At 41.1% G+C, this 288,358-nt stretch overlaps 17 protein-coding genes and 2 long non-coding RNA genes across 38 annotated transcripts in view; 10 read left to right on the forward strand and 9 right to left on the reverse strand.

Moving 5' to 3' along the window:
* Nucleotides 1-3,726: 3,726 nt before the first annotated feature.
* Nucleotides 3,727-19,431, reverse strand: LOC135489222 (sphingosine-1-phosphate lyase 1-like). Of its 3 annotated transcripts, none has more exons than XM_064774476.1 (14): nucleotides 19,385-19,431; nucleotides 16,920-17,064; nucleotides 16,414-16,589; nucleotides 15,806-15,845; nucleotides 15,214-15,296; nucleotides 14,724-14,852; nucleotides 14,241-14,474; nucleotides 13,516-13,578; nucleotides 13,081-13,227; nucleotides 12,774-12,894; nucleotides 12,392-12,509; nucleotides 5,322-5,468; nucleotides 5,015-5,135; nucleotides 3,727-4,472 (listed from the first exon to the last, which is right to left on the reverse strand). In XM_064774476.1, exons 1-14 carry the CDS (start codon nucleotides 19,418-19,420, stop codon nucleotides 4,350-4,352), a joined length of 1,683 nt encoding a protein of 560 aa, XP_064630546.1. In that variant the 5' UTR covers nucleotides 19,421-19,431; the 3' UTR covers nucleotides 3,727-4,349. The 3 variants fall into 3 exon arrangements, with proteins under 3 accessions (XP_064630546.1, XP_064630555.1, XP_064630563.1); XM_064774485.1 differs by lacking the exon at nucleotides 19,385-19,431 and adding an exon at nucleotides 18,980-19,139 and having other exon boundaries at nucleotides 16,414-16,543; XM_064774493.1 differs by lacking the exon at nucleotides 19,385-19,431 and adding an exon at nucleotides 18,980-19,120.
* Nucleotides 19,432-19,539: 108 nt separating this feature from the next.
* On the forward strand, nucleotides 19,540-22,982 carry LOC135491448 (endonuclease III-like protein 1). The gene is made up of 5 exons (XM_064777378.1): nucleotides 19,540-20,406; nucleotides 20,756-20,926; nucleotides 21,100-21,196; nucleotides 21,504-21,666; nucleotides 22,490-22,982. The coding sequence occupies exons 1-5, from the start codon at nucleotides 19,810-19,812 to the stop codon at nucleotides 22,632-22,634; spliced, it is 1,173 nt and encodes a 390-aa protein (XP_064633448.1). The 5' UTR covers nucleotides 19,540-19,809; the 3' UTR covers nucleotides 22,635-22,982.
* A 1,371-nt stretch (nucleotides 22,983-24,353) lies between these two features.
* On the reverse strand, nucleotides 24,354-27,727 carry LOC135491519 (aminoacyl tRNA synthase complex-interacting multifunctional protein 2-like). Its single transcript, XM_064777507.1, has 4 exons — nucleotides 27,593-27,727; nucleotides 26,751-26,963; nucleotides 26,196-26,424; nucleotides 24,354-25,861 (listed from the first exon to the last, which is right to left on the reverse strand). Exons 1-4 carry the CDS (start codon nucleotides 27,725-27,727, stop codon nucleotides 25,467-25,469), a joined length of 972 nt encoding a protein of 323 aa, XP_064633577.1. The 3' UTR covers nucleotides 24,354-25,466.
* Nucleotides 27,728-29,834: 2,107 nt separating this feature from the next.
* LOC135491602 (uncharacterized) lies at nucleotides 29,835-43,693 on the reverse strand. Of its 2 annotated transcripts, none has more exons than XR_010447852.1 (7): nucleotides 43,646-43,693; nucleotides 38,621-38,680; nucleotides 37,179-37,862; nucleotides 36,493-36,599; nucleotides 34,576-34,811; nucleotides 33,964-34,216; nucleotides 29,835-30,803 (listed from the first exon to the last, which is right to left on the reverse strand). It is a non-coding gene; the product is annotated as an uncharacterized LOC135491602 (long non-coding RNA). The 2 variants fall into 2 exon arrangements; XR_010447859.1 differs by lacking the exon at nucleotides 43,646-43,693 and adding an exon at nucleotides 39,302-39,368.
* A 1,077-nt stretch (nucleotides 43,694-44,770) lies between these two features.
* Nucleotides 44,771-78,835, reverse strand: LOC135489240 (protein FAM149B1-like). Of its 4 annotated transcripts, none has more exons than XM_064774510.1 (16): nucleotides 78,464-78,835; nucleotides 64,682-64,795; nucleotides 63,994-64,129; nucleotides 60,747-60,892; nucleotides 59,023-59,160; nucleotides 58,420-58,590; nucleotides 57,831-57,960; nucleotides 57,476-57,530; nucleotides 56,930-57,048; nucleotides 55,638-55,753; nucleotides 55,180-55,354; nucleotides 54,806-54,997; nucleotides 53,593-53,724; nucleotides 51,857-51,947; nucleotides 51,542-51,664; nucleotides 44,771-49,115 (listed from the first exon to the last, which is right to left on the reverse strand). In XM_064774510.1, exons 1-16 carry the CDS (start codon nucleotides 78,610-78,612, stop codon nucleotides 49,051-49,053), a joined length of 2,052 nt encoding a protein of 683 aa, XP_064630580.1. In that variant the 5' UTR covers nucleotides 78,613-78,835; the 3' UTR covers nucleotides 44,771-49,050. The 4 variants fall into 4 exon arrangements, with proteins under 4 accessions (XP_064630580.1, XP_064630589.1, XP_064630574.1 ...); XM_064774519.1 differs by lacking the exon at nucleotides 78,464-78,835 and adding an exon at nucleotides 73,142-73,335; XM_064774504.1 differs by lacking the exon at nucleotides 78,464-78,835 and adding an exon at nucleotides 66,980-68,154.
* A 17,670-nt stretch (nucleotides 78,836-96,505) lies between these two features.
* Nucleotides 96,506-152,571, reverse strand: LOC135489265 (PH and SEC7 domain-containing protein-like). Of its 8 annotated transcripts, none has more exons than XM_064774547.1 (16): nucleotides 152,419-152,571; nucleotides 151,630-151,696; nucleotides 147,028-147,081; nucleotides 120,006-121,809; nucleotides 119,583-119,776; nucleotides 118,323-118,381; nucleotides 117,253-117,386; nucleotides 114,453-114,537; nucleotides 114,123-114,204; nucleotides 112,812-113,037; nucleotides 111,708-111,852; nucleotides 111,219-111,362; nucleotides 110,378-110,577; nucleotides 104,657-104,692; nucleotides 100,358-100,454; nucleotides 96,506-98,886 (listed from the first exon to the last, which is right to left on the reverse strand). In XM_064774547.1, the coding sequence occupies exons 1-15, from the start codon at nucleotides 152,560-152,562 to the stop codon at nucleotides 100,361-100,363; spliced, it is 3,468 nt and encodes a 1,155-aa protein (XP_064630617.1). In that variant the 5' UTR covers nucleotides 152,563-152,571; the 3' UTR covers nucleotides 96,506-98,886; nucleotides 100,358-100,360. The 8 variants fall into 8 exon arrangements, with proteins under 8 accessions (XP_064630617.1, XP_064630634.1, XP_064630627.1 ...); XM_064774564.1 differs by lacking the exon at nucleotides 100,358-100,454 and adding an exon at nucleotides 100,964-101,018; XM_064774568.1 differs by lacking the exon at nucleotides 96,506-98,886 and adding an exon at nucleotides 100,964-101,018 and having other exon boundaries at nucleotides 100,392-100,454.
* Nucleotides 152,572-152,866: 295 nt separating this feature from the next.
* LOC135491684 (peroxiredoxin-like 2A) lies at nucleotides 152,867-155,615 on the forward strand. 2 transcript variants are annotated; one of them, XM_064777816.1, is made up of 6 exons: nucleotides 152,867-152,948; nucleotides 153,312-153,520; nucleotides 153,752-153,826; nucleotides 154,022-154,156; nucleotides 154,452-154,587; nucleotides 154,916-155,615. In XM_064777816.1, the coding sequence occupies exons 2-6, from the start codon at nucleotides 153,353-153,355 to the stop codon at nucleotides 155,038-155,040; spliced, it is 639 nt and encodes a 212-aa protein (XP_064633886.1). In that variant the 5' UTR covers nucleotides 152,867-152,948; nucleotides 153,312-153,352; the 3' UTR covers nucleotides 155,041-155,615. The 2 variants fall into 2 exon arrangements, with proteins under 2 accessions (XP_064633886.1, XP_064633794.1); XM_064777724.1 differs by having other exon boundaries at nucleotides 152,882-152,996.
* Nucleotides 155,616-156,298: 683 nt separating this feature from the next.
* On the reverse strand, nucleotides 156,299-161,823 carry LOC135491783 (uncharacterized protein C2orf81 homolog). 2 transcript variants are annotated; one of them, XM_064777904.1, is made up of 10 exons: nucleotides 161,563-161,823; nucleotides 161,104-161,266; nucleotides 160,775-160,844; nucleotides 160,313-160,442; nucleotides 159,652-159,787; nucleotides 159,149-159,370; nucleotides 158,855-158,958; nucleotides 158,516-158,658; nucleotides 158,080-158,150; nucleotides 156,299-157,641 (listed from the first exon to the last, which is right to left on the reverse strand). In XM_064777904.1, the coding sequence occupies exons 1-10, from the start codon at nucleotides 161,676-161,678 to the stop codon at nucleotides 157,396-157,398; spliced, it is 1,401 nt and encodes a 466-aa protein (XP_064633974.1). In that variant the 5' UTR covers nucleotides 161,679-161,823; the 3' UTR covers nucleotides 156,299-157,395. The 2 variants fall into 2 exon arrangements, with proteins under 2 accessions (XP_064633974.1, XP_064633965.1); XM_064777895.1 differs by having other exon boundaries at nucleotides 158,080-158,153.
* A 257-nt stretch (nucleotides 161,824-162,080) lies between these two features.
* On the forward strand, nucleotides 162,081-168,052 carry LOC135489305 (enkurin domain-containing protein 1-like). The gene is made up of 7 exons (XM_064774604.1): nucleotides 162,081-162,164; nucleotides 162,854-163,097; nucleotides 163,495-163,667; nucleotides 164,774-164,938; nucleotides 165,200-165,360; nucleotides 165,733-165,869; nucleotides 166,239-168,052. Exons 2-7 carry the CDS (start codon nucleotides 162,878-162,880, stop codon nucleotides 166,397-166,399), a joined length of 1,017 nt encoding a protein of 338 aa, XP_064630674.1. The 5' UTR covers nucleotides 162,081-162,164; nucleotides 162,854-162,877; the 3' UTR covers nucleotides 166,400-168,052.
* A 5,437-nt stretch (nucleotides 168,053-173,489) lies between these two features.
* LOC135489312 (calcium uniporter protein, mitochondrial-like) lies at nucleotides 173,490-190,264 on the reverse strand. Its single transcript, XM_064774617.1, has 7 exons — nucleotides 190,179-190,264; nucleotides 188,193-188,265; nucleotides 180,810-180,980; nucleotides 180,517-180,621; nucleotides 179,691-179,854; nucleotides 179,167-179,370; nucleotides 173,490-178,377 (listed from the first exon to the last, which is right to left on the reverse strand). The coding sequence occupies exons 1-7, from the start codon at nucleotides 190,257-190,259 to the stop codon at nucleotides 178,147-178,149; spliced, it is 1,029 nt and encodes a 342-aa protein (XP_064630687.1). The 5' UTR covers nucleotides 190,260-190,264; the 3' UTR covers nucleotides 173,490-178,146.
* A 38-nt stretch (nucleotides 190,265-190,302) lies between these two features.
* Nucleotides 190,303-192,908, forward strand: LOC135489334 (glutamate formimidoyltransferase-like). 2 transcript variants are annotated; one of them, XM_064774656.1, is made up of 6 exons: nucleotides 190,303-190,372; nucleotides 190,598-190,736; nucleotides 191,049-191,159; nucleotides 191,656-191,811; nucleotides 192,036-192,230; nucleotides 192,389-192,908. In XM_064774656.1, the coding sequence occupies exons 2-6, from the start codon at nucleotides 190,625-190,627 to the stop codon at nucleotides 192,814-192,816; spliced, it is 1,002 nt and encodes a 333-aa protein (XP_064630726.1). In that variant the 5' UTR covers nucleotides 190,303-190,372; nucleotides 190,598-190,624; the 3' UTR covers nucleotides 192,817-192,908. The 2 variants fall into 2 exon arrangements, with proteins under 2 accessions (XP_064630726.1, XP_064630718.1); XM_064774648.1 differs by having other exon boundaries at nucleotides 190,314-190,351.
* A 2-nt stretch (nucleotides 192,909-192,910) lies between these two features.
* On the reverse strand, nucleotides 192,911-199,216 carry LOC135489319 (tRNA-dihydrouridine(16/17) synthase [NAD(P)(+)]-like). Of its 2 annotated transcripts, none has more exons than XM_064774637.1 (12): nucleotides 199,063-199,216; nucleotides 197,935-198,180; nucleotides 197,484-197,643; nucleotides 196,985-197,097; nucleotides 196,651-196,733; nucleotides 196,220-196,323; nucleotides 195,590-195,734; nucleotides 195,257-195,353; nucleotides 194,847-194,938; nucleotides 194,391-194,595; nucleotides 193,873-193,948; nucleotides 192,911-193,439 (listed from the first exon to the last, which is right to left on the reverse strand). In XM_064774637.1, the coding sequence occupies exons 2-12, from the start codon at nucleotides 198,172-198,174 to the stop codon at nucleotides 193,261-193,263; spliced, it is 1,494 nt and encodes a 497-aa protein (XP_064630707.1). In that variant the 5' UTR covers nucleotides 198,175-198,180; nucleotides 199,063-199,216; the 3' UTR covers nucleotides 192,911-193,260. The 2 variants fall into 2 exon arrangements, with proteins under 2 accessions (XP_064630707.1, XP_064630699.1); XM_064774629.1 differs by lacking the exon at nucleotides 199,063-199,216 and adding an exon at nucleotides 198,927-199,039 and having other exon boundaries at nucleotides 192,912-193,439.
* A 91-nt stretch (nucleotides 199,217-199,307) lies between these two features.
* On the forward strand, nucleotides 199,308-202,122 carry LOC135491980 (guided entry of tail-anchored proteins factor CAMLG-like). Of its 2 annotated transcripts, none has more exons than XM_064778123.1 (4): nucleotides 199,308-199,403; nucleotides 199,996-200,480; nucleotides 200,939-201,004; nucleotides 201,472-202,122. In XM_064778123.1, the coding sequence occupies exons 1-4, from the start codon at nucleotides 199,313-199,315 to the stop codon at nucleotides 201,661-201,663; spliced, it is 834 nt and encodes a 277-aa protein (XP_064634193.1). In that variant the 5' UTR covers nucleotides 199,308-199,312; the 3' UTR covers nucleotides 201,664-202,122. The 2 variants fall into 2 exon arrangements, with proteins under 2 accessions (XP_064634193.1, XP_064634104.1); XM_064778034.1 differs by having other exon boundaries at nucleotides 199,308-199,424; nucleotides 201,472-202,121.
* Nucleotides 202,123-204,459: 2,337 nt separating this feature from the next.
* On the reverse strand, nucleotides 204,460-207,348 carry LOC135492071 (transcription factor A, mitochondrial-like). The gene is made up of 7 exons (XM_064778260.1): nucleotides 207,236-207,348; nucleotides 206,651-206,790; nucleotides 206,193-206,266; nucleotides 205,785-205,913; nucleotides 205,471-205,572; nucleotides 205,215-205,271; nucleotides 204,460-204,944 (listed from the first exon to the last, which is right to left on the reverse strand). Exons 1-7 carry the CDS (start codon nucleotides 207,340-207,342, stop codon nucleotides 204,783-204,785), a joined length of 771 nt encoding a protein of 256 aa, XP_064634330.1. The 5' UTR covers nucleotides 207,343-207,348; the 3' UTR covers nucleotides 204,460-204,782.
* Nucleotides 207,349-207,642: 294 nt separating this feature from the next.
* Nucleotides 207,643-212,023, forward strand: LOC135492137 (solute carrier family 25 member 16-like). Its single transcript, XM_064778386.1, has 8 exons — nucleotides 207,643-207,729; nucleotides 208,347-208,439; nucleotides 208,802-208,935; nucleotides 209,183-209,246; nucleotides 209,431-209,619; nucleotides 209,853-210,006; nucleotides 210,279-210,347; nucleotides 210,821-212,023. Exons 1-8 carry the CDS (start codon nucleotides 207,660-207,662, stop codon nucleotides 210,990-210,992), a joined length of 945 nt encoding a protein of 314 aa, XP_064634456.1. The 5' UTR covers nucleotides 207,643-207,659; the 3' UTR covers nucleotides 210,993-212,023.
* Nucleotides 212,024-241,396: 29,373 nt separating this feature from the next.
* On the forward strand, nucleotides 241,397-243,840 carry LOC135489358 (microsomal glutathione S-transferase 1-like). The gene is made up of 3 exons (XM_064774677.1): nucleotides 241,397-241,643; nucleotides 241,888-241,979; nucleotides 242,721-243,840. The coding sequence occupies exons 1-3, from the start codon at nucleotides 241,521-241,523 to the stop codon at nucleotides 242,959-242,961; spliced, it is 456 nt and encodes a 151-aa protein (XP_064630747.1). The 5' UTR covers nucleotides 241,397-241,520; the 3' UTR covers nucleotides 242,962-243,840.
* Nucleotides 243,841-244,569: 729 nt separating this feature from the next.
* Nucleotides 244,570-249,289, forward strand: LOC135489350 (C-type mannose receptor 2-like). The gene is made up of 11 exons (XM_064774665.1): nucleotides 244,570-244,691; nucleotides 244,966-245,004; nucleotides 245,219-245,390; nucleotides 245,691-245,908; nucleotides 246,268-246,433; nucleotides 246,949-247,196; nucleotides 247,378-247,443; nucleotides 247,801-247,969; nucleotides 248,095-248,348; nucleotides 248,609-248,774; nucleotides 249,015-249,289. The coding sequence occupies exons 1-11, from the start codon at nucleotides 244,655-244,657 to the stop codon at nucleotides 249,253-249,255; spliced, it is 1,776 nt and encodes a 591-aa protein (XP_064630735.1). The 5' UTR covers nucleotides 244,570-244,654; the 3' UTR covers nucleotides 249,256-249,289.
* A 30,683-nt stretch (nucleotides 249,290-279,972) lies between these two features.
* The window catches only part of LOC135489363 (uncharacterized), a 14,588-nt gene continuing 6,202 nt past the window's right edge, over nucleotides 279,973-288,358 (forward strand). For both annotated transcript variants that reach the window (XR_010447143.1, XR_010447144.1), the window contains exon 1: nucleotides 279,973-280,049. This is a non-coding gene — a long non-coding RNA (uncharacterized LOC135489363). The remainder of the gene's footprint in view (nucleotides 280,050-288,358) is intronic.
* LOC135489361 (uncharacterized) overlaps nucleotides 288,037-288,358 on the forward strand; it is a 2,145-nt gene continuing 1,823 nt past the window's right edge. Inside the window, exon 1 of the mRNA XM_064774693.1 lies at nucleotides 288,037-288,102. The gene's annotated coding sequence lies outside the window, so the exon portion shown is untranslated. The remainder of the gene's footprint in view (nucleotides 288,103-288,358) is intronic.

The raw sequence follows: 288,358 nt of genomic DNA on the forward strand, positions 1-288,358 counted from the left end.
CGCTGCGCTAGAAGGAACGCTAGAAGGCTAACACTGCTAAAGGCCTCATCAGTTTAATAGCAGAATGAGTTGGCTGTGATTTGATAATATGATATTGAGTTAAATAAGCCTGTGCGCTTGAATAAATTAAACGTGAAAAGGGCGAACGGGAAACTACATGTATCGTTGAGGGTGCGGTAACGCGCTGGTCATTCGATGTCAAGCAGGTCACCCCATATTGAGGCTTCAGGTCCGCAGGTTTACGTGACTTCTATTTGATATCATGGACGGCAGGTAGCATTCTGGTAGCAGGTTTGAATGCCCCCTTATGTAACGCGATTTCTGTTCAGTTTGTGATGGATACGCGACCAAATCAAATCTTGCTTTGTTTTGGCAACGGCACTGTTTACCTACTCCATAAAGCGCAACAAATGTTCAGTCATCATGCTATTGTTTTTATTTGTGCGCAAAATTTCGTACTTCCGAATTGGCATTGAGTACTAGATGACCCAGGATCGGAGATGATGGTGCAGAGCATGTGGGCAGATCTCTTCCCTGCAGCTGAGAAGATGGGAAATTCCCGCTAGCTTTTGCGCAACGGAATGACTCTCAGAGTATTTGAGGATGCGCGCAATTGTCTAGCCTACTTTTGGCTGGTGATTTAATTCGGTCATGATATTTTACTATGAATTATGACTTTTGAAGTATTTTGGTTCCATGAGTAAGCAAAGTAAAGAATTCACACGCCTGCGCAGGATTGCGATAATTATCCCCGCATTCAGATGCGCGGTCCAGCGACAAACCAGATTTGTTCATCAATGGCGTAATTTTATATAAAAATACTTGTCAAAGTCACCACTTGGCTATTATATGATGAGGATGACCCGAATCATCGAATATTGTATTATCGTGATCCAAATGTCATCGGTGTGAGTCTTCTCAGATTTGGGTTGTCCTGGCTTTTATAATGGCATAAAAGATGAGTCGCCTCGGGTGCCCATTCTTTTGGGCTAGGAATTTCACGTAAGGAATCTCATGAATTCTTCGCTTTTTGTTGGTTTTATGTGAACATTTTGATATCTGCCTAGTTGCGGGGGAATTGAATGGGCCCGGATCTGACAGAGGTGACTATCCTTGGTGTCTCGCGGAGCTGGTCGGCTGCAACGCCCAACGCGCTGACGCATTATATTAAACGTCTCTCAAATGGATGGAAATTCATTTTTTATGCATTCACATACCGATATAATGACCAGTAGGGGCGTATTCACTAATTTTCCATAAAATCGTATTTCCGTGCAGTGCAAGCGATGACTTATGTAGGTAACACAAAAAGCAACACGTCTTCCGTCTTCTGTAATAACGAGACAAAGGAAATATGACCCGCCACCGCTAAGTTTCTTCGAGTTGGAAACATAGATTAGGCCTATTATCAAGACAGAAATTCAGTAGAATTGAAATTGAGAAGAGGGCCAAAGATAGGTTTCTGTTTTCGTCTATTTTAGCGCACATCGAGATAATTTGCTATAATATTTTGTATGAAAATACGCTGGGGAAGGGCGTACAGGACTAGACTATCCCGGGGCAAAGGATGCGCTTTCTCTGCGGCACTGGAGGTCAAGGATCTCTATATAGAACCATACCTTAAACCGTCATCATACAAAAGGAAAGGACCCCTTGGCTCACCTTCTGCACATATGCTTTCGTCCTTTTTGTGGGAATAGTGGTCTTTTCTGATTCCACCCACGCCGCCACCTAACACACGTGTAAGGAACTTCCCAGACCCAATATGATATATAACATGGCTATAAGAAGACAAGTTAAAACTGTTTATTACTAGTGTCTTACATAATGTCAATGAAAGGGCGTGCCAACTTCCGAGACAAGACCACAATTGATTTTTTAAGCCTTTTAGCAGTTAAATTGTCAATGTTTGACCGCGACGCATCAAAGAACGCGTCAAGTAGTGAAACTGAAATTCGGATATGATATACGGGTTAGTCTTGCGAGTAACTGGTGCGATGGAAATTGGTGATTGACAACGGAAATTTTTTTATAATCGACAAATTAGACAGACTTTGATATTTCCACTGTTTTCAGCCAACTGGCAGAAAAAACTCAAAACACGCCCCCTATTACCCAATTAGCAAAATTCGAAATAAATTTTTTCATCAAATAATTTCTTTATATCTGTAGACTTGCCACAGCAAATATTTTTTCAATACCTCTCCAAATATGTACTTGAGAGTAAAAAACATGCACTCGTCTAATTGATAGGCCTCGACACTCCAACCTATGAATATTCATTAGTGGTCTTGTCTCTTCCAAACTATCTCTAATGCCAGGCACCAGAACCTACTGTAGGGCCGTCTAACCATCCGACCGCATAGCGCATCATAGCATAGCGGTGGCATTGGGACGAGCGACCGGCAGGCCCTGAATCTTCGTCCTCCCGTTCACGAGGCGGACGCCATCGGAATCGCTATATATGTTATATTGCAGCCACTCCATTTCCCTCATCCTTCTTTATGCCGTGGGGTGTACTAAATTGTATAATTCTCATAATACAGTGGTCACAATACGAATTAGATGCCTTCCGCTTATATTATTATGTAACGGTACAGCCTTTTTCGAGATATCAGTGTTTCTGTCTGGAGACAGGATGTGCCATCGTCATGTGGTCTACGTCTTTTGAGGAACAACCTTTTGCAGTGTGACGTCAATGTTTCTGTCAATAGACTCTTGCAGTCTTCAATATGGTACAGCCATACATACCAGCCAACTACAAGGTACAACCTCTTGCAGCGATCTTCGTGTTTCTGTCTCCAGACAGGATGTACCATTGTCCAGAGGTCTTCAGTATGGTAGGATTAGATATACCAGACAACTATTATGTACAACCTTTTTTCAGTGTGATATTGGTATTTCTGTCTCTAGATAGGATGTCCTTTGCTCCTCAACAGCTAGATATACAGCCAACTAGAAGGTACAACCTTCAGTTGTGTGATATTGGTGTTTCTGTCTCTAGACGGCAGGATGTAGAGTACCATTGTCATGTTGTCTCTGACATGGCAAAGCTAGATAAACTAGCCAACTATGAGGTACATTTTGCAGATGTTTCTGTCTAAAGACAGGATGTGTAATTGTCATGTTGTCTCCAATATGGTAGCTTGATATACCAGCCAACTATGAGGTACATTTTGCAGTGTGATATCGATGTTTCTGTCTAAAGACAGGATGTGCAATTGGCATGTTGTCTCCAATATGGTAGCTTGATATACCAGCAAACTGTGAGGTATATTTTGCAGTGTGATATCGATGTTTCTGTCTAAAGACAGGATGTGTAATTGTCATTTTGTCTCCGACATGGCAAAGCTAGATAAACCAGCCAACGATGAGGGACATTTTGCAGTGTGATATCGATGTTTCTGTCTAAAGACAGGATGTGCAATTGGCATGTTGTCTCCAATATGGTAGCTTGATATACCAGCCAACTATGAGGGACATTTTGCAGTGTGATATCGATGTTTCTGTCTTAAGGACAGGATGTACCATTGTCCTGCCGTCTTAAATATGGTACAGCTAGATATATCAGCCAAATATGTGGTACAATCTTTTGTAGTGTCTTGTAATAGTTCCCACCTGGGTTCAAACACGGCCCTTTGGGGTAGCCAGGAGTGTAACCACTGGGTTATGCGGCTCCATTTTCCAAACGGAAGTGGAAATCAACTGAAGACAAAGACATTATTCATTTTGGCATGATAGTGAATTAAGATAATACACCATTTTACTACGAGATAGACGTCACACAAAATCTTGATATAAAGGAGATTTTACACACAAATTATGATTTGGAATGATGCTGTGGCAACATGTTTAAACCAGTGGAGGTACCCGTTAAACATGTTAACACAGTACATAATAAAATGCTCATTTTATATACAATTGCAAAATATTAACCCAACTGTTCTAATAATAAACTGACCATTAAGAGGTGACAAATATTTCTACCTATAGAGTTTATTATGTTTCAGTTATTGTTAACCCCAATATCAGTTGAATATAGAGTTGAATGAAAAAATTTATTTGAACTAAATTGGACGGGTTGGTTTTGTTGATGTTTAGTATCTTTCATAATTACATCGAATACTAACAAAGGAAGTAAACAAAATAACGCTTTTACGTCATAAGATTAAGGACTCCATCCTTATCAACACATGAATAAAGGGTACAACGAAAACCCCTCATTTCAGCCTTTATAGAATAGGTATTTCGTTTTCTTTGACACATAATAATTATGATAAAATCTTGAACTAATTTGATACAAAATAAAATTATGAATGCCCTAGAGCATATCACAGTGTTTGTTCTGTCTACTTGTGTGTTCCATTGGGGAGGCTGGTTCCAGTACTGTAAGTGGCATCAAGGTATCCTCCAGCCAGCTCTGCTACCATGTTGCGGTCAGGGATTGACTGCGCCATACCGTAGAGGGCAGCCTGAAAGTAAAAGTCACGGTTTGATTACCAATGGTAACGTTAAATACAAGGGGCAGCCTGAAAGTAAAAGTCATGGTTTGATTACCAATGGTAACGTTAAATACAAGGGGCAGCCTGAAAGTAAAAGTCATGGTTTGATTACCAATGGTAACGTTAAATACAAGGGGCAGCCTGAAAGTAAAAGTCATGGTTTGATTACCAATGGTAACGTTAAATACAAGGGCAATGCCAATTGCCGTCAAATAATGGTGTTTACGACAGAGAGCTGCAGCATAGTTCGTCTGTTTCCTAAATGAGAACATAGTGTGTTGATAGTTATACAAGACACTTGTGACCATTGCAAGGTCCTTTACTTCAACTGCCCGGTCCTTGGATGTAAAACCAAGATGACTATGCCAGTGTCAAGACAGCAAGCCACACAATTATAGTGATACGCATTATTTTAGACTGTAAAATATTTGCGCCTCTTTATTTTCAAAATTTTCATTTTTACAAAACATAAAAATGCTTTTAGATGTACCTGGAACACATGATCAACTTACCATTCCACCAACTTTGGCGTTGGGATCCAGCATGATCACAGCCGTACACTCACGGACGTCACTCAAGAAGCGGTCAGCCGCGCCGGGTTCTGTGATGGGGAGCGTGACACAGATGTGGAGACTGCAAGACATAGGTACACGTATTTACCGGAAAAATGCGGACATGATGTGGTCAACAGGTTGGCGCTACGTCAAAGTCCCCTCTGAGGCCCCGGGGCACAAAAAGAGAAGTATCTTACAACTACTGGGCTGAAATGCTTTCTCAGCTCTTAGAACCTTGTTTTAAACTTCGATTAAGTTCACTTACCCGCTAGGGAATTGCAGCGGGTTTAGGTGCCAGCCTCTCTCACCCATCATATCATTTAGACGGAAGATGTTGAAATCAAGAGAGGCAAATGCAATCACAGTGACCTCAGGCTCCCCCATGATGTAGAGCCCTTTGATTTCCTTCAGTCTAGAAAGAGAAATTTGATGAGGACATTATAAGCAAACAAATAGAAGTCATTCTGCAGTCATTGACGAGCAAAATGAGAGCTAGAAAATGATGCAAATGCATTGAAACTATTGACAACTTGGTTGCAGGAACATTCGTCTTTTGCTCTATGGATGACTTCTGACCGAAGTCTCCAATGGACTTAAAAGTACATTTAAGAAACCTTCAGTTAAGGCCAATGAAAGAGAGGCAAGTGAACTTGAATACAAACAGACAACTGATGTCACAAACCAATTAGCACCAGATCAGCCAGAAGTGCATCGCCTAATATTTATGACACTTTGGTGACAAGAGAGACACCAATCTTAAAGAACATTTCCTTTCCTGGCTCCGGATGGACCACATTCTAACAAAATACCCACCACCATGGCAAAAACTTGCAGCAATTACCAGTTGAAATAAACATCAGTTTGATGTCCTATTTGTCAACAGAAGTGTGTCTGGTTAGGAAGGTTATCAATAAGAATGTCTCATCCAAGGGCAGAGGTGATGCTAGATATCAGCATTTTCAATTAGTTTGGCAGCATAAATCAAATTGGTAAACTATAGCAGGTCTTTCATTTTAGTACAGTAAAACCTCTCTATCAAGGACACCCTCAGGACTGACCAGTGCTGTCCTTAATAGAGAGGTATCCTGTTTGGAGAGGTCAAATTGAATGGAAACAACCAATTTGGGACCAAAAAAAGTGTCCTTAATAGAGAAATTGTCCTTAATAGACAGGGGTCCACTAAAGGAGGTTCCACTGTAGTTTTTTTCAATGGTTCAGGCTCCTTTCACCTCTGCTATTATTCAATGACTTGAGCCTTGCATAAAGCAGTGAAAGTCGCCAAAACAGTACCAGCCAAAATCTGTATTTTTAGAAACTTGGGACAATATTTTGAATCTAGGACTATTTGCAGGTCATCAGTGAGAGACTAATTAATGAGGAAAGCTGAAAACACCTTCCGGAAGAACTCCGGCTCCTTCTAACTTCCACACAAGTGTCACTGCAGTAAGTGGCTTCCTCTTGGGGCTGACATCCAGTAAATTGAGGATGAAAAACAGTGATGACCTTTAGGTATCTGGCATGAGCCCAACTAGAACTAACACCACATAGAGATAACGTTGGCCGCAACTTATCAAAGGTTTACTGGAGATAATTTCTAGAAGCAACACACGTCTATAGTACAGCTACTTATATTTGCTTAAGTTGAAATAACTTCCAAGAAAATCCCACATCTTTGAAATGTCGTGTCAACACATTCATTGAGGCTCTAGTCTAAGCCCAAGGCTACTTGACCCAAGGCCCCGAAAGTTTGTGTGTTAAGTCTGAGATGGTTGAGCGGCCCCAGGGAGTCTGAACTTAGACGCAGAGAGGAGGAAAAGTAACAGAAAATACTGCGGAATGATGAGAAAAAATCTTATGGTTTCCTGCCAAATATACAAACTGGTGCCGAGGTGTGACTTGCTGGTAATCAAAATGTCATTAGGAACATGATCTATATACACCTCATAGGAAGAAGCTGCAAGCGCACTAATAGCATCTCTTTGTCATATTCACAGAATCCTGAAAGATATTTTGAGAAATGCCCTCCCACACGAACCAAGAATGCCAGACTTTACTGACAGGTAAAACCCAGGACAGACTTGGATCCTCCCCGCATGAAATTTTAACATTTTTGAAAAAATATCTGAATACGTCCTCTCCTCCCGAGTCATGGTCCCGTCGTCCCTGCAGAAGGAAAGGAGCAAATTGATCAAGCCCATTTAACAAAAATTATATAAATAGTTATCAGGTCTACTGCAATGAAGTTAGGTACTGGTCAGCAGCAATAAAATTTTAAGAGTCAAATCTATCAAATGAAAAATAATAAGCAATCATTAAGAAACCTTCGGCAGTGTGAATATGTTTACATTACACTGTAATGTTTGTGCAAGACAATAGAAAATACTAGAAAGAGCTACTACCAATAAATCGCAACAGACAACCGAGAAGAGAAATGAGATTTATTTTTACCTCTGCTCAACAGTCAAGATCCACATTCAGGTTTACCAGACAAATTAGACCAAGACAACGTTTCTAAACAACATTCCTGGCGTAGGCGTCGATGAAAGGGATGCGCTAAGAGTCCATGGGTTTGATTTATAAGACATAGACTAGAGGGAGTTTAAGTTAGCTTGGAGCATCTTTTTCAAAGGGGAGTGCCTTGAGGTTATGCCCAGCCAGCACGATAAAGTTTGCAGTTCCTGAATGGAGAGAGGGTGGTTCTACGATGTTGTGAAAATGTTGCGAGTTTTTCAGCGTATTGAAAAAGGCAGAATTACAAATACAGTGGAACCTCCCTTTGCAGACACCTCTCTATTAAGGACACTAGTTTTGGTCCCAAATTGGTCGTGTCCATTTAATTTGACCTCTCTAATCAGGACATCACAAGTCAGTCCCGAAGGTGTCCTAAATAGAGAGATTCTACTGTACCATAAAGGGTTTTTCATTTTTCATATCTTGGAGTGAAGCTATTTCAATTCAAATTAGTGTTGGCCTATTTTTTTAATATTGCAGCAATTTCTCCTTGTGAGTTATGAAGGTGGCCTGACTGCTGAATCAGAGCTCGGAGGTAGGTGTTAATATCAACACATCTCTCCATCAACAAAGAGGAAGTAAGGTAGACCAAAATCTACCACAAATCCGGTTTTGTGGTTTCACTGGTTCCAAGCGAAAAGCTCTGACTAAGAAAATCAACCTTTTAGTCCACTTAAGACAAGTGTGGAACAAGCTACCACAGCAATTAACAGACTACTGTTTATTTGTGTTTGCAGCCGGACTAATTAGGCTCTCGGGGACTCAAGTCAATATCTTGGTATCCAGCCTAGCCTCTAGGGTTTTCATGGAAAATATCAAAAAGCAAAACTATTAGACATCAGTTCAGGCCATACTTTTTCGGGGGCAATCATATTAGTGGCGACATCACTGGTCCACAGGGAAATAGTTAGGGTAGTAATTGGCCTATTTACTCAGACAAAACCATAATTTCTCCTTGATCCATAATTCATTTTCCACATTTTCAATATTAGATTTGAGAAAGAAAGTCATTTCACATCCACATGGGAGGAGGGGGATGGACCTAACGATTATAGTATGTCTGCACCAGTCGTACGAGTGTGGATGGGGCATGGCCGTCATTACACAAAACTTCCCAGGGTATGTCTTGCAGTTTACATGCTATTGCTCTTTAGAAGATGGCAGTACATTTGTATTAGTAATGAAGACAAAATATAGTAAGCGTGAGTAACAGGAGATATTGCTTGGCTGGACCAGACGTAATTGAAACAGGTTGTTTCAGAGAAACCAACATGAGATGGAGTGTGAGGTTAGCTGGAATGTTGTCAGGCGAAGTGATCTTCATCTCTGATCTGCCTCCCGTTTCACACAGCAAGATTATACAGTGTTGTACAAGAGAGTGTACTCGCTCAGGCAAACTTAGGCTGAATCTGAAGGCATTTGAAGAACAGAAGTAGTAAAGTCAAGAAACATTTGATCATCAAAACAACATATCAAATTGACAAATACAACAAAGACACACTGTTCCAGGTAATGTTTCGAAATAGATGGGTGAGATGGTAAGAATCCTGGTTCAAGTCCAGTTCTCTCAACTCCTCTGTAACTCAAAGGCTGTTTAAATGTTCTGCTAAAAATTCAATCCCTAGCTGAACATTTGGACACCCACTGCCCTCTAACAACAAACTAAAGAACTTTGCACTTGTAACTCTGCCAAATAACTGGAACAATCGGTATAAAAACCATACAATTTTATAAGAAATTTGACATTTCCTTGATGATGAGAACACTGAATTCTAGGAAACAACACCACATGGGTTTAATCAGAGATCCTGGACACACCAAGCTGGAATATCCCAAACACTTCCTATCACTAGTATCCTTTTAAAAGCTTAAGCTTGCTCTGTTTACTCAAGAATTTTAGAACTAAACCTGAATTAAGGCCTCCTCTGTTAGTCAAACATATCAAAATTCCTTTTTTGTAACAAACATGAAATGAAAATGGTAACAGCAGGAGAAATCTTCAAAAATCAGAAGTCATAAAATGACAAATAAAACATGTTAACATGGTCAAAACGCTTGTGACCCGCCATGGCAAAATGAGTCGCATGTCGCTCCGAGCTTGACAGGTTGAGACGGACTGGTTGTTCATTTCACTATTGTCTCCTTTTGTGAAATCTGAGTATATCAATTTCTTCTATTATGTCCAGGTGTCATTTTAGGCTCATCTTCTGTGCAACATGCGACTGATTTTGCCGTGGTGGGTCACAAATGCTCCTTGAGAAAAGATATCAAAGGTGACGTCAACCCATGAATCCGTGCGTGGGCGGAGATCTCTAAGACAAAACGTATCAAAACGTATCAAAATTCCTTTTTTGTAACAAACATTAAATGATCAAACGATTAAACCTGCTAACATAGTCAAAACGCTCATCATCAAATGCTCCTTGAGAAAAGATATCAAAGGTGACGTCAACCTATGAATCCGTGCGTGGGTGGAAATCTCTAAGACAAAATTTAACACCTTTAAATCTAACAGTTAAGAGTTGATTATGATCAATAAACTTGATAGAGTTGGAAAATGATTGGGGCCCGGCAGATGGAAATATCTCCTCGCGATATTATCCAGCTAAATCTGTCATGAGTAGGCGCGAGATACTAATAGCCAAATGACTACTAATTTCAAGATGACACACTCATCTTCAAATGCTCACTAACCTCAAAATATCTTCTCATAATTACAACTGGAAACGGCAGGATTCAAATAATCTGTGTTGTCAGATGGAGACTTAGAAATTGCCGCATCCAATTCAACGATTGTGGCATTGATCAGAATATGGACAGGAATGAAAGGTCACAGTGCTCAAATACTGCCTTCCCTAAACTTAGAAATATTCGCTGCTATGTGTCATAATAATTCGCAGTTTTGAGAAAATGCAACTTTTGCAGACTTTTTATTCAGTGTTTCACAACCGCTCAACAGGAACTGCGACTTATGGTACCCGTTTTGGTATGAAGGGGCGCAGATTAAAATAGCTTGAATCCTTCTGGGCTTGATGCAGAACGCAAACACTCTACACTCAAGGCAAATAAGAAAGGAAGTTATCCATTTTGTGAGAGGAAACATATTAAGATAAACCTCTGACAGTATCCTGTGAAAATCACTTTTAGCACTCCCTGCATCCTACTGTAAACTGTCAACATTTCATGGCTGATTTATTTTCACGGATTTTTTGATAACCTTGATTCACGAACAGATCACAAATAAATATTCTGATTGGAATAACGGAAAGAAATTTGTAATCTGCAAAATTTGCCAAAAACGAATAATTTTTACAACTTTTCACAAGTTGCGAAAGTAAAACAGTGCCAAAATGTCGCAGTACAGTATCTAAAAAGCTATAAAAGCAGACAAAATCAGCAATGCTTCACGCAACGTTAAGTTTATTAGGAAGTTACCACCAATTAGGAGGAAATTGATCTTAGTTATTTTGCCACCGCCAAGAGCACTTTGCAGATAATTCATCTGCCACACGACAAATTAGTCACATGGGGTCGCTGATGACGGCTGTTTAGGAATCGTACTGAAAATAAACAAGTTAGCAGCAATAGGGAGCGTCCATTAAGTACGTACGCACGAAAATGCCAATTTTGAGCCCCCCCCCCTCCCCCTGAATGCACCTTGTATGCATTGTCTCATACCCCCCTCCCCCCCTGTACGAGCTTACGCCTATAGAACCTTGAATTCCCTAGATTCCGTCGTGTTTTGCAAGTTAATAACCATTAAACTCCTCGTATTGGCAAGTCGACTGCGCAATTTTTCTCCGACGGCGACACGCATTACCGGGAAATTAAACGGCGCGGGAAATTGCTAAAACATTGTAGTCGGGTAACATCCGAACCCAGAAGCGCATGAGTTCACACATCTTGTGAAAAACAAGTATGATTATCCAAATAAGAATAAGAAAGAGGAGAAGATTATTATGATAATATTTATTTTTTATTTGTTCAAAAAATGGTTCTTGGGTTGCGTACGTACGCAAGACCATTAACCCACCCTCCCCCCCTGTACGCATAGTGTACAGATTTCATAGACCCCCTCCCCCTCAGTGCGTACGTACTTAATGGATGCTCCCATATGCTATTTTTGCAGCATGGATAATTGGGATCAATTCCCATTCAAATGATTGAAATGTCCCAGGGACATTGTGCTCACCTGGGACATCATGCTAACATGGGACACTGTGCCACCTTCTGTGAAATTTTAGAGTTTGACCTCAGTCTGCAACCTTGAAAAGTAGGTAGAATCAAAAACCTGGGCATTACGTCATGGAGCCCAATAGTCTTTTGGAAACCCAAAAATCTTCAAGCCCTTCGTCTTGCAGTGTCCTCCATGCAGATAATATTTGGTTATGCCATCAGACAGAAGTATCCACAGTAAAGAATCAATGACTCTAGCCACCACACAAGATTGCCAAGTAACAGACCAAAAGTCGCAGCAAAGGACAAAGCTGTCTCAGAAAGTGAGACGCACTCAACAATTCTAACTATACAGGTATTCACATTTCTTTCCCCCAGCCCCCATTCCAAAATTCTAGCAGCAACCACACTTTTTCCCCAGTGCTGCCCCCTTTATCTGTTTGGAGAAATCGGGGCAGCCTGACATTGGATACTTATCTCATTCAGCTCTACTCTCAATTCTCAACGGAGGATCAGAAATAAATATTTGAGAAACCAAAATAAGTAAATCGGGGAATAAGGAATCGGAAATAAGTAGCCAACTTCAAAGTGGGAGACTGGTGCCTGGTTTATCTATGATGCAAAGATGAGATGAAAAGTAAAACTTACCCTTTTTCTATGTATCTGGCCGTCTCAATGAGTCTACGAGTGTATTCAAGGTAACCACTCTCCCCAATGTACATCATAGTCGCCCAACATGTAGCTACATTAGCACCAGCTCGACTCCCTGCAATGTCGATTACATCAGAGTAACTAACACAGGCAGACTTCACTCGGTAGATGGAATAATTTTTGCAACTGTGACACTGATTTGGAGGGGCAGGTGTGGTCTTGTGGTCAGCACCTTAGGTGCCCATGGGTGAAATATCTAATGGGCTCGGGGAAAGTAAAGGGGAGAAGGCAGGAAATTGTAGCTATCTCAGTGGCAACCCAGTTTTTGACGTCACATTGACCAAAGACAGATCCTTACAAAAGACTGATTTGACCTTACCTGCAAAGGTGGCTGTGGCATAGATACCACCTTGCCAATCTGGGGCCATGAAAAACTGAAACCTCCGGTAGTCTTTGTTTTTGTACATGACAACAGATGACCCCTTAGGAGCAAAACCATACTGAAATTAAGAGATGAGATTATTTGATAATTTTGACAGTTTGAATATTCGTGGTGATTCCATATTCGTTTCAATGAATTGAGAGGTGATTTGAGGCGACTCCATATTCGTTTCGATGAATTTGAGAGGTGATTTGAGGCGACTCCATATTCGTTTCAATGAAATTGGCTCAGTCACATAACTAACCTTATGAGTATCCGCTGATATACTGGTCACACCTGGGAGCCGGAAGTCAAAACGGGCAATGGGAAAGCCAACTTTTTCCATGAAGGGCACAACAAATCCACCAAGACAGCAGTCTACATGGACAGGAATGTTGTACTTCTTGCCGAGCTGAAAAATTTAACTCATTTTGAAATGTTTGGTGTAGTGTACTGGATGTGTGCTGAAAAGAAGATGAAAGAATTTTGGGCAGATGATACTGCATCAGACAGGAACAGTCACCATACCCAAATAATTCCCCCCCCCCCCACACACTTTTATTACAGGCAAGCTGCATGTAGGGTAGAGAGGTCAATTTAGGTTGACTCAATGGAACAGCTTAGGGAAAGGTTCTAAATACAAGTTTTTTCCCTACATGCTGTTAAGACACCTGGCAGTCAGAACAACAGGAGAACTTACCTTGGCAATGTCTTCAATGGGGTCAATAACTCCATGGGGGTAACCAGGTCCTGATCCAACAAGCTGAAGAAAGAAATGAAATTGTAAGTCTTCCCGGAGCAAGAACAAGATGGATGCTGGCGGCTATGACTAATCAGTGATGGTGCTAAAAATGAACCATCCCCTTATCACACGCAATGAGCCACAAAAATTTGTCAGCAACCAACCAACCAAGCAGTTGGTCAGTAAAAACTGAACTTTTAGTTTTTTCACAAGGCCAAACTGTAGGGGAATGCACCAAAAATCCATCCCATCTGAGGTATTTGGAAGGCAACATGATCATAAACTTACGTTGCAACAGCTGAAAAAATTGCACTCAACATGTAGATTAAGTGGCAGACGTGGTGAAAACCAATCGAAAAAATAATGCCCTGGCAGTGGCATAATAATGTGGGGCTAATTTTACGTGTATGCATGTCAACAGTGTTGCACTGATGTAATGACATCATTTTGCCAACCACTGCCACCTGTTTGCCGTCCAATGTGGTGGGAAAACAAATCCAATGGGTGGGTGATATGAATAAAGACTAGCAATTGCTTTTACTGAAAACTCCATGTACATTTACACTAGGCCTTTCTGTACAAAACTGAAGTAAAATCATTTACTAGTCTTTATTCATATCACCCAATGTATCCCATCCACCCATTCACCCATTCACTCCTCCAATAATCAATCGTGCACTGACCATGCAAGTATTTCCATTAATGGCCCTCTTCATTGCTTTAACATCTGCTTTAAATGTCTTGGGGTCAATAGGAATGTGGACGATCTTGATACGGAAATAAAACGCCGCTTTATCGAAAGCGGCATGACCTGTAAGCGGTACGATCATCTCTGGGAATCTGATACCGTTGTCATAGGCTCGGTTTCTGTAGGCTTTGCATGCTAACATGATACTTTCTGTTCCTCCGGAGGTGAGCTGCAAGTAAACGATATGAAAGATACGTGTAATTCACAACACATCATATTAAATATAAGAGCCTTCATTTGGACACCTTTGAGTGTCCAATGCTCAGAAATTGTTGGAAAAACTGCTCACTGTAGGAAGGTTGTCGACATGTTAGTCTGAAATTCACATAGTACTCTTACAGTTACTGGTTGTGACATGCTGCAACACCGATTCAAATTTCAATCGCACCGATAAAATGAAAACAAAATGGCTACTTACTGTTCCACAGGCTTCTGAGTCACCATTAAACATACCACAAGTCATTCGTATTATCTCTGCCTCCATTTTTCTAACATCGGGAAAGAGATCCGGATGGAGGGGGTTAGAGTATGCATACGCATTGTAGACCTGGAAAAAGAAGTTGTTTTCTTCAGTGGAAATGATCTGTTCCTGCAGTATACAACTTCTCACAAAATGAAAAATGAAAAATAGAACACATCTGATGGGCTGAGGTTAACAATGCTTTCACACCAACAGCAAACAAATCTTTTTGCGCAAAACTTTTTTCCGAAATGAAAATTCACTCTCATCAATGAGCAGCAGTTAACAAATTGACACGATTCACTGATAGTGAAGTTTTCTCTGACATCTTTACTTTCCTCAAGTCCTAATTTGATCATTCTTTGCTCAATAATGTCAATAGAGATGATACGTCCTATCAAATGCTCTGTCAACTCATTGACGTCGTCACTTCATTAGTTACTCTTACCTTTGTTACAAGATTGAGTAATGCTGGGTTATTGGCTTTATAAACAGCACCAGAGACTTTACCATCCTCGGCATGAATATCAACTGAAAAATAATACCAATAGTATAAAAGTTAAAAGTTAAAGTCGAGGTTTATAGTCTGATATCAACTGCGGTAGAGGTGTCATCCGACTTCACACTTTAACCCCAGTCTATCCTGAAATCTTTCAGTGGAACTCAGATGAGCTGCTCAATCATCGCTACAATCAGAGCATTTCTGACCGGTACCCATTTATATCTGGGTGGAGTAAGGCAAGTAAGACAAAGAGACCTGCCTGAAGTCTCATGCCGCCAGTGGGGTTCGAACCAGGGACCTCTTGACCGCTAGTCGAGAGTCCAAGCCACTCGTCCACAGCGGCTCCCCGTGACACTCTTTCCCTCATTTTGTGATTGTAGTTGACCTAGAAATCCATGGCAGCATGCCACTTATAGTTTGCAGTTTCTGCATCAAAATTTGCCCCACAAGACAACAATGATGAAGACTACAGGTGTGGTAAGGTCAAAAATTTTGTTCATTGGAATATAAAGTATGACATAAGTGACAATGATCTTACCAAGTGTTTTGTATTGCTGCACCATTTTCATCACTTGCTCCTGGAAATAAAAAGAACATCATGCAATCAACAAAATAATTCAGGGTGGTACTAGAATGGGAAGACCTTTTTAAAAATGTGACCCGCTCTACCAAAACTAGGCGCTTGTCGCATCTGAACTTGACAGGTTGATACGGACTTGTTGTTCATTTCCCTATTGTAGACCTTTTATGAAATGTGACCAAATCAGTTTGTAATAGATTTCACAAAAGGTCTACAATAGGGAAATGAACAACAAGTCCGTATCAACCTGTCAAGTTCAGATACGACAAGCGCCTAGTTTTGGTAGAGCGAGTTACAAATCCTTGACCCTGATGTTTATTGCATGAGTTATCAGATTTGCTACCATGACTGTCTTGTTTGTGAATGGACACAGATATTGTTAATGGTCTATTTTACCTGACAAAAACATACTAAAGATCTTTTTACCAAATAAAAATCTTTTTCGTACATTTCAAAAAAAAAGAAGTTTGTGAGCGGATTGAGGGAGAGGACAAGATGGAGGAGTTTGGCAATGGGAAGATTAACTTATCTTCACAGAACTAGAAAAACAGAAATGGTCAACCTACCTCTGGCATGCCGGTCTTTGGCAGCTCCTTGACATATGGAAGACCTTTTACACTCTTTTCAAATTGTTCTTCTACCCCGCTTGTAGCCTTGTGTATTTCTGCGGCAACCTTTTCCTTGATGATAGGAAGTCTACGAATAAAGCGGAAGAAACCTTTCTTAAATCTCTTGAATATGCCTGGAATGCACAAATAGTTAAATACTACATGATGAGACATAACCACCTAAAGTTCTACATTTGGGAGAGAACCTTGGCTATGCATGCATTCACAAACTGAGCGTGTTTATTCTGACCAATTTTAAAAAACAAAACACAAGAATTTAAGGTATTTTAAGCCAATCATTGTCGGCAACAAACAGATCTGACTTTTTTAAAGAATCTTAAAAGTCTCGCTCGGGAGCACTGTACTTTCTAAACAACCATAACATCCTTTTTGATTGAGGGAATCAGCCTGCTCCTCTGAATTCTTAACAAGTTCAAGTATATGGAAGAACCAAACTGACTTACTTTCCTCCTGAAATATGAGATCCCTGAGCCAGACCAGCACCAGTGTGATGCCCAGTGTGTAGCAGATGACCTGCCATGCCTCCAGTTGGGCGCATTTCCCGTTGATGTACATCCTGGCTTGGTCCAGGTGTACAACTATTGGCTCCTAGGAATAAAGATATAAATAAAAGAAATTTGAAATTTCTCGGTCGTTAGTGCCGGGTGTTGGCCTGAGCTTCGGGTTGCCCTCACCACTGCTCGTGATGTGAAATCTAGAACTGCCGTTCTAAAATATGACACTAACAGAGTTGGCCCAGAAGTGGCGACGGTACGCTTTAGACAATGGCAGACTGCTAAAATGTGGAATCAAGTCTTGAATGATTGCATCCTCGCTTTGCCAGTTGGTGGATTCTACATTTTTTTAGCAGCTGTGTCAGTGTGTATCCATGGTATCGTCGCCATGCATGCACACCCTCTCCTCCGTGCCAACTCTGTAACTAGTGTAAGTGTCGTATAGGGCCATTTCATGGTATTTGTTTCGTGTCGGACAGGATATTTGCAGGCCTTTTCCCCTCAATAAAATTAATTCAGGGTAATTATTTAAAACTTTGAACTTGTTTTTGGCAAGTACTATAGAACAACTTGACATGGTAAAAAAATCCAATCTCTGAAATTATTTTTTCCAATTCAAAATGAGGCCAGAAGCCTCGTGTCGGACAGGACAGAAAAAGGAAGTGGGTTTTTCGGTATGTTAGGGAAGTCAAAAGTTCTGCTCTAATACATGATTTATTTCAAATCAAGCTAGCCAGTTATGTACCCTAGTACCTCAGGTAGCTTTCATAAAAAGTTTGGTTTCAAAATCTCCAGGGATAGCCGAGTGGGGGTAATTTGTTCTAGGGTCACAGTTTAGGGTCACAGTTTAGACCCCCCCCCCCCCCCCAACTTGAAGACCAGGACAAGCATAAATGCAAATTGTACCGGTTCATTGTCTCTGTATTTGGATTTGAAGGCCACATCAGTTTCTTTGTCAACTATCTATTTCATTCAACAACTGGAATCGATTCATCAAATGAACATCGCCCGCGATTATCCATGACTGGTGCTTCTAACTTTCTGACGACATCGTTTTCATCAACCCAAGAATTGTCATTTGTTTTGAACGAAAACACAGTTTTTTCAGAGTCCTTTATATAGTTTCAAGGTAGCTAATATGGTTTCATTGACTCAAATATGTCAGACATCCAAAAACAGAAAGGAAGAAACCATTCAAACTCCAACGATATGTCTTCCAACCCAATTTTATTGGAAGCCATTTTCCCTTTTTAGATGCCATTTATTGGCAATTTAATCATCCTTGGAGGTTCCCGATTTAATCAAAAAGGTCAAAATAACCTTCAATAAGGTTATTCATTGTGAAACATGCAATAGCTATCAAAACAAGTAGTCATCAGTCAACCAAAGGAGGATTTGTGCCCTGTCCGCCATGCTTCTGTCCGACACGCAGAACGTGTCGGACAGGACAAAACTGGTTTTAAATTTCCAAAGAGGTTTGTCATTTTTCTTTAAAAATTTCTTCATGATATTACTGTTTACTGCCTTAGGTAGGAGGAAAATGAATCCTGTTTTCATAAGTCTCTTAGTTTTGAAAAAACCCAACTTTTTACACCTGAGTTGTGTCGGACAGGACACTTGACTACTACAAGTTGAAATTAAGAGGGCATTGAAATTGGAAACTGAAAAAAAACTTGGTGTGTTATCTACTTAGACATGAAACCTAACCTGTCAACAAGAAAAAAGTATCAGAAATCAAATACAACTGCAGAGAATTAAGAAAATCAAGTGTCCTGTCCGACACACTGATTTTCAATGTTTCGTGTAAAAAACTGAATTTGCATAATGAAGAAGTGGAAATTTTGACCAAGATTTTTTATTTCCAGTAGGTTCAGACATCTCTCTAACATGTCCAATTCATATTTTGCTAAGATTCCAACATTTATATTTTTTATACCACTTCCAAAATACCATGAAATGGCCCTATGGCCTATAGGCTCTCGATTCTCAAATACTGAAATAGGACTTACCCAGTTGTGGGGGAAGACGAACTTGGAATCCAGAAAGTCCCTTTGACTTCTGGTAAAATCTTGTATACATTGTTAGTTAGGGGATTGTTTTTGTAAACGAGCAGTACACTTTCAAGACTTCACTTGACTTTGAGTTCAGTTTCAGTTTCAGTTTGAGTCTTCCTTCCTTCGACTTGAAGAACACTACAATCAAGATGTACAGACCGGGGGAGCTGGCGGTACGTACCCATAAGTCTTAGTTGATTGTAGTACTTGATTGATAACAACTACCTGTAGGCCTACATACGATGCCCGCAAAAAACATAAGCGTTACCAACAACAACTTAATTACATATGTTCAGGGCTCCATGGTTGAGCAGTCAAAATTAGATCATTAGCAGGATTATTATGAGCAAAATACCTTACCAACATAACCAAAATCTTCCCAACGCACTCCGCCATTTTCACTCTTATGAAAGGTCACATGACTTTTACTTCGTTTCCAGGAAGTGAAGACCAGGGCCCGCGGCAAATTCAAGATTGCGGCCTGGTTCGGAGACATGTTTATAAATGTATTCCCGAAGACGACTAAGTAAAGATAGGCATATGCTTTGACACCGATAGTTTATTGCTGCAGACCGAAGCACAGAGCCTAGAGAGACTCAACCACTCTCTTGACTACATTACGAGTGGGCGGTCACAATGAAGATTGTCTTACTTTTATTCAACGACCACAACGACGATGGAAAGCACGTGTTATTGTTTACAAAACAAATTCATGACATTTAACCTGACATTTCACAATTTCATTGTTTTTCATCATTCTCAGTTTATTGCTTACCTTTCTATATATGCTCAGCATTCGAGCCAGTGCCGTGTCAGGGTATGCTAAGATCATAAACAGACGTTACACAGTGACAATCATGAGTCAATCTGTGTATTTCTTAGAAAAAACACAGAAAAATCCTTGGCAAAAAATGTCAAAGCCAAAGGTTGTGTCTGATTCTGATCATTCTGATAAAGTCCCAGCAGATGCAGTAAAAATGGATTCTCCTGCAAAAAGACTTGCTTCAGAAATCAAGAAAAGGGTGAAAAGGTTTGATGAGCCGATAACCGATCTGACTGATGTTGGTGTCGGGAGCAGGACAAGACAACAGAAACGAGCCCATGTTTCTGTCGCGTATGAACAACTTCCTACTGATGCTGATGACAAAAAGCAAATAAAAAGGGGAAGAATCATTGAAGCTGAAGCATCTGATCCCACTTCTACGGATCAGTCAAAAGAGATTGCGCCAAAAGCAATGGCAAAAAAGAAATCAATCTCTCCCAGGGTGCCTCCTGGCTGGAAGTTGCAGTACGAGAATATCCTTGAAATGAGGAAGTGTCGTGATGCACCAGTTGATTCCATGGGATGTGAAAGAATTGCTGATGTGAACGAGAGTCCAAAGGTATACGAAATAAGATTTCATCTGGAAAACCAATCTTTTCTAGATTTTGGAGAGGGTTTCCCCATTGTGACCTTGCACTGAGAAAAGTTTCCCAAGGCTTGTCCATAGGAAGCCATTGTCATAGAGGCGATATGGCAGGCAATGAATTTTGTTGGCAATAAATTTGTTTAAAAGATTTGAAGATGTCGTGTCTGCGAAGGTTACATAACTCGCAAAATTGACGATGATGATCAGTTGTCTTGAAGCCTGTAGTTGAATCTATAACGTGTCCAAATAGTCTAATAACTTTGACTTAGTGTTCCTGTATTCTAGCACTGACTTTATATCATTTGTTCTTCTTTCACTTCAGGTTTTCCGCTATCAAACTTTACTTGCCTTGATGATGTCAAGTCAAACAAAAGACGAGGTTACGTCAGCTGCCATGTCAAGACTTCAGGCCCATGGGTGTACCATCGACCACATACTGAAAACCTCTGACAAACAGCTTGGGGAATTGATTTCACCTGTTGGATTTTGGAAGGTAGAACTGAGAAAGTTTTCAAGTACATGGAATTAGGTCATGGAGTTTTAGTTTTCACAAATAATAATTGATAAAATAGTAGTGATTTTTCATTATCCCTGCTTAGGACCACTCCCATTTCTGTAATTAGTAAATGTAAATTTCACAAATGATTGTAAGGGGTTTCTTTTTAGAGAAAGGCTGAATACATCAAGAAAACATCATTGATATTGAAAGAGAAGTATGACTATGACATACCAGATAACATTGAAGAATTATGCCAACTTCCTGGTAAGTCAGTGTGTTCTGTGTTCTGTTTCTTTCTTCATATACCCACCAAGAGAAGTTATAAGTGTATGGTACCAGTAAAACCTACATTTCACTGGGGTTTTTAATAAAATTTGGTTGAGCTTAGAGTGAGATATCAAAATTTGAATCGAGTTCGAGTGCCATACAGATTCTGAGCATTATTACTTGCTAAGAGACCCAGTAGTTGAATTTTTATCTGGGAAATACAATAAGTTAAGGTAGCTTTAATCCGGAGCACTGTCTTGTCTTTCGCTGCAGTAATCATGAACTTTGATATCATTCAATGCAGGTGTTGGCCCCAAGATGTCATACCTTACAATGACATGTGCCTGGGACAAGTGTGTTGGCATAGGTGTAGATGTCCATGTTCACAGAATATCCAACAGACTTGGATGGGTAATGACATCCAAACCAGAGCAGACTAGGGAAGCTCTTGAGGGTTGGCTGCCCAGGTAAGACAGGGGCGATTTATGAGTTATGCAGTGTGGTGCAATACGTAATGTGGGAAATTATTTAGATTTGCCAGAACTTAAGCTCAACCCTATGAGGATATTGAATGTGTATAAGGAGCAGTTCATATGGGGTGTCTAGGTTGAGATGAACTCTTCTCCCTCAGGCACCTATTCCATAGAGCTATACCCTATACTATACTATACGCGAACAATAGTTTCATGGTCATGCACCCTTTGTGAAGCCATTGTTCGCGTATAGTGTCGTATACTGTATACCTCTATGGAATAGGGCACTTACAGAAGACAGTAGCTGCGCTTACACCACGAAATATTGGTGGACCAATTGCAATAACACCACCACATTGCCGCGACAAATTGGTTCGGCAATCCATTGCTGACACAAATTGCCGAGCGAATTTGTCCCACCAAGCTTGATGGTCCAAATTCGCCCGGCTTGTTAAAAGCTCGGCTTTGTCATGGTGTACGCGCAAATGGAACGGCAATTAGCTAGTTAGATGGTTCGGCTCCAGGCGGCGCTTTCGAAATGGCGCTTTCTGCGCATGCAATTTATTGTTTGCGCGCCATCTGTAGCCGGATTTTATAACTAGCTGCAGCGCTGGTGTAAGCGCTTGGTGGATTTTCGATGGTGCGGCATTGGTTCGCGAACCAAGATTGGTGGTCCATTTTCAGGTGGTGTACGTGCGGTTATAGTCTCTAGGCCAATAAACCATATTCTTGTTCATCCTGATGAACACCCATCAGGTACCCATTCAGCTGTTTATAAGTTTATAATCGACTACAATTTCACATCTTCGAATTTCAGAGATTACTGGAAGGAGGTAAACTACATCTTCGTAGGATTTGGTCAGCAGACGTGCAAGCCTCTGTATCCAATGTGTGCAACATGTCTGAACAAGGATATCTGTCCACATGGCAAGAAAGAGCTTAAACACAAGAAAAAGAAGTGACTCTGCAAGAACAAGTGGTGCTTAGGCTTGAAATATTGCATTTAAAGGACTCGGCTGTTGGGATATTGATTTGTATGGGCAGTACATAGACTGGTAACCTTGGAATGATCCGATTTTGTAGAACTTGTGATGTTCGCATTCTAAACTGTCATCTTGTGAAAGTAAAAATTTCAAATCTTTGATGTGACCTACGTCCTGGCCAGGTGTGAAATGAATCAGCATTTATAAGTTGAGTATATCTAGAGTTTGTTAGTGTCTGAAATGCAATAATATTGATACAACTGTAGGCAAGAGATTCAATGTAGCAACATTTTTGGTATACATACCTCACAGAAGTGGTAATCAATAAATTTTAACCAAGATTTCTGAATTATCCAAATTAGTTTTTACATCAACGAGGGTTGCACAGTTGCAATACTCCAGATAACAGCACTGGTCTCATCCATTTTGGGGAAGCTATGCTTGTTCCCCAATTTGAGATGGAACCTGCTTCCCCGAGGGCCTCCTGTTGTTCATTGGCTTGTATGGGGTACAGCCCATTGGTTGTTTGTACAAAACCCATGTACCATGTTGGATCAGTCTACAAGAGCACAGTGGGATGGAGCTCTTCCAAAGCAGAATGGTCCTGATGTTGTCCGAAGTACCCTACTTGGCCCCTGGTGACCTACTTCAGATAATATACTTGGGTTGACTCGATGGTGAGTCGGGCCTGTCTACACGAGCCTACACCAAGATTGAACCTCTATCCAAGGCAGAAAGATCCGGATGTCAAATGACATACAACCGGTGGACTGAACCTCATACAACCAGTTCCAGGTTGGCCCCGCCTACACTACCCAAGGCAGATGGGTCCGAATGATGGGGTTGTATCTGATCGGACCTGTCTTCAGGAGCACAGCACTCCTAAAGGCTGAAGGGTCCTGATGTTGTCTCAAGTACCCTATTTGGAATGAGCTTCTTGCATTGACTCGATGGACAGGTTGGGACTGTTTACACGAGCACAGATAAAGAAAGATCCTCTACCCAATGCCGAACAGTTAAAGATGGGGTTGTACGAGGTACAACGTATGGGCTTTGCCACATACAACCCAAGTGTCAGGTTGGACCTGTTTTCAAGAGTACAACGGGCAGAAGTGTCCCCACATTGTCTCTAGTATCCTACTTGAGAGGAGCTACTGGAGTTGTCTCCAAGGTGGTGCAGCGAGATAGAACCTTTAACCGAGGCAGCCAGCTAACTGGTCCTGCATCAATCTGTTTGTGGTAGTTTTGGCAATGCACTTTTGTTCCCGGTGACCACAAACAAGTTTTGCAAATTGATTGCGGCCAACCTAGCCCAACTGTCCCAAATGTTGACTTTGCAAGACATCCCTTCGATAGTGGGTACAACAATGCTTGTGGACAACCAGTCAGTAGTGGGATAACCTGATTTTGTATCTGGATGAACAGCAGGGTTTCTTAGAAAAAATATTCCAGATGATACTCTGTGAAACAGAGTGCCTATGTTTATAAGTATTAACCATTGACGACTAAAATCTAATAAAATCTGCCCAGAGTCTCTTGGCTAGTCAAGTAAGCAGCTCAGTTGAGAAGCTTTCCTTGCAAACGCAATCAGCATGAACAAAATGAGCATGGTGACCTGTCAGGTGTACATGTCACATTATGTAAAACTCCTCATTAATAAACTGAGGTTCTATCATTAAAAGTAAGAAAACACTGATATAATAGAAGATTTTCTTCTCTATTGATTTGTGAACACTCCACATGCACATCACACATGTACATAATGATATAAGTCGTAGTTTCACCTATCATAAAACCCCGTTTTTTCAAGACCCGTGTCTTCGCTGTGTGTCAAAAAACCCGGGGTGCACTTACACCTATCAGTGGTGTTAGATAATGGTTAATAGCCCCGGCGACAGGTGCGCTGTAGGTAGGGAGCTCTCCTGTGTTTCTTTCCCGTCGGAGGGGGATTTCGCATGCGCAATACCGAGGCAACTACATCGCGCCATCTGTCGCCGGATCTTAGAACTTGCAATTGCCGTGTCTATTCAGATTCCACCTATAAAAAAACCCGTGTTGAACACGGATCTAAATTAGCCCCATCGAGCTCGATGGGGCTAATAGACACGGGGATTTGACACACGGGTCTATTTAGACACGGCAATTCATAGGTGTAAGCGCAAAAGACATGGGGATTTGATAGGTGGAAGTACGACTATAAGTCCATTTAACTGAGGGATCTGTCTTTGAACCAGAATGAGAAACCGATAGTTGCATTTTACATAACTTACATATAGTGTTAACACTGACAGTATCCAATCACTCCTGTTACCTGACCTTGATGATATGGTTTGGTTTGTTATCTATTCGTTTCTTGGAACAATTTCATCTCGCAGAGAGATCGCAAATTCTCCCTAAAAGCTTGAAAGCAAAGTTGGCCAAGTTACTTGTTAAAATATCTTAGTCTTACAACTTTAAGCCGACTTTTAAATATATAGTTTATCTGTTATTCTTTTTTATTATATCGTGTGCACTCTGCTGGTCACCAAAAAACAGCATCTTAAGAAAATTAAACTTCAAGGAATCCTTTAGAAAATGTGCTGTTTTTCCTTCAACACTGTATCAATGCAATCCAACATTCTTTTGCAATATGATCATCTCCAAAAATACGAGGCACAGGCCCAAATCTGGATGCCAACACCTAAACTGATAAATGAACTTATCAATTTACAATGATCCTACTCAACCAATGAAAAACTCGCACATGAGCAATGTTACTTGAACCCAGCATATTTCAGGATAGCCTTATGTTAAGTATCTAATCAAGTCAGTCTACAATAAATTATGAGCCATCTGGAAAACTGGCTGGTTACTACACGATTTTAACCACTTTTTTACATTAGCCGGTGCACCCTCAACCTGTCCTTTCTGCTGGAGAGCAGACCACATCACAATGTCAGCAAAAGTCAAACTATTTCCAACCAACCAATCACGTTTCCCAAGCGCAGAATTCAAAGACTTCAGAGCCGATGCCTTTTCCTTCGCGTTGCCTCCAAGCACGAGATTCGTCGCTATATCTAACCAACTATCGATCTGAGTGGCTATGACTGGATCACAGGCGTCATACGCTGGTTTCATCATGCGGCCGATAAACCTGGCTATCGCCGCTTCGCCTTCAAGTCTTGTCTGCGCACCTGGAGATACCATCAAGGTCGGACCGTGTTTGACTGGAAACAACAATCACATGATAAGATTTCAACAGCAATATTGACAACAAGTCATCAATTTAGAGAAATTACTGTTCAGGGTGTCCCAAAACAACCGTCTTCCTATCAATCAAAGGTTAACATATCAGCCCTACTTATCTGCAAATGAAATGTTCAAAGTGGGAAGTTATTTTTCTCAATTTCCAAATACCTGGCCCAAGAAAACCCTTCATATTGGAGCATGGCGACATCACCAATCTTTGGCAACGTTTGTTCCAAAGGCGAAACCGTACTTGGTAATAAGTGCTGATAAATCATCATGAAATTCTTATACCCTTTTAAATTTAGTTCTTACCATCTTTCCATATTAGGGTTATAGCTATTTGAAAATCACTCCTTGATCCTCGCCCACCATTCCTGAAGGCAATTCGTAAGTTTTCTGGGATGTCCTTTACCGATGAGTGCATATGTGTGGCTGTCATAACTCTGTATTGACCTTTTAGTAGCTGATAGAGTATGAACAGAGAATAAGGTGGATTCTCTGGGCTAGCATTCACAACAACATCTTCTATCACTCCTGAGCTCTGAAATAAGCAGAAAGAAAAAGACTTACAGGACAAGGCCAATTATCTCTTCAATATGCTTCTCCTGTTTCAATAGTAAAATCACTCCTTGATCCTTGCACACCATTCCTGAAGGCAACCAATTTTCTCAAAGTGTTTGATGTTTTTTCAATTTTGTTTCAAATCTTATAACATTTTAATTTGAAGAACATATTATATGAAGATAGGGTTAACAAACTCTTGATCAGTACATAGTCTGATGGTGCTTTTTGATGCTTACTGATTTCAATTTGAGGTAAAATGTTATCAAAATGTTCCTCTCCATGAGGTTTTTAAAAGAAACTAACCAACTCATAAGGAGATTCTTGTATTCCACAAGCCGGCTGACATGCCATTGCCATAGGCGCTGATATGCCCGTTTTACTTTCTGCTTCCAGCTTGTTCACTTCTGTCTGTAGTGTTGCTAGCTTCTTTAATATAGCATCTTGTCTTGCCTCAAGTGCAGCAAGAGGGCTCTGGTCAAAACCATTACAGGGCGTGTCAGAGTGTGCCACATCCATCTACAACAAAAGAAGGCAAGTCAGTAAAGGTTTGTTAAAGATCAAGAACACTGGAAATACACTACATTTCAATCATTACTCCATTCACAATGAGCAATTACACTACTGCCATTATACTGGCTCCCTAGCGAATAGGTCTTTTCAAAGAAGAAGAATCCAAGCCCCAACAAATCAACAGACAACACACAAATGCGCACACTCAGAACAGGTCAGAAGGCCTAAGCAATTCCATTAAGACACTGTGAGTGACCCTTTTGTTCCAGGTGAAACACATGATCATTGATGGTGGCGGAGCTGAGGAGGAGCCTAGCTTAGCTACACCCGCGGTGGTTATGGTAAGAAAGAATGCCTCTCGAGCCATTGTCTGGCGTCTTTTACATATACCGTGAAGATCTATTGTAAAGATGGTTTGTATTGCCAAACCTAGGTGGTACCGGCGTATCTGGCAAAGGGCCTATTGTATGCAATTATGCCTCTGCAATGCATCACTATGCATGTTACATGGACATGTACATACACTCATGCACTGCATGCACTCATCATCATGCATGCATGCAGTGCATTTCACCGGTCGCAAAGTGGTTGGTTATTGGACCAATTTTCGAAGAGATGCTGTCGAATATATTCACCTTTGCTGCTTCAACCTTCTTCAAACTATACATGCAATTTGATGAAACACCCGTCAGATCTATAGGCTTGTATAAAGGGTTTAATTTGTACATACAATCTACTTTCGGCCCGTTCCGCACGTTCTGAGAAGCCATGACGGGCGATTTGTCACATCCTCGATGTGATTCTTACACGTACATGAGGGATGTCGGAGTTCGACAACAGATGACGCCACTGGCATTAGTTCATAACGCGGGAAATACGAATTGGCAACTACTGCAGCGCCATCTCCAGACAAAATGACAGAACAAGTTATAGCTGTAAAACCGGACAGAAGACGTTTCGACTGCCCTCTCAATGGAGTCCTTGCGTGGATTAAAGATGGGTCGGGGATGGAATCGGTTTATTCAGCATGCTCTGGAACAACCCAGAAGTATTAGAAGTATGGATGCTCCAGCATCTATTAGAATTAGATAGGGTTCATCACAAAGAAAAATAAGATTTATTACAAATATATACATGATGACTAAGATGTATGGATGATAGAGGATTTATAAGATGGTTGGCGTAAAGAAATAAACAGAAATTGTCAAGGTGAAGTCTTAAGGATGCTCCAGCATCTATTAAATAGGGTTCAAGACAAAGATTTAAATAAGATTTATTCAAAATATACATGTGGTATTGTTGGTGCAAATAAAAAGAAATTATCAAGGGAACTGACTTAACTTAAGGAGGCTCCTGCATCTATTACATAGGGTTCATCAAAATATACATGTATGAAAGATGGTGGTAAGAAATAAAGAAAAAGTATCTTTTAAAACGTAATACTATTTACTATGTTATCAAGTATGCTGTATGAGATGATCCCCCATTCGTACAGATGTCTGTTCATAGCATACCCGGGCGCAATGACCCCTAGATCCTGCCACTGATGATCAGCTGCACATTTTACGTAGTGCATGGGTGGTGTAAAGTGAAAGATAGTCCCTCAAATCATAGAGTTCTTCACAAATGTCTTGGATTGTTTATTGCTTCTCAGGAACTGTAGCATCTTGACGAGATAAACCATTCAATGTGAACTCAAATGATTGTCGCCATCTGAACTTGGCGATATGAATTCATAGTCATACTGGTGAAAAACCATTCAATGTGAAAGTGATTTGAGATCTGAGAAATATGGATTCATACTAATGATCGTAAACCATTCAATGTGATTTCAATGTAAACCATACAACGATTGTGGTCATCTGATAGATTTGGATTCATACAAGTGATAACCCATTCAATGTATCACATGCTGAACATCTCATCATTGGGGCACCAGTTTGTTGGTTTAAATGCACAACAAAGCCAGTAAAGAAGAAAAGCAAATTTTCTTTTGAAAATTATTTATTGTCGCATATTCCAAGAATTATCCTCACATGGCAACTTGGAAAGTCAGTGTAGGAGGAAAACCGTTTCAACGGGAGAAAACCTACGCAATTGGAGGGAGTCGTAAACTCCATCACACAGGTGACAGGCACAGCGCTTACGACCATAATGACTTTATACATTATACATTATAGTCACTGTGCAGCTCCAATGCCCATTAAAGGACGAGACATTGAGATAATTGTACTATCACACATGTTCTCCTCCTTTAAAATGTCCAAAAAAGACACTGCTGAATAGAGATCTTACACTAGATGACTCAACAATTCCAACCTCTGCATGCATTCATCATGTTCGTATACATTCTATACAAGTTTTAGCTATTGTACATGTATTTAAACCTATTGTGTATGACTTAAGTTGATCCATATTCAGCGAACAATAGGTTATGTCACTGCTCTCATTAATCCATGACTATTTGAATAACAAAAGAACCACATTTCTCATGGCCAAGAACTGGACAGAGGCTGCCAATTAGCATGACAAAAGGAGCAGAGGTGACATGTATTTGCATGACAAAAGAGGTAGCTTGACCTGGCAAGACTGGATGTTGGTCTGCCAGGTTTTTTGCAAGTTTGCAAGTTGAGTCTTAGATCTCTTTTATTTTACTTACAAGATTTACATGCATTACAAATATAATTACATAAATGACAACATAAAACGTCTTACAATTGACGTTACACTTTTCTCAAATCATTCAGTACCAAGTCCAATAAAAATGTTCTTGATGGGGCAAAATGATATCTTTCACAGCCTGCAGAACATGATAATTATGCTCTTGCAATAAAAGCCTTCTTGAATCAAACAAAGAAAAAGACTTAAGATTCTTTCCTGTGAGATCGCTATAGGTAGGATCAAGAACCAGTCTTATTCTGATAAGTTTGAATAAAACAATAGTTTTATTGACAAAGCTTATCAAATATCAGTTTAATTGGTGAAGAGATGTTTTGCATCCCGTGATTTTTTTGTTCACAGGTATTGATTAAAAAGTGACAAGGAAATAAGAATTCACTAGATTTGTGTTGTTGGTCAGTTGTCTAAAGTTTGAAGGTAAAGACACTGAGCAACCGAGCCAGCCAATGATACGAAGGATCTTTGGCGCCTGGGCCCAGGTGGTGTTTAAATGCCGGTGGATTCTGTGGTACTGAGGAGATCAAGAAACAGTAAAAAGGCCTACAGTTCCATCAAGACACACATGTTCATTCGCTTTGCCTGGGGTTAGAGCAAAGCGAATGTCATGTGAACCCCATGTCTCATGTGATGGACATAATCAAATGCAATATCTGATGAATTCGGTGATTTTTTAAGCAGAAAGATCTTTTTTGCTTGAAACAAATCTGAAGCAGCCGGTAGGGTCCCACTGTACCCAAGGCTACTGCGAATGTTTTGTTTGGGTATCAACTTACCCTGTTGGCTGTCCTGTTAGCCAGAACATCCCCTCCACATTTTTATTTTTTTCATTAATCTTGCTTGAAAATAATTTCTGGGCTTGTGACATGCCCTGGTTCCCCTGGTTACCTTATTACACCCTCCCCCCATTTTTAAACTCGTTTTTAAATGTGTACGGTTTTGAGCCATGGCAAGAGTTTGTCATTGGCCGAAAGAAGGCAAAAAATTGCCCTCAAGCAATCGGAAAATAAAATATCAGGATTTTTATCAAATCACCTTTCAATCAGATATTGCAATAAAAGGGTAAGGCCTACGGTGACAAAAATCCAAACTCCTTGACGGCGACGGGAGCATGGTAGAGATGCGCTGGCTCAGCAACATCCTCCTCCCTTCTGTGGGATGGCTCATCTCCTAAAAAGAAACATAATATTATATTATATTTGTGGGTGCCACCATCATCAGCAAAATATATGATGCACTGGAACGCATTAGTTTCAACAATAGTGAGGTTAAGATTAGTACAGAAATGATAAAGCACCAACTTTATTGACATCCATTTCGTTACCATACTGTGAAAAATTGCCTTTCTCGGGTCAATATTTTAAACATAACATGTAGGCTAACGCAAAACCTTTGACGAGATTTGATGATTGGGGAATTGTATGCAGTCTCAGCCCAATGCATGGGTTACTCAGAGAGTTGCCCTAAAATTAATTGCAGTTGGTAAGAGGGGGGGGGGGGGGGCATTCTAATATTCCATGTTACATCACCAATGAGCTGCTCTTCTTTCCCCAATATCATCAAATGAGCCAATCTCAGAAAATCTGGTTGCTTATACTGAGAACACATCAGTATCAGCCAACAGAATATAAGTTATTTTGATGCTGGGACTGGGTGGTCCAAACCATATTGATTGACCTGGTAATGATCGTCTTGCACTCGACTCATAACAGAAGTACATGAAGTAGCCAGTTGATTTCATACTCAGGGTGATTCATCATTTTAAAGCCAACTGCCCTCAAAACAATGAGTGGACCCAGGGCCGGGCGTGATACACTCCAGAAGCAGTGGACGGTGACAGATAATGCCCTTACAGTTTCGTTGCAGCAAAGCCCATTGGCTAATTGCCCAGCCGCACGAATTCCCACTATTTGTGGCAGTCCATTAGGAGATCCAATTAGGATGAATTGAAGCAATGGACTGCCACGGGAGTGTTGGGCCTGACGGAAGAACTTTTGAGCAATATTCTATATCTTAGGCGACTGTGATCATATGTCAATATAGTTGTTGTTTTTTGTTACCATTCAAACCTTCACCTCACAAATGAATATCTCCAACACTGCAGGAAATGGTCCATGTGCTCACCTGGGTTCCTACAGTGAAGGGTCATTATTTGACATGTGACGTCAAGAAGTAGAGGTAATCAAAGTTTGCCATCAGTGGCCAATTGATGATTTTCATGGATAGAGAGGGGTTTCCTCAAGTTTGAATGCCAGACATGTAAGCCTATGAACCATATCAGACCAAAATTGCTGGGGTAGGAGATCTTTCCTATTGTGCATAGTTTCAGGCCCCACTCAGTGGTTACGAAACTCGCCGTGCTGATGGACAAAAGTGTTCATCTCTGAACTTTGACCTTGGTGACCTTGATAAAGAGGTCAATCAAATCAAAGCCCGACTGAAAAAATATGTTTCATCATCAGATACACAGACACGAAAAATTTTATTAGCATTTGACCATCTTTTAAGGAGGAGCTGGTTTTGTGTTTTTTATGTCTCTTCCTCAGATACACACACAATAGAAATTTCTAGAGCATCTGACTATTTCTTAAGGAGTTAGAGCGGTTTTTGTGTTTTCACATTTTGCCCCTTGGTGGCCAAACTAAGAATTAGATCGAAACAAAATTTGATCTGGAAGGAGATCTTGCCCAGTGCGAAGTTTATGGACCAGTTGATCAACCTGGCAGTTATGAAATGTGGCCTGCTGGCGGACAACGACGACGACAGATGACGAACGCTCCATGATGGCTGTAGCTTGCAGGTGGGTACCAATTTTAACTACAGTTTTCATTGTAAATTCGGAAACATTTCTATGGCCAGCAAAGTGGTTCCCTTTCTGGACAGTGATTTGAAACCTTCATCGTCCCGCATTTTGAGTTTTTTCAGACCTACTTAGGAGGACATGTGGAGGCTGCTTACACCGTCAAATGGTGTGAAAACTATGCAATTGAAACTGAAAGGCCTGCACATGGCTGTGTTCGACATAATTACAATTGGAAAATGAAATGGCCAGGGGCCATTGTGCTCACCGTATAGATATTTGGTGGTGAGGAATTCATCCTGGTTAAGAAACATGCTACATGTATAGTATATAGGTCAAACCAAAGCCGGTATGACATGTGATTTATCCTTGCTTGTAGTACCTAACATTAAAAAAATAATCAGAGCAAGTCACTATTAAGCGAGATATTGTACTTTTTACCTTTTTTAGTTTTGGCCTCTTGGTGGCAAAGTCAAGAAACAGATTGGATCCAAATTCGGTGTCAGAGGTTACATGTGATAGGGAGTCGTGTACCAAATTTCAAGTTCATAGCTTTAGTGGTACACCCAAACTGCCAAGTTACACCATTGACCTCTGTGACCTCGAAAATTAGGTCAAATCAAAAACTTGTAGGATATGTGATGAATCCTTGCTAGGAGAACCTACCATAAAAATATCTATCATCGAAAAACATGTCACTAATAAGCGAGATATTTCACTTTTTACCTTTTTTTAGTTCTGGCCCCCTGGTGGCCAAGTAGAGAAACAGATCAGACTGAAATTCGGAGTCATGTGTATCAAATTTCAAGTTCATACTTTAGCCGTTCACTGTCAGAGGTCACCTGACCTGGGGGGTCCTGTGTACAAAGTTTCAAGTTCATAGCTCTAGCAGTTAAGAAGTGTCCCACTGTTTTTGAAACAGGATACAGACGACGACGGACACACTGCGGTGTTGTGTATAGACTCCCCTACCACCGGTGAGCCAAAATTAACGTTGGCGGTGAAATAGCATATGTTTGTTTTCTAAACTTGAAATACATTATTTGATACGATAACTTTAAAAATAGTTTTATCGTTATCGTGTTAGAGGAAGGATTCCTTATCCTCTCATTGCTGGCAGAGGCAGGTTCACCGGTCTGCAGACAATTAGAAATGCTGCGGTGAAGGTGCATTGTTTTTTCTACATTTCTTAAGATCATAAGGGATTATGTACAACACTGAAGAGTTTGAGAAAACTTCTAAGGAGGGATCAAATTGCATGTACTTCAAATTCTCAAATTTCTGGTAATTTTTACAAATTTTTCCAAAAATATCATCTGGACTCTCAGCAACTGCTTAGATCAACAACAGACACAAAACTGTCCCTCCTTGAGGTCATAAGCTGCAAACTTCTCAATATCTTCTCAATAGGTCTGATCAATCTAAGAAGTTTTCTCTTTTACCATGTTTTTAATTGTTCACAATCCCTAAATAAGGCTAAAGCCAAAGCAATGACATAGAAATTAGAAATTGATTTTTTTATATTATTACCGTTTGAGATGGCATCCTTCCATATGTAACAGATGAGCTGGCTCCATGGTGGCTGCTGGATATGGCGTCACATTACATAATGAGAAGGGCTCTATGTCCTTAGAGTCATCAGAGTCCCCTTAGAGCATCAATTCGATTGTCGTCAAAGTCTATTCGAATGACACACGATGTAAGTGTCCACCGCCGATATCCCTGAGCGAGACGATTCCATCTATTGAATCTACCAGACTCTCAGACCCACATCCAAGCATGGCTGGAAAACAAAATATCAAGGTCAATCCATTGTTTACCAAGATTAAAGACTTGAGCCATTTTGATAGAATTACAGTGCAGGGCAATGTACCTTCAACCCTAGCTCAGTTCCTGAACTCATTGTATCTGCATGGACTGCTTGTCTGTCCAAAGACATTTTTGACCACGCTTTTTCAAGATGTTTTAGTTCAGTAGTGCCTAACGGCAGGAGTGCAATGATAGTTTGCTCAGCCTTTTTTTCAGACGCAATTTTCAAAATGCCATTAAACACAGCTTAGAGCAAAGGAAATACCTTTTTACTGGTAAACAGTTTTAGGGCGTTTCATAATAATGAATTTTAAATACACCACTTTATCTTACTGTATATGCATTGAATTCTTCGTCATACAACATCTGCCAGGAAGATCCCCATGAAGGTCAATTAGGCTGTCTCCCCCAAATTGGATGGGTATGAAGGCATCTTATCATGGTGCGAAGTGTTGGCATCTGTTGTTTTCTGGGTCTTTGAGAGTCGTTCTTGCTTCAGTACGCATCGTAGATCGTTGTGGAATCATTGGGTCAACTCCACAGCCATCATCTCCAGTCATCTGCACAGCCTGGAAAACAGGGGAAAAATTATTTTATACAGGATAATCTCTACATAGATCGAAGCCAAAAGAAACTAGATATTTTTTATTCATTTGGGAGATGGTCATCACTTTCAGTGTCAAGTTTTGTCTTTGGCAAACTTTCTGGCTTCACTGTTTTTAATGAAAGTGCTTAGGGTTTTTTCTAAATTTTCTGTTTTTTGTGCTTTGTCAAGTGGAGTCGACCTCGGTTGACAAGCTATTCTTGGAGCAACATTTCGATTGGCCCCTCTTTGTGGAGTGTACTAGTGGAGTACTCGTTTAGGCATCCTTCTCTCAACCCCAGACAGTCTGGTTGCCAAGTCATGAATCAGATCAGACTGAAATTCAGTGTCCGAGATCATCTGACCAAGGGGTGTACACAGTTCCAAGTTGATAGCCCTGGCGGTTGAGAAATGTGCCACTCTTTGAAATAGGACACGACCACAGACACTGCACTGTTGTGTAGACTCGCCCTACTCTCTCAACCAAAGTTCGAAGTGGTGAGAGCCATTTTTATTCAGCGTATTTCCACCACATTACTTAGGGGAAAAGATGCCTCTAGGCAATTCCGACCAAAACTACCAAAATGTTGCCACCAGGGCGCTAAGATTAAAAAAATCAATGAGGTCAGAAGCATCCATCATGAGTCCATTTTGTTCCATGTCGACAGGTGAGCAAAATGGCCCTGGCCGTTTCATATTATAAAGTGGCACTGCTGGAAAGATGCTCACGGGCCTTTTTCTGGATCAAGTGGAGTGAAGATGTCATGGTTGATGGCATTTTCTTGTGGCAACGATCACCAAATAGGGGTGAGCATATAATTTGTTCAGGTGTTTATCTGATCTATCTTTATATGTTTTCCCAACATATTTAAACTGCTTTTGAGAGAATGATGCTCATATGAGAGCTTATGATGAAGTTAAATTTTGTCTGTGTTGAGTATTTTTGAAATGCATGCTGGATCATCTGTCCTGGTGAGTTCTGCCACAGAGCTAGCTCCAGAGTTTTGTGGTCAGAGTGGTGACCGTTGGCCAGTATTCCTCTCTCTTTCTTTTTAGGAAAGCAGGCCGGATAACTCTAATACTGAAAACTGAATACTGAATTTATTACTCTCAAACCGCTAACCGCTAAAGCTATGAACTTGAGACTTGGTACACGTTAACCACAATGTCAAATGACATAACCCAGCAAATTCAGGTCTGGTCTGATCTGATTTGATCCTTGCAGAGGTTCAAAACTTAAAACACACCCTTTTCAAGGTCACAGCTAGGTCAAATGTTGGTGCATGTACCCCTAGATCAGTTGATCTCAGTTAAGAAAACTTTGCTCGATTCACTGCTTCAATCCATGCCCTAGTGGTATTATTCGTCAGGCCAAATTGCCTTGGATTTTTATATCCATGCTTATGTCTGATATTACTAATTGTAATAACCATACATAAAATGTAACTTATGATTTGTCCAACTAATCAAGATCATCGAGGTCTGTTGCCCACTCGGCTGTTACTTGAGCACTCTCGGTCAGGTGGTCTCACTCAGGGATAAAAGTTCATGACTTGGCCACCAGGGTGCGGGTTCGGAGACATGAAAAATTATTTTTTCTCTCTCCTAAGTTATGAAGTTTGTTTCATGAGTAGATCTAATATCAACCAGGACTAAGTGATGCTCACCCTGTAGACTGCAACATCGTCTTTTGTGTCCCTTGTCCTTGTGTCCCATATCCTAAGTGTCCCTTGTCCTCGTGTCCCTTGCCCTTTATGCACAATGTTGGATCGGGCTGCCGAAAGAGAATCATATTTTTGTTGTTGGGTTTATCTAATTTCTGAGTGTTTCTACTGCATGTAGCTTTCACACTGAATCCGATTTAAAACTGTTTTCCAGAGAGCACCCTCCAAATACGAATTGGCTACACCAGTTTCAAAACGGCTGCACCACACTTGGCCTAATGCGCATGCAATTCGATTTGAAAAGTGCAACTCTTGCCACGTATTGTAGTAACGTGCCTTTCGCGGATGAATGTCCCTACCCTTTGTTGTAATTAGAAGATAATCAAGACAGGAACAAGCTAGTGTGCATGCCCCCTGCCAATAGACTGTTTTAATACGTATTAACGCCCACACTACACGTTTCAATGAGAATCAGTTAATGCGAATTCAATAAAGCACATTCAATTGTATTCTAAAAACCAAATTTGTTGAAGCGGTTTTCAAACTGTATCAACAGAATTGAGTGTGGCACCCCAATACGTATGAAAGTTGAAATTGTACGTCAGATTGATACTTTTTTTGGAGTCATTTTAATTTCTTTGTAATGTTTCTTTTATTCCAGACGTAACTGAGGACTAAGTGATGTTTACCCTGTATGGCTCCAACATTGGCAGCAACATATCCCCGGGGTCCAGTGTCTTCTTGGCTCTCAAGCTGGAGGCCGGCTCTCCTTCTTCATCACCGTCTTGTCGATTTCAGGGGGTGTATATTATTAGCTTTGTGAGGCACAAGAAGGTCAAGAACACTGTTGTTATTCAAAGAGCCCAATGTCTTCGTCATATGTACTAAACTGGTTTAGCACAAGTCCCACACGGACACGCCTGACATTTCGTCCGACGAAATTCCGCAGGTTAACAACAGGTCTATAACCCCAGTCATTCCATCCCCCTCGAGATCAGGTAGGGGATCGCTGGCCAGCTATTGCATACTATTGTTAACATTCGTACGACTTATCCCGCCAACACTCTAAAACAAGGGGACCAATTGAATGACTAGCGACACGCAACCGTTAATTGCCCCCATCAATCAACCACAATGACTCAAGGGGAACACGTACTTTGAACCTAAGTCCATGTCATCACCGTCGAAACTTAGATGAGGACCGTGGAACAAAGTGGCAAGCATGCCTGGGACCCAGCCACCGCGCTTTGGAAATGAGATGAGATAGACTCAAGTCGCCAGTCACGATAACCAAATACACCAAGCGTATAGCTTGAATCGAACCCGATCTATCATCGTCATTGGTCACCTGGCCTGGCCTGGACAACTGAAAGCTGAATAGGTTAAAATAGATGATAAGCAGGAAACATGAAACCAAAAGAATAAAAACTATACTAGCTAGATAACTATGATAACTACTCTAACAACTATACTAGCTAGATAACTATGATAACTACTCTAACAACTAGAATAATGACAATAGCTACAAAACTATCACAACATAGATCAGTCACACTTCCAGCACTCACTACAGCAACTAGAGTCCCTCCTCCCCCAAGACCTCCCACACCCTTTTTCAATCCCATCTCTCTCACACACACACACACACACAAACACAACATCTTACTATAGTTACAACTTTTGAATAACCACCCGATTTGCAGATAGAAGTGTCACTGTCAATTTATTTTACTTTCTTTTAATTACATGGCCAAAATATGATTTAGTAGTGGCTACATGATGTATGTAACGAATATATTACTGCATTTTATAAACATTTCATGGGCTAGAAATGCTTTATTTTGAATATGCAAAATATAAATAAGTTGAAAGTTTTAATATCTTCGATCTCTCAGAAGAGTGCACATAATAAAGTTGCAATGGGGATAACAGTTATGTGTTTCGTAATTTGCATTCTTTACGCCGAAATAAATCGTTTCATTCTTTTTCCATAAATCTCGCAGATTATTAGTCTGTAATTTTTTTCACTGCCTTGAGGCCCTGTGGGGGTCAAGTTACATGTTTCTTTTACCAACGATAACACAGATTTGACAGTGGCACCTCTATTGACAAGTCAGACAAGTATACCTACCCTTCTTCGTGGAAATCAAACGAGAATCTTCGAATGCAATTGCAGACAAGGTTGTGTCATCTGAAATGACAAATCAGCACAAATGCGTAATTACAGCAATGCTGTACTGTATAATCATTACTTATACGAAGTTCCTAAAAATGATGGTTGAATCATATCTCTCAATTTTTACATGATTTGCCTTCCTTTGGCAGAGGTTGACCTTATTCCTTTGTATTTATGGAAATAAATGTGAGCTAGTTCATGGCACATCCACATAAGAAACCAATCAGATTGCATCACAGCTTCCAACATGGCCTCCTGACTCATGACAAGATTGATGAGATTCTTCTGTTCTGGCCAAGAAATGGACACCATGAAAAAGTTCTGTGGTGACCAGATTCCATAAATAAGTCTGATATAAAAGGGTTCTGAAAGGGAAGGTCTCTCTCCATTCTGCTTATTGGAAAATCATTTAATTTCCATGTTTTCACTGAACACAATTCAGTGGTGATAAATTTGAATAGCGTTTTTCAGAGGGGACCATGTTGTAAGAGAGATAGGACACCCTGGCCCAAATCAGGATGTTATAGAGGTTGTGGAGTCATGTTGTGCATGAGCATACAATTTCTGTATATTTAGACATTTGACAACTTGGCACTCTGACCGATTAGGCATGTCATAACCTAATGGTATACATACCCTTGCAAATCATACAAGCTTCTTCAGTTGCAATTGCGGAGAGGGTTTGAAGCATCTGTCACAACCCTCAAGTTTGAGAAATAAAAAGATAACGATGCTGGATTAAGGTGAATCTTTCCTTTATTTCTTTTGTCCAAATAACACACTTGACAGTCACCAGCCACACCAAAAGATCGTTGATATAATATTTCCCATCTTTCCATTAGCAAAATACATATGTACATGTACCTCCAATACACATAAGAATTTGACGATCTTTTTTATCTTTTGCCAAAATATTTGTTTTATGGTGCCAGGTTTCAAGTTCGTAGCTTTTGCGGTTAAGAAATGTGCCATAACACACAATGGTAATTTATGCCATTTGACCTCCGTGACCTTGAAAAGTATGTCAGAACAAAAAGTGCAACATCTATTTGAGTTTTGACTGTCTTTGTCTCTCTCTCTCAAACCAACAACCTGTTCAGAAGTTGTTCTCAGAGATATCTGTGAGTGATCTCTGTATTGAAACCTGCATATTGGGTCATAAGGCAATGCACTTTCCCGCCCAAAAAAAAACAAAGGAAAGTTGTACTTTCTTCCAAAATCTCTTTTGCCTGTAGTAAAACGAGATAATGTCAAGATTCAGTCACGGTGATACCAACCTTTAAGAACATTGATGCAGAACACAAATAATTTTGCTACTTCAGAATGTTGAAATAAGTCAAAATTGAAGATATTTCTTTTTTGAAGAACCATGAAAATCCTGCCAGAACAAATGTTCTGCCTGCACTGCATGCTTGAACCAAGGATTGGAATATAAAATGTGACAGGTAGTGGCTTTATGTAACATGCCCAAACTTTCTTTCAAGGTTGACAGAGTCTGTTGTTGCCTAAGATATCCAAACAAATGTGTCAGATGTAATGGGTCAAGCCAGATTGGTAATGGCCATTGGGATTGGCCATAGGCCATGATGAATGAATAACCTTTTTATTTGATAATTATGGATTGGGTCTATAGAAATCGTACAGGGTGTTAATCAGTACAGTTGTTAGTTTTGAAAACTGGTAGAAAAAAGTGGTGAACATACTGGATACACACACATTGTTAAACCAGAGTAGCGCTTTGCAGAAAGAATTTATTTATTTAACGGAATAAATGAAACGGCCAGGGGCCGGGTTAGGAATTCATCCTGGTTCAAAAACATTCTACCTGTATAGCATATAGGTCAAACCAAAGTCGGTATGACATGTGATGTATCGTTGCTTGGAGTACCTACCATAAAAATATAATCGAAAACAGGTCACTGAATAAGCGAGATATTGCACTTTTAGGTTTTTGGCCTCCTGGTGGCCAAGTCGAGAATCAGATCAAATCGAAATTTGGTGTCCGAGGTAACATGACGTAGGGAGTCATGTGTACCAAATATCAAGTTCATAGCTTTTGCGGTTAAGAAACGTGCCGCAGTTACACTCAAACAGAAAATCAATTTATTTACGCCTTTTGACCTATGTGACCTTGAAAAGTTGATCAAATCAAAAACCCGTATGATATGTGATGTATCTTTGCTAGGAGAACCTACCACAAGAATTTTATCGAAAAACGGGTCACTCATAAGACAGATATCACACTTCTTAGGTTTCCACTTCTGGCCCCCTGGTGGTCAAGTCAAGAATCAGATCGGACTGAAATTCGGTGTCAGAGGTTACATGACATAGGGAGTCATGTGTACCAAATTTCAAGGTCATAGTTATAGCGATTAAGAAACATACACTGAAATGGCCAATTCACACCATTTGACCTCTGTGACCTTGAATATTAGGTCGTGAAAATCAAAAACCCGTAGGATAGGCCTATGTGATTTATCGTATACCCTAAGTGAAGTGATCCGGCAGACAAGACCATGAAAACCTCCCAAAAATGCATTCAAATTCAACCAAAATTACGGACAGTGCTCCAGGGACCGGCTTTTATAACACAACACAACACAAACCCCACTGCTCTTCATAAATTTGCAGACTTTATTTTGAAAGAAATGTGCAAAAGGTGCATGAAACATTTATCGCATGACCTGAGCGTGCAATATGTTCAAATAAAACGTTCAATAAAAATATTTTAATACACGAGATTATTAATGCTTGAGGTCATTTCTCGTGCAATCTGGACTCCGACTGTTGAAAGACCGTAGACTTCTACGTCATTTTCATTGTCGTCCTTTTTCTACATTATTGCGTTGGAATCCAGCCACGTCGCGAAGTCACGACGATGTCATGAGGTTGTGACGTCATCAACTCAAGCGTTACGTCTTTTAACGTCATTACGGATTAGGGTAAAAAATGACAAAATTTGCCTTTTTGCCTCAATTTTCTTGCGATAATTGCGATATTTGTGGTATATGATAAATAAAAAACTGCACTCGTGACTGATCCGGGTATCCAGATCGCACTCGATGATTCTCGAGTGCACTTTCGGGCCGTAGAAAACCATCTCTCGTGCAATCAGGGATTCCCAGATCAGCCACTCGTGCGGTTGTTTGTGCTTGTTATTGTTATCTAGTTAGAGACTAATGCTCACTGCACTGCCACTGGCCACTGGGTTATGGTACGAGGGCCAAGGGCAAGAGCATGCAAATTAGACAAACAGTAGCCTAGGCCTAATACTATAACTGGTTTACTGTCGTTTCGCTACATTGCCAGTTCGCTACCAGTCGTTTCGCTACATGTGGCGGTCGTTTCGCTACATGGTAGGTCGTTTCGCTACATGGGTGGAGTCGTTTCGCTACATGATGGGTACGGTCGTTTCGCTACATGGAGGACGTTTCGCTACATGGGTGGAGTCGTTTCGCTACATGGATGTAGGTAATTTCGCTACATCGTAGGTCGTTTCGCTACATGGGTGGAGCCATTATTTTTTCAAGTTTGTGCTAAACTCTGGGCTAAATATTTGTTGTGAATTTAGGGAAAAAATGCTCGAGAATACTACAATCAAGATGTACAGACCGGGGGAGCTGGCGGTACGTACCCATAAGTCTTTGCGGTAGTCTCGCGCGTACCGGATATAACCCATCAAGCTTTTCTCCTTCAGAGAAATACTGCGTTGCGCTCAAGTGCCTTATAAGGCTCGGCGGAAAGCCCCCCCACATGGCACTTTCAAAGTCAATAACGATGTTATCGACGCGAACCTCTCCGACAATCTCCTTCAACCTTTGCAAGATTGCTTTATAATCGCGCTTCTTTCGGCCGGACATCAATGCAAACGCGAGGGGCAACTGTTTTAAAGCTGACATTAATGTCCGAGATCGCCGGCATTTCATCTTCGCAACAGATGAACAAATCCACCTCCTGAGTAAAGCAAAGACCTGGTACGCTGATGCCACGTTTAAACTTTGCCGGTCGCTTTCCGCCGAGTATTTCCAGGCATCAACATCACAGGATGTCTGTTCCACTGGAACCAAGCAATTTGGCGGAAAGTCCAAGAACTCGGATAGTCATTCAACCGCACTTCATTCAACGCAGATTTGGAGGCCTTTGCAAGGCCTTCGCGTTGGCCTTAAACTTGCTTGAAATCGAAAATTTGGACAACACACGTGTACTACAGCGCAAACGGCAGCATTCTGACATATAGAAACATGTGGTCTGATTCTATTTTTACTTGTCATTTAGTGATCACGCGTCCAACCTCGTATGCAGGGTAATGTGGCTTTCTCATTGGTTGAACGTTAATTTTGTTCACAGGCACTTATAAGGCACTTGAGCGCAACGCAGTATTTCTCTGAAGGAGAAAAGCTTGATGGGTTATATCCGGTACGCGCGAGACTACCGCAAAGACTTATGGGTACGTACCGCCAGCTCCCCCGGTCTGTACATCTTGATTGTAGTATACTCGAGCATTTTTTCCCTAAATTCACAACAAATATTTAGCCCGGAGTTTAGCACAAACTTGAAAAAATAATGACTCCACCCATGTAGCGAAACGACCTACGATGTAGCGAAATTACCTACATCCATGTAGCGAAACGACTCCACCCATGTAGCGAAACGGCCTCCATGTAGCGAAACGACCGTACCCATCATGTAGCGAAACGACTCCACCCATGTAGCGAAACGACCTACCATGTAGCGAAACGACCGCCACATGTAGCGAAACGACTGGTAGCGAACTGGCAATGTAGCGAAACAGCCTGATACCCTATAACTAATCTAATAGGCCTAAAGGCTAGGCTCAACAAGGCCAAGGCCCAAGCAACCAAAATAATTAATTCCGTCATTGTCAAATACCAGCCTGATTCATGTCAGTTGTCACCGGCTTCGAGGCGGGGGGGGGGGGGGGGTGATTTGGTCATGGTATGTTTTTGTTTCTGCACCTACCTGCAGTATAATAAAGTCAGTGTATTTTCCCTTCAGTTGGCCTACAGTACAATGTACAGTGAAAGTACAGCAGTGTGGCCATGGTGGCATGCAGGCTTGTTGGATGATCATTATTTGGTCCCCCAATTCTGTGGTAACGGCCTCGTTTTGGGATTTGTCGTAAATACGTCACTGGGGCTGAAGTCTATTAATAGATGGGGATGACCATGGAGCGGATCGAGGCTAATTCGTATTTCCCACGAGAGATTTATTTTTCACACCAGGTGACGCCATTTCGTTTCGCATATTTGGCATAATTTATGCCGCAGCCTCATTGCATGTATTTTACGGTGACCCCCCCCCCCCCCCCGTACATGTAGGGGGTCGGGTCCAGTGGGGAGGGGGGTTGTTCCCAGCAGCCTTGGGCTTCTGTTGAACAGGATTCATACTGGTGATAAACCATTCAATGGGAACTCCAGTTAATGTGGTCATCTGAGAGATGGATTCATACTGGTGATAAACCATTCAATATGGGAACCCCAGTTAATGTGGTCATCCGAGGGATATAGATTCATACTCGAGATAAACCATTCAATGTGATCACAAATTATTTTATCATCAGAGGATTAATGGATTCATGCTAACTCTGGTTTATCTCCAATATTAATTCATCCCTCGGATCAGATGACCACATTAACTTGGGGTCCCATTGAATGGTTTATCACCAGTATGAATCCATATCTCTCAGATGATCACATTAACTGGGTTTCCCATTGAAATGTCAGTGTCAGCGGAACACAAGTGGTTGGCCTTGGCCAGGTAACCCACGGGGCCACTGTTCAAGGGGGTCTCCGCAGTTTCCCACCCTTGGACAGATTGTGAAAGTCTTTGGAGTGGTCAAAAATATGAACGTGTCTGGGCTGTTTTCTCGCAGAAGTTATCAATGGGTGGGGAGCTTGGCTGGGGTCAGACCAACACGTGTTGCAGTCATGTTGTAAGCTCAGTGAGGCAGACAAAAGTGACTGTTATGAAAGCAATTTTGAACAATATGTGTATAGACAATGAAAAACTCCAGCATACACAAGTTTGTCCAAACAAGAGCAGCTGGCCTTATGTTCTTTCAAAATGAGAAAAACAGACTAATCATGAAATTAGAGGTCTTTATTAAAAAGTACTACATCTTATGAAAATACTTAAAGGTATAGCATACCGGAATACAACAAGATGTGATGTAATGCCTTCTGAGTGTAATTCAAATTCTAAACAAGAATATTTCATGATGTGAGCTAAACATGAACGCTTCTAACCAAAAACAAGCATTCTGATAAGAGGTATTTTAAAACTGAATGATCAATGCAGTCAACCTAAAAGCAGCAGGCTTAGCGCAACCACAAACAAGTGCTTTAATCCAGTTAGTCAAAGCTATTGATAAGAATAATTACAACTTCTCAGCTGTAAATTATAAATGCCTAATAATTTGAAGGAACTTATTTTCACATTCCATCTTCATCTTGAATGAAATTTATTGAAAATTTCCCCACAAAATATGCAATGGTAAGCGCACTGTTTTACCTGGTGTTTGTGTTGAAATGCCCTAGTCCCCGACGTCTTTTTTATTTTCTTCCTTAATATATTAATTTTCACAGGTGCAATATGAAAATAGACTAATACATGGTCTATGTCGAACATTGCCACACATCCTGACCATAAGCAAGAGGCATCATCCACATGCCTAACCTGAGATGAAGAAAGTGGATTTCTACTGTATTTAAAAACAAGAAGTAGTAAGACAATTTGTTTTCTAATTATTGGAGTTTAAATGCAAAATGATCCATCACTAAAAATCATCGAAATTTCCAAAAAACATCAAGATTGCCACTGGAGGTTCCACCGAAAAATAGACATTGGCTTTTGCTGTTTTCTCGAAACTAGAAATGAATAAGGAGCATTTTGTATCCAAGCTCATCTTCATTGTTGGTAATTCTAATACAACTAGTAGTCAGATGACAGCAAGATGAATCACAAAGGCACGAATGTCCTTGAATTTCTACTTGCCGAAAAGGATTCTGGCAAATTTGATGTCAACTTTCGACGGTCCGTAACTGGCATATTCATTTGAATCACCACCACGCTGTTTACATTGGATTCTACCAAAAACTCATTACTTTGAAGTACCAGGTAATGACATTTTGATTCTACTGGTTATATTGGAAGAATAAACAAAGCTGGAATGACAGCCATTTGATTCACTCATACAACATGTACATCCAGATACATGAATCACTGAGTCCTCAAAAAATTAACTGACCTGTACATTTCATATCTATACAACAAGTAGATATTATATATTTACATTTTCAAAGAAACTATATACATGTTTATGTACAATATAGCTACATTCTTGAAAGCAGTGAAAAATAAAGCATGGATGAATAAGGGAGGAAGGTAAATTTCTTTGTACTTGGTTTTTATTTCTCGAGTGAAAAATTAATGATTTCGAATTTTTTAGTGTTAATATATTATCTTCACCACTCAGTCACCAACATTATGGTAACCTTTGTTTTTGTCTTGAAAGGGCAACAGTGGAGTTCTTTCTGCTGAATAGGATTTTCTGTAAGGCAGAGTCCGAAGTGTTTTGATGACGGAATGGCAGTAATGTCGGAAGGTTCACGGTCACTGCAGACTCTTTCGATTGTGACATCCATTCCCGGTGGAATCAACCAGCTATCACAAGCAGTGTTGAGGCATTGAATGACTTAGATCTACATGGTTTGCCAATGAGGGTGTTTATACCTCATGATAAATATCTATTTCCTTCACGGATTGGATTCAACAGAAGACCCACACTCAGCAGAGAGACTCTTCCACCACAAGTACATTTACAAACAACAAATTGAACCTTTCCTGAAAAGAGGAAGTTACTGGGACCCTTATTTATCCAAGTGTGCATACTGTATGTGCAGTTTCAAACATTTTCTTGTCCCAGATGGCGTAGCGCAGTCCCTGCTATGCTTTGGGTACGTAGTCATTATTATGGTGCGTGACTGTCAGAGAGGAGGAATTGTATTATTCTTATCAAATTTCTCAGATATCTTGTAGTTTGATACCGAGTAGCTATCATAACAGAAAACAATCATTACTAAGGCCATAGAAATGCAAGCAATCTTCTGATTTGTTAGCGAAAAAGTGTTCCCCATTATCTATTCATCTGTGTCTACCAATTATATACAGCAGTGATGAAAGATATGCTACACGTGTGCTAGCCATATAAAACAAACAAATCCCTGAGTTAACGTAACGTATAGGGCTGATAGAGGAACCGAAATGGGCGCTACCTTAACTAACACCTAGGTCTGCCCGACATCAGCACTGATAGAGGTTTCATGATGGCGACTTCAATTAAGATACCAGTTATGGGCCAAAATAGAGCTGCTGGAATTCTTAGTTGCTGGTGAAATTTGAGGCAAAAGGAACTGAAAGGAGTGCCGTCGATTCCTATGAAATTATTTTGACAAAAGATTCTGACAAATTGAAATTGTGGCCTGAAACTGATATATTCATTTGAATCCCCGAGAGGTTTGGATAAAAAAATCTTAAGTGTTCTGAGAAAACATTGAATTATTTTGGATCACCCTTTTTAGAATTATTTGTCACATTGACAACAATGCCATAGAAATGTACTGGTTCATATACTGAATGATGCACATTTAAAGGGGGAAAATAGGCACGAGCCAGATATGTCAGATTAAAGTAAAACGAAGTCGCTGATAGGGGTCTCTCTTATCTCTGAGTACATGAAAACTACTCACACTTATCTCTGAATAAAACACACAACCCACAGCCCTTAGCTCCAGTCCATCACCCCCTCCAAGATTCTGAGTCTACTTTCTCTACCTAGTTGAAACTGCTTCGAGATTATTCTACCAGGACTCAGATTTCTACTCTAATCCTATGGCAATACGAAACTGGCTGTACAAAATAGAACAAAATCCCTACAACAGACAGTGAGAACATAAAGGAGAGAAAAAAATTCTAGGAACGGAACTTACAGAAGTATTTGATCATAGTAACCAGCGGTGTGAAACACAATTCCATGACTAATACTTTTTAAGGCAACTATATCAAATGGAGGAATTCGTTTTTTGATATGTATTGTTATGGCTGAAAACATTTAATCAGTTTGGCAGGATGGTCGAATCATTTTACATATTTCCTGACATCTCGGTGTAAGATAAGAGGGCTGTTGTCTGCATTACAATAAGTGTCCAGTAACTTAGGAAGCCTAGCTATCATTTACTCAAAGTTAAATCCAAGATAGCCACTGGCTGGTCTGTGGACGCCTGCAATTGTGATATTAGACAGCAACTCCGTTATCTTTCATCCAGATTTCATGAAATATGCCAGGACACTGTTGAGGATGACCTATGGAATACTTGAATGGTGCTGGAATCCCCCAATTTAACTTTAAGGACTCAACAAGTTACTCCATAAGTAACAGGCCTGTTCGGAAACACTTCAGATCAGCCAATGTGGCCAGGCTATAACTAGGAAATCATGATATACTGTCTTGAGGACATTTTTGTGTCCCCTCTTGGTATATAAGCTACTGTACTCTGTAGTGATGCATTATACAATCAAATTATCTGTACAATGCAGAGATGCATTGTAAAGATACTATCAGGCCCCCTGCTCTCTCCTTTGACAATATGGTTTGATTATGTGCCTGAAGATGATCACTTTTTATGCTGCCTTTATTTCACATTTATCCAAGTGTCCACATCTCCAGACATTAACCAAATTAACACAGAAATATTCCTGAAACTACCAGCCACAATAGAACGCCTCGAGTGTCCATATCACATAGCTCAACTAGGGGCTGAATAGTTGTGAAGGCCAAACTTTGGCGAAGTTTATGTCCTGTGTTGTGAGACACAATCATAACAATCTTTAATTTGGAATGACAAGAGATATGTAGATTTCTTCGAATTGTGTCAATCCTTGTCATGGAAGAAGACGGCCGTGGTTCCAGTCATATATCACAGCATGCGGTCCAGACTTGGATTCAATCTTATCCTACATGTATATGCGACCGATGAATCCATAACTTTCAGTCATTTCTATTCCCGTCATCCTTGTCCATGACTGTAGGTGTAGTGTTGTTGAGTCCATGATATCACAGGTTTCAATTCGGACTTGAACTACACCAGGAAATCCTTGACTCTACCATCCAGACTACACCAGGAAATCCTTGACTCTACCATCCAGACTACACCAGTAAATCCTTGACTCTACCATCCAGACTACACCAGGAAATCCTTGACTCTACCATCCAGTCTCTTTGCACTGCGTAATGTTTCTGCGAAAGTATCCACGGAATCTGGCGTTGTCAACATATTTGATCTTAGTACTCATCAAGGGGACGGTGATCATCTTACAACCTGACTCAGCTGACGGCCACGTCGGTATGGATTGTTTGGCGTCTGGGACGGAACTGAAAAGATTTCAAAACATTATTTAGCGGCAAAATTGCAATGGCAAGTTCAGTAAAACCTCTCTCTATCAAGGACACCATTGGGACTGAGAGGTGGGAGATTCTTGCAGAGGTTGTTGCAGATTCCACAGTGTGATTGTATGGAGAATCTAACACACCGCATATCTTAAGAAAAAAAACAACAGTTGAATCAAACTTGGGTCATAATCTGACTTTGACCCTTAAAAAAAGAACCATAGGCAGGAGCCTGGTAGGTCAGATAAAGTGACCAAAGGAAGCTGGTTCTCATCATGCAACATCCAGATGCAATACGGCATTGCATATTGGCCTGCTTGGATGAGTCACCGCTGCTGGGTCAGGCAGCAATTTCCTACCTTTAAAGGCTTATTTGTCACTATGGCCAACTTTACAAATCAAACCGTTAAAATTTCACACCTATACACCAGTGATACCAACTCCCAGTGTTACCAACTCAGTCACTCTGAATTCAGTGCAAAGCTTGAGGGATGGACGGAAGTGAGGGAATGTTCAAACCAAAGGTGCACGAGCAATTGAGAGGCTATGCACCTTTTACAACCCTGATTTCAAAAGTGCAATCACAGTTTGAGTCCCGAATGGTGCAGTTTCCCTAACACAAGTATGGAAACCACAACCACTTTCTCATAGAGTTTGATAACGTGAATCCATATTGTGACATCGACCCATCACTCGTGATGAAAAAATCAACATCCACACTGATGTGAATTTCAGTATTGGCACATGGAAGTAAAAGATGGTGAATGAATAGGGTACCAGCAAAACTGCGTCTGCTATTAATCGGCACTGTCACTTGGCTATTTCATTGCAGTAACGGAGTTGACATGATCATTTTATGCCTACCCTAGAGAAAATCAGTGTCGCCTACTGGGTGCTGATAACCTATTCATTGAGGTGTGCTTGGGGTAGGGATGCATCAAAGGGAATTGGGCAATTTGTAGGAGTGGCACAAACTTGGGGATATGACAATTTTAATAAGATAGTGACAAACTGAAACAAGGCAAACCACTCTCGGCAACGAAAATTAACCGCGAACTAAAACTAGGGATCTTGTTAGCATGAAAAGATAATCAAGCAGAATTCAAGTTGTAGGCATACTCAGACTTACCCCCTAAAACAAATTTGCTGAAACATCGTACGTGGAGAGTAAAGCTAGGAAGGGGAAGGATTTGGGAGAGCAGAAGAGGACTTTGCTAGTACTTTTTATTGAAGGTAGTCCAAGATCCCTAGTTAAGCTGCCGAATATCAAAAAGGTGCAGATTTATGTCACCTGGTACGAATTGGCACAATATCCGGACCCACAAACATTTGAGATAAATATAACTTTTACTTAATGACTACACGCAATCAGTAAAAAGAAGACTTCGATGAAAACATTAAATTTACACAACAATTCCTTGCAAGATAACGTGGCACTTTGTTACATTTGATATACACATTCTGTGCCATTAGTAATTCACTATTCTTTCAGATGAATTTTGTATTAAAATGAACGAGAACTTGGATAAGAAATCATATTGTATCTCAAATGTTTGAGGAGACAGCCCGATGATGATTTCGGCCGTAATCATCAAGAATGTTAGCTGGTTTGCTCTTCATCTTGGGAGGAGGGAATGTCTGACCTAAAGTTCATCAAACAAATTTATAACAGTTTAATGGCTTATTTCAATGCTCAACCTAAACACATGTAAAATAAAACACGCAGCAAAACATTGATTTGTGTCAACGTCTCGTGTTCTACCATTCCTTGATAAATACGTGGCAAAAACCTAATTTGAACTCCAATGTGTCAACGTTTTTTTCTTCTCAGAATTGTCACGAAATTTTATGCAATCATAAGGTATGATGAACACATGGATAGGCTATAAAAAAACAAGAAATAGGACTGAAAAAATATTGGGAAGAGGTACAATAGTCCTGACCCAGTCAAAAACACCAGAGCTTTGATTGGTGTATGACCAACTCGGCCTGGGTTATAAATCATTGGTTTATTGGCATAAGTTTTTCTTAAATTTTTTTGTTTTTTGTTGGTATATATAGGCCTACCATGTATTCATTCCTGTTGGAAATTTGAAGAAAATTCATTGGGATTTAAAGGAGAAATCCATGAAATAACGGCGGCGAGTGTGGAAAGTTGTGGTATAGCACTCCAAATGCACATTTATGACTGTGATTTCATGGATTTATCCTCCAAATCTTGATGAATTCTCTTCAAATTTCCACCAGGAATGAATAAAATGTACGCCTATATATATAGCAACAACAAAAAACAATATAAGGAAAACCTATGCCAATAAACCAATGATTTACAACCCAGGCCGAGTTGGTAGGCCGAGTTGGTAATAGGCCGAGTTGCCCCGTAATCCTTTGATTAGCCATTGGACACCTACCCCATTGAGAATGGGACATATTCTCAAAGTTTTCATCATCTTCCTCATCAAGCTGTGGCACATTAGGATCTAAGTGTGGATTGCCGATGCTGTTACCAGTGATGCCCAATAGCATGTTGTGACCTGAAACAGAGGCAGAGTTGACGTCTGCTGAAAGTTGACGTCTGCTACACTAACTGACAAGCCAATTCTTATGATAATCTTCAACTGAACTCGAGATCTGTAGTATATCATGAAGAAGTTTAGTTTATCGAAAACAAACAAAATGTCCATACGGTCTGCTGTAAAAAGTCGCTGTCAAATTTTATAACTTACCTATATTATGCATATTTGGTCCCCTCATGTTGTTGAAGCCCATCGGTGTGGATGATCGGCGGGCTATTTGATTCGCAAACGGTGTGTCCGACTGAAAAACAAAATAGGGAATAGGGTAAGTTGTTACAAACCGTAGGCCTACACTTTTCAGATCTTTCAACCCTTTTTGTTTTCCACAACGAGAATAGTGGTTCAAGGTAAAGAGTTCTAGCAGGACACGGCACCCTGTCTTTCTCAGTTTTCTCCAGTTGACACTGACTGCCCTGCCTTTTTTAATGTCATTAGTGGCCAATGCATTTCCATTCCAGGGCACTGCACCCTGCCTTTTCTTTACGGCTCTGTCCTTTTTTGCCTGGCCTTTTAATATTTCAGCTGAAACGCACCGAATAATATTGTTAACAATGATTGAGCGTTGAAAGATGGTAAGATGAACACTAAGATTCTAATGAAATGGCCAGGGCCATTGTGCTCACCTCATGTGGAGGAAAGATGGATAAAGAGCATGGTATTGTGTCATGTAGTGTTAGGTTTGATGTAGGTCCAAGCAATTACAATTTCCCCAAAATGGCCAATTTACAGTACATTCGACCTCTGTGACCTTGAAAAGTAGGTCAAATCAAAGAAGCCCCGGGTGACACATTGAATGGTTGTTAGAATTAGATGTACCTATGATATAAAATTGGTGCCAATCGGGCAAGTCATTACTAGGAATAATGGCATTTTGAAGAATTTAGGATTTGGCCCCCTCCCTGGAGGCCAAACGGCAAATCAGATCGCACCAAACTTCGGTACCTGAGATCACCTGACCAAGGGGTACATGTGTACTTAATTTGTGATCAATAGTCATTGCAGTTAAGAAACGTGCCATAGTTACGGCCTGACGGCGAATTTACGCCATTTGACCTCTGTGACCTTGACAAGAAGGTCAAATTAAAAACCTGTGTGACATATACTGTATGGTGGTTAGATGTACCCATGATATCAAATTAGTGGCAATCGGGCAAGAAGTTAAGGAATAATCACATTTTTAAGGTTTTTGGATTTTGCAACCTGGTGGTCAAGTGGTGAATCATATTGGACCAAACTTCGGTCCCTGAGATCACCTGACTAAGGGGTAAATGTGTACCAAATTTGGTATCAATAGTCATTGCAGTTTAGAAACGTGCCATCGTTACATCCTAATGGCCAATTTACACCATTTGACCTCTGTGACCTTGAAAAGGAGGTCAAATCAAAAACCCGGAGGATATATGATGCACCTTTGCTAGAAGTACCTACCATATTTTTTTCAAAATTTCCCGACTACTATTAAGGGAGATATTGCATATTTTCACTTTTAACGTTTGGCCCCCTGGTGGCCAAACCATGAAACGAATCGGACCGAAACTTGGTCTCCAAGGTGTCATTACATAAGGGTACATGTGTACCAAGTTTCAACTCAATAGCTTTAACAGTTACGAAACGTGCCCTGCTAACGGACGACGGACGACGACGGACGACGACGACGACGACGATGACGACGACGACGACGACGACGGACGACGGACGACGGACGCCACGGTATGGGATAAGCTCACCTCTGCTAAGAGGTGAGCTAAAAATTGTAAAATGGGTAAGACTAACATTAAGGGAGAAGCTTTTTAAGGGAAGTATGCATATTTGATGCTTTAAAACCACCTGAGAGTCATTGGATAAGGCACTTTCAACACCAGGCATGGGGCCGAGAGTATACCTACCCTGAATGTATGCGTCGTACTCGGCCTGTTATCTAGAGGCACCTGGTAGTACCGCTCCCGATCCCGAATGGGGACTCGGGAATCCTTGTCAGCCACCGCACTGCTGGCACGATTAGAAAAGTGGGCCTTTCTCTGAAACAGCAGGCAGAAAGACATGCTAAGAAGCAGCTGAGGACTACAGAAGCTACAGGAGCAATTCATAGGGAAAGACAAGAGCACAGGAAGAGTTTCGGCTCAGAAATCCCTTCGTTCCATGACGACAATTGAAGATGCTGTACTTGTGCAAGAATTTGGTCAAGTGTCATTTGCCCACTTGGAGAGAATGAGGAAATATCGCAATGAGGGTATTGGAAATGCATTGGAAGAGCCTAGTTCAAAGCTTGGCATTAATTAGCCATGATTACGTTTACCGTATTCATTACCTTTACCGTATTCATTACCTTTACCGTATTCATTACCTTTACCGTATTCATACGAGACTAGTAAAGGAGGGCTACGTACATGCTACTGAACTCAATTTTTATCTAAATGACATTTGACCACCTTCTATTAAATCCACAAGCATTTTCAATCGCTTGCAAAAGCGAAACCACCAAAGTGAATTTATCATGTTTTCTTTCTGCCCAAGGGCCAATAGCCTAAATTTCAAATGTACAGTCACTCGTATATGTTGACTATTAGTCTATGACTCATTCTAGTAAGGAAGAATATAAGCATATACATCGAAAATAATTAAAGGACAGTATTGGTAGCTGAATCTCCGTAACAAAGTTGATATCAGTGTCTTTCTTCCCCGATTGCTTTTAACATGTCGGGTCCACACATTTTAAAAGTGGTGACACTTTAAAAAGTTTCTTTAGAAATCATTATTGAGACATCCCTAAATCATTTAACGATCACACAATGCACCCAGATGTCTCAAGACCCCCTCAAAATTCATCTAAAGTAACAAAACTGTGAAAATATCACTTTTTAAAAAGTATCAAACAACAAAATTTTGCATCCACGCATTAAAAAATCGTGATAACACGCCAGTAAGTCCGAAACGTTCAAATCAAAAGCCAGGGATGACAATGATATCAATTCCCAATTCTGAAAAGGAGACATAGATACCAGCACCAGGGAGCAGGATTTGCTACAGGGAGTAAAGACACTTAAAATCTATGTTAACCTAAGGAAAAAAGCCATAAAATACTCGGTCTGTAATACTTACAGGGCCGCGTTGTGAAGGAGGTGGGTTGTCGGGCGTTTCCACCAGACCGATGGGAGGAAGAGCACCATTTCTGAACATATACCCAGGTGATGATAACCGGTCATTCGGTAATTGACTTCTTTCGGCAAACATGTGGTCCTGTAATTGCAACCTGTGTCCACGCACTATCTCGATTTTCTTTTTGTCATCCTCCTGTACAAATGAATAAGTTTTTCGATTAGAAATTGAACGATTCAGAAAATAGAGCCCCTCAAGATAGAATGTACTGGATAGAATAATACTCAAGTTTCATCGCTCTAAGTCTAAGACTGCTTCATTAATTACTACAAAATCAATACAAATGCAAAGCTTAACCATGACGTTCATGAACCTACCACACTAGGTGTTTTAGCCCGATCAATTGGAGCCAGTCGGACTGGGACCCGCTGAGCACCTTTTCTCGCCGACGACAGCCTGTTTTCCTGCACCTTAACACTCGTAGGTCGAACGAATCGATTCAGACTCGATCCGGGCCGCATAACAACATCCCTCGATGTGGAAGGCTCATCGCTGCAACGGAAATAGAAACGATGTTGTTAAAGTAAATGAAGGTTTTCAAACAGCGAATTATCAAAATGACGACATTGAATGAATTGATGGTTTAGATAGAAGTAAACATCAAATACAAGGTGGAACCTCCCTTAGCGGACACCTCTCTATTAGGGACACTAGTTTCGGTCCCAAATTGTTTTCATTCAATTTGACCTCTCTAATTAGGACACCTCTCTTTGAAGGACAGCACTTGTCAGTCCCGAGGGTGTCCTTTCTAGAGAGGTTCTACTGTAGTTCTTACTTTAAGTTCGATTTTTCCCTGCTTTGTAACGCTTTGGTAGATATGGTTAGCACACCAGCTAATGTTCTCGTCCCATCAAATGATGGCTGTGCAGTCGACAACCTTATCGGCATGGGCTGAAAAATAAAACAAAGACAACCATCATACGGAGTCACATTACAGCTTGGGCAATTGAAATAAATGAATAAGTGTGTTGGTTTTTGGCTGTCGTGATGCAGCCAAAGGAATCTAACCGGCACTATGAATGAATTGTTATGTAACAAATAGTACAGAATTTCCTACAGATGATGTGATAGTGGTTAGTTGTCGGATTTATGCTGTTTGATACATACATCCGATTCTGAAATAATACTATCGGCGATGCTATTCATGGGATGAAAATAAAGTTGAGCACTGTGAATGTGATACCATCTGGTTCCTGAAACTGCTCTGAACTGCTTATGAACGAAAGCATATTCTCACCTTACGTTTTTACCAGGCCATTCAAAACTCTCTAATGAATGAATTAGAATTCAAAAGCAGACTGTCAGCAATCGTTCCAATTAAAGAACAGACAGCTGGATCAAACCTCCACCTATATCAAACTGTGTCAAATTGCAAAGATATTCAAAGACTTTCAAACTTCAGAAAAATAAGGGTGCAACTGTGCTGTCACACAAAATGTTGTACTTGTTTCGTAAACATTTTCAGACATGATCAAGGTGAAATTGAAGACATTCAGAATGTGTGCTAGTGATCTGACTGTCCATCAGATGGCAGCATCGTTGATCGTGCGTGACTGGGATTTTGAGCAACGAGACGAAGTTATTCCAACATGCATAATGGTTGAGGACTCGTACCGGTAGGCGGGAAAGGGGGAAATCAAGCATATCTTTCATGACGCATACAGAATGAGCTTTGCACTGAAACAAACATAATATCAACAAAATGTCTTGTAACTTAAAGGGACAAATAGGCAGCAGTGAGGCAGGTAAGACGAAGTTACACAAAGTCGCCAATAGGGGTCTCTCACATCTCACAGTACATCGAAATGATTTATGCTGGTTGAAGATGGCCAAATTAGCCCCTCTGCTCCTGCCTATAGCCCCCCTTTTAAAATTGGGTAGTGTGGAAGAAATTCCATCAACAACAAAACAAATCTTTTCTCAACTCACTGAAAAGGTTTTTGTGACCAAAAAAGACGCAAAACAAGAACAAATTCTGGCGATTAGGGCCTCGTACACAGACTTTCAGATGATGACTTCTCAAAAGGAACTAGGCATGACATTAAACGAGCAACTTTTTTCACTCACCCTGTCAATTATCCGACTGAATGATAATTCTCTCACTGGCAACGGATCAATTGCTGAAATTCTCGTTGACGATAAGTTAGGTATCATGTCAACATGCTCATCATAACCTTTTGGATCATCTGAAGCAAGAAGTAAATATGTAAGTGGTTTGAGCAAATGTAGCATATTGGTGAACATGATTGTGGACATGAAGATAAGGAATAATGGGAGAAATGTAGACTTGAAAATTATGTATAGAAAACAACCTAAGTAAGGGATAGCTTCCCATTATTCTGACTCATCACGAAGTGAGAAACAAGAGTAGCTTGCAATGGGCTCGAGCTCTGGCCAAAGATGGAGTCGACAGGTTCATCCTGTTTTAGAGGAATACTCCCTCGAAAAGGAAATTCCCTTCCAAGTGCATAGAGAATGCTAAGAAGACGAAATACCATGCACCAATGATAGTGTTCGGTGAATATCTACTATTGTCACATACAGAACTATTTCTTCCTTTGGCTGGCAATGTGCTAGAAGTGTCACCAAGTGAGTTCGGCAGATTTCACTTACCTATTACAACCCGATCTCTGAACATCCTCAGGATGTCTCTCATCCAAGAAACAATCTGCAACAGTAAAAGATACAGAATGAAACTTCAGGCAAGGTCAGCAATACTGTCAACTGGACCTTTTTATTTTTGTGACGTGGCAAAATTTCGGACAAAGTTTGTTTCTTCGCTATTTTATTTTGGTGCATTGCAAATTTTTTCTGTTGTTATTCCAATCAAAAATATTGTTGCCGTCTCATACTGTCAATAGCACAGAATCAACTCCTTCTGTGTTTGGAATTTTCGCGATACATCCTAGACACTCGGTGCGTTTTCCATAACAAAGTCGGTTGTCCAAGAAAGCTCTGCCGGACTCACCTCTGACCAGGCTATATCGAAAGTCATACTAGATACACTATCTCGTAAACAGGCATTCGGTGTCAACGGAGGAAAACCCTTTTTCGTAACTCGCGGATGATAATGTCTCCGAAATATAGCGTCTTCCTCCCTGCAAATAAAGCAATGAACCTTGTAACACGAACCACTAATAACATAAATAATAATAAATATAAATATAGAATTTGTAAAGCGCCTTTCCAGGTCACCCTGCTCAAAGCGCTACCTCCTCTATTTTTTTAAGTGAAGATTGAACAAGTGTGTTTTAAGGAGGGATTTGAATTGGGTGAGGGTCTCAGCAGATGTAATTGCTTTGGGGAGTCGATTCCAGAGATAAGGGGCAGCCACGGAGAAACTGCGATCCCCGTACTTTGATTTTGATGTGATCACGCTTCCTCATACCACAGATCAGCCTCGCGGCTGAGTTCTGTACCCGCTGGAGCGAAGCAATGGTTTGAACTTCCCTTATCACTAAGTTTTAACTTTGCTGTAAAGCCTTCTGCTCTCGAGAGTGACTTTTAGGTGCTACAGGGCGTTGGCTAACGAGACCAATCTTTCTAAAAATACTAACGATTTGTAATCCACCGCTACCACATCTTCATAATATCCATCCTGGGCAAACACTTCCTCCTCAACAAATGCGAATGGATTACTTCTTGCTTCCTCGTCTGTTGTCATGGCAGCCTTTTTTCTGTCAATTCGCGGAGTCATCACAGATACTGATTTCCCTGATATTGATAACCTGTCGAGAGAGAAAATATACCGTATTTTTCGGCCTATAAGGCGCTACCTTTCCTTTGAAAAAGGGCCAAAATGAGGGGGTGCGCCTTATAACAAGGTGTGCTTTATGGATTTATTGGATTTAAACAACTCACAAACTTTTGAATTGGACAGCTTCAGTTTGTTTTTGTTCATCTGAATGATACAAATTACAATAGTGTGTCTCCTGTCAGAAATGGTGGGCCACGAAATCCACAGGGAAAGTTACTCAAAGAAGTATTGGGCAAGAAGTTTTGACTGCTGTCCTAGGCACCAAGGAACGGAATCTTGATTTTGCTGGGCACCTCTGCAAGTACTAGACCAGTAAAATAGGAGCAACAAAATCTTTTTGTCAGTATACAAGAAACAGGTAAACAGCAAATGAGTGGTTGGCCAGGATCTGATTGTAACCTACCCATTACATTCCTGTGACAATGACATGTCCTGCTCTGTGACGTCGACAAGCATGCTCCCTGTCGACGGCCGCGTCGCTTCGACCGGGATCAGTTGGAACCCCATGTCTGTCGGCGGAAATACTTGTGCACCAAGAATTCTGAAAGATGAACAAAAACCTACGATGAAACAACGCAAAAAATTGGTGAGGTTCTAGATTTCTGACGTCGGTCATCAATTCATTCTTTACACTGGAAATTCTAGCCCAGGCAGCAGCAGTACTCACTTGATTAGCATTCAGCAGAGCAGAGGTGTGGCATCACTTCCCGATAAAAGGGAGTACATCGCTATATGACAAAGTGACATGTTTCTGTCATACTCCCTGCTACAAGAGTGCTGTGTTCTCCAAGGGAGACTGCAGCAGAGGCTTGGTAGGCCAGATTAAGTTACACAATTTGACAATAGGTGTCTCTGCTATCATAAATTACATTGACAACATACATTTGTACATGTTTAGATGTTATTGCTCTGCAATCGACACGACACCCGAGTGGTCTAGATATTTATCATAATATCCAGATCAATAAAATTAATCGGATAATTTTGAAGGCAACAGTTAAATGGAATGGAAATTCTAGCCTTGCACTTGCATTCATGACTTCGAATACTTTATGAGGTTTGGAGCAGTTGTGGTGAAATCACGGTAGAGTATTAAAGCTTAAACTGAGGAAAGCAGGATGCGTCCCGAAGGATGTAATTGAGAGGCCAGTATAATATCCATGAAAATAGCCAATATACTGCTAGCACAGTGTGCAGTATATAATATCATACGTGTACACTATCAGTGTACTGTATATCATAAGAAAATGTTTGCAATATATTTTTTAGATTTGGAATAGGCTTTCAACATGTTTAAATCTTATTACTTTGATCCTGCCTACAAAAAAGCCAATGTGCTAGAATTTTATTAAATATTGGACTAAGCTTGAGACCTTGATATAAAACCTTATATATAATCTGTGAACATTTTCGTGCGAAAACATCAACAATACAACAGAATATTTCAGTTATTTTTATTCTGGTTTTTTTATTCCGAACTTCAAAGTTAACTAGGCCAGCCTAGGGTAACAAATGCTTAATACCTCTCTAATACTGACGCAGGTTAGCATTTCTATAATCGAAGGAGATTCCAATAGTAATAAAGAGCATTTCATATTTTAACCCTCTTTCTCCCCAACTTGTTGAAAAAACTGGCAACCCACTCTTGACATTCTAACCTAAAGTGAGGAAAACTGGCCACCCACTCTTGACATTCTTACCTAAAGTGAGGAAAACTGGCCACCCACTCTTGACATTCTTACCTAAAGTGAGGAAAACTGGCCACCCACTCTTGACATTCTTACCAAGAGTGAAAAAAACTGGCCACCCACTCTTGACATTCTTACCTAAAGTGAGGAAAACTGGCCACCCACTCTTGACATTCTTACCTAAAGTGAGGAAAACTGGCCACCCACTCTTGACATTCTCACCTAAAGTGAGGAAACTGGCCACCCACTCTTGACATTCTAAGTTAACCTAAAGTGAGGAAAACAGGCCACCCACTCTTGACATTCTAACCTAAAGTGAGGAAAACTGGCCACCCACTCTTGACATTCTTACCTAAAGTGAGGAAAACTGGCCACCCACTCTTGACATTCTTTATACCAAGAGTGAAAAAAACTGGCCACCCACTCTTGACATTCTTACCTAAAGTGAGGAAAACTGGCCACCCACTCTTGACATTCTTTGTATAAATTTGTTAAATGCTCTGGTTCTCTGCTTTCTTCAAACAGCATGGAGTCAATCTCCTCGAAGAGACGCCGAACTCGGCGCGAATTCTGGCGGTCGAACTCCTGAAAGAAGAGAGGTGAATCAGGTGAAACAAGCATTTCAGATGATTTAATATCATGGATTAATTGAAATCCTACTAAAACGCATCAAAGGAGTAGTAGATGGTGTCGTACTTGGCCTGCACTAACCAGAGAAAGTCAGAGTTCCTATGTAGAGGGTGCTGCAGCTGAAAGTGTACCCTTACAACATATGTCGCTATCAGTCCTAATGCAAGGTTTACATATGATTCACCTTGTCATACATCACCAGTCCTAAAACTGGGTTTACATACGATTCACATTGTCAGTTGTCACGATCCCGTCATACGTCACTTGTCATGAGAATGTTCATGAAATAGACTTGGGCTTGAAATCATGACTTGGCTTGACTTAAGGGCGAAAAGTGATTATGAATCCTATGTAGTCTGCTCTTTGGAAACTACAGTGGAACCTCCCTTAGCGGACAACTCTCTATAAGGACAACCTCTGTACTAAGGACACTAGTGTTGGTCCTAAATTGGTTGTTTCCATTCAGTTTGACCTCTCTAATCAGGACACCTCTCTATTAAGAACAGCATTTGTCAGTCCCAAGGGTGTCCTTAATAGAGAGGTTCTGCTGTACTTGGTTCATTCTCATAGTGACACGTTCCAAGTGACAACGAAAACTCTATGTAAAGCCTGTAAATCAAGCCTCATTCTCATAGTGACACGTTCCAAGTGACAACGAAAACTCTATGTAAAGCCTGTAAATCAAGCCTCATTCTCATAGTGACACGTTCCAAGTGACAATGGAAACTCTATGTAAAGCCTGTAAATCAAGCCTCATTCTCATAGTGACACATTCCAAGTGACAATGGAAACTCTATGTAAAGCCTGTAAATCAAGCCTCATTCTCATAGTGACACGTTCCAAGTGACAATGGAAACTCTATGTAAAGCCTGTAAATCAAGCCTCATTCTCATAGTGACACGTTCCAAGTGACAATGGAAACTCTATGTAAAGCCTGTAAATCAAGCCTCATTCTCATAGTGACACGTTCCAAGTGACAATGGAAACTTTATGTAAAGCCTGTAAATCAAGCCTCATTCTCATAGTGACACGTTCCAAGTGACAATGGAAACTCTATGTAAAGCCTGTAAATCAAGCCTAAGTGTCTCAGATGTAACATTTTGGTTTCACTATGAAACAGCTTCAATAAAAAACAACTCAATTATAATCATTTCACCGCGTAGTTGATAGTACAAATCTACGAATACTAAGCTCTCTGAATGGTTGCCACCTCCATCAATAATTCAGCGACGAGCGCCGGAGTCAAATACAGCGCTGATTGCACATTTCATCCAATTCTGTTATCCAATTGTGGAAGTTAAAACACCTCGTGTAAACTGGTTTGTCATGTTGGGGTTAGTTGTTCATAGCAACAATGAAACAGGACTGCTACTGGAGTGGAGTATGGTTCAGGACCTAGAGAATGCAGATAGAGGACTTATTCTGTCGTTAAATCAAACTGTTGAAATGGCACAAGGGTATAAAAGGTCCAACCTCTTCAGCCCTGAGTGAATAGGCATGATTGATACTGTCCTAATGAATTGAATATTATGATCATTCAAGGTAAAGGCCTTTTTCAGATTATCAAAATACCTTGCCTATTATTGCAACAGTGAACATTATCGGCATCTTTTACATTTCTGATATCAAAGGCATCAGAGAATGGACAACACAGTCTTCAACAAGACCTGAACCCTATGGCACTATTAAAGACTAATAGAATTAAGGCCATACTATTGTGAAGATACAATAGTACTCCGAACAAATCAAGACACAGAGTACACCCTGAAGATAGATCCAAGGCCAAAAAAAAGAATAACATGTTTCCTATGTTCCAAAATCTGTGATTCATCCTCGACACGGTCTCAGTTAAAGGTCTCCTTCGTACAATGATACATTCAATAATTTGAAAACAGAAGTTGAATATCCAGTTGTGTATATATGTACTGTATATAAATTTCAACAATGAGACACTCCTCCTTTAAAGGGAAACTACAGGCAGCTGCTAGGTAGGCAAGATAAAGTTACACAATGTCGGCAATAGGGGTCTCTCCCATCTCACATTACATCAAAACTATTCACGCTTGTACAATGAATATATTAAGAGCTGAATCTAACATGACCCAGTACCCTTAATACTTTGCATATAATAGTCACCCGAAGATGGCTAATTAACTCCGCTGCTCCTGCCTATAGTCCCCCTTTAAGACCTCATGAAGTCAGATTTCTCGGTTGATCGGCTTAAAAAGCGAATGGGTGGCCGCTGTGAGTACGTATGGAGTTGTCACCCGATCTCAGATCTCATTAGCATCCCTTAATCAATCATTAATGCAATCATGCCAATTAAAATCCATACAATGGATAATTTCACACTCAATAATTCATTTGTCTGCTCCATCCTTGATGATAAACAAGTCTCCTAGTTCACTAGAGGCAATGGGTCAACAATGAGTTGAAAATAAATTTCGCAGGATTATATTCTGTTTTTTCTCAGTCGAATTTTTAATTGGATTAGCTGGAAATTCATTAACCCTGCAGTGAAGACTGATTTTGGGTGTCTAATAATATATGGAGCTTCGAGCAACCCAACTATAAAGTCAGTCCATTTGAAGATATACCCTTGAAGGCCTTGATCCAAACCGTTGCAATTACCCCTTTTGCTGCCCTAGACCCGCAAAGCAGTACATAAAATGACACCCCTTCAGCACCACTGACCCACAGAGTAGAAGGGTTGCACCCCGAACTATTACACCCCAAACTATTGCACCCCAAACTATTGCACACAGTGCAATGAACTTGAGGCGATGTCCCTAGAGAAAGGTGATATTGGGGCACACTCTAAAAGATGTGGCTCAAAATGCTAAAATGAGAGGAATTCTTTTGTGTGTCAGGGGGGGGGGGCAAAGTGCAAAAGATTGAAACCAATGCAAACTTTGTGTTCAGGGAGGGAGTAAAATGTTTTTAGGAAGTACAAACTGTCACCACAATGTGATAAGGAGAACACCTCACTAGCCCACACGTGCCAGAGATCTGAAATTCGGATCCTCGTCCACTGTACTCACATCGCCCCAACTTACATCGTCCTCCCACTCGTAACTCGAGTAGAGGCTACTGCGCTCCGTCGTGTTACCCGTCGTCCACCCGCTATGACTTTCCTGTGCGCCCTCTGTCGGTGACGACCTACCGCTGACTCCTGGAGTGACATGGCTGTGACTAGAGAAAGAACAGAGACAACATTCAGAAATATATCGACAAGTGTTCTGTTAGTGTTACATAAGACATTAGTGTCCTATGATTTTTGGTGACTTAACACAGAAAATTCAGCAGTTGAAACAAAATGTTAAAACTTGACCAAGAAAGAGCTCTACTAAAACATGTTAAAGCAAAATACAGACACCTTTCTACAGTCCAGGCCAATTCAAGAAAAGGTAATTTATGTCCCTATCGGGACTCAGGTTTCCATATCTGGAAACATTGCTTTGAAGACATCCAATGTTACCTGAATTGGAAACTTGCTTAAGATTACCTATTTAGGAAACAAAATATGTATTTCCAGAACTGGAAACAAGGTGGAGGATATCAGTTGTTTCCAAATTTGGAAACTAAATGATAGTTTTTAGCCATTTTAGGGATTTTTTGCAAGCAGTGGCCAGTGCCATTTTTTCTTGAAATGGACTATAGTTTTTAGGTTATTGTGCCCTTCCGGCCATATGGCATGGAACATATTTCTGTAACAATATCTTATATAAAGGAGACTACAGTTACCTTCTTAGTGCTTCCTTGACGCTATCAAGGAAATAGTGAGGAACTGATCCGATCTCATCATCATTCTGATCAGGTAAAGGGTGACTCTCTATGCTACCGCGACTTATGCCTCTTCTGAAACGACAAGCCAGACAACCATGAAAGGAAACGTTATAGAAAGGTTAGAACTCAACATGGAGGGGAGGTACCACACACTACTTCTCAAAGAAAAGCATCATCTTTCCATTTTATAGCGCTAATAAAGGACTAAAGCTCTTTGTCGATTCCACTCCTTATCCAGTTTACATAATGAAGTCAAGTGGTTCGATTGGGCTCATCCACACCCCGATCTGCAACAATGTCACCCAGATCACCTGGCATATGAGAAGGCAAAAAATATATATATTACTGCCCAATGACTCAAACTTTTGCTGAATATTTTTACATTGTAGTTGTAGAAATGCATTATTCAGAAGTCGTCATTGCTGAAATTTGGCCAATACATGGACTACGCTAAATGCTTGTACTCCATCTAAAACTCTCTCAGGTGCTGGTGAAAGACTAGAAAGTCAAAATCATCATAGAAAGTGTATATAACAGCCAACACTACACAAGTTTGGTAACCATGGTAATAACACAACAAATACCAAAGACACATTGCCAGGGTTACCAGGTAAACAAACTGGAGAAGCTAATTTGAGCATTGAGAACCGTATGTGGATGCAGAAGAGGTTTATTGTCGAGGTTGGTTGGTCCACAGAACTGTAATATATTGCCAAAACAACTCCTGCAGATGTATCTCTATAAAAACCAGTCGAGAAAATAAGAAAAACATCTCCCACACTCTGTTCAACTAATAGATCAATGAGACATCAGTCTCATATTCTGAGTTCCATCTGGTGATGAATTTGTTCGAAGATCACCAAGACAACCGACCAACAGATGACAAGACAAACATCCGCCACCTGACAAATGTTCTGAATACGAGATTTATGCATTGCATTTGAGGGATTGTTCTGACGTCTGCATCAAGCGGATTCATCATGGATTGTCATGGGTCCAGACAATTAACCAAAACATAAAGACCCTCTGGAGTAAGCAAACCGTTGGACTAGAGGACACCTGAATGGTTTCCCCAACTATTTTCATACAGGCCGAATGCTGCATGTCGACAAGGAACAAATCCTCAGAATCAGACAGTCAACAAAATGAGCTTTATTCTGCAGGCCCCCACGAGACCTCGCTCTCCTGTAGTACAATAAACGAATGCCCCTATCAATATTTTAGCAAAACAGTGGTCAGTGCACGTTAATACTGTAATAAACTATCCCAAATGTGTGCCAATAATACTAGGAGAACCATGCCACTAATGTTTGATATCAAAAGTGACAGAGCGCGCATGGCGTTTGATAGTAATTCCAATCAATTTTTCAAGCAAATCATTGAAGTGCTAAAAACTATAAGTCAACAAGGTATCCTGGGGGACATGAATGAACAAGGCAGGATCTACAGTAAATATTACCAGAAGAAAGCATAACACTGCAACAAAACCACCAATGAAAGGACAAAACCGTTACCACATGATATTCAGATTATATGCCGTAATATGTTTAACCCCAATAGAGGAGGCGTCCAATGTCAAACCAATCTGTATGACTTCCAACTTGATCGGGTTTTCCTATGAGATGTTTGTGACAATGGGTGATATGAATAAAGACTAGCAAATGCTTTTATCTAAAACTCCATGTACATTTACACTAGGCCTTTCTGTACAAAATTGAAGTAAAAGCATTTGCTAGTCTTTATTCATACCACCCATTATGTTCTTCGAAAGAACTTCGTCGTTGTCAAACAACAGGCACTGCCCGGAAAACCTCTTAACAACTTTATAAATGCATTCAAACAAATAAAAAAGCTTTTTTTAATTTTTAATTTTGAACCTAGCATTGAATATCAAATCAAAGTATGACGCAATCCAGCCCATTAACAAAATTAGGTGAAGGACTTCTGAAGGGCCAATAAATACTTTACAAGAACCATTAGAGGAAGTAAGGGCACTATATACACTATTAAAAGTGTCCAAAGTCACAATTAAGCCCCCAAATACACGAACCAATACTGACTGACCCTTATAAAAATTTCTAATGGAAAACAAGGTTTAGCAAAGTGTTCGAACACATTAGCACACTTGAATTCAGGTATCTACCCATGATGGCTGCAGTGCAGGTCAATTTTTGAGTTCCTGCTGGTCAAGTTTTTGTGAGTGACCACTTTTGAAAAATGGCCATCAGTGCTGATGGAAACCAAACATATCTTTACCTGTTTCTTGCCACCTTTTTCCCCACACAGTAAATGTCTGTATACCGATGACTGCCGTCAACCCGAGACCGATGGCGACGGGATGAAGACACTTTTGGTGGCGTATTACCACCCCACTGAGGGGGAGGCAGAATTTGAAGCTGTGTCATTCGGCTCATACACAAGATTCAAATCAGATGTCGTGAAAACCAAACAAACATGTCAGGTGGGCGATGTCATTCGAAAATCTGACGACAACGCTGGAGGGCTAGGTGGCCATCTTGTCTCGAATTATGAAATGATAATGTCTGAGTTCTTGAGCAAGGGGGTCGACATGGCCAAGACAAGCTGTTGACTTCCAGAACAATCCAGAACAATTTCCTTCGTTCCTGATCCAAGTATGAGCATCGAAATATCCTGAGAAATCATGCGACTAGTTGGTAAATGCCATAATTCCCATGTGAAGCACCAGCAGCAGAATATATCCAAAGGAAAACTCCTAGTATTCCAAAAAACCTTCCAGGCCCTCCTAACTATGTATCTTAACACATAGGAAATTGTGCAATGCTGTGCTTAAATCCTAGCAGCTAGCGGGGAGGCGGTGATAATAGGCAATACAGAGAAATGGTTTTTTGCCATGTCAACAGAATTAGCACCAAACGAGGGGGTCAATAGTAACATCTGGATACAGCCTACATGTTCATTATCTCACCTTAGCACATTTACAAAATATCCCATGCAGATCTAGTCCCATGGACAGACACCAACACTAACGACGAAAGTTCACTTTGATTTCCACATATAGGTGGGGGTAAAACAGCAGACCAAATGTAACATCAGCAAACCAACACTCTAATAGGAAGGATTCTATCACAGCCCACCGCACAACATCCACCTCGACTTCTTCCTTGGCATCCTATGTTTTTCTGCGGAAAATTCATCCAGCTAAAAACTCCGTCCAATCCCATTTTTTCCTGTTTTATTCATTAGCCGGTACACATTTTACTGGGGGAATCGTAATCAATTTGATAAATGTCCATTAATCACTTCGTTGTAATTATACAGTGTTACAAAAATGTAGCCGTATTTCAAATTCAAATTGATTGGGTATCCAGAAAAACCTGTTCAAGATATTGTCCTGCATTGCAGATTAGCTACCTGCCACTTGAGAGTTCAAGATAACAACAGAATTCACAATATTCAAACAGATACATGTATGACAACTTTTCATCTTCCTAACAAATAGTTCCAATTGAACAGCTGTCAATTCAACAGCAGTCAATTCAAAAGTCCATTCTGAGCAAATTTTGCAATCACGATTCTGCCGAAACACAGAGAATTGACAATACGCTGCCAGCACTATTTAAACATCAGTGAAAAAATAAAGAGCCTGCTTGCTTGAATCAAAACGAATTGACACCATTTTGGAATCCATTAATCCGAAACTGCACAAGAGACTTGAATCCAAGCATAAAAACTCCACCCGAAAATCAAAGTTTGATCACTGCCTGTTGTCATCACATGGACAAGACACCTTTCTTTCTACCGCAACCAGCTGCACAACTTCATAAGCCCGCATACTCCAAGTCCAATTCTTCGACCATGCGTCCTTGCGTTCCATGTAGTGCACTCCACAGAAAGACATGGTAACCAAGATAACAAGAATTCACCGAGCACAGAACCGAAGTATTATCTCCACACAGACTGGCTGATGTCGGAACAAACGGCATATCAAGGTCTGTCAACACTGCTAACGAACTGCTTAATCCAACAACAGATATAAAAATGGACAGACAAAGAACGAAGTCTCTCTCCAATTGTCGACCTGAACGTTTTGATTAATCGTGAATAAAACCTGATGGCAGAACATACATAGCAACTGAAGAAGACTCCACGTCAACTATGAAAATAATACACAATTTAAATCTACAGATCTATTTTCCTCGGGCTAATTCTGCTTAAGTACACACTGCAATGTGTACTTTCACTAGCGTTCACAAATATTAGTTATCCGAATGCCTGCTAGGCCCATCTTATTATTGTTCATCATAATATATTCAGTTCCACGACCTATAGGCGCAGCATACACGATCGGCGATATCCCTGGCGTTAGACAGTGTCGCGCTGCACAATGCATCCTATAGTTTGGAACACAGTCATTGATTTTTTAACTGGAAAGTGTCGGTAAATGATAGGCAACAGTATAAAAACACTGATAAGCAACATAAACTATGAAAATTAAAAATTCTAGTTTCACATCAAAGTCAGGAAATCAATATTTCTCGATGAAGTAGGCTTGAGTGTATACAATGTATGCATACGTACACTGAGATATGGAAAGTTCCATTCCAATCCATGAATGAATTATGAATTTCACAGCTCCCAAAAAAACCTGAAGTGTTAAACAAAATTTGTCAGGAAGATGGGAATTCACAAGTTCAGAGGAGAGAACGTACGACTAATCCTACATGCATTTTTTTATTGGTCATCCACTTTTCAAATAACCATGAAAAGTAGGAGGATTCGAAAAGACCAGCAGAATGAAAATGCACAGCAATTTTTAAGAAAAGAATCACCACAACTTTTTATACTTGATTTGCAAGCAAACAACAAGGTGGCAGAAGATTAGAGTCCCTCACGAACTTCAATAATCAATTTGAATAGAAGAGACATACGGCCAATCTTGTTTAAATTAAATCCTTCCAAGCCTGAGGACAGTGTTATGTTGAGAAGTTTTTTTCACGATTGGATTCTTTTCGGTGTCGGTTTAAAAGCATTGAAGCTTTTGTTGATGTTTTTACTACCAATGTAAATAGGTTATCCTCTCCAATAACTGTGAATAGCGAATGCCAAACATCCATAATCCAAGTCAGTCCAGGGTAAGACAGATTTTTGCCAATTGATTTGAACCAAGAAGAATTGTGCACTGTTCAAACTGATAGAAGCTGTGCGACCAAATGCCAAGAATTGAACCAAGAAGAATTGTGCATTGTTCAAACTGATAGAAGATGTGCGACCAAATGCCAAGAATTGAACCAAGAAGAATTGTGCACTGTTCAAACTGACAGAAGTTGTGCGACCAAACGCCAAGAATTGAACCAAGAAGAATTGTGCACTGTTGAAACTGATAGAAGCTGTGCGACCAAACGCCAAGAATTGAACCAAGAAGAATTGTGCACTGTTCAAACTGACAGAAGTTGTGCGACCAAACGCCAAGAATTGAACCAAGAAGAATTGTGCACTGTTGAAACTGATAGAAGCTGTGCGACCAAACGCCAAGAATTGAACCAAGAAGAATTGTGCACTGTTCAAACTGATAGAAGCTGTGCGACCAAATGCCGAGAATTGAACCAAGAAGAATTGTGGACTGTTCAAACTGATAGAAGCTGTGCGACCAAACACCAAGAATTGAACCAAGAAGAATTGTGCACTGTTCAAACTGATAGAAGCTGTGCGACCAAACACCAAGAATTGAACCAAGAAGAATTGTGCATTGTTCAAACTGATAGAAGCTGTGCGACCAAATGCCAAGAATTGAACCAAGAAGAATTGTGCACTGTTCAAACTGATAGAAGCAGTGCGACCAAACGTCAAGAATTGAACCAAGAAGAATTGTGCACTGTTCAAACTGATAGAAACTGTGTGACCAAATGCCAAGAATTGAACCAAGAAGAATTGTGCACTGTTCAAACTGATAGAAGCTGTGCGATCGACCAAATGCCAAGAATTGAACCAAGAAGAATTGTGCACTGTTCAAACTGATAGAAACTGTGCGACCAAATGCCAAGAATTGAACCAAGAAGAATTGTGCACTGTTCAAACTGATAGAAGCTGTGCGACCAAATGCCAAGAATTGAACCAAGAAGAATTGTGCACTGTTCAAACTGATAGAAGCTGTGCGACCAAATGCCAAGAATTGAACCAAGAAGAATTGTGCACTGTTCAAACTGATAGAAGCTGTGCGACCAAATGCCAAGAATTGAACCAAGAAGAATTGTGGACTGTTCAAACTGATAGAAGCTGTGCGACCAAACGCCAAGAATTGAACCAAGAAGAATTGTGCACTGTTCAAACTGATAGAAGCTGTGCGACCAAATGCCAAGAATTGAACCAAGAAGAATTGTGCACTGTTCAAACTGATAGAAGCTGTGCGACCAAACACCAAGAATTGAACCAAGAAGAATTGTGGACTGTTCAAACTGATAGAAGCTGTGCGACCAAATGCCAAGAATTGAACCAGGAAGAATTGTGGACTGTTCAAACTGATAGAAGCTGTGCGACCAAATGCCAAGAATTGAACCAGGAAGAATTGTGCACTGTTCAAACTGATAGAAACTGTGCGACCAAATGCCAAGAATTGAACCAAGAAGAATTGTGGACTGTTCAAACTGATAGAAGCTGTGCGACCAAATGCCAAGAATTGAACCAAGAAGAATTGTGCACTGTTGTTCAAACTGATAGAAGCTGTGCGACCAAATGCCAAGAATTGAACCAGGAAGAATTGTGCACTGTTCAAACTGATAGAATCTGTGCGACCAAATGCCAAGAATTGAACCAAGAAGAATTGTGCACTGTTCAAACTGAAAGAAGCTTTGCGACCAAATGCCAAGAATTGAACCAAGAAGAATTGTGCACTGTTCAAACTGAAAGAAGCTGTGCGACCAAATGCCAAGAATTGAACCAAGAAGAATTGTGCACTGTTCAAACTGAAAGAAGCTATGCGACCTAGCCCCAGTTCCTGTGTCCTCTTGTCAATGTGTCGTCTATAAATGTAATAAGGTGCCATCCAATCCAAGGCAAACATTGCACCAGTTTGTCCACAACGTAAAAATGTTTGAGACCATCAACTGAACCTTTCCACAGCCGAATTGTGAACAGGCAGAAGTGTAAGATCTTTACGCAGCACTCTTGACAACATGCGGGGAAACACTTGAAGCATCTTGCCTTCAAGGGTAAGATCATAGAAATGTTAGTTATGCATGGACATGGGAACACTTCTCAGTTTGTGTGATAGGTTCCTTTACTCCTTTAGTAGTAGAATATAGTCAGGTCAACAAATGGACTTATGCATTTCCTTATGTTCACAAGATCTATATATTGCTGTGTATTCACCAATAATGATGGATATGACACCATTGATGAGGAAATTAGTATTGAAGTGGATATCACTTGTCAGTGACACCTGGAGGAAAACATCAGAACTGATAAACGCCTCAAAATAGTAAGATGATGTATTAACTATTATGCAAATTAATACATCGATTAAATCCATATCTGTCCGAATCCTCTCTGGCTGATGAAACGGAGGGGGAAAGGAACTGAAAAGTGCCTTTGTTGACCCCTTTAAAAATCCTTTTGACCAAAGATTCTTGCCAATCTATTGTGACCTGTTGTGTATTCTGATAGCTGTGATTTGAATCATGACCACAAAAAATGAACAGAGCAAGGGGAATCTTCTTTGGAATGTCTGGATTGGCCAAAAGTGACGATTGGTAAATCATCGAAAATTTGTGTAACAGTATTAACAAGCAATAATTTATCAGGAGGCGAAACCAACAACAACAAACAATGTTATTTTGGCAACAGTGTTTCATGGTTAAATATACCTGAATGGCGCACACACCAATATATCAACAAGCCAACAATACACCTGATGTAAGAAATGAGAACAGGTCAATTGACCGGATCAGAATCTGATGGAACATTAATCAGTTGTTTTTCTCTGCTGAACTTTGAATGTGGGCATCGGGTTTTCCACTGTTCTTCAATAGAGTTGTTAACTGAACAGCAAAAGAGTTTAAATGCTCCAACAGACAGGAAACAAACTTCCAAGTCAATCCATTCAAAACACACTTCAGGGCCATTAAACGCACCCATAATGGTCGCTTAATTTATAAGTACCAATCAAGTTTGACCAATTCCTCTGGCCTCCCCCCCCCACGACTTCATAGAATAGGTCATGATTGCTGTGTCCTTAGCAAGACGATGGGGCCTTTCGTGACCCAACTGATGTTGGAGTGGGCTGATATCCACCACACCACCACCTTCTTGTGGTGTTTACTGCCAAGGGCAAGGGCCTTCAAGGAGGCCAACAGGAAGGGTCAGCCTACAAACAAGGCATCAAGCCATAGGAGTGAAAGACTAGATGAGGCACAACAAGATTTTTTCGTGGAATGAACTTACCCTTTGATTATAAGGACTTCCTCTAAAGGCTTCTCAAGAACGTCACTGGGAGGTTTTTCACAAACTGTCATTTTCTGATGTTTCGTTCTTCTCAGATTCGTGCAATCTAACCCTGACATTCATGAGTGTGAAAGGTCCATCTCAGAACATCTGTGCTGAGCAGTGTGACACTGCATTGATCCTCAAGATCCATGTTACTATCAACGGAACCAGCAGACTGAACATAGCATGCCCATCTACCAACTTCTGCCTGGTGTCCATGCAGAAAAATGCATCATTGTTATTGTTATTTTTCCATCAACGTTTTAATAATAGTGTGCGTATTCTGTAATAATTTCTAATTGGATAAACAGAAACACAACTCACCAGGCTACACAGAGTTCGAAAGCATGCTTATTTATAGCTTACAAGCAGAATTGAGAACACTCACAACACACTTCAACCGGGCCAGTATCGGGCCAGTATCGTAGAGCAACTGGAGAGACCATCCATGAGAGCTTGAACAATGGCATCATCTAGAAATTCCTCAATAAATTTAGATCAGCGAACACACTGTTATCCAATGATGAACAACAATGATAAAGAATCTAGCCGTCACTTTTATCACCGTGCGTGGAGCAAAATGATCACGACTACACAAGAACCCGCTAACATGGATGGATGCATGATTGAACAGTATGCTAATATACTGGTACCTATCTGCACACCTTCACCAACTACATCAACCAGAAGAAACCACTTGATTACATGCACTTGTTGCTAAAATGAGACTCTAATGTATACTTGCCAAGCACTTCAACGCATGTTTGTGTAGAGGATTTCAGGAAACCAAGGATGAAATGGACTATCAGTATCATTCCGTCTATACGCTAAACTGGTGGATGCCAGGGAGGCAGAAATAGACTTACCACTTCAGGATTCTAATGATCCATGCAGTGCCAGGGATGAAGTTCTTTGCAAATACAATCATGCATGAGTACAAAAGGTGCAAATTTAATAATGTTATATCCACCAGTTTTTGATTCACCGTTGCCTGGTAATGAAAAGAAATGATTTACAAAGCTTAAATTTCTGTTTTGTGTTCAAAGGCAACATGCATTCTAGCTTCACTGGTTACAACTGACATGGCCACATAAAGAACCCCAAGAATTGATCAGTCCTTTACATAATGTTTGCAGCAAGCCCTATTTTAACAACTATGTCCTAAAGTCATCTTTGACCAATCCTCTTTCAGGAAATGTCACCAGATGAAAATCATGTCATCCAAAATTCACTCTTTAGCAGAACTGATATCCACTACTACTTCACTGTACCACTTGATACCGATGTTTTTATCGTTGACATCCTTCAATTTGACCAATCCCTACCAAAAATGCATCACCAGACCAACGACAAAACATAATTGTCGCAGAATTCCAGGACCAGCGGCACCATCTCATCTTTCCTCTGGCAGCCTCATTGTATCCATTCTCATTCAAAGCCAAAACCACTGCCCCGAAAATGCAACAAGATGCTCACAATTTAACAGCCTAGATTAGAGCTAGAACCAAACAAGATGATTGAGCCTCAGCCAGATTTCAACAAAACTGCACAGATGTCAATCAACGCATACTGCTCATTAGTTCTCTCTCCACCAATCACAAATTGAGAACACTTCGAGCTTTACATGTATCACTTATCAGTGATGACTTATCTCTGTTCGCCGCTAATTGCGTCAATGAATCGTTTGATACTGAATTTACCTAATGAGGTATTGTTCAGTCCCATCCATGAATGCTGTCAGAACTAAACATGTTTCCTGTAACAATAACATTAAGAGTGGAAAATGCAAATGCAAAACAAGATTTTATTCTAGCCACAATAAACAATGTCAAACAGTACAGTAGTATGAGCTATGATCATAACCATCCATCCCACATTTCGGGGGTTAATGACATTAAGAAATACCTAATCCGCGAAAAATCTGTTAGCTCAGCGGCAAGAAGCAAATAAATCGGGCTCTCAATTCAATCCCTCAATAATCGATGAATTCATTCTACGAGACTTGTTATAGATCAGTGTATCCAAATGAGTCCCTAGCAACGCCATTTCCGAGGATATCTGTTCCTAAAGAGATAACCGTGGTGAACAGAGACCCAACCATTAGGGGAAGATTTCAGAAAACACCACACAATCAACTTGGTGACAAATAGATAGGATATTCATTCTCGTTGCTGGGATACCATCGGAAACCAAGAGAACTTTTTAATAGTGCAAAAATGCCAAGCAATGTCTGATTAATTTGCCCAATTTTGTCATCCCGATTTCAAGAAATCATACCCAAGGCCAAATCGAATATTTGTGATTGTTGACGTTACATTTGCAGGGTGATACACCCTGTATTGTAGTGCACACTCACTTATTTCATTGTACTATTTTCTGCCCACTGTCCAGGCATCCCCAGACCAACGCATCAACCTCAATCACGCTGTAACCATGGCAACAGAATCAACCACACATTGTTGATATCTGTTTGTATTGGTATCCAAGGAAACCATCAATCTGGGATATTTGGGCACAATCTCTATCAACCAAGGATGATTGACTCTGGCAATCTGATATTAGAGATGGTTATACAGCAGAACCTCCATTAGTGGACACTTCTCTATTAAGGACACCCTCTCTATTAAGGACACTACTTTTGGTCCAAAATTGGGTGTTTCCATTCAATTTGACCTCTCTAATCAGGAAACCTTTCTATTAAGAACAGCACTTATCAGTTCCAAGGGTGAGAGGTTCTACTGTATTTTGTATTGATTTTAAGAGTCATCGCACGAGAGAACCAAGAACTCCCCCCCCCCCCCCCCCCGCCTCCATTTGAGCAATGTTGTCTTGAAAATGAATGGGTTTGCCATAAGGATGGTTTGTGCCAGTTCATACAATTTCATATGGTTTCATGAGTTCTTTGTCGGTTATTTTACTATTTTTAGTTTCTTTAAAGCCACTGGTATCCTACAATTTTCTCCGTTGAAAAATGTCCATCAAACAACATGACTATAATAAGCCTAAAAACTTAAAATAAATCAAGGAGGATTGTAGAATGATCTGGATGAATGATGCACATTGGTGGATGAGAGATGCGAGATGAGCCATAATTCCATCATTGAGAAGACACGTTCGCCATCTAGAGGCAAATAAAGTAACTGAAGAACATGACCAGCACCACGTACGATTTGAATGACCAAATCTAGCTGGCATTACTTTTGCAAATAGGGAAATAATCAAATCAGATGAAAATCTGATATGACAAGAAACACAGGTCCGACAGGACATGCATGCACTCATTCTCAAAATTTTATTTTTGAACTGTAAATGATAAACGATATATAATTTCATGCAAATTTCCAATCAATAGGCTTACAACGGGAGCACAGAGAACTCCGCAAAGAACTTTAGTATTACATTCAATTTATAATAGGCCTACATGCGATTAGGATGGCACCGTACCAATGTATAAGATCACTGGCATAGAATTAGAGAAAGTGTATGAGAAAGCTGCTCACTATGACGGTCTTTAGGACAAAACAAGAATTCTTTTCAAACCAGTTCATAAATGTTCAGTCAATTGGTATGCGCTTTTCGATATAAAAACCTGCGGGGCAAGCATATGAGCATTAGGCCCAGGGAAACCAAGCACTTTGTATATGTACTGAGTCGATGCAATTTAGCTGTTTGAAGGGCACTTGATCAAAAGAGCATCATAGATTTAAAAGGTTTGCGCAATTGCATACATGCATCATGATGTATGTGTAACAATACATAAGCATCAAAACCGGCTTAGCCTTGACACAGCAATGACAGTATCTCCTTTGAGGTCATGATCGGAAGCAAATCTAATGAAAACTGCTTGAATCAACTTGGGAGTGTGGTACCCTAGTACATGTATGATGTACAGGATTGTCATCTACACATGAAAGGTTTTTAATACGCATTCAATTCAATTCAGTAACGCCAGTGTAACCACTGCATCACTCGTTCCTTTAGCATGGCATCTGGGATGCCATGTTAAATGAAACGTTGGACTGTATTTTAGCTCCACCCTCGAGTGTCTTGGTAACTCAACCAAGGTCCTCCGCATCGGGTTCAATTCCTTAAAGGGAACTGAAACCGCCAAGCCAGTTCGTATGACCTCGTTTTCATTTCCCGCGTATCGGGTGATCAGAACGAGGCATGAATGAAACATGGGGCCTAGCTGTCAATCATTGAGTGACGTCACTACCATGGAATTTACTACGAAAACTCATGAATGAAAGATCGCATGACTCACGTGATTCTCACATGATTCTCAATAATAACAAATTGAACTGCGCATGATCGGGCACTGGGGGCGGAGCTACAAATCTGAACTCGAATAGGAAGTTGGAAGTTTGACTTTCTCGGGCGGTGAAAGTCGAAAAGTTGAATAAATCGCTCGGCGGTTCCAGTTCCCTTTAAACCAAGTGCAACCTCAGGAGTCAGAACAATCAAACATGTCACTTTTGATAGCGATTTTAGTGCAGATTTTTACCTCATAAGATCCAGACTCCAATGTTTGACCTGAGCATGCATGTTTGTGGTTACCTTGCTTGTGACCCGAGTCCAAGACTAGGCTTGATGACACCCATGTCTGTCAGAGCCGAAATATACTGGCTGAGTCTCCTATCAGGCATGCTGGATTAGATCGAGTCCTTCTTTTCGACACTGCAACACCAACACTGGCAACAGTGTCACTCATCACTATATAGCACTGTCAGTGACCTATGGGAACGACTACAGTCCAAATCACAAATGACATCCCGCAAATCGTGTCATTGCCGCGTCAGTGGCATATGCCCAACTTGCGCTTAAGTTATACCTAATGCGTCACTGACGTGAAGCGGAACCAGGACGGATGTCATTTGTTAAATTTGGACTGTATATGAGTAGGCCTATGACATACGACACTTAACTTTTAAGAAGTTGGCCCGGAGGTGGCGACGGTACGTTTTAGACAATGGGAGACTGCTAAAAAAATGTGGAATCTGCCAACTGCAACGCGAGGTCGAGGATGCAATCAATGAATCATTCCCGATTCCATATTTTAGCAGTCTCCCATCGTCTAAAACGTATCGTCGCCACTTCCAGGACAACTTTTTAAGTGTCGTATAAGCCTACGACTTTTGTCTTCACATCGATGATCACATAGTCATACATAGGCTTAGCCTAGGCCTACACGTCATTCGTACGAAGTAGCCTACGACACTCGGACTAAGAGACTGTCAGACTCGAGCAAGATAAGATAAGAGCGTTGTGTTGGTTACTTACACTTCTAATGGGACAACCTTCCTGGTGTACCGCCCTGTCATGCTCTGGTTACGACCTCCCTTGTCTTGTAATTCATAGGAATGTCCTGTTTCAACATTTTTCCAACCAGAAGCCCCCCCTTCATAACCCATGGTCGTGGCCATCATCATTTTTGCGGTTGCCTACATGATGGCTTCCCTGACGACATGGTGATCGCATTCTCACGGCAAAAATACAGTTTATCCAGCATTGATCTCCATTTCATCGCAAACTACATTGAACTCCTCGATGATTATATCAGTTATGACAAAAATAATGCGGGGTAAATGGACATTTGGAGGAGTTTTTGAGGGGCGAAGTAAGTTTTCACATTCCAAACAAACAAAATGGCTTCCTCTTCTATCCCACAATTCCGTTCAATATTTACATCACATTACCAAAACAACCTAAATATAGCGGGTGCGCGTGTGAAGCCAGCACGTGGCTACCTACCTGTCATGTATCTGTCATATTTTTGGGTGTGGACAGTAAAGATTTATGTATGGGTCAAACTTCTCTGAACTGGCTGTCCACTTTCGTACCCCAGACCCCGACCCAGACTGGGGCATGAGGATCGACCACAACCTCTCAAATCTTAGGGTGCAGCAGTGTGAAAACAAGTTTTACAGCAACCCCTTGAGCTGAATGCATCTAATAATTTACCATAAAGGTCCCCCCTCCAGAAACAGATTGAAATAAAAAATAAATCAAAGAAATAGAGCTATGGGTTTTCGTATTTGGTGAAGGAGAGATAGGGTGAACCAGAAACAAATTCATTTCACGTTTCCTATGGTCGACGTATCAGCTGGACAAAAGTACATGTATCTTGAATTGGGATAGTATCTTGGAGCAACCTGCATGCTGTCCATAATATGAAGGTCCATAATATGAAGGGCCAAAATATTCCAAAAAAATCCAAAATCTGCAGACAATTTCAAAAGTAACAAGAGGACCAAGGGTCTAGCGCTCAGCTCGTCTCATGCCAGCTCATCGTAGGCTATAACGGGTACAGAAGCGTCATCACAGCAGTCGAAACATTCATGGTAGTAACAGCATCATCGTATAACGGGGACAGAAGCGTCCATCACAGCAGTCGAAACATTCATGGTAGTAACTGTATCATCGTATAACGGAGACAGAAGCGTCATCACAGCAGTCGAAACATTCATGGCAGTAACAGTATCATCGTATAACGGGGACGGAAGCGTTGTAACAGCAGTCGAAACATTCCTGATAGTAACAGTATCATCGTATAACGGGGACGGAAGCGTTGTAACAGCAGTCGAAACATTCATGGTAGTAACAGTATCATCGTATAACGGGGACAGAAGCGTCATCACAGCAGTCGAAACATTCATGGTAGTAACAGTATCATCGTTTAACGGGGACGGAAGCGTTGTAACAGCAGTCGAAACATTCATGGTAGTAACAGTATCATCGTATAACGGGGACGGAAGCGTCATCACAGCAGTCGAAACATTCATGGTAGTAACAGTATCATCGTATAGCGGAGACAGAAGCGTCATCACAGCAGTCGAAACATTCAGGGTAGTAACAGTATCATCGTATAACGGGGACGGAAGCGTTGTAACAGCAGTCGAAACATTCATGGTAGTAACAGTATCATCGTATAACGGGGACGGAAGCGTTGTAACAGCAGTCGAAACATTCATGGTAGTAACAGTATCATCGTATAACGGGGACGGAAGCGTTGAAAGAGCAGTCGAACAATTCATGGTAGTAACAGTATCATCGTATAACGGGGACAGAAGCGTTGTAACAGCAGTCGAAACATTCATGGTAGTAACAGTATCATCGTATAACGGGGTCGGAAGCGTCATCACAGCAGTCGAAACATTCATGGTAGTAACAGTATCATCGAATAACGGGGACGGAAGCGTAATCACAGGAGTCGGAATATTCATGGTAGTAACAGTATCATCGAATAACGGGGACGGAAGCGTAATCACAGCAGTCGGAACATTCATTGTAGTAGCAGCATCATAATATAACGGGGACGGAAGGATAGAGGAGATAGTTGCAATCAGGCTGAATTGGTCTTCGCTGTACCGTGCCAGCATCATGATATGACGGGGACGGAAGGATTGAGGAGACAGTTGCAATAAGACCGAATTGGTCATCGCTCTACCGTGCCAGCATGGTGATATATACGGGGACGGAAGGTTAGAGGAGACAGTTGCAATCAGACTGAATTGGTCTTCGCTGTACCATGCCAGCATAATGATATAACGGGGACGGAAGGAATGAGGAGACAGTTGCAATCAGACCGAATTGGTCTTCGCTGCACCGTGCCAGCATAATGATATAACGGGGACGGAAGGATAGAGGAGACAGTTGCAATCAGACCGAATTGGTCTTCGCTGTACCGTGCCAGCATAATGATATAACGGGGACGGAAGGGTAGAGGAGACAGTTGCAATCAGACCGAATTGGTCTTCGCTGTACCGTGCCAGCATGGTGATATAACGGGGACGGAAGGATAGAGGAGACAGTTGCAATCAGATCGAATTGGTCTTCGCTGTACTGTGCCGGCATAATGATATAACGGGGAAGGAAGGATAGAGGGGACAGTTGCAATCAGACTGAATTGGTCTTCGCTGTACCATGCCAGCATCATGATATGACGGGGAAGGAAGGATAGAGGAGACAGTTGCAATCAGACCGAATTGGTCTTTGCTGCACCGTGCCAGCATAATGATATAACGGGGAAGGAAGGATAGAGGAGACAGTTGCAATCAGACTGAATTGGTCTTCGCTGTACCGTGCCAGCATCATGATATAACGGGGACGGAAGGATAGAGGAGACAGTTGCAATCAGACCGAATTGGTCTTTGCTGCACCGTCCCAGCATAATGATATAACGGGGAAGGAAGGATAGAGGAGACAGTTGCAATCAGACTGAATTGGTCTTTGCTGCACCGTGCCAGCATAATGATATAACGGGGAAGGAAGGATAGAGGAGACAGTTGAAATCAGACCGAATTGGTCTTTGCTGCACCGTGCCAGCATAATGATATAACGGGGAAGGAAGGATAGAGGAGACAGTTGCAATCAGACCGAATTGGTCTTTGCTGCACCGTCCCAGCATAATGATATAACGGGGAAGGAAGGATAGAGGAGACAGTTGCAATCAGACTGAATTGGTCTTTGCTGCACCGTGCCAGCATAATGATATAACGGGGAAGGAAGGATAGAGGAGACAGTTGCAATCAGACCGAATTGGTCTTTGCTGCACCGTGCCAGCATAATGATATAACGGGGACGGAAGGATAGAGGAGACAGTTGCAATCAGACCGAATTGGTCTTTGCTGCACCGTGCCAGCATAATGATATAACGGGGACGGAAGGATAGAGGAGACAGTTGCAATCAGACCGAATTGGTCTTCGCTGTACCGTGCCAGCATAATGATATAACGGGGAAGGAAGGATAGAGGAGACAGTTGCAATCAGACCGAATTGGTCTTTGCTGCACCGTGCCAGCATAATGATATAACGGGGAAGGAAGGATAGAGGAGACAGTTGCAATCAGACTGAATTGGTCTTTGCTGCACCGTGCCAGCATAATGATATAACGGGGACGGAAGGATAGAGGAGACAGTTGCAATCAGACCGAATTGGTCTTTGCTGCACCGTGTCAGCATAATGATATAACGGGGAAGGAAGGATAGAGGAGACAGTTGCAATCAGACCGAATTGGTCTTCGCTGTACCGTGCCAGCATAATGATATAACGGGGAAGGAAGGATAGAGGAGACAGTTGCAATCAGACCGAATTGGTCTTCGCTGCACCGTGCCAGCATAATGATATAACGGGGAAGGAAGGATAGAGGAGACAGTTGCAATCAGACCGAATTGGTCTTTGCTGCACCGTGCCAGCATAATGATATAACGGGGAAGGAAGGATAGAGGAGACAGTTGCAATCAGACCGAATTGGTCTTTGCTGCACCGTGCCAGCATAATGATATAACGGGGAAGGAAGGATAGAGGAGACAGTTGCAATCAGACCGAATTGGTCTTTGCTGCACCGTGCCAGCATAATGATATAACGGGGAAGGAAGGATAGAGGAGACAGTTGCAATCAGACCGAATTGGTCTTTGCTGCACCGTGCCAGCATAATGATATAACGGGGAAGGAAGGATAGAGGAGACAGTTGCAATCAGACCGAATTGGTCTTTGCTGCACCGTGCCAGCATAATGATATAACGGGGAAGGAAGGATAGAGGAGACAGTTGCAATCAGACCGAATTGGTCTTTGCTGCACCGTGCCAGCATAATGATATAACGGGGAAGGAAGGATAGAGGAGACAGTTGCAATCAGACCGAATTGGTCTTTGCTGCACCGTGCCAGCATAATAATATAACGGGGAAGGAAGGATAGAGGAGACAGTTGCAATCAGACCGAATTGGTCTTTGGTGTACCGTGCCAGCATAATGATATAACGGGGAAGGAAGGATAGAGGAGACAGTTGCAATCAGACTGAATTGGTCTTTGCTGCACCGTGCCAGCATAATGATATAACGGGGACGGAAGGATAGAGGAGACAGTTGCAATCAGACCGAATTGGTCTTTGCTGCACCGTGCCAGCATAATGATATAACGGGGAAGGAAGGATAGAGGAGACAGTTGCAATCAGACTGAATTGGTCTTTGCTGCACCGTGCCAGCATAATGATATAACGGGGAAGGTAGGATAGAGGAGACAGTTGCAATCAGATCGAATTGGTCTTTGCTGCACCGTCCCAGCATAATGATATAACGGGGAAGGAAGGATAGAGGAGACAGTTGCAATCAGACTGAATTGGTCTTTGCTGCACCGTGCCAGCATAAGGATATAACGGGGAAGGAAGGATAGAGGAGACAGTTGCAATCAGACCGAATTGGTCTTTGCTGCACCGTGCCAGCATAATGATATAACGGGGACGGAAGGATAGAGGAGACAGTTGCAATCAGACTGAATTGGTCTTTGCTGCACCGTGCCAGCATAATGATATAACGGGGAAGGAAGGATAGAGGAGACAGTTGCAATCAGACCGAATTGGTCTTTGCTGCACCGTGCCAGCATAATGATATAACGGGGAAGGAAGGATAGAGGAGACAGTTGCAATCAGACTGAATTGGTCTTCGCTGTACCATGCCAGCATCATGATATGACGGGGACAGAAGGATTGAGGAGACAGTTGCAATCAGACCGAATTGGTCTTCGCTGCACCGTGCCAGCATAATGATATAACGGGCACGGAAGGATAGAGGAGAGAGTTAACTCAATGTTGTCTCCATCTTCGAATAACCAGCCTGTCGTATAATCCTGAATTGAGAATGTGTCGTCAACTGCTTTCTCCATACCTAAAAAAATAAAGCAGAAAGTTCAAAAATCTACTGAAAATAATAGTTTGCGGAAAGGGGCAACTCATGTCACCCGTGTTGATAGATATTAGGAAGGTTTTGCAATTCATAAGGACGACGAAGTAGGAAGGTCTCAGCTGCAATCAAGTCCTGCATTGAAAGTCACTAATAGGATGAATGCAATCTACGAATATCTACGATTTGTCGTAGAAAAAAGGACCAAAATCACAAGTGTTTTCCCCCATTAAAGGCGCCTTTATTCCAATACACCACTTATGGAAGGAGATAGTGTTAAGAAAAAAAAGGTTAAGACTAATGTTGCGAAAGATAAGGAACCTCCTGTTACTGCCACTGTAGGAGCTAATAGACAGAGTGATATCAGAACTAGTACTAATGTTCCTATTAATAAGGATATTGTTACTCCTGTCACTATTAAAAAATGACAATGAAACACATGATACAATTAAGTTCATGCTGTTTGCAGTCTATGGGGCATTTATTATTTTTCTGATTACCTAATTTCAGAAATAATAAATATGGCTGAGGGAGAAGAGTTTGAAATGTGGGGGGGGGGGGATGGATGGTTTTAGAGCAACTGATACCAGTGATGAAAGTTATGATACTGGTTTAAATAGAATTCATGATGATGATGATGATGTTGATGATGATGATGATGATGATGATGATGATGATGACGATGATGTAAGGTACAATACTAATCCAGGTGTTGAAAGTGATTTAACTACTAAGAATTCATTCTCTACACTAAAAAGAGCAAGACGTATTACACCAGAACTGGAGAAATTAAATTTCCAATACAAAGATATTGGAGATAAACTAGGTGATGCAATGAAAGGAACAAACTGGGAAAATAAAAAAAACAATCTGAATAAACTCGCACCACACATTGAAGTGGAAGGAAACAAACTTTACTACAAACTATCAGATAAAGAACTCAATAAATTATTTAATGTGAAACAAAGAGACTGGATAAGAGATATATCTGGTGGAAAAGATGGTGATAGACGATTCATTGAATTAACTACAAAGGATGGTAAGTTCTTTGCTGAGAGCAAAACAAAACAAAGAAATGGTTCAACTTTTCTTCAAAAAATACAAAAACTGATTGAACCTGATACAACAGCACCTAACCTACTAGAACCTATGGAAGGTAGTAGAAGTGTAAGACAACCTCAGTTAGTATCAAGTGAAGCACAGAGAGTAATCGATGAGGTTATTAAATCACCCAAACCAATAGATAGGTTGATTGACGCAATTGATGATGAACTTAAAGAGAGAAGTTAGAGTGTTAAAAAAGGCTGGTGATGATCTCGCAGTTGAAAAAGAAGAGAGGCATAAACAAGTTGAAGAGCTAAATGAACAAATAGAGGAACTAAAGAAAGAGAAAGAAAAATTGAAAGAGATGTTGGACAAAGACAAAAATACAATGGAAAACCTAACAAGAGATTATCAAAAAGGTTGGGAAGTTGACGCCGAAAAAACCCAAGCATTAGAAGAAGATCTTGATCAAGCTAAATATGATCTTGATCAAGTTAAAGGTGATTATGATCAAGCTAAAGGTGAACTGGTTCATGAAAAATTGAGATGACTAAACTGCAAAGGGAAATAGCTGAACTAGAAGACAAATTGTATAAGGAAAAGGCAAAGGTCTGGCAGATAGACAATGAGAGGAAATTACAAACCCAAAGAGCTAAACGTTTAATAAAAGATGTATTAATTAAACCAGATTCAAAGATTCCACTAAAGGATAGAATTAGGCTACTTTTTAAGAGTGAAGATTTAACCATTGGTGCCATATCAACAGCTGTAGTTATGATCTTCACAACTCTAGGTTTTTGTATCAGTAGCGCTCTGAAAGTTGCCCCTAAACCTACACCACCTAGACCTAAACAAGGACCAGAACCAGGACCTAAACCAGGACCAGAACCAAAACCGTCAATATCAGATAAAGTAAAAGAAGGTCTCAAGAAGTTTGCTGATTGGCTTAAGGAATTGGCTAAGAAATCAGCAGCTGCTTTACCTGGAATAATCGGGTCTTTTGTCTCATTCCTATTGAAATCGGTGGCTGGTGTTGTCGGTTTTCTGGTTGAACACATGATAAATAATCAATGGATTGATAGGTGGAGTTAAAGGAGTAAAACAATGTAGAAGTAGTAAGGGTAATAGTAAGAAGTAATATTGAATTTTACATTAATGATAAATAGAATGGCAACAGGATATTTACTAAACACTGATAGAGTACATAAGATTCCACTTGGATTGAAGGCTGACAGGCAGCATCACATTATCACTCATAACCCCTCATCTGCTAATCCCAAAGAAACATTGTATGTTAGGATACTGGCATTGAGAGAGAATACATTCTTTGTACTGAAATCTCTTTATCTGTCTGCTGATGTCACCATTTAAGCTGATTCAAAGAATAGTGTGGTTAATAACCTCGGTAGAAACTTGATCAAAGATGGTAATTAAGTGGGGAACAGAACAGATATTTGATCACAACGAATACAGTCATTATTTGACATTTAAAGATTTGTGGTTAACAGAAGAGGAAAGAAACGATAGGGTGTTTCAAGGTATCCTGTCAGACAATCTAAGGAAGTTAAGATCTGGGGTATCTGAAGCTAATGTTAATGGTGAAACAAGTGATGAAAAGACACTTAAGAAAGTGTTCGGTACCAAATACAAGATACCATTAGTTTTTGAACTGTTCCACAACCATTCTCCATTTCACTAGTTTCCAATTTCCGAGGATGTGATTATTGAGATTACATTAGCACCCAAGGAGGAAATAATAGTAACAGACACAACTGTAGCCATGAACTACAAACTTGAAAATATCTGTTTTGAGTACGACACAGCAACTAACAAGATGATTGGTAGTCAACTAAGTACCAGCTACAACTCTCGATCCTCAATCCTCTCCTTAAAATTGGGTAGACCATTTCAAGACAGTCAATGTTACTTCCAATGAAACCTTAATAAACGAGAACATTACATTTCCAAGGATGTCAATTTAGGCATATTACTTCTATTCGTGTCTGCTTATGTCGATGGATCTAGAGTTTCTGAGATGTTCGAAAACCCCAATATCACCAAAGTACACGTTACAATAGAGGTTGTTTCTAATCAAGTGTTCCTCAAAGGAATGAGAATGTTGGATCAATGGGATGAGATCAAGAAGCATTTCATGTCTGAGGATTTGAAGAAAACCAATGACTCTTACATGACAATGGAAAAATACTATGGTGACTCTAATCACTACGGGTTGTTGTTGGACTTGAGAACCACAGAGGACAACCGTCCCCATGGTTCAGGGTAAAAACCTTCAGAACACAAAGGATGGAATCCAGTTATCAACAACAAAAGAAACAGGAAATGGGCTATACAAAATGCACATATTCGTGGAGAACCACAGAGGACAACCTTCTCCATGGTTCAGGGTAAAAAGCTTCAGAACACAAAGGATGGAATCCAGTTATCAACAACAAAAGAAACAGGAAATGGACCATACAAAATGCACATATTCGTGGAGAACCACAGAGGACAACCGTCCCCATGGTTCAGGGTAAAAAGCTTCAGAACACAAAGGATGGAATCCAGTTATCAATAACAAAAGAAACAGGAAATGGACCATACAAAATGCACATATTCGTGGTTTCTGATGCTCAGGTAAACATCAGTAACTATCAGATTGCTTTTTTACAGCATAAGAGCTACGCTCTTAGCAACAAAGTTGTATCAAATACTAAATTGTATTAGATATGAGTCATCAAAATATAAGTCATCAAAATATGAAGTTGTACTAGTGATTTTCTAAGTAATTAAATGGAAGAAGAAAAGAAAGATGTAGTTAACACTGCTTATCAAAGTTTACTATTAACGACTGTCTTTACGGGTTATTCAATGATAGTTAGTAGAGTATTTAGATTTTACATACGTGATACAGGAGGTGAAGGAGGAGTTAAACTTCTCTTTTTAATAACTGTTAGTTAGTTAACTCTAGACTACCTTTATGATAAAAAAATAATACCAACAAACATAATGAAATAGTATTTAAAGTTCAATATTTCCGTCTTAATAAATGTCAAATGTATTTAACTTTAATCATGTAGTTAACACAGGAAGAAACAAGCTGGCAGTAATGATTTTCATGGAGTGTTACGCTTGGTTAGTTAAAAAAATATTGAAAGTCAATTTTAAATCACGAAGCCAAATTGAAGAATTCAATAAATTTGCTCTACTTTTAACTATTAGTGATCTAACTAGTGATTATCTAAGAGAAAATTCCTGGAACAGAGACAGGCATAAAATTAAAATCAATTAAAACTATTAACACAAAACATAATTGAAACAAATAAATAAAATGAAAACTGTGTTAAACATTGATTCTGGTGAATACCCAGAACAGAGTTCAAGTGATTTAGTTATCAATCTCAACAAAGAAATTCAGAATGCATCTACTATTAGTTTAACTTATGCAGGAATACCTTGTTCCTTTCACAACATAAGTGAAGCTAGGAAGAATAACAAAATCAAGTTAAGGGATAAATACATGACACATATTACGATACCTGATGGTTTTTATGACCGAGAAAGCTTTTCAAAAGCATTTTCATATCAATTGAAAGAAAACGGCTTAAGTAGAAATGCTGTTAGATTTGATTTAGAGGAACCCATGGTAAGACTATCGTACACTTACTTAAGAGAAGAAATGAGAATCAATATCAAATTATATGTTTATGGATAAAAGCAATGAACTCTTTGGTTTTAAACGTTCTGAATGGCCTTATTCTTCTCAAGATGGTTTGATCATAAGTGATTTTTCAATGAATTTTAGACCAATAAACTATTTTGTTTTACACTGTGACATAATTAACACTAATAAAGTACTTGGTAATGGGGAACCGTCAGATGTTCCAGCCATTAGACCGATTAAGGAAGCTGATATTGGAGATACTATTACATACACATTTGTTAAACCAATACAAATACCATGCAAATCAAGATTCAATAAAATAGAGATCAAATTAACAGATGAACACGGTGACATTATCAACCTTAATGGTTTTGATGTAAGATATCAATGATAAAGGGAAATCAACCTAATTAAATGGCAGGTATTGCTATGATGATTGGAGGCACTTTAGTAAATGCAGTAGCACTCACAGGATCTGGTTACCTTTTTAAAGCATTAGACAAGAACGGCTACGAAGCTGAAACTAAAAGACATAATAGGGCTATAGAAGAGTTAAATAAAGCATCAGAGGAATATGAAGTACATAGAAAGAATTTAGTTGACTTCGTTTACCTTGAAATTAAGAGAGAGAACCAGGCTGCTATTGATTTTGATAATACTGACGCTGCTCTTACTGTTTACAATCACTTACACCCTGATAAACCAATATCACTAGCTAAACGACCTCAATTAAGTGTTTATTATCAACCTAGTGATGAAATGAAAAAATACGAGTACCAATGGATTGTCCCAGGTATGAGTGATGTAGGATTGGGGGTCTACTACTTTTTTGTTAGAAAGTGGAAGAGAGAGTAAACCTGAATGGTTGTTGCAGCTTGATGATTCACTGCTCCAATAGGTTTTGCTTTGGGTGGTGTGACAATAGCAAGTGCCATTATTTCATCACTATTTAGTTTTAAGAAGAAGTTCATACTTTGCCTTCAAACATTGCAACACAAACATTGCCTTCAGCGCCACCTTATTCACTTTAATGTTAAAAGATTAAGTAAATGAATACTATTGAAAGGATGTACAAATTCATTTCTTTAATAGAGTACTTTAGTTTAGAAAGACATGATTTTTGTCTTGAAGACCAGGAGTTAATTGGGTGTCACCCCTCATGTTGTAATCCATTACAACACATGGGTTATGTCCATCCTAGGGACCTAAATAATATCTCTCATGATACTCGTGATACTCATGATACTCATACTCCTGTTATTCCTACTCCTGATACAGCAGTACAGCCGCCTATGAAACAGTGTGACATAAGTTTAGAATCTAAGGTTGGATTATTTTGTAATTGTAAGAGATGGACATTGTATGAGTATGCTAAAAACTTGAACCCAACAAGGTACACAACTAAAACTATTAAGTACAGGTTTTGTACCTCTTGTAATGCTGTTGCTTATGATGACCTCAAAAGTCTACAGATTAGTATTGAGAATAAAACACGTTACTTTGACACCATACTTAGAAGGCTTGGACAGAGCCATCTATCAGAAACTGTAGTAAATTATCTAAAAGAGTACATTGAGTACGATTTACAAGGATACTTCTCTAGTCCTAGAAAATGGCTTAGTAAGGAAAGGTATGAAAAGACAGTTCAGTCAGTGACCTAATTAATTCCAGTAACATAAATGGAGATTGATAACGTAACCCAAGTTACAAGTAATACAAATACTACAGATGATACTAAACTGGTAGTATCTAAGAAGGTTAGATCTGAGAAACAATTAGCATGGTCTAGAGATTTGGGTAAAAGGTCTCAGGATTTTAAGAGAAATAAAAAAGAAAAGACAACATTCAAAGAACCTAAACCAAAATCTGAAGAAGAGGTAAGCACTGTTACTAGTAATAGTAGTGAAGAAAAATCTACTAGAAGTTCAATATCTAGTGCAACCTACCTCTATTTAGGTGTAGGTGTAGTTATTTTGGTTAGTTTAATTTACTTCAGTCCTTTAGTTAAGAAAACTGATAAGAAATCTGTAGCTAAGGAATCTACTATTAATGAAACATACAGTAAAGATACTACTACTTCTAATAAACAAGCTAAAAGTTCTAGTAATAGTATTTTTGTTAAAACTTCTGTCTTAAAAAGTAATACTTCTATCCTCTAATAGAATCATTTCCTCATCAGTTATGATCTCGTCAGTTATGGCCTCATCATCACTTAAATTAATACAAGGGTTTAGCTCTATTAAGAATTCAAGAACAATTGGTGTTCCTCTGAAATTAACGATTTTACCATAAACAGTAGTTATTTTACCATCATCAGTAGTTATTTCAAATTTGATATGATTAGTACATTTGTTAACTTCTTTAGTAAAGTTAAGTTCATACCTTTGAAGCTTAATCTGATCACTATCATCTACAGGTATGATACAGAAAACATCTGAAGGTTTATTGTTTAATAGTGCCATACTTTTATCAAGATTTGATTTTAATAAAAGATATTGAATGTAAAAAGGAAGAGGTTTGGTAGAGTAGTAGTTCCCTTTCCTTGTAAATTTTGTTTGTTTAAATCCGAACCATTTATTTTAAAAAATTCATATTTTAAAGGAAAGGTTTCTTTAAATGAAAATTCTTTGTTCTCTGTATTAAGTTCAATTATCATGTAATTGTTATTATCACAGTTTATTTTAACATGTTTAATTTCATTAATATTAATTGAGTATTGTCATGCACTACAAAACTCAATTAAACTAAAATGTTTATTGAAGAATTTCTCATACCCTGGTAGAAAATCAAATGTCCACCAAGAGTTGTAAAATATTATCGACTTAAAAGTAACAGCTTTTATGTTTATTTCTTTTGGTAAGTAGTACTCAAATGATGCTTCATAACCATTCCCATTCACGTATTATGAAGTTCATTGTATTTACCTGTATTTAAGGTATTTAAAAATACTTAACTCTAATCTACATACCAAAAGGTAACGTAGTTATGCCATACTCTAGTATGAATCTCTTGTCATCAAAAGGACTAAGACTTTTCTTATCTACTTCTTCTAAATAAATCTGGTGTTTAGCTGATATCAAGTGTCTCATCTTATGATTAATTCACTTACTATTCTCTAGACAGTCAACATAATCATTGAATGCAATGGGTGATATGAATAAAGACTAGCAAATGCTTTTACTTCAATTTTGTACAGAAAGGCCTAGTGTAAATGTACATGGAGTTTTAGATAAAAGCATTTGCTAGTCTTTATTCATATCACCCAATATCTCTCGTCACTACGTTCTTTCCAATACTCTTGAATTTCTTTGATTCTGTTTCTTTGGTCGAGCCTTCTAGCTTTGCTCCTGACACTTTGTCATGTTCTCTGGACAAAGTCATAGTCTCGGTTCTGTAAGCATACATCTTACTTCTAAGTGCAATAAATTCAGTCATCTCTTCTCCTCCTAGCTCATCCTTAAATAACCTGGCACCTTCTTCTTGTAAGTGTCGTAGAGAGGATGATCTTTTGGGTAATTACTGAAGTGAAAGTTGGCCTTTAACCCTTTGAGGTATTCAATTAAATCAACAGTATTTATCTTCAAAACAAAGGAATCTGTATCTAAATACAGTAGTTCAAGGTTTTTCTCACCAAAGTATGGTTGAAGCACCTCATAGTAGAATTCAGTAACTTAGACAATTCAAGTACTGCAGCACCTATGTAAATTGGTTTGTTAAATTTCATTGATGTTTCCTCATTCTGTTCATCAAATATGCATATTGATGAGAACCTGGGATTGGCCATTACACTCCTGGCTCTTTCACCGTCTGTTACCAACTCAATCTCCATCCTGTTCCTTATGTTCTCACAGGTCTTACTATAAAAAGAATTATTCATTAACTTGAAATAGTCTTTCTCGAAATCAGTCTTAGAATCCATCCTCCTTTTAGTATTAAAGTCAATGTAGGTCGCCAACCATTTTGACTGTTCAGAGCTGATCACAGAATGAACCCTCTTAAGTACCATTCCATGCTTGAGGTAAGACTGTAGCATCCTGTAATGTACTATGTAGTTGGTCTTATCCTTTTGTGTGAGGATTAGTTTCACTACGTTGGTTCTTTTCTCGTCACCCAGTAACTCCCTCTGGTAAGGACTTAATTCATCATCATCAATGAATAGAGACTCGGGGCTGATTGGAAAGTTCCTTGACTTGAATTTGATGTTTTGTGGACAAGCCAAATCTACCTCTAAGAAATAGCCTACTTCACTGTCACTGGGTATCGCCATAATCCATCTTAGGTAGAGGTTATCATCATCTGTTGAATCAATATCTGTCATATTAAAACTACCATAAGGTTGAGGTTCCATCATAGCCCACCCGTAAAGGTTATCAGCATCAATGTAGAGGAGTTTGTGGTGATCATCGGCCTTAACATGTCTTGTTCCCATAACACCTGAAATTTCACCTCTTATTGCCCTTTTCAGAAGTAATTAAAATGTTGCTATCTGTTAGAAGTTCTAGGTTTATTCCTGTGTGTTTCAAACCAGATTGCCATGTAAGACCCGGTGCCGAGTAACAGTGACATGGATCGATCTGAAAGAAATTTAAATTTACTTCCCTGAACTTCTCAAATAAATCTGCTAAAAGTAACACATCGGTTTTGAGGTAAAGGTCAATGAACTCTCCATGATTTCTTAGGTTAAAATGATCCCAAAGGGTCTTGCCCTCTTCATAGGCTGAATCAGGTGCCATTTCATTTTTCAATTCGTCAAAGAACATGGACTTCTCTAGGTAAGTAACATTGTAGCTTTCATGTGACGTGTAAAGTGAATAAGGTACCAATCCCTTCTTCCTCAATAGTTTGAAGTCTGTAGTATCAGGGAACATCTGTCTTGTAATTTTGAAGTCATCATCTAACACTGATTTGGTTATGTTATCTAAACTGGACTGTAGGAATCTGTACGGGTCTAAGAACCTAAAACAACCGAATTGAAATTAAATGTATTGTTCTGCTGTTTTGGCAAGTAATTTACGTTTCTTGTACTCTGGTAGTTTAGTCATTAACTTTTTACTGAATAGGTGTGAATCATAGTTACTTAGATTGTGAAAAAATACTGGAACGAACATGGCTTTCTTTTCATTCAGATTGCGTTAGCGGAGCTCGTTTCGTCACCACTAGGGCTAGATGTCTGAAACTTGGTGTGATGGTAGCTTTGGGCGACATGCCTAGACTTCTTTTTCTTTTTCGCGATATGACCTACTTTCTGGCCTCAAGGCGGCCATCTTGGAAATTGGTTGTTTGCCTTTTTTAAGCTAATGGTTGTATGTAGGTTGACAAAATTTTTATGGTGGGTGTATCTAATAAAGTTAAATGACATATCACCCGGGTTTTTGATTTGACCTACTTTTCAAGGTCACAGAGGTCAAAGTTCACTAAATCACCGATTGGTGGCACGTTTTGTTTCTATTTGAGCTAGGTTCTAAACTTGCGAGGACATATATCAAGGGACCCTCTATTCTACCCCAAAAACTTGTCCCACTCAGACTTCAAATATTGCCGCCAGGCGGCCATCTTGAAAATTAAACAAAGTCGGATTGAAACCAAATTTCATGTGATTGTATATTTATGTACTCTCTACACGTCCCTGATTTTCAGTCAAATCCATCGACTAATATGGCCGCCAGGCGTCCATCTTGAAAATTAAACAAAGTCCTATTACTCTGAAACTAATGATCGGATTGCAACCAAACTTCATGTGATTATGTATATCTATGTACTCTTATCAATATCCCTAATTTTCAGTCAAATCCCATGACAAATATGGCCGCCAGGCCGCCATCTTGAAAATCCAAAGAAGTCCTATTACTCCTAAACTGTTGAACAGATGTCAACCAATTTCCATGTGACATGTACACTCGTCAATAACTCTGAAATTCATTCAACTTTATAACCAAAATGCCAAGAAGAAGACTATTATTCAATGGAATCAAAACTGGTGAAACAAGCCATAAACTGTTCTACCCGAGGTGAGCACATGGTCCCTGGACCATTTCATTCAGCTAAGAATGACTTGTAGGCCTAAAGATTTAGAAGTTGTACCTAAATTTCTCGGGGGTATGGCTTACTCCTATAAGGTAGCCTGGAAAATATTTCATCCTGGATGCAGAGAAAGACTGTAGTTTAGATTACTTGTTAGTTAGTTTTAGTGTTAGTTTTCACTGTTGAAGGATAAAAACACAGATGTGAATCAGCAGTGAAGTTCCTTCTCAAGCGAGAAACCAACGTCTTGGTATTGCAGCCGCAGTACTTTCAAGAATCTACAGAGATGTCATCTTAGAGTTGTTTCTCTCATGCCTGGAAAATGTGGTCCTGTATTATTCATGCATAGGTGTCTTTGAATTTCACCACTCTAAAGTTGGGTTTGATCTGATGGCATGACCGGGACAATATCACAACCTGTAATGGACATTAATGAATCCGATTCGGATTCGTTTTGGGTTGTGACGTGAAGATTTCCACAGAGTATAAAATAGTGTGGTATATGCCACAGGGACAAAGTCACAACCGGTGATTATGGCCTAGCTGACTGACAATGTCCAAGGTGAAATTTAATCTTCTTTAATCCCCCCGGATTGCACATACCAAATAAAGTAGGCTTCTGTGTTCACCATGCTGCAAACAGGTTGATAGGGACAATGTCACAACCTGTGGTTTGCCCATGCTCAAGCTGGTGTTGAGTAGGTTGTGACATCGTCCCTTGGAGGGAAGTGAAGCCCTCAGTCCCCACTAATACTGTAGAAGAGCTAGTAAATCCATTGGCTTGGAATGCGTAATTCTAATTATTAGTTTCAGATGCCCCATTTACACTCCAGACGCAATGGACAGGCCTTATCTTATCGCCTGGTACATAGAGGAAGGACAATCAGGATGACGAAAGGGACTGTATTGGAGTCCCTAGCCTTGTTTGGCTCTGGAGTGGCAAGTACAGCAATGGATTGGGGAACAAAAATAAAGGAGTACAGTAGAAACACTCTATTAAGGACACTCTTGGGACTGACAAGTGCTATCCTTGAGGTGTCCCGATTAGAGAGGTCAAATTGGATGGAAACTACAACTATGGGACTATACTCTGTGTTCTTAATAGGGAGGTGTTCGCTGAGGTATGTTCCACTGTCAAGAAGTCTTACCACAATTGCTTGGTGGTCTTACCTTGGAGGTAGGCTTTAGGTTTCAGTCCATCATCACAACCGTCATCAAAAGTTTAAAAATCTTTGTCCAAGACATGAAGAAAATGAATAAAAATGATAGATTTGTCGAGGTTATTTGCAAGACAAGTACATGCAAACACAGCTAATAGGCCCCCACCCTGTGTCTAATGTCATTGGCAATACCAAAAAAATGCAAAAGGCCTAGAAGAAAGTCAGGGCATGCTCAATTTCATAGGAAAGTGGCTTTTTTAGGCGACAGGCCTGCTGTTACCTAGCGGTAGCAAGTGGAACTAAAAGTTTTGGACGAAGATTTCAGTTCCATTTTCTGCCGCGAGACAGCGCCACTGTCGCCTACGGTCAGAATTAAACTAAGGCTTCCTTCCTTGTACCCTTTGATTAAATATAGGTGCAGTCACTGATCTTCAAACCTTTTGGTTTTAAAAGCACAGTTTGCAAACTTACATTTTTGTCCAAATACCGCCAACTGGGGACATAAATAGAAACCAATCTATTTTATATTATGCAAACCTCTTCAACTTTACATGTATTTCAAACTTCAATCTGCGGAAATAAAGCAACAATATTTTTTGGCGCAATTTACGCTCTTTGCCCTCTTTTTTTATGTCAGCAGCATATCTTGGGCTGTTCTTCACGACGGCCAGATTTGAAGAGCCCGGGTCTTACGGTTACAAAATGCCCAATTTGTCAGCTGAGCTATAAATAACTAAGCAAGGCATATCGTTATTTCATTTTCATATAATTTACTTTCCTGCAACAATAACACATTCACTACATGATTCATTATTATGACACTATATCAAACAAAATCCTATCTGATCTGGAATTATGTATTTTCTGGGATAGGCCTGCTAGGTACAATTCTACTTCATATTCAATGAAAAATAATGCTATCTAAATGTTCTTCCTGCACAGATCTTCTTTGAGAAATGTAAAGTTATTTTAATGTTTCTTGAAGTAGGAAGTGACCGAGGAGGATTTAACAACCAGCTCTTAACATGCTCTGATAGTGTACACAATATCTTCTATTTCATATGTGTGCTAGAGTGTGATATTGGGCTTCCTAGCACCACCCCCTTTTCAATATTGATTTCCCCAAGATAGGATAGCTTATTTTCACACTAAAGTGTCATTGTTTCATAATGATATGCTACATGGTGTGTTTTTAAAAAGTAATTTTGATATGCATGTAAAAAATGCCAACATCACCATCAACCTTATATTTCTCAGAGGACATGATAATTACAAATATACTACCAGTCATTTGTACATCAACATGTGGTCATTCTTATCCAGAGGAAATCAGAGGTTGATATTTGCTTCTTCAACCCTGCACACAAACCCCAGAGACATATGTCCCTCATTGGCTGAAGTGAAATAGAGGGCCAAAGAAATGAATGTTATCCTCAGATATCCTCGGGATGAGACTTTCTGTGTCATTATCATCAAAATTCACAGACAATTATATACATGTATGTACAAACATACAGTGTTGACATACAGAATTTTTGTTCAGGTGTCAGCCCATGTGACTCGGACACTGCAACATGTGAAGGTATCAAACGGATGTTACAGAGACATTATGCTCACATGGTGCCACTGACAGAGTTAATGGACAGAGACGGCAAAATGCCTATAAATTGGGGCTCAAATTGAGGAAAATGAGTCCATGTTCAGCTAGAATTCTTTCAGCATTTCTGTTCTTACACGACTCCGTAGGTCATTGATAAACTTTTCACAGCCTTTATACCACAATGTCCATCTTCAAAATCAATTTAAAAGCTTGACTGACCAGATAATGTTATATCAAACGTACTAGAAGAGACCTGGGAAAAAATGTGGAGAGAAAAAACGCTAAAAATAAAACAGTCAATTGTACATCCTGATATGCTATCTTGATATTGTATTTAATTATGATAATATAAAACAAATTCATTTAATCTTGTGTATTGAAAATCAAGATGAGTCGGGAATAGAACATGCTTTGGCAGTAATTCCATTATCATATCATAGCCACTTACAATATTCACATATTTACATGTTTCTATTCATTACAAAGACAAATCAATAAGATAATATTTTAAAAGTTATCCTATTACAAACAGTGTTAGAACTCTAATCCAAATATTTCATCCTGACACCATTGGCTGTCATGTTAGTGACCTCATCAGGGCCACTTGATTGTGACTTTGTCCTCATATGATTGATAGGAGATGAAAATAGGATCACAAGATATCTCTGTGCAACAAAGCACTGAGAAAGATTGTGACAAAATGTATGCCTTTTCATTACAAAAGTGGTTACAATGAGCTCATCTAAACGTATTATTTTAGGAACCGAAAGAGAAGGTACATTTCAATAGACTACAACAAAATACTTTAGATGAAACTTTGTATGGAGGAAGAAGGTCACTCTGAAGCCAAAATACAAATGTATTTGGAATACACTCAAACACTCTGTTGTTGTTAAAGAATAACCTTTTTTAAATCAACACTAAGCTGATGAATTTCTTTGATCGAATGAGATAATTATGTCAAATACCTAAAATATACTATCACATGCTCTTGTACAAAAATTATTTCTAAAGTCTGCAACAGACTTCCGTCTTCTGATGGCAACAAATGCCAAGGTCAATGCTACTGGCTGACTGCAATCACTAGGAGTTCCAAACTTTTCAATCAATCCACTTTAAACATAGGGTGATATGAATAAAGACTAGCAAATGTTTTCATCTAAAACACCATGTGCATTTTATACACTAGGCCTTTCTGTACAAAACTGAAGTAAAAGCATTTGCTCAACTTCACTCACATCAGCCAATGGCTGATATTTATAAAAGACTAGTAAATGCTTTTACTTTAAACTTTATGTACATTTACACTAGCCATCTCTGTAGAAAACTGTAGTAAAAGCATTTACTAGTCTTTATAAATATTAACCATTGTCTTTTTCAGTGCAACAATCCAAAGCTTTAGTAACCTGTCATCTCAAGCCCTTATGAAAATTCCCAGCAACTGATTTCTGGCGCATTTGGTCCTCCATAAGTAATGAGCAGTTGTCAATTTCATGATGCGAATCTCCTCACAGCCACGTGTCCTCAGTTTCCTTCGCTCTAGAATAGAAAGAAAAGGATTTGAATAAAGATGGTGTACTTAGAAAATTCGGCTTGATGGTTGCCCACCAATCCAGTGCTGGCCACTATCTTGTCGGACAAGATGTTCCGCTAGGTTATACAGAAAAATGCAAAATTTATCAAGGATCATAGGGACATTTTTCTCCATTTCTAACAGGGGTATCACTCAACAACAGGACCAAAATAAGACAATGTACAGTGTGGGGGTGGCCAATAAGGTGTCCCCCTATTCATCAGAAGCAACATTTTCCAGGGCGCCTCGCCCACCAGAGGCATAGAGTTACTTATAATTTGAGCCCTCAGAGGCCGAGAAAATGCATATTTGGCACAGAGACCCTCCTCCTTTAAGCAGGACACTAGGTAAGTTAAAATGGGCCCCGGCTCCGAAGATCAAGGTGAATATGGAGTTGGTCTCAGTTGTGGCAATGCGCATTTGACGATATGACGTCATGTTCTTTTCACTGCTTCGTGGTGGGTAGTGCTAGTAAATAAAAGTCTGAAAACATTTATGTCTTAGCGACCCCGTAGTCATTTTCCCACCAGCTTTGATGACTTGGAATTGGGAAACCCCACTGAAACAGATGAAAATCATGCACAAAAAGGGACGCCCCTTGCCTCAGTGCAGAGGCCGATCTTAACACTTTTATGTACAAAATGGACAGGGGATATTGACACTTGACGTAATTGTCATCTTAGGGTGGGGTCATGGTATAAGCTTCACACATACCATACTAATATAGAAAACAAACAAAGAGGAAAAGTTAAGTTTGCATAAATACATTACGCAATCTCAGTTTTAATACATTAATACGCAATACCAGATACCAAGCATGCAGTTATTTACATTGCAATCAACAATGCTATATGTGTTCGAGATAATTTCAGATGGCAAACAAGCTAATACCGATGAAATATCTCCCATACCCGCTGCCACATTTCCTGAGAAAAACTTCTAAAACATTCAAGCCAATGCCTTTTCCAATCATCATAAAGGGCTAAGCCATCCATTCACATATATTTACCTCTGGTTCAACTATATTAATTTCCTTTTTCTAACACCAGGAGACACTAATAGTCATAATGCATGCAGGCATACTTGCAATGTCAGCTTGTAGTTTATGTACCCCTATGTGGGTATCAATTTTCTCGAAAGCTGCACATTAATTTAGGGTAAGGGTGGGCTCAGGGATTGTCACAAAAATATTACAAGGTAAGTCTATTGTTTCAATCATGCCAAATCCGCCAATAATGGCAAGGTTTCTCTGGTGCCCCCTTTGCAGTCGCGCAGTGTCATCGTCATGGAACAGCAACAAAATGTAAACAAACGGCTTAGGCCTTTAAGACTTGTTAACGCGTAAATCATATTTAATTGCAAGTGACGGAAGCTTGTAATTCATCAAAAGTTCTTTCTAACCCGACTATTCTAGTGTTGCTCTTCGGAGCCAAGCACCTTTCATAATGCCGTCTCGTACTCTATTGCTGGTATCACCACGTCAATTTGGAATTCGTTTGAAGGCATGCGAAGAATGGGCGATGAGACTGTCAGCCTGGTGATGGAAAGAAATAATTTAAGACTGATAGCCTGGTGAAGGAAAGAAATAATTTAAGACTGATAGCCTGGTGAAGGAAAGAAAGAATGTAAGGCACCATCAAGAATTAATAAAGACTAGTCTTTATATACTCCTGCCGCCATCTATAAACTTGTTGCAGTTCTTTTGTTGTATCCTGTTACTTAAACAAGCGGAGATTGGGACTAACAGAAATTGAAATGCACACCAACCTCACTTTATGTGCAAAATTTAATCCTATACTTGCATGCAGGAGCAAAACCAAAATATAGCATACTGTAAAACCAGAACTATTTGCCGCCGGTTTAGTTCGCGGTTTTGTGAAAAGTGGACAAATAAACAGAATCTCAGTCAAACTGAAGGTCAAGGGAACAAAAGAGGTCAAATGAGGGAGGTCAAGGCCACCCAAATATAAAGGTCAAATCAAATGTATGTTCATGCTCCAGACAACATGAAATTAACGGCATGCGGAAGAGTTGAGAATGTACCTGATTCGAAGTGTTTTGCCACAAGAGCATTTTTCTTGGTTATACGAAAATGGTTCTGCAGAGAATACGGAGTATATTTAAGGCATGACAAAAACAACAGACACTCCCAACATATCAAAATGTCACCAATTTTATCGCCCACGAGTGGGATTAAATAGGGTTAATGTTTGACAATAATTGCTGCATGACGAGTTGTTTCTGATCAATCTATCTATGTAATGAGTGGTCCGATTCCTGTATTGACGACCAGCAGACGCTGTCAACACCACCACGTCAAGAAACCAACGTCGCTATGGACACATCATCATGTTATTCAAAATAACAGCAGAGAATGCGAGTTTTTTTGGATGCAGGTTCATAAACATACACCAATGCATAATAAAGCAGCCTGGCAACCTTGGAGATCTAATAGCCTTGCATTGAATGTTCTTCCTGTCTGTATAGCAGTGTCTGCTTATGACGCGTGTGCGCAGTGTAGTTGGTAGCTTAATTTTCTCCTGCTTAAGTCCATCCCCAACAGATGCAAACTTATCATTACAATAGTATGGATGCACTCAGCGTTGCTGATGGAATTTATGCTAATGGTAGAGGTTGGCAGAGGCACGATATGTTTCAATGAATGAATATTGTACAATGAAATACATTGGCTGATATTTATAAAAGACTAGTAAATGCTTTTACTTTAAACTTCATGTACATTTACACAAGCCATCTCTGTAGAAAACTGTAGTAAAAGCATTTACTAGTCTTTATAAATATTAGCCATTGACTGGATTTTGTCAACCTGTGAGCCAAGCTGACATAGCAACTTGATATTTACGGTCAAGCGATATCTATACACTCATCATTGTGTTCATTTTAATGGTAAATAAAAGCCATCGGGAAAACACAATGCCTGTTGCGTAGTCTTCGACCCGTCAAGATGAAAGCAGATTGGATGGGCTTGTGTTTGTTCAACACCAACTTTTTCCTCACTCATTTTTTCCTCATTTATTTTGATCATCGAAGTTCTTCACTGGCAAGGGAGGGGCAATTCAACCCGTGGTCAGTCCGCTAAACCCAATCAATTCCCATCCGACTCCCATGTCCTTGAGCCTGGTTGCCACTTCCTGTTGCTGATCTTGTTAAGCTTTCCTCGTACATGTAGATCCTTGAAACTATTCTTCATATCCATGCAATAAGGGAGCGCGCCAAAATCATCTTGAAGTCAGAGAGACAACTAAAGTAAGATCTGGGAGGGAGGGTTCATGATTTCAACATCCATCTCAATTTCTCTTTCTAGAATCAATGAATTTCACAGTCTCTTAACTTTGTCATTTTGAGAGGGGGGGGGGGGGGGATCTTGGGACAAGGTGACCTAGTCTCTCTGACTTCAAAGATACTTTGATATCATCCCTAAAGACACAAACTGGTACAAGTTGCCACTCATATTCTTCTATGATACTATGTACAATCTAGCATGCACACTATATACGTGGGTCTAAAACACAGGGTCACCACTTGACATTCACCTCCTTATAAACTTCAGTTCCTCAAATTTAAAGCATGCCTGCCACCGCGTATTGATTTTGATTGTAGAGATGTATTATATCTATTGCTGCAATGAGCGATAAGAGATGCCAGTCTGTGGGGGGAAACTACGATGACCTAGCAGACTAGCGAATTATTAATTGCATCTGATGATCGTGACAGAGGTCACAGACTTCCTGGCTAAGGAACTCCAATTGGTCCAAGATCATCCATCAGACGGTATAAGCTATGTCACAACATATGACTGTTGATATCACGATATATTCGAGTGCTTGGCTCATGCTGATGGTACAATATGGTAGAGTCTAAAAGCACCTTACTGTACTGTCAGTAACAGCCAATAAATCTACCACCTACAGCCATGTTTATATCACAGTGGTGAGCTTTTTTCTCTTGACCTTTTGGAGCCTGCTTCTGTGACAGTTAACCACCGTCTTCGGCTGTTAACTGTTGCAGAATGCTTTGTTTCAGTCACACGTGTTGGCCAGGTTGTTAACTGTTGCAGAATGCTTTGTTTCAGTCACACGTGTTGGCCAGGTTGTAAACTGTTGCAGAATGCTTTGTTTCAGTCACACGTGTTGGCCAGGTTGTTAACTGTTGCAGAATGCTTTGTTTCAGTCACACGTGTTGGCCAGGTTGTTAACTGTTGCAGAATGCTTTGTTTCAGTCACACGTGTTGGCCAGGTTTACATAGAAGTCACGCTGTCACTTTATACTTCACGTGCAACAACTCATGTGTGTAGTGAAGAACAAGGAGTAATTTACAAACTGCGGGCTGAATACGGCAGGCGATCACGTATGTTTTGAAAAATCTTTGATTCAAGCACGAGTTGTGACATTTGAATAATGAATCATGAAACTTGACTTCTGTGTAAACCCTGCTTCTAAATATTGGGTCAGGTTTAAAGAGCCTTAAACTAAAACAGGATCCTGTGTGTTAAATGTATTCCAATCTCTGGGTAATAAGGAGTCACACGAGGACGTCCGAGGTCAGATGTTAGCGATGTCATGCAATGGAGTCTAGCAGCCAATGCTGTAATGAAGATGGCAGCCAACAAGTAATTGTAGGAGTGGATGATATTTTGAGATCTGCTTTATTGGGAATAACCAACTGAGAGGTTTTCTCCAAAGGGATTGTTTTGATGACGGTTTATCAAACTCAGTCTCAATTGTTGTGGATAAACAACATTACTACGTCATCTGGGCCACATCAAGTTTGAATCATCTTAAGTGCACTGTGGACTACTGAACAAGAGTGAACCCTTGTCAAAATGGCAAAGGATTTTGTCTTCAGTCACAATTCCCATCTCACGTTTAGAATTCTCACAACATGGGTGTCTAGAATCGTTGTCGACGAAAGACGACGGGTTCTCGTAACTGAATATTTCACACGTGAATTGTTTAGTCGTGTCATCATCAGACTTACAAAAATTCCAAGAGGAACTGATAATGTGATTAATAAAGCATGCTTTCAAACTCCATTTTGCAATGAAAAAACACGGTTTTAACGTTTCCTGGATTATCATTTGAACACTTGTTGTGCACTGGGTTAGTCAAAACTTGCAAATGCCACACAAGGTGCAACAAACAACAGCATTAGCAAACAGACACAACAAACAATCTGATTCAACTGATTTTTGTCGACTTCCGAAGTCAAATTCAGCCCACATTTTATTCGTTGAAAATTTGACTATTTGACATTTTTATAATTTTGTACTTTGATATCAAACTTGTTTTTCCCCTCAGATTCTTTGTAGAGCAAGAACTATTGAACTGCGTCGGTGTTAAAGAAAGTGGTTATCTTTCAACAGCAACTGTTAAAACAAACTATAGCAAGACCCATTGCCGAATATGCATCATCATATTGTATGAACTGGACTAAATAGTACTTTGCTTGTGGCAAGCACTAAATCAGTGACTCTCAAAGAGTGGCGACACTGCATATTTTGCAACAGGTTGATTTTTCGCTTCATATTAGCAAGAATTAACCTCGACTAAAAGCAATCTCTTTCACTGCTAAATCCTAAATCAACTAATTTCACTTCCTACATCTGCTTGATGGCATCGGGTGGAGGAATTGATGTGCGAATCACTGTGATGATTTAGGCTGGTTAGAAATAAGATTTACAGAGGCTAGGTAGGAATAAATGATTTAACAATTACCTATAACCCCTCGGGTCAATGTCATCATCATCATATCTGAAAAAATACGACAGTTCATTGGATTTTCGTTGAAATTAAACTTCATTTCAAAGCTCGCAACCAACAATTTATCAACAGTCAATGAGGTTAAAGCATACAACACATCATATCAGTTGATACATCAGCCAATAGATGGCAGCAAATGCAAGCCAACAGGTTTTCTTCTCATGCCCCATGCCAAAAAAACTGATCGAGCTAATGCCAACTTCTTGTGTAACTGACTGTATAGCCTGTCAAATAATATATGATCAAAATATAAATATACTGAAAACAATTGACCCATATAAATATGAAGGAAAGAAATAAAAAGATCTAAAAACAATAAGACTCCCTTCTTCCATACTTTATCCATTTATTGACTTACCTTTATCAATCACTAGCTTTTCATAATATTCTACAAAATATCCAGCTAAAGTGCAACAGTGAGAACAATTTATCAACCGATGCCTTTCGTTAATGCCATTATAAGATTTCTCTATTGAACGTTCAAATATTTTGAACACATAGAATGAATATACACCAGTTAGACATTTGAATTGAGAACACAGTCTAAATTGCCTTGCAATCGGGTCCAAACTCCATCAATAGACTACAGTAGAACCTCTCTATTAAGACACACTTGGGACTGACATATGCTGTCCTCATTAGAGAGGTGTCCTGATTGCAGAGGTCAAATTGAATGGAAACGACAGGTTTTGGACCAAAACCAGTGTCATTAGAGAGGGTGTCCTTAATAGAGAGGTGTCCGCTAAGAGAGGTTCCACTGTAGAACACATCAAACTGAATTCCATTATTTGAATCAAGTGGTTATTTTTCCAGATTTAATGACTCCGGTCAGGTTCCATTTTGTGCCATTATTCAAAATTGACTGGGCCTTCAAAACCTTCTCATGCAGGGCAATTTTGAATGTGAGTGAAACGTCTAACTGTAGCAGGACTTATAAAACCTACCTACATGTATTGGTATGTAGCACACAGGCAACTGTGAACCACTGAATTCTTGCAGGACTGATAGAAACAAAGTACAGATCACACAGAACTCATCAAATTGAGAGCAATAGCAATAGCAATATGTTTGTCTGAGAGTATTCAGCGTGTCCTCTTTTACCAGTCAACAAAGCTGACTTGCTGTTGCTCTCTATGACTTGCTTGTGTGCACTGTACTTGTTTTGCTTATAGAAACCAGTGGTTCTACAGACACGGTAAGAGAAAACTGTAAACCACTCTATTTTTGCGACCCAAATACTTCGAAAAGTGGGGGGTTGACGACAAAAAACTCTGATTATGGTTGAAGAAAAAATTAAGCAATCTTGTAATTAGGAGATGAAATAAAGCTATTACTAAAGAGCTTGGCTGAATATGCCATTTACAGCCTCAAAAATTAAGGGGTTTACGGTAGATACCAACAAACACTTTTTCAAAATTCTTGTGAGGGAAAGTTCTTTACGGTTACGATAGCTTAGAAGTCGAAAACCCCTACACAAATTGACACGGTGGCATACTTGCATTTTTTGCCAATTAAAGCTGATATTCAATTCCAGAAAACATTAAGTCCAAAATAAACTGCCTGTATATAATTGTCCACTTCATGATTTTGGAGTCAAATTAGAAGAGTCCCACAAACAACTATCGAGAAAAAAATAAAGCTTGCATGAATTCTCATAGATCTTTAATATGGTATTAGACATCTTGGTCAAAAGGACTCGTCTTATCTATTGAGATAAAAACACTAAAAACATCTATTTACAATTGTGGAAGGGTTTGAATACACCTATTGACCTCATCATCAATAACTACAGGGCCTGGTTGATAATGACATATTTACAGCCTGCACCATCAACCCCATGCAGAAGTACTCAACCCATGGAAATGTTTACAATTGCGAGGAGACATTCTCTCATGCTATGAAGCCAATGATCGTATGTACAACAGACAGCCACATCAAAACCACTGAGACAAAAATAACCATATTGCTCCAAATCAACGACAATTAGCATGGCTTTAGATGACTGCTGTTCCAAGTATCGTCAAACTTTGAATCAGCATGAAACATCTCGATGCAAATATCGAATGCCTTTGTGCAGATTAAGCCTTGTCGAAAATGTCATAACGTCAAATTCGGCTGAAGTATCTCAACGCAAAGCCTGACAAGTCTTAACAGAGATTTAGACAAGCCCAAAACTGCAACAACTGGGTTTATAGCATATATGTCTGTAGGCCTGATGATGTGATTACAAGAATTTGTAAGGTTTTGCGATAGCAACAGTTATCATTTACACCACATAGGCAGATGATTGAAGTAAGAAGCCACCCATTCCACCAGTTAGAGGATATTTACAGATAACAGTATAACAACAGGGCTATCACAATGCAATTTCAATTTGGTTAAAAAAATTCCCCTTAAAAAAAATCTTAAGGCTTTAAATTTAAATTGATACATGTACAATTAAGCCCAAGGCAGAGTTCTAAACTAAAATTATTCTTTGACAAAAGCCACCATTGTCCTTTTGTGATTAGGCATCTCAAAAGTAATAAGGTACTACAGAGAAAGGAAGCAAATTAAAAGCAAAAACATAAAATATATGAGACACGATACTTCTCAAGATCTCACTAAAACATGTAAAAAGGCAACAATGACTGACCTGACCACATCGTGGTATTTCTTTACAGACAGATATTAATCTCAAAATCGACAACATTTCAATTCTGTTTCTGAAAATAGCTCATAAACACTTGTTTTGCTTTAAAGTTTGGAACCCCAAATGACATGTTGGCCAAGAAAACTTTTAGGTTTTTAATACAACACGGCATAAAAACTTTCTACAAAGGACAAAAAAGTTAAAAAGATAAATAAAAAGATAGAAAAATAGAGAGCAAGATTCTCAGTCAGCAGTTGCCGAAGTTTCTCGTACCCCAGACTATTGATCAGGGGTGGCTTCTCTTACAAGAAAATAACCTGTCAACAATAAAAGTCCCTGTTATTCCCAAACAAATCACAAATCGATTCCTGCTTCAGTAAATCAAGAACCAGACAACAGACGACTAAGAATGGCTACCACTGACTGTGGTAAAACAAATCAATACCATACCAAAGAAAGAAAATTCAACCTGCTACAGATTATAGCATCTTCATTCCTAACACCTTTGCAGTATCCCGGACACAGTTTAGATGAGATGAGAGCTTGAATTGCACTGGACCACAGAGAGAACACGAACTTCACAGCTGCACCAACATTGACGGAAACAAGGACTGGACGAGGCCACCAAAACAACGTTTGAATATTGAACACATTCTCGGAACACTGAACTGAACACATCTAATTGATCGATCCCAACAGAACAGACAAGATGAAGCATCAAACAAGTTGGTTGCAGACAGACAGCGAACACACTCAACCCCAGATTATTTCTGTTACGCAGTCGTTGCGATATTTGTCACAGTGGCATGATCTTGAACACAACAGGATTACACAGACAAGCCCAGCTTTGGAATTCATCATCAGCTCTCAATATAATCAGAAACTTCACGACTTAGGATGTGGGACAGTTAACCCAAGACTGATATTATGACGTAATCAAATCAAAATATTCTGGAACAAAAAGTAAGTCACTTTAACCTCACCGGTACAAAGATGCGATATGTTTATAAACAAACTGTGTTTTTTTTATCGTCTTATCAAATAAAACAGCCAATTAGGCATCAAAATTTATGGAACTTTGATAATGTTCAATGTTCTTTTAATAATGTAGGGCAATTTTTAAAAGTAGCCCACAGAGATCCAAGGGTTAAAGGCAGAATAAGTTACGGGGTTAGATTCCAAGAAATCTCTGGTCCAAAATAAACCGGCCATTCCAAAGGAAATTGCTCATGACTTTTGTTCTTCTGTCAACTGAAGCAACCTAAAATAAGCCACAAGTGGGCAACTTAAACACCCTTTCCAAGATTTCCTGAGAGATTGAGGAAAGAGACAGACAGAGGGGAAGGGAGAGTGACTGACCAACTGACTACGTATCTGATGCCAGAGAGAAAATGAATGGGCAGGACCCTTGGATTTGAACAGGAATCAATTGCACAATCGAGAGAGGCCAGGTTAACACTAATTGCTTAAGTCAGACCATCTACCTTCAATCTATAATCTATAACAGTAAGAAATTTATTGCTCGAGATAGTTTCTAGATTATTGCTTGTACTGACAAGCACTTTGGAAGATGCCAGACACACTTCACAACGTCTAGATAACAATGATTCTTAACAAACATTATCTTATAAAACTAAGTCTTCATTAACCATCACCCCTTCCATGAATGCATTGGTCCATTCTATGCTTTAGAGGAGGATATACTGGACTAATCTATTCATGCGGAAAGGGAAGACAGCCGTGTAATACTGCCTAATCTGTGACGCACAAAGAACATTTCCATTTACACCGAAAAACGGTTTCACGTTGAACCGACCAATAATTGCATTATATACACACAGGCTGCACTAAGCAGAAACCGGTAACCTAGAGTTGAAGCACACAAGCCTCCCTAAGCTAAACTAGCTTGTTTCTCACAATGAATCTTTCTCGGTATTAAACAATTTTGATAGAAAACACACCTTCTTCCAACACCGTTTCATGTCTGGACTTGCAAGACCCAGCAATACTGTCGGTTATGATGAACCAAGCCAAGTTACCAGTCACCCAATGCATGGATCAATGCGCCTCAAGAGGACAGGCAATGGGCAATTCTGTACAGAGATGCTAGGACCCCCTTGGGCCAGGGGTAATCATACTCAATCGACTAAATCAGCTCAATAAAGGGTCTATCCATCCAAACTTCATATAACGAAGACTCCATCCAGATTGGCTATCCGGGGAGACTGATAGTTAAGTATGACTCTTCAACTAGATAAAACTGGAAACTTCATTTCTAGTTTTATCCATTCTGTAAGTTCCTAGTTTTATCTAGTTGTAGTGTCATGACCAACCCCATAGATATAATCACTACACTAATGACTAGTTTGACCACCCCTGGTGTCTGAGGATGCTGAGTTGTATTAAATGAAGAACCAAAACAGTCTGCTAGAATCTTTTTGATGATTTTTGTGGTTGATTTACCTTCTATTCAATTTAGATAATGATTTTAAACTTTGCTAATCAAGTTTGTTGATTCATCACCAGACCAAATAGCTTCAGGCCCAAGCATTGATGATGTTAAAATGTTGTTTTGAGCAGTAGTCTATATGTGCAGCTAAGCAATGAAGGACAAAAAGTTCATTCATTCCAAAAATTCCAGTATCAGAAAATTAAAAAGAGCACACATGACACCAGACGAGGAAAAAATATCTCATTGAGATAACACTAAACTTGAAAACAGACTGGTCATCTTAATAGCAGAAGGCATTGTTTCTTTGAGCATTTTTACAGTTCATAGCAAGTTAAGATTATCAGAAACAACTGCAACAACTATAGAGGTGCTGTTTGTAGAGGCACAGCTTTTCAACAGCTGTGCATACTACAGAGTTGCTGTTCTTTTTCTTATGTTCTTCAACTGCACACTGTGCAGATGAGCTAACATTTTGCAGTTTTAAGTACTCCTCATACTGTTGCAGTTGATTCCATATCTCGACTGGAATGAATTTTACATAAGGTCATGATCAGTGTCGTCCGCGTTATAAATAGCTGCCCTATAGCTGTACCTATCTGAGAGACTACGCTGCACTTGCTTGGCAGATTTCGGCTGTGGTCGGTTGTTGTCAGACGCTGGGTGTCTGGGCGAGGTCGGTGATGGGGGCTCGTCGACCTCACCGATGGCAGTCTCAACGAGCGATGGCTCCAGTTCGGGGAAGATTGTCATCTTGGACTGGAGTAAGTATGCATAAGTCTTGAAGCGCTTCAACTGAAACAGAGAGACAGGTTTAAAGGGACAACTTGGGGGTGTAGTTTACCTGGCCAGGAGGATAATGTGCCAACTTGACACCATGCGCCGCCACTTGTAGTATTACACTGATGCCGTTCTCTGATAACAATTTTCAGCAGTGTTGGAAGGCAGTTTGGGGGTCCGACTTGCAAACTTCAGGGAGGCGTAAGGTTACACCCCGTTCCAGTGCATTGTTTATTGCAGTTCAAAGAGTTTTAATCAATCCTTTTTGGCGAAGTTGCGGTCATGCAGGAAGCTGTTTTGTACAAAAAACCAACATATCTTATGCCGAAGTTGGCCCTTTAAAGACTGTTTTAACTGTAAGAACCCATGGTGCCTCATTTGACATCGGAAGGCACAATATTGCCTTAAACATCTTGCAACTTTTTCAGTTAGTAGCAAAAATTTTGTTGCTCAAACAAATGTCAAAATGTTGCAACTTTTCATGATTCTGTAAAAAACTGAGGCCCTCAGTTGGCAGAGGGTATCCAAGAGTTATGCCTGGAGTCCAACGACACAGCCACATATTTGCGTCATATATTCCTGAAATGATATTTTCTCCAGGTGTCACCATGTACCGTGTACCCAAGCTTTAGCACATTTCTCTGCCGGATACTGACCTCAAATTCCTGATATGATTCTTTCTCCAAGTAGTCCTGGATCATCCTAGCTTTAGCACCTTTCTCCGGTGGATACTGGCGATGTTCTTTCAACTCTCGCTCGATTTCCTCCACACGTTTCTCATGGCATGTCATCTGCTCTTGCTAAAAAAAACAATCAAAACAAACATTGGACATTGGTGAAGACTTTATTGATGAGGGCAATAAAGTACTGAAATAGCCCTGGATGAGCTCAACTCATGGGTAGATGACGTCTGCCTCGTAAACCGGATGGTAAACATTGGTTTATGTCATGCCCTTTTTCGTTAAGAGACAAATCTACAACCTTCTTCTTGTCAGTCAAGCGCAATAATGACTAGGGCAATTATGCCCTTGGTCTAATGAAGAATGGTCAGAAATAGGGCCATCACAAGATCAGAGACACGCAGAAGTTTACCCGAGATGGTCAACCAATAACACAAAAAATGAAAACAAATTCATCATCCTTACCAAATTCAGTTTTGTGTACGATGATGGCATCAGGGGGCGTTGGAACTTTCTCTGCGAGCCACATGCCCCTGGCAATGGTGGGGCCGAGAGGCTAGCCGCCACAAAGTTGATGGTGTCAATCCATCGTTGAAGTTCTTTACTATCACTGAAAAGTAACAGAAAATTTACGTCAAAGCCTCAACTTTATTTCACCCTAATAGCACGACGCCAACATTATTGCTTGTCTCGTTGTTCTATTGGGTGATTGAGACTGACTCAAAGACGTCAAGATATCGTGATATTCCAAATTGCACCTTATATCTCCTTCACTTTAGCTATTCAATTAAAAAGAACTGGGCGCTCTGGCCTTAGATCTGAATCTGAGATGCTCCTGGAGGTTCCCCGGTTCAAGCATCCAACTCTCGGTGGACGCTCATTCTCGGCAGCTGCTCCAAGACTGTGGAATCAGCTGCCGACGAGCGTCCACCATGCCGATTCCATTGAAGGTTTCAAGTCCCTCCTGAAGGCCCACCTATTTGCAGCTGCCTACGGGAGGGATAGCGCCCCAGAATACTCTCCTGCGGAGTAATTGGGGCGCTATATAAATAATATGTATTGATTGATTGATTGATTGTTCTCAATGGTGTCCAAGTATACGATAGTTCATCAAAGACTCATCAGATGGCAGTACAGTAGCAGTGTGCAAAATACTTGCATGTCCTGCTATCATTATCATTACCGGCGTCGTAACCCTATTGGATTTTTTCCGAGGTATGGTGTCCACTTCAGGCTACTGTCCACCTATGCGGGATCTTTTACTTGCCCTGGCATAGACACTCAGGAACAAGGGACCATGGCTTTAAGTCTCATCCGACAGATGCTCAAGTATTTCACACGCTGTATGTGTTGTGAAGAGCCAGGAATTTTAGTTCCTTGAATACCAATACTTGAGCGTCTGTCAGATGAGACTAAAAGCCATGGTCCCTTGTCATCCAGAAATACAATCCTGGGTTCTCCGAACCCGGGCCCTATTGCGTGGTAGCCAGCGGTGTTACCGCTAGGCTATGAAGCTCCTCCTATGTATCTCACTGAAATAAATCTTGCGAAAATCGTACAAAATCTCACCTAGTTTGAAACAAGTACGTGGACCAATCCGCTGTCTGCAACTTCAGCACATGTTGTTTCTTTGTGTAGTCTGTAGCCTTTGTAGCAAGACTATGGTGGATTCGTATTGCATTGTTCATTTGATAAACCGCCTGTTTTTTATAACTCTGTTCATCCTTGTGGAGATAGAGAATCATGTCCTTCAAGGTGGCGTAGAACATCTTCCAACTTCGTTTTCCCATTGGCGCTGAAGAGAAATGTAAATCAACTATCAAGAACAAGGTCACAGCATCACGTTGCCATTATAAAAGCGCACTGCAGACAAGCGTTTTTTATCACACAGAAGTGCACTATTAACTATTGCTGCAATGAGTGATAATTAATCACTAGTCTAGAAAATGAAAATATTTTATATGAGACATCCATTGCCACACTCAACATTAGGATTCAGATAACTTTTTTTATTAGAGAAGAATAAAGTGAAGGTTTCCGAGATCTGCACACAGAACAGAAAAGAGATTGCCTGTGATGCCGAATGTCCAATGACTTCTGAAGATGAAAGGTCTTCGTGATTACGGCTACTGTTTATGCAAAGCTTTGCACCCCCGAGACAATAATACGAAGCAGCCTCACCCTGTCTGGTCCAAATGGCATTAAGGCAGGGGGTAAGCCAGAGGCGGTCATTCTAAGGTGATGGCTACTTATTTTTATCATGGGATGATGAATTAGAGTGGAATAATCAGCGAATTCCCTGGCTTTTGATTTGAGAATGTCAGACAGTTTATGGACTTCCAAGGCGAATGTTGTGCTGAGGTGATTAAATTAGCAGTGCCCCCTCAGAGGCAGCGATGCATTCCAACAGATCAAATGCATTATGCATTATACATGTAAGACTTGTCAAGAGGGACCTATATATCAAGTTAATAGTTCTAGGTTAAGAGGCAAAACATGTTTACCAGAGTTGGCTGAAACAAAATAGAAACTTGATAACAATTCTGCATGTTTTTAGTCATATATCTAAAGTAATCACCATCATCATCATCATCATCATCATCAACAAAACAGCACTGTGGCCATCCAGGTCTTTGCCACCTCGTCCTCCTCTGGTGTCATTCAAAATAATCACTCTTGAGACTGAGATTCATTTCAACAGAATAGACAATTCATGACAACTAAGTACCCCATATCTGTCAAATCAAATACAACAGGTTTTACAGTATCAACATAACAAATCCATCGTTGTCAGCTCAAACAGACACACTGCTCGCAATTTTTCTAATTTCTTATAGAGTTGGCCAATCGAGTCGGGAAAGTGTTTATTCCAAGACCTACTTTTCCTCCCGTCAGGATCCTGAACACATTTCCTCATCACGTAGCCGCTGATGTATTCCTTGGTCTTCTGTGGGTCAGGCACCTAAACAAGAAAGGAGGATTTATATCAAGCAGCACTGATTGAGATGCAGCATAACAATACCATATTAACTGTCAAATTTTTGCAGGTGTTTCACTTTCAAATATTTTTGTGAAAAACCTAAATTCGAGTGGACCAACTCTAGTGGACCAATAACTGTACACTCTATCACACTGAATTCACATTTTCTGGCCTGCTCCGTTGTATCTACTGATCTCTTGACACAGCAGGCTTGATTCTGTATTACTAACCTCTAAGAATGGATTAGAGCCCATGACCTTTTGGTCCTGCGGAGCACCACCGTTGAGATTGGCATTTGGTTCCTCCTCTTCATCTCTGCAATGAACAAAACAATCATTAATTGGTATCAGAGATTAACATGTTTCCATGGCAATCAAATAAATAAATCTACAACGGGGGTGCGGACAACGTTGCCAATGATTGTGGTGGTGCATCTCGCAAATTGAGAGGGGAGAACTGACTTCAACTCGCCGCATAAATCTTCCACACAAACAAACAAAAAAAGGACGCAAGCCCAGAAGCTGATGTGTGTGGGATGGTAGCATACCTGGAGCCACTGGTAGCAAGACAGGTGGTATACCCATATCAATTCTGGAGAGATCATCCATATCGGAATAAGCTTGCATGAAACAAGATTCACAAAACCAGCAGACGAAAGCAGCACAGGAAGGTCCAATGCCGGTTAGATTCTTAGTAGAATGCATTAGGCCTCTACGTTAATCAAGTGCTACAGGATACGTTTGGTTCTAATCACCAGAAGTAGATTCCATGGTCGTTAATCTTCGGAGGTGCCAGTCTCAGAGTGGCGAATGTAGTATGCATACTGTTGGTCTCAATCTCAGGTATACTTATGCAGTACAGTAGGTGTTTCAACACCTGTTGCTTTCAGTTTCAAGCAGAAAAAAGACCGGATCTTCTTTAGCATTCGACTCCAAGTACACAATATTGGTTGATATACACTTTGTTAGCGTACATACTTTGGCTGTATCATTGATATAATACCACGATGCAGCCATCTGCCTGTTGTCAAGGGTAAATGTTTGTGTAAGGATTGCTCCTAGCCAGTAAACAACCCTGAACAAAAAATCACTGTCGGTCAGCAAACCCCCTAGTGTACAAGGACAACCCTTCTGTGGCGTGTGGCGTTTGGTCTGCAAAAACCATCAGATTCCCTGCTGGCAAATACCACTTCAATGCCTCCCGTGCATTAAGCAATGACAACCAATATATCTTAAAGCAAGCGGTCTGCCAAGTCCACCAAAATCTAGTTGCTTGTCTCCACACACTACAATCCCTCCCAGTCTTCACAGACCCCCAGACCTTGGCTCCAAGTCTACAAGCCCTCCCAGTCTTCACAGACCCCCAGACTTTGGCTCCAAGTCTACAAGCCCTCCCAGTCTTCACAGACCCCAAGACCTTGGCTCCAAGTCTACTAGCCCTCCCAGTCTTCACAGACCCCGAGACCTTGGCTCCAAGTCTACTAGCCCTCCCAGTCTTCACAGAACCCCAGACCTTGGCTCCAAGTCTACAAGCCCTCCTAGTCTTCACAGACCCCCCAGACCTTGGCTCCAAGTCTACTAGCCCTCCCAGTCTTCACAGATCCCCAGACCTTGGCTCCAAGTCTACAAGCCCTCCCAGTCTTCACAGACCCCCAGACCTTGGCTCCAAGTCTACAAGCCCTCCCAGTCTTCACAGACCCCCAGACCTTGGCTCCAAGTCTACAAGCCCTCCCAGTCTTCACAGACCCCCAGACCTTGGCTCAAAGTCTACAAGCCCTCCCAGTCTTCACAGACCCCCAGACCTTGGCTCCAAGTCTACAAGCCCTCCCAGTCTTCACAGACCCCCAGACCTTGGCTCCAAGTCTACTAGCCCTCCCAGTCTTCACAGACCCCGAGACCTTGGCTCCAAGTCTACTAGCCCTCCCAGTCTTCACAGAACCCCAGACCTTGGCTCCAAGTCTACAAGCCCTCCTAGTCTTCACAGACCCCCCAGACCTTGGCTCCAAGTCTACTAGCCCTCCCAGTCTTCACAGATCCCCAGACCTTGGCTCCAAGTCTACAAGCCCTCCCAGTCTTCACAGACCCCCAGACCTTGGCTCCAAGTCTACAAGCCCTCCCAGTCTTCACAGACCCCCAGACCTTGGCTCCAAGTCTACAAGCCCTCCCAGTCTTCACAGACCCCCAGACCTTGGCTCAAAGTCTACAAGCCCTCCCAGTCTTCACAGACCCCCAGACCTTGGCTCCAAGTCTACAAGCCCTCCCAGTCTTCACAGACCCCCAGACCTTGGCTCCAAGTCTACAAGCCCTCCCAGTCTTCACAGACCCCCAGACTTTGGCTCCAAGTCTACAAGCACTACAAACACCTCGCAACACCTAAAACTGACATTGTTTACTCGTAAACACAGCAAGAGCAGACGGTAAACCTCCACCATGGTTTCACAGACATGCAAGCACCGTGATCACCTCCTGTATAAATACATCTATCTAGTTTATACTCTGCGGCTACGAAAATAGATTCGAGAGAACGAAATTGCCACTTCTTTTCATCGGCTACCTGTCGTGTGTAAGTGTTGAAGAAAAGTTATTGTGACTTTTCAAACCACTGCTGAATCCCAGATTGTTATCTTACCATCTAAATTTTGTCTGGTTCACCTCAGAAAAATATAGACCCCTTGAACCCATGGCTAAAGAGGTCGCCCCAGAGAAACGTGGTGACGCTCCATTAAAAAAGAGATGAAGGCAACTGGAATGACATGGGACAACATCACCACATTGGCCCAGGATAGGGGGAGATGGCGAGCTCGAGTGGATGCCTTTAAGATGCACCAATATGGCTCAGAAGAGGATTAAGTAAGTAAGAACCCATGGCTGATAAAATTCATAGACAAGACTGTGTTACAAGGCTGAAATTCCTCAACTTTCCGAATCGATTCGTGCGTAAATTGGTCATAGACATATGAACTTTGTAATGAATGTTGACTATGACCACCTGCAGCCTAATGTCAACTTGTCTCACTGGCTGGACACTTACATTGACCAAGATAAAGGTTCCGTCTTGATGGCATTGTAGATGGCCTTGAGCACCTCCCGAGGGAAGTTCTCACCGTCGTTCAAGTCCGCGAGATTCTCTATAAACTCGCTGCACGTCATCTTTCTACCGATATTCTGCAAAAAAATGTATCAAGAATAAAGCAGTTGTCATTCTATGGTTTGTTGAGGATGTTGACTTCAGGGGAGCGAGGCAGTCGGTCAAAAGTGTATGTTGGCAAGGCCGGAGAAAATGATGGACAGCCCAAAAGACATCTGATACAGATATCATTCTTATCAGCTGCCGTAAACTTCATCTTTCATCTACTGGAACAAAAATGCAAAGAAAATCAATTTGATACCGTAGCAATCTATTAGCTGATAAGATGTTAGCATAAACATTGTTCAAGGATGAAATTTATCAATTGGCAATTTGAGCGAGTAATGACACAGGCGTCACAACCGCACTCTATGAGCTGGAGCTACACGCAGGATCTGCTATTTGGCACTCTCTCCTATGGGAATTTCCTATGGTTGCCATGGAAACCTGTACAATTTTACTAATACATATTTTGAGGATTTTTCTGATTCGCATGATTGAACATTTGCAAAATGATTTGGTTTGTTCTGTCAAGATATGTGAATGCTTGAGTGACTGAATCAATTTGCTCTCAGGTTCCACCTAAAAGGTACACTCGTTTTTTTAACCCTTGCTTGAACGAGAACAGGTGCACTGCTCAGCTTCTGAAAGTTATGTGAAGTTGAAGTCTTCACGCTCTGCAAATTGTAGGCTTTGTTCACAAAACAGGGTTTATGGCAAGGAGAAATGTCACAGAGAATAGACTGAAATGGCACCATACCGATGGAGATTTGTTCGAGAGAGCCAACGAACAGGCTTAGTGTTCGGTCAGAGTTCAGGGGCTTTTGCGATGTGCAATTCTATTTTTTGTGATCATCTCTGCAGACTAGCAATTTTCATTGCATTGGTAGATCGTTGCACGCAACCGAGGAGCCCCAAGACCAGTTACTTTGTATTCAACTGCATCAAAAAACCTTGGATTTGATCATTCTTACCTGGCCGTGGAGATCTGTGTTGAGAAGCATGATAGCACACACCAGCGTATGACAGGCATCTAGCGAAAGTAAAGAAGTTGATTATGACAACTTACAGTTATATACATGTAGTTCAAATCAGGTTTGCAAACTCATACTGATCAAACAGTGGCCTTTAGAGTGCCATACTTCTGATGGGCTGTAGATTCAAATCCAATCCCAGTGACTGGCTTTTTAATCCTGGTTTGAGTTTGAAGGTAATGGGAGGCATTCAGAAGTGAATGAAGTGCTGCTAAACATCACTGTGCCAAGTGCTCCAAATGACATTTGTTGCATTGACATACTTGAACTCGTCTTTTGAAAAGTGCTCCCAGCGGATAAAACTATGGAAATTTCATGGGGTTTTTTCCCCAAACGACACTATGAAGACTCGCATGAATACAGGAATGGATGCCCTTGACATTTGATCAATACTAAAGGGTACCCGAGGATTAACTACATAGCTCAACTTTTGGGATTACTCAATCCTATGAACATTGTTATTGAAGAGCCTGGCTGATGAGACCCAAGGCACATTACTAACAGAATTCAATAGGATAAAGTGATCCCCTTGGGCCCGATATTTAGAAGGGTTCGAGTGATCATCGTGATGTATGCCGTGATCTAGTGCAATGAGATACAGCTCTGAATGTAAAACCAGAGGCATTATAAAATACTACTCTATATGTATTTTTTTTAACCATAGGTTAAACATTTGATGACGGAGAAAGAAATGTTTGAAGGTTGCTTTTGATATCATTAGTAAAACCCCTACCCTTTATTCAAAGATTCAAGTCTTCTCAATCAGTGGTTGATACAACTACAAGCCAAATGATTTGGTTAGAATATCATAGAAATGACATTATCCACATATCATTTCCTAACTGGTGGATTGATTCGAGCCTCCTCCTCCAAAAGCAAACTTTTTGGAACAAACCCACTTCTTTGCGCCTTAAAAGGGGACTATAGGCAGGAGCAGAGGGGCTGATTTGGCCATCTTCAGGTGACTATTATACACAGCAAGGGCCCTGGGTCATGTCAGATTCAGCACTAAATATATTCCTCGTACAAGCATGGATCATTTCGACGTACTGTGAGATGTGAGAGACCCCTATTGGTGACTTTGTGTAACTTTATCTTGCCTGCCTAGCTGCTGCCTGTATTGTCCCTTTAATTTGCTGCTTGGCACAGAATTCTTATAATTCTTAACAATAAAACATTTTCATGAATTATTATACGCACCTTCTGAGGCATAACTGTTTGGGTTACACTCGACGTAGCGCTTGGAGAAATGGGCAAGAATACGCTCCCGTTCTTGGGTCTCCCCCGTCAACGCAAACTTGCTGAGAAACTGTCGTAGAGCCATGTCTAAGGTGTCGTCGGTGAAGTCAAAATACTTGAGATATTCTTCCCCTACCAACTGGGCAAAGTCATTCCTGAAGTGGTAAGACATGGATTAGCTGAATGCAAGTGTCAGGCAATTGTGCACAGTTCGAAAATTTATTACACGGGTAAGGCCAGATTAACATAGGATTCACAATGTCACGTGTCTTATTTCACGTGCCTGATATATCACGGAAAATCAAAACAATTCGTTGTCTGAAAATGCTAGGTAACTTTCACACCAGGATGAATACTTTCAGTTTCAAGGCGGAATATACTTACTTTTTGCTCAAATGTCGCGATACGTCCGATTTTTTAAATCCATCGAGATTATAAAGTCTTTTGGCAAGCCTTGAAGCAGACGGTCGATCAACATCCTTTGTTGGCTGGTGATAAATGCTATCTGAGTCTGATATATTGTCCGGATCAGAATCGGAACTGGCGGCGCCCTCTAAGTTGGAATGTTGGTCATGAACGCGTCCAAAATGACCAGTAGCACCTTCGTCAAAAGAGTCTGTTTCACTCTCATCGGGTTCGTGTTGAAGAACTAACCCTGCACTCGACTGTTCACCTGACCGGCAATCTGATTTCCCCCGCGCCGAAACCGGTTGTTCCTCTAGCGATACGAAACCAGGCACTACAACTCGTTCATTATAAATATCCGTCCCCGTCGGACGTCGTTCTGGTGAACTTTGTTCACTTTTTGATATGTGATCCTCTGATCGATCATTTTCTGAATTCGCTAATTTTTCCAACGATGACTCCGTGGATTGGTCACACAGCAAGGCATCCACAGAAGAAGCAATTTTGTCGTCAATATCTATATCCACCATTAAATACCTATCCGAATTTTCCAAATAGTTTTCCTGACTTTTGCTACTGCGTACAACCAACGATCTTTGTTGTAGGTCGGCCAACGTGACTTTTTCAGCACTTTTACTCACCACCATTGACCGTCCTTTCGTATCTGAAAATCTCTCCTCCTCTTTATCCGAAACTTCCTTATTGTTATTCACAACATTTTGATCAGAGGAGGACTTATCCATGTCTTTGTCGTGGGCTAATCCATTCATGCTCTTCTCAGGAGAAGAACTGTAAGGTGACGACTTATTGCTATCCACTGTTGGACTTGGTATTTTATCTTCCTTAGGAAGTGTCTCTTCCCCTGAAGCAGACTTTTTCACAGATTTATCCTCCGAAGGTGATTTTTTCACAGATTTATCCTCCAGAGATGACTTTTTCACTGATTTATCCTCCGAAGGTGACTTTTTTACTGATTTATCTTCCGATTGCAACTTTTCATTTGCTGTGTTATCCATTTTATTATCTGAAGACTCAACTTTACTATCCAAGTCTGACTTCGGTGACCCTGCTTTTTTTACTCTAGGAATTTTCGTCTCTGGCACAGTATGACTAACAGCAGTATTTGGTACCAGGGTGGGACTGTCTGATTTCTCTGGCGTCGTTTCCTTTTTATCCGATTTTTTATTCCCTTTTTGTGCCGATGTCCGTATTATCATATCCCCTGTCATAACAAATGTTTCAAAGCCAGCATCCCCCCTGCGCTGGACAGACTTTTCATCAGATGCCAACTCCGCTGTTAACACCTCATCCTCCAGCCCATTCTGCTGAAATCGACACTTATCACTATCCTTGTCTTTTTTCAATACGTGGATATCTTTTTCTTTTTTTTTAAACACCGGGATTGCTTTTCGCGTTGTTTTTTCTGGACTAACTATGCGCTGTTTATCCTGCCCACTGCTTCCACCACATGAACCGTTCATAGGCTTATCCGCAACTTTTTTTAGCGACGCTGGACTTTCCTTGACAACAGCAGCCATTTTGTTCCCAGTCTTAGGACTGGGGCCAGAACCGAATCTGGGTATGCGTGATGATTGGCTGGAAGGCTTTGGACTTTTCCGTGGACTTTTTGGCTTGTGCCTTGGACTATTGTGTGGACTGCTTTCACATTTGGCTATGATTTCGTCAACGCCAGCAAGGTCTTCCCGTGATATGGCATTTTTTAGGTTCTCAAGGTTATGAGGGGAGCTGAGGTACCTCCAGGTTTTGGTCGCGATATCAGGATCTGAAAATATAAAGGTTAGGGAAATCTTATTATCAGAAAAAGACAACATTTAAAAGTACAAAAACTTTTGAGTTTTTACTCCTGAAAGTCTGGAAAGAAATCAAACCTGTTGGTTGTGAATCCAGTAGTTAAGTACGAGCATGTATAACCTTGGAATATCTAAAGTACGAGACTCATAGCAATTCCTGTGAGCTCTTGAAATCCAGCATCACCTGCTTGATGATGAGGTAAACCAAGCAAACAGATAAAACAAGGCATTGTTCAGTGGCAGGGGGTCGATTCACCTGCTACTCAAGTACTGTGAACGCGAGACTGCCACGGAGAACGAAAAACCAAAACCATGTTTTCGCACGAGGAACACAATTGATCCAGCAGTTTTAAAACGCAATGGCATGTCCAGCATCTTAGCCTGAAAGGAGGGAATCGCCGATGGTCCTCCGCAATGTTCAACTGAAGGAAATGTATGTAAAATTGACCTGCGATAGACCAGTATTCTGTCCCAAGGGGAGTGATACTCCTTGATGCTTTTGATACAAGAACCGTGATAAGCTACAGCCTGATAAGCGGTATAGTGTCTCGGGCAATAGCCAAGCAGTCTTTGATATAAAAGCGGTCTCACCTGCAAACAACACCGTGTCCTTTCAAGAAAATAATTTCCTTGTTGGTCTAACATTCTTAGCTAAGAAAATTTTGCCCATCCTTTCTTTATGGGTTTTTTTTCGTTATGAGAAAATACTGCCGATCCTTTAGACACCCAAAATTGGTGACTAATAAAAGAATCATGCCAATAACTTTACATGACGTTTTGGCCTAGATATCAATACCTGCATGTAGATCAATTTGACATACTGCTACTTCCTGAACCCACCACCTTGACACAAATGGCTCCAAGATGGCAGGGTCTGTTCAACGAGGTCTATACTGCCAGTTACAACTGTTGGGATTAGATTATTGGTATATAAACCACAGGCCTGCCATAAGTGTGTCTTATTGATAATCGGACGGAGCAAAGGGAAATACGTTCAAACGACACTAAAGTCTAAGTGTCCTCATGCAAGCAGGCACTGATAATCAAATAGTGACCCACATACAATGTTGATGCGCATCATAATTGTATTGATATCATAATCACCCGTCATAAATATGCCAATCTGGTCCGTGGTATGTCATGTACTTCATTGCGAATGCAGAGTCACGCAGTAGGAATTAACTGGTCATCGTTATATCAAACTTTGTTACAGGCTGGCAGTAATGATAATTGAATCGGGAAAAGTTGTTAATGAAAATATGGGTGATGAGTTTATAGATAATGGCAATTTATTTACAGATCAGTAGCAAGTCATTTAATATTATTCAAACTTGGTCATCTTTTATTGGAAAGTTGGCTAGATGACTATGCAAGCAAGCAAAAAATATTACAAATGAGGCAGTAGGCTAAATACACCTTTCCAGAAATGGGGTGCTGAGTGTCCGAAATAGTGATGTCATAAGGGGAAACTAGGCCTTCTGGTGGAGGGACAAAGGAGATAGTCATGGTTGACCAACACACTCGAATGCCTTTAATGACGGACAAGGGGGAAAAAGTTAGTTCCAATGCAAGCCACCAATTTCGGGAAGCATGTATAGAGAAGAGAATTCCACCTGAGCATCTCAACTCACAGCTGTGCACTGATATTATACCTACACTAAGGCCAAGTGGGTTCGCATATTGTAGGCCTATCTAATACCACACACTGGCCCCTCAATATTGCAGCCAAAATATTCACTCGAAAGAAATAGGATGCATGTGAGACAATATATATACTACCTTGGTCGCAGCCCTAATCCAAATTCCATCAAGAACCTACTCAAGGGATTGGAACAACGCCCAGGTAGAAGCAATCAATTCATCAACCAGTCCATCACTGTCTGGCCCAAGATCAGAACCAAAACAACACCTTTTACATATAGCAGGCTTGTATATACTCAAGTCTATACTTCTATGAACTCAACAGCTGTCACCAATCGAACACCATCCTCCAATGAGCAAACATATTCTATCAAATTAATAGGCCAGTTTCATACAATGCTGCAGTCATAAAGCTCTTAACTTTAGATTCAGTGACCCAAATAGTTTTGAAATTAAAAGAAGAATTTGATGTCTCTCAAATACAGCACGATGCTTTTTTCTAGCAAGTCGGCCAATTCCTGTCATTCCCACAGAGCTAAATACTCAAAACACTCCTAAAGGCCTCTTCAGCGTCCAACAGCACGCAAAAAATTCAAGGCTGCCATCTGCCTTGATTCTGGCCAATTTAGAGATGCTTCCCCACTGAGTCCAGCTGCTGTTAAAGGGACAACCTGAGCGTGTGATTTACCTGGCCAGGAGGATAATGTGCCAACTTGACACCATGTGCCGCCACTGATGCCGTTCTCTGATAACGATTTTCACCAGTGTTGGAAGGCAGTTTGGGGGCCTGGCTTGCGAATTTCAGGCAGGCTAAGGTTACACCCCGTTCCAGTGCATTGTTTATTGCAGTTCATAGAGTTTTCATTAATCCTGTTTGGAGAAGTTGCGGTCCTGCTGGAAGCCATTTTTTTACAAAACAACGACATATCTTGTGCCCAAGTTGGCCCTTTAAGAAGGGTTAGAGTTAAAGGGACAATTTGGGCATGGGATTTTAAGGTGGCCAGGAGGATAAATGTACATAGTGCATACTTGCCACCATGCACTGGGAGGCTGACAGTAACATTCCGTTCTGGAGGAGTGTTTATTGAAGTTAATGTTTTTTCAATGATCCCTTCTGGAACATGCATCTCATGCACGCTAACTCTCCCAGAATAGGATTACGAGCACGGTGCATCCATGATGGAGGAGAGGTTGGCAAGACTGCAGATCAGAACCTCTTCATTGGAGAGTTCATTGAGCAACATTTTTCCTGGCGCATAAGAGGGAACAACTGGCCAGATTAGCTTACCATGTAGCAGATGGTAGCCTATGGCACACGAGATGCATGTGTAAACACCAACCGAACTAGTTGAGCATGTACACATGTCATGCACATAGCAATAGGATGCATGCAAGTACAATGCCCTTTCAATCCATATACCGGTAACTGGCACAGTTAGTATTTGGAATTTTTGATTTGTTGCACGCATTGTAATGTAAAATACAGTATAAAAACACAGAAAGGAGGGGAAAATGTGTTTGATATATTGTATCAAAACAAGCAAGACCTAAGAAGAAGATTAAGGAAACCTTACCAGCCAGAGATTCTACACACAAATCCATGATCACACTACATGTACACCAGCCTCACAAATGAAATAAAATGAATAGAACCCAACCCGGAACGGCAGACAATAGTTGGTTGGCTGGATGAGACTGCTTATGACAGGTCCTCGACCCCCTGCGTTCACAATCACATTCAATGGTCAAACAATTACTGATCCGTCACAGCTTTGGGTTTTGAATAGAGACAATCTTATTCATAAGTTGAGTATATAAGAGCCACTCTTGACATAATGCGAATGCATCATACACTGAATAGTCCTGGTGACTTCCGTGAGGCGTCTCCAGCTTCTATAAATAGGATATTGTATCACTGGTAATTAAGGCAAAGGAAAATAGAGAGGACTTCATGACACAACTAGGCCTAACATTGTATCAGGTCAGAGGACCTGATACAATAAAGCTTTCAGCACAAACTTTGCCATAATATCAGGGACTGGTAAATACCGAACTGGTGTTGGCAACATTGTTATTGATTGTGCATCCTTCGTCAACGCTAGGTGGACTAAAACTATTTCTGATATGCCCAACACTGCTTCTCATAATAGGCGACTACCTCATTTTTAAGATCCCCTCCCCCCACGTGCCACTGCAATGCACTCTTCAGTTGAGCTTCCAGCTGTCCAACCATTGTGGATTCGCCCCTATTTCCACCACCCTTGGCCTGAGTTGAGAGTAGGGAGGGGGAGGGGGGGCCAAAGTTGTGAAGACTTGCATCTCAGACATACCAGCCACAATCGACCCAAAATGTCAGCAATCTTGCCAAAATAACCCAAACACAGGCACTTACCTCACAAAACTCACGACACATCACTGACACTTTCCAATTGTAATGAATTTGATAACCAAGCATGAAACTGCACTAACCGACAAGTCAACTAAACACACTCTACCAATACTTGATCAATCAATACAGTCGGCCAAAACCAATCGATTGATCGCACCATCCACGCCTACGAAAGCACGTCTGATGGATAACGCTAGTACGGCAAAGGCTACAGTACAGTCTGGGTTGCGTGGAGGGCTACTGTAGTATAACTGTGTATACACACTCGTTGTGTACGGAATGTATTTACACAGGGTGATCACAGGTATCGCTTTCCCCGCTTTGATCTAGCAGAGTACCTGCTGTACACTGACCTCATCAATTATTAAATAAGTGCGCATGCAAATGAGGAAGTATTTAATTGTACAGTGTATAAGCAAACCCCATACTCAACCCACTTTTGGTAAGCCCTACATCATTGGTAAAACTAAATTGTGCCCAGTTTGTAAAAATGAAGAAGAAAAATATTAAGTTGACAAAGATAAGCATTCATGATTAACATTTCCTATTGCAAAAAAAGCGACATGACTTTATCAAAAGTAGAGCACATGACAAAAGTTCTGCCAAAACACATGATATATTTATGGCTCCATCCCCCTGGTTTATTTGAACATGTGCCAGCTGAGGTACATCATGCATGTTCTTTGATCTAAACATTCATAATTCTGCACACATTATATTTAATGATATAAACACAAATAGCTCTGAGCAATAAAACCATGTGCATGCACCATAAACTGCAACATAGTTGAATATCGGAGGAGTTTGTAACGATTAATCATCAGCATTAACATCAAATGCGATGAAGTTATTAACCTAAGCCAGATCAAACAATTCTCGTGAGCACCTGCAAAAACAGTACAAATGTACATAATGCTGCTGAGGTCTGGGGGGGGGGGGGGGGTGACGAAACCAGGGGGTGCAAAATGGAGGGGCCTCGGTATCTTATACATTCACTTTACAAGGGGGCACAGGCTCTTGCAATCGCGCTTAAGAGTTAGGGATAAGGACTACAACGCACAATCATCAACGTACGTTTGACGTGCAATCAAAATCTGGTGACTAGACCTCAAGGGGGGGGGGAGAAGGGGAGGATGCTAAACAGGTGTGATAGCCAGTTAATTCCCATCATGTTTTCCCCTTTCATTTGCAACTTTCTATACCCCATTTTTAATACCAATCAAGACAGTAGACAAAGCCAGTAATTTTATTTTCCAATATTTTGCCAAGAGTTGCCATGGTAGCCATATCAAACAAATGCCGAGTGAACAAAATGTTCAGTTTATAGCTCATTATAAAGGCATCACGAGAAATATCCGAAAACATGACATGGTTTTGAATGTGCAAATATACCAACGGAAAAGTGGTAGGATGGTAGAACCTATAAGGAATAGGACACCCTTGGAACTGACAGATGCTGTCCTTGATAGAGAGGTGTCCTGATGACAGAGAACAAATTGCACAGAAACAACTTATTTGAGACCTTAATCACTGTCCGTAATAGAGAGGGTGTTCTGTGAACACCTCTCCACTAAGGGTGGTTCCACTGCATGTGGGAAAATCCTACTAAAATCTCTTACAACACAGATTTAAAAACATGTAGCTTGTTGGCCAAATCTATGAAATAGTTCTGGATGATGATGTTTCGGGAGGAAATTTTTCAGACAAAGACATGAAATACACTTTGACAACCTTTTTTGAAATTAAAATAGACACAAAAAGTCACGTAGTTTATACGTGGACGAGTGCAGCCCAGATTCAACGGCGGCCAATTCAAGCAGTGGCAGTGCAGGACCGCCTCGTCACACTATACTATCACTGTGCTGGAGATGTCTGCGATCCTGACCACACTCTTCACTGCTGGTTGCTCAGTCTGAACCACAAGGTCAGCGGAACGAGGATATTACTACAATGGCGTCCCAAATGTTTACATCGCAAGCGCAAAGGGTCTCTTGCAGGGTAACAGCATGCAGTGTATATGTCCAGTATTGTCCACTGCGGTTAAAATAATGATGATTTGGATTGACAGTTTGTGTGTGAAAAACATGACAGCCGCGAGAACAGAGAGGGTTTTTTAAACCGAAAAATTGAGGAGGCTATACAAGACTCGGTTACTTACACGCAGTGCTAACTATTGGGCCAGAATTCGCCATGACGACTTACTCATCCTTGCCATCAGTCAGACGAGAATTGGACTTGCCTATGTCATGTATGTACATCCAGCTAGACTGGCAAATCAATGAATATCACATCCGCTGGTGTCCAATGATATGGAGAAATGCTATAGCACAGTATCAATATAGCATGATTTTCGTTCCAACGGCAGACGAGAATAGATAATTCAATGACAATGCTGTTGTTCTAAATAGACCCTGGTATCTAAATGTTTCATACAATAATGTTGCAAGAGTTGACGGTAATTCTGTCCGTAAATAGGAAAGCAAGTATTCCAGTGAATGGGAGATACACTTGCGATAATAGCGAGTACTTATAGAGTGACACGAGAGTGAATGACGATGACGAAATCTCAATGTTGGCGCTGAAGTCGAAGAGTCAGGATGCTAGTAGCACAAAGTATACTGAATAGACAAGAATGCTACCAATGCCATGTGACCATGTGCTTCAGATCCTCCCCTTGGCTGCTGATAATGATAGAAGTCTTCAATCAGGATCACTAATATTGGATACGAGGTTGAAGGAACCACTAGTTACAGATGGACACCGATGTAGATACGAGTCCCGACGCTGTCCCTTGCTGATGGCTACGACAGCGGCCTTGGAAAGATGACAGCCCGGATTTTCCTGCGCTAGGCCACAAATGACTTCACATGGAGTTGAATTACACTTGCACGGGAATGTCACTCTTGACGATGGAGCAGCCAGTCAAGTGTCTGGATGGTCGATATCACAAAAGAAGCTGCATTCTTCTTCACTAAATTTCACTCCCGAAGTGATGCGTGAAGTGAGAGTTGTCTCGACCCGATGCATATTATAGCGAGCTTACTGATTCAAAATGGTTGGATACACTCAGGAGCAAAAGATGCTTTCACCACGGTTAGTCTTGTCACAATCTGAGCGAGAAACTTTATTCACAACAATAGAAGGGTGAATCACTGAATGTGTTTATTCCATACAAGACGAAGTGTGGATGACACTAAGTCACTACTCCTGAATTGATGCTCGCAATATGTAGCATGAGCAGCTTCAATGATGAAATGTTGCTACAGCTTAGCATACCCGATATGGTACGATATAGGGACAAGTGATGCTATGATACAGATTGAATAGTCAATATATTACTATCCTCTCATGGAGTGGGTTAGGAGATGCCAATTGAAATATCGATTTATCGATATTACAAGTTCTTTTAATATGAGAGTGATGTCTGTCTGTCCAGTCACGCTATTTCATCTTGAGTGAGAGAATTTATGAACTGACTGGTTAATCCTTTTGCTCGAACTGCACAATTTTGTCTGCGATATTATGTCATTAGAGTAAAACCTCTCTCAAAGACTAGGGAGTGACAAATGCTGTCCATGATAGGAAAGTGTCTGCATCACAGAGGTTAATTTCTATATACAGCAATTGATTTGGGACCAATCTAACTGTCCCTAATAGAGAGGGTGTCCTGCCAAGAGAGGTGTCTGCTGAGTAAGGTTCCACTTCATATCATCCCTGAAGTAATTTTGAAATATTCATTTGTATTTATAAGCTCACCGTACTGTGTATAGTCAGGTGTCATTCAGTTAGCCCAGGATGAACTGGCACACCTCCAAAGAAATTCTCTTTAAACACACAAGTCTATCTTGGTACGATTCACTTCTGATAGACTGGCAGTGATTGGGTGCAAATTGTTGATGAAAGAAAGGGATAAGCATTGACAGCTTCCCCACCTCGCCAGTAAAAACATCTGATGTATTTTCAGCTGCACAACTGGCGGAACAGCCATTGTATCAAATGTCTAGCTGCCAAGTGGGTAAATTTCTAACGAACGCTTGGTTTCTGATTGTGTGCATGTAGGATGCAAATCATGCTTTTAAGAATCAACAAATCTCTGTAAACAACGGTTAATGGAATTCTGCAAAAAAGAAATGACATGAAAATCGAATCTACCCAGAGACGTAACAATGCCCGAAGACCTAACTGAACCACTGGAAAATTTATCAACGCATCACGATTTGCAGAAATTGATGAAATGTCAGGCATGTAATACTCGAATGTGAAGCAACTGCAACTAACATTATAAATTCAGTTGATTTGTGTGTTCGTTGGCAAGATAGTTTGGAGCAGAGGTAGGCCCTCACCATTAACCTCAAGAGAATCTAGGCCAGCGGAAGGACACAAGTATTTAGCACAGCACTTAGGATGATCGGGCAAACTGATACGGAATTATCATGAAGATTCTAACAAGGGTTGATCGACTGACACCAGCGTCCAATTTCCAACGGGAACAAGTTTGAAAGTCATTGAAATCATGCCAGACAGACTGTCTGATACACATATCTATCTACACAATGAAGTGCAACTGACAACAATGAGTCTAATGTGATTACAATGCAATAATATCATGAACCAAGCATCCATACAATGCATTGTCCATATAGTTGTGTGGTGTTACATGCAACAAGGGAATCCATAATTTAACAGAATACATAATACTCGTGGCAATGTTATGTATGGTCCGATTGGGCAAATTAATCGGACAACGGCCACAGGCCATCTTCTACTGTCGCTACACTGACGGACAGCAATTTCAGAGTGAATGCTGAGGAAGATTTACCACGGCCACAGGCCATCTTCTACAGTCGCTACACTGACGGACAGCAATTTCAGAGTGAATGCTGAGGAAGATTTACCACGGCCATAGGTCATCTTCTACTGTCGCTACACTGACGGACAGCAATTTCAGAGTGAATGCTGAGGAAGATTTACCACGGCCACAGGCCATCTTCTACTGTTGCTACAGTGACGGACAGCAATTTCAGATTGAATGCTGAGGAAGATTACAAGAGGGCCTTGTACATAAAGGATTAGGAATCAAATAAATTTTTACACGATCTTCAATCAGCAGAAGCCAAAATAAAGTTCCACTAATCTTCAAACAGTAACTGAAAACTGAATCACAGAGTTATTACACTATATATCTTCAAAGCAGCGAAAGCTTTAATCTGACTGGAGTGAACGTTTGGCAGAAAAGCCATCTTGCAGATGTTCGTGCATGGTACAAGCTATCAGTAATTGAACAGCCCTATCTATCAGCTTAGCAATCTAAACACAACTCACTCAATGTACGGCCAGATATTAGCGATTCCCAATAGAAGTCAATCGAAGGCTCATTCCGTGTGCAATTCACCGTGTAATCCTCCACAAGTCGATTCCATTTCTTACGAGATTGGAAACACTCGATAATACAATCTAGCTGAAAACATCACCAGAATTCATCCGATGTCTTACTCAATGCCAAATCTTTGCTATATTGATCTTGGCATTGACTCTTTCAGGGAACAACAGTCAGGTTCTGACCTGAAAATTGACTGCATGCCCCTTGCACACCTTGGTTCCTGACCCGCAAAACCTTGAGATTACAGTTACAATAGTTATATGATCCTTCCCTAAGCCCACCACCAACGGATGATGTCCTGAAATTTATTGCATTGCTTTGGATACTTTGAATACATGACAAATGAGCTAGGGGAAATGAGATTACTTTTGTTGAGGTTTAAGGTGTCATTGAAATGTAGCATCCTACATTTAGGCTATATGAACATGGATAACTCAGTATGCCTCAAAAGCATACCAGCACACTAAGTGACTGCTGAATGAAAACTACTGATGCAAATACAAATCGAAAAGTAACTATACAGTTAGAAATTGTAATACCCACCAAGTATGAAACTTTTATCAAAACAGACAATTCAAATGTTTCGAATTTCCTGTCGTGCATAGAATCTGAATATATTGGCATGAGTCACAAATGGGAAAGCTTTCAAACTGTATGAAAGTGAAATGGGTACTTGAAGCCATTCAACGGTGAACAACTCCCTAGCCGGCGGTGGGAATAGCTTACATTGGATCCCACTGGCCCAGTGCACGGCTCCAGAGGCAATGACTCATAACTTAAACTCTAAGCAACATCTTCTACCACTTGATGAGCCAAACAAATGTTGCAGTTCTCCAATTTCGTGTTGTAGTTTTACAATCCCAAGTGACAGCATCAACATGCTTGTTACTTTATATTTCATTGGCGTTTAGTAATGCATGAACGAAAAACATAAATTTGGGTTTGAATGACAAGCGTGATGCCAAACAACTGCATTGTTCAGATTGCAAATCATCATTGAGCCAAGCGACAGGCATCCAATGGACTGGTGTTCTCATCAGTCATCAACTTTAATTTGGGGGTTGGCTGACAAAGTGCTGATTGACAAGGGAAAACAACTGGACTCAAGCATAGGTACAGATACCTTGAGCATCAAGCAAGTGTGTGCTCAATTAAAATCCTGAATCATCCACTAGCGAAGCAATCCTCAAAGATCATGTAACTTTCCGCACCAGAAATAGATATTGCTACTGTAAAGCCTCAACGAACCGATCAACAGGGAGAGTAATACATCACCAAATCATCCACATAGGTCTTCGAAGATTCACATCTTCAGCAGTTTTAGAGGTGTGTAGGGGTGAATGAGGCTAATCACTGATCACCGATGCCAACAACTATAACACACGTAGACCCAGCAGCTCCCTCCCCCCACCACAGAATTCAGGGGGAGTCATTATACACAACCTCTGTTAAATGACTCACAAGACCCTTCATTCTTGACTGCTCCATCCCCTTTGCGTACCCAGCCAGTGTAGCAGAAGCAGTGTATCATCTTTGAGTTGACCACATGAAGTTAACAGATCTAACGTCAACTCTCAGCTTGATCCTGGAAATGTCATTCCATATTGGCATTAGGCAGTAGAACAAAGACAGATTGATACAGGTTGATGTGACAGATATCGCATGAGATAAAGATCCACCCAAAGGGTGGAAAATCAAAGAGAGTGGTAATGCCAGGGGGTCTGAGCAGACTTTTTTTACCCATACTGGCCGGTATCTAAGTGCTTGTGAAGGTGCACAACCATGCAGCTTGGTTTAATTGGCAAGAGACTGCGACATATCAAGCAAGGACCGAAAAGATGGCAGCACCATCCAATAGCTGAAATGGAAAAGGTTGACGTACCCCAGGCTTAATTTGCTTCTAAATGTACTCGTGAAGTCAAGTGTAACTTAGAAGTGATCAATAGGCTTGCATGCTGAGGGATGATGTTGGTTTTAGTTGACAGTATCTTGCTCAAGGAAACAGAATCTGTTGAAGGTTTTAACAGATGGCGAACTCGCAACCTAGAGTAGTACAAACACCCACTACTTACAACCACAGTCAACATATTCGAGTATTCGATTCTTCAATCAACTATGAGATGGCAGCACTATTGATCAAGCAGGACCATGTCAGACTGACAATATTTGAACAGAGAATCTCCGAGCCTGCCGCCAACTTGTTTGGCATTCAGGATCAATATGACATGTATGAAGTGGCCAACTGGGTTATAATGTCACAGCGAGTTCCCACCAACAAGATCGATACTCCACAAGCAAATGGAGTGAAGCATGTGCATATAGATGAAACAAACACTAGATTCTACATGCGAGGATATGTATGGATACATATGAGAAAGATGTACAGCCATCCTAATGAAGAGCTCAGAAAACTCACCCAAACTTTGATCATTCCCCCCCCCATCCTAATCCAAAACCTGAGAAGTCTCACCATGACTTACAACTCTGAACCCCCTCCTAATTCACAACCTTTCTTTTCCTCAGCCAGAGGCAGACTCCATATTCCTAGGCACTAAATCATGATGCCTGTGCCACTGAATAGATAAGCCAAAGAGGCGATAAGGTAATTTGAAAATCGTCTACGTACATGTTTACTGGTCCATAGACATTTGAATATTGATCCTGTCACTGTATATCGAGATTTGAGAGGCTGGTCGTAAGCTGATTTGAATGATTTCCCTGGTAAAGGATGGCGAAGATTTGCCAGCGGGGGCCACACTTATGCAGAGTATGACCTGCTTGGAACACTGTGACGGGCAACGTTTTTGATTGAAGTGAGACAATTCATGATGAATCGTCATTGGAAGATGCTTCTGCATGTGATATTTGATGGATCCTCTCTCACTCTTTTCATGAAGTGTTCATGTAGTCAAAAATAACCTTTTGGCGAAATTAGGTTATCAACGAAATCTGTGACAGTACAATGCCTGCAAAATCTGTGACAAAAAAATCCCCGCAAAAATATAGCGCTTAACAGTAGCACTGAGAGTCTAATAGGCACATGATAGACATGTCATATCACAATACCAAAGGGAACCAATTCTGCATCCTATATTATATATCGCATACTGGTCTCTCATTGATCCATATTGGTAATCACATCACATCCTTTCACCAACGACGAACAAGACGAATGACAGCCTTCATTGACCTTACTGTCACTGAGTTGCCCGCGGCGAAGACGGCTAGACACACATTTCTCCCTAGAGAAGATGGTGACAAACCAATCGCAGCCCGATGCAGGCTTGAATTGAAGATCACTTTCAGTACAAAGAACTACAGAGGAACAGACAACATGACTCCACTTAATTGTGAGGCATCGTGAGTGTACGAAATTTTTCACTGCAATTTTATTTTTATAGCTGCCTGTTTCATTCTTTTAAAAATTGTTGATGTCTATTGGCTGCACCACCAAAAAGATTGCAGCACTGTTAGATAATAGATCAGAATGCAGGTTCCTCATAACTTAAAGGGGTACTTGTGTTCCAGTTAAATAGAAATCCACTAATACACAATGCCGTAGTGCTGTAGTGCAGTTATTGTGAATACAAATTTGTTTAAACTTGGTATTCATAGTATTTGTATATCAGTCTACACAACCACAATGTTGAAATTTAGTATGTATTTTCGCAATTGGACATTTTCAAATTCAATTACAAATTCAAAATTTTTAACGAAAGGCGTATACCTTTAAGGTAACTGACGCTATCAGTGACGTGTCTGGCGATGGTGATAACGTACCACAACAACACAACCTGCTTGTGGGAACTTGTCCTCTGCAAATCGAGTGTAGTGTTCGGAAGCACCATAGAGCTGCACATTAACTTCAGTGAGATATCAGATAATTCAATTGGAAATTTAATAATGCCAGCTTCTATTTCACAGAAGCATTATAGCAAAACGAACTGGATCAACCAGCAAGTGAAGATTTCAAGGGAGGACGTACAGGAGGTAGAACAATGTTAGCGCAGGAAATGACAGAGAAACCAACAACCATATCAAATTCACCAAACATATTGGGTTTGCCCTGTTGGTTCATGAAAACATCCAATGGCAGAAACTCGTAGATTCCCTCTGCGCATTTCAGTCACTATATGGATCATGGAATTCTACAGCACTCCAGAAACAATACAACTGTTTTTCCAGTATTCTTCTATAAACTGATCCTATGTGCCTGTAGCAGTAGAAACAACCAGGTTGCCAACCTTTAAAAATATCTCCAACAACCTTGCAGTTGCATTTATCCCTTGTATGGCTATCTGATCAGCTACAAATCTTTGAGAAGAAGCTATAAAATAGCTGCAGGTTGACCCATGGCATTTCAAGCAAGAGTGGTATTTGATACATCGACTGATATGAAGAATTGATTGAATCCTAGCAAGAATTGAACAAAATCACAACGAGTGTAATTGAGATTTTCTGCTGTTGTATGAAGCTGGGTACGACTACTGATATGAAGAATTGATTGAATCCTAGCAAGAATTGAACAAAATCACAACAAGTGTAATTGAGATTTTCTGCTGTTGTATCAAGCTGGGTACGACTACTGATATGAAGAATTGATTGAATCCTAGCAAGAATTGAACAAAATCACAACAAGTGTAATTGAGATTTTCTGCTGTTGTATCAAGCTGGGTACGACTACTGATATGAAGAATTGATTGAATCCTAGCAAGAATTGAACAAAATCACAACAAGTGTAATTGAGATTTTCTGCTGTTGTATCAAGCTGGGTACGACTACTGATATGAAGAATTGATTGAATCCTAGCAAGAATTGAACAAAATCACAACAAGTGTAATTGAGATTTTCTGCTGTTGTATCAAGCTGGGTACGACTACTGATATGAAGAATTGATTGAATCCTAGCAAGAATTGAACAAAATCACAACAAGTGTAATTGAGATTTTCTGCTGTTGTATCAAGCTGGGTACGACTACTGATATGAAGAATTGATTGAATCCTAGCAAGAATTGAACAAAATCACAACAAGTGTAATTGAGATTTTCTGCTGTTGTATCAAGCTGGGTACGACTACTGATATGAAGAATTGATTGAATCCTACCAAGAATTGAACAAAATCACAACGAGTGTAATTGAGATTTTCCGCTGTTGCATTAAGCTGGGCATGACTACTATTAAGCTCCAGTTCAAGACTGCACTCTCACCATACCCCATTTCATGAAAAAAGAATATGGTTTTGGGCTGTACTTGAGGCTTCAGATTGAACTTATCAGTCCCCAGGACATACACAATCGGTAATTGGACCCACTTATGGAGCGCTCCGTGGCATTTCCAGCATCGAGCCATCGACCAGACCAAGTGTGTGCGTGTGGTATCCAAGTTCGTATTGAATAGCCCTTTGCCGAGCTGGCCTAACTTGTCTAGTCCGACATTAAACCATTCATTGAATATGTTTACCAATTATCTTCCTATTGGGAGATATCGTGATTACATTCATCTCATATATCATGTCCCTCTAGTCTAATGTATTGTATAAGTATTGAGAATCTGCACGCACAAATCTGCATGGCCTCGACCGTCTTTCATCTAGGGCTGAGTAAATCTCGAAACATCCATGACCAACACAAGCATGTACCAGTGTCAGCATGGTTGGCTCCGTGTTGGCTGTCTTTCATCAACATATGAATGCTTGACCAGACGTAGACACACCCAAACCATGACAAGGGATGCCAGTCCCGATTGACAACTCCAGGACTCCTAGCCTCCCCCTCCTTCAACCACACAAGCCAAGCTTAAAGCCAGTTCACAGAATCATGATCCTGTCATGAATTTATAGCAGCTTTTAATACCACTATTGATTGTGGTGTTCTTGATAAAGAGTATATTTAGCAATCCAGTGAGGTGAGGCATTAGTTGGATATGAATAAAGATGCGTGAGAGAATTGTCTCACCAGTGACACCACAGTGTTGAGATGACCGTCATAAGTCCATTTATGGAAACTTTGCCAAGGCACTATCTGAATGCAACTGCAACATATCTTGGCCCCAGTCATGGAACACCTGATCCTTCACTAGGAGAATGTAGCCTACAGCCTGCCAAGGTTGTAGCGAAGCGAAAAGCCACTGAAATGAAAATTACCTCAACAGTGCTTTGCTTTGGATGGTCTTTCCACTATCTCATTGACATCGAGCACGACTGGTGTATTAAGAACCATGTCTGGTGCGCCTTACACACAGAATCCTTGCCTAATCCTACAATATCATCCAGACTGTAAGAAGATTAGTCTCACAATCGGGAGTGGCTTCTTTTCTACACACATGTAAGTAGGCTATGGGTTATAAAGCACTTCATCATCTTCATCTTGTAAAGGTATGTCTGGCTTCTTCCAAGAACAGTCTAGGTATAGTTTTTATAATTTTTTTTATGTCCAAGTCAAAGCGCATAACTTGACAGGTGCAATCGACAAGTAGTATGATAAATACTATCATGATAAATGATATACTACCATAATAATACAATCAAAATCCTAGCAGCCAAGGGAGATGATGACGAAAATAAATCGGACACCTTTACACTGCACCACCCACCCCTCTGCCTTTTCAAAAGAGTCATGAAGCATAAATCGTCTAGTTCTCCTGTTCAATATCATACATGGCAACAACTCATGTCATGGTCATGGAACGGCAGTATGTTTCATGTGAGTTTCATGCAGGCATCCCAAAGCGCAGCTGGCAGCGGCCCATGCACATAATATGCCATGTACTGCTTCAAGCAGGCACAGTTGCACCATTTTTCTAAATATTTTATAAACACCATGGAATTACTATAGTACTTCCAATAAGTATGCTCTTCAAAACATGGTAATTCTTTTCAATTATATTTTAGAAGATATCCCCTAGGAAGGTCTGTGTATATCATGACGAAACTTAATACTAGATGTACATGTAGATGCATTTCAACATCATCTTCTATACATCTTCCCCATATATTATGAATTAGGGAATACACTGGCAACTTTAAATTTATACATCTCAGACACGAGCTTCCCAATATCAAAAATAAAGTGAGTTGTAAAGGACACCAATAAAGTCTTTATTGTCTTTCACAGTAACATGTCGCGCAAAGTCAAAGAGGCTGCTGCATGCTTGGTACTGATAGAGAGGTTGATTCTTGATCTTGTAAGAGTCCAGGGTCTCTAGTTTCATCATACACACCTCGTAAATTACACTACAAATCGCCCACAATATTGTTTATTGAGCAATAACTGTCCAATGTCAACAGGCACTGCTCAACTAAAAATATTTATTTGTTCCGGTTAAGGGCATGATGTTGCTTAGCACTGGAGAAACAGCAGACTGTTTTTCTTAGCCTGTCTTTTTCTTCTGTCCAGGAAGCAACAGTCAGCGATGGGCATACTCAGTCTTTGCAAGGAGTTCAAAATCATGATCGGTACATTGCACACGTGAGTGCCTCGAACATAATCTTTGCTTGTTTACCAATTTTCTTCTCTGCAAATGTTGTGTTCGAGAAGGCTTAATCAGTCACCATGGCGACACATGATGGATAACCTGTAAGAATATATGCCACGAGGAAGTATGAAACAAGAAGTAACTGATTGGAATGGAGAAAAATTGTCACCGTGTCTACATGATGGATGGTAATATAGGTCGAGAGAAATCGATAGGAGGTGGTTTACGTGGAGCTTTTCCCAAGACGGAACAGTCCTGTAAATCTCATTGGTTCACATGCATCACATGTCCATGCGACAATTTCATCTGTCCTCTGCTAAAAACAATCTCACATGGCAGAGAGGTAATGGATGGTACTTTGACGAGACGATGAGGAAAAATTAATGTTGAGAATGGACGCTGCACTGCACGTCGATATGCCATGTCGAAGTTTTTACACCATTCTCTTCGCAATGACACCGTAAGGTTGAATGGCACAACATCTTCATAGCTGACATCACAATTTCACTAAAACTTGGATAAATCTTGCCCAAAGGGACTCTTTCAACACATCTTTCTGAGCATGACATTGCGATCTGTCACCATTGACATCAAGCCCAAAGAGTTTTAGGGGAGCCTTAGACTGGCTTTCAGTCTGGTCTATTAAAATATGCTTCTAACCAGTCCTTGGGATGTCCACATTGCAATCTAACATGAATAAGCCAACGAGCATCTTATAGACAGACAAGCCAGATAGCTATCAATTAAATTGCTACTTCATCTGGTCTGATGACTACCATAATGCCCCAATCCACCAGACAAGTATTCAATATGTTCAAAGCATGGCAAAGAGCCTTAGCCTATTTCTGTATGCGGAATCAAGGCAATGATGATTACCGATCATCAGTCTCAGCCGTCTAGCAAAATACAGGGCTCGGTGCATTACAGCCTTTCACAACAGATCTTCAAAACTAATCTGGTTGCATCGTAGATCTTAAGACAATCACGCCTACAGAATTGGGTGTTCTGCATTAGCGGTTTTTGTAATTGATAAATCTTTGATGAAATATGTGTCGGGAGTTGCATGGTTTGCATGGTTCCCTTTCTACGGTGCTTTGAAGCATTCCTTTGGGTGCTTTATAGTGAAGAGGAGTCAATGCTTGTCTGTTAAGAGTTTATACCGAAATAAACTACAAAGTAAATACCGAAATAAAAAAGTATCGATCCTTCGAGGAGGAGGGGTATAAGATACACATTGATACTTGCATTAAGCAAAAACAAAGTCACATTTTACACAGACCAGAGTGCCATTTCACTTCTGCACAATTTCAACCATTTCATGATAGTTTTGCAGTTCGGTAAATTTACATTGCAATTAACTCACCATTAGTTTGTTACAAGTACATCTGAGTATTTGTCGTTTCTGCCACTCAATAAACCATTGCTACAGCAGGCCATGACATCACACTGATTGTTTGTCATCTAAATATCATGACGGTATCGATTTGTGGATGTCCTCGAGCTCTGCAATGCTGCAGTCACACTATATTAATTTAGCATGGTAAATCTGTAAGTCAAGCCATGACATTTTGTTTTGCAGTGTCAATATCTGTATTCTGATTGAATTGGAATAACTTTAGTTTCACACTGTTCTGTTGATGACATGTTTGCAGTACCAACCCAACCTCATCCTCCCAGCATCATCAACAAATCAAATCTTTTCCCATCAGCCCAAGCAACACATTTGTCACGCTATAACAGTCGACTCATTTCTGCACTGCTTTGTACATTGTAATGCATTCATCGCAATCTAGGTGACGATTACCTCGAATAACCGGCAGATTCCCCGGCTGATCCACTCGCAGGGTTCCACTCCACACACCTGATACAGCTCGATATGCGTTGAGTATTGTTTAATGGCTTCATTCCTCCAAATTGAGCTTATCTAGAAAATTCACATGGCTCAGAATGGACTAATGTGACAAGAAGACATGGAGGAAGTGTTGGAAGTGCGCTTTAGCTGAAACATGTGAAAGAAATAATCACAGTCAGAAGGAAATAACGTCTTATCAAAGTATAATGTTACTTAACCCCTCAATTATTGACAACGACAGTTAGCTTCAGCAAACTTTTGTAAGCAGAAAGAAGGGGTATATACCCCTTCGTTCAACCAAGCAGGGAATTTCTACTCTACGACCATTCTAGGCATTCCACACAGCCCTGGCATGTCCAAAAGAATGTGATTGATGACCTTGTGTAAAAGATGCCCACAATAATCCAATAATCTATGCAGTCATGTAACCTACACTCCTCGTCTCCCGAGATCGGAATGAATTGGCAAGGTTGGTCGAATGCGAATAAGCTTCAGGTCAGCATGATCTGCGTTTTGAATGGATCAATATGGCAGCGGATGGAACATGGGCTAATTGCTACTTCATTGGTCCAATTCAGTTTATTGATCAAGAAAGATTCTAAACCTTGACATATCTTTTATGTAATAGAAACCTAAATGAACATTGTACACTGAAGTGTCGTGCAACTTGTGATATCATAGTCACTCTCTCTCTCTCTTGGCATTTGCCCAAGCTATGGATGGTTTTGTGTGTTTGTTGGTCTAGGTTCTTTGTCTAGGAAAGGGAGAGGTCTATCCTTAGCTTATCATGTTCAACCTGGAGGATGAGGCCAGGCCTTCCATTTACCCTGTAGAATCAGGCCAGGCCTTCCACTTACCATGGAGAATTAGGGCAGGCCTTCCATTAACACTGGAGAATCAGGCCAGGTCTTCCATTAACCCTGGAGGATCAGGCCAGGCCTTCCATAAACCCTAGAGGATCAGGCCAGACCTTCCATAAACCCTGGAGAATCAGGGCAGGCCTTCCATTTACCATGGCGAATTAGGGCAGGCCTTCCATTAACACTGGAGAATCAGGCCAGGTCTTCCATTAACCCTTGAGAATCAGGCCAAGTCTTCCATTAACCCTGGAGAATCAGGCCAGGCCTTCCATTAACCCTGGAGAATCAGGGCAGGCCTTTCCATTTACCTGAAGAATCAGGGTAGGCCTTCCATTTACCATGGAAAATCAGGCCATTTATACAGATGATGTGCAAATGTTCTACCACTGCATCAGTCAAACTGGATCAGCGAGAGGAAGACTTTATATATTGAGTACTGAAGAATATATGACAGTAACAAGACACATGGGTAAAGCATTTGACTTCCCATGACAGAGAAGAGAAAGATAGATGGCTTTTTGAATAATCCCTGCCTGCCTTGGATTAATTGTACACCAGTCTTGTGCACTGTCGCAGCCTGGCCATCTTCACTGCTTTGATGTGTGATTTTTACTGCATGCAACGAACTCTTGAGTCTGCAGGCTACGTAGCAATTTTTTTTAAAAAAGATGAAACGGCCAGGGGCCATTGTGCTCACCGTAAGTATTTTTAGAAGACAGTTACAGAAAGTGCCACAGTATGTAGCCAAAAATTGTTGTCTTCATTTTTAACTTTGACCTCAGTGACCCTGACAGGTAGGTCAAATAACAAACCAGGGTGATGTGATGTAGACACATCCACCTGACCATAACAATTTCATCACTCGTTACACTACAGCAATCGGCAAAAAACGATTTCCAAGATGGCCGCCTAATTAAATCTATGGCACCAAATAAATCAAAAAATTAAGAAAATGTAAGATAGAACTCAGAAAAGAAAATAGGAAAAGATGAAAAATAAAAATATTTTTGGCTGTCCTTGACCGGGGTTTGAACTCACGACCTTTGGATTGCCACAATACGAGGAAAAACCCACAAAACATGCAATTTCGGCCATATTTGAATTCCGATCTGGCTGAAACTTGGCATACAAATAGTGGCTTCTTAGATGCATCATTACACAAAATTAAAACTCTTTACATTGAACAACGACAAAACGTACCAAGAACGGTAAAATTTTCAACTTTGACCTCTGTGAACTTGAAAGGTGGGTCAAATCAAAAACCCGTAAGATATGTGATGTATCCTTGCTAGGAGTACCTACCATGAAACTTTTATCAAAAACAAATCAGTAATAAGCGAGAAATCACACTTTTTGAGTTTTGAGTTTGGGCCCCCTGGTGGCCAAGTCAATAATCAGACCGAACCAAAATTCAGTGTAAAAGGTCAACTGACCTAGGGGGTCAATTTGTTCAAAGTTTCAAGTTCATAACTGTTGCGGTTGAGAAACGTGCCATAGTTACAATCAAACGGCAAATTTACGCCATTTGACCTCTGCGACCTTAAAAAGTAGGTCAAATCCGAAAAATCGTGCAACATCTGAGGTAACCTTGCTAGGGGTCCCTGCCATAAAAATTTCATCAAAAACAATTTGCTAATAAGCAGGCTATTGCACTTCTTACTTTTTCTGTTTTGGCCCCCTGGTGGCAAAGTCAAGAATCAGATCAGGCTGAAATTCAGCCCCAGAGGTTATCTGATCTAGGGGGTTATATGTACCAAGTTTCAAGCTCATAGCTTTGGTGGTTGAGAAACGTGCCATAGTTACACTCAAACGGCCAATTCACGCCATTTGACCTCTGCGACCTTGAAAAGTACATCAAATTAAAAACCCGTAAGATATATGATGTATCCTTGCTATGAGTACCTACCACAAAAGTTTTATCGAAAACAAGTCACTAATAAGCGAGATATCACACTTTTTAGATATCCACATTTGGCCCCCTGGTGGCCAGGTAGAGAATCAGATCGGACAGAAATTTAGTGTCACGGGTCATCTGACCTAGGGGGTCATATGTACAAAGTTTTAAGTTCATAGGCCTAGCGGTTAAAAAACGTGCCACTGTTTTTGAACTAGGATACGACGGACGACGACGACGACGACGACGACGGACGACGTACACTGCGGTATTGTATAGACTCCCCTACGGTGAGCCAAAAAAAAGTTAAGTTTCAGCTGCAAACTTTTGTCTTTGCAAACACTTCCTTGTTTACAGTTCATACAAATGAATCCATAGCCAGAAGGAAGATTTCCCCAGAGGACTCTGCCTTTAAATCACAACTAAAGTGGATTGAGCAGCTCTTCAAACTCTCATCATTCGTTTCAAAAGAAAACCTGCACAATGTAACGAGCAAGAAGAACATAAATCAGCTGGAAGCAGTCATTTAATGGTCCCTTTGAAGTTAATCATATAACACCGGGCGCTATATTTTTACCAAAATGCGTTTAAAATTGGCATAAAGAGGAATTCTACAAGTCAATGATGACAAGTGAACGGATAAAGATGTGGCAATTTCAAAAGGTGATGCGGTGAATTATGATGAAAGACTGGTAAAAATTTGCTGGTCTACGGAAAGACGGACAGCCACATGATGACCTCTTACAAATACAAGCTACTTGTAATACTATAGTCATTATAACCCTGTTACTCACAGTGGGTCCCACGACGCATGCAATGTCACGACTATTATACCAGGATATTGACAGAACACTAATATTGATCACAAGATGAAGAGGCGGCAGTGGTGAGCCCTCATCTCCAATCATGGGTTGTATAGCAGGTCTTTCCCAAGGGGTACGCTTGACATCACTCTCAGGCAGACATGTCGAAATGTCAGTGGTTTCAGTTAACAATCTGTAGTTGAGTGATCAGGCCATCCCCAAGTTGAATATGTTACTTCTGGAACCATGCCACAGCAAGTTTATAAAGTGACCAGATATTCTCTTATCTAAGCCTACCATACATTCTCCTTTCCCTCAACCACTGAATATGTTCCCAGCAACCTGAAAACAACGCCACACCGGCCAGGCCTGCATACCTTTCGGATTCATGACAGGAAAACTTGCCACTTCTGTTCCATCGAAACCAAACAATATGAAAAGGGCTTTCTGGTTCTCAATCGATGAAGATCCAAGAACAACGACCGTAATCTTTCATCTGCACCTTGGGTCGCATGATTATGACCTTCCACGGAGATTTGCTACAAAAGCAGATTATGACTTTGAAATCTCAGACATTAAAGACTTTAGAGAGGGCAACACAGCATGACCTCCTGGAGAGCAAAGGAAATGACAAATCATATGAGGAAAGAGCTTGTTGTGTCATTCAGGCTGTTTCCTCAATTCCAACAGATTAATGAAGTCTGAAAAAAGATATTATATTCAAAAGAAACTTGAAGTGTTTTACAAATGTTTGACTACAAAATAACGATTGAAGTATATACCAAGAGTGTTGGCATTTTCAGGCATGGGTAGCCATGTACGGATCTACGCAAAGATGATCACTGCGCAGAGGGCACACTTATTATAGTGCCCAGCAGAGATTAAAAATGGAATAGCATGATATTAATCTCAGTCAGATTTTGAACTTTTCCATTTTATGGACTGCTCAGTTGCACTTGTAGAATGGAAAGAGACTGATCAGCCTACAGCTTGGTAATAATGCTCTTGTCCTTTAGTTTAAGACAGGCTTTGCGACTTGCAACAGGAAGTACATGTAGAATAGAAACAATGATAGCTTGATCGATTAATACTAACACCCAGTGAACATGATCTGCTGTTCGTGACTACCAAGTATAGCACGACTTGCAGGGCATTCAACAACGACCTTTCCGGGAAGATTATCAGAGTCCAATCAGGAAGAAGGCGTGTAAGATACTAGTAAATACAGTGATTACAAGCAGGGGAAACAGGTGGGCGATTGCCTCCATATCCACCACCAACACTCACTGATTGATTTCCATCAGCAGGCAATGCCACTGGGAAGTGACCGAAGGCAAATTGATGAAGAAACTCAGAGTACTGCTGATGATAACAAAAATTTTTATTTACAGTGGTTGCAGGCAAATTGATTTACAGCGGTTGTAGGATTTTACATCGAAAAGGGTATTGTGGTATATCTTGCTTCAGATCAGCTACTCTTGGCAAAAAAGATCTTTGTTGAAACATGTTCGCTGGAAAGACACTAACTAGTGAAAAGCACTGAGGGATAACCCCCCCCCCCCCCATGACAAACTACAAATGGATACACAAAGCACCTTAAACGGTATATTAGACCCAGGAAGAATTTGAATATTTGAAATTTTGAATTTGAATTTGAAGGTCGATACATTAGTATATTGTGACTTGTTTCTCCTCAATGACAATGACCCTGGTACAACACAGACCATCAAACATTCAGGTGCGGGATCATTTCCCACCACAGGAGATCACCGTAATACTACTGGCAAGATCCCACTCGCTTAGATCGATTGAAAAGAAATCCCATAAGTGCAACCTGCCGCCTGCTAATGGTAACAAATAATGATCAATTGACCAATAATGTGACGACGAGGTTTATTTGATAGGTTTCCATGTACAAGATGCCATAATTATGATTAATGGTGCAGGCACAGGGAACCTGGCAAAATTTGCTGGTAAAGGCAATGCCAATGTCAAAGATATAGACTGTTACAACCTGCATAGCTTCAGTTTCTGAGTAAATGCCGATCACATCTATTTTTCTTGCTTACCCTTTTGCAAGTTTTGGAAATTAAATACAGACACATGTGTATACAGTTATTTTGCGAAAAAAAACGTATGGAATCAGACCAAGGCTCAGGAGGCCATACGGTCTCCTCATCCGGAGACAACATCCTAACGGATTTTGACAAATGGAAATCTCTTCAGAGCAAACGGCTTAGTGCTTAGACTAGAGGAAAAAGACAAAGACTATTGATAGATTAGGCTACCAGCTCATCTGACAGCTCCTTCTCTGAGAGAGAATAATTCAATTGCTAAGTAATGCATCACCTTTTTGACTCTTTCTGATCTCAATATTCTGGAATCTGAATCTATCTTTGGAATATCCATCATCAGTCTTATGACACAAACTATCTTCAGGCATATTGGAAACTTTGAGGAGAATTGGACACATTGGCATCGGAAGGAACTTTCTTGACAGTTATCTGGCAAAACTGCCAAGAACCTTAGGTGAGCCCTGGAATGAACTTCACAGTACACAGAGCATGGGTTATTGATAAAAATATGAAGTAATGGTCGCACAGATTAATGATGAAAACACGAAGTAGTACATTGTGTAGCATCAAGGGATGAATGATGAAAACATGAAGTACGGTAGAAAGTACACGTCCTACTTGACACAATTACTGAATAATCTACTGTTAAACGCCGCTCAAAGGCGTGATTTTAGTCACTGCATCCTGCCATGGAGCCTTAACAGCATGATGGTTGTATTGTGGAATACGGCCACCGATTGACTTCAATCACCCTTCAAGTTGTCTGAGCTTTGTTGCAGGTACTTGCTACGTGAATGACAAACAGTAGTGCTATTGATACTTACCACGTTTTAGTTTTAATCTCAAATCTGGCCCAGAATCCTTCAAAACCTTTAGAACTGAAAATGGAAGAAAAACAAAGTCAAAGGTTAAATAATATTTCAGATCGTCACAGCAGTAAGGGCATGTATACACCTACCATGAGGGGTTCTTCAGAAAGCACGATGTGCTTCACAGAACATGAAGAAATGATGTGTGTTGGGGAGATTTTCATTGGTTAAATGCTTCAACCCGCTGAACTGGTGCTCCCTGAGAAACTGTCTGGCCAATATCATATCATTCGTCAAAACAACATTTAAGAAGAGAAAATGTTAGGGGACAAAAGCAAGAGAGGGATGCTCATGACAAATTTCAACATATCATACAGAACAACAAGTCAATCACTAGCAAATAACATAATGTCAATGACTTTTTTCAACACAAACAAGACGCTCTGCTCAGCAACGCATAGTCTTTCGATACACAGTGTGGCGTGCACACTTCGCCCAAGTCTCTGAACACAAAAACTGGGAATGGCAAAAAACCTGATGACCAGCAGTGGACAAGTTAAGTCACTCTTGAAGACAAGCACTTCCTCATTAATCTGACAAGCGGACATTACTGTCTGCAGGGGTGAAGGATTCCAGATCTACCACCCGCATCTACCAATCTGGCAAGGCGGCACTGCTTACAACATTACAAGACTGACACAGCCAGATAGTCATCAAAAATCAATTCTGGCACTATCCTGCATTACAGTTACACATATGTATGTATCACGGGTCAAAATTGCCATGAAGAATCAATATCTGTAAAGTCAATGCAAATACTTCACGCAGAGTTTCAACTGTGCGTAAAGTGTAGTGCTCATCCTTGACACTAAAACATGATAAGAAGCTGAAGAGCTGAAGGGCAAGAGTGAAGACCATTCGAATTCTGATACTGGTCCAAGTGTTCTGGCAGTACAATAATGTCAACAACCAACTCTTCTATTTGAAGTGCGGGGCACTTGTACTAGTATGGTATGTTTGGACAGACATGGGGGAAATCAAAAATATCTTGCCACAGCAAAATCATTCCTACAATCTCTGCATATCTCATGATGAATATACCTTATAAGAGACCTGGTGAACCTCAATGCTTTCAACAGATTGCCAAGAGAGGAAATCAGCCTTCTGCAGATTAATTCCCCTCCCTAAAATGCACTACTAAGTGATTTTCTGAGAACATTACCACTAGGAAGCAACCTCATCATCAATTTTCCAGTTGGATGGCATTTCTCTTTATCAGCGGGGATCTTTGCAATGAACTGCTACGATTGACTGAGAAGATGAAGGGAAGGGTAAGCCGTCACTACAAGCCATAGTGGTAAAATACTCTCTGCTCCAACGTTTACTTTGATAAATCACTATCTTCGGATAACGCCGAGATGGTTGGGGCAAATTTGCTCTTGGAAGGATGGTCAAAAGAATCAGCTGCTCAAAAACCTTTATTTCTAAGAGTGAGACAATACATCCACTGCTGCAGCTCCCCACATGTATGGCTGGCAATATTTGTGGGAGGGGGGGGGCATCAACACCGAGCATCAAATATTCAAATGTTGCCAGTCTGCTGCTGCTACTATACTGGCTTTAGCTCACAACTAATCGAGTCTGCACACCACGTAATAAGAAGAATGGCAAGATTACCTTGGAGAAAAGCCAATAAGCTTACTTAAATATTGATTTTAAGTAACAGGAGTACTGAACATGGTTACAGGAAAATTCGTCCCCGGATAATTCGTCCCCGCAAATTCGTCCCCGGATAATTCGTCCCCAAGGAATTTTCCTACAGCCACTGAACATATATATATGTCTCACTAGGAATGTCAATATCTCGCAAGATTTTGCTTTGCAGAAAGTACCAAGCTTCATATTAAAACGACAACAAAGCAAGATTTATCACATTCAACCCCCCTTCCCTTCCCTTCTGCTTTGAGATAGGTCACATGCAACATATCTGATACAGGTGTATAATGTTATGAATTCCAAATTCATAGTAAGTAGCTTTGATTTTCAACTACACTACAAAGATTTTAACGTGAAGATCAAGTTTCTTATTATGATATTGAAATCAAGGATAAGATACTTCAGGTACATGTACCATCCAGCACTTGCCATGCCATTGTCATGTCAGGCTACCCAAGACCCTGTAGTTTTGTTGATCATGGCAGCTCTGTCACAATATGAAGGACAATCCATGTCATCAAACATCAAAGTGACACAAACTAGAATTGGTAAACCTGATCCAGTAGGAAGCTGAGTAAATGTCAGGCGTATCACCTGACAGCTTTAACGCTGTGTTCCTAAGGTTTTTCTCTTGCTCCATGGGAAGTAGTGCCTTGCCTTGATCACCAGGGAAGTGGCACTGAGAACTGAAGCAGTTTCACTCAAGCAATGTCAAGAGTCACTGTGGTCTAGTGGCTCGGACTAACGACTGGTGTTCAAGAGGTCCCTGGTTCAATTCAATTGTAGAGCATTGTAGTACATCACTTCCACATTCTTCATCTTTATATTCTTGCTATCATTTATGTCAATCCAGCAGTGATTCAACTCATCACTTTGAGATATTTTGTCATAGCAATCTGCCAATCTGCAACATGATCTGGTCCTGACATGCACAGCCAATAAAGTATGATAAACCATTCTACAGAGCAGATAAAAAACTGTCCATTCCACACAGTAATTCAATTTTGCAAGCTGGGAAATAAGGCTGGTCAGGCTCAATTCATATCATGTACCGGTATATGAATAAGTCCATCGGATCAGGATGGGCTAAGCCAAATTAACCCTTAGACTTTTTGGAGCCTCCATGTTGTCTGTGCTTTTATGGTCAAATACTTGAGAAATGTTCAGAATAAATTAAAAACATCAATGAAAATATAATGACTTTTTACGAGACAACATGTACAGCAGGACTTGTGATGGAAAACATGAAGCACGAACTGTTAAAAACTGAAAGAAGACTAAGAGACAAAAGTTAGAAAATGTAGCATGATGGTTATGTAATAATAAACATGATGAAAGTCAATTACTCATTGTACTGAAATTAGATAGCACTATGACAGAAATGTACAACAAAGTTAATATTGCTGTAAGGTGAAATCAAAGAAATTAGAATTACTTATACTATGTGACTATGATTATAAATCTATCAGCTGTAAAAAATATTATGACTGGTCAAAAGGGATTACAATAAGTGCACATTTTCTTATTTTCTTATTCCAAGTAACTCCAGCTAATTGGTTATTAGACTCAGTTCCATTTGACCAAGTTTCTTTCTTTAAACTTCTCTCTCCTAATTTTATGATATAAAACAGAACTCAAGACCTGAGCTTTCCTATCCTATTTTTTTCTACATCAATCAATTTTCGAAACCTTTCTAGAAATTTGAAAATGTGTGACTGGACACTTTGCATTTTTAAACCCACTGGGCACTACTGCTCTCTGGCAATCTACAACTGAAAGCAATTAAGATGAGACTTAAGGGGTCATTCACTAGCAGTAAACGTGGCCTCATAGCTCAGTTTCCATGGCAACTACCATTAAAGAAGACATTTTTGAAGAAAAGTTTTTTAACTCCTTGAAAGATTCAAGCATGCTGATTGCAATCAATAATAATGATCTATCTTTCTATGTCAGGCAAAAGCGAGACTACATCAATTTTTCAAAATGTCATCATGCCAGCAACTTGACAGTTCAGATGAACCACATGCTCTGCCTAAATTTATACGATGTATGCAAACATGCAGACACATACAGTCTTGCTCATAAGATTGTATTAACCACCTTTTTATTGGTTATCATCGCATGAAATGAAATGCTTTTTATTACCGATCAACAGTCACTTTCATTCCCAAAGAGATGAGATACCTTACAATACAAGCTGATAGACTGTGACAATTGTGACCCGCTCTACCAAAACTAGGCGCTTGTCACATCTGAACTTGACAGGTTGATACGGACTTGTTGTTCATTTCCCTATTGTAGACCTTTTGTGAAATGTGACCAAATCAGTTTGTAATAGATTTCACAAAAGGTCTACAATAGGGAAATGAACAACAAGTCCGTATCAACCTGTCGAGTTCAGATGCGACAAGCGCCTAGTTTTGGTAGAGCGAGTCACAATTGGTGTGAAACATGTTTTAGCTGCTGCTCTGCCATGTCTGTGTACCTCAACCATGTCATCCTAAAGATAGTGTTGATTAATTATATAAAACAGCACTTTTTCCATCTGCCTTGACAAGAAAAATGGTTAACTAAAGGCTGCAACCAAGATACAACAAGTACCAACATTTTAGTCGACAAATGGTCAAAATTGTCATGTTAGTTAGCCAGTGATGATGATAACTATGTAGAAGTGTAGAAACATTCCATAATTTTTATTCAAAATCTATTAAGAGAGGTGTTTATATAAGAATGTGGTACAAATTCCAGTTTGTAATACGTACCATGTTAAAAGATTTCTTAATCCTATGACATTATTATCTACTTGAAGAAACAAGAGCAAGAAATGAATGTAAAATTATGATGACGACACCATGCACACTGATAGGAGATGCAAAGGATGAGAGTCGTAACAGTGCCTACCCTCCTTCGTCGTCATGTAGGTAACATCAACATTATTCACTTGCAGGATCACATCGCCAATTTCAAGCTATGGAAAATAAGCAAATGAAATGAGTTACATCGTCGCACAATGAACTAACAATGAAGAGCTGGATGGAGCAAGCATTGTACCATTCTGTCGATGCCAAAACTGAAATTGCTGCAGTGAGATGCCAACTGGTCTCACTTTCGTTCTGACAAGTCCCAACGAAAGCGCTCACACAGCCGAAAAATAAAATAGGTTTTCACGGCCAAAGAGGCCAGACAAATGACTGACTTAAAAGCCACAGCCCGTAAAAACCTATCGTAGGCCTACAGATAGATTATTATCCTGACCCTTACCTAGCCTTCTAGTAGGTCACCACGAGGTATGGTAGTACAGTATGGACGGTTATAATCCACCACCTTCCATGTCCAAGCTACCTCAATATGGTTCCACCTACCAGTACCACCCAATGGCCCCCATGCTGCACGGCAGCCTTGTTTTGACTTGGTGTTTGGACAAGCAAAGGCCAAAGGGCAGGGGCGGCAGGGCCCATGGATTTAGGTGCAAAATCCTGTGACGGATACATCAATTACACCATGAAAGAACACTGCATGGAACACCGATGGCCCCATATGGCATGCTATGATTATAAACGTTTAGCCTACTTTCAGTGTACAGACAGTACGGATCGGATGTACATGTTCATGTATGTAAGAACTGCCTGGTTGTGCCTGACGGCGACGGAGTAGTTGTTTACATGGTTGAATAAAGCGTGAAGGTTGTACCTGACTGCAGCGGCAGGCCGGTGATCCCTTGAGGATATCGAAAATAACAGGTGGCAGCTCAGAGCCGTAACCTCCGAGAATAGAGAACCCAAACCCGATGACTTCGTCTCTCCGAATTTCCAACAACTTTTCAGTATCCGCCATGATACGCGATTTGGACCATTCTTCAAAGAACTATAAAACGAGAGAGGTTTGCTAATTTTCATAAAATATGCGTACGTCGAAAATAGATCGCCGGGCTTGGAAACCACGTGCACTTGTTTACACCGTAGATTCAGCCAGCTAATTGTGATTTTGATCAAAATTCTTGCAATTTCTGTTAATTAGGATTAGGGATACTCCAACCGATGCTTTATGCGCTCGGGAAACAATGGGAGATGTTATACAGCATTGCAAACAAGGCGTGCCAATGCCATGCAGCACCTCTCATTTTTAACCAACCCTCTCACGGCTGATAAGGAACTCCTTATCAGTGATAATCGGCCTTATTTATTGATTAGTGTTTTTAGGGGGTGTTTTTCATGTTTTCGGTAACTAGTATACGAACTAGGTTGCACCCTAGAAGCTCCAGCTCCGATGTACGTTCAGTGCTGAGATTAGGCCAAAAAAGAACTTCCCATGCTTTAGTGTTTATAACACTCACCACTTCCCACGTACATCCTGTGTACTTTACACTTACCACTTACCTTTATTCATCTTGGCCATGGTGATGGCTGATGCACTATTTATTGAACTGGGTTGCACCAAGAAGCTCCAGCTTCGATTTACCTTCAGTGCGTCAGTACTTTTGTGACATTCCAGCCTATAATTCTGTGTTTTATCGGATGCTTCTCTGATTTCGGTAATTGTTTCCCGATTAGGTCGGTTAACCCCTATCATTCATTTTCTTCCAGTAAAAATTATTTTGTGACCAGGGATAAAGAGACACTTTGCCATGGCTTTGTCTACCTGGATGATGGGCCTGGCCGGGACCGTGGCTGGCCTGGCAGTCATTACCAATCTGCCCACTCGGTTATGGATGGCAACTGCTCCTGCCACTTTGTCACATCTGTCTAAAGCCCAGTTGATAACAATTACAGATGACAAGAAACGAAGATTTATGGCAAGTACCTGTACCGTTTTCCAACATTATCAGTAGATAAATACGTAAACCCTTAATTGTCACTCAGCGATTTTGTAATTTTCCTCCGTCAGTGCTGAAATATTTTCACAGTGTGTTAAAAATAGAAGCTATGACCAAGCTTATGGAATTGAAAGGCCTGCTGGGCCCATTGAATTAAAACCACGTAAAAGAATGCAGCGGGTGGAATTAATCTTTCGTTGTATTCCTCAGGCCAAAGAGCTGTGGGAGAAGAATGGTGCTGTCATCATGGCTGTCAGAAGACCAGGATGATCCTTGTGCAGGGAGGTAAGTCATCACTACATTTGTCGTACTACCTGGGACTGGTGAACGAAAATTAGAGTATTGGAATTGAGCCCTCAATTTGTCAATCAAATCGAAAATGACCCATTCATGAAAATGCTCATGACTTATCCGACCAGCTCGCCTTAATTGGCTAGCCTCCCCCTTTCCATTCTAATGTTTACAGGGATTTCTTTTCAGGAGGCTCTCGAGCTGTCCTCCCTCAAGCCAGAGCTGGACGCCCTTGGTGTTAAGCTCTACGCTGTCGTCCATCAGGTTCTTGGAGTCGAGGATTTCCGCAAGTACTTTAAGGGAGAAATATTTCTTGATGACCAGGTAATTTTAGTCCTCCAATGATATTGATTTTTATCATTAATTCATGATGTGTCGCAAAAATCAAGGATAGTAACGACAGAATAATTTGTCTGTCCAGTTGTTCCGTCATGAAGAATGAAGATAGAACGTTGACTGTTGATTTCACATCAAATCTGAGAATAAGAAGCGGATGAACAAATTGTTAGCTAATCCCTTGATCTCACTTTATCAGAGAATACCCCTCATCCTCACCCACTCCAAGACGTACTTTACAGTCTGTGAGTGTTACTTTGAAATGCACTTTCCTTTATTTCAGCGAGTTTTCTATGGACCTAAAGAGAGATGGATGCCAGCCTTGGGAATGCTTCGATTGGCCTTCTTTCAAAATGTTTTTCGTATTTACAAGAAGAAAATAGATGGAAACATGGAAGGAGAAGGCAGACTTCTCGGGGGTGAGAACATATCCTCTTCCACTTTTGCCTGGAGCAGAAGAGGCGCTTACACATGAACCAGTCAGCCTGAGTGGAGCACACTTCAAATTTAGACAATAAAACTATTTGTGAGAAAATTCCAAACACAAACCAGTTTATGAGTGAGAAGTTCGATAGGGCACTGCCACTGAACCTAAATTTGGTTTTCCTCCTTTCAATATTTTGTAGTGAGGGCTTGGTTGATAGTTGTTAGAAATATGTCATTTGATGGCGCCACTGATAATGGCTACAAGAAATGGCCTATAGTGTTTGCATTGTGGTTAGCTAATCATCCTTTATTCTGTTGCAGGAGTGTATGTGATAGGTCCAGGTGATCAAGGTGTTCTTTTTGAACATCAGGAGATGGAGTTTGGGGACACTGCGAATGTAACAGATGTACAAGCTTCTGCGAAGAGGATTAAGAAAGAATTTTAACTCGTTGATGTCAAAACTCAGCCAAGATATTGCTGGAGCGAGTTCATAGCTTCCATTGCCGGCATTGGATAATTCTGAAGGTGGATTTAGAGGTCTGCCGCACAATATTGAATTGAATAAGATGAATGAGGTGTAGTAGGCCTAACTATTTTCATATCATGATCTCATATGTAAATTTAGACAATCAGTTGCAGATTATGTAGCATTTACATATTGTTAAATCTATCTCAGTTTGGTTTAGCGTGTAGTAAGTTATTCATATCACTATCAGTTCTTTCATGCATTTATTCTTCCCTGGCAGTCCCTCTATGTATTTATGATAGTTCATGGTTAAACTGTTCCTACATGTACCATGCTCTGGATGTGTTCACATAATAGATTCTGTTTAATAGAAGTATAGATGTATGAAATACTGATGGAATGATTTTCTTCAGAGAAGATGCATTTAAAAAGATGAACTGTCAGATGAGCCATTAAAAAAGATTGTAGTCATATTTTGTGATTCGTGTACTGGTGTGTACTTGAAAACTGAATTGTGTTCAATGATAAATAAATGAATTAACTAAACATATTCATTGTGGATGTTTGTGCCTTTCATTTCTTCAAATTGTGACTGGCTGGCTTGTGATGATGAGCTCAAATCTAAATGAATTCAAAATTCGTGCTGTGGAGTCTAATTTCATGCTGTTAACTCACCCAGGAGCTGTCACAATCCCCACGGCCACATGCAGTGTAAATATAACTGCCATTAGCCAATATGAATGTATGATGGAACATTCAACAATCACTTGAACCATTGCGATGCTCAAAATTGGAGCTGGTCTACTATCATGTGTTGGTGTGTAACCGGCCAGACAATTCCCACCTTTGCGAGGTAGTTTGGCCCTTCACACCTGCAGAAACAACTGCAACCCTTATGTCCAAGACTAAGTCATATCCAACATAGCTAGATTTACAAGTAAGTTGCGACTGTGTCTTTCCATATATGTGCATGTCCTGGTCGATAACATCACGATGTCTGATGTGGAGATTTCACAATTGCAATATTTTGATCAACTTGCTGCGTTACTCATTTACTCTCAGGGCTCAAAGAGAGCTGGGTTATGGAAAAACAACCCAACGAAGTGAAATGTTCTGCGTAATGTCATTTGAAATTAACAACAGACGACACGACATTATCAAATACTTCTTGCTGGGCTGCACATGTTTTCATATAAAACATGTTTTGATGACTGATTTGAAAGAGGTGGGCAACAAATTTTTATCAAACAACATGATTTTATTTGTGGAAATACAATGAATGTAGAAATAAATCTAATCTTTACATTATAACTGATATGTACAGGTATATACATCACAACAATGACAGACTTGGCAAAATTGAGAGAATTGCAAACTGATGTAAGTTGCTAGCAATTTCATCCTTATAAACAGAATTTCGTACAATAATTTTATACACGAATAGTTCTCCTAACACAGTGAACTTCGCCTGCTCAATACAACGCCTCTTCAATTACCACACCTTGGTCCGTATCTTTGCAAAGTTGAATGAAACTCTAAACTGATACATGAGTCATTAATATGGAATTCCACCCCAGGAGTTTCTGAATAGAAAAATACTACCTAAGCACGTGTTCAGCAAACCAAATCGAGCTATAGCGATCTTCTGCACCAGAGTTTTGAACAGGAAATGAGAAGGTACACTTTAGAACGCTGGTCATACAAAATTCACTTTGACTAAAAAATATAATTAAACCTTATCAATTCTGATGGATGGAAGAAACAAACATTTCTTGGACAAATGTTATAGGACAACATTGAAGTTTCAATACAATACGTACTTAGAAACTACATGTACATGTACAGCGTGCCTGGTCAAGATCGTCTCAACAGTGTGTGTATTTTCAATCTGGTATTATAAAACGGGACGGAATTAATGATGAAAAATATACCAGTTGATAAAAAAACACTGCCTTGGCTGACTGCCCAGTCTAATAACAGATCCTGGTTGGGAATATCACAGAATTCAGCCTGGGATTATAGCACAAATATGCAGTTCAGCAGGAGCTCCTCACAAGGAAGATAAACAAGGAAAATTAGTCACAAGTTTCAAGCCGACATTGGCGAGGTCAGGGTGATTAATGTCAATTGAGCTCTTTTTCTATCATATTTGCAATAAACTCGAATCATCACAAGAGGATGATAAAGGAGTAGGTCATTCACGAAGAAAGAAATAGCCTGACAAGTATTACTTCATAATGAAACTGAGTGAGGAAATCAGTGTCACATGAACTGTGACAACAAGACTAGCATCACATGGATCTTAAAACTATTAGAAACGTTTTGAAAAATCTCTTAATATGATGCTTGTTTGTGAGCTATTGGGGGAATGATGGGTGAGTCACGGATCATTTTTAAGACAGGGGTCCCACAGTCTAATATGTCTCTTGCTGTATAAACGGGCGTGGGTGGGTGAGGGAGCAATGGTCGTAGATTTGCATTCACTTCAGTTTCCGTTGTCTTTCCGAACTGTCTTGGTCCACGCTTGATGCGGTTGCCTTCTTTCACTACAACACCGGGTGCTATATCCATGCATTCAATCTGAAATACACAAGACGTTAACACGTATTTCTCACATCGAAAACATACTTTACAACATATCAAGAAGAACATACAGCCATTCTGTTTTCATTGATGATTTTCAGAACTTTTGGTAACTTTGCTGTCAGCTTATGGAATCGTTTTAATTTTTTCTATTTAATAGATTTGTAACCATGGTCGATATCTTCATTGTATCCTGACTGGCACAAAAATTAAAGCCACCCATTTGAAACCTGATTCATTTACGTGCAACACCTCAAAAGTAAAGATATTGTTTAGGAACAATACAAAAAATAACATTTTTTATGTTAATGTTTGAAAATCTTGGATATTTGTGAGTAGTTCTCAAAACAAATATGATAATTTTAATATGATAATATGTTCAATTTTCCTGTATTTTATTGTCTGGGCTACAGGTGCTCTCAGCAAGTAACTTACAAGTGGAGCAGGGAGAGACTGGACCGCATCCTGGGGCTTGATATCCTTCACCTTGGTATCTACTTTTGACTCTGCTGAAGAAAGGAAAGAACAAGTTAACCAAACGACCACCAAATTATGTGAAATCTTGGACAATATCCCCACGCTTGATTTTCTCATTTCAGCTAAATCATGGTCGTTGTTAGTGCTGCTCACACATTGCCCTGAGCACCAAATGTTCTGAAGCATCGGTTTTCCATTATGTTAGGGCTAGCTGTGACCCCAAGGTCAGCCTCCCACCATCAATACTTTTGCATTTGATATCAACAGCACAGTCAAGTGAACAGCTCAAGCAAACAAAAAACAACAACATACTCAATTGAACAAGTGCCACGTGTAGAAGGCAGCCTATTATTTTTAGTCTTGAATGCCCGATTCTAAATTCAATCTTGCTTACCTGCAGCTGCAAACATTGCTGTCATGAATTTATTTTTCTTCTTCTTTTGTGAAGCAGGGACGAACCTCCCTGTCCTCATGGCTTCAAGTCTTGCCTGTGCTGCCTCCACTGCTGGGTCAACCACACTGAATGTGGTCCGCACACTGGAAGTCAAAGAGGCCGATAGTTACATGTTAGTCTTTCACTGACCCTGTCTTATCCAGGCCGTGTCTTTTAGAAAAGAATGACACACACTCTTTGCACATATAGAATTCTCAAGATGATCTGTTCCAATTGGAATTCCAATTCAAACAAAAACAGCTACAAGACATTAGAAAATAGTAAACCACTTTTACTTACAAATGAGATGGCAGTTTACTCGGATCTAACTTCGTCACGGATAAAACATTTCCTTGATCATCATAAATGACATCTTTGTTGCCTGGGGGACGCCCAGCTTGCACCTGCAATACAGAGTGAATTATTCAGCAAGCAGACAACTTTTTGTGTTCTGATAAGAATGCAATGTGTTTAATACTGTCCACGTCTTTAAGTTTCTTTGGGATGGAGTTCCATAGCACCACTGCACACTGAGCAAAACTGTGGTCTCTGCTGCACTGGGTTTAGTTGATTTTATCGCAAGGCTGTACATACCCTTAAAATAGAGTGACAGGAAGCAGGCATATTCATCAGAGTGTTATTACTGTTTTGGTCTTCCCCTGCAATCTTATAGTTAGACGCCTCTTCCTGCAGAAGACGCATCTCTGTCTGTTCTAAAGACTCCACCATACCGCCTAACCCAGCGTGATTTATTCGTCCTCCGTATGGCCGGAATTTCTTCCGCTTTTTCTTTGGTTGTTCTTTTGGTGGCTCAGGCTGAAAGAAGTGTGCACATCATTGATCAAATTCACAAGGCAATGTTTCTGAGAAGCTGTCTCCCAAAACCTGCAGACATGCGCCAATATTCTAAGGCAAAATTTACACCCTCTCATGCTCTCTTCTACCTCTACTCTTCTTCTCCACAAGGGACATGCACCATAGTTTAGGTTGTTCTAAGGTCAAGTGGTAGAATTATTATTACTTTTGAAAATTTACACTTGATATATGTAATGAATCAAATCAAATTTTTGTTTGTAGGTCTGTTTATTAAAGGCTACCTTTCTCTCTGGTTCAGGCTCCTTTGTGTCCTCTGGTGGTGATTCAGTCTCCTCTGGCTGCAATGATTCAGGTTCTTCCACCTTTATTTCCTCTTCTTCTTCCTCATCAGCAGCTTCCGGTGTAGGTGCTACCTCACTGTATAGGGAAAATGTACATATAATTGAATGTTTCAAAAAATTTAACCTGTGTAATGATGGGCTACACCGCTAATACACAGCGTTGGAATTTTTTGAGAAGTCTCAAAACATTTTCTGGGTTAGTGCATCCATGATAGAAAAAATAAGAGCTACATGTAAGGAATTCCAGAGATTGAGGAAGGGCAAGAAGATTCAAGTACATCTTCGATGAAAATCTGAAAATAAGTCTATTACACCTCTCTTTGTTTCCCTAACACATGAGGGTAACTTGTATTTTTTTCAGTTTTTTCTGCTTAAAGAAGTCCAGAGATCGAGGAAGGGCAAGAAGATTCAAGTACATCTTCGATGAAAATCTGAAAGTAAGTCTATCGCACCTATCTTTGTTTCCCTAACACATGAGGGTAATTTGTATTTTTTTCAGTTTTTACTGCTTAAAGAAGAAGCACACCCGGTTCAACAATATCTTAGGAAATTGTCGATTGCAAATGATTGATTGATGAACAGCAACAGATTATTAACTTACTCTGTCATGTCTATCTCTTCGACTTCAAGTTCTGTTGGCTCCTCAGTGATTGGCTCTGGTGTCAGTCCAGCCACATATCTCTTTGGCACCAGACCCTGCGCCCAACAATCTGCAATAGCTGGGATTGGTTCTGAAAAAAATAGATCATACTTGATAGTTAGTTGATAAAGAAAATAACTTAACGTAACTTTCATTATCATAATTGATTTACCATCTTTAAGACTTATAGGTAGAACTTTGATTAAAAGACCAGAGCTGATAGTTAGTTGATAAAGAAAATAACTTACGTAACTTTCATTATCATAATTGATTTACCATCTTTAAGACTTATAGGTAGAACTTTGATTAAAAGACCAGAGCTGAAATCTACCTAAAGTAGAGTCAAAGCAATAAGTTCTCTTCTTTTTTACAGTGAGGCAGCTGTAAACAAGCTTAATCTTGATAAAGCCACTATTAACTAACCTTCATCTTCCACCCAGGTTTCATCATCCTCTATTGTTGGCTCTCCTTCATCTTGCATCAAGAACTGCCACTGGAAACAGGAAAACATCACAGTGTTAAAGTAGCAGCACAGAATATTGGTAAGATGTTATAACGATACACTTTTCATTTCAAAATGAAGGAACCTTAATACACACCATGGCAACATTTTGCATACTTTATATTGTGTTCATATTGAGTATTCTGTGAAACAGTAAACAAACTGATGGAAACTGCTTCACTTACTTTGGGAGCTGACAGTGCACACTGTTTAAAAAGGGTGTGTATTTGGTGAAGAGCCTAATTCTTACCTCAATGATTTGTAAGATGGCATCCTTTGCTTGAAGGATTGTAAAAGGTAGTAATTGTCTTTCAATGTATTTGTCATAGATAATTGAGACTGCGTTGCTGCAGATGTCCTCAACAATGTCTGTGATGAATTCATCGCCATCATCTTTATCTAGCATAAAACCCCTAAAAACAAACAACCAATCAATAATTCTATCATTGAAAGAAACTGTGTATGATCAGGGTCATCCTAAACAAGTGTCCACCAGTGTCCACCAGGTTTTAAAGCAAGTTTCAAGTCGAAGTCATCTAAATAAATCCTAGGGGCCTATGGATGGTCATACTAGTTATTAAGTTAAACGAAATAAGCAAGACTTTTTCCACATTTCCGTATTTCTGGGATGACCCAAACGCAACTGACATTCTCATCTTCACGGCATGATGACATGGTAATTTGATCTGCCCATTCCTGACATGCTTACCAATCTTGATCATTGTACCTTCCAGGCACAATCTCATGCAGAACAGCTGGAGTTGGAGCTGATGTCCCTCCTTTTGTTTTGTCCGCTCGGGACTTTGTGACAGCGGCCCGGGACATCCTAAAGTATTTTCAGGAACTAAGATACTTTTATCAATTAAACTATGCCACAAATGTGGTAATTTACGAGTTCTTTGTTGTCATTTTTCGTCTTTTTATCACAAATTTGATGAAGACATGCAAAACTGACACCTGCATGTACACAACAAATATGGCGTAGTTTCTATGGTAACAAACTCTCGTTCGGGTCTCGTTAGTTTTATCACAGGCAATTGAAATTTTTGAAAGGCAATAAATCGTATATTGGTTTCTATTATGCAATAATATTCCGCATGATCAGTTCATATATAATTTTACAATCATTAAAAAATATTTCAGTGATTTGAGTTGTTCACTTTGTGCATCAATCGATATTTTTCGAAGCAATTTTTCTATTTTCTGTGGTGTTCCAGACCGGAAGTTGTCCTTACAATCATGGCGAAAACCAACTGAAAACTTGGGCAACCGGAACGTTTTCCTTTCTTATTTATCTTTCCTTTCATAAAGGTAATTCATATTGTGTTTCTTTGAATAAGTGATGTGTCTGTTTTTAAATAATTGGCTACTTCGGCGCAGACTATCATGCCAACTATGATAAATATGATTATTCAAAAGGTCCTTTCGAAAAAATGCAGTGCATTTTGGGCATTTCGTGTGCATTGCATGCATGAGTGATGATGAATCTGAATGCACTGGCCACTGCCACTGGTGGCATTCGTGGCACTTTCTTGAAACATACAATTCATAAATGCTTCGGCTAGGCCCTTCATCATGACAATCATCAATGACCACATTTCAAAGTCGGTCAGTCCAGTGCCCCCCTCCGCGAGTGCCATGGCTGACTGTCGTGAACATGGAGATTAGGATCGACCTATCCTTGCACAAGTGAGAAGACATGTAAACCGTTTAGGAAAGCCACATCGAACCAGCAGCAAACTATAGATTCATGCACTTGATTGGGAACAACGTTTACATGACGTAGTGTTGGCTGTCGTCACGTCACCATGCATTCTACATTACTGTAACGTGAAATGCATGTTGACGTGACGACAGCCAACACTATGTCATGTAAACGTTGTTCCCAATCAAGTGCATGAATCTATAGAGGCTGTACGGTCACAATCAAATACCAATGCATAGGCCTACCACTTGTTCAATTGTCTTTGACCTTATATTCACATGTGTTATATTTTTAGGTTCACTGAAAGTTGTTGTACTCAATGACAACCATGGTTTCAGGATGGAAGTCGAGTATTTCTGGTCCTATTCCACCGCATCCATACTATGACTCCAAGAGCCAATCGGAGTACATCCACATGCCTCCACAAAGGATAAAGGGCGAGGAAGGTTCAGCCATTGCCACCCATGGCCACAAAGGGACAGTATCTGTGTTACTTTCTCTTGAAGGTCAGGGGGTACGGCCATCAAGTGCCAGAACAAGTAAGTACAGTAGAACCTCTCTGTTAAGGACAGACTCACAACTGACATGTGCTGCCCTTAATAGTGAGGTGTCCTGATTAGAGAGATCAAATTGAATGGAAACACCAACGAGAGATGACAGAATTAGAGCATGAATAACATAGGTGTGAACAACGCAATGACTTTAGCAACAACATTGCACTACCAATACCAGTACCATTGGTGCGCTAGCCAAACCTAGTGTCTACTGGTGTTAGAAATAAAAAGTTGTCTCTGGACAAAATGGGCCCAAAGATTAGAATATCTCTGGTATATTAAGGTATATTTTGTTCTGAAGAAATGTAAATAGTTTTTTTCTGTTGAGGCTTGTTTTCAGTTTTTTAAAGCCAATATGTTTGAATGGTTGTATTTGTTTCAGAACCTCCGCCGAAAGACCACATGAAAGAAAACTGGCGCCGTATGCGTCAGATTCAGAAAGTCAGCAAGGAACGTGAAGCTGATAAGGAACAGAAACAACCTGTGCCAGTGAAAGCGCTGTGGAAATCAGAAAAATACAGTGATGTTCCTTCCAGAGTTGCTGAAAATATTGTGGTGCGTATGCTTGGAGTTGATTGTTGCCTTGTGTGTGTCTCTAAAATACATTTTGTGCCATATTCCTGATCGATTTCAATCTCAACTTCTTCAAAATTGGTTGACGTTGGAGTTACTGGGCTAATGGCAAGCTAGTGTAGCGGTAAAAGGGCTTATAATATTTTGTCACCGTATAAACTTCGCAACTCTGAACTCGAACCCACAGACTAAACCAACTAAGATATATATTTACATTATTTATTATCCATGTCACTCTTACTTCTCATCTACAACACTGAAGCATTACAAAATAAGGTGCACCACAAAGTATCAACAAGAGTTGATATAAAAGAATCTTACCATGCCATAAGATCAAGGGTGAAGTCAATTAAAATACTCTGGCGCTTTTCAAGAGAAATGTCTTGTTTAGCTACAGAGGGTGAAGTCAATTAAAATGCTCTGGCGCTTTTCAAGAGAGATGTCTTGTTTAGCTACAGAGCGTGAAGGCTGGCTTTCTGGATCTGCCAGGACTTACTAACAACATCTGAACATCATCATTTATACCTAATAACACACACCCCTAATGGGTAAATAGCCTAGCCCAAATATCAGGCTCTGAGCCAACTAGCACTCAGTAATTAAGGAAACAACCAATCAGTACACAGCAGCATCAATACAAGATTATCAGACAGGGCCAAGGGCAGGGGCCTAGTAACCAGCTGCTAATCAGGAAGATCATAAAAGGGGTCAAACAGCTTAAAAGATAGAGATTATAAAACAATGGAAAGGGGCAATTAAAAAGGCAGGTGTTTAAATGTATAATGATTAACGATCCTGGGTGTCTGGGTTCACTAGGGCTAGAGAGAAACACAGAAATAATAATTACAGATATAGTAAGCAATTCCTAATATTATTGTCACACTAGAAATGTCTGCTAGGCACTGCAACATGCAAGATTACGTCGAGACACAACCAGCTGAGACACAAGATAACTTCGAAATCGGCTGAAGGCAGATTTTCTGTGCATATAAATCTGGCACCGGCAGCTCGTTGAAATAGGAAATGCCCATCATGATAGACATCTATTGAGCCGGGGTGCAAATTAATTTATGGTATTGTTCTTTCAGCACACACCAGGAGCACCTCGGCCAGAATCAAGAAATTTTTTACGTGCCCATTCACGATCTGGTCCATCAAGGCCGCCATCTCCAGCAGATGGCGGGACGACTCCACGTCCCCGATCAGCCTCGTCTGTGACATCATCGATCCCGTCTGCCTCCAGTGCAAGCGATGTAAGTAACTTGGAGCTTCCAGTTAGACATCCATGCAGCTGGACTGGCAAAAGTCATCTTAACTATCATTAACCCAGCTTTTTATCGGCACTAATATAGCCCCCCCCTAAATGCCACCACAGAACAATATGACCAATGAAACTCAAAACTTACTGTATATGATTCATAATCATTTTGAAAGCAGGAGTGTGTCACATTGCCATTTTGTTTCCATTTTGTGCGCTTTCGACTTGTGAATGTGTTTATCATATTTCATTACAGGTCGAATTGATTCGGCGAGACATTGACTTCATCCGAGTAAATGGTAAGAGTGTAAAACATGCAGGTATGCGCCGATCACCGAGCGCATCCATGTTGGACGATCTAAAGAAAAAGCAGGAAGACGAAATGGAAACGTATAGGAAGGGAGTAGTCCCAAAATAGTAAGTAAAGAGTGATTCGTCTTTCCAGTGCCAGTTTGATGCAGAGTGACTTGGCCTACATTGGTGCCGTGCTTGAAGCTGTGCGGCACCTCCTATCTGCACTGCTGTCTCCCAAGCAGACACCAAAATGGTCAGGAGCTTAGAGGAGGGATTTGATATGTGTTACTGGGGTCATGGTCAATTGCATTGCAGAACCACTGAGGACCTGCAATGAACCGCGATTTGATTTTGTTTCGCACGACCCGAGAAATGATATGGTTATGAAAATCTGAATACAGAAGGAGAAGAATTGTGTATCAATGGCCATTTCATGATAATTAGTTAATCAACAGCGTTTCTTCCTGTTTGTGAAACGGAGCTTAAATCTTTCAGCTTGGATAAGCGACAAAGGGAGTGGAAAGCTGAAGAAGTGCGTCGCATTGCCGAGGCCCCTGATCCAGATTGTCCTCCCGGCCACAAGAAGATGCCGAATGAAGAGAGGAAGAAGACACTCGACCTTCTCAAAGAAAGTAAGTCTTGTAGGGCTTTTTGGAAACCCATGGGAAGATGTATCTCCATCATCAGCATTGGCATCTGTGTCAAATTTGTGATACATGTAATCATACAATGATTTGTTGCATTGCCTGGTGTGATACAGACACATTGAATGAAAATGTCAATTCAGTGTGTTGATGCAATGCTTTGCTCGACCTGTGCTGTGTCAGTGTGATCACTATTTGAGAACTAATCCCTCAGAAGCACTTGCCAACGACATTTTAATTTTAATGACTAAATTAGAAGTTAGCTCCCTGTTGGAGCCATTCATAACTGATGAACAGAAGTGGTACAATATGACAATAACCCATTAGCTAAATTTTTTAATTTTTTTTATTTCACAGGTGAGGAGAAGCTGATTGAACAAATGAATCATTTACCGGTTCACAACGACACTCTCAGGGTCAGAATGAAGAAACAGGAACTCGATGCCAAACTCGCTGAGATTGAGGAGGCATTAAAGATCTTTACGAGACCCAAGGTCTTTGTGAAGGTGGACAGTTAGAATACAAGTACTTACTATGACAGTTGCAAACAGTTCTCATGGATACCCTTTCTCTCTCAGGCACATTCGGGACTGGTATAACAAACTGGCTTTAGGTTCTTTATATGGCTATACTGTGCTTGCTGATCCAGTCGGCATAAGCGCTATAGAGTCCCAACTCCAAGTTAGATTGAGTCTTGCCTCAGTTTAATGATGGCCTGTGTGATTGAAAATTGTTAATTTTGTAGACAGCCATTTAAATTCTAAGCCAGACTGTTCCTTGGCAAATGATCAACTGCTGGTTGTTTTTCTAGTTCTCTGTCATGTAGGTATTGAGAAATTAAGATTGAAAAAAACCTATAATGTGCCTTCTCATACACATATTTCTGTGAAGTAGTAGATTTCTTTGAGGCAGTGATTGATATGGGATGTAAGACAACATATGAATGAATATTGTAACATTATTCATAGTCAAATGTCGTTCCACTCCGAGTAGATAATGTGCATTCTGTCTCAATTACGTCTTTCTTAAAGGGGGACTATAGGCAGGAGCTGAGGGGCTAATTTGGCCATCTTTTGGTGACTGACGTACACAGTAAGGGCCCTGGGTCATGTTAGATTCAGCACTAGATATATTCCTCGTACAAACATGAATCATTTCAACCTACTGTGAGATGTGAGAGACCCCTATTGGCGTCTTTGTGTATTTTTACCTTGCCTGCCTAGCTGCTGCCTATATTATCCCTTTAAGCTAAGTGTACAATATATCTGGGCCAAGAAGTAAAGACAGAAAAGCTATAACACCACAGAATATATAGATGTCTGAGCTTTATATTATGTAGATGTCTGAAGTTTTTTTGTACATAACTATAGATATGTAATTGTCTGAACTTTTGATATGTGTGAGCTTTGTCAATTTTGCATAAGTGGTGAAACGCACATGGCACTTTGCTTTATTTCTCAGAATCCGGAACAACTCCAGTTGCCTAAGAGGAGACTGGGAAAAGTTAGCCTGACATTCACTCTTGGATCCCCACATCTGAGGTAGGCCTACATAACGAAAGTATACAATCTTGCTCATGTAGCGTAATGCAGTTCTAAAAATATTTAATTGGCTTTCAAAATTACATGTGTGAAAATACTGAGACAGTCTTGCATATAAATGCATCGTCCTGGTGTCTGCAAATCAAAATAATCATTTGATTTTGAGGATCATTGTTCACTCACCAAACTCAACATATCTCGTTCTGGATGGGTTCTTGATGAATGAGGGACTTAATTACCAGAGGATGGCAGTAATAGTTAGCAGTCCAATACAATCAATGAATAACTTATTCAAAATATCTGTGTGCTGCAAGGAGAGCTAAAGTTTGCATTTTAAAATTTGCCTGTCTGACTGCTTTTAATTTGTATCTTCAGCGACATGCAATATAATACAGATTGTATTGTATTTGTACTAATACAGAATGTATTTTTGAACCTCACTCAACCAGTAAAGATCCTGTGTATGTAACGTTTATTGGTAAACTCCTGTATGTATTTTTGAACCCACCATGTCTGTAGAAGCCCTGTGAATAATGAAATTGTATGAAAATGTTTTTTTTAGAATCTCTGGTAGATTTTACACGTCCAATGTACATATCGTCTTAAAATACAATCCTTATAGTTAAAGCATTTCATGTTCTCCTTTGGTGCGAGTCATTCTCTGATTTGTCTGGAGAATATCTCTTCTGTGTGAATTTTGAAGGATTACCCACCTTTATAGCCTATTCTGGTGATGAAGACACCGTCAGAGGGATGTGACAGTCACAACTAGAACTAATGAGACCTGGCTGCTCCATCGTGTTCACAAATGTCTGAGAAAGGTGAGACAGCCGCAACCCAAAAGACACAACTAGACTGAATCTGACCTAACTGCTCCTCCACATTTAGGAGACCGTGAGAAAGAAGAGACAGTCACAACAGGAATAAGATTTGCCTCCCAGCTCCACCATATCGAAGACACATCGTGAAAGACGAGACAGTCACATTCAGACTGATTCCAACCTGGCCTCTCCACCAACATGACGACACAGAGGGTGATATGAATAAAGACTAGCAAATGCTTTTACTTCCATGTTGTACAGAAAGGCCTAGTGTAAATGTACATGGAGTTTCAGATAAAAGCATTTGCTAGTCTTTATTCATACCACCCAATTCCACCGTGTGGACGACTTGGTGAGGAAAGTGTGACAGTCACATCCAGAAAAAGTCATGCCAAAGCAGCTCTGCCGTGTTGACGAAACGGTGAGAGAGATGAGATGGTCACAACTAGACCAATTCGGTCCAGGCTATATCGCCATGATGACGACACAGTGAAATAGATAGGACGGTCACAACCTTGCAATATTGTCCCTGGCAGTTCCATCGTATGAATTACAAAGCGAGAGAGATGAGACATTCCCAACTAGACCGAATCAGGCCTGCTTGCTCCATTATGCTGGCGACACGATGAAAAATGAGAAGGGTCACAACTAGGCCAGATCGTGGCTACTCCACTGTGTGTTCAAGCCTTGGTACGATACCACAGAATCGGACCTTGCTGCTCCACCTTATCGATGGAACAGCGAGAGAAATGAGGCCACCAAAACGTTGAGAGGGCTGAGACTTGCTGTTCGACCGTATTGTGAAGACACAGTGATAGTGACGAGTCTGTCACCACCAGACCGTCTCGACGACGTGGTAAGATAGATGAAACAGACAGGAACATACAGAATCGGGCCTAGCGCTTACTCCAGGCTGACGACAAAACTAGAGCGATGAGACAGCTTCAACTTGAACAAATCAGACCTGGCAGCTCCATCGCGCTGCCAACGCGATGAGAGAGCTTACAGTGGCACAACCAAACCTGACAGCCGCAGCGTATTGACGACACAGTGAAGTAGATGAGACAATCACATCCTAACCGAATCGGACCAGCCTGCTCAATCGTGGTGACGAGATGGACAGAAAGATAAGACACTGGCACAACATGACAATCTTGGTTGCCCCATCCCTGGTTGCCCCCATCAAAAGACAATGCGTGAGAGATGAGAAACTCTAAACAGACCAGTGTGACGGGACAGCCGAAACTAAACCGAATCGGACTAGGCTGCTCCACCGTGTTTGCGACTGGGTGAGAGTAATCAGACAGTCACAACTAGACCAGATTGCAAGTGGTTATTCGACCGTATTGAATAGATGAGACAAACAAACTAGACCTGATTAGACCTGGCGACTCCACCGTATTGACGTTACAAGGAGAGAGATGAGACAAAACTGGGCCTGGTAGCTTCAGCATTTTGCGAATACGACGACAGTGATGAGACTTCCAAAGCGGTGAGAGAGCTCATACTGCCAACTCGCCAAGTGAAAGCGATTAGACAGTCAACCAGACTGAATGGGGACAGGCTGCTCCGCCGTCTTGACGAAATGGTCTGATAGATGAGACAATGCTCCACCATGCTGGAGACACGGTGAGAGAGATGAAACAAAGAGACCAAAGTTTACCTGGTGACGCGAGGCGAAATAAAAGAGATAGTCAGAACCAGATAGAATCGGGCGTGTCTGCTCCACATTGCACGTTGACGGCAGGTGAGGGAGATTACACCGAATCGGCCCTAGCTGCTCTACCGCGTTGATGAAACAGTGAGAGAGAGAGGAGACAGTCACAACCAAACAGGATTGGATCTGGCTCCTCCACGCTGTTAAAGATACGGTGAGAAAGTCTTAACCAGACAATATCGTGCCAGGTAGCACCACAGTGTTGACGACACAGCGAGAGAGATGAGACGGTCACATCATGCTGATTTGGGGATGGCAGCTCAACCAACTTACCAACACGGTGAGTGTGATGGGACAGCCACAGCCAGACCGAATTGAACCTTGCTGCTAAACTGTGTTGTCGGCACAGTCATAACCAGATAGAATCGGGCACAGCAGCTCCATCATGTTGACGAGAAGTTGGGAATTTTACAGTCACATCAAGACAAAATCGTTACTGCGTCGTCAACATGGTGGAGCCGCTAACAAGGCTAAAGGCCTGATTCAATCCGGATGAGACTGTCTCATCTATCTCGCCATGTTGTCAAAACAGTGGGGAAATTGGTCTCGATACGATCTGGTTGTGCCTGTCTCATCTATCTCACTGAGTACCCGGTGGAGTAGCCACTTCTCATTCTCTAGTTGTGATTACGGTATCTCATCTCTCTCGCTGTGTGGTCAAAGGTGGAGCAGCCCGGTCCGATTCCGTCTAGTTGTCTTTGTCTCATCTATCTCACCGATTCTCTCAACACGGTGAAGCAGCCCCGTCCAATGCGGTCTAGTTTTGACTGCCCAGTCACTCTCACTGTGTCGGAGAAGCAGCAGCCAGGTGCGATGCGATTAGTTGTTACAGAACAATCTCTTTTACCTTGTCGTCAGCATGGTGGAGCAGCGAGGCCTATTTCTATTTGGTTGTGACTATTTCATCGAGCTGACCATGTCGGCAAGACGGTATAGCAGTCGGTCCCGATTGTGTCTCTGGTTATCTCACAGTGCTAGTGACACGGTGGATCGGGAGCTGGTAGACACCATTCGGTCTGGTTGTGACTGTCTCATCTCTCTCGGTGGAGCAGTTTGGTCCGATTTCGCCTCGTTGTGATTGTATCACGTCTCCAACCGTGTTGTTAAGCTGGTGGGGCCGCTTACCCCGATTCTATCAGGTTCGGTCTGCCTGATCTAGCTTACCGTGTCGTCAACACCGTAGAGCTGCTTGGTCCGATTTGGTCTAGTTGTGACCATCTCATCTTTCTCACCGTATTGTAAAAATGGTGCAGCCACAGGGCCCGATTCTTTCTTATTGTGACTTGTCTCATTTCTCTCGCTGTGTTGTCAATGCGTTGGTGGCACGATTTTGAGTGGTTGAGACTTTTTCACAGTGTCGTTAACACAGGGTGGAGGAGATTCTCTCACCGTGTAGTTAACACCGTGCAAGGTCCCATTCTATCTGACCATACCGAGTGTGACTGTCTCCGTTCCACGGCGAGAGAGATGAGACTGCCAAAACAGTGAGGGAGATGAGACTGCAAACACGGTGAGACAGATGAGTGTGTCACAACCAGACACAATGGCATCGGCTGTTTCACCATGTTGGTGAAACTGTGCGATAGACGAGACAGTCACAACCAGAATGAACTTTGACCGGCTGCTCCAACAGACGACATGGGCGCGGGATAGATGAGACAGTCACAACCAGACAAATGGGATCATCTGGACATGGTCAGATAGATGAGACAGTCACAAACAGTTAGAATCAGGCTAAACGGTTCAACAATGCTGACGATACGGTGTGAATGAGACAGTCACAACAAAATCAAATCAGACCTACTACCGTGTTGAAGACACTGAGAGTGATTAGTCAGTCACAACTAGACCGGATTGGCGTGGCTGCTCCATCGTGTTGAAGACTCGGCGAGATTTTGAGACTTGGTGAGATAATGAGACAGACAGACCGACGGAATGGGACTTTGCTGCTCCCCTTTTTGATGACACAGTGAGGGAGGCCTAGGTGAGACAGTCACAGCTAGACAGACAGGAAGTGGCTCCTCTACCGTATTCAGTACACAGTGAGATGGACGAGAGAGTCACAACCAGTCCGAATGGAGACCGGTGTAGCAGGAGAAAATGTCCCTCTTGAAAAGTGTCCAGTCTCATTGTATTCTGATGGGTTATAGTATCAGGTATAGTATATGGCTTGATAGAGACCATGATTGTTAATACCACTGAGATGTTCGCACATGGTGAGAGAGATGAGGGAGTCACTACGAGACCCAATTGCAGCTGGCTTCCCCCACCGTGTTGACAACAAGGAGAGAGAGTCAGGGCCAGAGAGAAATGGGCCAAGTTGCTCCACGGTGTTGATGACAAGATGAAAAGGATTATACGGTCACAACTAGGCAAAATCGGGTCTGGCTGCCCCCCCCCTTGTTGATGATACGTTGAGAGAGACAGTCACAACCATTTTGATAAATTGGATATGGATGCTCCGCTGTGTTGATGTAACGCGAGAGACGGGACGGATCTAGAAGCTCCGCCATGATGTCAACACGGCAGGAGAGATGAGACAGTCACAACCAGACAGAATGAGACCTGGCTGCTCGCCGTTTGGAGGACACAGTGAAGATACAGTCACTACTAGACTAAATCAGGGCTGGCAGCACCAGTCTTGACAGCGTGGTCAGATAGATGAGAGGGTCTCATCTCTCTTGCTGTGTTGTCAAAGCGGTTGGGGCACGATTTTGACTGGTTGAGACAGTCAAAACCAGACAGGAGACCTGGCTGCTCGCCGTTTTAAGGACACTGTGAAGATACAGTCACTACTAGACTGAATCAGGGCTGGCAGCACCAGTCTTGACAGCATGGTCAGATAGATGAGAGGGTCTCATCTCTCTTGCTGTCTTGTCAATGCGGTGGTGGCATGATTTTGAGTGGTTGAGACAGTCACAACCAGACAGAATGAGACCTGGCTGCTCGCCGTTTTGAGGACACTGTGAAGATACAGTCACTTCTAGACTGAATCAGTGCTGGCAACACCAGTCTTGACAGCATGGTCAGATAGATGAGAGGGTCTCATCTTTCTTGGTGTGTTGTCAATGCGGTTGTGGCACGATTTTGACTGGTTGAGACAGTCACAACCAGACAGAATTAGACCTGGCAGCTCGCCGTTTGGAGGACACAGTGAAGGGACAGTCACTACTAGACTGAATCAGGGCTGGCAGCACCAGTCTTGACAGCGTGTTCAGATAGATTAGAGGGTCTCATCTCTCTTGATGTGTTGTCAATGCAGTGGTGGCACGATTTTGAGTGGTTGAGACAGTCATATTCAGACAGAATGAGACCTGGCTGCTCGCCGTTTTGAGGACACACAGTGAAGACACAGTCATTAAGGCTAGCAGTACCAGTCTTGACAGCATGGTCAGATAGATGAGAGGGTCTCAAACAGGCTGTTGTCTTGTTCTTGAGTTTGAAACTTCCATAAACATGTACAGGGCCCAATTGTTTTGATATATGATGTTCTTCTATACTGGTAAGAAATGAAAGATATAACAGCATCTCCTATGATATTACTTTATTTGACCAATATTAGCAGATCAGGATTGCAAGGATGGTGTTAAATATAAATCTATTATTTACATAAACAGAGATAACAATGATCCATGAACTCCTTGACCACATCTACACCTATATAGAGACAGTAGAAAGTGAGACAATTTCAACGAGATAATCCCATGCCTGGGAAGGTTCCCCAAATATTTGTGTTAACCCAAACTGAAGAGCACACTTTATCTTCAAGTAGCGCATCCAAATATACATTGGTTTTAACATTCTGTAGTTTAAGCTAAACCACGGACATAAATTTTCATGGCAATGGAAATTACTTTTTAGAATTTGTTGATTTATAGACTGGGCTATTTCATCCTGAACTCAGGCTCAGTAACGTGTGCGAGGGGATACGACAGACTCCGGATTATCCAGGATGGGTTTTTTTATACCATGAACCCAAGTTAGTCAACTCATGCACTTTATTTAAAAGAAAGCATTTCATGATGAATGAATTTTCAGGAAAAATAAATGGATCAAAATCATGTAGTTGTTTCAATCTACAGACAGCTTCATAGATCAAACAACAAAGATTCCTAAATTTAAAAAAAGGAGGTAAAGAAAAATCAAATGAATCAACCACCTAAAATACTATGTCGATAGTATAAAGCCAGTCGGGGTGCATCTGTTCCATATAGCCCTATAGCATGCAAGGTTGGCTCCGTGAATTTTTTCCTCCTAGCCACTTTTCATCCAAGTGGCTGTCACTTTTAGCCATATTGAGTCAGCTCTAGCCATTGGCGATCGTTTGTCCATCTTGGGGCCGACCAACCCACAGTAACATGTGCGAGAATGGCAGCCCGCCAGTACTGCGACTAGCAAATCAACGAACGATTCGAGGAACCCGTGCCCGGAGACTCCATGGCAACGAAGCGAGCGGGAAACTAGCCGATAATGTCTGCGTAAGGCGACCAGCAGCGCCACCAAAATCACCGTAGCGGCAACGGGTAGAACTACAGACGATAGCAAACACGTGTGATAGCGCGGCCGCCCGTAAATAATGATAATAGCGCGGCCGCCCGCAAATAATTTATGATAAAGTTTGACTGACTAACGATCGTTCCTTGGTGCATTTGGTGTGGAAGTGGATCTTTTTGATAGACTTTGATCAATTTTCGCACAACACTATTACTCTCTCGCCAAATCATGGCAATTCAAATTAAATTCGCCAGACATTGTTTTACATTCGCCACTCATGTGCAGCATTAGCAAGTGGCGAAAATGCGAACGGGCGCGCCAACCCTGGCATGTAAAATTGGCCTTTTGTACAGGAGCCTCTCAACAGGTTTAATTGCTTCGACACAGTTTCTCTGGTAGTGGGAATCTCAATCGAAAGGTACTCCTCCCCCGAGAGGAAGAATGGAAATTGCACTAACATTATATTCATATATGTTGTCTGTTTAAGAATATCTAACCGGTTCCCAAATAACTGTACAGGCACTGAATACATTGTAATTTCCTTTTCACTGGTTACCATGCACTGTCATCCTAAATAATGCATATGTTCTATAATTCGAAAATTCCCAACAGGGAAATCACTGACTGGACCGACAGATCACGCTTCGTCCTATCAAAGGTATTTTTTTGGGGGAAAAGCGTGTTTAGACAAACTGAAAACATTCAATGGAACATATGTGCACGAAACCAAAGATGAAAACATCCATCTTTGGTAAAATCATCACAAGAAGATCAAATGCTTCGACGAAAGTCTTCTCAACTTTGTAATCTAGGATGACCTGAAACCAGACAAGATACTGTAAAACCTTCTGAAAGTTTTTTTAACATTTAATACACGTATTGCAAGACCATCTTCTGAATGTTTGTTGATATTATGCAGGGGGTCTTTATTATTTTACATAGCACTTACCAAATGACAACACAAAAGTATGTTTTTTATGGACTTACTCATGGCTCCAACTACATTTTTACAGACCACAGCTCATGACATGAATTATTCCATGCACACTTTTTCTTCATCACAGGCTGTTTCGATGTCAATGTAACAATTATAATGCAAAATTGAGGTGTTTAAATACATTACAAAACTAGACATTGCAGTTACATGCACAGGAAAAAAACCGGCAGGCCAAATATCATTTGATTATTTTGAGCGTTTCAGTGAAATTGAGATCAAAAGGAACTACACTCTGACTGACCTGAAGTTGATCCAAAATACATGGGAGTGAATAATTAAACAGTGAAGTCAGAAGTATGGCATTGTAGATAGTAAATTTAAAGGAAGGTTGTATTCTAATCAGCATGCAACATGCAACTGCAAGCAAAAGTCACAAGTCAAGTGAGCCAATCTGTGTTGCTTTAACTTTCTTGATGAACTTGAGGTCAGCAAGAGGATAAAGGAGCAAGAAATCGTTCAAACAAATATTTTAGGTTAAAACTAGACTGTCAAATCAGTTGAAGCAAACTTACACTGAAGGAAAGACAAAGGCTTTTTGGAGAGGTCCTAAACATGATATTTTAAACTTATAACATTGATTCAGATATTGAAAGATCTGAACTAACTAGGACTGTATCTCGGTAAGAAGGCCTGACACACAAAATAGCTGCACTTCCACCTATTCAAGAACTGTGTGGCTATTTGAGACCTCATCAAAATGACCCAGTGGATCAGTAATAGACACAACGACAGGTGTTGCTGAAGATAAAATGATCTCCTGTGGAGGAGGTCCTAAAATGTTTCATTACCACTGTTAAATCCACTGCACCACCTGTTGTTGGGTTGTTAAAAAAGATAGGCTGTAGACAAGGCAATCTACAGGGAGAGTCACAAAAACCCGCCGGAATTGAACAGATGGAAACACATTTAATACATGTATGTCATATTCAAGTTACAAACAGATCAGAACAATTATTTACAATCCCTTTTACTCATCAAATTCATTATAAACCTGCAACTGCTTAAGTTTTTTTTACAAAATTTGTTGGTATATGTTTAAAGAATGGTAGCACTTCTTGACAACAAGGGAACTTTCAGGGTAACACCGAGACCTTTTTGAGAGAGACGGCATAACTAGTTTCCAGCAACCTGCTTACAGTCCTGTATTGAGCAATTAACCGTTATTGTGGTCTCTCTAAAAGTACCCTTTGTCCAAAGATAAAAAGTGCCAAACACTCTTTAAACGTATAATACACATGAATATAGTAAAAGTGATACATTTAGTGATACAATATAAGAAAAGCACGTTATGTATAGTTTTAACTAGGTGAAAGACGGACAGATATTAGGAATTTAAGCAACACTGTGAAGAAACATACATACAAAGTAGAAGATAGAAGATACATTATAACAAATAATTGAAATCTATCAGCTAGCCATTATTGCAAACATCCAGATATCTGACATGTAAGCAACCCTACTTCATATACACTCCTAACAAAACCAAATTTCTGAGATTTTATGCAGAGAAGATTTTTTTAGGCAATCACAAGTGCTTAATATTTTGATTTGGAACATGGAATAATGGAGTAAGCTCATGCTATGCTTTATCATTTCCAGAGTCCTATCACAGTCAATGTGGGTCTTTTCTTCAAGAGATATCTTATCCAAAACGGTTCATGATAATAATGATTGTTTTTACATAGTGCTTCCCACTGACATAGGGTCAGTTCCAAAGCGCTTCACAACAACTCTGAACTGTCACTATGATCTAGGTCTTCACAGAGGTATCATATGGCTGCCATCATTTAAGCGCTATAAAGCTGAGGTCAACCTTTGAAGGACAAAGCAGCGGCCAGACCAGGCTTTGTGAGATGAATCTTTCAGAGTCTACTGTTTGGTCGGTGCCTAGGGTTCATACTCAAGGACATTCTCAGTGCATGCCCCTTGAATGTGGAACTCACTGGGCCATGACCTGAGGAAAGAAACTGACTCCATCACCTTCCAAAAAGACTTGATTTTTCATTCATTCAAGAGGGCAACCTGAGTTTCTTCACAGTGATACTACAATGTAATACATTCAACTGTAAATCACTCCACTATGCATGGTATTACTAGTCAATTCTTGTCTCTCCTTGTAATCTTAAAGGGACTTTATAGGCAGCAACTATAAGTAGGCAGTATACAGTTACACAAAGTCGCAAATAGGGGTCTCTCGCATCTCACAGTACAACTACGTTGAAACTATGCACGCTTGTACAAGAAATATATTTGTGCTGAATTCAACTAGACCCAGGGCCCTTGTCACATTATGATGGCCAATTTAACTCCCCTGCTCCTGCCTACATAGTCCTCCTTTAACACCTGGCTCACAATCAAACCCTGTAAAACTGCCAACCCTCAAATTTTCACGGGCGTTTTATTTTTGCCAATTTCACGAATATCATTAAATTGCAATATCAAAGATACCACAAAGATTTTTGGGATAAACCGGAGTACATTTCATGCTCTTCTTTGTAGTCTGCCAAAATAAACATCATGAAAATACTATTTTTTCTCGCGAATCATAGAGATAAATAGCCGCCAAAATTTTCAGGTTGAGACAATAACTAATTTTTGCCAGATCAGAAAACTATCGAGGAGAATTGACTCTGCAACATAAAGTGTAAGTGATTCTACATTGATCCAACTAAATATAAATAACAATCTACTCTCCTTAAGATGCTCTGCTCTCGTTATAGTCGGGTTCATTGGCCTTTGGGCTCTGGATCTGCTGAATAGGGAGGTGGAGCTGCAGTGGATCACGCAGTCTCAGCAGGTCAAGTTCAACACTGTTGATCTCCTCTCTGAGCCTGTTGTACTGCGATACATCTAGCTTCGCCTTCTTAGCCTTATTGTGGAATGCAATCAAGAACTCGCGGTCCTTCACATCTGGGAAGATGTATTCCTGAAAGAAGGACAACATAGATATAGTTTCATTGAATTCTTGACTTACTGTAGACCTTTACATATGTGCATCCTGACAATATCGGGCCATTTCACCCGATACATACTTACTCCCAACATGCGTAAGGAGAAGTCGTGTTGTAGGCCCTGTTTGCAAGAGGATGACATATGTGTTGATATCTGGCTTGTGTTTCACTTCCCAGTGTACATTCAAGGCGTGGATACAGAACCTACTACCTGTGTTTCACTTTCAGTTGTAAATTCGATGCAAGGATACAAAACCTACTTTCCATGTTTTACTTTCAGATGTCAATTCAATGCATGGATACAAAACCTATTGCCTGAGTTTCACTTTTAAGCATACTTTCTGCCAAAGTGAGGATGCAGAAATTGATGACTTGTGTGTTTCACTTTCAGGTGTACATTCATGGCGTGGATACAGATCTTATGGAAACTTAACCCGCCTAATTGTAACTCGTCTCTCTTCCTTCTTGTGGTCACTAGACAGTCACTCACACGGTGACAATAAAGTCGGTCGTGCAGACAGCAAAATTGAAATCCAAGTACAGTAGAACCTCTCTATTAAGGACACCCTTGGGATTGACAAGTGCTGTCCTTAATAGAGAGGTGTCCTGATAAGAGAGGTCAAATTGAATGGAAACAACCAAATTGGGACCAAAACTAGTGTCCTTAATAGAGAGGTTGTCCTTAAAAGAGACGTGTCTGCTAAGAAAGAGGTGTACCCTAAGAGAGGTTCTACTGTAAAAGGTTTCAGTTTCGAATTACTTACCCTCTTTGTAAGTACAAAATAAGCGTACATGGCAATGGAGGTGCCATACGTGATGAAGTAGGTCACCGGTTCCATGATATCCCACGAGTACTCCCACCAAGTGAGACGAGCAAGGAAACCAAACTGGACGCCCATCAGAGCCAAGCCAACCCAGGCACCAGTGTTGGTTTTCTTTGAAGCTTTCATTGTGAGCTCATTCTTTATCTGCAGAGGAAAAAAGTAGGGAGATGAGTTGAGACGTGCTTCTGTCCTGTCCACAGTATGGTGCTGCCACCAACAGTGAGCTATTGAAACTACTCGAACTGGCCAGAACTTTTTATACTTCTACACACACACATACATCATTGAGTTCTGATGCATTTTAGATGTATTTTCAGCAGGGCACCATTCAGTGCATAATAAAAACAGCCTTCTGTTCTCTATGCTTATATAAGTATATCTCTGATTTGGCTCTCACCCAAGCAAAACATAAAGTGTATATATAAGGTCTGACAAAGTGAATAGATTATCCACTAGCAACCTACATCTTCTAATGGCTGTATCTCACTCTTGAGGTTTTCTAACCGGCTCTTGATCTCCTTCTCCCTCTGCAGTTGGTGCGTCTCGACATTCAGGGTGGAATAAAGCTGACCTATCAAAGTCTTCACGTCTGATAACTCATGGAGCTTCTCGTGGCTGTAGTCTTCTGCTGCAAAAAGGCAATTACGCGTTGTGATATGAAACATAAAGAGATGAAAATCTGCACTGCAGAACCTCTTTATTAAGGACACCCCTGGGACTGAAAAATGTTGTCCTTAAGTGTCCTGATTACAGCGATTACATATCAAAAAGACTCACTTGGGACCATAATCAATGTCCTTAATAGGCAGGGTGCCTCTTTATAGAGGTGTTTGTTAAGGGAGGTTTTAAAATAGTAGTGGTGGCAGTTCTACTCACTGCCTTGTGCATTTCAAATTTTTCAAATGGCTCCATTACCTTGAAGTTAACGGCAGCAGAAGCCAGAAATTAAACAGAAATAGATCGACGCTGCCTCATAACACAAAGTGTCTTAATTAGAGCTTAATTCAATCACGTGTGTAAATCCATCTCTCGAGACGACTAACGATCAATAAGTCATCTCGGAGATAATCACATTTAAAAGATCGGATGAAAAAGATGGCGGTTGGGATTAATAGCAAGGATGGCGAATGTGTTTTGATAAAGACTGCTGGTTACAACGATCACAGATTCTTGTTGCAGTTACCAGCAATTACCACTGCAAACGGCAGGTTCTTAAGAATCACATTTTAAGAATCTTAAAGAATCTTAAGAGTTCTTAAGAATCACGATTTAATATAAAGTGCAACTTACCTAAAGCTGGGGGTTTTACTTGAAAGGTCCTGTCGTTTATCATAATTTTGAAATTCTCTTGAAATAATTGTTCTATTGTAGTAGACTTGGCTATCCTCAGATCATCTGAAACAGAGACAAAACACGAATCATGGTCAGGTGAATTTCTTTAATGAATGACACAATTTCAAAGGTGGCTGTCTAGACTAGAGCCGAGAAAGTACTGGTAGGTCATATTGTGATCATTCTGGTCTGTCAAATTGTTTTTTCAAAGGAAACTGATAGCAAATATGAAATACAATGTACATGCTCACCTTCTGAGTAGATAGCAGCCCTGTCAATTCCACCATCTTCCTTCTGAAGATACGAAAGGAAGTCTCCGACAGTATTTGTGATTGGTTTGAGGGTGAACTGGCATTTCTCGAGGCGAGACGGCAAAGGCACTGAGATCACAGGTAGACCATGGCGGTAGTGGACGTCAACTTCTGAAATGAGACAAGGTGGGAAAAAATAATGAGACTTTTGATGAATCAAGAAGGTTATTACAATACTCAAAGCAATTCTCAACACTATTCTGAAAGCTGCCATACTGCCTGACAAGCCCAAGAGCATATTGATCTCTTGAAAGCCCATTAACTTTGGATCAATATATTGGAACTCAGAGCCAAATTGGATAAAAACGCAAAAAATCTAATATTAAACAGCTACGGGCCATTTTGTCAGTGTGCTGTTTCCCATCAGAGTGGGGCGGGAGAGGGGGAGGATAGATCATATGCCACTATCACTAATTTACCCCCAGAAATGCGGGTTTGTTCCCCTATCAGTTCAATTCTTGGCATACTCAAAGTACATGTTGATATCAGCATGATATTAGTTAGTGAAGGCCAGGAACAAAATAGAATATTTTCCAGCGCGTCTATTGCAATTGATGGAGAATGAATCAGATCAGACAAGCACCTCAAGCAACAAGGTGGGGATGCTGGCATGCCAATCGATCAACTCAGCAATTTCCACCTTTGCCTACTTTACAATGGTTTCACATCAGAATTTCAATTGCATACCCATTACATTCTATTCTAGGCTACACGATAACCAACACAGTCTGACTGTGCGGTGCATTGGTAAGTTTTAACTCTTTCAGTGCCCAGGATTTGGGCATTTTTGGGCATTGTCACTACCCAAAATCTCACAAAAATAATTGAGATACACTCATCAACATTCTTCAAAACCTTTGTCTTTACCTCCTGTTTCAATAAAACAGCAGTAATAAGTAGGGGCATGCTAGGATTATGTTCTAAATTTTTTTGAGGGAGTGGTATTTTTGGCCGATTTTCACCATTTTTCACCTAAAATGAGGGGTGGCAAACCCCACCCCACCCTCTCAGTCGAAAAAATTATTCAATTTGGACGCCCCAGGCCAGAGAAACCATATGAACCACATTTGAGTAGCTGGGGACATCTGGTGTCGTCTGGAGGAACTAAAATACCTTAATATTTAGGACGTACATGTACGTCCTTGGGCACTGAAAGAGTTAAGGTAGTTAGAAACTTACGTCTGCCTTAGACTTTAGAGTCTGCCTTAGACTTTAGAGAAACCTTGAAGTTGGAGTCACTCAACATACTCAAATCCTTCATGCAGGCATACATGTACGTTACATTAATATTTTTAGATAAGTTTGGTCTTAGATTGGTGAAACTAGAGTATGCACTGTACTCAATTTGTGTTTCGACAACTCCCAGAGGCAATTCCAGGAATACAGTGCACTCAAACAAACATTTAAAACACATGCATGTTATATCAAGAATTTTACAAAGACTAGTCTTTATCAATTCTTGATTATGGATTTAAGCAAACTTTGCCTTTAACAAAACATTCAATGGCAATGCCTCAAAAACATAATTCGGATTGTGCCAACTTCAGTTACTTTCCAGACATAGCTCCAGGGCATTCCAGACAAAGTTGAAATCAGAGCAAATATTTGCAAACCAATCATTTTAAAGAGCTTGTTTATTGCTTGTCAGCAGCAGCTCTGATGATCGGGTACATGATGATGTTGAAATCATAATTCAGCTGCTAAAGAGAGAGACTATAAATTATGATAGGAAGCACATACATTATGTGTTCATTGGTCTTGACTCCCCAAATCGTGGACATGGCAGAGCCAGAAGTGTAAAGGCATTGGGGGTCAGATGCAACAAGACAACTTCAAAAAAATCTACCTTTCCGCTACAGCTAGATGCTCAAGATATCAGCAGGAGACCTCTGAGTCAGAAAGCAATTATTTAACAGCTATTTTGCAAATGCAGACTGGGCTCCCAGGCATTTTTCTTTATAGCAAGAGATTTTGAAATCTCAAAGAAACCATTCATTGAAGACTGAAGCTTGTGAGCAGAGGACCCACTATCACCGATTCAGGTCATAAAGTACAGTAGAACCTCTCTATAAAGTATAGGGCACCTGCTCTTCTTCGAGGTGTCCGCTAAGTGAGGTTTCACTATAATAATCCTAGGCCTGGGTGAATATAGGCCTTGATTGCCTGTATGCTGAGCACCACCATAGAGTTGAAGTTTGACATTGTTTAGGCGAGAATTTGTGAATGGTTGTGCTCAAGGCAATGAATCCGTGACGGCCTCTTTGGACTTTGTTCGTAGGCCTAGCTATGCCTGCAAGTATGAAGACTTTGGTTTTCTCTTCGTGTTGAGAGAGAATTATATTACTATGCTTTCAAAGAAGGCGGTGAACTTGTCAAAGATATTTCCTTCCACTATAATAGCCAACGGAAATACAATCCGCTTTCCACTTCTCGTTTCTCCGGAAACGATCTTGAACATGATGCAAAATGGACGAATGCCAGCACCAAACGAGATGCTTCCCTTGTCATCTTTAAAATGCTTCATGAACAGAATGAATTGAAGGAGGACTATATGGATACATGGCCTACTCAAGTAAAGAAGCAATGAAGGCCGCTTATACAGGTGTAGGAAGTTTTTCTCCTGATATAACAAGAATGAAAAGTTCAAGGCAAAATTTTCAGGAGAGGTATAGAGAAGAGAGTACTTAAATGACCTGCATGATGACTGTATGTAAACTGCTAAACATGTTGAATACATCAGACATCAGGAAGTAGATGTAGCAGAAAATGCTAAACACCGTTACAATGTTGTATTTTCATATCACAGTAGGAATACATGGAATAAGTCTCGATTGGTAAGACAACCATAATGTTTAGGGTTGGTATGAAATATGTCTAAAGCAGATTCTGTTATTAGTGAGAAAATCACCTCCAAAGGCAACATGGTCTAGAAATCAGACACTTCAGAAAATCCAATTCAAAACAGAGACTTCTACAAAGCAGACACAATGTTATACTATTTCCAAATAACGCATCTATTTTTGTGATCAAAGTGGTCAACAAACATCTTTCATTTTCAAAGCTGACAAAAAGCTTGCAAATACACCAGACAGATTGCATGATAAACATCCAATAATCATCAGTTTTTCCGATCAAACGAACAATAAGTACCTCAAAACCGCTTGAACTTTGAAATCCAGCCTGAAAAACCTATCCCCTGTTATGATTTGCCAGGATCTTGTGACTTTCCACACTGATGAAAGAAGGGGAAATTGCAATCAATACTTTGTTGCTTATAAAAGGGTATTATCATAAGCCGCACGTACACCACCTGAAAATGGACCACTAATCTTGGTTCGCGAACCAATGCCGCACCATCGAAAATCCACCAAGCGCGTACACCAGCGCTGCAGCTAGTTATAAAATCCGGCTACAGATGGCGCGCAAACAATAAGCAGAAAGCGCCATTTCGAAAACGCCGCCTGGAGCCGAACCATCTAACTAGCTAATTGCCGATCCATTTGCGCGTACACCACGACAAAGCCGAGCTTTTAACAAGCCAGGCGAATTTGGACCATCAAGCTTGGTGGGACAAATTCGCCCGGCAATTTGTATCGGCAATTGATTGCCGAACCAATTTGTCGCGGCAATGTGGTGGTGTACGTGCAATTGGTCCACCAATATTTCGTGGTGTAAGCGCAGCTATTGCTTAAAACCATCAATGAACTTGATAAAGGGAACCTTCTAATCTTATTAATCCTTTCGCTGCAGGTGACATGTATGTACCATCACTTGGCGGGTGGCGTGCACTATAGTACGGTACGTCATGCCCCACTACAAACTTGGCAACAGCCTCTCAAAATCAGCCTTCTGTTAAAATGCCTTTCTTTGGTGAAAATTTTCCTACACAATATTTCTGAAGTAGTGGGCTTTTGACTGCGCCAAAGTAATGAAGTGCGTACTTGATCTGTAGTGAATAATTCGTCAAGTGAGAACCAAATATACGACAGGATAGCTACAAACAACATTATGAACACAGAGCAATCAAGGCAAGTATCATGGGAAATTAACCCGCGGCAACTGCACGATCAATTATATCAGAACTTATCTAATGAGAGCTGTGTGACATTTCAACCACAGGATTTGTTGGCCGTCAGACAGAGACGTGCGATTGAGAACAAATGCAAATACTGCAAACCCCCTTTTTTTGCGAGCTGAATATTTTTGCAAGAGGAAACCCGGATATTAACATCGCAAACTTTAGGGGTGCAAATTATGATTATATATGTTCAATACGGTTTTAGAAGGCGGTCATCAACACCGCATCAGCTGGCCTGTTTCCTATTAACAATCCTGGTGGGCCAATATTTGTGGACAATCATGAATCAACATGATGGAGGATAATAGGCATTGCAATTAGCACTTGCTGAATCTTGTACCTTTATTGCCTGATTAATACTGCATGATGTAGATGAAATCAACACCAACCGTCATAAGTCTATATTTTATTACATTTATTGTTTTGCATATCATGAAATAACAATGTGTAATCGAAATACTTCATGATGTGAGCCACCTGTGAGGCCAAGAAACCGGTACTGTAGCAATTATAGATGTATACCTTGACTTTGATAAGTCGAGTAAACCCTACCTCGTGACCTCGGAGCCTTGTGTGTCAAGATGAGGTTATCATTGTGAGCACGCTTGCCTAACCAGAGGCTTATGTTGTGTCAAGGCACACAGCCTCTCATCTCCATAAACTAATAACCAGTTGATGAGCCAACAAGACAAGTCTGGCGGCCATCACTCATCGGTGATAGTGGCATGCCAACTGCCTGGCACAATCTGAAGGAGGCAGTATCAAATAAAACCAGTAGCGCTTCCCTGCCAGTCAAAACATTTTGTCATCCTATATAGGGGAGCCTTTGCTTGGAAGATGGCTAAAAGGAATCACCTTACACATGATTTTTAAAGACAACATATCTCATGCCCCACAAAAGTACATGCACTACATGTACATGTCTGCAATGTTCTGCTACATCAGCTTTTAACATTCCACCAAATGAAGTCTAACCATGTACATATACTGTGCAACTAGTAGTACACCTGTACCTGTATAAAATTCACTGGCAAATCTCCCTTTTTATCAAAGTTGCCATCGTCATCGATTGTCTAGCCATGTGTGCCTGATAATGAATGGGTAGTTGTAAAACAAGAAACACAGAAACGAAACAGAAACACAGAAACACAGAAACGAAACGCAGAAACCAGTCTTGTGGCGAATTCTGGTCTGCAGACTCCATCTTGTTGCCATGGTTGTGGCCGCGAACGCGGGTGTAACTAAAACTGGTATTCAGTCGGAATGGAAGGAGGAATGCTCATTTCCCAATACCCCTTTTAGCCTCATCAACGTGTGCGCAGATTGGCATCCGGCCTTGATCGTGCCAATACACTACATGTATGTACTACACGGCGTAAATAGAAAATAGTCCTTCGAATAGCGAGTCCTGTTCTTTTGTACATTCCATGGCCTGTGCACGACACTTGGCTGAACTTCCCTACTGCAACCTCATTAACATAAACAGATATTTAAAGGGACTATTTAAAGGCAGCAGCTGGGCAGGCAAGATTGAGTTACTCCAAGTCCAAGTCTAGTGCCCCCCCCCCCACTTTACTCTATTCTAGTCGCCAAAATTGGTCTCTCACGTCTCACATAACGTCGAAATGATTCACCCATGTACTGGTACCGTACCTTGCATTTAGTGCTGCATCAGACGGGATTTGTAGGATGATCCTGGTACTTCATGTAAATTGAACACTACAAGGCAAGATGTTGCACTGCACCTTCATTTAAAGTAACATGCTGTAGGAATCGAATCGAACCTACCAAAGTACTACACCACCACCTCAAAAGACTTCACCCATATCGTGCCGCCCCCTCCCCCCCCCAAGTTGCTCCATGTATCCCCTCAACAACTCTATTGCATTCCGGCTGGCCGCAACCCACCAACCTCAGATTTTACTTTTAAACGACAATAACAACGGATTGGGCAAGGAAAGTATCGGCGTGCCACTTGATTCCAACTTTTATGAAAACCCGTTTGATTTTCGTTTCTGCGTTTCGTTTCTGCGTTTCTGTTTCGTTTCTGTGTTTCTTGTTTTACAACTACCCATAATGAATTGATCATGAGCAAAGACAATCAAGCAATTGTAGTGAATGAGAACTCTCCAGGGATATTCTTCCCCACGCAATGCCAATGGTTTCAATGACGGATTACACAATCAATACCCTTCTTTAATGCATTATGTTGCAATTTCAATCTGGCAGATTGTCACAATGTGTTTTGAGGAGATGGATACTGACGGTGCTACATACACATCATGTCAAGTGCATCTCTATGTCATCTCGGGCTATAAATTTAAATCAGATTGAGGCATTTCTGATAAAAGAAAACTAGACATAAAATGCTTGAGGTAGAGTTTTAAAACAATATATCCTCTCCTACTCAAAACGCTTTGCCTCTAACTCTAAAACTGTCCATTCTGAACCATCAGAGTTAATTGGTCCGTTACCTCCCCTCATACAGTGTGACGGATCCGGGTCAGCGGAGTGGATCCAAGGCTTGAGAGTCAAGATGTAACCATCAGGCTCCTGGTCGTCTAATCGTGGCTTACAGCAATTCACAAACTGATCTCCTGGTTCTCTTCCTGGTGCCACATTGATTTGTTTGCCCCATGGGACCCGCCCCTCCATTCTGAGGTCGTCATGATTCAATATCATCAGTGATAACCATGCAATCACGGGGATCAATCATCCATGTACTCATAGTAAAAAATAGTACCGGTAAAGGTCAATAACATGTTATGTGGTCAATGCTGCAATGACATCAATTATCCACTAACGACCTAATCCCAGGTGATTTGAGACGGACAGATAATGGGATCAATCCCAAACAGCATTCTGGTATTTTAGGTGGCATAGTTCACAGCTGAATATGAATTGCATGTAATCAGCCAGAACCAGATGCGATGCGAGGTATTTTAAGGAGACCTATCAAAGGTACATGTATTCTACATGTAATCTTTACAGGGGTATTTAGCACTCCATTCTATGATAGGATATCAGTGATACAAACCAGGAGCGTGGATGACGTTGTGGTTGATTTCCACTGAAGTTGTAGAGGTCCTGTCAACTCGGTTTATAGAAGCATCAATGAATGCCATACTATTATGAACAATCCTGCCTTCCTCTGGGGGATTCAATATTGAGTGCGCTTGCAATCCTCACTAGCAGCGTATTTCCTTGATTTCCACTCCAGCCTTGCAAATCAAGACAAGACTTACCATCAATAACTGGCGAAGCAGTTGTACTGTAGCATAGGGCGGGGTAGAGCACCTTGTGACTCCTCGGCAGCAGCTGAAGTGATAAAAGCAAAAGAGTGTTATCAAATCTATCAAAAAGTCCATGGACTCTTTCCTTTAGAGCCGTTTGGTAAATTGTCACCGATCTCCTCTCTTGTTTTTCACCTAGTGTGTGAAGTTCACCTAGTGTAAAGTGGAGGGCTTAAAATGTCAACGACCAACGCCTGATCACTCTAACTAGGTTTATCTTTTACGTTTTCATCACGTAGGGAAAAATGTTACTTTTATTTAGTAAGGAAATATCCAACCTAGGATCATGTGACATAGGGAAAAGTGTACTTTTAACAAAATAACCTACCTAACAAATTTTAGGAAATTGATGCAGAAAACTAAATGGAATGTCACCCTGCAAGCTTCAATTCTAAATATTTGGAGAAGTCAAAGACCACTGGGTGAAGGTCAGCTTAACACGAACACACATGTAGCGTTTCGAATATAGAATGTGACAGACGGACATCCCACTTTTACAGGGCCTCATAAAGTGTTATTCAACTGTGAAACAAGGTCAGGTTTACAGGGCATGTACACAGCCAGCAGGCCCTCTGTGCATAGACAGTCGACACATGGCATTTTAGGCCCAATTAGTAATTGCATGAACTTCAACTAAAGCATAAACACACTGCTGTTGAGAATGAAAAATAAAATTCAGATGTAGCCTTTTCCATGTCAAAAATAATTTCAATTGAATAGATAAGATGTAATTGTTATTGTTAGTACCCTACATTTTACTCTAGTTCTATACAAACCAATCACTTTGTCTATAACTCGACTGATTTGTCATGTCTCTGTTCATCTCTGGCTCTGTTCATCTTCATCCAGAATTCAGTTCAATATAAATGGTTTTTTGGCACTTGATGTGTGAACCACATTGACCTTTACTGACCTAGCTGTATTGAGGCACAAGGCACTTGACCTAAAGGTTGGCATATATTCGCAGATGGCAGATAGAATTCTATTTGGAGAATTTTTCATTTCAAACAAGTTTTACAATACAAAGTTAGTTTTGATAACATCAGACAACATATTATTGCCACATCGCACCATTTATACATCATTACCACAATATGCTTGTACATGAGGCCAAGGGGAAACAACTGGGTGTTTTGGGGACACAAATAGGGGGAATGCAAAAATAAATTCCAGCCATTTTGAAAAGGCCTTTTCACAGGCACCGAAATTTTACCATGACATAGAAAAAATCAAATCATCACCAAAAGCATTCAAAATATCATAAAAATTGGAAGACAAGGACAACTTCAAGTAAATTGCTTGAATAAGCTTATATATTCTACTTTTATGCCATGGTTAACATACGTTGCCTGTGAAACGCCAAGGGCCTTGGCCCCTTTTCAAAATGGCCGAAAATTTTTTTTTCACAGGTTGTCTATTGGCTGTCTTTTGGGGTCCACCTTTGATGTTTTTGACATCATCTCAGCTGCGATGTCTCAAAAACATTAAGATACAGAAGACGACAACCACCTCTTTCACATCCTAGTTGTCTGATGTCGTCTTCAGCTCTCAGTCTCGGGCCAAGGCACTGTTACTCACTGAGTAAGTTACTGTAAGTCTCACTGTAGCCTATGTAGGCAGAAAAATCAGTTGTTGGCTTTGCATATATAAAGTATTGAAAAATCACACTCGACCAACGCTTGGCAGTAAGTATTGTCATGTCAATGAATGCCACATATTTGGATATAATCACCACACATCTTTAATATTTATAAGATCACATCCTGTACATTGTCATTGTGTACAATGTATTGGAGGCCTACATTTTTGTATACAAAATGTACAGAGCAGAACAGGCAGAATTTCGAGTATGAAATTCAACCATTTTGGCGCTAAGTTTAGTTATGACATTCATGCATAATTGAAATATTGACATATTCTTGAAGTTGTGCTACTTACTAAACACCTTGGAGACGTAATTACTGAACCTTTGGCCCAAAATAATACTCCAGAAATACGACCGAGTGTCCTGGAAGCCATTTTTACGCTCTACTCGCACGCCACCTGTTAGAAGAATGTGACACTACTCCTTAACCCAGGAAATGGGGTCACTGAGTTCATTTCACAACATTGTATACCTTTATTAGCCATTGGTATTCAGCTTGGGCCTTTATTCCTTTCCATCGTGGTCTAAATTTCCTTGATTAATTTGCCTCCGCCAGAGACAATAGAACAACCTGTCCCTCATCCTCAGGAAATCAGGGGTCCTCCCCCTAGCTGCATGAGTGCGGTTCGCTTCTCCGGCCCTGCACACAATGAATTGTGTCCCCTGGACCGAGGGTGATTTTGTTCAAAAAATTTAAAAATCCTTCTTTCAGATTGTGGATCCAGCTGATGATGTGACAATGGCCAAGCGACTGGTGGCGTGTCTGCTGAACATCTCTGAAGCTCGGAATCGCCATCTAGTGGAGGAGGTGGCAATGGCAGCTATCGCATCGAACAAAACAAATCAGAACTGTAAGAATTCAATTGGGAATGCAGTTGATGTCACTGACCTCTTTTACTGGTATTGAAATACATTGGCAGTGACCCTTTATTCCTGGGACACCAAGCTCGCATTGGCGGGCCTATTTTGTACTTGTGTTCTATCTGGCCAGATAACTAGTGTTGCAGAAATATTGTCTATCTCACACTTAATGCTTATATGTGGAATACAGACTACAAATTTGACATCCTAGCTCCTGCCCATAGTCCTATAATTTAAGTGATCTATAATAAACTCCTGGTAAAGCATTACAATAACTTCATCAACTGACTTTCTCATTTCAGCCAGTAGCAACGACCCTAATCTACCAATCAAGTCATCAGTCCTCAACATATTCTCAGACTACGACTACAATAGATCAGTCATCACAATTGCAGCTTCAGTAGAAAACATTGGTAAGCATCAGAATTAAGCAAGTCGAAGTTGCTTCAGGTGGCTGTGCCCTGTTTGTAGTCAGTTGATCGTCACCTGTTGCTTCCTGTCTACCCTCACCGAAAGGCAGTGCACTGAAAATGACTGCATCACACTGCTTTTGACTGAAACCCCCACTGCATATGACTGTCTTAGGCATATCATTTTTTCTTAATGTTTTAAAACCACTGATTTTGACTGAAAGACCACTGCAAAGCACTGCCACTTGCATATCATTATGAACGACGTATTTCAAAAACACTGCCTATGACTGAAAGACCACTGATTTCCACTTCTCCAACTCTGATCGAAACCCGTGGCATTTTCAACATGACTGAAAACCACTGCTTTATGACTGTTGAGATTAAGACTTAGTTGGGTGATGTTGTCAGTCTGGGAGGTGAAGGTATATGTTCCACTTTGTTGTTGATTTGGCCTGCAGATTGTAAGCTTACTTAAGTTTTTAATTCTATCCCTTAGCTGCCAGCGTCCATGATGCATGTGTCAAAGCGTACAGTCTTATTGACTTGAGTCGTCATGATGGAGGTCATCCAAGGCTGGGAGCTGTGGACTTGGTTCCACTACACCCCATATCGGCTGATGTCACTTTGGAGGAATGTGGTCAAGTGGCTAAAGGTAATTCACAAACAAGGATGTTCACTGCACAATGAAAGCTGTGAAAGCCAAAAGGGATGTCATGTCAAATAAGCAATTTATTAGGAGGTCCTTTTACTTGAGACACAGCAGATATTGTCACAATCAGGCTCTGAGGATTGACATAAAGCTGGATAAGTCAGTAATGTCCTCATTGTTGTGAAATATCTTGTAGAATATGATATTTCCTTTTCTTGTTGCTTCAGATCTTGCATCGAAACTGGCAAGGGATGTCCCTGGGAGTGCCTTCTTTCTCTTTGGTCATGCTGATGTACCAGAATGTCGTGGTCTGGTCAGACGGAGGAAGGACGTCAAGTGGTTTGATGGCAAGTACGACATGGACTACAGTCGGCTGAAACAAGATGTTGGTCCAATCCCTGGACCAAGATATGGCATGACAGGTATGGACATGATGAAGATCAATGAAGGAACAAAAAGAGTATTAAGAGCATGTCATGATCACTAGCTCCTCTTGATCTGTAGAATGGTTGGAGATTAAAAAAAAATCATATTTTGTGGAAATTCTTGGATTAGATATGGTTTCTCTCATTCATTTCAGGAGTTGGCAGCATTCCCTACGTTATGAACTGCAATGTCACCATTGCATCAAACGACCTGGACTTCGGCAAAGCAATTGCTCAAGCCATACGGGCAACGACCGAGGGTGGTTTACCAGGAGTCCAGTCAATGGCATTTCATCATGAAGGAAACATAGAAATAGCTTGTAACGTGGAGAGTATTTACAGAGACGACAGGGACAATTTTGACGTTAGTGACTTGGTATGCTCCTTTGGGAAGTTTCATCATGTGCCTTCTCATGTGTTACAAAGGAGAGTGCAGACAATGGCAGGTGCTCGGGGCATAGATGTGGTGGGTTCATCCACCATTATCGGATTTACACCCGAAGTGGCTAATCGGGTGGCGATGGAGGCATTGGCAAATGGGATCCAGGAGTTCTGGAGGACCAGGAAAGAGAGAATGATGTAGTTACACCAATACATTTAAAATATAAGACGAGAAAAATTGTTTATAAGTGATATTGATTTTAATACAAATAAATATAAGTGGATAGCAGCTAAAACATGATCTTTTTCCACATTTATTCATTTACAGAGAGTGCAGCACACAAGGATGTACCTTCTCCCAATTGCAAAAATTCTTTGTCGTTCTTGTACCCTTGCAATAAAAAACATTGACTTTCGCATATATATCAATAATAATCATTTTATAATTTGAGATGTTACGTCAAGCTTTCTACAGAATAGAAATTAGAATAATTATCACACTTGCTAGTCATAAAAATAGATAAAACCTTATGCAAAACAGAAATAAAATCAAAAGAGCCCTGTTACGAATTGTCCCTTTAAAATCACTATGGTCAAAAGTTATAAGCTGGTAGTGGTACACGAGCCCTCAATGGGCCCCATTTCATTATCTGCAATCGTCCGTGATCAGTTCTGAATTAGTTGTTACTTGATTGACATTCATTGTTACTTCATCGTTAGTTAGGGTCTTCCTCTGCTCAGTGATATCACATTTTTGATCATTTTCCTCTGAATTTACAGAACGTCGATTGATTTTGTCAAGCTCACGTCTGGACTTTTTGTGACCTAGAATAGATATAAACAAAGAATACTCAGATACATATTGCCTTTGAAAATTATGCTAGTTTGCGACCTTTGTGCCAACACAAAAGTGTCCAGCACAAGTTTAGTTCACCTTTCCCATCGTAAGAAAAAACAGTTGATATTCTGGCCGCCTGCGGACATGGAATTTTGTAATCAGAATAGGATGCTCTGTCAACTCTGTTTCAAAGTGCATGGTTTAGTATTATCTAAGGATGGGACGGTTGGGTAATCTACGTTAATGTAATGGCCAAGTTCTTTCCAAATCGGGCCAATTTCAGGAGAGCTTTGATTAATGTATTTTAGGAACAATACAAACGTCTGCTGTGGGAGGATGTTGTTCTCTTGTGGGAACCTCAGTTATAGAGCATTGTAATTATGTGGACCTTTCCTACAACGTGAAAAACTGCAAGCTTACCCAAACACACTATACTACTTTCCGCTGTCGTCTTCTTGCAGCAAGCTCTACACAATCCATGTTGACAATTTTTACCCTGAAATTTTGACAAGATACTTTCATGCATGCAAAACTGAACAGGACTGGAAGTTGTCGATTTCTAATGCAACAGACACAATCTGGTGACGTCTTCACGGAGCAGCTCACAACTTTTCCAGACGCTCAAATTTTTTCATGCAATACCTACATTTAGGTCCTAGAGACCCATGTAAAGAGTGTCGGTGTTCATAAGTCTTGTCATAGTCACGTTTTTTAATTGTGTTTTTAAAGCAGCTATTCAGTACCAAACAGGATTATTACGTTTCATTTATAACCTCAGTATTGGCCTCGTGGCCGAAACTTTGGCCCTTTGCCACGAGTGGTTGTCTGTAACGCCAACCAGATATGACTGACAAAAATGCTGGTCCCAGACATCTGTTATAACTACATGACCCTATATATTTTGGTAGGAAGAAGACACTATGGCTTATTTTACTTACAGAGGGATTGTGGCAGACCTCAACAGCACAAATCTCATATTCTCGTTTCGGCTGACCAATCTTCAAATACGGATTCTTTTTCAGACGTTTGATTTGATTCCGAGAAAGTTTGACACCGTTTACATAAACTTCTTCTTTAGGTTTTGAATCGTCCTCGCGTTGGCGCTTTTGACTTTCAGCTTGACGTCTTTCCAACTCTTCAGGGCTACATGAAATTGAGGGATATGCTAGTCATCTATCATGTAAGAATGACAGAAGGCACTGAGGCTAGCCAGTTGCAAGTCCGCAAAATAAAATGCCCGCAAGTATTTGGTGGTTTACAGTTTTCGGTGGTAGACATTTCAGTGTGAACAGGCTACAAGCGCTATACAAGTTCAGTCAAAATACAGCTTGGTGATCAAAAGCAGCTATTCTACCAGTAGTTCTTTTATAGAATTCAGCCATTCAATAACATACCTTGGCCTCACATATGGTTGACATATCCAATATGGATGGGGCAAATCGTCATCACAGACCAATCGACTATTCTTAAACTCTTCCTCCAATTCCTGCAGAGATGAAAATGCTAGATTTCAGACTTACCTAGCGAGTGCTTTTGACCAAGTGGTATTTCAAGAGATAGGGTATTTTCAAGGGGGGGGGGGGGGCGTAAATCATATAGAGGTGTAACTGTATCTGGGATTGAACCCAGTGCTATGGGTGTGAGAGGCGTTGTTGACGATATACAATACAACATCAGTCTCACAACTTTGAGAGCCAATCAAGCTTGTGGCACCAATTGTACATAGAAAACTGTGCGGCAAGTTTTATGTGCAGTTTCTTACTATTTACCACGAAACGATCAATAATCAATTTCAAACACCCACCAGTGTTTTCTGTTTGATGATCTCTATGACCTTCAAACATTGGTCTACATTCTTGGCTTGGTTGAGTTGTTCTCGGATATCCGTGTGGCGATGAAAGCTGAAAGCGACACCAGCTGCATGAACATTGGAGCAGATTATCATTAACAGAAACATGTACAAAAGAAGCTCTCCAAGAGAGTAATACTTTCCATCAAAATTTGATGCTTGACAGAATGTGCATGACCTTCATGTTGGTGAAGGCATTTCCAGTTCAAGGGCCAACTATCCACCAAATGATTTTCTAATTCTACTACAAGAAAGAAGCAGTCATTGGCCTTCCCACCTGTTACTTACAAATGTATGAGCAGTTTGAAAAGGTGACCTCTGTAGTAGCTCAATGGACTTGGGTACTCCTTCACTAATGTCAGGTACTCTTCAGCTATTTGCCAGCAAGGTGGCTGCACACCTTCAAACAATGCAGGGTTCTGGAGATTCCCCTCTGGAATAAGATTTTAAAATGTGTTAGCTTTGATTCTTTTTGCTTAAAGGGGCAACCTGGGCGTGTGATTTACCTGGCCAGGAGGATAATGTGCCAACTTGACACCATGCGCCGCCACTGATGCGGTTCTCTGATAACGATTTTCACCAGTGTTGGAAGGCAGTTTGGGGGTCCGACTTACGAATTTCAGGGAGGTCTAAGTTTACACCTCGTTCCAGTGCATTGTTTATTGCAGTTCAAAGAGTTTTCATCAATCCTTTTTAGAGAAGTTGCGGTCCTGCTGGAAGCTGTATTGTTTAAAAACAACAACATATCTTATGCCCAATTTGGCCGATTAAGAGGGGTGTTACTTCAGTCAAAGAAGGCAACTAATGTATGCTACAATAATTAGCATCAGACACTAATAGCGAGCGATAATTTCTGATACATGTAGTATACTTAGAAACGCTTTGGCAGACAGCTGGAAGAACAAAGTATGACCTTACCAGCAGTCATTACACCATCGACACCAGTTTCTTCCAAACATTGATGCACATCATTCAAATACTGTATGTTGCCATTTGCAAACACAGGGATCTTTACTGCTTCCCTGAAAAGAAAATCAATATTATGAATATCTCTGCTAAGACAGTGTTCTCCCCAGGGAGTTGAGTGTACAGGTCTATTGTTCTAGTTGAAGTGCAATTTGTGATGTACAACTAACTAGTCAACTATCCTAGTAAGTCATAGCCCAAGCCATGAATGGCTCACCAGGCCAGAGCTTATCCTTGATTCCATTGCGTTAAGCACCTAGGAGTATCACTCACATAGAGAGCAGAGGGGGATGTTCTTTGCCAGTTGGCCTCCCAAGCAAGCCAGGTACCCATTTTTACATACTCCTGGATCGAGGGAAGTGGGGTCAGGTAGTCAAACTCACTTGACAGCTTTAATCTGTTTCCAATCAGCCAAACCAGTAAATCGACCCTTCTGTTCCTTTGTACGGCCATGGATGGTCAGAAGCTGGAGACAGAACATGAAAATAGTCCTCAGAAATGCATCTCTTAGGAAAGAAGCCAAACGTCAACAATGATTCAGACTGAGGTTGATTAAAAAACAACCTCACACTGTTGAAATCACTCAGCCAGAAACCAATCTTTGAACAAGTTAACAATCAAGAGTCTCCCATGGACATTAAGTAATGACTAATGACCGTCTAACATGGCTGTTTCAGCAGATTCAGTTCCTTCCATTTTTAAACAGCCCCTGCTCACCTGGCAACCTGCAGCTTCCAGCATCTTCGCATATTTCACTGTTTTTTCTACATCTGGGAACATTCTGATTTTACAAGTGATGGGAACAGCAAGTTCTTTGTGGCATAGGCTAACTGAAACAAAGAGGTAATACAGGTTGTTGTGTTTTCATGAATTCGACAGAGCATGATATGTCCTAGATCCCCTCCATCAGCCAGCACTATCCAACAGACTTTGCTAATCTCTTATGAATGGCTATCACCAGAGCTGTCAAGGAAGATTTGGGAATCCGACACAAATATTTCACTTTCACTAGTTTCAGGTTGGTTTTTACTGGTAAAGAGGTACACTCTTCTGTAGTTTATTATTTATTGCTTCAAGTCCAATCCAACAAATTTTCAAGGATCCTAACATTATCTCTGGCAATTCTTTCAAATATTTCTAAAAAACCGGTGAGGGGGCCAAGGGGAGCCCCCTCAAATCCACGCCTGCAATTTCATACCAATTCTTAAGTACTTACCCATGTCATGAATCAACTGCCACTCATCCTGAAGAAAAGCACCATAGTGACCTTTCTTTGCAATAATCTGCGGACAACCAAGGTTCAAATCCACTGCATCACATTGTGACTCGACCATTTTGGCAGCCTTAAGCAACGCCTCTGGTTCATTGGCACAAAACTGGAAGATGAATAGAATGAAAATGTTGATAAAGCACCCAACAAATGAGCAGCATGTGGCACCCTCTTACACTACCAAACAGTGTGACAACTATGCAATTGAAAGGCTGCACTGACAGTGGGTAGAATGTTCTGTACATTATTTTTATTCATCCAATACAGCTTTCAAACAGAAATAACTTTATGAGTGCCTGTGGCACTATAGCTTTTTCTCAAGACACTCCCCTTCTTACAGCATGAACTGAAAAAACTTGGACGGGCATAGAATAGAGAGAGCAGCTTTCGGTCATACCTGCACAATGAGGGGACGGTCTTCTTCACAGGTTGTCATCATCTCTTTTGAATAGTGTGGATCCCGACAAAATAATGCAGCATGAAACATCGGTGTGTAACACAGCTCTGCTTTGTGACGACGACTCAACAACCGCCAGGCTAACTCACTCTGATCCACCATCGGGGCGACAACATACTTAGCACAACGAAGCGTTTCCCTCCAAAAGTCGTAACCTTTCAACTTGTTGGCTTCAGACATTTTTGCCTGCAAAAACAGAACATTAGGGTTAGAAAACATTTTTAAATACCAGCAAGTACAGAGCTTCACTGACTGTGAGTGTGACAGCATAGGTTGGCTCATGGTTATCCAGTTGTCTCTTAATACATTGTATAACCACACAATATATTGATATATATATGCATGTCCTATACTGACCATCAGCACTCAACTCAATATTTTATTAACTCAGAGTCAGGACAGCCATGCAAAGACACTATGACTTCATTGACTTAGGAAGGCAGACGTCAGATAACGAACATTGTTCCACATTTCGCAATGGGTGGCGATGTCATCTTCGCTTCACGTTATAATTATAGTGACATCATCAAAGTCCCCAATTCGCTAAAATCGAGATTCTGGAGTCACTGTCCCAACGTCATTAGGATAACCAGGGTTGAACATAACCTAACGTCACCTATTTCTAAGTTTGCTGATGATTGTGGCAGTGGGGTGACATGACGACGTCACTAATCGCTCTCTTTCTGTGTCTGCGACGCCATCGTTATTTTCGGCCGGGATGCCAGCGACGGCAGATTTGGACCTCTAATTTTTCCAAACAACAGAGGCGGGTCAAATTACCTGCCAGAGCTGCCAATCTAACCACCCTTCCCACCCCATGCCACGTACCCGCAGGCACAGGCTGCAGGTGCCGCTGTGAGGTGCCCGGCCGGCTCGGGGTGATGGCAGATCGATGGTGTGAGGGTTGGAAAATATCTACAACTTCAACTTACGATGGGATAAATCTAGAGCAAAAATGAAGGAAAAGCTGGCAGCATCCAACACAAACAAAACTACGTTTCTTCCCTCAACTGCAGTGTAAAGTCAGTAAGCATAGGCCTATGGAGCGCTGTGAGGGAATTAACTTACTATCGACAGAGATGTGATGCAATGTGATGTAACCTGCCCGCCTGATAGCTTTGTCACGGGTTTCACACATCAGTTATCAGCTACTGTCTTACACAAACTCTTTGCCTGTCAAAAGAATTTTCCAATAAGTTCGTTTTCACTTTGCATTCCCACCCTAAGCCAAGCCATAAGCCATCCAAATAACCCAAATTGGTAAAATCTATTAGTTAAGTCTGGTCCAGTCTCGTTCCTAGCCGCCCTGACTTGCAAGATGGCGGATTTTGCAAGTCGAAGAGCTGCTCGGCGCAAAAGAATATTGGAAAATTCTGATGATCGAATGAAAAAATTGCTTGGAACATATGGTAAAGAAAAGCAAGATGAAGGTAGATACTGTAGATCTCAAAATTTGCACAATCAAGCAGATATTTATCTTTGAAACAATGGCCGGGGCTAAAGACTAGCCTAGATAGAGTAGGTCCTGGCCCCTATAGTCTAAGTTCATGAAGTTAGGCCGAGGTCTATTAAATATTGGCCTACCCCCGCCCTAGCTGCTCACAATGACAATGCTCAACACTTTACCATTAGCCTCATCATATTGAGGGCTGTAAGACATGTGGTCACACAGGCGGCTGTAAAGGATTCCGTTTTTACCCTGGACTTCTAGTTTAAGTTCGAGTGACTATAGTATTTTGTTACACGCCAACACGGTCCACCAAGTAGGGTAACGTAACGTCGGACGATATGATTATCATAATGATATCACCACGTCTGTTCTGGATGAGTCTTTATTCAGGGTCCAATCCAAATATAGACTTGTCCAGAACTGACGTTAGTGGGTGGTCACTATTGCACCTCATTGAAAATTCATAAAATACTGTTAGTGTTTGAAATGCCAATGGTGCAACACGGTGACCGATCTTATCCTTGAAACTAAAGAAAACTGTGCTTTTTTAGGTCACACGGAACAACCAGATGCCGATCCACCACCTTGGAAAGAACCAGCTAAAGAAAATACTCCATCATCAGACACACCATCAAATGATGCCGCACCATCAAATGATGCCAGTGCATTTTCATTGCTTCCTGAATCTGATCAAGCCGCAGCAACAAACGGCAATCATGATGGTTCTGGTGAGACAAACAGCAGTGGGCTGAGATTACGAATCAATCAGAATTCTGATTTGACGGAAACCAGACAGACTGAAAACAAACATTATCACAGGGTCGAAAACAGTGAGACAACTGCACCAGAGACAGAGCAACAGATTTTACGCACAGGGAAATATTCAAGTAGACCAACTGACGTAGACAAAACAGATGAAGCTGCAGAGATTGCTCATCAAATAGGCATTCTCAGATTGCGGGTTATATTGTTTTTCATTGCGGCTGTGATTGTGAGGCTGGTGCTTGTATCTGGACTTGGTGTACTTTACACACAGGTGAGTCAAAGTCCACATACAGGCTGTGTAGTGACGTCATTCAGGTATCTACTTGGGATGTCAATCTATGGCCTTGACCCCTGCTGACAGTGACATCACCGACAAAGTCCGCCATGTGTGGGTAATGTGGTTGACGTCCCCTCACTTCACTCCTACATGTACCATTCTTGGAGCGCCAAGGACAAAGTGCGCCACGGGTCAATAACATCTCTTACCATGATGACACCATCACGCATCATGTCTCTAGAGGGCCCTGTTTTCAGTTAAACCATTTCCTGTAACCATTTTGTAAATAGTGTTTGGTGAATTTACTTTAAAAAATTTTTGGATCAGAGCTGTGTTCTTTGATTATCATTCGTATTCATCCAAAAGTTGACTGTACCTTTGAAGACAACGTCACAACCAGTCTGCTACTGAGATAAGATCATAGTTCTGAATGGTTTATATGTTCATTTCAGTCCACAGTGTTGCCATTTATCCTGGTGGAAGCTTCTTTTCTGATGTACCTATCTTCATCTCCAGAGGTAGGTCACACTGCGCCTTTCTTTCTGTAATCTTAGGGATATTGGTATTGTGGAAGTGAGTGCCCTTGGGTAAAAAAAACTAAGTCGTGGGTTCGTACTCAGAAGAAAGACCACTGCACTGCTTCTCTCCACCAGAGTAGAGACTTCACTGCAACAGATATTCAACTGCATGGCTTATAGCATCCTCTCGCAAACAGGGCCTATAACATGACTCCTCCGTGGGATTAAGTATGTATCAAGTGAAATGGCCTGGTACATGTATGTCAGGATGGGCTTATAGTGGTTTAACACTACTGGCTACCACAACTCTACCTCTGGCGGAAGACCAGGTCACTAGGCCAATAAACCATTTGTTGTCACAAATTAAGACAAGTGTGGCCAGAGGATTCTCATCCATGATTACCTTTTCGATTAGTTCTGATTGAGTATATTGTTATAATAATGATATGTGTTGAATTCTTTTTCAGGGAATATTAAATTCATGTGGCCAACCTGGAGGCAGCTTACTGACATCAGCGCTGATGTTGTCTGGGATACGACCACAAGTGATCACGTCCTATACAAACATTTCTACAACATTCTCAATGTGTTTTGAAGACTTTGCAGTATATTTCTTTTCATTTGTCATGACACACTGGCTGATACGGTGTTTTGAATGAAAAAAGCAATAATAATGTTTTCTTAAAGATGGCAGCGCTCCCAGAGAGTTGGTGATCTCATACATGTATGTGTATTGGTCGCTGGGGGCCAGTGTGCCATCACATCAGCGCTGTGTGCTTGCCCTGTGTTGTCAAAACGAGATATTGTTTGTGCTGATAGCTCCCTGGTGCCATACTGTATAGTGTATGGAGTATAGTGTGAATTACACTGCGACACAACACGTATATCATCAGAATGATTTTAGAAATCGGTTTTGGGAATTATGTTGACAACTTCAAACTGGCAGTGGGTGATAGTGTGGAATAGTCTTCAGCTCGTTGAGATGGGGTTGCAGATGGGGGAGGGGGTTTCTACTGGTGACATTAGTTTAGATTGTCATGTATTCGCTAGACTAGAGGACCAAATCTTAATATAAGCACTTGTTAGTCTGTCTAAATTGTTTTCAATAAAATAATAGATCTAAGAGAATAAAAGTGAAAGCTTTGTCTATTCATTCTCCATGACCTGAATATTTGTTGCTTATAAGATTGGAAGACAGGCTTTCATTTACATTTAAATAGCATGTGAGAGCACCACTTCCACACATGGACTGTTTGAAGACACAAAAAACTCTACTTGATATCGGTACATGAGCCTTTGAGCAACAGGAGAGTCGAACTTTAGAAAACAGGAATTTAAAAATTCCTTGACAGCACCAGTTTCCCAGCCCCACTCTTGATCAATTGTGTGCAGCTGTGAAGAGTTGTGTCCCTTCCATCCTTTGTTCACTGTGTTGGCCAATACTGTATGCCTACCACAGGTCTTTGATAGTTTGGTTTGACAACCCCTATTCTTGGCATTTTGAGGTCTTTGAAAGAAAGTTAATGGTATTGTCAGTCCACAAGCTTTTATATAGTGGATGCAAACAATAAGAAAGCGGACTTGTCAGACTGAACTATGGATGATTCAGGTAAAGTTTGCAACAAAGGTCGAGACGGCTCCCATTCCCCAAGGAGGATACCGCGGTGACGTCATATCACGTGATCCCGACCCATATTAGTGATCGCTATGGCCAATCAGATTCAGTCTACTGACAGCGCCAGCACTGAACACATCTCCACGTCTCACTGTCTGGTGCGCTCCTGTACACAAAAACACCAATAGACATGAAATATTGCAATACCTAGTATGGATTCTTCCTGTGTAGAATGAAATTTACAGAGCAGATTAACTTCCACGAATAAAAAAGACGTTTGGCGCGGCCAAAGTGCGGAAATAATGGGAAATAATGTCTCCGCTAAAATACACTACGAAATACACTAGGCAATGCACTACGCGATACACGGTAGAGATGCAGTTGAGTTTGTTATTGTTTTGACTTAGAAGCCCGCCCATATCATAATATATTCATGTATTCATGAAGTATGAACTCATTTCTGTCCCATACAACTCTAAGAACAGTCAATTTCTCCTTAAATCATCACCGAAACCGCGATATCCGCAGGAAGATTTCGTTCTAGTGTCCGAAAATGCATGATCTTACAGGGGCGCTAACTCGACAAATAGAGGGGATCTATGGGGATCTATGCGAGTTTTAGGTATTACAGGTCTCGAACTTGTAAAATCTGTAAACATGCCTCCAAATCCCATTATGATAATGAAGAGATTGCCCCATATCTGGGAGACTGTTTTGAAACCATCGCTAATTTTGGAAGATCGGTGCCGGCTATTTGGTTTAAAAAACCCTATTTTTCCCCATCAAAACAGCACTTTTCATTATTCAAATGATAGCTTATTGTCTGAAGATTTATTTCATAGCAGAAAAGTACTAATAACTCTGATTTGATGCGAAAAATCTAACTTTTTTGATGACTTGATTTTCCCTTGGCCGTGGATCGAGTTTGTTTACAATATGCAGCGCCATCTTGGAAAAGCCGTGACGTCACCGCGGTATCCTCCTTGCCCATTCCCCAAATTACGTTGCAGGAAGACCTCTCGAGGACAATATCTTTAGAATCCAAAGCAAACCTATCTGGTATCTACTAGTAAACCATCGCAATGCTATACATGTACTTGGTTGCCTATTAAACTCGGGGACTAACAAATGCGAAGACAATGATAGTAGACAATATTTTTATATGATTTTTATTACAAATTTTTTTTTTCATGATCGTTTGATTCTTAAATGTAAGCCTTATATGTAAAGGTGATGGATGACCTGGCCAGAACAAAAGCATAACTTTCTTCTTTAGTTGTTCAACTCGTGAACTGTTAACCATGAAATTTTTATGAGCATTCTATTTTTGAGATTCACGAGAATGCAAATTTAAAGAGAGCAAAAGTTTTAACTGTCCTGCATAAACCATTTATGTTTTGCAAAAATTTCAGTTTACAGCATTAAAAGAAGGTACAACCCGAAACCTTCAAAATCGAATCCCCACCACACAAAGTCATTATAATACAACTATACCAAGGTCACATGGGCCATCACTTTGATAGGAGACTTTGCAAAAGAATGTCTTCTGTTAGAACTGGGTCTTCCATTTACCAATAATACTTCATAACAACTTTGAAGGTCATCAGACAATCAATCAATCAATACGTCAATACATACATCACCACAATTTCCCATGATTCCTTATCAGAAGAGAACAAAACTGCTGGTGTTTACTTGACAACAAGTGTAAAGGACCAAGCTGAAGGAGATAATGCCAAGCAAACACCAGCGTTACAGTGTAGTGACAAATAAGTTTTAAACAACCGCGCCCTCTAGTTATGAATGTCAATTTTTTTGATACACATAGTCAACTCTAAAGTCTTTGTGGATCCTAATTTTGAATATATATTCCCATTTAAAACATGCAAAAATGCATAATACAATAGTCTAAATGCAAACTGGCCAAGTTAGACATCCTTTATGGACTTTGAATCGGCACCGCTGTTGGCAAAAACTGGAACAAATGTTCCCGACTTTGGATCTAGTTTTATAACAGTATCCTTCAATCAACAGTATCCTTCTCGACAAATGGTTCCCACTCGCCACAAAGAGCACAATTTTCTATTCCAAATAGCAGCGTCAAAAGATCATATCATCAAAGGCGATATCCCCGAGAGTTAGTATAAAAGTTATATCCCCGGTTCAATCTCTTTTCTTAGGTTTTGTCACTTTCGGCATGGTGAGTTCATTTATAGTTGCTTTCCTGATGAATTCCAGCCTCCCACTCTTGTACATTTTCTTCTCCCAATCCTTCAGATCCTTTTGATATTGTGCTCGTTCGATAGCTGCCCTGTCTCGATACGGCTGAAACAAGCAGATTATGAATCGAATATTCTAGCATTGAAATTACAATATCGTTTGATCTAATAATTCTCATGAATAGCTGAGGTTTCACAGGTTACAGAATTAGACTGTAAAATGTAAGCCTAATGCCAACCAGCCAGTTATTTGCTGCCAATGCATTGCTAAGTTGATGGACTGTAAATCCCTTAATTTTTGCAGCCCTAAGTGTTTACAGAAAATTATCTTCAAATTTTGCGTCAATTCATTTTCAATAATAAAATCAAAACTTACCTTTTTTTCAGCCTCCACCATAGCTTTCCATAATTGAGCAAGATCCTTCATAAGTTCCTGGAATGGAAAAAGAAAATTGTCAAACAATAATTATTACTATCGGTACTAAATTCTATTTTGAAATTCGGATCAACTTTTACATTCACCCCTAGCATGCATTGTCCTTCACAGGTCGAGTTCAGGGGAGCACTGAAATGACAGCAGCCACTTGATACCCCTGAGTGTCTCTGTGGAGACATATAATGTTAAAACTAACCTGCTGAGCACTCAGGGAATGAGTAACATCAGAACTCTTCTCCTTCACAAATAAACTATAACCACTGGGAGGAGGCCTTGGTCTGCCGAGGGACTTACTCTCCTGAAAAGACAAAGTCAGTATTCCAATAAAGAAATAGTATCAAGGATATGCCATTACTGCCTTCACCTATGGAGAATGAGTTTCACTGTCTTGGCACAAAATATAATCGGAGAGAGACTAAGTGGCTGATCATCAATGACTGGAATTTGGTATGGCAGATTTCCAGCAATAATCTTTGCTGGCAAGTTCAATGGAGCAATTAGGAATGGCACCTTTTTCGTCTTTTTCTTGCTTTTCTCCACTTTTTTCTCCAAAGCTTTTTCCTTCATCAGTTGCTTAACTTTTGGAGTCATCTTGGCATCAAATTCTTCCTTTTCCTTCAGATAAGCATCTTTATAAACCTGCAATAATCCACGTAAAATCCTGTTAGGCATTGCCTGCATACATGGCCATATATCTTGCACAACACAAAATGAAAGAAATAAAGACAATCTTTATAAAGTATCATAAAAATCTGACAGTTGAGAAAATCTTTCATTTTGGTCCTAGGATGAAAAATGAATGACACTTAAGGTGTTTGTTGCTCAAGGGATAACAACCTGCTGCATAAGCTTTTATCCATAGTATTACTTTCACTTTCATTCAACTGTCAATACATTTGGTCATATCTTAGTTCTTACTTTCTTATCCTCTTCACTGAGAGACTTCCACATGCCACCCGCAATTTTGGACAGGCCTGTCACCGTCTTGACATCTGGAATGAATTGCAAGAAACTCAAGAAGACCTACAGTGTGAGGCAATAAACACTGAATATGAACTGACAATGAAACAAATAGTTTTAAGTTCAAAACTGGTATCAAACAAACCTGCTGACAAAATCAAGATGAGATGATGTCAGCAACACGCCAACATCGACAATCAGCAATGTGATCAAGTCATTTCCTCATGAAGTCTTGCAGTTTACAGATGAAAATTTTAAAAACATTGATTTTAGACTATTTTAAACCAAGGTGATGAACCTCTTTCGATCTACTAGGTAAGGCTATTACGATTGTCAGATGCAAGTGGAGGAAATTGCTAACGATAGGTCAATTTGATAAGCTGCAAATTTTGTCGGGATTTATCGACTTCAGTTACCAGGATGTTTCTCTCTGATCTCTATTAACTTTTCCATGTAAAATCTGTTGAAGGAAGTGCTAGGTCGCTTCGGGAGCACCACATCTGAATCGCTTGATGAGGGTGAGTCATCTCCAAACTGTCTCCAATGTTGGAGGTTACTAAAAGAAATAATTAACATTATTTTTTTTAAGTTCCTATCACCTATGTTTTCTCACAGGTAAAGATTTCAAAATGAGATACAAAAACCTAACATGCAACATCTGGTCCAGGATCAGTTCCGCTTCCTAACGGTAACATCATCAACCCTCCAATGATTCAGCATATGCAATTTGCAAAGCAAATCGGCAGAGCCACAGTGCCGAAATTTAATGGAACGAAATCAGCACCTCTACAGGGTGGCCCAGAATTGTGTTCCCTCACACAATGGATACACAATAGAATTCTATTGTGCAAGGGAAAATAATTCTGGGTCACCCTGTAGCATACATTGTGAATCGTACTAGGAATGCCTGGGCTATACAGAACTACTAAGTCAAACTCAATAGAAACTCTCACAATAAAAAAAGACAAGGGCTATCTTTGACATATTTGAACTTTATGTACTTATAGTAGCTTGTGCAAACCGGAACTTTGTTATGACAACAGCCTAACACTCGCCCAGAAGCGATTTTATTAAGGTTTAGGACCGCCAAAACTACACGTGCAGCCATTTTGAAAAGGGCGCCATCTATGGCAAGTGGCCAAGTTTCTATGGAGAGCAAATTCTTCAAAATTATAAAAAGTATGCATTGGTTCAAATTTTATTGAAGATACTGCTAACACAACCAATATGTTGTCAGGAATTCGTTGTTGAGGCATTAAACAATGTATCGCCTCTATTTACAGAGTTAAAATCAGTACAATGATACTGTTAAATGACTTACAAACAAACATTTTGAACAAGCTGTAAACTTGTCAAACTATCTGAGGGCGAGGTTGGGTGATTGATCGAGTAGATGTGTCTGATCCACGAGCATGTTGAGTGAACATGGCTGAAGCCAACCTGCAATCTACTAAAAACCCGTATTTACACATAGCTAAAACGTTTCTTGCTGGTGGTGAGTGAGTCTAAACGTTGTTTATGATCCAGTGATTCAGAGCAATACCCTTTCCCTACCCATGGGTAGATGTGAAGTGAGGTCGAAAGACGGTTTTCAGGGCTTTGTGCAAAGCCAAAACAAAAAGGCGAAAAGCCAAAGAATATATAGCAGGCCCTAGCCTATAGGCCTATGACCTTGTGACTTGTCCTTGTTTTATAATTTTTCCAAATAAGTCCGTTCATGAGTTAGATACGAGGCCTATGCTTTTATGCTTGTTTCCCAGGACAGTGGAATGACATGGGGTCAGGGAAAACGCATCCTCCAATACTAGAGTGAGAGTCACAGTGAGTCTCATGCTCCGCCCCTCACACATGCGATGCATTACGGTATTGTGCATAAGCTCGGTCATTTGTGGCAAGTGTTGTGCTGAAGTTCAGAATGGGAAAGGCGTGAAAATATTTTGTGTTAAAAAGTACAGCCGATGTTCTCCTCAGTGGTATTTAGCAATTCAAAGTAGAGAAATGCAGTACCTCACGTCGACAGGCTCAGATAGAAGAAGGGACAGTTTGCTCCTTTTGTGTTCTTAATCTACCTTAAGATAATTACGTTTCTCTCCCTTTTTCCTAAACTTACAGGCGTTGCAGGATGTTGTGCCAAGACAGCAATTGCCCCTCTAGATCGTGTGAAAATCCTGCTGCAGGCTCACAAAGTTCATTACAACAACCTAGGTATGCGAGTTGCACTTCAAGCTGAGGCTATCAGGCTAGTAGATGGTCTCTTGTGTGCAAAACCCATAAATGTTCATATGCCTTTTATTTCTATTACCCGGTAGTCGAATCCTGACTTGCGAGTTTGATTGATGCTGATAATTGACTCTAATCCCTAGTCGTGGAATCTTGACTTCGTAGTCTTATCCCAAGTCTTATCCTGAGTTTTCAGTCTGATCCCAAGTCAAATCCTTTTTTCCTCATCATTCCAAGCTTTTGAAGACCCTTGAAGGTTCAGTTTGGAATGCCTGACAGGGAAGAGATGCCAAAAGATTTCTTGAAGAAAAGATGACATGAATGATAGGTTTATTTCATTTCTATAGGTGTCATGTCCACATTGACCCAGGTGGTGAAAATTGAAGGCTTCCTTGGTCTTTATAAAGGAAATGGAGCACAGATGGTGCGAATCTTCCCCTACTCTGCTGTGCAGTTTGTAGCTTATGAACAATATAGAAAGGTGAGATATTGTGAAAATACAAGTGCATGTGACTGGCTTCAGTATTCCAAGAATTTACCAGGAGGACTCCCTAAGACCTTGCATATTCTGCACCCTCAGTTTTAAGGAGAGTGTGAGCATGTGTTTCTTGGATTTGGTAATGGTATTCCTCTTTATCTTGATGAACAAAGTTAATTGTACATGTATTGTCACCTGTTCAAAAAAGTTAAGCAAATTGCAACATAAAAATGTGTATGGTTTATTCCAGGTGCTAAGACATACTTTAGGATTCCAGTCAACTGCCAGCAAGTTAGCTGAAGGATCTCTAGCAGGTAATGATTAAATAAATCACCTATCCCAACATGGAACATGGTGTGTTGTCCTGGATGCTCATGCCCCCCCCCTCGGGGGTTCTGTGTGAACTGGTTGGCAATGGGCAGTTTGATCAGCAATGTTTTAAAACTTTATAAACTGTGATGCTCCCACTCCATCAAACATAATTTGTTTACCTTTAAGGCATGACAGCTGTGATAACCACATACCCTCTGGATGTTGTCAGGGCAAGACTAGCCTTCCAGAGCCTAGGTGAAATACAATACAGAGGAATCGTCCATACATTGAATAGAATATTAACCAAGGAGGGTGGGTTAAAGGGAATGTACCGCGGTATCACGCCAACATTGCTCGGGATGATTCCGTATGCAGGTAAGATAATTTGGTGACATTCTGTAAAAACTTGATCAATAGTCTCTGGCGTCCCTAGTTTTTGTTTAGGAAATAACACCATATCTTTGTTATATATGTTGCCTGTGAACTGATTTTGTGAACTGATCTACATGTAAGTGCAAAAATCTCACAAAATAGATTCTGAGAAATGTTTTACTTTCATACGTAGCTATTACTGTTTGAACTGTTTTATATCATTTCTTTTTGTTTAGGTATTTCATTTTATGTGTTTGAAGTATTGAAGAAATTTTGTCTGAAAAGCTTCCCAAATGTAACTGGTACACCATATGCTGATGGTTTGACACTGACGATGCCTGCCAAGCTGTTTTGTGGAGCCCTGGCTGGGGCTATGGCTCAAACTGTTTCGTAAGTAAATAGACTGACACTGTAATCAAATGTGATAGAATATGAATTTTCCTGCCTTTTTGGGTGTCAGTGAGATGGATGTCGTACACTGGACATCACTTGACCTTGACCTTGGGAAGACAAAGCAGTGACCACCGGTACACCTTAGGTAAAACCTCGATTTTTGAGCCCAACATAATTTGAACGGGCATTGATAAGTGCACCATGATCATATCATACTTAGTTTATTTTGTACTGTAAGATCTTACCCAACTGTAACTATTTATTTACAGATATCCTCTTGACGTGGCAAGGAGAAACATGCAACTTTCAACGTTACTTCCAAATGCCGAAAAATACTCGTAAGTAGGTTTATATGCATCTTTTGGGGGCCAAAATCCAAGTAATGCTTGTATTAAGTCTGCGTGACAAGTAGAACTTGTGTGAAAGTGCTGTCAGTGATCGAAAACCGTTTTGACATCATTAAGTTGCTGTTGTTCGTAAAGACAATGAATCTTGTTTGTGTTTGATTTAATGCCTGAGAAGAATGAGAAAGTTTACAGGGAGAGAGAACTCTAAAATCAAACTGGGTAGTTTTGCTCGTCCGCTGGGCAGTTGGAACCAACCAGGCAGAAACTCTGATATAGAACCTTGCCAAAGACTGAGCACTCCGGCCATACAACACTGCACACAGTGCCATGCATATCCAGCTGAAATGCCTTAACAAACTATTTGAAGGCTGAATGCTGAAGAAAAAGAGGATACTGAGCTAAATAAAATCTAAACTTGCTAGTATGACTTGAGAGTTATATTTTGACTGCCTTTTCTATTTTAGGAGCTGTTATCAAACCTTAAGGACAATCTACATGGAACATGGGATCTATAAAGGTTTATATAGAGGACTGACAGTCAACTATATGCGAGTACCACCAATGGTGGCTGTGTCTTTCACAGTATACGAAACAATGCGTCAGTTGTTACACATGGACGTCAGTGTGGATCGGTGATACATGGACCAATCAGACTCTGAAATATTCCAGTTATACTACCAATGCAAAGACCTGTGACTTACTGTGTGACCAACTATTTACTAGCAATGCAAAGACCAGTGACTTACACTAAAACCAGCTGGTCACAGTTCTTTGCATTTTTGGAAAGCAGCTTGTATAATAAGCAACTCACCTGCTAAATTTTGTTCCAAGTGTCCACCGTAAAGCGGTCTCAAAATGGTCTCTTTCAACTTTTGTGAGGGTTTTAAATGGCCAGCAATTACTTCCCAGTATCGATGACTTGCTTGACGTAATGGCAGATGACGTCAAGAACAGAGCCCTGTCGCTTGTCACAAGCAATGTGGCTGTATTGCATTTTCTGCCATTACGTTATGCAAGTCATCTATACATTGAAGGCAAGGACTACTTAAAAAAGTTTGGGGTTAGCAGTCTTAAGAAAATTGTGTTTTGCTTTGTGCTATACATTATTTTGATGTGATGATATTTCTTCAACATACAGTATACCAAGGGCATGAAAACTGGTAATCATATAAAAAAATTTCATTCAATTAATTGGCATCTTCACTTGAATCCGAAAATTTCAGCAGCAAACCGCGATAATTAGTCCACCCCTAATGAGTAGTACATGTATTATCAAAATCTTGATGACTTGAGTTTTTCGAGTTACATCCATAAATGACACATTTTCCTCTGTGAACTTGAGCTGCACTGATTAGATGAAGGGCCACCAGCTTTTTGTGATGTACATGTTTTTTGGTTCAGTCAGGAATGCACATCTGGGAGGTGTGCTTAACTGCCTCAAAACGTCATCTTCTTTGTAGTAGGAAGAGGATGTGTTTTACGGAAAGTCACAACTCTGACTGCTGTGAATCTAGGGTTGTTGCAATTTTTGCTGACCTAAATAGTGTCATTGTTGTAAAGCCACTGTTATTAAATGAACAATTGTTTTATAAGTGAACTAATAATTTTTTTGTTTTGAAAATGTTGAATGTGTAAATATTTACAAATTAAAGTTAAGAATACATGAATACATTGGCTTTCTTCTGGTTGTTCTAAGGACATGTCACAATATTTACATCCAGAGACGAGAGATTGCTGCTGGATGATATCGGGTGTCAGGATGATGGATATCAGATGATGTTATGACACAGGGAACGACTGTAAACTGCAAATATTTTGAGTTTCCAATAGACGCAAGTCCAGCCGAATCAGTAGATGCCTGGGTACCCCTAAAAGGTACCCAGGACCAATTTGGGTACCCCTAAAAGTAACCCAGTTTGAAATCCGCGCACTTCTGAAACCTGCCGACGAGGTTCTTGAAAACGGTACTTTAGCGTTTTGCAGTGCACGAAATCAGCTCAGTTCATCAAGTAGGACGATCTGTTGATCTGTTGAAATCGTATTTTTTGCACATAAACGGAGTGAAATGGATTTAATATGGCAATATGATGATGATGATGATGATGATGATGATTGTGATGAAATAGCCATCTAAATCATCGGCAGAAACTCGCATTTTAACCACGTGTGTTTTGACAATTCCAATGAATTCGTGAATCGTGCACTGCCAAACGCTGAAGTACTGTTTTCAAGAACCTCGTCGGCAGGTTTCAAAAGTGCGCGAATTTCAAACTGGGTAACTTTTAGTGTCCTAAAAGGTACGCAGGATCGTCCTGGGTAACTTTTAGGTACTCAGGTTGGTCCTGGGTGCCTTTTTGGTTACCCAGGACGACATCTACCGATTCGGCGCAAGTCCACCATGTAGTCCTACATGAGAGTGACACCATTCCCAACAGACATGTCGAGGACCAGTTCAGTATGACAGTATTCCCAATTAAAATATGCTCCTCAGATGATGTGGGAGCATCCTGATTTTCAAGGCATTTACTCCCCAATTGCCAAGTGGATGTGATGTACGAGGGGAGGAGCATGCAACTGGCCCTCTATTACAGCCCTACATGAAGGTCAAGGTCATCTCAAATCACGTGGGTTTTGAGTCATCTATGGCCCGATATGAGGTCGAGTCATTCGCGCATGTATATTGTTGCCACCCGGTAGTGACACCCGTATGACATTTTGTACTAGAATCCAACCAATATATATCCCCTTATTCTCATTCTCATACACATAATATGTCCATATATCTATAATTTATTCCTTCACTGGGAATCTCCCCTAGGGGACCTAGATATTCATGGCCAACAATATTTTCATACATCCCCTTATTCTCATACACTTTATCCTCACAGTATATGTCCATATCTATCATTTATTCCTTCACTTTGATGAAAATATTGTTGACCATGAAACATCTAGGTCCCCTAAAGGAGGGTCCAAGTGAAGGAACAAATGATATACAGTATATGGACGGATGTTCAACTCAAGTGGAAAGCTTCTGGCAGATGATTTGAAAATCTATAGGAGTATCAGGAGGATCCTGGACAGTCTTATCCTACAGGAGGACATTGACAGGCTGAGTCGCTGGTGCCTGAAATGGCTACTTACCCCGAACCCCGTCAAATGTAGTTGCCTACATATCGGGTGTAATAACCCATGTGTGGATTACTCAATCGGACTAGGCCATGCGAGGACGAACCTAAGAGCTAGCGATACCGAGAAAGACCTTGGGGTTAATGTCACTCCAAATCTCTCTTTTTCCCAACACGTCACGGACACTGCAGCAAAGGCAAACCGGATACTATGGACAATTAAACGTAACGTGTCATCGAGGAGTGTGCCTGTGATAAAGACGCTTTACTCTACGCTAGTGCGCCCTCACCTTGAATTCTGCAACCAGGCCCTGTTCAGTCTTAAAGCATAAGAAAGATAAGAGCACCCTAGAGTCTGTCCAAAGGAGGGCAACTAAACTGGCCACAGCGATAAGAACCCAGCCATATCATCAAAGGTTAGAAACGCTGAACCTCCACTCTCTGGCCTACAGGAGAGCTAGAGGAGATATGATTCAGACCTTCAAGTATATCAAAGGACTTAGTGGTGGGGATGTCGAGAAACTGCTCCCCCCTGCCCCAGTGAACTTACGGCGGACCAGGGGCCACGACCACAAGCTTCAAAAAAGGCTGAGTGAACACCGAACTGAGGCGACTGAGTTTCTGTGAGCGGGTCGTGAACCCATGGAATAACCTGCCAGGCGATGTTGTCGCAGTCAAGACAGTACAGGGCTTCAAGGCCGCCCTGGACAAAACTTGGCGAGACCTTAGATTTGACTTTTAAGGGAATTAACGTTGGCTAGGCACCTCATTTTTAAAACTGCCTAGCGAGAGAGTCAAAGGACAATGTTTTAAGTTGTGATCTCACTGCAATGAAACATACTGTAGAACAAGCTCAACACTATAGCTCAACACCAACCACACCTGCGCGGCTCGCGTTTCAAAAGCACTTGTAAACCGGCAATATCGATATCCACAGGCAACTGCCTTAGATAGTATTGATGATGATGATGATGATGATGATGATGATGATGATGATGATGATGATGATATTGTGAGGATAAAGTGTATGAGAATAAGGGGATATGAGGTCCCGTAGGCCTTCAGGGGCTTTTGAAAAAGGGGATATGAGGTCCCGTAGGCCTACAGGGGCTTTTGAAAAAGATTCGGCATGCAGCATCGCAAAATATAGTCCGCTTCAAGGGAGTGTCCCCGGCTCTTGAGGCTATAATTGATAATGATATTAGATATGACCGGGAAAACGAGCCCACGCGGTAAGGAACTGATAACGATACTCTAAAGATATGCTTTGTCTACATGGTCGGTGGATATAAAAACATGATTTGGGCCTAATCTATGCACTGTAGTTTTTCTACTCGAGTGTCTCGACCGATGCAATGCATGAACTGCAACGCGCAACATGCATTTGACCAGCGCACGTGCGCTTGTTTACAATTTCATTTCACATGACCTGCTATCGTGGATTGGATATATCACATTGACTTATGAGACCTGTGACTCAACTACGGAACTCCTTGGGTTGGTAGGTCGGAAGGTCGGTCGGTCAGCGTTTTTCCGGTTACCGAAGCGAAAGGGATACTGCATATGACGGTAGGTTGGCAGGTCAGTCGGTCGGTCGGTCGGCGTTTTTCCGGTTACCCATATAATATGAAGGTCGCGGTTCCAATAGTGGCTAAGGCAATTGCTTTGATGATTGCCCCAACCACGACCACGTGGACGCGGACACCGCTTGTTCAGATCTCCCAGGGAGAAACGAGTCCCACGCGGGTGGTCACAATGCGCACGCGTGAACAACTCGACCTCATATCTGGCCACGTGTTTTGAGTTTGATTCTTTAGATCTTTGAATCAGGTTTGACACAAACTCGAATGGATTTATTGATTACAAAACAAGTAAGCTGATTGCCAATAAACATGTTATTCCAAATGTGAAGCTTCCCCTTGTGCACCCCATCTTTTTCATGTCGAAAATCGGGCGATTTTGTTGTTGTGTTCATAATGCATCGTCCCTGTACACTGTTCATGTAGCAAGCCCTTCGGCGGGATTTATTCACTTGGTGTGGATCGGCTAGTTAGTTGTCACCATGACAACCCTGATATTCAATCATGCCTGTCTTTTGTTATATAGTCCATAGCCATATAGGCCTACCGTCATAAATGTTTTGTCCCCATTGTTGGTTTGAAGTGCGAACTACTGGTCAGATTTCTTTGAAATTTGGTCTATTTGATGTGGTGTTTACTACCAAACAGGTATTTTAAATTTTTTTTTGCAGTCCAGCTGAAAGTTAATTGGTGCTTAAATTGAAGGAGGGAGCGGCAGTCACCACAAGATCTATGCCCGATTTTTTATGGACTATCACAAAGAAAGAAGATAAAAAAGGAGAAAGTCTGTCATACCATTACCAACTAAAAATACTGTATTCCTCCATTAAAGTTTATTAATCTACGCCAACTTGAACGTCTTCACACAGGGGAAATACCAGATAAGTGTAAGGATTGTGAAAAAACATTTCCTTCACGCAGTGGTTTGGTCCAGCATCAACATTGTGCTCACAAAAGGGAACTACTGTTCAAATGTAAAGACTGTGAAAAATCTTTTTATCAGCACAGTAAACTGGTCCGTCATCAACACATTCACACAGGCGAGAAGCCACACAAATGTAAATTCTGTGAAATTTTTTTTGCCCATCGTGGTAACTTAGTCACTCATCCGTTCGTCCGATTAAGAGCGAGGTTCCTTTCGAAAACGGGCTCGTTCCGATTATCAATATGGCCACTAGGGCGGCGTGCTTTAAATCGGTTTCCGTCAATTTCGAGGAGAACCGTTCGTCCGATCAAATTCATTTTTGGTATGTACGTTGGGGGTGACTAGAGGAAGGTTCCTTTCGAAAACCGGCTCGTTCTGATTCTCAATATGGTCACCAGTACGGTGGCCCATAGAGGACATGCGTTTATTTTCAATATATTGGAATATTTTTCTTTTTACAATGCGTTTTTTTTCTCTCGAATTACAACCGCCGTCGGATTTATTTCTCACCGCCGAAAAAATAATTCCCACCGCCGGGTTAAAAATAATAATTCCCACCACCGCGGTGGGAAATAATATTCACCGCGGTGGAAAATATCCACTAAATATATACATGTATATATTATGATGTTGAGTCACCTATTTTATTTGGCATCCTTGCTCGTGCCAATACTCTTCACTTAGGTATATATGATAAGATTTTGGTGGCATGAAAAAATACTGGTATAGTCTGATGTTAAACTGTATTTATGGGACAACTTGGGCATGAGATATAAATTACCGGTAAGTTTTCATACGAAAATTGTTTCCAGCAAGTAACTTCTAACAGAATCACGTAAATCGTTAAACTGCAAAAAATTATAAACACTTCACTATAACCAGAGTCTTTCAAATAAATCATTTGAAAGACTCGGCTGTAACGGAATGCTACTTAAAATTAGCAAGCCATGTCTAAAACCTTGCAACAATAGTGAAACTCGTAGATCAGTATTAGTTTGGCTACGTATAACGTGTGGCGGTGTATGGTGGTGGGTCGGCACATTGTCCTCCTGGCCATCTAAATTCCATTTAGACTGATTTGGAATAAGTTCCAATGATTCTAAATAATTTCATTAGCGTTTTCGTGAGACATGTCAGAGTATGACAAGATACGGGGCCGCTGAATCATATAAGTTGATATTATTCAAAATCGAAAAAGCCTAAAATGATGTTTGCAAACCAAATAACTAACATTCCAGGCAGTATTTAGGCATGGCAGTGCTTCTTAAGCATTTTATCATATTTATACCACTGAGGGTCACGCACCCGTAATCAAAGGTCCGGTCGAGGTTGTACACGAAAATAGTCCCTTTAAAAACATTTAATTCCCTTAGTATGCAGTGGACAAGGGTCTTATCATTTTATCATGCTCGAACACCTGGAATCAGTGTGTACTTCAGCTTAAAAATTTCGGGTGAAGGGGTTTTCCTCACGATAATATTCACAATGGTATAATATGATGGTATAAGAGGGCCGGCGAATCTAGGAACTGGAAGAATAGGGAGCGTGCACTGCATTTCTCATCAAAATTCCTGGACAGGTGTGTTCCAAAATTTCATAAGTGGTCAATTAAAAAAAGTTCACATCAATTAGGAGCCGTGCGTCTGGTGCAGCCGCTTGGATCCGCGCCAGATAAACGTACATGAATGAATAATAATAAGAAAATGCAGGCAAAAATAGATTCGCCGGGGTTCGAACCCGTGCCCATCCAATCCGCAGTGCAACCGTCTAACCGCGGAGGCCATCAAGGCTTTACTGTAAGAGGTATGATAGACAGGGATTTAGCTTGTTCAATTCGTCGCCATATTGAAAAAGCGCCATGATTGTGACGAGGTGACGCTAGCGGAAGAGTAATTGGGTACAAATAGTCCCAGATAATCGTATAATTCAATATTGCGACAGAGTTTTCTTGATGTATCGTATTTATACAGCTCGGTGATATATTAGATAATGCTCGCAGTTGCTTTTAATGTTTAAATGGCTTTCTCAAAAAATGTTTAGAAGCGAGGTCAACAGGGTCAAAAGAAATAGTCTTTGGCGCCAATGATGTCAGCAATGCCGGATTTGAATTGAGATTCGAGTCGATTCTTTTGGAGTCGGAAATGCCCATGCACACGGCAATCTTATCTATATAGCTCCGTGCACGTGATTTGAAGGGACAATTTCGGTGTGCGGGGATTTAGGTAGCCAGGAAGTTGATATGTAATTCGAATCTATCCGCCTGCTCATCACTGTAGTTACAAACTAAATGCTCATCACTAATGATGAATTAAGCGTGTAATGTGAGACGGGTTTGACATGACTTGCAAATCTTACATTTTTAGGCAAACGTACAGTTACATTCCGTTTTGGTGAGGTCATTATCTTACATTTTTAGGCAAACGTACAGTTACATTCCGTTTTAGTGAGGTCATTTTTGCAGTTTGATGATATGTCAATAATTCTCTCAGCTCCTTGAGAAGTCACGGTCCTACTTGAAGCTATTCTGCATGAAAAACTGCCTTTCTCATGCCAAAGTTGTCCCTTCAACAAAGAATGTTTGTAGCTGATTTTATGGTTTAAATGATCATTTTGAAAAAGGGTTTGGAATCGAGGCCAATCAAAATAGTTGTTGGCCTCTATGTACATTCTCTCAGTGGAGTGCTCGAACACCTGGAATCAGTGTGTACCTCAGCTTGAAAATTTCGGGTGAAGGGGTTTTCCTCACAATAATATTCACAATGGTAAAATATGATGGTATAAGAGGGCCGGCGAATCTAGGAACTGGAAGAATAGGGAGCGTGCACTGCATTTCTCATCAAAATTCCTGGACAGGTGTGTTCCAAAATTTCATAAGTGGTCAATTAAAAAAAGTTCACATCAATTAGGAGCCGTGCGTCTGGTGCACCCGCTTGGATCCGCGCCAGATAAACGTACATGAATGAATAATCCTAAGAAAATGCAGGAAAATATAGATTCGCCGGGGTTCGAACCCGTGACCATCCAATCCGCAGTGCAACCGGTCTAACCGCGGAGGCCATCAAGGCTTTACGGTAAGGGGCATGATAGACAGGGATTTAGCTTGTTCAATTCGTCGCCATATTGAAAAAGCGCAATGATTGTGACGAGGTGACGCTAGCGGAAGAGTAATTAGGTACAAATAGTCCCAGATAATCGTATAATTCAATATTGCGACAGAGTTTTCTTGATGTATCGTATTTATACAGCTCGGTGATATATTAGATAATGCTCGCAGTTGCTTTTAATGTTTGAATGGCTTTCTCAAAAAAATTTTGGAAGCGAGGTCAACAGGGTCAAAAGAAATAGTCTTTGGCGCCAATGATGTCAGCAATGCCGGATTTGAATTGAGATTCGAGTCGATTCTTTTGGAGTCGGAAATGCCCATGCACACGGCAATCGTATCTATATAGCTCCGTGCACGTGATTTGAAGGGACAATTTCGGTGTGCGGGGATTTAGGTAGCCAGGAAGATAATAATATGTAATTCGAATCTATCCGCCTGCTCATCACTGTAGTTACAAACTAAGTGCTCATCACTTATGATGAATTTAGCGTGTAATGTGAGACGGGTTTGACATGACTTGCAAATCTTAGATTTTTAGGCAAACGTACAGTTACATTCCGTTTTGGTGAGATCTTTTTTGCAGTTTGATGATATGTCAATAATTCTCTCAGCTCCTTGAGAAGTCACGGTCCTACTTGAAGCTATTCTGCATGAAAAACTGCCTTTCTCATGTCCCTTCAACAAAGAATGTTTGTAGCTGATTTTATGGTTTGAATGGTCATTTTGAAAAAGGGTTTGGAATCGAGGCCAACCAAAATAGTTGTTGGCCTCTATGTACATTCTCTCAGTGGCGTGCTCGAACATCTGGAATCAGTGTGTACTTCAGCTTGAAAATTTCGGGTGAAGGGGTTTTCCTCATGATAATATTCACAATGGTATAATATGATGGTATAAGAGGGCCGGCGAATCTAGGAACTGGAAGAATAGGGAGCGTGCACTGCATTTCTCATCAAAATTCCTGGACAGGTGTGTTCCAAAATTTCATAAGTGGACAATTAAAAAAAGTTCACATCAATAAGGAGCCGTGGCGTCTGGTGCACCCGCTTGGATCCGCGCCAGATAAACGCACATGAATGAATAATCCTAAGAAATTGCAGGAAAAATATAGATACGCCGGGGTTCGAACCCGTGACCATCCAATCCGCAGTGCAACCGTCTAACCGCGGAGGCCATCAAGGCTTTACTGTAAAGGGCATGATAGACAGGGATTTAGCTTGTTCAATTCGTCGCCATATTGAAAAAGCGCAATGATTGTGACGAGGTGACGCTAGCGGAAGAGTAATTAGGTACAAATAGTCCCAGATAATCGTATAATTCAATATTGCGACAGAGTTTTCTTGATGTATCGTATTTATACAGCTCGGTGATATATTAGATAATGCTCGCAGTTGCTTTTAATGTTTGAATGATTTTCTCAAAAAAATTTTAGAAGCGAGGTCAACAGGGTCAAAAGAAATAGTCTTTGGCGCCAATGATGTCAGCAATGCGGATTTGAATTGAGATTCGAGTCGATTCTTTTGGAGTCGGAAATGCCCATGCACACGGCAATCGTATCTATATAGCTCCGTGCACGTGATTTGAAGGGACAATTTCGGTCAGTGTGCGGGGATTTAGGTAGCCAGGAAGATGATATGTAATTCGAATCTATCCGCCTGCTCATCACTGTAGTTACAAACTAAATGCTCATCACTAATGATGAATTTAGCGTGTAATGTGAGACGGGTTTGACATGACTTGCAAATCTTACATTTTTAGGCAAACGTACAGTTACATTCCGTTTTGGTGAGATCTTTTTTTGCAGTTTGATGATATGTCAATAATTCTCTCAGCTCCTTGAGAAGTCACGGTCCTACTTGAAGCTATTCTGCATGAAAAACTGCCTTTCTCATGCCAAAGTTGTCCCTTCAACAAAGAATGTTTGTAGCTGATTTTATGGTTTGAATGGTCATTTTGAAAAAGGGTTTGGAATCGAGGCCAAACAAAATAGTTGTTGGCCTCTATGTACATTCTCTCAGTGGAGTGCTCGAACACCTGGAATCAGTGTGTACTTCAGCTTGAAAATTTCGGGTGAAGGGGTTTTCCTCATGATAATATTCACAATGGTATAATATGATGGTATAAGAGGGCCGGCGAATCTAGGAACTGGAAGAATAGGGAGCGTGCACTGCATTTCTCATCAAAATTCCTGGACAGGTGTGTTCCAAAATTTCATAAGTGGTCAATTAAAAAAAGTTCACATCAATTAGGAGCCGTGCGTCTGGTGCACCCGTTTGGATCCGCGCCAGATAAACGCACATGAATGAATAATCCTAAGAAAATGCAGGAAAATATAGATTCGCCGGGGTTCGAACCCGTGACCATCCAATCCGCAGTGCAACCGTCTAACCGCGGAGGCCATCAAGGCTTTACTGTAAATGGCATGATAGACAGGGATTTAGCTTGTTCAATTCGTCGCCATATTGAAAAAGCGCAATGATTGTGACGAGGTGACGCTAGCGGAAGAGTAATTAGGTACAAATAGTCCCAGATAATCGTATAATTCAATATTGCGACAGAGTTTTCTTGATGTATCGTATTTATACAGCTCGGTGATATATTAGATAATGCTCGCAGTTGCTTTTAATGTTTGAATGGCTTTCTCAAAAAAATTTTAGAAGCGAGGTCAACAGGGTCAAAAGAAATAGTCTTTGGCGCCAATGATGTCAGCAATGCCGGATTTGAATTGAGATTCGAGTCGATTCTTTTGGAGTCGGAAATGCCCATGCACACGGCAATCGTATCTATATAGCTCCGTGCACGTGATTTGAAGGGACAATTTCGGTGTGCGGGGATATAGGTAGCCAGGAAGTTGATATGTATTTCGAATCTATCCGCCTGCTCATCACTGTAGTTACAAACTAAATGCTCATCACTAATGATGAATTTAGCGTGTAATGTGAGACGGGTTTGACATGACTTGCAAATCTTACATTTTTAGGCAAACGTACAGTTACATTCCGTTTTGGTGAGGTCTTTTTTGCAGTTTGATGATATGTCAATAATTCTCTCAGCTCCTTGAGAAGTCACGGTCCTACTTGAAGCTATTCTGCATGAAAAACTGCCTTTCTCATGCCAAAGTTGTCCCTTCAACAAAGAATGTTTGTAGCTGATTTTATGGTTTGAATGGTCATTTTGAAAAAGGGTTTGGAATCGAGGCCAACCAAAATAGTTGTTGGCCTCTATGTACATTCTCTCAGTGGAGTGCTCGAACATCTGGAATCAGTGTGTACTTCAGCTTGAAAATTTCGGGTGAAGGGGTTTTCCTCATGATAATATTCACAATGGTATAATGTGATGGTATAAGAGGGCCGGCGAATCTAGGAACTGGAAGAATAGGGAGCGTGCACTGCATTTCTCATCAAAATTCCTGGACAGGTGTGTTCCAAAATTTCATAAGTGGTCAATTAAAAAAAGTTCACATCAATTAGGAGCCGTGGCGTCTGGTGCACCCGCTTGGATCCGCGCCAGATAAACGCACATGAATGAATAATCCTAAGAAAATGCAGGAAAATATAGATTCGCCGGGGTTCGAACCCGTGACCATCCAATCCGCAGTGCAACCGTCTAACCGCGGAGGCCATCAAGGCTTTACTGTAAATGGCATGATAGACAGGGATTTAGCTTGTTCAATTCGTCGCCATATTGAAAAAGCGCAATGATTGTGACGAGGTGACGCTAGCGGAAGAGTAATTAGGTACAAATAGTCCCAGATAATCGTATAATTCAATATTGCGACAGAGTTTTCTTGATGTATCGTATTTATACAGCTCGGTGATATATTAGATAATGCTCGCAGTTGCTTTTAATGTTTGAATGATTTTCTCAAAAAAATTTTAGAAGCGAGGTCAACAGGGTCAAAAGAAATAGTCTTTGGCGCCAATGATGTCAGCAATGCGGATTTGAATTGAGATTCGAGTCGATTCTTTTGGAGTCGGAAATGCCCATGCACACGGCAATCGTATCTATATAGCTCCGTGCACGTGATTTGAAGGGACAATTTCGGTCAGTGTGCGGGGATTTAGGTAGCCAAGAAGATGATATGTAATTCGAATCTATCCGCCTGCTCATCACTGTAGTTACAAACTAAATGCTCATCACTAATGATGAATTTAGCGTGTAATGTGAGACGGGTTTGACATGACTTGCAAATCTTACATTTTTAGGCAAACGTACAGTTACATTCCGTTTTGGTGAGATCTTTTTTTGCAGTTTGATGATATGTCAATAATTCTCTCAGCTCCTTGAGAAGTCACGGTCCTACTTGAAGCTATTCTGCATGAAAAACTGCCTTTCTCATGCCAAAGTTGTCCCTTCAACAAAGAATGTTTGTAGCTGATTTTATGGTTTGAATGGTCATTTTGAAAAAGGGTTTGGAATCGAGGCCAAACAAAATAGTTGTTGGCCTCTATGTACATTCTCTCAGTGGAGTGCTCGAACATCTGGAATCAGTGTGTACTTCAGCTTGAAAATTTCGGGTGAAGGGGTTTTCCTCATGATAATATTCACAATGGTATAATATGATGGTATAAGAGGGCCGGCGAATCTAGGAACTGGAAGAATAGGGAGCGTGCACTGCATTTCTCATCAAAATTCCTGGACAGGTGTGTTCCAAAATTTCATAAGTGGTCAATTAAAAAAAGTTCACATCAATTAGGAGCCGTGCGTCTGGTGCACTCGTTTGGATCCGCGCCAGATAAACGCACATGAATGAATAATCCTAAGAAAATATAGATTCGCCGGGGTTCGAACCCGTGACCATCCAATCCGCAGTGCAACCGTCTAACCGCGGAGGCCATCAAGGCTTTACTGTAAAGGGCATGATAGACAGGGATTTAGCTTGTTCAATTCGTCGCCATATTGAAAAAGCGCAATGATTGTGACGAGGTGACGCTAGCGGAAGAGTAATTAGGTACAAATAGTCCCAGATATTCGTATAATTCAATATTGCGACAGAGTTTTCTTGATGTATCGTATTTATACAGCTCGGTGATATATTAGATAATGCTCGCAGTTGCTTTTAATGTTTGAATGGCTTTCTCAAAAAAATTTTAGAAGCGAGGTCAACAGGGTCAAAATAAATAGTCTTTGGCGCCAATGATGTCAGCAATGCCGGATTTGAATTGAGATTCGAGTCGATTCTTTTGGAGTCGGAAATGCCCATGCACACGGCAATCGTATATATATAGCTCCGTGCACGTGATTTGAAGGGACAATTTCGGTGTGCGGGGATATAGGTAGCCAGGAAGTTGATATGTAATTCGAATCTATCCGCCTGCTCATCACTGTAGTTACAAACTAAATGCTCATCACTAATGATGAATTTAGCGTGTAATGTGAGACGGGTTTGACATGACTTGCAAATCTTACATTTTTAGGCAAACGTACAGTTACATTCCGTTTTGGTGAGGTCTTTTTTGCAGTTTGATGATATGTCAATAATTCTCTCAGCTCCTTGAGAAGTCACGGTCCTACTTGAAGCTATTCTGCATGAAAAACTGCCTTTCTCATGTCCCTTCAACAAAGAATGTTTGTAGCTGATTTTATGATTTGAATGGTCATTTTGAAAAAGGGTTTGGAATCGAGGCCAACCAAAATAGTTGTTGACCTCTATGTACATTCTCTCAGTGGAGTGCTCGAACATCTGGAATCAGTGTGTACTTCAGCTTGAAAATTTCGGGTGAAGGGGTTTTCCTCATGATAATATTCACAATGGTATATTATGATGGTATAAGAGGGCCGGCGAATCTAGGAACTGGAAGAATAGGGAGCGTGCACTGCATTTCTCATCAAAATTCCTGGACAGGTGTGTTCCAAAATTTCATAAGTGGACAATTAAAAAAAGTTCACATCAATTAGGAGCCGTGGCGTCTGGTGCACCCGCTTGGATCCGCGCCAGATAAACGCACATGAATGAATAATCCTAAGAAATTGCAGGAAAAATATAGATACGCCGGGGTTCGAACCCGTGACCATCCAATCCGCAGTGCAACCGTCTAACCGCGGAGGCCATCAAGGCTTTACTGTAAAGGGCATGATAGACAGGGATTTAGCTTGTTCAATTCGTCGCCATATTGAAAAAGCGCAATGATTGTGACGAGGTGACGCTAGCGGAAGAGTAATTAGGTACAAATAGTCCCAGATAATCGTATAATTCAATATTGCGACAGAGTTTTCTTGATGTATCGTATTTATACAGCTCGGTGATATATTAGATAATGCTCGCAGTTGCTTTTAATGTTTGAATGATTTTCTCAAAAAAATTTTAGAAGCGAGGTCAACAGGGTCAAAAGAAATAGTCTTTGGCGCCAATGATGTCAGCAATGCGGATTTGAATTGAGATTCGAGTCGATTCTTTTGGAGTCGGAAATGCCCATGCACACGGCAATCGTATCTATATAGCTCCGTGCACGTGATTTGAAGGGACAATTTCGGTCAGTGTGCGGGGATTTAGGTAGCCAGGAAGATGATATGTAATTCGAATCTATCCGCCTGCTCATCACTGTAGTTACAAACTAAATGCTCATCACTAATGATGAATTTAGCGTGTAATGTGAGACGGGTTTGACATGACTTGCAAATCTTACATTTTTAGGCAAACGTACAGTTACATTCCGTTTTGGTGAGATCTTTTTTTGCAGTTTGATGATATGTCAATAATTCTCTCAGCTCCTTGAGAAGTCACGGTCCTACTTGAAGCTATTCTGCATGAAAAACTGCCTTTCTCATGCCAAAGTTGTCCCTTCAACAAAGAATGTTTGTAGCTGATTTTATGGTTTGAATGGTCATTTTGAAAAAGGGTTTGGAATCGAGGCCAAACAAAATAGTTGTTGGCCTCTATGTACATTCTCTCAGTGGAGTGCTCGAACACCTGGAATCAGTGTGTACTTCAGCTTGAAAATTTCGGGTGAAGGGGTTTTCCTCATGATAATATTCACAATGGTATAATATGATGGTATAAGAGGGCCGGCGAATCTAGGAACTGGAAGAATAGGGAGCGTGCACTGCATTTCTCATCAAAATTCCTGGACAGGTGTGTTCCAAAATTTCATAAGTGGTCAGTTAAAAAAAGTTCACATCAATTAGGAGCCGTGCGTCTGGTGCACCCGTTTGGATCCGCGCCAGATAAACGCACATGAATGAATAATCCTAAGAAAATGCAGGAAAATATAGATTCGCCGGGGTTCGAACCCGTGACCATCCAATCCGCAGTGCAACCGTCTAACCGCGGAGGCCATCAAGGCTTTACTGTAAATGGCATGATAGACAGGGATTTAGCTTGTTCAATTCGTCGCCATATTGAAAAAGCGCAATGATTGTGACGAGGTGACGCTAGCGGAAGAGTAATTAGGTACAAGTAGTCCCAGATAATCGTATAATTCAATATTGCGACAGAGTTTTCTTGATGTATCGTATTTATACAGCTCGGTGATATATTAGATAATGCTCGCAGTTGCTTTTAATGTTTGAATGGCTTTCTCAAAAAATTTTTAGAAGCGAGGTCAACAGGGTCAAAAGAAATAGTCTTTGGCGCCAATGATGTCAGCAATGCCGGATTTGAATTGAGATTCGAGTCGATTCTTTTGGAGTCGGAAATGCCCATGCACACGGCAATCGTATCTATATAGCTCCGTGCACGTGATTTGAAGGGACAATTTCGGTGTGCGGGGATATAGGTAGCCAGGAAGTTGATATGTATTTCGAATCTATCTGCCTGCTCATCACTGTAGTTACAAACTAAATGCTCATCACTAATGATGAATTTAGCGTGTAATGTGAGACGGGTTTGACATGACTTGCAAATCTTACGTTTTTAGGCAAACGTACAGTTACATTCCGTTTTGGTGAGGTCTTTTTTGCAGTTTGATGATATGTCAATAATTCCCTCAGCTCCTTGATAAGTCACGGTCCTACTTGAAGCTATTCTGCATGAAAAATTGCCTTTCTCATGCCAAAGTTGTCCCTTCAACAAAGAATGTTTGTAGCTGATTTTATGGTTTGAATGGTCATTTTGAAAAAGGGTTTGGAATCGAGGCCAACCAAAATAGTTGTTGACCTCTATGTACATTCTCTCAGTGGAGTGCTCGAACATCTGGAATCAGTGTGTACTTCAGCTTGAAAATTTCGGGTGAAGGGGTTTTCCTCATGATAATATTCACAATGGTATAATATGATGGTATAAGAGGGCCGGCGAATCTAGGAACTGGAAGAATAGGGAGCGTGCACTGCATTTCTCATCAAAATTCCTGGACAGGTGTGTTCCAAAATTTCATAAGTGGTCAATTAAAAAAAGTTCACATCAATTAGGAGCCGTGGCGTCTGGTGCACCCGCTTGGATCCGCGCCAGATAAACGCACATGAATGAATAATCCTAAGAAAATGCAGGAAAATATAGATTCGCCGGGGTTCGAACCCGTGACCATCCAATCCGCAGTGCAACCGTCTAACCGCGGAGGCCATCAAGGCTTTACTGTAAATGGCATGATAGACAGGGATTTAGCTTGTTCAATTCGTCGCCATATTGAAAAAGCGCAATGATTGTGACGAGGTGACGCTAGCGGAAGAGTAATTAGGTACAAATAGTCCCAGATAATCGTATAATTCAATATTGCGACAGAGTTTTCTTGATGTATCGTATTTATACAGCTCGGTGATATATTAGATAATGCTCGCAGTTGCTTTTAATGTTTGAATGATTTTCTCAAAAAAATTTTAGAAGCGAGGTCAACAGGGTCAAAAGAAATAGTCTTTGGCGCCAATGATGTCAGCAATGCGGATTTGAATTGAGATTCGAGTCGATTCTTTTGGAGTCGGAAATGCCCATGCACACGGCAATCGTATCTATATAGCTCCGTGCACGTGATTTGAAGGGACAATTTCGGTCAGTGTGCGGGGATTTAGGTAGCCAAGAAGATGGTATGTAATTCGAATCTATCCGCCTGCTCATCACTGTAGTTACAAACTAAATGCTCATCACTAATGATGAATTTAGCGTGTAATGTGAGACGGGTTTGACATGACTTGCAAATCTTAGATTTTTAGGCAAACGTACAGTTACATTCCGTTTTGGTGAGATCTTTTTTTGCAGTTTGATGATATGTCAATAATTCTCTCAGCTCCTTGAGAAGTCACGGTCCTACTTGAAGCTATTCTGCATGAAAAACTGCCTTTCTCATGCCAAAGTTGTCCCTTCAACAAAGAATGTTTGTAGCTGATTTTATGGTTTGAATGGTCATTTTGAAAAAGGGTTTGGAATCGAGGCCAACCAAAATAGTTGTTGGCCTCTATGTACATTCTCTCAGTGGAGTGCTCGAACATCTGGAATCAGTGTGTACTTCAGCTTGAAAATTTCGGGTGAAGGGCTTTTTCTCATGATAATATTCACAATGGTATAATATGATGGTATAAGAGGGCCGGCGAATCTAGGAACTGGAAGAATAGGGAGCGTGCACTGCATTTCTCATCAAAATTCCTGGACAGGTGTGTTCCAAAATTTCATAAGTGGTCAATTAAAAAAAGTTCACATCAATTAGGAGCCGTGCGTCTGGTGCACCCGTTTGGATCCGCGCCAGATAAACGCACATGAATGAATAATCCTAAGAAAATGCAGGAAAATATAGATTCGCCGGGGTTCGAACCCGTGACCATCCAATCCACAGTGCAACCGTCTAACCGCGGAGGCCATCAAGGCTTTACTGTAAAGGGCATGATAGACAGGGATTTAGCTTGTTCAATTCGTCGCCATATTAAAAAAGCGCAATGATTGTGACGAGGTGACGCTAGCGGAAGAGTAATTAGGTACAAATAGTCCCAGATAATCGTATAATTCAATATTGCGACAGAGTTTTCTTGATGTATCGTATTCATACAGCTCGGTGATATATTAGATAATGCTCGCAGTCGCTTTTAATGTTTGAATGGCTTTCTCAAAAAATGTTTAGAAGCGAGGTCAACAGGGTCAAAAGAAATAGTCTTGGGCGCCAATGATGTCAGCAATGCGGATTTGAATTGAGATTCGAGTCGATTCTTTTGGAGTCGGAAATGCCCATGCACACGGCAATCGTATCTATATAGCTCCGTGCACGTGATTTGAAGGGACAATTTCGGTGTGCGGGGATTTAGGTAGCCAGGAAGATGATATGTAATTCGAATCTATCCGCCTGCTCATCACTGTAGTTACAAACTAAATGCTCATCACTAATGATGAATTTAGCGTGTAATGTGAGACGGGTTTGACATGACTTGCAAATCTTACATTTTTAGGCAAACGAACAGTCACTTTCCGTTTTGGTGAGGTCTTTTTTGCAGTTTGATGATATGTCAATAATTCTCTCAGCTCCATGAGAAGTCACGGTCCTACTTGAAGCTATTCTGCATGAAAAACTGCCTTTCTCATGCCAAAGTTGTCCCTTCAACAAAGAATGTTTGTAGCTGATTTTATGGTTTGAATGGTCATTTTGAAAAAGGGTTTGGAATCGAGGCCAACCAAAATAGTTGTTGGCCTCTATGTACATTCTCTCAGTGGAGTGCTCGAACATCTGGAATCAGTGTGTACTTAGCTTGAAAATTTCGGGTGAAGGGGTTTTTCTCATGATAATATTCACAATGGTATAATATGATGGTATAAGAGGGCCGGCGAATCTAGGAACTGGAAGAATAGGGAGCGTGCACTGCATTTCTCATCAAAATTCCTGGACAGGTGTGTTCCAAAATTTCATAAGTGGTCAATTAAAAAAAGTTCACATCAATTAGGAGCCGTGGCGTCTGGTGCACCCGCTTGGATCCGCGCCAGATAAACGCACATGAATGAATAATCCTAAGAAAATGCAGGAAAATATAGATTCGCCGGGGTTCGAACCCGTGACCATCCAATCCGCAGTGCAACCGTCTAACCGCGGAGGCCATCAAGGCTTTACTGTAAATGGCATGATAGACAGGGATTTAGCTTGTTCAATTCGTCGCCATATTGAAAAAGCGCAATGATTGTGACGAGGTGACGCTAGCGGAAGAGTAATTAGGTACAAATAGTCCCAGATAATCGTATAATTCAATATTGCGACAGAGTTTTCTTGATGTATCGTATTTATACAGCTCGGTGATATATTAGATAATGCTCGCAGTTGCTTTTAATGTTTGAATGATTTTCTCAAAAAAATTTTAGAAGCGAGGTCAACAGGGTCAAAAGAAATAGTCTTTGGCGCCAATGATGTCAGCAATGCGGATTTGAATTGAGATTCGAGTCGATTCTTTTGGAGTCGGAAATGCCCATGCACACGGCAATCGTATCTATATAGCTCCGTGCACGTGATTTGAAGGGACAATTTCGGTCAGTGTGCGGGGATTTAGGTAGCCAGGAAGATGATATGTAATTCGAATCTATCCGCCTGCTCATCACTGTAGTTACAAACTAAATGCTCATCACTAATGATGAATTTAGCGTGTAATGTGAGACGGGTTTGACATGACTTGCAAATCTTACATTTTTAGGCAAACGTACAGTTACATTCCGTTTTGGTGAGGTCTTTTTTGCAGTTTGATGATATGTCAATAATTCTCTCAGCTCCTTGAGAAGTCACGGTCCTACTTGAAGCTATTCTGCATGAAAAACTGCCTTTCTCATGCCAAAGTTGTCCCTTCAACAAAGAATGTTTGCAGCTGATTTTATGGTTTGAATGGTCATTTTGAAAAAGGGTTTGGAATCGAGGCCAAACAAAATAGTTGTTGGCCTCTATGTACATTCTCTCAGTGGAGTGCTCGAACACCTGGAATCAGTGTGTACTTCAGCTTGAAAATTTCGGGTGAAGGGGTTTTCCTCATGATAATATTCACAATGGTATAATATGATGGTATAAGAGGGCCGGCGAATCTAGGAACTGGAAGAATAGGGAGCGTGCACTGCATTTCTCATCAAAATTCCTGGACAGGTGTGTTCCAAAATTTCATAAGTGGTCAATTAAAAAAAGTTCACATCAATTAGGAGCCGTGCGTCTGGTGCACCCGCTTGGATCCGCGCCAGATAAACGCACATGAATGAATAATCCTAAGAAAATGCAGGAAAATATAGATTCGCCGGGGTTCGAACCCGTGACCATCCAATCCGCAGTGCAACCGTCTAACCGCGGAGGCCATCAAGGCTTTACTGTAAAGGGCATGATAGACAGGGATTTAGCTTGTTGAATTCGTCGCCATATTGAAAAAGCGCAATGATTGTGACGAGGTGACGCTAGCGGAAGAGTAATTAGGTACAAATAGTCCCAGATAATCGTATAATTCAATATTGCGACAGAGTTTTCTTGATGTATCGTATTTATACAGCTCGGTGATATATTAGATAATGCTCGCAGTTGCTTTTAATGTTTGAATGGCTTTCTCCAAAAAATTTTAGAAGCGAGGTCAACAGGGTCAAAAGAAATAGTCTTTGGCGCCAATGATGTCAGCAATGCCGGATTTGAATTGAGATTCGAGTCGATTCTTTTGGAGTCGGAAATGCCCATGCACACGGCAATCGTATCTATATAGCTCCGTGCACGTGATTTGAAGGGACAATTCCGGTGTGCGGGGATATAGGTAGCCAGGAAGTTGATATGTAATTCGAATCTATCCGCCTGCTCATCACTGTAGTTACAAACTAAATGCTCATCACTAATGATGAATTTAGCGTGTAATGTGAGACGGGTTTGACATGACTTGCAAATCTTACATTTTTAGGCAAACGTACAGTTACATTCCGTTTTGGTGAGGTCTTTTTTGCAGTTTGATGATATGTCAATAATTCTCTCAGCTCCTTGAGAAGTCACGGTCCTACTTGAAGCTATTCTGCATGAAAAACTGCCTTTCTCATGCCAAAGTTGTCCCTTCAACAAAGAATGTTTGTAGCTGATTTTATGGTTTGAATGGTCATTTTGAAAAAGGGTTTGGAATCGAGGCCAACCAAAATAGTTGTTGGCCTCTATGTACATTCTCTCAGTGGAGTGCTCGAACATCTGGAATCAGTGTGTACTTCAGCTTGAAAATTTCGGGTGAAGGGGTTTTTCTCATGATAATATTCACAATGGTATAATATGATGGTATAAGAGGGCCGGCGAATCTAGGAACTGGAAGAATAGGGAGCGTGCACTGCATTTCTCATCAAAATTCCTGGACAGGTGTGTTCCAAAATTTCATAAGTGGTCAATTAAAAAAAGTTCACATCAATTAGGAGCCGTGCGTCTGGTGCACCCGTTTGGATCCGCGCCAGATAAACGCGCATGAATGAATAATCCTAAGAAAATGCAGGAAAATATAGATTCGCCGGGGTTCGAACCCGTGACCATCCAATCCACAGTGCAACCGTCTAACCGCGGAGGCCATCAAGGCTTTACTGTAAAGGGCATGATAGACAGGGATTTAGCTTGTTCAATTCGTCGCCATATTAAAAAAGCGCAATGATTGTGACGAGGTGACGCTAGCGGAAGAGTAATTAGGTACAAATAGTCCCAGATAATCGTATAATTCAATATTGCGACAGAGTTTTCTTGATGTATCGTATTTATACAGCTCGGTGATATATTAGATAATGCTCGCAGTTGCTTTTAATGTTTGAATGATTTTCTCAAAAAAATTTTAGAAGCGAGGTCAACAGGGTCAAAAGAAATAGTCTTTGGCGCCAATGATGTCAGCAATGCGGATTTGAATTGAGATTCGAGTCGATTCTTTTGGAGTCGGAAATGCCCATGCACACGGCAATCGTATCTATATAGCTCCGTGCACGTGATTTGAAGGGACAATTTCGGTCAGTGTGCGGGGATTTAGGTAGCCAGGAAGATGATATGTAATTCGAATCTATCCGCCTGCTCATCACTGTAGTTACAAACTAAATGCTCATCACTAATGATGAATTTAGCGTGTAATGTGAGACGGGTTTGACATGACTTGCAAATCTTAGATTTTTAGGCAAACGTACAGTTACATTCCGTTTTGGTGAGATCTTTTTTTGCAGTTTGATGATATGTCAATAATTCTCTCAGCTCCTTGAGAAGTCACGGTCCTACTTGAAGCTATTCTGCATGAAAAACTGCCTTTCTCATGCCAAAGTTGTCCCTTCAACAAAGAATGTTTGTAGCTGATTTTATGGTTTGAATGGTCATTTTGAAAAAGGGTTTGGAATCGAGGCCAACCAAAATAGTTGTTGGCCTCTATGTACATTCTCTCAGTGGAGTGCTCGAACACCTGGAATCAGTGTGTACTTCAGTTTGAAAATTTCGGGTGAAGGGGTTTTCCTCACGATAATATTCACAATGGTATAATATGATGGTATAAGAGGGCCGGCGAATCTAGGAACTGGAAGAATAGGGAGCGTGCACTGCATTTCTCATCAAAATTCCTGGACAGGTGTGTTCAAAAAGTTCATAAGTGGCCAATTAAAAAAAGTTCACAACAATTAGGAGCCGTGCGTCTGGTGCACCCGCTTGGATCCGCGCCAGATAAGCGCACATGAATGAATAATCCTAAGAAAATGCAGGAAAATATAGATTCGCCGGGGTTCGAACCCGTGACCATCCAATCCGCAGTGCAACCGTCTAACCGCGGAGGCCATCAAGGCTTTACTGTAAATGGCATGATAGACAGGGATTTAGCTTGTTCAATTCGTCGCCATATTGAAAAAGCGCAATGATTGTGACGAGGTGACGCTAGCGGAAGAGTAATTAGGTACAAATAGTCCCAGATAATCGTATAATTCAATATTGCGACAGAGTTTTCTTGATGTATCGTATTTATACAGCTCGGTGATATATTAGATAATGCTCGCAGTTGCTTTTAATGTTTGAATGGCTTTCTCATAAAATGTTTAGAAGCGAGGTCAACAGGGTCAAAAGAAATAGTCTTTGGCGCCAATGATGTCAGCAATGCCGGATTTGAATTAAGATTCGAGTCGATTCTTTTGGAGTCGGAAATGCTCATGCACACGGCAATCGTATCTATATAGCTCCGTGCACGTGATTTAAAGGGACAATTTCGGTGTGCGGGGATTTAGGTGGCCAGGAAGTTGATATGTAATTCGAATCTACCCGCCTGCTCATCACTGTAATTACAAACTAAATGCTCATCACTAATGATGAATTTAGCGTGTAATGTGAGACGGGTTTGACATGACTTGCAAATCTTAGATTTTTAGGCAAACGTACAGTTATATACATTCCGTTTTGGTGAGATCTTTTTTTGCAGTTTGATGATATGTCAATAATTCTCTCAGCTCCTTGAGAAGTCACGGTCCTACTTGAAGCTATTTTGCATGAAAAACTGCCTTTCTCATGCCAAAATTGTCCCTTCAACAAAGAATGTTTGTAGCTGATTTTATGGTTTGAATGTCCATTTTGAAAAAGGGTTTGGAATCGAGGTCAACCAAAATAGTTGTTGGCCTCAATGTACATTCTCTCAGTGGAGTTCTCGAACACCTGGAATCAGTGTGTACTTCAGCTTGAAAATTTCGGGTGAAGGGGTTTTCCTCACGATAATATTCACAATGGTATAAGATGATGGTATAAGAGGGCCGGCGAATCTAGGAACTGGAAGAATAGGGAGCGTGCACTGCATTTCTTATCGAAATTTCTGAACAGGTGTGTTCTAAAATTCATCATAAGTGGTCAATTAAAAAAAGTTTACATCAATTAGGAGCCGTGCGTCTGGTGCACCCGCTTGGATCCGCGCCAGATAAACGTACCTGAATGAATAATAAGAAGAAAATGCTTAAAAAAACAGGAAAAAGTAGATTCGCCGGGGTTCGAATCCGTGACCATCCAATCCGCAGTGCAACCGTGTAACCGCCGAGGCCATCAAGGCTTTACTGTGTATAGATAGGGATTTATCTTGTGCTCACGCACCTGTAATTAAAGGTCCGGTTGAGGTTGTACGAAAATAGTCCCTTTAAAAAATTTAATTCCCTTAGTATGCAGTGGATAAGGGTCTTATCATTTTCCAATGTTTTTGAAAATAATTTTAGAATTTAGTATGATATGTGGGGCTAAACTTTTTGACATTTTTAGATTACTACGCAATCCTAAAGGTTCATGTGAATATGTTGGAACCAAACACTCCAAAAAGTAGGTCAACGGTGAAAATGATTGAAAAAAAGCGCCCCCTATGTTCAGACCCCCAAACCTTGAATTTATTATGCATAACGTATAACGAAAATTTCATGGTTTGACAGGCTAGGATAGGTCTATTTGCCTGTGAAAGTGTTCCTCCCAGATTACGCCTTGGAAAAAGTTATGAGCTGATGGATATTGCCTATTTAACTGGAAAATGGCTTAAAACTTTATTACAGGTACGTGGCCTGAACAGTTAATAGCCGAAGTGATCTCAGCCCTTCAAAACACTTCTGCTCAACAGGTTTGCTCATCCGTTCGCACACAGTCCCTGTCGTGTGCATGACGACAACAGTGTGAAAAACGGTAGGTACCGTACTCTGATTGGCCTAACTCACGAAGTACATTGTTAGTGGGCCCACATAGATCTACGAACCAAAATAATGGTCCTTTGCAAATAGTCCACATCAGTTGAAATCCGTTGACCGACGAAATAGGCATATCAATCCAACCGCTCGTCTTCTTGGTCTTGTTCCCTCCTCTGTCGCTTGTTCTGGGCCCTCCTTCACCATGCACGATGCCGCAAGCGTAGCAAATCACCTGACGGTCAAAGGCATGACCAAGGAGGCCCCGGGTTCGACCCACCAACCCCATAGCGCTCCAAGAAGCGATTGCAGGGCCGCTGATGGCAGGCTTCACCTAGGGCCAAATTGTTTTCCAGACGATAACTAGATCTGAAGATCTAGTTGACGAAGTAAGCGTTAGTTTCTTTTCTCTGTGAATCCATGGCGAAGTAAGCGAATTCTCCCGCCCATCGTGACAGAGGGTGAAGACCTGCCGCCTCGAATGTTGTGCTGGGATTGACCAACACACAACTTGCGTGTTTATATACCCGTACCAATATTGTGCAAGAATATACTATTGCAAGAACTGTTTACCTCAATTTTCTTTGTTTGACATAATGTCACGTGTAAGCATTTTACTGTATAGGCTATTTAAAGGTCTACGCGATTGGCAAATAATCAATGCTGACGGCGCACAATCACTATCAAAACACCAAAATAGATATATCAATATACTTGATTATCAAATTCCTGGCATGCGTGGTCTGCCCATTATGGCGTACCCGCTGTTATCATTAAGGTTTAGCGTTGTCGAAGACCTCACTATTAATTCGCCCCGGGCAGAAGTCCTTAAGGAATGGGCGGCTTTTTATTGCAATATGTTTGTTCTTCTTCTGGTTCATCAGTGAACAATTTTCTAAACGTTTTTGATGCTTCTCCAATTTTGGTTCAGCTCTTAGATAGTAGAAAAACGCGTTATTCGTTATTTGTAGTACGCACAAGTAAATTTGCCTTTATCCTTTTCTGATATTTGTCTGGGTGGGGCAGGACTCTACCCAATAAATTCCAACGAGTTCAACTCCCACCGAGTCATTGTCCTACATATATTTTCTCTTTATGCGTCATCTAATCGATTTCGTCCTCCAGCTGGACGTCCATATAAAAGTTAAATTAAACAATCTAAATGGCAAATTGATTATTCTACTGCACCCACTGTTTGAAGATCACTTATCCACACTTTCTCTGTCATCGCTTCATTTTCAAATTGTATACAATACATACATATACATTAATAGTGCAAAGGTGATCAATAGATCATCGCTTTATTTTCAAATTGTATACAATACATGCATATATATACATTAATAGGTGATCAATAGATTTCAAGAACCTTCCAGAATGAATTTTGGGTAAATGCACGAGTATGGAGCAGCTGATACCTGTATCTGAAATGATTTATATTTTTCATCACATGACTTTCTTCAACGGCTGTCTTAAAGCATAACTTAAAAGAGTGCTTGTTGTGTATTCGCCAAAAGAAAGAAAAGCAACTACATGTAGGCCTATCATCCGTTACATAAGTCTCGCAGAGAATCCTAAATTTTGCTGACTCATCCAGTGTAGCTACCGTCAAGAGATTGCATCCTCATGGACTTCACAGTCACGATCTCTATTCTCTTTTTCTTACCAAACAGTATCCGGATCCAGCGTCCTATTCGTTCTTCAATCAGCAGCGCGGCGTCCAGACGCCGAATCATCTGAATTGTAGCCATCTTTCGTCTGCAGTCTGTCACAATCTGCGACATGACGGCAATCAAATAACAAACGAGTATAATGGCGCATAAATAAAATAAAACGATGTGTGAAATTTGAATGTAGGCATACGTTTTAGGTCCGAAGCCATGCATGCCGATGTTTATCAGAAACGTGACGTAGAATGTTGACCATACAGTGTCCATAGTCTGATCGTGAATGGCGTCCGTAAACAACACAGTAAACAACAGGTGTATCAGCATCGTGTAGAAGAAGAAGTTCAGGAGACACACCATCATCTTTTGAAAAGTTATGGCGAATGCGCCAAACAGTGGGATAAGTTCGACAAAGTACATAACACTGATGACAATAAATGGGAGGTAGAATGCCTTTAGTATGATCATTGCCTTGACTATGTTTTCACCGTCATAGAATGATACTGTGATGAACGCTACTCCTAGAGTGTACAAAATCGACTGGCAGATTCTGTAGAAGGGAGTATAGCCATGATAGCTTAGCCTCACTCCGCGGTAGGCCACTCTTCTGTCCTTGTTCGTGACGTTATAGCCAAACTCCAAAATGTCAAAGAGAAGTACTACCAACCCAATAAAACATACCGCAATGCCAACGTGCCTGTAGTGCGACATCTGGAGCAGGTCGAGCCTGGAGGAAATTACGTCAGTTGCCTTGTTGCACTTGACACTGGTCAGATTAGTTGCGAAGAGGCCAGTGCAGTAATCAGCTACCCGCTTCGGATCAATCGAAATGAACGCGCACAAGTGGACAACCCGTACGAAAAACCACAGCAGCAACAAGACACTGTTCCTCCTGATTTTAAAGGCTATCCATTCCTTTATAATGGGTAATTCTACAATTCTATTATCTTGAAAACTCGTCAAGGTATCACTACTCATGTACGCAATGTACTTCAGTGGAGACCTGAGATCGCGTTGTCTATCCTTAAAGTTCTCATACTCCGTGATGTTGTACCGATAGAACTTCCTGACCGCAATTTGTCCAACAAATTCCTCGTACATGTTACTCTCAATGATACTCCGAAATATTCCCCAGGTTCCGAGTTTCGCAGCCAACTCAATCGGGCGAAACTTCTGATCATTTTCCCCATAGTGTAGCGATTTTATTTCATCAACATTACACTTCTCCACAATTGTCTCATAAATCTGAACATAAGTCCTCTCCATCTCTGGAAAGTCTGCTGTCGCCAGGACAAGAGCGTGGATGATGTTGCAACCACTTTTCTCAGGTGTGACGACTTGTACTCCATCGCGTATCATCCGCATCACACACCCTTTCGATGCATTTACAATCGCGATAAAAATAGGTTTCTCATAATCCGCCACATGCAGCTTCCCCTTACATGTATCCATCGGGGAAGTGCTGTCGTACGCAAAGCGGCCGTTCAACAATCCACAACGTTGGCTCTTTGTCGTACGCTTCATAATATTTTTGTATTCCGACGTGTCATCATTCTCAAGCACGTCATACCAGAATTGAAAGAAAGGCAAACCCATGGCCGACTTGCCTGACCATTCCGACATATTGGGCGACATCACAAAGGTTGGGTTGACCATGCCTCCCATAGCCTTGCTGTTCATGAACGAGAAGAGATGATGGTCCGCCTTCATATCGTTCATATTGCCACCAGTAGTATTGTTCCTCGCCACTACAGCCGAACCTGAAACGAGAAAGAAAAAATCCTATCAAAGTAACATTTACAACGTTTAGTCATAATTCATGATTCTTAAAAAGGGCTCCATACGCCTGTGCTTACATGTAAATACGCGCAAGAGTGTGGAGACTTTTGTCATCAAATGCTTTGATTAGAGTCGTTCAGGGATCTTCCGGTACGATCTGCCCTGCTCTGCTCCTTTCATTCAAGTTATAGCCTACATGTAAGTGACGTCAAGTTGATTTTATAGCTGAAAGCAAGACGTCGGAGTAGGATAATCTGCAACTGTAGTATTGACAGTGTGTTTCTTTCACATTTTGAATGAGTTGAGTATCGCCATCAATAGACAGAAACTCAGGGATAAGGTAGGAGGTTTGTAATCACGAAAGGTGTTGCCTATGAAAGACATGCCCCAGCTCTTGCGGCGCTAACCGGGGTATTCCGCGTTTAATTGATACTTGGTTCCGAAATCAGGCGGCCGCGTGTTAGTTGTCTACAGGGTGGCCCAGAATAATTTTCCCTCACACAATGGATACACAAAAGAATTCTATTGTGCAAGGGAAAACAATTCTGGGTCACCCTGTAGTAGCATGTTGAGGATTCATGTATAGAGCCACTCATGAACAATTTTACCTCGTTGACAACTTGACTCCTTGACGCCCGTTGACCGCCGACCCAAGCAAAAAAAATAAGCAAAAAGACATTGATCGAACAATCCTGTTGGCATGTAGGTGTAAACAAACATTTATTTATCACGTCAGTGCTTACAATACTTGTACATGTACATATATGTGTTATTTAGGTAGTGACTTAGTTGACGGCCCCGACCTGAGTAATATCACAGCGTCTAGTTATTTGATGTAATGGGTTAAACGATTTTTAATAATCGGAGCATGTAGGTAGGGTGAATCTACTGGTATACATGTTTTGACTGCTTCGGTTACCTCCTGGAACTTCTTTTTCTTCCAAACGGGTAATAGGAGGGGAACTTGTTCGGAAAAGGGGAGATTGACAATCGCAATACATATAATTTGTCTTCACTGTTTAAAACGTCTAATAGCCACTGCAGTGCTGAAATTTACACGAGATATGTATATAAGTAACAAGTTATCAGAGGTTTTACAATTTAGGAACTTCTGGTCCTCCCAGATCTAGAATTTTAAAGACAGACAGTTTTTTTCCTGAATAACCCTATAGATATCTGAAATGACCACTCACTTGTGCCAACTTGATTCGAGCTGTGTTTCCCAAAGCTTGTAATACTTGATATTCCACTCTCTAGTGTACTGTAGTCATCGTTGCCTCCGTACACGTTATACATTGTAGCCAAGGGCCCAATAGAAGCGACCAATGGTTAACATCAACATGAGCGAAGGAATCCTAACAACTTGTTCTATGTTCGAACCCCTTGATGATTCTACATTATGATAATTACTTGCCTCCTTCAACACCCGGTGGGCGTTTTGAACAAAAGTAACACAGCTGCCAGTGCAGTCGCTAGAAATCCGCTCTTCAACAGCAAATGCTCCAAAAATCGTTGTCTCCCTAATGAGCGAGGCAATGGTTGAATAAAATTAATTATTGAACTGGGTCTCGTCCAATTTAGCTGGAGTACCGTTTCCAATTTCACAGGACTTGCCAACATAGATTTTCGGATTTTCTCAAAACTGTCTGTAGTTTTGTGCTTTTGAAATAATGACAGTAACTAGAGACCTAGGTGGTGGTGATGGTGGTAGGGGGTAGGGGGGGGGGGGGTGCTTATACATGTCAAAGGGAGTCGAGTTTAGCCCAACCTAAAGTATCTTAGAATAATACGTTTCGCACATTCGCGGGTTCATCTGTCGAAAACTACTCCAAGATGTGCGATATCGGTGCCTCATTGCTTGCCATATCAAGACAACTTCCGAACTGAGCGCAAGAATTTCAATCTGATTTTTCAGAAACAAGTCCTGAAGAAAACGATAATGATTTGCAGTAATCTGTTATGTGACGACTTGGCCAGAGTCGGTTAACGGCAATATTAATTGACCATATCGATCTCGGTAGAAATTTAATCAATGCTTTGAGCATGCAATGTGTGAAACATAGGCTTTGGCCTGTCACCATTGATCATGGCCATCGAAGTGGCCGTAGGCAACTTAACTGGCCAGCTGTGCCACAGCATTTCCGCATAAATTGCTGGCGATTACGGGGATGGATGAAAAGCATTTCATGCAACAAATCCGAACTATGGTGCCAATTAAATCCGCCCATATCAACTGATACAGGTCATATACCGGGTAAAATGTACTGGCATATAGGCTAAGTACATGCCCTTGGTAAATATTGATATGAGACTTATTGTCATTGACACGGTATGAGACATGTTCTGCTTATACATGCATCGGCATATAACTACTGTGTCCGATCTCATGCGCTATATAATATGACCGGCATGCATGTTGTGATTATTGAATAGGCCATTAAGTGGCCAGGGCACAATCACCGAGGTCTATCTGTTCCGCCCACTTTCGTTGCTCACTTCGCCAAGAAACCTTCCATCATGGCTGCCCAGCTAACATTTGACAGCGATGTGTTCCGTAGCTTCGCCTTCTACGCCACCATATGTGTGGTCAAGATGATGTTGATGAGTTTGTACACGGCGAGGTTCCGTATTGGAAAGAAGGTAGGATAGGGCACTATCGTCCACTTTCTATTCGAAGGCCTATGGCCAAGCGATGTACAATTGAATAATGCATAGTCGATAATATTCCTCCGCAGCGACGTGCCTACCAATGATCGCTAAACTGGGGAGTTACTGCAGTTAGTATTTTTGCTGTGCATTTCTGAAATGTACACTACACTCTAAGTAATCATTAACAAAAAAATATATCAGTGATTAATTCCAAATTTTTTAACGGCGCTGTCAGGTGTTCGAGAACCCAGAGGACTGCAAGGGTCAGAAAAGGGATGGAAGGCCAGTGCAGATTAGTAAGGATGAAGACGTGGAGAGGGTTAGAAGGTAAACTCCTCACTTAGGACTTTATATATATGTTTATTCGTACTACTTTCCGTTGTACAGATAACAAAAAATAAGGTGCAATAAGACAATACAGAGTTGGGTGCAAATACAAGTTTACGATAAGGCAAACAAAGTAAAAGGTAAGACTGAGAGTCGAACCCGAAAACCTCTCATTCTTGGAGATGATCCTGAATAAGTTACATTAGTATCTTGAACTATCACAATAAAACTAACACCAAAAACAATACTCCATCAAATCAACCTGTACACAAAAAGTTAATTATCATGTTTATTTCCTCTTTTGTGAGAATATGATTCCCTGCCTCCCGCATTTCAAGCAATTCCCTAACTTGGATGGCAACCCTATTATGCCCCAATCCCCAAATTTCCCTATTGATGTCCCATCAATACGTGCCATCTGCCGTCGATCATCATCATTTTGAAATTCATATACAAAATCATTTTAACTAATGCTATATATTTGGCCATGGTTATGAAGTTTTAATACTTCACCTTTGGGAGATGCAATCTTATAATCCTTATTAGATTGTATATACTGTGTAGACGCCCAGGTACCTGTGCAAAAGGCCCGTATTACGCGTAATGAACCGACGTGAAACAGACGAACCGAAACCGGCTAATAACGTCAACTCTGTTCATATGATCGATTAAAAATAAGCGTCCTCGGTTTAGCTACATTCCTCCCATCGTTTTTATCGAGCGTAATATTTCTCATTGCAGGAACCACCAGAACGACATTGAGAACATCATTCCATTTGTCCTGTTAGGCTTCGTGTACGTGCTGACCGGCCCAGCCGTCTCTGCTGCCCTGACCCACTTTAGGGTGTTCACCGCCTCAAGGATCATCCACACCCTGGCTTACCAGATCCCCATTCCACAGCCGAGCAGGGCGTTCAGCTTCCTCGTCGGACTCATCATCAACATGTCTATGGCTGTGCAGATTATCATATACGCAGCCTAACAAACGATAACTGTGCTCAGTGAACTTTCGAAATTGCACTGTGGCAATGTCATATGTACATCAAAGGACATACATCATCAATGTCATCTTCAGTCTTGCTTAGCTTAAACTTGCCAACAGCTTAGCCGACACAAAAGTTACTGCGAAACAACTAATAGCAATAATTGTTTACGTGATACATTACAGCTCACTAGCATATACCCGAGGCGCGGGCTGTTCGAGGTATAAAAATCGGATTGTGTGGGTGCGGGTATGTTGTGGGTTTGGTGTTAATGGGGTGCTGGTTTGTGAGTAAAATCTCCGGGCGTTATCTATATTTACGTCAATGGCGACAGTGGTATATTGATATTGATAGATGATATGTTACTCAGAGTCATAAAATTTCCACTGTTTTTCTCTGTAAAATGTCTCCAGTGTTGTTGTTGCTAACAGTAAACTATGATGCGGCCTTACTGGAATCCCCTACTTACTTATACTTCTAACAACAACAACAAAAAACTACTGCAACTACCAACTACTGTACATGATTAGATCATGAAAACTGGACTACAAAATGCATGATATTGTCGCAATGACTTTATTCAAAGTACTCAAACATACCTATTAACCTCCCTTGTGTAAAACTACATCATGTCAGTTGATAATGGATGACAGTAGAGGTAAAACCAGGCTTATTAAGGTGTTCAACGCTAAGTGCAACTCGTCAATTATAATAGTGATGGTAATATGTAGTGTATATACATGTACGTGCAGAAATGTGATACGTAGTGGTACACTACCTAATATGAAACGCCGCATTGTATGATAACCGGACTGTAAGAAAACTGTGAAAAATCTTATCAAGATATTATTTTAATAAATTGCAATTTTATGTGACAATTGTCTTCTCTATATAGTTAATGTTGAGGCAGTTGATCGACTGAGCCTCTCAGTCTGCAAGTATATATGAGCACATTTCGTCGGTCTCGGCAGACAACCACAAACGTGGCACAACTAGTTTTCATCACCACCGCTAGGGGTGGTAGAATTGTACCCAATGTACACTTTTGGTGTATTCGAGTCGACCCCCCCCCCTTTCTCAACAGATGTAACACTGGGATCAGCAAGAATATGTACAATGATAGAATGCCCGGGAAAATTAAGGATATAGGCCGACCATGCACTTTTTAACATTTGCGATTGGCTACACCAGACGTCACTCCGAGGGCAGTACACGATTCCACTGTTAGTTCAAAGCCCTTTGGACTCCAAAATCCCCTATTACACAATCATTGTAGGACTTATTCTCCATCAAGACTTAATATACCTTTACATCGACCAATGACCTCTATTCCGCAGTATGATTGTGGCTTCAAGGCAGTTTACATAAACTGTATGACCATGACCATCGATAAGTGTCTTTTACGGTTAATGAAAATAAAGGTAGATGTACGTAGATAACTCATCATGGGATTGTGCGAAAATGCTTTTATAGATTCAGGTTTCATCTGTAAATCAATGTCTTGGTCCTTCCCTAACGATCTTTATGATACTCAGTGTACTATAGAATCCTTCAAGCATAATTCGATCCAAGTCTTGAGTCCATTTTTGCTGTTGAAAGGAGTGGTGCTCAGACGAATTCTTCAGTCGCCCTTTGAGTATATATTGTTGATACCTCCACAAAACTGTGAACACTGTCCCTTTCGCGACAAAGATGCAATCATGTTGGATTATTGCCTTACTTATTATAGGTAAGACTAATAGTCTGTTTTATTCTCTCTTCAACTAAAATGTTACAACAACTGAATTACTGAACTGGTCGAGGGCATTCCGTTTCAAAAACAACTTCAATGTTTGTGATTGTGTGATTGACTTCGAGGGCACTTGACCTTGCACGATAGTCGTAAAACAGCACTCTATCACGAAGTGCTCTTCATTATTCATGCATCCTACAACATAATTTACCGTAAACCCGGTAAGTCATAAAGTAACATTGAATATTGCTCACATCAATTCTCACTGCAGGTTTCGTCGCTGTGTCAGTCACCTCGTCCTCAAAAAAAAGTAAGTTAATTGAATAGTCAAAACATTATTTTCTGATCGACAGCAAATTATAAGGAGAATGCACATGTCGATAAGTATCATGAGCATTGCAATTAGCAAACATAGAAGAATATTGAAGAGGAAATCGAAGTTTGAGCATATGGCATGACGACATGGTTGCATAACAAACCAAGACAATCAATATTTTTTGATAGAACCCTTTATATTTCCTTAGATAAATGTCCATCTGGCTACCGATACCTGATGATGACAAAGTCATGCTACAAACTCTACACGGAGAAGAAGACATATGATGAGGCCAGGAGGAGGTGCCAAGATGTCCACCCGTCATATCACTTGGTCTCCATTGCTGACAAGATGGAGAATAGTATTGTTCAGTACTATGCGTATGTATTAGTTCTTACCTGAAGTATTTTCGCAGATTAGCAAAGATTTAGAGATTTTTTTGTACGACTTGGGCGTCTAACTGACCCGAGCGACATGGGTTCAATCATCGGGCTGGTATTTGCTATACCCCACTCTCTTGTCTGAGTATAGTTGATGTGAATGAATTAGCAGCACCTCTCAATCTACACTGCCTCCTCTGAAAAAGTGGGTCTGGGCTTAATCTATAAAGTGGATGGTATTCTACGTCAGGTCAGACCCAGGTCTGTGTGAAAAAGTGCTACTAAATTGACTCTTTATAGTATGAAAAGCGGCTCAGTCTGGATTGGTATAAGGAAAACAAGAAGTTCTGCCAAGGACCGTTGGGACACCGGAGATAAGGTGACATATAAAAGGTGGTCAAGGCGACACCCGCGGAGAGGGACGTGCGGATCGATGCGCAGCACTAGCGGGTTCTGGGATGTCAAGTCGTGCAGCAAGAAGACAGCGTATATTTGCAAAGGGAAACCAGTAACCAAAAGTAAGTTAGTAAAATTTATCTTTTACCATTTTAGGAGCTGTTGTAGACTAGTGGCTCGGACTCTGCACTGGGCCAGTCGTCAAGAGGTCAAGAGGTCCTGATCTTGGTTCGAACCTCATAGTCGACGTGAGTCGACTCGAGTACACCAACAGTGAGGCAGGCCTCGCTGTCCTCCACCCACGTGTAAAATGGGTACCGGTCGGAAATGATCCATTTGTGGCGCTGAATGAAAACGTTAAGGATCGCAGTTACATGTAGCTGCATGTAGCAAGATGTTGTGTTTTTAACATATTCGCCCTGCCTCCATTTGTCTTCAGAAGTAGAATAGGACAGTTGCACTTTAACCGATTTCCATTTAGCACGCTGCATGCCCGGTTATAAGAAAATGAGAGGTGGCTGCTACAAGCTGTTTGAGGATCAGGTCCATTTCCACCTCGCTGAGATCATGTGCCGCAGGTCGGGGCCAGGGTATCACGTTACCTCAATCAAAGACAAGTCGGATAATCAGATGGTGGTATCTTTGCTGTAAGTGAAAAACAAGACTCATGTTTGTGTCGGCTTGCATCATAGCCACACTGGTCCAACGTACACGTGGTGAGCGATCGGATATTCGACAAGGACTCGTCGAGGCTTTTGTCCAGCTCATTTGCATAAGTGTGTGAGCGAGGCAAAGAATGACAGATTAAATCCTTCAGGTCCCTATATCAAAAGTTTAGTGCCCTTCATTAAAATGCGAATTTCTTTTATGTCGTTTATGAGAGATATAAAAAATGAAAATAAGCCCATTATTATTCAAACGTTAACATGTTATACGGTTTCATGTTTTTCATTGTCTATCCTTGATCAAATTTCATTCACTCTTTCTGCCTTTCTCCTAATGATGAGTCGATCAACGCCGTCATTTTGGGCTGAGGTTGAGAGATGGTATGACGATGAATCCCCTATCCCCCAAGGCACTCAGTAAATGGTGTTTATAAGGAAAAGTGTGTTTGTTTTAAAACGTGAAGAATGCTGTTCAGCCGTATTAATCCTATTTCCAGAAAGGGCACATCAAAGGTTGGGAACTACTGGATTGGTCTTGAAAGGAAACCTACCACTTTCGAAACGAACCGGTTTAAATGGATTGATGGAAAACCTGTCAGTTTCTTTAACTGGGGGAAAGGCCAACCTGATAATAAGTATGGGAAACAGTATTGCACGGTGATCTCTCGTTACACTGGAAAATGGTCAGACTTCTACTGTAACAGTCCAAATAATTTGGCATTTGTATGCAGAGGGGAACTGCAAGGTGAGAATAACAGTGACTTTGTCTGTGACTGTAATAAGCATTGGTAACATTTTAACGGCATCGTGATGATGCTGATGATGAGTGTAATGATCATAACATTGAAACGTGTCAAAGAAACACACACTTCGATTATCGAGCTAAACAAAATTAGAGCTAGGTGTGTTCCCGTCTGTCGTTTCAGATAAATCAACCATTGATAAATTCGTCGCGAAGATGAAGAAGGAAAGACAGAGCATTGCAGGAACAGGTATTTTCACGTTAAATTATCGAGTCGCCCAGGAAAAGCGACCCGCTATTAAAAGTTGACTATCCAAAGGATCATATTAGATATAGCAATATTTACCCTGATAATTTCACTACATGCACGTATCATCGTCTATCAGTACCGTAAAATACAGCGTCGTTGTCCTTCTGAATCAGTTCTGTTCACACTGAAGGGAGCAACATGATTACAAAATTAACGATAACTGACATATTGTACTCTCCGTGTATGAAAATCCGGATATCAAATGAAATGCGGCGCAATGAATTCGTATAAAATTATGAATTCATGATATTATAATTTTTGACAAAATGTATACATTTTGTATTTAATATTTCGTAGACCAGGGATGTCCACTACACTACCTTCGAGTAAACACGCGATGCTACAGATTGTACACGACCAGGAAGAGTTTCGACGCCGCGGCGGCAAGCTGTACCAAGGACGACCCGGGCTTCCATCTGGCTACAGCATCTTACAAGGAGAAAAATGACATCATCAGGACCTTTGTGTAAGTTGACACCGTTATAGATAAACAATGCTATCTTACATGTTATTATGTTCGGAACGAAGTCCCTGACACGACCATTCAAATTCAAGTAGCATGTATGTCATTAGTTATGTCCTCTAATTTAGGAGATGGGCTAACGGATCATCACTTTGGATCGGTTTTAAAGTAAAGGATGGAATATCACTGAAACACCAGAAATGGTTTGACGGGAAGAAGGTCGTTGATGAAAAATGGGTGACTCGAAGTTACACCAACACCGAAAGATGCGGTGTGATGACAAGTTCGGGCCAGTGGAATCGCTATGTTTGCTTTGAGTATGTAAGGCTGCCTTTCGCCTGCGAGGGTAAAGCAAAGGCAAGTGCTAAGGAATTAGCAAACGGTAGGTCACATTTTCAGTGATATACAGCTATTGAAAGTTGTACTGCCCTCGTACAACATAACAAGGTTCGATACCAGAATGACACTGGTTAAGTTGGTGGAAGAAATATGACAGGTCTCGGGTGTACACTTTCAATTTTCAGAAGGATAAATTCTGTTCTGTTTAATCAAAAACGAAGAAACCTCGGCGATATTTCGTCGGCTTTTGCCGAGGAAATATCAGAATATCGTAATTGACTTTCCTTCCCTCCCTCCCTCCAGGTTCCTGCCCTAAACGTTACACAAAAGGTTTGGGGTCATGCTACAAGGTCAACCGGAACAGAACGAATCGAAAGAATGCTGCAAGAATCTGTCAGAAGGATGGGAAGGATTACCACTTGGTTACCATCACCAGCGAGCGCGAGAACTTGTTCCTGATGCACCTGACGTAAGGGAACGTTTTGCCGTTTTTCTATTCTTCTCTGTGGTTGTGTCACGGTATATACATGTAGAATAGGGCAGCATTTTAATGAGATTTAGAATACATCTATAATGGTGGTGATTAGTGTCAATAAGCAGCCCGTAGAGGTTCTTCAGCGTCACGAATATTCAGAATCTCTGTTAAACCGTGTCCCCAATGTCAGCTTATGTTTTTTTCCGCACCAAACCTTTCTTTTTTCTCTCCTAGAAAATCTGTGCACCTTACCCAGTGGATAGGTCTGAGGAAAGTCAAGCCCAGGACGTATGCGTGGGACAACAAGGAGCCGTTCTCCTATTCCCACTGGAAACCAGGCGTTCTAAAGTATGCTGAAACAGGACGGTCAAGGATGAAGACATGTACGTCGATGAGTAATGGCCAGTGGAAAAATGAATACTGTGTAAGCCTGCTCCGCCTCTACTTCATCTGCGAGGGGCCGGTTAAGGTCTAACTCTTGCTGAATTAAAAAAAGCACTATGTATTAATTGTTGTTGGTTATGAAATATTTATTCATTTTATTAACTGGCCGTAACCAGAGAAAGTGGGCACACAAAGAAGCGTTTCAGTCAATCTATTTTCTAGGTCTCCCAAAACACGTAGAAGTCGAAACACTGGGATAATTTACACTGGGTGCAAACAGCCAACTCGGTTTCTCAAGCTCCTTAATATTCCTTCCATACGGTGAGGTATGAAAAATCAATCAAGAGACAACAGTACCACATGATCATAAGTTCCTTTCAAAGGTCTATCAATGGTTCACTAGCATCGATACGAACACCGTACGGCTGGTGGTTGCCAATGGAGCAGCTTACCGCGGGCAGGTTTGTTCCTTACCAGTCGACGCCAAGGTTACGATCATGATTGAAAGCTCGAAATAACCCGATGTTGCTTGTCTTATCCTTCATTGCGGAGCATACATGTACTTGTGGTCTACCGACTGAAGTCTTGTTGCCTATTCTTTGAACACCAGATCGACGTTACTGACCTAGGAGCTCGAGTGTTGCTGCCATTGATGTCGGGTGTCTCCCAAACATGGTTTTATATATACATTGCACAAGTACTATACATGTACATGTACTTAGATGCTCGAAGTTGCCCCGTGCACATGCATTTCGCACCGCTCTGGTATATTTGAAAAACTGATCACATGGATTGTGTCAAAGGTCGCATTCCGGACCCACCACCACCACCATCACGCACAAAACCAGTTTTGTGCTTAAAAAGATGATTCGAGAAAATTTTATTGTGCTAAATAGTATGTCTTAATTAAATTATGCATTGTACCTGGCCGACTGATTGTGTTTTAGGCAAAATAATCTTCAAACTGTTATTTTAATGATTTTGTTCACTCAAACTGGTGAACTGGACAAGAGCTGGTGTTTCTGTGCTGTAGTTGTGAAGACCGCTAACCGTATGGTCAGTGTCTAAATATGAAATTCCAATCGGAATAATTAGTCTAAATAAGCTGAATTGAACAGTTTTTATCGATTCACTGCACACTCACGATTAATATAAATCAATGGATTTCGAATCACATCTACCTGACGCACAAATTCACTTAATAAAATCGCCCTACTTCCTGTTCATTGAAATATCACTCGGGTGGCGATGTTTGGACCTAGCAACCAAGAAACTAATCGATGAAGCCATTCATTCTCGTTAATCTAACGCAGCAGTTAATAGAGGCAGTATTCATATGACCTTTCAACGGGGTCTTCCGTTGGAACATTGTGTATGTATCGCACTGTAATCTCGTTCACTGTAAATTTTGGCTTTCTAAAAGCTGTCCCCATGTAGGAGGCATTGCAGTTTTGATGCACACATTACGAACTCTTCGTGGCAATCTGAGTGATTTAGTGTCTTTTTCCTAGAGGTCACAATAATCACGGACTTGGTGTGTAGGTCCGTGCAACAAGAGATGTGTTTTGACAACATCGACCAGTAGTTCGCAGCCATGAATCGGACGGCTGTGCGCCACCGATCAAATGTCGATATGCAGCAAATCTATCAAAAAACCAGATTTGTCGGGCTTCTGTTCACCAAATAAGCTCATTGCGGAGATTTTGTTTGTCTGGTGATATTGTAGATTACCATTATGGGCTGTCGTGATCTTGAGCATGCACATACAATGTAAGCGATGTTTCCGTTTTTATGTCGTGGTGCCGTGTGTTCAAACGACACTCCCGCTTGACGTTCAAGTACTATAATGCAAAATGACACTTTTTGAAAATGTTCGGCCAAAATCATGGTCAAAAACAATTTTTTGCGACTTCTGGGAGGGGGGGGGGGGCATTTGCCCTCTGCCCCCGGTTAGAGATACGCCCCAGCTGTGTTGCACCAAGCCAGCAGCAGTTCTACACACAGCAACGGAGAGATGACCAGCGTTGCAGCCAACAAACAACCCATGGAACCTACCTTTAAAGGTACAACTGTCAATAAGAACGGTCGGTGCTAAATCCAGCGAGCTGATAGCAATTAACGGAGAAGAGAGCAGCTTCGAGACACTGCATGGCCTGGAAGCGATCAGTTCTCATAAAGAAAGCCACGCAGAGACGATCAGTATTAGATTCAGGTGAGCAGGCCAGGTGACCTCTCAACGGAGCTTACCAGGAAATTATCATGACATTTCAGCTCTCTAAAATGAGTAATGTTTTGAACGAACTCTGAGGATCCGATTACGATTTCAGATCCAGATCACGCGATGAGCGCCGAGTTTTTGCTACTGACATTTATCTGGATACTTAGTGGTTTAAAGTTGAATCGTTGGGTTGGACTGATCGCAAAACAATTACATGTGGTGATAATTATTATTAGTTTTATAATTGTTCAAGTTTTCGTTGATATTTAATGCTTTCTTCGGAAGGAAGCTTGGTGGTGACATTTGCTGAACCCCGAGAAACATGTTAGCAGCACAGAATCAATTTCATCGATTCCAAAAGAAAGGGTCAGCTTATCTGAGAGCAGTCAACCTGTGTGTCTACGGCGCTGTTTCGAAATATCACTAGTGACTTATTTGTGTTTCTATGTAAGTGTGTAGGACTCCTGAGAGTTTTCCCCAGTAACGAATTTAGCAAACAACAAGCGATTCGGTTGACAATACGATCAGCATAAAGCTTTCTACGCATTTATATCAGACTAGCGGAATCGAGACGACCATTTGGATATTTGATTGTTGTTTATATCCTTTTCAAGTGGAGATATCTTCTTTAGACAAAATATCCGAAAACTTCATCATGTCAACAGTTACTGAAAGGTGACCTCGAATCATCTTTCGTAGCAGTCCGTGTCAACCTGGATGAGTGACAAGCAAGATGGTGTCCAATAAGTGGATAATTATATGGATTGCACTCTTTAATCTACTTATAGACAAAGGTAAGAGCTTCTTACGATACTTAAGAGACATTCAGTGATCAGCACTTCGATATCTGTAAATGTGTCTGGGTGACCATGTGATACATAGTTTTTTTCTGTCTATAATTGATGTGACCAACTAGAATTCACGCAACAGGAGTTATATGGGTTCATGCGTAAGCTTGCACCCATGGGTGATCCGGGGTCTTAAAAACAGGAAAAAAAACGGCTCCCTGTAAGAGACAATACAATCCAAGACAGTAACATTTTCCTAATGATCGGAACTCGCTCATTCGGTTAATCCGCCACGGTTTGGTATCTCAAATAATCGCAGTCTTCCCCTAAAGACAACAACTAAATCACTAAATTACGGTATAATCGAGTCCTATCACCCCGCGCCATGTGTGATGCAGAGCCAAGACGCCACCGCTGTGACTGCTAAGATATAATGGCGTTCATATATCTTCATCTGTCGATAAACATGGGAACCAACTCAATCATTTTAAATTAGTTTCTCGTCGTAGCCGGAGGTAAAATACTGTATCATAACGCGCAATTGGAGATGCGATGGCTCCTTCCCTCCGAATGCGACTGCGTCAGCACAAATATCAATTGCAAAAATATCTAAGAGTCCAATTTTGTTTTAACTCTTTAAGGCTTTTTTTATACACATAGCTTTCATCGCAACTACATGTACATATAAATGTTGTTTTCAATTGACAAGGTATGCATTGACAAACTATGGCGTTAACCGTTATATCAATGCACATCGGTAATTTAACTAGTCCAAGCAGGGTGACACACGTGTGCGTCCCGAATATCAATCAGCGTTTAATTTCACTAGCAAATATTGTTTCATGAACTAAATAAAGAGTGTATCGGTCTTGATTCAACATTCAGGTTTGATCACCGTCTTTACCTGTGTCAACGTGTGCAATTTAAAAGAGTGTTTATGCCAGCGTTCATAAAATGGTTGATGATCAGTGTTTGACAGCCGTTTTCACTGTATTTAGTACACTCTTAGAAATAAAGGTTTTATGAATGTATACATACATCATACTGAACTTCCAGCGGTTTTGCCTCCGTAGCCTCCACACATACCACTGAAGTAATACGTGTCATTTTTCTGTATATCGCGCGTCTCATTTTACGGTGCACCTCACCCAAATTTGATCTGATTCTGCTGTATGCCTTGTACACTATCTGTATACGGTACATAAAACAGCATATGGTGAGCCTGTTTTTCGATCACACCGACTTCACCTTCCATGGCCACTGCGCTGCTAATATGAACTGGATTGCGAAAGGACTTCACGAGGTTTCCCTTTTAATCTTCTCTAGTGACACTGCGGAAAAAGCAAATTGTGGTTTTTGCATGAGATTTAAAAACGCTACACTTGCCGAGATATCAGGCTTAGGTGCACCCAGGACGACATTTACCCTTTCCGCGTTTATGAGTGAGTAAAACTGATCAACTTCAGTGTCAAATAGATTGCATACTTTTCATCAATGTATAGACGCGCGTTGACTGGAAGCTTAGCAATGTCAATATATTGAGGGTCAAGATGTCATACATACGTGATATGGCTATGCATGCATTGGGCAGATACATCCGTGTCGGCCACACCAATTATCTCCAATCACAATCATATTGCAACCGTCAGTGTTAATCAATCCTGTCGCACATGAAAAGAAGGCAGTCATATAAAACTTGCGCCTAATGTCATTCTCCCGTCGGTCATTCATCATATCCTGTCAGAGGATTGAGTTTACTCAGGCTAAGTCGATTTGGTCGTGAAATTTGCGTGAGCCCTCTAATATTTTGCACTGTATTCGTGGGATTGTCAGAATTCGCTCTATATCTCGAACATATGGTTGCCATGTATCCCGATAATTGTCAACCAACCCGACTAAGAATGATAAAGAGAAGGGATTGATTGTATTGGCTAGATTAATGAGAGCGAGCCGCAAAACCACAAGATGTCCACAGCTAAAATCACGGATCTACATGTATATCGCAGTGCTATAGATCCGTGCATAAATATACTCGGTGAAGAATGATTGCCCCATTCAAGCAAACAAGATAATCATCCAGTCATAATACAATGTAATATACCGGTAAATGCATTTTCTGAGCATCTCATGTACATCTTATACACTACATCTCTCTGAGCCAAACTAAGCATCACATCAAGCATTGAGCCGAGCTTTATACCCCGCTTTTCATCCAGCTCTTAATATACGTCGCGTTGCAAATGTCGGATTCGATCGGATCTCATCGGGTTTTTGCCTGCGTGTGTAAGCGGCCTTATACCATTTTGTCTGGTCATTTGGCAGTACGGACCCACCTGATTCAGCTAGGATGTTGCGACTGCAACCGCTGGTACATGTCAAAATGGGGCACCCTGCTCTGTCATGTCTGTAGCAATGGAATGTAGGCCTAGGTAAAGAGGTACTGAAAAAATGGTACAGGAAAAAAGGTACGGTAGAAAAGGTACTGAAAAATGGTACAGGAATATTCAAAACAGGAATTTAGTTTGTTTTCTGCATTGTACAGCAGTGCCCAATTTATTATCTAATTTTGATCAGGAAGCAAACTTGTCTTGTCGTGGCTTTTAGGGTTTCTCCAGGATTGGGAATAACTACTCGTACATAATTTGTTCTATCGTAGCATCCAGTCTAATTGGTCCGATCAGGTGATGTGGATAGCCATTAAATATAAGCAAATGAGATTGTGATTTGAGTTTTTAAAATTCTTTTCAGATACTATTGTTTTGCTTTAGGCTTGGATCTCTCTGAAGACATACTTAGGAGGAGAGTAACTGGCCAGTTAGATTGATTATAATTATGCTTGTCCTTGAGATGGTATCCGGCTAAAGAAGACATATGCAAGAACGCGTGTCTGAATAAATCACCTTTCATTTAATTAAGAATAAAACAACAAAAGATGTTTTTTTAATGAATGGAGTGATACCTTTCTTTCGTGCAGAGGGGAGAGGGGGGGGGGGGGGATTAAACGTCTTTTTTTGTATGAGATGAAGTTATTTTGGTTTCCCTTTGCTCATAATCTTGCTCTCCCCCTCAAACACAGCTTATTTTTCCTGGAGAAACCCCGGCCTAAGCCACAACAAGACAAGCTTGCTTCCTGATCAAAATAATTCGGCACTGCTGTACTTAAATTCCTATAATCAAGAGAAAAACATTTCCTGTACTTTTTTCCTGTACCTTTTTTCATGTACTTTTTTCCAGTACCTTTATTTCCTGTAGCTTTTTACCGTTCCTTTTTTCCTGCACCTTTCTCATCGTAAACCGTAGCAATGATACACCCGCAAAAAAACCCACTGCCGGATCTGCACAGTCATGCATATAGTGATACATATCTAGTCTTTATAACAAGGACACAGCCGCACATGGCTTACAGGATAGAAATGCAAGCGAGCGAAGGAGCATACAGCTGACACTGGTATGCGAGAATGGGTTTAGGGGGACTTGGCTTCATTGTCAATTGTATGAGTTGATCAAGCATATAGATGAGACAGTTGTCAGTCCATTGCAAGTTGGTGCCCCAAATGCACCGCGACCAGTGATCCAAAGGTCTGTCCTAATAGCAGTCAGGCTGGATATGAAATAACATTTTCATTAGTCTGCAAATAAAAAAAGCAACCAAATGTGAGCAGGGTCTGGTTGCTCAAAAAAACATTTTGTCACAGGCGCTGGCGTTAACTTAACTTGGTATTTATCATCTTAAATCAAGTTAAGTTAACGGCGGTATCATTGACACTGACACAACTTGCTGAGCTCTGGCAAATGAGACGCATGACACGTGTAGGGAAAGGGGAAAAGGGTAAAGGAAAAAAAAAGTAGTCGTTTTAAAAATTCATTTTCCAATTAGTTCAGAAAAAGCCATAATTACATCTTGAGTTGGTGCATGTATGGTCCCCATGGTACTAAGTACTCTTTAAATTTAGCGCCCAGTAGGTGCTGCCTCCTGGCGTCCTTTTATGTAACATACTTTGTATATGTGATTCGACGATGTTATGAACAATTGCTAGCCAATATATTAAGAAACTGAGAAACGTTGTTTAAATCCTTTATTTTCCCCACGAAACGAACCTGACGAGGCCGTAGGCACTAAACATTGAGGAAGATCAATACATTGGCGACCCCGGCAGGACTTATTTTGAAAGAATTGTGCCGTTTATGGTGTAGAAAGGGACATTTTTGTCGTCTCTAATGCCGGCCGTGTGGCCGTGTGGTTAGGTATCCAGTCAAATCGTCCCCAGTAGCAATCGTCCCCGCTCATAGGAGTCAAATCGTCCCCATGTCAAATCGTCCCCGGGTGAAATCGTCCCGGTTTCCGGCGCCAGTGCATGATGGAACCCGGTGGTGTATGGGGTATGGCATAAGGCCAGTAGTGGCATGATATGTCTATTCTATAAGTCTATTCCTGTATAAGGGATAAAATCAGAGGCGGATTTAGAGGGGGGCGGACCCGGCGTACGCCCTCCCTTATTTGAGAAAAATCTTTGAAATTGACCACGAATTTTAGGAAATCGTCATAAAATCGACATAAATATCCGGTAAAAAATAGATGCCCGCCCCCCCCCTTATTCAGACTCCTGGATCCGCCCCTGGAAATAAAGAAAAATTAGCATACGCAGTGAGTTGTTTAATTAAAGGAAAAGTCGTTCAAATAGCCTTTAGCAATGTTTAGTTCACGGACCTGTGAATACTTAGTACGGTATCTTTTAAAGTTCCATGGTGAGTTGATATCACAACCGATCAAAGGGGTCGCTAATTCAATTGATGATGAACACAACCATTCATTATATCAGTGAGTTAATATCACAACTGGGCCTATATTGATCAAAGGGGCCGCTTCAATATGTTAGTGAGTTGATATCACAACTGGGCTTATTGAGCAAGGGGGCCGCAAATTGATGAACACAACCATTCATTATGATCAGTGAGTTAATATCACAACTGGGCCAATTGATCAAAGGGGCCGCTTCAATTAGCTAATTAGGTGAGATGTTGGCGGTCAATGTGTCATTGTGTAAATCCCTGCAAACGGTGCCTTTAGTAATCAATAACTGCAATTAGGGTGAGATGAAGATGATTTTTTGAGAAGATATCATCAATTAAGCAGAGCTATAGGCCCTATATAAACCTGCCGGATTTTAGGGTTCCTCATTCGATTTCGAATAGATGCGACATCCAACATCCAGCAGCATAATGAACGATTGTATTTCCTGCAAGAGACCTGTGAGACCACGACAAGAAGGCCTGCAATGTGATGGTTGCGGTAGCTGGCAGCATCGTACGTGCCACACTGGTATCAGCCGTGCCGAGTACAGAAGAGCCGTGACAGAGGGAAGTGACATTGAGTGGTCGTGTGCAGAGTGCGATGCGAATATCACGGGCGTCCCACAACCCCTGGCTGAGAGCAGTCGTCTTTCGTTGGAGCAGACCCGACGCACGTGGTTTTTGGCAGACCAAGATCGACCAGATGAGACTCCAACCCCCACAGATCGACAAGATGAAACTCCAACCCCATCTGAACTCCAGGAGGCAGCTGACGCTTGGTTGCAAGAGATGCAAGTGGAAGCTGACGCTTTGTTGGAAGAGATGGAAATGGATGAGCCAGCAGACGACCCCGACCCCACCCTTGGAGAATTCGAAGTCCCGGAGCGTTTAGAAGAATCGTCGATGGCTGATGAGACACCACGAGAGTACGTAGGCGGCGATGACGGACCAGCAACCACTTACACGACGGTCACTGATGGGACGCAGCGAGGGAAAACGAAGTTGGCAGACAGCAACGGTTACACGTACACTGTAAAGAAACGACCACGAACCGCGAAGGGGACCACGACATGGACGTGCAGCGTCAGGAACAAAGTAGTTTGGTGTAAGGCGTCCGTGATGCAAAAAGGAGACAATTTCACACGGGGCGTGCAGCCGCATGTCCACGAGGCACAACTCGGTGCAGCCGTTGCCGCGAAGATCCGAGCGGACGTGAAGAAGACGGCCACCCGGCAGGTATTCACGTCGGCAGCGGAGATTGTGAACCGGGCCTTACTCGACGAAGGCATACACGAAACTTCGGCACCCCTTCCGGCGCTTTCGAAACCAGAGAATCTAGCCAGAGCTGCGAATCGTCACCGTCAGAAGGCCAGACCACAAGATCCTACCACCCTCGATTTCGAAATTGACGAAACATACGTTCCAGCGACATTCCTTCGTGCCGACATCACCGTAGGCGAGAAACGTCACCTAATATTCGCAACTGACAAGATGGTCCAGCTCCTTTCGAATGCCAAAACGTGGTATATTGACGGGACGTTCAAGTTGGTCAAGGCACCGTTCACCCAGCTCGCATCCATCCACGCATTCGTGAAGAGCGGAGACAACGTAAAACAAGTACCAGTCGCCTTCATCCTGATGTCGGGGAAACGCAAAAAAGATTACAAGAAAGTGCTCAAGGCCATACGAAGGATGTGCCCGGACAGAAAAGTTGCAAAGATCGTTGTGGACTTTGAAGCGGCGATGTGGCGTGCCATACCTCTCGTGTTCGGCAATATTCGCATCATGGGCTGCTCCTTCCACTGGGCCCAATGCTTATGGAGGAAGATTCAGGAAATCGGTCTTTCGCCAGCATACAAGAACGATAACGATACCCACAAGTTGCTGAGACAGTTTATGGCCCTGCCGTACCTGCCGCACGCACATATCCAGCCGATGTTCGAAAAGCTCGTCAGGAAGGCCAACACGCCCGCTCTGCAAGAATTCACGGATTACGTTCGCCGCACGTGGATCGCTAACGAACTGTGGAGCCCGCGCACCTGGTCTATCTTCATGGAACCCGTGAGGACGAACAATGACGTCGAAGGATGGCACGGAATGCTAAATCGTCATGCCGCAAAGTCGAATCTCGAATTCTACAAGATGACACGCCTTCTACAAGAGCAGGCCAGTCTCATTGAGATGCAAGTTCGTTTCATCTCCGATGCCAAACTGGAACACCGCCAGCGAAAGGTCTACAGACAACAACAGGGGAAGATCTTCACGCTTTGGGACGAGTTTATACAGGAAAAGAAGACGGCAACTCAACTCCTACGAAAGTGCTCGCATCTGGTTGCCAGCAATACGGACAATTAAACCACCTGGTGTTACAAAATCGAACGGACACTGGTGCGCCTAACCATAAACTCTTTAACTGAGGAAGACGTTCTTTTTTAATGGTATAATAATGTGTAAATTAATTGATGAATTGGCGACTGAGTTAGAGTTGTACCGTATGCCTATCACTCTATAACTGTACTATCAGTATCAGGGTTTTATATATACTGTACTATTAAAGGTGTTATCTAATATTACATGTAGTAGGCTATAATAATAATAATAATTTTTATTGTACCCCCCATATTTGGGGAAAGAGAAATAACAATACATTTCATAAAATGGTACATGTAACTGAAGAAAACTATGGTCAAAGCAGATAGGGCCTACATTTATAAAATATGGAAAGTATATTTTTAAAAACTCTATTTAGAGTAACAGCCTATTAATGTACTTGCCTATTAATGTAGTTATCATCTTCTCGTTTGTAATTGTAACGTGACTCGGATAAACAAAATAAGTGTATGTAATAGGTGTTTTATATGCACAAAGCCCACGTGTTCTGCAATATCATGATGTAGCCTAATTTGCTATTTTTATTTGCCGCAATTGAACAGAAATATGGCGTTCGCCACTATTTTATTGTACCCAAAACATCTTGGAAATTCCTTATATCATGTATATTATGTTCACTAAACTAAACGTTAAATGATTGTGCTGTTGTACTTAATTTTGTTTCTTTTTCATCCTAATAAATCATTGATAACTAAAGTCCGAGTTTATTTCTCCATTATTTTTTAAATATAACAGAATAGGGGGCCAACACTGATACACTGTTCATACCCGGAGCCCCCGCCGAGCGACTGCATCACCCATCCCGAATTCCTGACCCACCCCCGGATACTTGGCTCCCACAACACTATTCTGATGAAAATCCTCTGCGTTCTGACAAGTGCGACGAAGACGCAGGTACTCTGCATGGCATCACCGGGACCGCATGTAAAAAAACAGACGCAAGAAAGCATCAGGGCCTGTTGTTCAAAACAATTTTTGTCAAGCCTTCAGACGCCAGGGTTGTGACAAAAATTGTTTTGAACAACCAGGCCCAGGTTGTTAGCAGAAGCACATTGTAAATATTTTATTCATTCGAATTAATGTTATGTTAGCCTACATATTGGAGAGGAAGTCCAAAGTCAAAAGTAGGTAGGCCAGGCCTATCCAGCACGCATACCGGTAGCATCCGGTAGGCCTACACATCACCCGAACCCTTTCCCAAGATAACAACTCTATACCCCAAAACGCCATCAATGTTCTACTAAAATTCATATGAGTAGGCCTACATGTATTTTAACTGTAAAAAACTACAATACTGGCCGTTGAGATGACGGAGAAACACGCAACAGAAGTGCAGTAATTTAATCGACTCCTTCATTCAAAGGCTGCAAGGGACAGACGCTTTCTGATTCTCAGACACCAACGAAACGCTATTGTCAGTTTGCGGAGAGGTGATGTTTCCACCGACGATATTCATGTAACAAAAAATGACGGATTCCGTCTCTACAACTTTAGCATTCGCGGAGCTTCAGTGAAAGGATTGCATCGTTGGGACGAAATTTATGGTCATTGATTGAAGTACCGTATAATGACAGGATAATTCGTGACACTGAGGAGAACAGTTCAGGAGTATAAATAGAATTTTGCAGTTTTGTAGGTGGCGACCCCTTTTTCATCTTTTTTTAAAAAAACATTTCCTACAATTCTGTGACTTTTTATTTAATTCTGTGTACTAAAGTATAACTTGAATTTTCATAACTTGAGGTCCACATGTATTATCTGTACCTGTGCAGTGGAATGCAGTAGGCACCCAGTATTGTTCTACTTTTACTGATATTTGTTCATTTCCACTTTGTCTATTTCAATAATTTTGTTTTATTTCAGGCACGGTACACAAGTGTGTTAGCACAGTAACCTATGGTATCAAATGTTCACACCTACATGTATTTGCTCGAATTAACCCTTTCTTTTTAGGATGGTATTTGGAATGTTTGGCAATTGTGGTGTGTATTTCATGTATTGAATTTCAGTGTGTGCATGTGCATTGATTGTACAGAATTTGTGTGTTTTCTTGCTGTTTAATTGAATTAGTGAGAAGTGAGTATGGATGATAGGGAAATACTTGACGGAATGGAATTGAGGGGGCGTAGGCTTCCAGGAGTTGTGCCTATTGTGCAGCGTGCACCACCAGCCCCGGCGTCAAATATTCTTAGGACTCCTGCCTCACCTGGGGAGCGAGTGTTGGGTTTCATAGGCACCATCCGCCGAAAAGTTACTGATGCTTTTACAGCAGTGATGACTGATTTGGATGAAACGTCGTACGCTCAGGTGCCAATGGATGAGACCACAGTAATGGGAGCTATTGATTTTGGAACTCCAGGTCGTGCGACTTCTACGCCTTATGCTATGCCAATTACATCAGAGCCAACCACATCAGTGGTAACTCCACAGGCACCCCCTGAAGCGAACATGTTTGCTGGATTGCTGCCAGCTACAACACAAGCGCTCACCGCTACTGCACCACCTGAGCCGCCCCAGCTGACTGGATTGTTACTAGCCACAGGGCCGGGTTCAGAACACGCTATCTCTCCTATACCTGACACAGAGAGTAATACACCTGTGGTATCGGCGGAAATCACTACTCCCATTACCCAACCACTATCTGACCCACCATTGCCGACTGGATTGCTACCCTCCGCACGGCGGGACCCACAGGTAGCGACACACATGCATTCCATACCTCCTGGTACTGGGCATGTGCAGGCCTCCACTACTGCACATGAAACTTTTGCCGATGCTACACGTCAGCCTTCTACTTTACCTGCATCCTCAGTGCACTCCTCAACCCCTGTGTATGTTCCCCCAACTTTGGCACCACATTGCTCATCGCCACCTGTAATGGTAGGTAACGCTACAGAAACTACTGTACCACAATATAGCCCTATGTCGCATCCTGCTCCTTCACGTACTTCACATACTCAGAATGTGCCAAGGCCCAATGTAGCTTTCGCTTCTCAACATACGCCTGTAGCAGCTTGGCTACCGTCATCAGCTACATCACCAACTCGTCTTCGGTAGTCAACCATTACTCCAATTGTTCTTTTGGATCTGCTTCCTCAGTAAGGGATAAGCGAACCCCTAAAGTGCCTATGTTTGATGATTCCAAGCTAGACATCGAAGCTTACTTAGCGAACTTTAAAGCGATGACTTTAGGATGGACTTCAGATGAGAAGTTAACTTTGTTGCGTGCGAAACTTACTGGAAAGGCAGCTAGAATATTGGCAGCGTTGGACCTTGGAAGTACTCCTGTGACCTTTGATCTCCTCGTGGCCGAGCTTGAGAAGCACTATGTAGGAGAGCGTTCAGAATGGATTGCGAAGTTACGAGATGTTAGAAGGGAGGACGGTGAATCACTTGACGATTTAGCTTTCAGGATAAGCTTATACAGTAAGCGCGCCTATGGCTCACCTCAATCTGACGTAGGTCTCCAGCTTTATCTTGCCTTGCGGGAAGGTCCCCTGGGGGACAAGTTATTCGAAGTGAAGGATCAGCCTTTACCTGAGGTCTTGAGAAAGGCAAAAAGTTATGAGGCTCACTTGTTGGCAGTAAATCAGCCTGTGTTCAATTATCAGAATGTAGCAGCCATGCATCCACCAGATCCTAGGCCAGGCGGTGAGCAGTGGAATGCAACCCAAAGGCATGCAGACAATTCCCCTGTTGGCAGAGGAAGGGGAAGAGGTGACCCAGGACGTGGCCGTGGTCAACGTTATAGCTCGCAGGATCGCCGTTTTGCTACAAATGGCAAATCTTGTTTTGTTTGCAAGTCCCCTGAGCACTTCTGGCAAAATTGCCCTCGCGTTGTTGCCCATTTTGCTCCTGCGGAAGAAGTCACCAGTTTACCTGACTCAGAGCAAGCAGTTTTAAACCGTTAGGCCATGCTCCCACAAGCGGAGCCCAAGAGCATGGCACACCTCCTCAGACTTTTGCGTCATCTGGCTCCAGTCCCACTCGTGCTTTTATGACAACCTACCTCAGTGGTTTGCCTTCTTGTTTCTTGATTGATTCTGGTTCTCAGACTTCCTTCTTATCGTCGGCAGCGTATAACAGAATTCCAAGGAAGTATCGTCCTCCATTGAAAAAGCATAATTTCGACATTGTCATGGCTGATGGCCAGTCTAAGCTGCCTATTTTAGGGCAGGTATCCATGCCTGTGCGCGTCCACGACACTCGATTTGATTTTGATCTCACTATTACTGATATGAGAGGTATGGATGGCATTTGGGGGATGGATTTTCTCACCCATTTCAAGTGTGATTTGAAGTTAAGTTCTGAGACCTATATTTTTAATGGGAAGGAGTACCCTTTGATTTCTGAGCAGCATAGTGTTCTCCCTCATTCGGTTAGGTTAACACAGCCGTTGAGATTACCACCTGGAACTGAAGTGTTTGCAAATGCAAGGTTAATGCGACCTTTTCGTTGTAGACAGGAGGTTATGTTAGAGCCCAATGTACACTTCGTACAGAGATACGGCATTCTCCCCGCCAGGTCTGTTACTGTCCAGCCTCGTAAGCGACGCTCCACGCCTGTGCAACTCTATAATCCAAATGAAGAAGAAATTGTCCTACCCGAAGGTACGCTTATTGGATATGAATTTCCTGCTACTTCTTGGAAACATAAAGCATCTTCTGAACAATGCACAGCCGCAGCTTCACTGGCTACTGAGTTTCCTACTGACACATATAGCGAGTCGACAGGATTTAGAAGCTATTATACCGCCTCACTTATCCAACCTTTACTCTGAGTCCAGTAAAGAACTATCTGCAGCAGAGAAGAGAGAATTGGCACTGCTTCTCATCAAATACCAATCTACGTTTTCTAGTTCCCCCACAGACATCGGGCAAACACAGTTAGCTACTCATGAGATTAATACTGGCGATGCACCCCCCTTCAGACTTCCGCTTCGTCGCCAAGGTTACCGAAGGGAACAAGAAATACGGAAGGCAGTCCATGACGGCCTCAGTCGAGGGGTCATGGAAGACTCCAACAGTCCCTGGGCAAGCGCCCCTGTTGTGGTTGCTGAAAAAGACGGGACAGCCCGCTTTTGCGTGGATTTTCGCAGGTTAAACTCTGTGACTAAAGCCGACTCGTATGCTCTGCCTCGCTTTGATGAGTGCATCGATTCTTTGTATGGTCAAAAGTTCTTTTGTACCCTTGATTTACAGTCCGGCTATTGGCAGGTTCCTCTCAAAACTGCTGAAGATCGTGAGAAGACTGCTTTTCTGACCAAGGATGGTTTATTCCAATTTTCTGTTATACCTTTTGGGTTATGCAACGCCCCTGCAACCTTCCAGCGCCTAATGGAGCGTGTATTGCGTGGTTTGCAGTGGGATTGCTGTCTACTCTATTTGGATGACGTGCTTGTTTTTGGCAAGACTTTCAAGGAGGCATTAGCTAATCTTCAAGAGGTTTTAGAGCGTTTCCAGCATGCTAACTTAAAGGTAAAACCTAGCAAGTGTCATCTGTTTCAAACTTCAGTTGAGTATTTTGGTCATTTGGTTTCTGAACATGGCATCTCCCCGGTTAAGAGCAAGCTTGACTCAGTGCAAAACTGGCCTTCGCTGGCAACTGTTCCCAGGCATAAGTTGCGTACTGAGGTCAAAATATTCCTTCGATTAGTGTCATATTATAGACGGTTTATTCGCAATATGAGCCAAATAGCTGCACCTCTTTATGAGCTCACCAAAGCCAGCAGTAAGCTTGTTTGGACAATTGACCACGAAGCTTCGTTCCAACGGTTGAAGGCAGCTCTTCTACACCCTCCAGTTCTTGCTTTTCCTGACGTCAAAGGCGGTGATTTCATACTCGACACCGATGCTTCCAACACTGGGATGGGAGCTGTTCTCAGCCAAGTGCAGGAAGGTAAAGAGACTGTTCTTGGTTATTTCTCCAAATTGCTATCAGACTCTGAGCGGAAGTATTGTGTAACTAAGCGGGAATTTTTGGCAATTGTCAAAGCCGTAGAACATTTCAAACCTTATTTGTTTGGTCAGCAGTTCATGTTGAGGACAGATAACGCTGCTGTCAGTCATATGCTCACGCTTACTGACGCCAACGAACAAATACAGCGCTGGCAACTCTTCCTCTCTCAGTTCCACTTTTCTGTTACCCACAGACCCGGTAGATTACATGTAAATGCCGATTTCATGAGCCGCCTCCCCTGTGGCCAGTGTGGTAGGGATGAAGCACCAGAGCCTGACAGACCCAAGGGCCACACTAGGAAATTTCGGATTAAGGAATCTACCGATGTTCCTCCATGTTCATATACCACCGCTACTGACCATTCTGTAGAAGATAAAGTTGAGCAGCTCATGATGGGCTGTGGTGCTGTGACCACTCGTGCTCAGGCCAGGAAAATGCAGCAACCTATGACCAAACCCACGGATAAGTCAACAGATGATACTGTCTCTCAATCTCCAACTGATGTACCGGAAGTCTCCTTACCCTATGACAAGCTTGCAGATCTACAGTTGTCTGACCCTGATATCGGCCCCATCTTGCAGTTAAAACTAGCCAATGCTGACTATCCCTCATACCAAACAGTGTCTGGTGAGAGTCTCAGTGTGAAAACCTTACGGCAACACTGGAGGCATCTCACAGTGGACAATGGGATATTGTTCCGACGGCTAGAAGTAGCTGATAGGCCTACACGGACTCAGATAATTTTGCCAAGGATTCTGCGCAGTAGCGTAATGGAGCAACTTCATTCTGACCCCTCTTCTGGTCACTTAGGCACTTTCAAGTCTCTTTAGCGTGTTAAATATCGATTCTATTGGGTAGGCTGGCGGCGTGATGTCTCTCGCTTTGTCTCACATTGTGAGACATGTAATGTCATAAAACACCCCCACAAGAAGCGTGCAGTACCTCTTACACAACAGCTTTTCGGCGAAGCGTTTGAGCGTGTCTCCATCGATTTAATCGGCCCATTAAAGGAAACGCCAAGAGGCTACCGCTACGCGGTTACGATAGAAGACAATTTCACCAAATGGGTGGAAGCAGCACCACTCCGAACTACAGAGACAGAAGAGGTCTGCCAAGCCATCATTAAGGAGCTGGTTTCCAGGTTCGGGTGTATGTACATACTCCATAGCGATCGCGGTCCACAGTTTGTCTCAAACCTCTACTCTTGTCTTTTGGAGAAGGTTGATGTTGCCCGTAGCCTAACCACCCCTTATAACCCAAAGAGCAATGGCTTGGTGGAAAATTTTAACAAGATACTCAAGAGCATGCTTAAAACATACATATACGATCACAAGCAGAGTACGGGTGATTGGGACATCATGTTGCCAGTGTTTTTGATGGCGTACAGATCCTCTGTTCACAGTAGTACTGGGGAAACTCCCCATTTCATGTTGACTGGGCGGGAGATGAGGCTCCCCATTGACCTTCTATATTCCAAACCGTCTGAATCTTCAGTGTCTGTTCCTTCTTATGTTCGTCAGCTGGAGGCTCGGTTCACGAAAGCGTATTCTTTGGTTAGAAATCATCTGAGACTCATCCAGCGCGTCAGAAACGTCAGTATGAAACAAACTGTCCGAAGTACCAGTCACTTCAACGGGATGACTTCGTATGGTACTACAACCCCCGGAAGGCTTTTAAGGGGGATAAACATCTTCCTTGACAGGTCCATATCTTGTAAAAGAGGTTAAGGAGGATTTCACTGTAATGCTACAGTTGAATCCTCAGGGTGACATGTATCGAACCCATGCTGATAAGGTGCGTCTCGCCAAGGGTATGACACTGGAGAAGTGGCTGAATCGATAGTATGGTATTGATGGTGACCCTAAATTGCTGTGTTATGTAAATGATGACAGTAGTTGGTATGAGTGTGGTTATCTCTGGCATTTAGACTTTTGTGGAGCAATCTTGCAATTGGGTAATTATTTCAACTGACTGCAGCTGGTTATAAGTATGACTGTGTGATTGAATGTGTGACCAGCCTGATCAACTGGATGGATGATGAATGTATGTACATGTATGTTTCCTTTTGTCAAACCAGCATGCTGTCTGTACTGTATGTTATAGGCCATTGCACATTGGGTGCTGAACAGTTGTTGCATTGTTGGCCATTTCTTATCCCCTGATATGTAGATTTGCTCACGTTGACATAAGAACTCTAGATGTAAACACTATCTGCCAAATGTACATGTACTATTATGTTGCGTATTTTGTGGTAGTGTGTAGTGCTAGTGGTTCATAGTGTTTATCATGGTCTTTTTACCACACACAGGCCACTTACTTTTCATGTGATGTGAATTAGCGACTTGTTTCGGACCAATTTGGCCATAAGTGTTAATGTTTGCCTAGTATGGGATGTAACTACATTGATATACCAACTGTGTATTTCTATTCTTCATTTGGGTCAGCCAGCCACCTACAAAATGTGATTTTCTTGTGCTTTTTCTCATTGGACTCTTGAGCTGGCCGGATTGGTACTGGTCACTCCATAGCTGTGTATGCAACTGCATTTATTCGGACTTCTCTGGATAGTTTGTATTGTTCCACTGTGTGTAGTGTTAATGGACATTCAGCTGGCCGGATTGTTACTGGTCATTAGTGATTACTGGTCACACTTGTCCTTTGCCGTTGCTAGAGCCACTAAAGTTGGCCAGGCTGATACTGGTCCTTCAAAAATAGACTATGGTACAGTGTAATTAAGTTTGTATATACACTGTATTCAGTGCAGTGCCAGTGAATAGGAACTTGTGGCACATATTGTTCTTTTACTGCGATTTCGTGTACTCATACATGTATGTATTGGTATTTTTAGTATGGTACTTTTATTACATATATAAAGGATAGGTTTGATGTATGCTGCATGTTTGATGTATGATCCGGATGTATGATTGATTAATAGTAGTATGTGGCAAGACTATGAATACTGGAGCGATGGTCTTCACCGTGAGGATAGTGAGTCTTTGTCAGCATTTACTCATGATGTTTACATGCAGTTGTTTTTGTATTGTCTTTTACATATATCGTTTTGTAATTTGGATAGATTTCACTACTTTTTCATGCCTGGCTCGAGGACGAGCCCTTTTTTTTAAAGGGGGGGATGATGTATGGTCCCCATGGTACTAAGTACTCTTTAAATTTAGCGCCCAGTAGGTGCTGCCTCCTGGCGTCCTTTTATGTAACATACTTTGTATATGTGATTCAACGATGTTATGAACAATTGCTAGCCAATATAATAAGAAACTGAGAAACGTTGTTTAAATCCTTTATTTTCCCCACGAAACGAACCTGACGAGGCCGTAGGCACTAAACATTGAGGAAGATCAATACAGTGCAAATGTATTGTTGTGAGTAAATCAACATCAAAGTTGCTGTTTCTTGATCTTTTCCACACAATGACGTCTCTTCAGGTTGCTTTTTCCTATTAATCTTTACCTAAAATCGTGAGAGATATGGGCGTGCTGTCAACTAACTCCACCTCATTTAATTTTCAAGAGATTTTCACTTTTATTGAACTTTACGGATAATCTTGTCAGACATCTACACCCATGTTACATGTACGAGCCTTTTCCAAATCTTTGGCCTGCATATGGTCAATACTTAGCCAGAACCGATCACATGCAAATGACGGTGCCCTGGATATTGATTTATGCTCTGTTTACCTGAATACCCAGATATCTGGAGCCAACCATAGAGCGCCAATTCTTCCTATTTTTACTGTGGTCCAGTGGCTCGGGTTTCGTCGGCGTGATACTGGGCAGGTGTCTGCCTAACTTGCTTTACTCTACCCAGGCCATATCTTCCTCGGGTTGCATGCCATGCAAGGTATACATTACCCTGGTCCTTTCAGGATGGGTGACATCTGAAAATCGCCCCCTAGCGGCCGCCATCTTGAATTTCAAAATGGCCGACACAGCAGGACCACTAGACAGTTTTTCATGAAAACTTTTGTTCTAAATTAGCCACAGAGATAGATGAACGGCTAACCGCATGTTCTTGGGTATGGCCAATCGAATGGCAGCGTCAAAATTGAGTCCAGATGCCCGCCGTCTGGGATTTTAAGATGGCGAATGGTAAATGGCACGCATAGTTTTCACACCAACCTAAAGATTGTAGGCTGTCAAACCATTTCAAGATTGGTGACAGTGAAAAGGCGGCTCCTGTTGACCGCCGTCTTGAATTTCAATATGGTCGCCTCGTCGAAGTCGATCTAATACAGTTTTTTGGCTATAACTTGAGTTTTAATACGGCTCCAAACAAAACTCAAAGCTAGGTCATCAAGTCTAACCCAACCAATCGAATGGTGCCATTGACGATGACGTCACATGGCCGCCATATTGGATTCCAAGATGGCCACCACTAAAATTATGCATCTCATTTGCCAAGCCTGGTTATTTGCACAGACATGTATTAAGAGCTTATTACAGCAAAACGTTTTTTGCTCAAATGTACTTAATGACCATTTGCTATATTTTAGGTATCAGTGACATGATAGTAGTACCTGCTGCGACCGCCATTTTCAATTTCAAAATGGCTGCCACAGCAGAACTTCTGGACAGTTTTTCGATGATATGTTCCCCAGTTCCCCGGAATTTATATCCCCCTTTATTTTCAAAGAGGATGAAAAATGACACTTCAGAAATGATGTTGGACGGACTGGAGCCAAGACCTATTACCTGACACCCATTTGTTAAAACAATAATTATGGTTTCAGACAGGGGGTCTTCGTTTAGTTTCAATTACATGTAAGGCAGAATCCTTCAATAATAGATGAATGTCACACCACGTAATGCTACATATGCACAAGGCCTACGTTTATTATACACAATGTATTTTACATCGCGCCTCTCACAAACGATACGCGGCATTAAACACCCGAATGTGGATAAAGGCCTTTAATGATCTTCAGCCAGACACTAACAGCTGGGCCAAACCCAGAACGGCAGTTAAAATTAATGACTCAATTTCTATTCGCATTTTTCTAATTCTTAATTATTTCTTGATTAATTCATGAGAAAGACGATATAATGCGAGACCCTCAATGATTTCTGTCAGCATTCGAATCTGGAAGCACCCGTTGATAAGGTAAGTGCCACGCTGTTACATCGTTACTCTTCTTCTCATTATCACTCCCGTAAAACATGCCAACTGAGCCAAACCCAAAATCTGCTGACATCGCCATACTTTCATCCATCGCCCAAAAGGCAGATGTATCAGCCAATGAAAAGGATTTTTCGTCACTACCGGAGTTCCTTTTGATAATACTCCTGATCTGTTTTTTAGCCGAAAGTATAAAACCCAGTGAAACCCCATGATGTGGCGAAGTTAGCAAGTTATTTCAGCATCGTTTTTCACAAAAACTCAATCGATTGGGGATTGTGCCAACAAAACATTGTACATTTTAAGAAATCTTCCAAAATTCACTAGACCCCGCTTGATAGAATTGCAGATATTTGGTATGCCTGTTTAGAATACCCCTACCTGTCTTTTGAAAGCTATTTACGGGCGTGGAAAAGTTTTTTAGTGCAAAGTGAGCATGTTTGACGGTCCGTGTTTCATCAGCGATAATGTTTCACCTCTTGGGTTTGTTGATGAACAAACTCGTAATACGGGTATATTGGTACATGTATATCACTTTTTTTATTTCCGAAAACCAGTCTAGACAAAAACTAATTATGCTATTTTAAAGGTTAGAGCCTGTACTCTTAAAACAACATGAAATGCTTACAATTTCACAGAGAACGCAGCACACTTGAAATTCAGTGTTGGCCACTGGCCTCCGACACTGGGATGAAGGCAATACACTGAAGCAAAACACTTTTGCAAATTCTGAGGCAGGAAAAATACCCTGATTTAAACTGCATTAAAAACTGAATAATAAAAACACTAAAAAGAGTTGGGGTCATTAGGCACTTTTCCGAGCAACTCCAATTTTTCTGTCCCGCCCCGTATTTCGCGACGTTCTTTAATAAACTGGTTTTCTGAGACCAAGCCGAACCACATAGCTTATAGTCCATTCATAAATATTATGTCCGCATCGTTTGGGGCTCTGGAGGACGAACAGCCTTTCCGGAATTCTTTGAAATTTGGTTTTTATTAATCCTTGCCTCAAAACCAAACAGATGTATGCACCATTCCAATTTCCTATAAATAAGGAAAAATCGTTTCAACTACTTGTAGCGTGGGGTAAAGCTCCTATTTTTTCAGAAACAAAATAACAAAGTGGATGCGCAAAAACAAAATTTAGATTTCGAAAACCGAAAGAATTTGGTAGTGAAACATAATAAAATTTGTTGACAAAATTATCTATTTATCTATTTCCCAGAATCTTAAAAAGGCGCGAAATTTTACAGGTATTTCTGACCTATCAGTCAGTAAATCTTCATGATCATTATCTTCCAGATAAAATGAAGTTCGTCATCCTACTGGTCCTGTCCGTGGTCATTTGCAGTGTTGCCACTGAAAGAACCACCAAGAGAGAGGAGGATGTGACCCAGGAAGAGTCCGAAGAGGTCGCCAAGAGGTTGTTTTTCAAGAATTTCGTGAAGAACCACTGGAAGGCAGCCTACAAGTCTGGTCTTGAAATGGCTGGTAAATTCCTTGCAAAGAGAGGCGAGGATGTGACCCAAGAAGAGTCCAAAGAGGTCGCCAAGAGGTTGTTTTTCAAGAAATAAATGTAGAGCCACTGGAAGGAAGCAGCCAAGGAAGCTTTGAAATTGGGTGTTAAAGCCCTTCTAAAAAGGAGGGCCGAGGATGTGACCAAGAATTAGAAGGTTATTGTAAAGGAAAGTAGAATGGCAGGTGTCATATGAAAAAGTTGCGAGTAGGTACTTCCTGTATTCCTATGTAATGCTAGTCTTCATTCCATCTAAAGATTGAAATAAAATCATCACTGCTTTGACATTATCGTTTGCGTGAGCCAGTCTTTTTTGTTCTGGTGATCTGTTCATCGAATTCACAAGGGTTGTCTAGCAGGGTGTGTTTTGTTTTGGACAGGATTTGTCACTCATAGTTCACGAAGGATTAGAAATAATTTCGTCAAGAGATCACCTCACATTCTCAAATTTATTCACTGATTTTAACCAAAAAACGGTCAATGGCCATAATTGTGCTCAGCGGATCGCCATTTGGATGTGAATGATGTTCCAGTATGTATATACACCCGAACGGCTAAATCAAGATCCCTGATATAACATGACCTAAGAGCACTAATATATACAAATTAATGAATCATTATTCAATTCAAAGATTGTACATGTTGTACTTTACCTATAAGGACATTGTTTTTGACAAACAGGCAAAAACTAACTTATCTATTTCTATTGGGTGTAAGGGTAAAGGTAATTAAAGAATATGGAGTAAGGGTAGGCATAGGGTCACTGGCCTTCTTCTAGGTCCAGAATCATTCTCTAACGGTTACTGCGTTTAAATGTCTCGTTGGAGTTTAAGCTGGGTCGATCGCCGTCGGCTAACCTATCATCACCCGCCGCGCCAACGGTCGACCAAGAAACGTACCGGGGTAGCACATGATCATTCTAATGCGATCGTCCAATTGGTTTTAATGTCAAATCATACTCCCCGCGATGTGGTTGGATAACGCTACAAGAGAGCTCCATGTTCATTGCTAATTGACTTCCTACCCCTACTCTTGACCTTGTTTTATAAAAATACGGGTAATGAAGATTTCCAGATAGAAATGGCTCGCCTAGTGACGCACGTACAGTGGAGCGTGTGATGCACGCCTTAGTCGCCGTTGGTTTGTTGCGCCATTACAAAATATAGATTAAAATGAACCCAACACCAGCGAAAATCCTTTATTAGAGATCAGCCAGTGTTATGCTACATGTGGTGGCGCAAAGTGGCGAGAAGGGGAATTATCATCCTTGCTAGCTATCGCCCACGACCTAAATGCGCATTTGAAAACACGAATGGAGAGTCTCGTGCCCAGGCCATTTGGAAAATGACTCTCCCTACTGAGTGAGGATGCCATTTCACCGCAGATCATCAGATCAGGCCCCACATGTCTCCGAGATAATTGTTTTTCTTTGGCACGCCACCAAGTGGAAAATGCAAAAATATTTATTAAATTGGATGATATCCAGACAACAAATCCTGGTGTCGTGTGCAGGTAACGGACGACATTCATTTCTTCAGATACGCTTACTGTTTTTGCATATTCAAACCAGTCATATGAAAGGTTGAAAGGACAACTATAAGTGACACAGAAAAGATAAAATTATGACGGGTACGCCTAAGATATCTACTTGACCCTCAATGTATTGACATTGTTCAGCTTCCAGACAACGCGGTGCGAAGGCAGCACCGCTGGAAGTTCAGTATGCCTTTCTGGTGGCAACGATTCTGCTTTTCATCGCACTGACCAGTCATCTAATTAGCTGTCACCCATCTGCCTATTTCGTGTTACTGGGTGATTATTCATCAGTGGAAAACCAGTGTCACTCGCATTTTATGGGAGTGACATTGGCTTAAAGATAATGAATGTGAGGAGTATCCCAATTTGGTTATTGAGCCGAGTATGGCCAATCTGAGACAGGAATTCTAAACCTCCGTTGTAATTAGGAAAACACCAGAGTTGTGATAATTGTAACGATGCCTTAATCGTGACGGCTATAACGTCCTTGATCTCTCATTTCCAAAGGTAGTGATTAGAAATAAGACTGTCCATTATGTGTGATATTGCTGAGCAATGAATGGAATATCAGATTTTAATAATAGACATATACACGCCGTAGAAGATATATCTTTGAGAGCTGCTATTAGAAAGGGTTCTTTCAGTGCTATAGGAATATAACTTCTTATTTGGCCAATCTATAGATAAAAGACATAATAAATGCAAAGGAAAAGTGTTTTTTTCCGGCGAATTCATCCATTATTACCAAGCCACGGTCGAATGCTTCTCTTCGACAAAAAACTTCGATTATGGTATCAACTACACATTTTGATTTTGATCAGTGATACATTCTGAATCAACTTTTATTTCCAGTTTCCAGTTTTCTGTTTCAAATTTACTTTCGCATTTAAAGACGAAAGGTTAACACGTGGTGTCTTAGTTGTCACATGTATGAGCTACATTTGAAACTTGAACAGAAATTATTTGAAATCCCATGTTTTCAGCTTTCGGAGGCATCTACTATGAAGGACTGACTGGTACCAATCTTTCCTGCTACACGTGTAAGGAAAGTTACAAAATCACGCCATACGACCCAACAGCCCACACCTGCCAGTCAAACCTTCCCAAAGTAGACATCATTTCCTGCGGCATGAAAGATAAATACTGCAAGGTATGACTGCAGAGAATAATTATACCCACGCTAATCTCCTGTAGCGGATAGGTGCCGTCAAAGCAGATCTCACAGACATCCGTGCAGTGTAGGGCCGGAGAAGCGAACGTTAACCCCCGATTTCCTCAGGATGCACATAGTAGGTGGCTTCCTTAAAAGTGGCATCTACAATGTTTACATGTACTTCAGTCAGGTTTGCAAGATATTTCGCGGGTGTTGAACGATTTGAATTTACTTGAAAGTGTTTCTGAATAAGGCCGGATATAATCATATCAAAATTTTGTTCTCCTCCCTGGACGACTCAATTTATATGGTTCCGTAAAGCAAATATGCCTTTTTAGAAGTTTACCTTTTGCCACCATTTTGCTTTGAGGAGACACATGGGCAGTGTTGCTGAGAGCATATATATGAGTATGGTTCTTCGCACTTCATTCTTGAGTATTTAAAATTATTCGCTCGATCACACTCACACATAGGTTGTTATACGGAGATGCCTTTTGAGGTACTAGTATAAATCATGCTTGGAGACACACAACTTTCATGTAAACCACCAGCGACGGGACGACATTTCGTAGCTAATTATTTTATTCAAAGTGTAACAAACCGAATTACATTAGAGATAATTTTAAAATACCTTAGTGAGAATATTTCATTTTCATAATGGATAATATATAAAGCATCGTTTTCACAACAGAGGTTTGGGCGAGACAGCAATAACCGCTTGGGTTAGTGCAAAATGTGGAAGCACTTCAAAAGCATTTAAAACCACATTATTCAATATTTGATTTGAGATGTTTCAGAATAGAAATTGATACCTCACTGTCGGTATTGATTGTCTCACCCAAACCGCTCGGATGGAGCTAAATATAGGCTACGCCTCGGTTTTGGTCTACATTACGAGCGGTTTGGGTGAGACAACCAATACCTCCAGTTCGGAATCAATTCCTTAATCAAACAACCTGTACGTGCATTTCTAATCTAGAATGAATTACAATTTAAGGTTGAGAGGGTCGAGCTTCAAGGCGTGAAGATCAGCATTGAAAGAAGCTGTACGGACACATGTTATTATGGATGTAAGTTCCAAGGATACGGATTGACCTATCTGAAATGTACGTCGTGCTGTAGAGGACATGCGTGCAACACAGACAGCCACGGAGTGATTATCACGCCAAGTTTATTTCTTTATGTGATGATGATTTTAATTGCTACATTTATAATCCGAGGATGAACGATAAGTCAGTATGATTTGAATCGGGCCTAAACTTGTTTGAATGAATGACAACAGAGTGTGAGTACACAGAAGGACATACTAGTTCTGGTGATTTGTTTTCTCTCTTAATACAGCCCGGTTGCAAATTTAGGGCAATGGCGTTAAAAGTTAGTACTGGGACAATCACGAACCCAAGGGTTTTGTAATTTTGACGCGAGTTGTTTACTACGTTGAACACTAAAGATCTGATTTCACTGCAGTGGTTTGCCGCGGCGTCAAAGTTTTTCCGCTTTCACGAGCTTTGTGGTCAGTTTCATTCCGCTTTCGCTGCTGTATGTACTTGCAAGCAATAGTATATTTATGCACTCTTTACCAGTGTCTCAGATAAGAAGGATTGGGTTAATGTTGTCAAGTGTTGAGTAACGAAAAATACTCGATGCTGAGGGAAACCACAATTCCACACACTGCCATCTATTGGTGATTCATAGTAAAACATGGTCGATCAATTATATATATATACATAACCAGCGGATATAATAAAAGGTTCAAGAAACCGAGTTTAACATATTGTATGACACAAACTTAAAGTGATACTATGATGTGATTTACAACTTGGCGGAAATACGTCCGTTTTTAATTGTTGATCACAAATGTAAAGCTCAAATTTTCCATTTTTGATTAGATTTATTATAAAATCGCTGTTTTAATCGCGTCAGACTGGCCAACTCCCGAAGACGTTTTCAAAAACCCGCACTAAGTCACGTGACCTCATGACCTCACAACATGAACAAGTCAGACCGTCGAATATTTTCCAAGGAAGAAGCTATATCCGCAGTATTAAGCGTACGCTCAGGAAAATCTAATGAATATTAAATGAGGTCTAAAAATAGTTTTAGGAATACCATTATTATGAAGTCAGCGATGGAATTTCCTGGTTGGACTTAGGAAATTTATGATAAAATGACTAGGACTGTGCACTTGGTGGGAGGGGCCGTCCCTTCCCTTACTTCGTTACTTCGAGATTTTTTCCAAATGTGCTGGAAGACCTCCAACGGCAGACGAATTTGGAGTTGGTTCTCGAAGTTGTGTTCCGGCGGAGCATCAGGAGGAGCAGATGAACCACCGGCTGGTGACCTCTTAACTCGAACTTCATGGCGACGGCCCGGTTCTTTGATAGGGTCAGGCCAGCGGAAAACCCCAACACCTTCAGTTTTGCTGGTGTTGCCGCAAAACATCGCAGCACAACGCTACCCGACAACCCTTTTCTTTTTCTTCTCCATAATCTTCAGTTCTTATCGTGTATATATTGTGTAAGGACAGGATGGAATGTCAATGGTCAATGGCAGTTGTAAATAAACGAATGATATTTTTTTTTCGCGGGAATGTAAACCACCGCGACAGCGAAAATGTTCATGTTGTGACGTCATCAACAAAAACGTCGTCGGCGTAGCGCGATTTCAACGGCATCGAAGCGAGCCGTCCGGGCGGGATTAAAACCATCAATTTCTCGAAAATGTGCATTTCGATTCGAAAACCTTACCGATTTATGAGAAAGTGACGTAGTCATTTGTCAAAAACAGCTAAAACATTATATGGTGAAATTTGACACGAGTTACCCTTTAAAGTTTTTCAATAGAAATATGCATCGATATGATAATCGCCACCCTCGACGAACTTTTTGTTATTTCTGTTGCCTAGTTACTCCGCAAACTTCACGTGTTTGTTTCATATGCAATGATATTAGGAATCAACAGATATATACTTTTGACGACAACGTGTAATTGGTTCCAAAATGGCGCAAGTGAGGGGCATGCTCCTCATATTTCTGGTGTTTCATCTGGAATGTCAATGGATTCGTGGTGAAGAAGAACCAAGGCTTCCACTGGGAATATCAAAAGGTAAGCCATCAGAAATTCAATTTTGGCTTTCTAAAAGCTGTCCCCATGTAGGAGGCATTGCAGTTTTGATGCACACATTACAAATTCTTAGTGGCAATCTGAGTGATTTAGTGTCTTTCCAAGAGGTCACAATAATCACGGACTTGGTGTGTAGGTCCGTGCAACAAGAGATGTGTTTTGACAACATCGATCAGTAGTTCGCAGCCATGAATCGGCCGGCCGGCTGTGCGCCACCGATCAAATGTCGATATGCAGCAAATCTATCAAAAAACCAGGTTTGTCGAGCTTCTGTTTACCAAATAAGCTCGTTGCGGAGATTTTGTTTGTTTGGTGATATAGTAGCTTACCGTTATGGATTTTACAATAATTATAGACTGGCTGTCCGGACTGTCGTGATCTTGCGGGCACATAAGCATGTACATACAATGTAAGGGATATTCCCGTTTTTATGTCGTGATGACGAGTGTTCAAACCACACTCCCGCTTGACGTTCATGTATCATGCTAAGACTATTAAAATGCAAAATGACACTTTTTTTGCAAATTTTCGGCCAAAATCATGATCAAAAACAACTTTTGGGCAAATTCTGTGAGGGGCGAGGGCATTTGCCCCCTGTCCCCGCTAGCTACGCCCCAGCTGTGTTGCATCAAGCCAGCAGCAGTTCTACACACAGCAACGGAGAGATGATCAGCGTTGCAGCCAACAAACAACCCATGGAACCTACCTTTAAATGTACAACTGTCAATAAGAACGGTCGGTGCTAAATCCAGCGAGCTGATAGCAATTAACGGAGAAGAGAGCAGCTTCGAGACACTGCATGGCCTGGAAGCGATCAGTTCTCATAAAGAAAGCCACGCGGAGACGATCAGTATTAGATTCAGGTGAGCAGGCCAGGTGACCTCTCAACGGAGCTTACCAGGAAATTATCATGACATTTCAGCTCTCGAAAATGAGTTATGTTTTGAACGAACTCTGAGGATCCGATTACGATTTCAGATCCAGATCATGGAATGAGCGCCGGGTTTTTGCTACTGAAATTTATCTGGATACTTAGTGGTTTAAAGTTGAATCGTCAGGTTGGACTGATCGCAAAACAATTACATGTGGTGATAATTATTATTAGTTTTATAATTGTTCAAGTTTTCGTTGATATTTAATGCTTTCTTCGGAAGGAAGCTTGGTGGTGACATTTGCTGAACCCCTAGAAACATGTTAGCAGCACAGAATCAATTTCATCGATTCCGAAAGGGAGGGTCGGTTTATCTGAGAGCAGTCAGCCTGTGTGTCCAAGGCGCTGTTTCGAAATATCACTAGTGACTTATTTGTGTTTCTATGTAAGTGTGTGCGACTCGTGAGAGTTTTCCCCAGTAACGAATTTAGCAAACCACTAGCGATTCGGTTGACAATACGATCAACATAAAGCTTTCTACGCATTTATATCAGACTAGCGGATCCGAGACGACCATTTGGATATTTGATTGTTGTTTATATCCTTTTCAAGTGGAGATATCTTCTTTAGACAAAATATCCGAAAACTTCATCATGTCAACAGTTACTGAAAGGTGACCTCGAATCATCTTTCGTAGCAGTCCGTGTCAACCTGGATGAGTGACAAGCAAGATGGTGTCCAATAAGTGGATAATTATATGGATTGCACTCTTTAATCTACTTATAGACAAAGGTAAGAGCTTCTTACGATACTTAAGAGACATTCAGTGATCAGCACTTCGATATCTGTAAATGTGTCTGGGTGACCATGTGATACATAGCTTTTTTCTGTCTATAATTGATGTGACCAACTAGAATTCACGCAACAGAAGTTATATGGGTTCATGCGTAAGCTTGCACCCATGGGTGATCGGGGGTCATGAAAATAGGAAAAAAAACGGCTCCCTGTAAGAGACAATACAATCCAAGACAGTAACATTTTCCTAATGATCCGAACCCGCTCATTCGGTTAATCCGCCACGGTTTGGTATCTCAAATAATCGCAGCCTTCCCCTGAAGACAACAACTAAATCACTAAATTACGGTATAATCGAGTGACAAGCAAGATGGTGTCCAATAAGTGGATAATTATATGGATTGCACTCTTTAATCTACTTATAGACAAAGGTAAGAGCTTCTTACGATACTTAAGAGACATTCAGTGATCAGCACTTCGATATCTGTAAATGTGTCTGGGTGACCATGTGATACATAGCTTTTTTCTGTCTATAATGAGTGACAAGCAAGATGGTGTCCAATAAGTGGATAATTATATGGATTGCACTCTTTAATCTACTTATAGACAAAGGTAAGAGCTTCTTACGATACTTAAGAGACATTCAGTGATCAGCACTTCGATATCTGTAAATGTGTCTGGGTGACCATGTGATACATAGCTTTTTTCTGTCTATAATTGATGTGACCAACTAGAATTCACGCAACAGAAGTTATATGGGTTCATGCGTAAGCTTGCACCCATGGGTGATCGGGGGTCATGAAAATAGGAAAAAAAACGGCTCCCTGTAAGAGACAATACAATCCAAGACAGTAACATTTTCCTAATGATCCGAACCCGCTCATTCGGTTAATCCGCCACGGTTTGGTATCTCAAATAATCGCAGCCTTCCCCTGAAGACAACAACTAAATCACTAAATTACGGTATAATCGAGTCCTATCACCCCGCGCCATGTGTGATGCAGAGCCAAGACGCCACCGCTCTGTTAAGATATAATGGCGTTCATATATCTTCATCTGTCGATAAACATGGGAACCAACTCAATCATTTTAAATTAGTTTCTCGTCGTAGCCGAAGGTAAAATACTGTATCATAACGCGCAATTGGAGATGCGGTGGCTGTTCCCTCCGAATGCGACTGCGTCAGCACAAATATCAATTGCAAATATATCTAAGAGTCCAATTTTGTTTTAACTCTTTAAGGCTTTTTTTATACATATAGCTTACATCGCAACTACATGTACATGTTGTTTTCAATTGACAAGGTATGCATTGACAAACTATGACGTTAACCGTTATATCAATGCACATCGGTAATTTAACTAGTCCAATGGAGAGCATTCCAGTCTTCCTACTGGAATGCTCTCCATTGGTGCTTTGGCAGTCTTAGGTGGTGATTTGATCATCTGGCAAGTTGGACATGCTCGTATGAATTCAACCACCAATCGCTTCAAACCTGGTCTCCAGAACCTACTCCTTACTTTAGCATGGGTTTTCAATACCCCAAGATGTGCCCCGGCGTACCCTTCATGAAGGTTACTTATTGCTTGGTCAGCCAAAGATTTTGGAAGGACCCAGCGAGGGTTATCCCGGTACTTTTTCTCTGGCGACCTCAGAATAAGGCAGTCATCCTTAACATCTAGTAACTGAAACTGGGCCATGATAGCTCGTGCAGTGGTGCCGAGGGATCTTAAGACTGCTTCAGATGGCTTCTTGTGCTTTTCTATGTGCTCAATCACGGGGCCTATGTCCGGATCTACCCGTTCAGCCTTTGCCAAGTCTTTTGAAGTCCATGAAAGGATGCTTTGCGATTTGCCTTCTGTTCTTACCACCAAGGTTGGTCCTTTCACTTTTCCCTCTTCAAGGTGTTTTACGCAAGTGCTGTCACCCCTGCAATCCTCGTTATTTGGTTTATCCGTTGGCCCACATGACGGGCAGTCTCCATGTTGGCGGATACGCTTTGGCCGACGAGAGAGTACATCTGCATTCCCATGGAGCTTCCCAGGGCGATGTTCGATCTCATAGTCAAATTCAGCCAATCGCTCCAACCAACGAGCTACTTGTCCAGATGGATTCTTGAAATTTAGCAACCACCGCAGGGCCATGTTGTCCACTCTGACACGGAACTTCTTACCTAGCAAGTAATAACGGAAGTGCTCACAAAAGGTGACTAATGCTAGCATCTCCCGCCGTGTTGTGCAATAGTTACGCTCGTCGCTGTTAAGAGTTTTGCTGCCGTAAGCCACCACTCTTTCAGTGTCACCAGGTTGAACTTGTGACAGGACAGCCCCTATCGCAAAATCACTCGCATCGGTATCTAGAATGAAAATTCCAGCATCTTTGGTGAAATCAGGATAAGCAAGGATCGGAGGAGATGTCAACAGTGCTTTTAGCGTAGTGAAAGCTTCTTGGCATTGCAGAGACCAGACATACTCTACTCCTTTCTTTGTAAGATTGTGCAAGAGGGTTGTTATTTTAGAGAACTCTGGGACAAATCGTTGGTAATAGGTTACAAGACCGAGGAAAGAACGTAACTCAGCCAGGTTTATTGGCACTGGCCAGCTAGCAATCTTCTTGGTCTTTTCATGATCAGTGGCGATACCATCTTTGGAAACAACATGACCTAGGAAGGAGACAGACTTCCGAAAAAAGTTTGCACTTAGTCGGTTTAAGCTTCAGCCCGGTTGTTCGGATTTTTTTGAAGACCTCCTCCAATCGTGTGAGGTGATCATCAAATGACACAATGTGGACAATGATGTCATCGAGATAAGCCAAACAATGGGTTAGTCCTCCCAACACCAAGAACATCAGACGGGTAAAGGATGCAGGCGCCCCGGTTAACCCGAAGGGCATGACATTCCATTCAAACTGTTTATTTCCAAAAACAAAGCTAGTCTTAGATCGATCTTCGGGTGCAACCTCCATTTGCCAATATCCGGACGCACAATCTAGGGAGCTAAACCAACATGAACCGTTCAAAGCATTTAGCGTGTCATCCACCCGAGGGAGAGGTTGTGCAGACTTAACCGTACAGCTGTTAACCCGGCGATAGTCAATACAAAGACGTAGGGACCCATCTTTCTTCTTGGCTAAGACGATCGGGGAACTCCATGGACCTTGGGCGCATACTTGATAAGGTTCTTTTCCAGTAGGCCTTGAGCAATCTCCTCTACTGCTTCCAACCTGTGAGGTGGAAGTTGTCGGGGAGCCTGCTTGATTGGCGGTGAGTTCCCAGTGTCAATGTGATGTTGAATTAACTCACTACGGCCAATGTCAAAATCGCCACTCGAAAAGATGTCCTCATAGTCTGTAACCAGTTGTTTTGCCTTTCTTAACTGCTCTGGGGCAAGATCAGTCTGCTCTAGTTGCAGCTGAGCAAAGAGGGTCTCCATTTCTTGCTCATCCCTGGGCTTTCTTGCTGCTGACGGCTGGTCTCTTGACGTGTCTGCATCGGCTGGCCTACCACAGTTTTCAGTCTTTCTGGTTGGGTCTATAGCACCAATCAGATGACGCTCCTGTGTGTTCTTTTCCTGGGCAGTCGACGTTGATTCCTTGTTGTTCATCTCATCTGGGGAGAAAGGAATAGCCTTGGCATCCGATGCACAACTTGGGTGGAACCATCCAAGGGTATGGTGTGACTTGATGTGCACCTCAGAGTCGGAGAGATTTGCCACACGTACTGGAACCTTTCCCTTCTGTGGGACCACTAAAGTCCGGCCGGTAAAGAAGGACTGGTTTCCCTTCCTCCTCTCAATGATGCCAGGAGTGCCTTCATTAAGATGCACCGACGACCTGAGATGTCCTGTCAAAATCATCTCTGAATTGGGTGGTATCGTTACAGATCGGTTAAGGGTCACTCGACTTATCCGTGGGTTTTCTCTGTCCTGATGGAGAGGAAGTTCCTGTCCGGCTATGGCGAGGGTCTTGGTACCATAGTCGATTGTGCAGTCATGTTTTGCAAAGAAATCACTACCAAGGAGACAGGGATAGTCAAGATTATCAATCACGTCAACCTTATGAAGAATCTCTAAATCACCAAACTGGAATAAGACCGTGGTGCACCCAAGAACATGCAACTCATCACCTGATGCTGACGTGAGAGAACCATCTGCTGGCCCAAGCTCTTCCCCAGAATAGGAAAATTGCTTCCATACCGCTGCGCTTACTGCAGTAGAAGTCGCTCCGGTGTCAAGCAAAATTGGCATAGACTCCCCATTGACCTGAACAGTGACAAACAAGCTGCTGTCTACCCAGTTAATGCTACCTTTCTTGGGTTGCGCTGAAGTAGGTTCAAATCTCGTTGCCGTTGGGTTCAATTTGGACGTCTGCAATATGTTCTCTGGGCTTGGTCGTTTTTCTTTTCTGATAGGTGGTGCTGTTGGACCTAAAACTGCACGGTCTTCTGAAATTATATGGTAAGCTGGACATTCATTAGATAAGTTTGTACCAATACTAGTTGATGGTTCTATAATGGTATTACCATTCGCAACTAAATCAACCGCAGGAGGCGTTCCCAGAGCAACGTGTAAATCAGTCACCTTGGGTACACCATCAGGCACCTTATTTAATGGGGGGGGGGGGGGGGGGAACCATACCTCTCAGGCAGATGAGAATTAACTGCCGTATTCTCTGGTCTTAGAGCGTCATTGCGGATGTCAGCAGGGGCAGCTATAGGACATGAAACTTCTCTCCACGATGTACCTGTACTAGTGTTAGGCCCTACATGATTAATCAGTGATGGGTATAGATCACCACCAACTGATTTCTGCTGGAGGACATCCCTAGTGATGTTTACATCAATCACATTGGGTGTCTCTCCAACACTAATAATATTTACATGTGGTGGGGGCCGTACATTTACAATTGGTGGGAAGCATCTCGGCCCTTCGATACTCCCTGGTTGGAGTTTTCCGACACATTTGTACAATCTCTAGCAAAGTGGCCCTTACCATGACACTGGTAACATTCAGCCATAGGGCACCGGCTAGCCCTGTGTCCCTCATTATTACAAATACGACATTTATTGTCACGCCTGGCATAGGAATTTGATCTCCTTGCATTAGCGCCTTGCTCAAGCTGGCTGAGGCGGGTTTCCATTCTACCTAAAATGTCAAGCATTTTTGCCATTTCTGACTGGTTTTCTTTGTCTACCCTATTTACCTCACCTTGAGTTTTGGTTGAGCTCGTCGCTGCAACTTTCTTTGGTTTTTGAAGAAGCGCCTCCGATTGCCGTGACATCAACTTGGCCGCTTGGAGCTGGCGAAACTTTCTCACAGCTTCACTCAAGGTGGTAGGCGCAGCCAAAAAAAGCTGCTCTCGGGTAGTTTCGGAGGCCTCAACCCCACTCATGAAGCGATCCAATGCCATCTCCTGTTGGATTGAAAACCCACTCCCTGGATAGGCGTTTAATGCCAATTCTTGGAGTGCATCCGCATAAGCTTCGGGGGTCTCACTGCTCTTTTGATTCCGTCCTCGAAGTTGCAATTTGAAATCTTCTTTCGTGGTGTTCATGAAGCGGTTGAGGAGGGCCTCCTTATACTCCTCGTACTCCATCCCCGATGGCAAATGGAGATTTGCAATTGCCACATAGGCCTGGTGGTCCAGCCTTGACTGCAGTTGCTCCCGCCTTTGACTCTGGGGTATCTTGCAAAGGTCGGCATAGGTGTCGAAACGTTCTAGCCAAATTCAAAAGTTTTGACCGACCACAAAGTTTTTAGGTGCCTGTACTTTGTGGGCAAGGGGAACTGCTGAAACGGTGGGTGCGGGCAGGTCAGGGTTTAGACCCGGGGCTGGGTGACCACTGTTACCCACATGACCACTACTTGCAGCCAATTGACTGAGCAATGCCACCACCAAAGCATTCATATCTAGGCCAGAAGGGGCCTGAGAAGCACCTTGTGCTGGCAAAGAAGCGGGGTTTGGTGACCCACTGGCCACATCTGCAGTGGGGCTTAATGGTAGCTTTGGCCTATCGCCAGTAGAACTAACCTTAGGTCTACTACCTGATGTAGACATCGTGACCTCTGCCCCTGACCTCGCGATAAACATGTCACTTGGCTGACTCATCGTCGGCCTACTTATCATTTGTGAGACGGCCCCCGTCTCTGGGTCACTGCCATCATGCGTTGCCATTGTTCTAGCTGGTTTACGTTAATGTACACGAAATGTACGCTATACTCTCAGGCAAGATCGACAAATGGACACTCAGTTCGTTACTGGAGTATTGACACAGCTAAAACTGGCGCCGGCACAGTATATTTCATGTGCAAATGTCGCGGGAAAACACCTGTAGGTTCGCATACAATGTACACAATTTTACACTATGCAATGGCGGAGCTAAAATGCGTCGGCCGGGCTCGATTAATTCTTGTAAATTATCAATGATAATGGGCTTTTATCCCATTCCGCTGCTCACCAGTGTAATATTCGAGTTTCTAGCTACTACGTAATAACTCACGTCTACGATCTATGTATGGTTATTCTTGATTTCAACGCTCTTTATTCTCTTGAAACTACAGTCAAATCGGTGTGTCTCGTCGATCCGCTCAATCACCGCGCTCTGCACTTGCGCGACCTCTCATTCGTCGCTCGCTGGTGAGGGGCCGTCTCATAAGGCCTGCTCACCACATATAGATGAGACAGTTGTCAGTCCATTGCAAGTTGGTGCCCCAAATGCACCGCGGCCAGTGATCCAAAGGTCTGTCCTAATAGCAGTCAGGCTGGATATAAAATAACATTTTCATTAGTCTGCAAATAAAAAAAGCAACCAAATGTGAGCAGGGCCTGGTTGCTCAAAAAAACATTTTGTCACAGGCACTGGCGTCAACTTAACTTGGTATTTATCGTCTTAAATCAAGTTAAGTTAACGGCAGCATCATTGACACTGACACAACTTGCTGAGCTCTGGCTAAATGAGACGCATGACACGTGTAGGGAAAGGGGAAAAGGGTAAAGGAAAAAAGAAGGTAGTCGTTTTAAAAATTCATTTTCCAATTAGTTAAAAAAAAGCCATAATTACATATTGAGTTAGTGCAAATGTATTGTTGTGAGTAAAACAACAACAAAGTTGCTGTTTCTTGATCTTTTCCACACAATGACGTCTCTTCAAGTTGTTTTTTCCTATTAATCTTTTCCTAAAATCGTGAGAGATATGGGAGTGTTCTCAACTAACTCCATCTCATTTAATTTCCAAGAGATTTTCACTTTTATTGAACTTTACGGATAATCTTGTCAGACATCTACACCCATGTTACATGTACGAGCCTTTTCCAAATCTTTGGCCTGCATATGGTCAATACTTAGCCAGAACCGATCACATGCAAATGACGGTGCCCTGGATATTGATTTATGCTCTGTTTACCTGAAATATCCTCATTTAAAATGCAGGCAGCAGTTGGTAGACATAATTATTTAAATATTGTCATACTTTTTAATCAGATTAGAATCAAATTAGTGAAAAAACGGGCTGCTACACGTATGCGCAGATATCTGGAGCCAACCATAGAGCGCCAATTCTTCCTATTTTTACTGTGGTCCAGTGGCTCTACCCAGGCCATATCTTCCTCGGGTTGCATGCCAAGGTATACATTACCCGGGTCTTTTCAGGATGGGTGACATCTGAAAATCGCCCCCTAGCGGCCGCCATCTTGAATTTCAAAATGGCCGACACAGCAGGACCACTAGACAGTTTTTCATGAAAACTTTTGTTCTAAATTAGCTACAGAGAAAGATGAACGGCTAACCGCATGTTCTTGGGTATGGCCAATCGAATGGCAGCGTCAAAATTGAGTCCAGATGCCCGCCGTCTGGGATTTTAAGATGGCGAATGGTAAATGGCACGCATAGTTTTCACACCAACCTAAAGATTGTAGGCTGTCAAACCATTTAAAGATTGGTAACAGTGAAAAGGCGGCTCCTGTTGACCGCCATCTTGAATTTCAATATGGTCGCCTCGTCGAAGTCGATCTAAAACAGTTTTTTGGCTATAACTTGAGTTTTAATACGGCTCCAAACAAAACTCAAAGCTAGGTCATCAAGTCTAACCCAACCAATCGAATGGTGCCATTGACGATGACGTCACATGCCGCAATATTGGATTCCAAGATGGCCACCACTAAAATTATGCATCTCATTTGCCAAGCCTGATTATTTGCACAGAGATGTATTAAGAGCTTATTACAGCAAAACGTTTTTTGCTCAAATGCCAAGACCTATTACCTGACACCCATTTGTTAAAACAATAATTATGGTTTCAGACAGGGGGTCTACGTTTAGTTTCAATTACATGTAAGGCAGAATCCTTCAATAATAGATGAATGTCACACCACGTAATGCTACATATACACAAGGCCTACGTTTATTATACACAATGTATTTTACATCGCGCCTCTCACAAACGATACGCGGCATAAAACACCCGAATGTGGATAAAGGCCTTTAATGATCTTCAGCCAGACACTAACAGCTGGGCCAAACCCAGAACGGCAGTTAAAATTAATGACTCAATTTCTATTCGCATTTTTCTAATTCTTAATTATTTCTTGATTAATTCATGAGAAAGACGATATAATGCGAGACCCTCAATGATTTCTGTCAGCATTCGAATCTGGAAGCACCCGTTGATAAGGTAAGTGCCACGCTGTTACATCGTTACTCTTCTTCTCATTATCACTCCCGTAAAACATGCCAACTGAGCCAAACCCAAAATCTGCTGACATCGCCATACTTTCATCCATCGCCCAAAAGGCAGATGTATCAGCCAATGAAAAGGATTTTTCGTCACTACCGGAGTTCCTTTTGATAATACTCCTGATCTGTTTTTTAGCCGAAAGTATAAAACCCAGTGAAACACCATGATGTGGCGAAGTTAGCAAGTTTTTTCA

The sequence above is a fragment of the Lineus longissimus genome, chromosome 1, assembly GCF_910592395.1.
Source record: "Lineus longissimus chromosome 1, tnLinLong1.2, whole genome shotgun sequence".
NCBI lineage: Eukaryota > Metazoa > Nemertea > Pilidiophora > Heteronemertea > Lineidae > Lineus > Lineus longissimus.

Bases quoted from the DNA above. Each gene is read 5' to 3' on its own strand.
- LOC135489222 (XM_064774476.1), bottom strand. From the start codon at position 19,420: ATGGCGGAGTGCGTTGGGAAGATTTTGGTTATGTTG. The intron at 13,579-14,240 runs GTCAGTGCACGA...TTCTTTCTTCAG, and splicing joins TTAATGGAAATACTTGCATG to CTTGTTGGATCAGGACCTGG. The intron at 5,469-12,391 runs GTAAGTTTTACT...TTCTCTTTCTAG, and splicing joins GCCAGATACATAGAAAAAGG to ACTGAAGGAAATCAAAGGGC.
- LOC135491448 (XM_064777378.1), top strand. From the start codon at position 19,810: ATGCTCAGCATTCGAGCCAGTGCCGTGTCAGGGTATGCTAAGATCATA. The intron at 20,927-21,099 runs GTAGAACTGAGA...GTTTCTTTTTAG, and splicing joins CACCTGTTGGATTTTGGAAG to AGAAAGGCTGAATACATCAA. The intron at 21,197-21,503 runs GTAAGTCAGTGT...CATTCAATGCAG, and splicing joins AGAATTATGCCAACTTCCTG to GTGTTGGCCCCAAGATGTCA.
- LOC135491519 (XM_064777507.1), bottom strand. From the start codon at position 27,727: ATGGCTTCTCAGAACGTGCGGAACGGGCCGAAAGTAGATTGTATGTAC. The intron at 26,964-27,592 runs GTGAATATATTC...CTTTTGTTGTAG, and splicing joins AGAAGGTTGAAGCAGCAAAG to ATGGATGTGGCACACTCTGA. The intron at 26,425-26,750 runs GTTAGTTTCTTT...TGCTTATTTCAG, and splicing joins AAGAATCTCCTTATGAGTTG to AGCTCAGGAGTGATAGAAGA.
- LOC135489240 (XM_064774504.1), bottom strand. From the start codon at position 67,137: ATGAGCCGAATGACACAGCTTCAAATTCTGCCTCCCCCTCAGTGGGGT. The intron at 57,961-58,419 runs GTTAGTATTTTT...CTTTATTTGCAG, and splicing joins GTAGCGGTGGATTACAAATC to GGAGGAAGACGCTATATTTC. The intron at 55,754-56,929 runs GTGAGTGAAAAA...TTTATTTTTCAG, and splicing joins TCAGTCGGATAATTGACAGG to CCCATGCCGATAAGGTTGTC.
- LOC135489265 (XM_064774547.1), bottom strand. From the start codon at position 152,562: ATGGCGGATACTGAAAAGTTGTTGGAAATTCGGAGAGACGAAGTCATC. The intron at 110,578-111,218 runs GTCAGTATCCGG...TCTCTGTTTCAG, and splicing joins AATCATATCAGGAATTTGAG to TTGAAGCGCTTCAAGACTTA. The intron at 104,693-110,377 runs GTACAGCTATAG...GTATTTTTTCAG, and splicing joins CAGCGTAGTCTCTCAGATAG to ATATGATGATGATGACATTG.
- LOC135491783 (XM_064777895.1), bottom strand. From the start codon at position 161,678: ATGTCCCGGGCCGCTGTCACAAAGTCCCGAGCGGACAAAACAAAAGGA. The intron at 160,845-161,103 runs GTAAGAATTAGG...TCCTGTTTCCAG, and splicing joins CCATCTTACAAATCATTGAG to TGGCAGTTCTTGATGCAAGA. The intron at 159,371-159,651 runs GTAGCCTTTAAT...CACTTCTTTCAG, and splicing joins AGCCTGAACCAGAGAGAAAG to CCTGAGCCACCAAAAGAACA.
- LOC135489305 (XM_064774604.1), top strand. From the start codon at position 162,878: ATGACAACCATGGTTTCAGGATGGAAGTCGAGTATTTCTGGTCCTATT. The intron at 164,939-165,199 runs GTAAGTAACTTG...ATTTCATTACAG, and splicing joins CTGCCTCCAGTGCAAGCGAT to GTCGAATTGATTCGGCGAGA. The intron at 165,870-166,238 runs GTAAGTCTTGTA...TTTATTTCACAG, and splicing joins ACTCGACCTTCTCAAAGAAA to GTGAGGAGAAGCTGATTGAA.
- LOC135489312 (XM_064774617.1), bottom strand. From the start codon at position 190,259: ATGGCTTCCAGGACACTCGGTCGTATTTCTGGAGTATTATTTTGGGCC. The intron at 180,622-180,809 runs GTGAGCATGTAC...TCTCTGTTTCAG, and splicing joins GGCTGCTATCTACTCAGAAG to ATGATCTGAGGATAGCCAAG. The intron at 179,371-179,690 runs GTAGGTTGCTAG...TTTCCTCTGCAG, and splicing joins AGATACAGCCATTAGAAGAT to ATAAAGAATGAGCTCACAAT.
- LOC135489334 (XM_064774648.1), top strand. From the start codon at position 190,322: ATGGGGTCACTGAGTTCATTTCACAACATT. The intron at 191,812-192,035 runs GTAATTCACAAA...TTGTTGCTTCAG, and splicing joins ATGTGGTCAAGTGGCTAAAG to ATCTTGCATCGAAACTGGCA. The intron at 192,231-192,388 runs GTATGGACATGA...CATTCATTTCAG, and splicing joins ACCAAGATATGGCATGACAG to GAGTTGGCAGCATTCCCTAC.
- LOC135489319 (XM_064774637.1), bottom strand. From the start codon at position 198,174: ATGTCTGAAGCCAACAAGTTGAAAGGTTACGACTTTTGGAGGGAAACG. The intron at 196,734-196,984 runs GTGAGCAGGGGC...TTCTGTCTCCAG, and splicing joins TGGAAGCTGCAGGTTGCCAG to CTTCTGACCATCCATGGCCG. The intron at 194,596-194,846 runs GTATGTTATTGA...AATTTCATGTAG, and splicing joins CAACCATATGTGAGGCCAAG to CCCTGAAGAGTTGGAAAGAC.
- LOC135491980 (XM_064778034.1), top strand. From the start codon at position 199,313: ATGGCGGATTTTGCAAGTCGAAGAGCTGCTCGGCGCAAAAGAATATTG. The intron at 199,425-199,995 runs GTAGATACTGTA...GTGCTTTTTTAG, and splicing joins TAAAGAAAAGCAAGATGAAG to GTCACACGGAACAACCAGAT. The intron at 201,005-201,471 runs GTAGGTCACACT...ATTCTTTTTCAG, and splicing joins ACCTATCTTCATCTCCAGAG to GGAATATTAAATTCATGTGG.
- LOC135492071 (XM_064778260.1), bottom strand. From the start codon at position 207,342: ATGGCTGCACGTGTAGTTTTGGCGGTCCTAAACCTTAATAAAATCGCT. The intron at 206,267-206,650 runs GTAACTGAAGTC...AATTCATTCCAG, and splicing joins GATCAGAGAGAAACATCCTG to ATGTCAAGACGGTGACAGGC. The intron at 204,945-205,214 runs GTAAGTTTTGAT...TGCTTGTTTCAG, and splicing joins TGGTGGAGGCTGAAAAAAAG to CCGTATCGAGACAGGGCAGC.
- LOC135492137 (XM_064778386.1), top strand. From the start codon at position 207,660: ATGGCTGAAGCCAACCTGCAATCTACTAAAAACCCGTATTTACACATA. The intron at 207,730-208,346 runs GTGAGTGAGTCT...CTAAACTTACAG, and splicing joins TAAAACGTTTCTTGCTGGTG to GCGTTGCAGGATGTTGTGCC. The intron at 209,247-209,430 runs GTAATGATTAAA...TTTACCTTTAAG, and splicing joins AGCTGAAGGATCTCTAGCAG to GCATGACAGCTGTGATAACC.
- LOC135489358 (XM_064774677.1), top strand. From the start codon at position 241,521: ATGGCTGCCCAGCTAACATTTGACAGCGATGTGTTCCGTAGCTTCGCC. The intron at 241,644-241,887 runs GTAGGATAGGGC...CGGCGCTGTCAG, and splicing joins GGTTCCGTATTGGAAAGAAG to GTGTTCGAGAACCCAGAGGA. The intron at 241,980-242,720 runs GTAAACTCCTCA...TTCTCATTGCAG, and splicing joins GACGTGGAGAGGGTTAGAAG to GAACCACCAGAACGACATTG.
- LOC135489350 (XM_064774665.1), top strand. From the start codon at position 244,655: ATGCAATCATGTTGGATTATTGCCTTACTTATTATAG. The intron at 244,692-244,965 runs GTAAGACTAATA...TTCTCACTGCAG, and splicing joins TATTGCCTTACTTATTATAG to GTTTCGTCGCTGTGTCAGTC. The intron at 245,909-246,267 runs GTAAGTTAGTAA...ATTTCCATTTAG, and splicing joins AGGGAAACCAGTAACCAAAA to CACGCTGCATGCCCGGTTAT.